Genomic DNA, 288,358 nt, shown 5'->3' on the forward strand with positions numbered 1-288,358 from the left:
TGTCACATTGTATTTGAGAGGCAGACATCTATAATTGGATAACATAACCTAACCTTCTTAAGTTTAAACATCCAAACTTAAATCTAGAACTAATTTAGCATTTGCAATAAATCATTATCATGCTTTCTTTTGCATTATGGTTGGAGAAAAGTGATTATCAGGGTACATACCCCTGTGGTTGCCAGTGTGGTCATATTCCAGCTATGGTAGCCACACGGTGAACATCAAGGTAAAGGAGCAGCAGTTGTGGAGATCAGCATAAGCACAATTTTTTAAATTTTTACAAATTGCATATTATACTATTCATGTACGCAAAAAAGCTAATGAATCTATGCCTATGCAGATTTAATACATTTTGTACTTATGTCTTCTTATACTCAGAGGCATAGCTAGGGCGGACCCGGCAGGACACGAGCTCTAGGAGCCGAAATGTCACCGGGCGTCGGAGCCATGCACTCTGCCGCCGGCTCCCCCACCCTGTTCACCTGCTCCCCGCTCTGTGAAAGTAAAAACCCTGTGAGTGCTCTCACTGCGCATGCGCCGGTTTGGGACGCTGGTGCCAGGGATTCAGCACCATGACATCTCAACGTCATGGCGCTGCATCCCTGGTACCGGCGTCACTAGCCATGCATCAGCGGAGCACACTACTTGCGCTCCTCTCTCTCCCTGCTCCCCTAGCTGTCAGTGTTTGCCTGCTCGTACAGAGCACAATACAAGTTTCCCGCCCGCTCCTTCCCTCCCCTGCTCCACACGGAGCACACTACTTGCTGTTCTCTCTCCTCCAGCTCACCCGTCTGGTCCGGCTGTCAGTGTTCGCCTGCACGTACGGAGCACAATACAAGCTGCCCGACTGCTTCCTCCCTCACCTGCTCTAGTACAGGTCGCCCTCTCCATTCCCCTGCTACGCCGCAGCAGCACCAGTACACTGCCCACCAATGCTGTATTTACCCATAAGCCAGTTATAAATACATTGCTGGCACAGGCCAGCAATGTATATGTTACTGGCACCACTGCCCACCAATGCACATTTCTTTATATACCAGTAACAGGGGCATAGGGAGGGTAGCAGGGCGCTGCACCCCACATTCCCTGCCCACCAGTCTGTCCTCCGAATGCCGTCCGCCGCAGAGTCGAAGAGTCTCTGACAGAATTACAGAGAGCCTGTGCCCTGGCTGCTGCCACAGAAAAGACACACTAGAGCAGGGGTGTCAAGCACAAGGCCCGCGGGCCAAATCTGGCCCTCCAAACCTCTTCATGTGGCCCGCACAGCCGCATCCAGCCTTCATCTTTTATTCTCGATTTTTTTTTTAAACAAGAAAGCCGCCTCTTCAGCACATGCGCGGCAGCCTACAAGCCAGATAACGTCTGCCCTCTAGCGCAGTGCCGCTGGTCGTTAACCCCTCCTCCGCTCCCACCTGCTGTATAGGAGCCAGAGAGAGGAAAGAGCAGGTCCGTCTTGGTGAATGGTGCTGCTGCTGCTGCTGTGCGCTCCAGGTCACTTACTGCTGAGTGTGCACTGCACAGTGACCGGGAGCACGCTGCCCCCCACTCCTGGATATAGTGCGAGGAGCGCTACTCACAGGAGGGAGGGGGAAATGCGCCTTTGTGAGAGCGCAGCTGTGTCCTTGGTGGTGGAGCAGCTCAGACTGGAGTGGACGCATCAGAGCGGGTAAGTGTCAAACTCTCTGCCTATGTGTGTGTGTTTGCACTGGCACATTGCAGCCCATCATTAATTGCTGTGTCCCATGATAATAAGCAGGACATATGCCCTAAGACTGAGTGCTGCCCCCCTGTGCAGACAGCGTGTGCCCTAATGCACTGCAGTTCACAGCAATAGCAGGAGGGAAATGCTACTGCTGAGTTTACAATAATTGAATGCAGTGACAATAATTTATGATAATAAAGAGTGGACACATAGTCCTACAGATACAACCGGCCCTTTGAGGGTGACCAAACTGCTGATGCGGCCCCCGATGAATTTGAGTTTGACACCCCTGCACTAGAGGTACTCCTGCACCTCCAGCATCTGTCGCTCTGACAGACGCTAGAGGTGCAGGAGGACCTCTAGCGGCTGCCTCCTCTGCGGTGGCGACCATCTTTGGAGGGGCGCAGGATCTCTGTGATGCTGTCAGAGACTCTGATCCTCTGTGGCACTGACAGGCGGGCAATAAAAATGTTTAAATCCCCCTGGGCAACAAGCCTATAATCCCCCTGGCTATGAGCATGGTACGCCTGGCAACGACCATGTAATCCCCCCTAACCATGTAAATCCCCCCTCCCCCTGGCAACCTGCATGTACAGTAGGTAAGTGGCACTTAAGGGGGCATTATGTGTTTAAGCAGCACGAGTGGGGGAGTTATATGTGTTAGCAGCACTAGTAGGGGTATTATGTGAGTAAGGAAGTGGCACTACGGGGTATTATATTTGTAAGCAGCACTAGTGCGGGTATTGTGTGCAGAGGGATTGGCACTACAGGGGGGCATTATATGTGTAAGCAGCACTACTGGGACCATTATGTGTGTGTCACTAAAATGCTATGAGGGGGTGTGCAAAATGTATAATTACGCAATTGCGTGTATAGCATTACCTAGAAGCATTACAGTGTGTGGCATCATGTGTAATGGGCATTACATGTGGCATAAAAGTTAATTAATCATTACGGTGTGTGGCAGGCAATGGGCATTACGATATATGGCAGGTATTATGGTGTGGTTCATAATGTGTAATGGGCATTACGGTGTGTGGCATGGGTAATGGGCCTTATAGATTGTGTGGTATATTCTGTAATGGGCATTACAGTTTGTGTGGCATAATGTGTAATGAGCATTACTACGAGAAGGAAAAATTACTAGGGGAGGGGGGTGCCGAAACATACTGTTGCTCCGGGTGGACAGATGTAACAGAGGATAAAGGAAGAGGGAGTAGAAATGGTGTTCTGTGAGTACAGGAAGGTAGTGTCTATGCAAATACATCCCGTTTAGAGCACAACAAAGGAGGTGGATCACTTATGGGTGCTTGACCCATGCTGCAAAATACACAGAGATATATGAATATGGCAATCAGCAGCTGCATCTGACTGGCTGAGTGCAAATTAATTCCTACCATTGATATTCTATAGATTATAGTTGTAGAAGCTTTGATATATCTACATTATTTAGTTAATATTTTCAAATTATCCAGGGCTGGAAATCAAATGTCCATTTGGAGTCTAAGTATGGTCATCATTGCCATTGCCATCAATGGTTGCCATGGTTGGCTGCAACTGGCCATCAATAGTGTAAAATTATGCAATGGGTGACCATAGATAATTTTACCTATCGATGGTCATCCATTCTGTTTGACTGATTGGCCTGTGGGCCAATCAAAACATGGTTTCCGGTGTGTCCCGGCAAAAAATCAAAAGCAAAACAACGGTTTTGCTTTTTTCATCGTTGGAGGGAAACCATCTGATTCTCCTCCATCGATGGAAAAAGTATTTGGCATCGGCCATAAACCATCAATGATTTTGAATCATCGATGGACGATGGCCATCCCTATTGGAGTCTCAGAGCCTTACCCTCGTGCTGTGGAATAAGATTCTTCCCATTCTTCAGTACACCGCCCAGGCCTGGCCACGATCTGCAATGCCATCACATGGGCCATTTTCCACTTGATCTGAGGCTCCAAAATGGACAGAGTGAAGCGGATTGTTATGTACAAAGGTGGAAAAAGGCATTCCAGAATTTATTGTGCACAAAAAAAATATAATTATTTCAGTGTTTTATAATAATGCAAGTTCATATTTCCCCAACCTATAATTAACACCTGTAACACAAGCAAGACATTACACAAATGGCAATTTGTGGCAATTTTGCTATTACCTAATTCATTGGTTCTCACACTTGGTCCTCAGGATCCAACGCAGTTCATGTTTTCTAGGTCACCTGAAAAGAGCACTGTGTATTGCCAAAGGTCACACTTTAAAAATCCACAGTTGACCGGAAAAACATGAACTGTGTGGGATCCTGAGAACCGATTTTGAGAACCACTGATCTAATTGTGGGGTAGATTTATTAAGCTCGGTGAAGTTATAAACTGTCTGGTTTTGTTCACCGGCCAATCAGCTCCTGCCTGTCATTTTTCAAATCAAGCCTGTAACTTCACAGTTAGGGGGCTTCCGGTTCCGGCAGAGGGATGTGAAGCAGCTCTCCCCTGAGCTCCGCTGCCGAACCGGCCCACACACAGCTTTAACGGCTTATATAGCCTCCAACCACCACCAAACAATACCGGGAGACCCCCAGCACACCGTCCGAGCGGCGAATGGAAAATCCGTCAGCGGAGATGCCGGGAACCAGAGCTCGCGCCCAGAAGGGGAAAGACGCGGCACCCGCCACATCCAAGATGGCGCCGACAGCGGAGACCTCGCGCTCGTCGCGGCAAGGAACACCGCTGCCGCAGAGGGTAAGAGGCTCCACTGCCCCCACATCAGAAAACACTGAGGAGGGCGCCCACCCCACATCCCCCCTGGCCCTGGACAACTCCATACCAGACCTATCGGCACCGGTCACATACGGTGACATGGTAGGAGCGATAAGAGCAGCTATAGCACCTCTGTTCCAGGAACAGACAGACAAAATCAATAAGCAACTGGAGCAACTGCAAAAACGAGTGCTGGACACTGAGTGCAGAATGGGAGAATGCTTCCAGGATGTAGCAGAGCTTAAACCAACAGTCACCCAGCACTCAAGAGACCTGCTCTCCCTCCATAATAAGTTACAGGATCTCGAAAATAGATCTAGGAGGAATAATCTGAGATTAGTTGGGGTCCCTGAAGCTGTAAAAGGTCCAGATCTATTTAATTTCATCAGAAACATTCTTCCCGAGATGCTGGGAATCAAAGACCGCTGCGCAGACCTAGTCATTGAAAGGGCACACAGACTAGGCCCCCAACGTCCCAATAATGAAAACAGGCCCAGGACAGTGATTTTCAAATCCATGAACTATTTACATAAGGAGCTTTTCTGGGCAGCGTCCCGAAAACACCGCAATCTAGAATGGGAGGGGAGTACCATCCTGATATTTCAAGATTACTCCGCCGAGCTGACAAAGCAAAGAAAGGAGTTCTCTCCAATATGCTCCAAACTTATTCAGATGGAGCGCAAATTTGCCCTCCTCTACCCAGCAAAATTACGTATATACGAAGGGTCCTCATTCAAGGACTTTATGACGCCAGCCGACGCAGAAGCTTATATGGAGGAAATGGTTATCAATCCATCCCACATCGTAGGGCGTCTGAAGGCGACTGAGAACCCCCCATCTACGACATGTTCTACAACTTGTCCCACCTGAAAGCCCACAACTTCCCCCTTCCCCTCCCCCATCCCCCTCTGGACACCCTTAACTCAGGAATGTCAGATGTCATCCAACGAAAGTATGCTGCATGGTTGCTAAATCTCCACTGCGGATACGCGAGGCCGTCCAGCCTCTTACTGAGGCCACACATGATCCCCATGTACTCATATACTCACCTGGCAAAATTGACTCTTGTCACGTCTAGCGTGAGATATAATAATGTCCCAGTCCCGTCACTGGCGCGACACAGAGACATGATGCCATCCCCACTAATCTACATCCCAGCCCTGCGAAGACCCGAAGGAACACTTTCTCATATTCTCCCCCCCCTGAACGGTCGTGGCAGGAATAGAAAGACCCTATATGCTTTCGACAGCCAAAACAGAGAAGAGACACCCCGTCACTCACAGAGACTGACCTCCACATCCACAACTTGCCGGGACTCATCTCAGGACAACTCACGTTTACTGTTGAATTTACATTTATTGTTGATTATACCAGGCTTTGCAGACCTCAGGACATGCAATCAAAAGACCCGCGTAAAGCCTTAGATATCTTCCCCCCCCTCCCCACCCCAGTTGCCATGGATAAAGATTTTGGTGGTTCTTAAATTTGTTACCTAAATTGGGCCACTTTCGGCCTGGGAGCAGACCTGAGACCGTTCGTGAGATAATCAGGAAGATTTCCTCCCATGGGATCCGGAAGCCACCAAGTATGGTCCATTATTTGTGTTGTTTGTTTTGTTAGGTTTAATATGTTATTGTTTCCCCCATTTTTCCCCCCCACCCCCCCTAATCCCCATTATGTGTTGATGTTCTCTATCATGACATGTATGCTTGAAATGTATAGGAGCCACAGGACACACCCACCCAATATGTTATGGCTCTCCACGTAGGTAGTTGGAACGTCGGGGGGATTAACTCCCCGATCAAAAGAAAGAAAATACTAATATATTTAAATAAGCTTAAATTGGATTTAGTGTTCCTGCAGGAATCCCACCTAGTGCCTAAAGAGTCAGTGAAGCTAAACATGCTAAAATGGAAACTCTTAGCTGCCGCACATTACAATTCCAAAGCGAGAGGAGTACTAATATTGGCCAGAAATCACTTAGACATATCAGTATCAAAGGTAATTGCAGATCCAGAAGGAAGATATGTGTTATGTTGTTTAAAATTTGACCAACAGGAACTTGTATGCCTAAATATATACGCACCCAATCAATATTCCGCACCCTTTTTTAAGTCCATTATAACGTTACTATCCCCATATATACATCTACCCATCATTACATGTGGAGATTTCAATCTGATTACATCAGCATCCCTAGATAAACAGATTGCACCCCCACAGCCCCGCAAGCAACCCAAAATAGGCATCCCGGAACTATGCTCCCGCCTCCAGCTACTAGACGTATGGAGAACATTACACCCCATTGACCGCGAGTTTACCTGCATCTCAGCATCCACAGGATCAATGTCACGCATTGACTACGCTCTAATTTCCCACTTCCTCCTCCCAAGAGTAAATGCGAGTGAAATCGCTCCCATTGTCCTCTCGGACCACGCTGTAGTGCATTTTAAACTGCACCTCTCTCACCAACAACCGACATCAAAAATATGGCGATGCCCATCTAACTTAATGTCTTCCCCCAAACTCAGAACAATAGTAAACCAGACGTGGGATAATTATGCTATAGACAATGAACAATCTAGATCAGAAAACCCCCCCCTTTACTGGCAAGCCTCAAAAGCCACACTTAGAGGGGAATTAACAGCACAGACGATTAAATTCAAACGTAAACTAAAAACAGATTACATTACAGCACAAACAACTTTGACTAACGCCTTCGATAACTATAAGCAAAACCCCTCCACAATCAATAAGAACACATACCTAGAGGCCAAGGCGCTCTATGAAAGTATTATCGAGAAATCAGAATCCCTTTATTCCTTTTCCAAATCTTCCCGATTCCACAGATACGGGAATAAATCGAGCAAACTGCTTTCCTCCTTACTGCAGGGACAGAGAACCCCAGCTACCATTCGCCCATTAAAGACCCCTCAAGGCACACTGACTACATCTAATGAACATACGGCCCAAATTTTACGCGACTTTTATGCCACCCTATACTCCCAACCAAACTCAGACCCCCAAAAAGCCCAAGAATTTTGGGAATCGTTGCCCACCCCAAAAATGTCTCTGTCAGATGCAGCGAACCTATCCAAAGATATAACTCAGGAAGAGGTGGCTCGAGTGATTTCGGGTCTGAAATCTGGCAAAGCCCCAGGACCTGACGGACTCACCCCGGATTACTATAAAATACTGGCGCCCAAAATAGTCCCCTTACTTACGGATGTTTATAACCACATAATCAAGAATAATTCTTTACCAGTATATTTTAACACCGCAAACATTAGAGTGCTCCCGAAACAAGGTAGAGACCCCACACTGCCCAGTTCTTATAGACCGATTTCATTATTGAATATAGATTACAAAATATTGACAAAAATAATGGCAGAAAGATTAAAGCTAATCCTCCCCTCCCTTATACATATAGACCAAACCGGATTTGTCAAAGGCCGCAACTCGGCCATAAACATCAGACGAGTCTTGTCTGCGGTGTCCACGTCCCAGGGTGCCATGTCGGGCGCCCCGAAGGCGGTTCTCTCCCTGGACGCGGAGAAGGCGTTCGACATGGTGCACTGGGACCATTTGGACCATGTCCTACGACGCTTCGGATTCCCAACAAAATTTAGAGAATTTGTCTCAACCATATACAACAACTCTAACTCACATATAATAACGAACGGACTGCTATCCCCTCCATTTCCCATACTTCGAGGTACAAGGCAGGGCTGCCCCCTATCGCCCCTCCTTTTTGTTTTAGCCCTGGAACCCCTAGCCATCACCCTTCGAAACTCCCTGCTCTTCCAGGGAATACAGATTCGCCACATTGACCTGAGGGTGTCGCTCTTTGCCGACGACATGTTAATATTTATGTCGCACCCACAACATGCTATCCCGATAGTTTTCAAAATCTTAAGAGACTTCGGAAGTTTCTCAGGCTACAAGGTCAATGTGGACAAATCAGAGCTATTAATGATTCAAGGCCCCCCACCGATGTTCCCGGAGAGCGGAGAGCTGCATTCCATTAAACAGAAATCAGATCAGATCAAATATCTGGGAGTCCAGATACCCAAAGACTTATTAAAACTTGGAAAATGTAACTACTCACCCATCATACATAAAATCATAAAAACACTGGAAGACTGGAAAAACCTGCCACTATCCCTACTAGGCAGAGTAGAAGTGGTTAAGACGGTACTACTACCACGCCTTTTATACCCCTTACAGATGCTTCCAACAAAACCCGACCCCACGGACACGACTGCCTTGAATAAAGCTTCCTTAAAATTTGTATGGCAAGGTAAGAAACCTAAAATAGCCCAACAAAAATTAAAACTACTAAAAACAGATGGAGGACTAGGACTCACCGACATTCCCAACTACTCAAGTGCACTACTCTCTCGATATGCACTAGGATGGCTAGCGGAGAATGATGCCTTCTCGATATATGAACTAGACTGTGCCCTATTCTTCCCCTTCGCCCCTGGAGCTCTCCTACATTCCACCTCAAAACATATCCCTAAACATATATTGAATCACCCCTTATTCAAAGACATCTATAAGACATGGCGGCAGACATGCACTAAATTAGGAATAAACAAAGATCAATCAGAATGGATCCCGATATGGGGTAACCCCATGTTTCCCCCAGCCATCAATAACCCAGCATTCAACCGCATGAAAAGGAAGGGCCTGCAAACTATCTCCCAGGTCTTCGATCCGGGAGGAAACCTTCTCCCCTTTCCCATCCTACGGGACAAATACGGCCTGCCCCAAAATAGCCTATTCCAGATCATGCAGTTACATCATTATGTATTATCAGCCAATCCAAGAAACCTAGTGAAAACACCACACACTCCACTGCACAGCTGGATAGATAAACTGCAAATTGGTACTTTCAAAGCTAAACGGATTTACACAGAACTCCAGCAACTTAGCTCCACTGACTCCCGTAATAAGACAACGACAACCTGGCAAAAAGATTTTCCTTTATTGACATCCTCAGACATTTTTAAATACTTAGAATCATCCTTAAAAACTCTACAAGCTTCCACACTCCAGGAAACACATTTTAAATTGGTTCATAGGGCGTACATAACACAAAAACAACGCAGTTATTTCGACCCAGACGAATCAGGCAGATGTCCTAAGTGTGGCTTCCATTCAGCATCTCTCGAACACAACTTCTGGTCCTGTGGATACATCAAAAAATTTTGGCACAAGATTATAAACTATGTCAACAAAGCATTCAACTTAACAGTAAAAATACACCCGGTGCCATTATTATTCTTAAACTTTGATAGCTGGAATCTAATAGGATCAAATCAGGACCTCATCCCGTTCCTCTCAATCCTGTTCACTACTGCGAAAAAAGTTATACTGACTTCATGGGTGGGAAAACATGCCCCCTCTCTGGCAGAGCTGGAAGGCCTAATGTTAAAATACATGGCGTATGAAAGGTACAACTCCCTCCACTATAACCAAAAACTAACAACAAGCTTCCTTAAGAAATGGGCCCCTCTCATCCGGCTAAGGTCAGAGGAGTCCAAAAAGAAAATATGCGAGACATTAGAGCTGGAGATGTAGTATAACAAGTAGCAGATAACACCTATAAGGGAGAGGAAAGCAGAGACTGACCAGAATAGCTAGAAAGAGAAAGAAGGAGAGAGGGAATAGCCAGGGTCCTGCAGGACAGAGAAAACATACTACTACGACTCAGTTGAGAACTGCAATATAACCAGTAATAGCTACAAACACGGGAAGCGATCCCGCATCTGCACCCTATGGCTCCATGAGAGAGAAAGCAAATGTTATGATATGTTTCGCAAACCACTGGTTCTAATTGTATATTATATTCGTGCAATGAACCCAATGATGTACATATAGATAAACAATACTTACCATGTTGTAGAAAATACGTCAGCATAGAGAACCCCCCCCTTTCCCCCCTCCCCCCCGCCCCTCATTCACCTACCACATCCACCCCCCCCCCCCCTTCACCAGTTTTGACAGCCTGGCACTACCCCCCCCCCCCTCCAAATCCATTGAATAGGGAGGTACAAGACTTCCTTCCCCAACCACAAAGCGAGTGGTCCATATCAAATATCTGACAGAATACTCCCCCCCCTCTCCCCCCCCCTCCAACTCTCTAACCCCTCCCCCGGCCCAAGTTGAGAATAATCTCACCCCCCCGCCCTCTTATCAGCCAGCTGTCAAAGCCATCTCCCACCCCTCGCACTTCTACAGTTCAAAAGGAGTTACAGAGTGGTATGCTCCAAGCTAATTTCTATTCAAGAAGAGGCACAGGTATGGCAAGGTTGCCTAGCGTCCAAAGACCAAAGGATGAGACTCGATCCCAACTCGATCTTACTCATATACACTAAATACATGCTCCAGGAATGGAGAAATAACAGTCATAACCCAAACACATATCTCAAAGTCCCAGAGGGACGTAAAAACACCGCACTTCCGCGCCATACTTGAGACCTCAGATGTTTTATTACCGTAATGTATAATGTTGTATCACAAAAATGTTATTATTACAAATGTTAAAGCCAAACAACTGTAACGCAAAATGCTCTGTAAATCTATTGTGTAAGGCATTAAAAATACCAATAAATACATATTTAAAAAAAAAAAAAAAAAAAAAAACTTCACAGTTAGGAGCTGATTGGCCAGACACTATCACTTCACTGAGCTTAATAAATCTGCCCCTCAATGAAAAACAGCAGCAAGTATACTCACAAAACTTGGAATTGTCACCTGATTGGTTTGTAAAGTTCTGGTGTGTTAACGTAATGTATCATTGCATCATTAAAGACACTACTGTGAATCTTCATATACTGTTGTATCCCAGATGCATATGGTACTGTGGGGTAGATTTATGAAGCAGTGATAGTGGAGAAGTGATAAAGTGTCTGGTACATTACCACCGGCCAATCATCTCTTGACTGTTAAGTTACAGGCTGGGTTTAAAAAGGGACAATTAGGGCAGTATTCAATGTGAATAATGGCGATGTGCCCCGGACAGCGAATTTGGTACTTGTGAGTTATCCGGGCGCCCGATTTCAAAATCGGGTCGGTTCGGGACATCGCATCGCATCGCATGCGACCATCGGATGCGATGCGATGCGATGCGATGACCCGATTTTTCCATAGGAATCAATGTTAAAATGGACTGAGTCCATTTTAACATGGAATTCAGTGGGAAAAAGGGGTCCTTTTCATACCCCTACTATCCAAGTGGGCATGGAGTTGGATATAAACCTGTGGCGAGCGTAGCGAGCCACCGAGCCCGAAGCGTGGCGAGCGTAGCGAGCCCCGCGAGGGGACACGGAATACCGTCCCCTCGCGGGGCTCGCTTCGCTCGCCACGCTTCGGGCTCGGTGGCTCGCTACGCTCGCCACAGGTTTATATCCAACTCCATGCCCACTTGGATAGTAGGGGTATGAAAAGGACCCCTTTTTCCATAGGAATCATTTTAACATTGATTCCTATGGAAAAATCGGGTCATCGCATCCGATGGTCGCATGCGATGCGATGCGATGCGATATCGCATCTCATCGCTTCTGATTGGATGCCTTGACTTAAGGCATACAATCAAAAAATCGGGCGCCCGGATAACTCACAAGTACCGTGAATTTTAACCCCTGCGGCAGAGCTGGGAGATGGTGGCAGGCAGGGAGATGGAAGCGTCCCTGCCTGCGCCGGACACTGTGGGGCAGAAGCAGGGCTCAAGGGGACACAGGCAGCAGAAGCTGCCCCCCGGGAGAGCTAGCAGGGGACGTGGGTAGGGAGCCGCTGCACTGTTCCCGCTCGGCATATGTAATGAGCGGGAGCAGTGAATATATAAATATCTAATGACCGGCTCTCGGCCCTCTGCTGGCTGTTATGTGTAAAATAAATAAATAAATAAAAAATTAAATATATATTCATGTGCAGTAAGTACATGAAAAAAAAAGCATGCCCCTTCACACAAAAAAAAATACAGATTTTTTGACACCAAATAAAAAAAAAAAAAAAAACTTTATTTTAAAAGATCACAGTTCAGTTCACCATAAAAAGATGGCGATTGCTACACGGTGACACAATCAATTAGAAAGCAATTCGCCATCTGATCATTGAATACACTCAGGGCGAATCACATTGAAAAACCCATTGAAAAACCACAGCGAATTACGGTGACTATCAGACGGCGAATTGTCCGTCATTCACTGTTCACCATCAGCGAATAGTGCATGTTGAATAGGGCCAATCAGTTTTTCAGTAAAAAGATTCACCTTAGAGCACGAAAAAAGCACACATTCGCCATAGAACATGGCGAATCAGCCTCATTGAATACTACCCTTAGAAGCTGATTGGCCGGTGATAAATTACCAGGCACTCCCTTATCACTGTGAATCCTTGTTCCAATATAGCCAATTGGGTACTTATATGTTAGTTGGGCACCCGTTACGTAGTTTGCGTAGTGGTGTATTGAGAATACCAATACACCACTATGCTGGCTACGTAAACTACGTAATTTACGCAAATGACGTAAGTTACGCAAATTACGTAACTGGAGTCCTGCTAACACATAAAGGATCATATGCCTACTATCCACGTCATACCCCCAGTGTCCACGTGGGCGTGGAGTTAATTTTAGAAAGTGTGGCGAGCGCAGTGAGACACCGAGTCCGAAGCATGGTGAGTGCAGCGAGCCCCCCGAGGGTACACAGATACGCGTCCGCTCGCCACGCTTTGGGCTCGGTGGCACACTGCGCTCGCCACACTTTCTAAAATTAACTCCACACCCACGGGGACACTGGGGGTATGACATGGATAGTGGGTGTTTGTGTGTTTGTGTGTATGATTATACTTACCATCCAGCTGTCCCCGCTGCCTCCGGAACTCGGAATCCCCGCATTGCGGCCACCATGACAGTTGCAGCTTACTACGCTATTAGCATAGTGCCGCTGAGGGAGCAGGGAAACCATGTGATGCTCCCCCAGCGGCTGCCGGGTTCTCCTCCCTCCGCCGCCATTACGCAGCCCCCCGCCATGCAACCCTTCAGCCACCACCGCCGTGGACGACTGCCTTGCCCGTAAGTAACAGCAGGGCGGCCACCATCTCCCCCCTTCGCCCGGCCGCACCTACCCCCTGCCTGCCCGCAGCACCTATTAGCCGGGCGCTCGGCAATGGCTACACTGACAACGTAGCCAACCTACGTTGTTAGCGTAGCATAGCCGGGCGCCGGGCTAACATATAAGTACCGCCAATTGTAATATGTATTCAGAAGTTATATTGCAAAAAATATATTTTTGTCTTCCCTACCTGATACTTTCAGTTGTATAATTGTTTTGAGGTTTCACTGGAAATAATTGATTATAGTGGCCTGAGTACTCTTGATGTACTGACACGATAATAAAGACACTCTAACTAAAGACTGCTGCTAATCAGTTACACTATTCTCTATCCCTCCTCCTCCTAACCTCTTTCGCTCCTTCTATCCTGCCTACCCTACCCCTCCATCCGTTCCCACTTATCCTATTGTTTTTCATTCGTCCACCCACCTCCTTTTAGTCTGTATTCTTATGAGTAGGGCCCTCCTTCCTCACGTACTCACCCTACCTCTTTACCTCACCAGCGCTCCTGCCCTGTTCATCCCTTCCTCTACTTCATCTTCAGTCTCCTCGACAATTTTGGCGCCTGCTTCAGAACTGATGCTGATTTTAGTTCTACCAGCTATACCCCTATTTATGCTGTATTTTATCAACACACCCTGTACGTTACCTTGTAATTTGATTTTTGTTTGCTATGTACGGCGAACTGCTTCTACTACTGTGCATTTGTTTTGTTGTTTGGACTAAACTTTAATTTTTTGCAATACTTGAAGTCATTTTTTTAATGAGTTTTTATTCTAAGCAAATAAATGGCAATTTCCTTTCATAAAGCTATTCTATATCTATACAAAATCAAATGACAAAATGCTGTGCTCTGTTTGAGATTTATTTGCTGTATATCTGGTGATTTGCTGACTATAATACATACCGAAATCAATGGTAACTTTACAATTCTCCTCAGAGGGCTTTTCAGTAACTTGTGTATAGTTATTAGCACAGTCTCTAGTCCATATGTTTGCTAAATCACTTTGGATCTAATTTATAAGTAGAACATTTGTGCATTGTGTGCATACATTTAGCCTTTTCCATACATTTGTATTAATGCATATGTATACATGATTGTTGTTGTCTCTGATATATTCTGGTCTTATGGACCAGATGTATTACAAATATGGCAGCTCACAACAGGCTGGAATACATATTTATAAATGCAAATATTCAGATACAGTATGGGCTCTGCACATATTGTAATACCTACTCCCATATGCTTGATTGCCTGTTTATTAGAAATTAAATAAATATGGTTATTTTCTTAACATATAGATGAATCATTATTTTGATGTTATTGTTAACACTGCTGATTATTATATTATTTATCAATTGAATTGCTCAACAATTTCTTTCATTCATTTATTTATTTATTCATTACGGCTTATACAATTATGGTAGTTTGAGTTGAGCTATATGAATTTACCAATGAATTGTACAGCTGGAGAACCTTTCTGATTTTCTGAACCCATTAACAACTCCAAATTGTGTTAAAGAGTCATGCCTTAATGCACAGGTGCTCAGACTCGGTCCTCAGGACCCCACACAGTGCATGTTTTGCAGGTCTCCTCACAGGATCAGAAGTAAAATAATTAGCTCCACCTGTGGATCTTTTAAAATGTATCAGTGAGTAATGAATGCAGCTGTGCACCTGTCAGGTGACCTGGAAAACGTGAACTGTGTGGGTTTGAGGACCCCTGCCTTAATGAATAACACTTTATGTCCCAGGTTTGTATTTATTTGTAGCTGTAAAATGTTGTCCAGACAATTATCATAGGCAATATTAATTGTTATAGTGTATACAGTACACATACTTTCCTTCAATTAAGAGCTTGCATGGACCCCGACCACATTGCACACTCGTAGATCACTTGTTTGCAAGGACCAAGGAAGACCTGCACTTATATTTCTGCCCGCTTCAGCCAGAGGTCAACAGTCTACAGCTGTTTATCTGCATCTCCGAGGACAGTTCCGGACATACCGGCGTACACGGCTTCCCTCCCACTATGCCAGTTATTGAGGAGAGGTAATATATACAAGACCGGGATGGGCAACTCCTGCCTCCCGCAGTGGAGTTGAGGAGTGCAGAGAAAGCACCTACCAGCTAATGACTAGGTCAGGGGTTCCCAATCTTTTTCTAATCACGGCACCCTAGAGTATCAGAATTTTTCCAAGGCACCCCATGGCCCCCAAAAATATATATCAAATTAAGTAGATTGTGTTTATATGTGCTTCTTAGGTTCAGTTATGTGGTAAAGGGCAGGATTTGCTTCTGATTGTACACATTTTATGATTGTCAGCCACCAGCACTGGTTTTGTCCAGAAACAGATGATCATAAATAATTTGAATTGGTTCTGGGCGACCAACCCGAGGCACCCCTGCAAGTGTCCTGAGGCACCCCAGGGAGCCTAGGCGCACAGTTTGGGAACCACTGGACTAGGTCAATGTGATATAGGATGCCTTTTATCTGATAATAACAGGATTTGCAGTTTTTATTGACTTAAACGAAAGCTTCCGTTTGACTTTCTTTATACAAGTGAACTTTTAATTCATGATACCCCTCGTTCATTAAATAATTTCTCTTATATACTCATAAGTTTTGTTTATGATTATTATGAATTTTAGTAGATAATTATTTCTTTAAAAACGAATTGTGGCCATATATATATTTATATATATATATATATATATATATATATATATATATAGAGAGAGAGAGAGAATCCAGCTTTGGGGCGGCACTCAAAATAAAATAGACAAGGAAGCTTCTCTCCCGTGTATCTATGCCCTGAGGACGGGGACTCTCCCCGAAAGCGCTTGGCGCGAATACACTTTGTTTCATGACCATTTGACTGCCTTGTCTATTTTATTTTGAGTGCCGCCCCCCAGCTGGATTCTTTGCATTATTGTTTTGGGAAGGCACCTGCTTCACTAATATACCGGAGTGCCAGCATATTGGAACTGTATATATATATATATATATATATATATATATATATATATATATATATATATATATACACATACCAGTCTTCTCCATATTCTTTTAAGCACAGAGTTTACAATTTTTGGCTTACTTTCATCAGCCAATTTCACCTGTACCTGCAAATTGTCATGTATGTACTTTGCATTACAGTCATGTTTTTTTAAATGTAAATAGATAAGAGTACATAGATGAGTATAATACTTAGAATTGGGTTTCAATATACATAAAAACCACAATGCCAGTTGTAAACTGGCATACCCGGCCAGCTTGGCATGACTCCTGGAAAGTTTGTATCATCTTCAGTGCATAAAGCCAGTGATAACTAGTTTAACTACGTAAGCTGTATCAATATAACTGGGTCATGGTGTATTTAGATGATACCAGTCATACTGAGAACAGATGAATGGGTCTATAACAGTTGATGACGTTTCAGACCCAACAAGATTAGGGGATATTTGAATGAGTACGAATGAGGGCAGACAAGGTCATTTCCCAAAGACTAAAACAACTTAACACCCACTAACACCCATCATTTACTCTATGTAAAGCTCAAGGGACCAAATTGGAAATGTCTACAGTTATTATCACCATACATGGTAGGGAAGTATGGTTTATATGTAGAACACGCTAATCGGGCTTTCACTGTGATAGTCTGATCCCCACCTGACAGCTACAAATATTACATGACTGCTACACTAAATCTACAGTAGCCATTGTTAGACAAAGTATTTCATTTAAAAGAGCAACCTGATGTAACACTCAGTGGCTCAAAAAAGAAAGGATGAATTGACAGATAGCAAACACAGGAATATAAACAATCCTTCAAAGAAAACAAAAACAAAGGATTTTATTACTATATATTTACTTTTCAAAAAAGTTGATACAATTAAATCAGTGGTTTCGAACTTCTGTTCTCATGTACTACCAATAGGTAATGTTTTGTGAACTTCCTTAATTATCCACATGTGAGTAAATCTCTTGCTGGGATGGGATGGAGTGATGCAGGGGCATTTATCGTTAGCAGCAGCTGTGATTACTGTGCACGAGCATTTTAAATGGAAGTTGATAGCTAGGTATGCTACTGTAGCTCTGAGTACCATTTGTTACTATGTTTTGTGTGTGTGTATTTATATATATATATATATATATATATATTTATATTATGAGAACACCGGTGAGTGATGTCACTTCCGGTAGTTGCCTAACACAGGTGCTGGTCATATGGTTTGGTAGGTATATATAGGCAGGGTTGACACCTAGATGGGTATGTCGCCTGGTGGTCTTGACAAGGGTCTCCCAGTTTACTGAAATGTCGACAAATACCCTACACACATATATATATCTATATATATATATATATATATTTAGATGACATATAACAAGAAATTCACCATCTGTACAGCAGAGCACAGCAAAGGCGCTACATGCAGTGGCCAGCAGGCTGTAGGAATTGTGTAGGCCATCGGTATTAGCGGGGTGGCCAGTTGTGGCAAGAGGGCAACATGAGAGAGAATTGTAGGGAGGTGGTCGGGGCCCCCACTCTTTGTCCAGGCTGATGGTGGCCTTCATATCTGGGCATAGTGTCAGTGCCATGATGTTGTGACATCAGAAGCAGCAGGATCAGACATAAACCAAGTGACCAAGGAAGGATGAGAGGTTGGGGTTGGTAGGTATGACCGCACTTTAAAATATGCACTGTGGACCTGTATTTTCTGTCCCTGAACCCTGGAGCTCCTCAGAAACTCAGTTTCCACCATTAGTAGTCGACCTAGTGATTGCCAACCTAGACATTGTCTATCCACTGACTGCATAGACAAGAAAACCTAGTGTATCAAATGAAAGATGCATCTTGTTCCCTTTCTTTCAAAACTGAAAGATGTCCAGCAGTGCCATCATCTAAGAACTGTCAGAAACCAGTGGGACCCAGGTACACCCGACTTATGTTCAAATAAGTCTGGCCAGAAGTGGACCTCATGGAAGAACATCAGACAAAAAGACAGACTGTAACTTTGACTTAGTAAAACATAAGTACTGGGATGCAGAAAAATGGCAGCAGGTTCTCTGGCCTGAGGAGTAAAATCCCAATGTCTGGGCTACAGGTTTGGGTTTGCATTTCTGCAAAATGAATTGGGGATTTGGTGTCCTCAATGCTGAAAAATACAGGCAGGTTCTTATCCATCGTGCAATACCAGGGAGACCTCTGATTGGCTCCAAATTTATTTTACACCATGGAACAATGACCCCAATCATACGACTAATATCCTTAAGAACTATCATCAGTGAAAAGAAGAACAAGGAATCCTGTAAGTTATGCTGATACCCACAGAGCTCTGATTTCAACATCATCGAGTCTCTCTGGGATTACATGAAGAGACAGAAGGATGTGAGCAAGCCTACATCCACAGAAGATCTGTTGTAAGTGCTCCAAGATTTGGAACAACCACCCTGCCAAGTTCCTTCAAAAACTGTGTCCCAGAAGAATTGATGCCTTTTTGAAGGCAATGGGTGGTCACACCAAATATTGACCTAATTTAGATTTCTCTTCTGTTCATTCACTTTGCATTTTGTTAATTGATAAAAATATAATTATTAATACATCTAGTAAGCATTCTTACTTTGCAGCATTTTTCCACACCTGCCTAAAACTGTGGTCCTTATTCAGCACGGATTGTAGAGGAGATGGAACACACAACTGCAAACACTTCATGCCAACCTTACTCTCTTAAATGCAATCACTGTAACAGCATCAAACTTTAAGCCAACACCCAATGCACACAATCCTACAGTTAAAATTGTGGTCATTTATCTAAATGACTGTGGTAAAATACATGACAAGATAAATAAAAGTGTTACATTACATTTTACAATGCAAGAGTTAGTGAATGTAATTTGGCATGCATTAGACCAGCGGTTCTCAAACTGTGGGTCCTGACCCCAAAGTGGGTCCCGACCACCTCAGCATGGGGTCACGACTCAATTTTGCTGGCCATCAGACTAATGTGTTTGTTGAGGGGGGACAGGGGATAACTCATTAAGTAAACATACATACAGATAGTGGTAGATGCTCAATTAGTTCAGTAATATTATTCAGGTGCATGAGGGAGGGGTTAATACTGGGTAAGTAAAACAAGACATTTTCCCCCCAGCTCACTGAATAGTAATAGTAACCAATCTTGACCACTACATGATAATAGAATCCAGAGATATTGGAGAACTTTCCCCTCACTAACACTATCTCTCTCTTATTTTAATTACATTTCATTTTTCTCTCTCTTTATATATAGCTTCGGCTTCCTATCACTAATTATTAACACTATAGTATCTCACTGGCGTGCCGCACTTGGCTTCCTAGCTCATGATAGTTTTTGGGGTGCCACACCCTGCACCTAGATATAGCGCTAGGGACCCCCAATATACAGAGAAGCCTTGATGCGGCTTGGGGGCATAGCATACACCTGCACAGGTATATGTAACTAATATCTCTGAATTCTATTATCATGTAGTGTTCAAGATTGGTTACTAATACTATTCAGTGAGCTGGGGGAAAAAAAATTATTTTTCATTAAGTAAACGCCCTCTGCTTCCCTATTCTTTCGCCCTAAACCCTTTTCCATCCCCTCATTACCCACTGCCTCCCTGTCACAATAGTGGTCACTTCACTTCACTGTCCACACATGTGGTGGCCATTCTGTGGTAACGTGCTGGGGTCCTGTAATAATATTTATTGCTTGATGGGGTCCCAGAGCAAATAGTTTGAGAACCCCTGCATTAGACTAAACAACAAACCAGCATCAGTGTAAAGAGCATCAGTTGGCTGTGATTATGCCATTATTAGCTTTAACATTAATAGTTTTTCAGCAGCCATCAGTACTTCCAAGGTCTGCAGTAGCTCTGTAAACACTCACTGTGTGCGAATAATGCATTTACATTTACTACTACTGGCTTCCTAATTTTTGTGAATGCAGTACCCACGGAACACTCACTCCACTCCTGCATTGCAGAAATTCAGAACCCATCACATTGACACACTTGCATCGCTCATTACCTTCATTATGAAATGCAATTGTTTCTACTGTCACAAATACCTTTGTGCGATTCCAAATACAGACTTGGTGCATGCACACGGCATTGTGTATGCATGTGCAGTGCACCGATAATAGCTAATTGTGATAAGATTTGCAGTTGCAACTGATGCTGAATCAGGGTCTGTATACTTTAAAAGAAACGTTCCCTTATTGATATACTTTTTGGGCTTTAGTTCATGTGATCATGAATTTTATTCCATACTTTTCAAAACTCACTCTCATGTGTCTAGTTCCTAGGCTGGTTTGTGAATTTGTAAAATTTAAATTTTCAGGGCCAGGATTGAAATAAAATAAATCTTTAAAGTAAATATTTTGAGAGTCAGTATTTGAACCATTACATTAGAGAAAAGGTGCATTATCCTAAAATGTTAAATGATTTACTGTATATAAAAGAGGTAAATATTCACAATAAATTTCAGGAGCTTAGAATATATATATATATATATATATATATATATATATATATATATATATATATATATATATATATATATATAGTAGATAAGGTTGGGAATTATAGGAAGATTTTTCCTATATACAACATGTTCTGGCTGTAATCCAACTGAAGAACACTGTAGCCAGCCAACTGTCAAGCACTGAAAGCATGAAATATTTTACATTTATATTTGTCAACATTCTTGGTATCTTTTGATTCTATACAACACCTATATTATTATTCTACCACTCCAAACTTACTGCTACCTCTGCAAATATTCTCACACTGTTGAATTAGAGCATTAAGGCTCTCACAAAAACTTCCTTCACTTTTATACAGTAAGTATTTTGTCTTCCCATACGTCCAACCTATCTCTCACCAAATAATCTTATTTCAAGTCATCTGATCTCCATCCAGTCTTCTATTTTCTGCCTTCTCTTAATACTCTCCTCTCCCAGTCACTTACACTTCTTCCGCAACCCTGACATTAATTTCATATGAAATAGTTATGATATACTGTATGTGATTATATCTCCTCTCATCAGATGCCTGTCCACCCTGTCCTCATTCTCCTCCTATTGGGGTTGAAACACAAGCCCTTCTCCCATCCATTCCTACCTCCATCTGCCCTCTTGACCCAATTCCTGATCCCACCCTGCCTATCTATTTTACCTGCTCTGCTCCTCCAACATGGAACCTACTCCTCCAAAAATGGCCTCATGAGGCCCATCATCAAAATAGACTTGCGTGACCAAGAATCTCTCTCCAAATACGACCCTATCTCCATGATCAATGAATCTCTGCCTCACCACTTTCTCCTCTTACCACTTTCTTTTGGACTCACTTAAGTTTTTCTTTCATTCCTACTACACTTCCTCTACCCCTAATTAGGTCACTACTGATATTCCTAATGTCAACTCCAAAGGTCTATCTATTCATTATCCATAACCTTTCTGCATAGGTGTGCGCAGAACATTTTATTAGGGGGTGCACTGTCAAAGGTGTGAGCTTAGCACCACCTATTGTGAGCGTCTAACATCGCTCATTGGGTGTGTCTAACGCCGCCAATCAGGCATGTCTACCATCATCTATTGGCATTCGCTACAATATAAAACGTCTCTCCAGTCTCCTGCCTATTTCAGTTTTAATCTTCTAATTGCTCTGTGTAACAGCACATGCAAATAAAGTCAAAACATATATGGATGACGCAGGTACAGTACGTAGTGATGACCATGGTCTAGTACAAGTAACAATGCAAAATGCACATAATTGATTGATGGGCGCTTCTTTTAATGGAATACAGTCTAAAAAGTATTGCTAGCGGCAGGGAGGTTTTCTTAAGGGTGGACACCGCATTAGGGGGTGCCTGTGCACCCCTAACACTCAATGTGCGCACACCTATGCCTTTCTGCTGCTTTTGCTGTTGTGGATCACTTGCTACTTCTTCAAACATTTTACTCTTTCGGGTTGCATGACTGTCTGTGCCTCTCATAATTGACCTCTTTAACTGCTTCTTCTAGGTCTTTTCTTTTGATTCCACATCCTCCCCTCTGTGAACCCAAAGAGTCTGTTTTCTTTGCTCCTTCCCTTTGTCCATTACATATACTTGATCTCATAGAGTAAATATTATCATTACATGCCTCACAGCACTAAGGTCAGGCTAAATGGGGGTCATTTTGGTTCATTAGGTCCCCCGGCTTGTTTGCGCACCGATGTTTTTTATCTGCGCATGCACATAATGATTTATGCACATGTGCAGGTCCCTGGGCAAATGGACTTCGTGTGTACTGACCGATGTGGGTCGGGGGTGTCGGAGTTGGGTGTCGCCCATGGGATTGCTCATAGTTTCATGGGCGTCACCATAAAAATGCTGGGTGTTCCGATGGGATTGCGGGCAGTAAGAGGTGTGCCGGGGCATGTGGCTTGTCACAAGACGTCAGCCATCTGTCCTTTCTTCGGCTGGAAGCCCAAAAATATGTCAGCAGCTTACCGAGTCAACCAGAATCAAGGCCAAAGTGTGTGTACAGGGGCAGACTAAATGGCCCAAGTGGTTCTTATCTGCCATCAAATTCTGTTTCTAGATCTCCTCTGATGATATTAAAATTTTAACTGGATGAAGAGCAATTAGATCTGTCTTGACTATACCCCTCCTTATTGGATCGTAATTCCTGTATATGATAATCAAACTTTTCCAAAAAAGACACTCTAAATGAGATGTATAACTGTGTTGCTTAATATCTGTACAGTGCTGCTTATACCCTGTGACACCACACAAATAAACAATTATAATAGTATGATATTAAAATATGTAGTTTATCAGTATAAGTAATTGGTGTCAACTCACCATTCCAAGTATTACAGCAATGACAGCTGGTCAGTCCTGTCCAAGTAGTCTCATTTAAAAGTAATTAGGACAGTCAAGAAAAGACGTATCCTCTGTATGTGGGCTATGTTCTCTCAGGACTGATATACTGTAATATAATATGGTACAGTAGAGTTCCATAAGGGTCCCTAGTGTCTCTGGTATGATGATATAACAAGCAGAAGAATGTGAGAGCTAGTATTGATTTATATTAAACAAACACAATTCTGGGACTTGAGAAGTCTGCGTGGAAGATTTCCATCAGCATCAAATGAAATGCCTAAATGGCTAATCCCTGGTCTCGATAACATAATCATCTGTCTCAGCTGTTACACAAAACTGGATCAGTAAATAATTTGTATTATATAATATCTACTTATTTTTTTAAATAAGATAAGTAATAAAGCTTCCATTAAAAGCTTCCATAAAACTATACTATCTGTATACTATTTTGCAAAATGATCGTTTAGTAAGTACTTATGAAATACAAATACACCCCAGAGTTCAAAAGAAATCACATACTTTTTAAATGAGCTGAGATTCCAGTATGAGCTCAGCATATCACTGCTATAGTACAGATAATGAAATATTAAGAAATTATATAGAAAAGAATAATGAATTGCTAGTACTTACATCTGCAATTGATTTGGGGAGTTATTCTGGTTAATTCACAAAGTTGCGAAGTTGCAGCCTTGCGAGTCCACCAAACCCAACCTTGCGAATGGTGGGTCGCCGGCCCACCATTTACAAGGGCAATTCGCTCCCAGGGCCTGCACAGTAAGCAGCCTTGTGGGATCCGCCGACATCATTTAATGGTCGGTGACCATCGAATGATGGCGAAGGCATGCACATGTAAAAGTGATTCTGAAGTCACTTATATATTCATGGACGTTCAGGGGGAAGTGGGCGGTCAGCTGACATTGACATCCGGTGATGGGAACGCCCATGAAATGCTGGGTGTTCCCATATACTAATGAGCTGGCCCCTCGTCCCTCTCTGCTCCCCGTCCTCTATTTTGTGGCATATGCAGGAATGTAGCTGCGCGTGTGCATAAGCCAGACATTGGACCCCTTTGCGAACAAAGGGGTCTGAGAGAACAGACCAGAATAAGGGCCTTAATCACATACAGTAACAAACTATAATAAGAGGAGGATGTTCCTCAGACAATATTATACTGAAGTTTATTTAAAAATATATTAAATTAATAACACTTGGCACAGATATATCTGTTTTTATGTTAAAACAGATAAGTCTGAAAGCCTGCCTGAATTATAAAGTAATCTATAGTTTCACATATAAATTACAGTAGTTCTGTAGTAACTATATATATTATAAGAGGTGGAACAGATAGGTAATAGTAACCTGCTAATGTGTGATGAGAAATTTCAATAATCAAATATTTCATTCTAAAACAAATTTTATTAATCTCTATACACATAGACAGTACTAGTAATCCCGCTCAAAGCAAATGCTTCGAAAGCTAGTCTGCTACCTTGTGATTGCCTCTGTGTTTGTGCATGTGTGAGAGAGAAAGAGATGTAGTTTCATTCACTGCCAACAGATCGCAGTATTTTGAAGACGCACAAACGGACACTAGACGAATATATAGATGATCATGTAAGTACTGTATAATGCACTACACTACATAACAAACAATTATACTATACTGAAGCAGGTACAACTTTCCAAAGCGGATGGCCGATAGCAGGAATGTATGCATTTATCATAACCATGATCGCACAAATCATTTATATATTATGAAACACCAATGGCAATTCAGCCACAAAAATATCACCATTGTCTCACTAAAGTCTTCTATATATGGCTCCTTTTAAAGGTGTGAACGGTGTTTTGAAATATGTATAAAATGCACTCAATAATATTATGCCTATTAGTCCCTATGGTGAAAGCTCACAGGACCCATGGGGGCTCACTGTGAGCATCTGATGGGCTTTGGAAGTGAAGTAACAAGTGTCATTCTGTGGCCTCATTTAACATATTCATTTTTGTCCCTGTGTTCCTTTCAGCTCCACTATAAAACTAAATGTTGGTAAATGTTATTGCTGCACAGAAGGACATTTGTAGTATTGGTCATTTCATTTCTGAAAAATTCTGATATGCAGAAATGTGCTTAACTCGGAAACTGAAGAAAACAGGAGGGACGGTAGAATGTACCATGCAGCCTCCTATCTGCTATACTATACAGGGAGGAAGGTAGAGTGTACCATGCAGCTTCCTATCTGCAATACTATACAGGGAGGAAGGTAGAGTGTACCATGCAGCCTCCTATCTGCAATACTATACAGGGAGGAAGGTAGAGTGTACCATGCAGCCTCCTATCCAGGGGCGTAACTAACTATTTATCGCCCCCCCGCCGCACGTTTATTTGGCGCCCCCCACCTAACCTGCCCCCCCTTCTTACCTGCGGTCTGCGTCTCGCCCGGCTCTCTGTCGGGACCTTCCTGACGTCACGGTCCCGGCCGGCTCCTGCTGCTACAATGAAAACGGACTCTTAGAAAATGGCTGCCCCCATACTGCAGACAGAAAACTGTCTGCAGTATGGGGGCAGCCATTTTCTAATTGTCAGTTTTCATTGCAGCAGGAGCCGGCCGGGACCGTGACGTCAGGAAGGTCCCGACAGAGAGCCGGGCGAGACGCAGACCGCGGGTAACTATAGCCCCGCAGCCCCCCCGGCGGCGCCCCCAATTTCTCTGCGCCCCCCCGCCACCGCGGGGGCTGCGGAGCTATAGTTACGCCACTGCTCCTATCTGCTGTACTATGCAGGGGGGAAGGTAGAGTGTACCATGCAGCCTCCTATCTGCAATACTATACAGGGGGGAAGGTAGAGTATACCATGCAGCCTCCTATCTGCAATACTATACATGGGGGAAGGTAGAGTGTACCATGCAGCCTCCTATCTGCAATACTATGCAGGGGGGGAAGGTAGAGTGTACCATGCAGCCTCCTATCTACAATACTATACAGGGGGGAAGGTAGAGTGTACCATGCAGCCTCCTATCTGCAATACTATACATGGGGGAAGGTAGAGTGTACCATGCAGCCTCCTATCTGCAATACTATACAGGGAGGAAGGTAGAGTGTACCATGCAGCCTCCTATCTGCTATACTATACAGGGAGAAGGTAGAGTATACCATGCAGCCTCCTATCTTCAATACTATACAGGGAGGAAGGTAGAGTGTACCATGCAGCCTCCTATCTGCAATACTATTTTGAAATTGAACAGTTAGGTGACCATAATTTGTATTGCTGAGAAACAAAGCAGTGCGTCAGCCATTAAGGCTACAAAACAGGGACTGAAGTACAGTATATCATTCTCCCGCCTAAGGCAGCCAATGAGAATGGCTGTGAATGGGAATATAGTCTGTCAACAAATCACTTGACTTCTGCCTTTAAAGTGCAGTTCATTTCCATGCTATTTCATTCAGTCACAGTACAAGTGAGATATTACCACACACAGTAAATGATACATTTAGGCCAGCTGATACATGTTTACTGTGAGAAAACACAGTCCTCTCCCAATGTGGCTGCTTGTCTCTCACACCTTCCCAACACACAGACATACTTTGTAGATTATGTAACGTTATAGTCAGTATTAGACAAAGTCATCACTTCCCAACATATGCGGTGTCAGTACAGCTTTATTGATTTCATACATTCCGTCTGATATTTTCTGAAAATATTTTCTTGCAGTTACAGTAGGTTTGTTGACATTATTCCATGATACTGTGAATATATGGCTTTTTTTAGCATTAATTTGACAAATCATACAGTGTTTCATAACCTACAATGCTGATGAAGCAAAAAATAAATAAACATAGGTATTGTGTGCAGCCCTGGATAATACTAGTCTTTGCTATTAATCTGACGTTTCTGACAGCTCGGGTAACTTAAAGAAGGCAAGTGAGTGACAGTGCATGTAGGCACAAGCACAGTCAGAAACTATGAAAGTGATCTGAAACACATACTTGTATCAGATGCATGTATGGGCACATTCCAGATGCCGTAATTTTAACATTTAATTCCATTTCCGCGAATGGGAAATTCCACATACTAAAGACAAGGCATAGAAAGACGGTGTCCAAAACATTTCTTGCCATATTCTCAGGAAAGGCATTGCAGGGTCTCCTTATTCTCCCTTGTAACGTGGAGGTCTCTTTTCTTTAAATGCTAGTAAGCCTTCAATCCTATCCTTTGTTGGGATAACCTGTAAACAGACAATGTTATAAACAATTTTTAATAAAGAATGTCAAAAAGTACTCCTTCCAATCCCACCCCCCCCCCCCCTTTGCACAATGTCCTTACACACACACATATATATATATATATATACATAGCAAATGTGCGTGTGTCCCCACCGACTCGCTGGCTCTGGTGCCTTCAAGTAGGATGTTGAATCCTAAATAGATACTGCAGACAGGCGGCACTCGGGGACTTGTTTAGTGAAATAAAAAGTGCTTTAATGGCGGCATCCCATTTTGCCCCCCCCCCCTGCACATATGAGTGACAAATCTCACAAACACAGGGTCTCAGGTGATGATTTGGTCGTTTATTCTCATCAGCAAGTACAGCGTAGCAGGTGACATTCTTATACAGTTTGTATCACAGGCAGTGGCATACAGGCATAGCAGATTCCTCACAGGCTCCCATGGTCAGGGGCGAATTTAGGGGTCAGGCCGCCCCTAGGCACAACATTTTTGCCCCCCCCCCCCCCCTATTTTAATATAATCATTATTAAGGTATATATATATATATATAATTACATAGACTGAAAATTTTACTGTAGCCCACCTCAAATAAAAATGTAAAGCAGTCTGGACTGCTAACTGTATGGATGACCCGGTCGGAGGGAGGGTGAATTAACTTTATGTGCAGACTCAGTCAGTCTCTCTCACACTGACTGACTGCAGGGAGGTTCGCGCTGCTCAGCCTGGCTGCTTTCCCTGCCGGCGGCAGTGAGCCAGAGCAATTCAGCTCAGCTCACCCAGCGGCGGAGCCAGAAGCACATGGGGACCGTCGGAGATAGCCGGTGATGTACTCTGCATGGCAGAGCGGGTGGGCAGCGGCGGGTGACGAGCGGCACTGCCGCGACATATGATGAATCATGTCGACGGCGCCGCTGCTTGTCACTTGCCGCTGCCCACTAGCTCTGCCATGCTGCTATTTAAAAGAACGTCAGCCTGCTGTGCCGCCCTTGATTGGTGCCGCCCTGAGTTCCGCACAAATCCGGCCCTGCCCATGGTCCCTAATCTAATCCACACCCCCGGCCTATCACTCAGGTAGATAGTCCACCATCGAGAGCAAGCAGACATTGCCACATGAAGCCTTAAATGAGGACATCCCAGGTGCTGCTGATTACACCTGGGCTTCTGCTACTGCCAACAAAACCTGGTCTGGATCCTCCACATTACTTTCATGTGGGGGAATGCTCACTCTGCCACAATATACATGTTGTTATAGTATAATATATTATAAATGTATGTTATTTTAAAATGTCTAACTTACAGAGCCAGGAATTGATCCTACTAAAATAATGCCTATGTCACTCACAGCCCAATAATGGTATTTGTATGGAAATGCATGCATTGGTGGCATTTCTTAGTAACCCCAATAACCATGACACAGAACAGACATTAAGGCAATTGCAGGGATATTCATAGTAAAAGGAACTTAAAAAGCCCTGATCCATATGGTTGACGTACAGAGCAGAGGTAGGAAAAATTATAAGTCCCAGCATGCCTTTCTAGCCAAATCAAGTCAAATCTCTTACATACTGTATTTGTTGTCTGTTATTTGTTTGTTTGTCTGGTATGCATTCGGACCCCATTGGACCAATTTGGCCGAAACCAACATGAGGTGGCTTGCTTGGGTCCAGATTATGTTCATGGCCACTAAGATCCCCAATCCTGACCTTGTGGGTGTCCTGGGGGGCAAAAAGCAGGCCAGCCACTACACAAAGTGTGTCGGAGAAGCAAGACATGGAAAAGTTGAAAAACAGAGGGGGTAAAGGACATGGGGTTTAAGAAATATGTGGCCAGATCCAGGAGTCAAACCACAGAGAGGTGTATGCCAAGAACACTATGGGCATGGGGAGCATGTTCAGGGCCTTCCGCTGGATGGATATGGATGAGAACTTCAGATTACAATAGGCAGCCACCGCCTCCTGGGTCCGGTGGAAGAGCTGTCAAGCTTAACCCCTTGAGTGGTGGGTTTTGCTGGGGCAGGACAAACCTACCAGGGAAGGTTTGTCCAAGCCCCAGCAATACTCACCACTCAAGCGCAGATACTGCAGCAGCCAGTCCTGGAGCTATTACCATTCGCAGCAGTGATGAGTTCGGCAGGCCCCACTCGAGGAGGTTCTGGGCGGCTCAGGGGGCTCGAACTTCGAACTCCTGAGTCCAAGCGGGGAGCTCCGGCATATGATTGTCGTAGCGTGGAGGTCAGGAACAGGAGGGGGCGCGATGGTGCCTCTACAGGTGGTGCGCCAGTGGTGCACAGCTGGAGGCACAACTGGCGCACACCTCCTTATCAATGGTATGCCTGGAAATTTTCAGGGAGAGCCCACTCCTGCAGCTCAGCCTGGATAATTTCTGGGCATACTATCAAAATGGTTAAAACAAGAGAATGGTAAAGTGTAAGTAATGCTAATTGCACAAGCAAACCCAAGCAATGATGGGTACCACAGCTAGTTGGATGCCATTGTGCATCCTCTTCTCAAGTGGACATTGGTTTTCTGTGTTGTAATTGATGCCCAATGTGAATTTCAGTAGTGGCCAAGAAGTTGGACATTATTGCTGTAAATAGTGTGCAAACTACGAATCGAAAACCTGTCAAAATCGAAGCGTGTGTACACCCCTATAGATTTGTGGCTACCTTGTACGGGAAGAGGACGGGCAGCTGACATCCGGTGATGTCAGCTGCCTGCCCTATCGTCAAATCATCATAGTAACGGCCAGCGTTTTCATGGGAACGCCCATGATATGCTGGGCGTTCTCATGGGCGCAGCCCATTGCTGCCGCCCGATGCCCACACCGCTGGGTGCGAACGGGATGGCAAATAAGCAATTAGCCATGTCCGCTCGCACCAAGCAGCTGCTTACGCGCATGTGCAGAAGTGAAACATCGCTCCCCTGTGTGAATTCTTACAGGACTTCCATGTCAGTTGGCTTATAGGGCACAGTGATATAGCCAACTTTAATGCCTAATGCCTACATTGTTGCAACAAGTAGTATTTTGAATTTGATATACAGGTCAAACAAAGTGACAACAGTGTACACAGAATTTATCTATAGCTGTCACAAACAAAGCCACATTATTGTATATATCGAAAAGTGTCACCAAAGTAGACAGACACACACATTTGTATGCTCCACACTTCTGTCAAAAACAAGATCTTTAATAATGCAACTGTCTCAGAATAACGCTCTGATTGACTGCTAACAAAATGACAAGCTACAAAAAAAATGAAATAAAACGCCATCCATGGTAAAAATCGCACATATTTCAGATCTGTAAACAACAGCAATGCATATGGTGTGAAGCCTGAAACGAATGCTCAAATGAATGTGTGGCCATTTAGGAATCCTAAATTTATCTAACTTGCATAAACACCATTTGCTGATTTTTGTGTGGGAGGTTTCACATTACAAAAACAATAACTCCTTCCCGTGGAACAAATAAACAAACAACAAATAAAGCAATTCAATACGCCCCTGCATATAATCAAATCTGAATGTCACATCCTTCTGTCCAATATGTAAAATATGTGTCATTCTGGGAAAAAAAAATAACACATCATATTGCTTTATAGAGGCTACAGACTTCTATTAGTTCTGAAAGAAACTGCATGGAATGAGAGCAGAAAATGATAGGACATTTTCTTTAAAAAAAATGTTTACATTGAAAACATTATTTATTTATTACCAGTTATTTATATAGAGCTTGCACATATATTCCGCAGCGCTTTACAGACAATATTTGAACATTCACATAAGTCCCTGCCCCAGTGGAGCTTACAATCTATATTCCATACCACATGTACACGCACACACAGACATTCTAGGATTAATTTGGTAGGAGCCAATTAACCTACCAGTATATTTTTGGATTGTGGGAGGAAACCAGAGTACCCGGAGGAAATCCACACAAGCACGGGGAGAATATACAAACTCTGCACAGTTAGGACCATGGTGGGAGCTTATATACAGTTACGTCAATTACAGATAAAATAGCTACAGTACTCTGACTTACTGTTTGCTGAAGGTTTGCTCGTTTAGCTTATTGCAACTCTTACCTCAGCCTTGCTGCAGTTTAACACCCCTGATCACTGACTGCCCCTGACTCTTTGACTATTTGTGACCATCATCTTGTTAGGCAGCAGCACTGACACTTAGGCAGGTATTCAATGGTTGTACTGGGGGGAGGCAGCGAATCCTGTGTAGGATTCGCTGCACTTTCGCCCCAATTCTCCCTGTAGGGAGATTCGCTGGGCAGCCTCCTGTCCTCCCTATTCAACTCGCCAGGGGCTCTCTGCCCCTGGCGGCGAATTTTAACCCCCCCGGTGAATTTCCTGCCGGGGAGCTGGGGACGGCTGCAGGCAGGGATATGGAAGCCTCCCTGCCTGCGCCGGACACTGTGGGGGTGAAGGAGGGCTGTGGGGGACACAGGGAGAGCCCCCCAGAGCTGGCAGGGGGCTGTGCTAGGGAGCCGCTACACACTGGTCCCGATCGTGCATATGTAATGATCGGGATCAGTGTGCAGTGAATATATGAATATTAATGGGCTGCTCCCGGCTCGGCCCCCTGCTGGTGAATGTGTAAAAAATAAATATATATTGTTAAAAAAAAAAAAAAAAAAAATATATTCATGTGCTGCAAGCATGCCCCTTCACAGAAAAAAAAATCTGATTTTTTGACACCAAAATAAAAATAAAAAAACGCTTGGATTTTCAGAGAACACATTCCAGTTCACCAAAAAAAGATGACGAATGTAAAATGGAGAATCCGGGGGAAAATCACTAGAGAAAGCAGTTCTCCACTTCAGCATTGAATACACTCTCGGTGAATTCCACTAAAGACCCCATTGAAAACCACTGGCGAATCCCGGAGAATCACAAACAGAGAATCGCCAGACATTCGCTCTTCATTTGCAGCGAATTGTGACCATTGAATAGGGTGAATTGTTTTTTCTGAGAGAAAATTCGCTGTAAACCCGGTGAATTGCCTGATTCCCCAGAAAATATGGAGAATCAGAGGCATTGAATACTGGCCTTAGGGGGAAGCTGGGAGTTCAAATCAGATACTATTATCGTCTATAAGGTGCTAAGTAAATAAGAGGTAGATTCTGATAGGTTGCCCCCCATAACAACAACCCATGTGAAATAGAACTCCCATCTTATTAACCCCTTCCTGACAGAGCCAGTTTTTGCGTTCCTGACAGAGCCCTTTTTTTCAAATCTGACATGTCTCACTAAAGTGGGGATAACTTTTTTTTGCTTTTACTTATCCCAGTGATTTTGAGATTGTTTTTTCGTGACACATTGTACTTCAAATTAGTGGTAAATTTGGGTTGATACAGTCTGTGTTTTTTTGTGAAAAATACCAAAATGACGTAAAAAAATGGAAAATTTAGCAATTTGCAAAATGTTAAATTTTCTGCTTGTGAGACAAATAATCATACCACTCAAAATAGTTAATAACTAACATAGACCATATGTCTACTTTATGTTTCCATCATTATTTCAACTTCCTTTTTATTTTTTTGGACACTAGGAGGCTTACAATATGAATAGCAAATTCTCAAATTTTCAAGAAAATTTCAAACACTGATTTTTTTAGGGACCAGTTCAGTTCTGATGTGACTTTGAGGGACTTGTATGTGAGACACCCCCATAAATGATACCATTTCAAAAACTGCACCCCTCACAGTATTCAAAACAGCATTTTGGAAGTTTGTTAACCCTTTAGGTGTTTCACAGGAATTAAAACAAAGTGTAGGTGAAATTTCAAAATTTCATTTTTTTTGCAGATTTGCAATTTTAATACATTTTTCTAAGGAACACAGTACATTTTACTAGAGAAATGTGACTAAAAATTGATTCCCCCAATTCTTTTGTTTTCATAAATATCCTATATGTGGCCCTAGTGTGCACGTTGACCAAACCACAGGCTTCATAATAGAAGGAGCACCTACTTGATTTTGGAGCCTCCTTTTTATGAGATTATTTTTTAGGCACCATGTAGGTTTCTAGGCACCATAAGATGCTAAAATTTAGGAACCCCCCCACAAGTGACCCCATTTTGCAAACTACACCCCTCAGGGAATTCATCTAGGGGTATAGTGTACATTTCAAACCCCCAGGGGTTTCACCAATTGTGGTACAACTGGGCAGTGAAAATGAAAAATTAAATTTTTTTACACAAAAATGCAGTTCTGGCTCAAAATTTTTCATTTTCACAAGGAATGAAGGAGACAAAGCACCCCAAAATCTGTGCCCCAATTTCTCCCGAGTACGGCAATGCCTCACATGTGACCAAAAAATACCATTTGGGTGCATGGCAGGACTCAGAAGGGAAGGAGTGATTTTTGGATTTTGCAGCTCAGATTCTGGTGGAATTTTGGTGGGTGCTATGTCGCATTAGCAAGACCCCCCAAGCACCAATACAGTGGAACCCCCCCACAAGTGACCCCATTTTGCAAACTACACCCCTCAGGGAATTCATCTAGGGGTATAGTGTACATTTCAAACCCCCAGGGGTTTCACCAATTTTGATACAACTGGGCTGTGCAAATGCAAAATTACATTTTTTACACAAAAATGCAGTTCTGGCTCAAAATTTTTCATTTTCACAAGGAATGAAGGAGACAAAGCACCCCAAAATCTGTGCCCCAATTTCTCCCGAGTACGGCAATGCCTCACATGTGACCAAAAAATACCATTTGGGTGCATGGCAGGACTCAGAAGGGAAGGAGTGATTTTTGGATTTTGCAGCTCAGATTCTGGTGGAATTTTGGTGGGTGCTATGTCGCATTAGCAAGACCCCCCAAGCACCAATACAGTGGAACCCCCCCACAAGTGACCCCATTTTGCAAACTACACCCCTCAGGGAATTCATCTAGGGGTATAGTGTACATTTCAAACCCCCAGGGGTTTCACCAATTTTGATACAACTGGGCTGTGCAAATGCAAAATTACATTTTTTACACAAAAATGCAGTTCTGGCTCAAAATTTTTCATTTTCACAAGGAATGAAGGAGACAAAGCACCCCAAAATCTGTGCCCCAATTTCTCCCGAGTACGGCAATGCCTCACATGTGACCAAAAAATACCATTTGGGTGCATGGCAGGACTCAGAAGGGAAGGAGTGATTTTTGGATTTTGCAGCTCAGATTCTGGTGGAATTTTGGTGGGTGCTATGTCGCATTAGCAAGACCCCCCAAGCACCAATACAGTGGAACCCCCCCACAAGTGACCCCATTTTGCAAACTACACCCCTCAGGGAATTCATCTAGGGGTATAGTGTACATTTCAAACCCCCAGGGGTTTCACCAATTTTGATACAACTGGGCTGTGCAAATGCAAAATTACATTTTTTACACAAAAATGCAGTTCTGGCTCAAAATTTTTCATTTTCACAAGGAATGAAGGAGACAAAGCACCCCAAAATCTGTGCCCCAATTTCTCCCGAGTACGCAATGCCTCACATGTGACCAAAAAATACCATTTGGGTGCATGGCAGGACTCAGAAGGGAAGGAGTGATTTTTGGATTTTGCAGCTCAGATTCTGGTGGAATTTTGGTGGGTGCTATGTCGCATTAGCAAGACCCCCCAAGCACCAATACAGTGGAACCCCCCCACAAGTGACCCCATTTTGCAAACTACACCCCTCAGGGAATTCATCTAGGGGTATAGTGTACATTTCAAACCCCCAGGGGTTTCACCAATTTTGATACAACTGGGCTGTGCAAATGCAAAATTACATTTTTTACACAAAAATGCAGTTCTGGCTCAAAATTTTTCATTTTCACAAGGAATGAAGGAGACAAAGCACCCCAAAATCTGTGCCCCAATTTCTCCCGAGTACGGCAATGCCTCACATGTGACCAAAAAATACCATTTGGGTGCATGGCAGGACTCAGAAGGGAAGGAGTGATTTTTGGATTTTGCAGCTCAGATTCTGATGGAATTTTGGTGGGTGCTATGTCGCATTAGCAAGACCCCCCAAGCACCAATACAGTGGAACCCCTCCACAAGTGACCCCATTTTGCAAACTACACCCCTCAGGGAATTCATCTAGGGGTATAGTGTACATTTCAAACCCCCAGGGGTTTCACCAATTTTGATACAACTGGGCTGTGCAAATGCAAAATTACATTTTTTACACAAAAATGCAGTTCTGGCTCAAAATTTTTCATTTTCACAAGGAATGAAGGAGACAAAGCACCCCAAAATCTGTGCCCCAATTTCTCCCGAGTACGGCAATGCCTCACATGTGACCAAAAAATACCATTTGGGTGCATGGCAGGACTCAGAAGGGAAGGAGTGATTTTTGGATTTTGCAGCTCAGATTCTGGTGGAATTTTGGTGGGTGCTATGTCGCATTAGCAAGACCCCCCAAGCACCAATACAGTGGAACCCCCCCACAAGTGACCCCATTTTGCAAACTACACCCCTCAGGGAATTCATCTAGGGGTATAGTGTACATTTCTAACCCCCAGGGGTTTCACCAATTTTGATACAACTGGGCAGTGAAAATGAAAAATTACATTTTTTTACACAAAAATGCAGTTCTGGCTCAAAATTTTTAATTTTCAGAAGGTATGAAGGAGACAAAGCACCCCAAAATCTGTGCCCCAATTTCTCCCGAGTACGGCAATGCCTCACATGTGACCAAAAAATACCATTTGGGTGCATGGCAGGACTCAGAAGGGAAGGAGTGATTTTTGGATTTTGCAGCTCAGATTCTGGTGGAATTTTGGTGGGTGCTATGTCGCATTAGCAAGACCCCCCAAGCACCAATACAGTGGAACCCCCCCACAAGTGACCCCATTTTGCAAACTACACCCCTCAGGGAATTCATCTAGGGGTATAGTGTACATTTCAAACCCCCAGGGGTTTCACCAATTTTGATACAACTGGGCTGTGCAAATGCAAAATTACATTTTTTACACAAAAATGCAGTTCTGGCTCAAAATTTTTCATTTTCACAAGGAATGAAGGAGACAAAGCACCCCAAAATCTGTGCCCCAATTTCTCCCGAGTACGGCAATGCCTCACATGTGACCAAAAAATACCATTTGGGTGCATGGCAGGACTCAGAAGGGAAGGAGTGATTTTTGGATTTTGCAGCTTAGATTCTGGTGGAATTTTGGTGGGTGCTATGTCGCATTAGCAAGACCCCCCAAGCACCAATACAGTGGAACCCCTCCACAAGTGACCCCGTTTTGCAAACTACACCCCTCAGGGAATTCATCTAGGGGTATAGTGTACATTTCAAACCCCCAGGGGTTTCACCAATTTTGATACAACTGGGCTGTGCAAATGCAAAATTACATTTTTTACACAAAAATGCAGTTCTGGCTCAAAATTTTTCATTTTCACAAGGAATGAAGGAGACAAAGCACCCCAAAATCTGTGCCCCAATTTCTCCCGAGTACGGCAATGCCTCACATGTGACCAAAAAATACCATTTGGGTGCATGGCAGGACTCAGAAGGGAAGGAGTGATTTTTGGATTTTGCAGCTCAGATTCTGGTGGAATTTTGGTGGGTGCTATGTCGCATTAGCAAGACCCCCCAAGCACCAATACAGTGGAACCCCCCCACAAGTGACCCCATTTTGCAAACTACACCCCTCAGGGAATTCATCTAGGGGTATAGTGTACATTTCTAACCCCCAGGGGTTTCACCAATTTTGATACAACTGGGCAGTGAAAATGAAAAATTACATTTTTTTACACAAAAATGCAGTTCTGGCTCAAAATTTTTAATTTTCAGAAGGTATGAAGGAGACAAAGCACCCCAAAATCTGTGCCCCAATTTCTCCCGAGTACGGCAATGCCTCACATGTGACCAAAAAATACCATTTGGGTGCATGGCAGGACTCAGAAGGGAAGGAGTGATTTTTGGATTTTGCAGCTCAGATTCTGGTGGAATTTTGGTGGGTGCTATGTCGCATTAGCAAGACCCCCCAAGCACCAATACAGTGGAACCCCCCCACAAGTGACCCCATTTTGCAAACTACACCCCTCAGGGAATTCATCTAGGGGTATAGTGTACATTTCAAACCCCCAGGGGTTTCACCAATTTTGATACAAGTGGGCAGTGAAACTGAAAAATTACATTTTTTTACACAAAAATGCAGTTCTGGCTCAAAATTTTTCATTTTCAGAAGGTATGAAGGATAAAAAGCACCCCAAAATCTGTGCCCCAATTTCTCCCGAGTACGGCAATGCCTCACATGTGACCAAAAAATACCAGTTGGGTGCATGGCAGGATTTAGAAGGGAAGGAGTGATTTTTGGATTTTGCAGCACAGATTTTGGTGGAATGAATGGTGGGTGCTATGTTGCACCAATACAGTGGAACCCCCCCACAAGTCACCCCATTTTGCAAAGTACACCCCTCAGGGAATTCATCTAGGGGTATAGTGTACATTTCAAACCCCCAGGGGTTTCACCAATTTTGATACAAGTGGGCAGTGAAAATGAAAAATTACATTTTTTTACACAAAAATGCAGTTCTGGCTCCAAATTTTTCATTATCAGAAGGAATGAAGGAGACAAAGCACCCCAAAATCTGTGCCCCAATTTCTCCCGAGTACGGCAATGCCTCATGTGTGACCAAAAAGTGGCAGGACTCAGAAGGGAAGGAGTGATATTTGGATTTTGCAGCACAAATTCTGGTGGAATGATGGTGGGTGCTATGTCGCATTAGCAAGACCCCCAAAGCACCAATACAGTGGAACCCCCCCACAAGTGACCCCATTTTGCAAAGTACACCCCTCAGGGAATTCATCTAGGGGTATAGTGTACATTTCAAACCCCCAGGGGTTTCACCAATTTTGATACAACTGGGCTGTGCAAATGCAAAATTACATTTTTTACTCAAAAATGCAGTTCTGGCTCAAAATTTTTCATTTTCACAAGGAATGAAGGAGACAAAGCACCCCAAAATCTGTGCCCCAATTTCTCCCGAGTACGGCAATGCCTCACATGTGACCAAAAAATACCAGTTGGGTGCATGGCAGGACTCAGAAGGGAAGGAGTGATTTTTGGATTTTGCGGCTCAGATTCTGGTGGAATGAATGGTGGGTGCTATGTGGCATTAGCAAGACCCCCGAAGCACGGTGAAATGATGAACCTAATAATCCATAGATGTGTGGTATATTTTAAAACACTCCTTTATACATAGGCCGGGTTTGTCGGGGCAAGTGTCACACTGGAAAATAGTTTGCTTTCTTATTCCCTTTTTATAGCAAACTTTGCACCTTTTTTGTGTCCTGCCCTTTTTTCCAGTGGAGGGGATTTCATCAGGAAAATGCTGCCCTGGTACAATACGGGGGCCAGTACTAGAAGTACTGGGGCCCTCTGCCTGCTGGTTCCCAAATATTAGGCCCTTTATGACTTCCTCTTGAAAGTGCATAAATGTCCCCCTCTGGCCGGTAGAACGGAATAGCACGTAAGCGTTATACAGTGCCATCTGGATGATATACATGGCCAGCTTCTTGTACCAGATTTTTGTTTTCCGCAGGGCACTGTACGGCTTCAGTACCTGATCTGAAAGATCCACTCCGCCCATGTACCTATTGTAATCCAGGATACAATTAGGTTTTGAGGTGTGGGTACTGGTACCTCGTACAGGGACGGAGGTGGTACTGTCTCCGTGAATTGTTGTCAGTATAAGGACATCCCTCTTGTCCTTATATTTGACCAACAACATATTTTCGGTGCATATTCCCCTGCTTTCACCCCTTCTCATTACTTGGGCAATGTGCGTTTTTGGGAGGCCTCTTTGGTTCTTGCGCACAGTACCGCAAGCTGCTGTACCTCTTGAACCAAGGGCCTTAAACAGGGGGATGCTAGTGTAAAAGTTATCCACATAGAGGTGATAACCTTTATCCAGGAAGGGGTGCACTAAATCCCAGACAATTTTTCCACTAACACCTACGAGGGAGGGGGGGCATTCTGGCGGTTCAATTCTTGAATCCTTCCCTTCATATACCCTAAACCTGTGAGTGTACCCTGAGGTGCTTTCACACAGCTTATACATTTTTATGCCATACCTTGCCCTCTTACTGGGAAGGTACTGGCGGAATTTAACCCTTCCTTTAAAATGTATAAGGGACTCGTCTATGCAAATGAATTTATCTGGGATGTACATGTCTTCAAATTTGGCACTGAAATGATCAATGACCGGCCTGACTTTGAATAGCCGGTCAAAGGTGGGATCATCTCTGGGTGGGCACTGTGCATTATCGTTGTAATGCAAAAATTTAAGGATCGTCTCAAATCGAGCCCGGGGCATGGCCATACAGTAAAATGGGGTGCTGTACAGAACATCTGTACTCCAATATTGCCTAATTTCTGGCTTTTTTACTATGCCCATATGAAACACCAGACCCCAAAACGTCATCATCTCTACTGCATCTACAGGGGTCCACCTAGCAAATGATGACGTGGGGTTTTGAGCAATAAACTGCTGGGCATATAAATTAGTTTGGTCCACCATTAAATTTATAAAATCATCAGAGAAAAATAATTTGAAAAAGTCAATTTCTCTGAGACCTGTGGAATCAAATTGGATTCCTGGCATGGCCAAAAACTCAGGAACCTGGGGCTCAAAATTGTCTGGTGGTGGGGTCCATACGAGATCAATTATTGGGGGGGGGGTCTCAGCTGCTCTACGGGGGCGTCTTTGAGGGGGTCCCTCATCACCAGAGGAGGAAGAGGTGCTTAAGACGAATCCTTCAAATTCCCCGCTTGCCTCACTGGCTGTGTCAGAGTCAGAGGCAAGCATGGCATATGCCTCCTCCGCTGAATACATTCTTCTGGATGACTGGGATGACATTTGGGATGCCATTTTTATTTTTGTGTTACTGGTAGTGAAATGTTTCAACACGTGTATAGTGTAGGGGGGGGGGGGGGTACAAACTTTATTTCAACCCGGGGGGTATGTAGTGTGTAGTGTGTATGTAGTGCAGAAAAAAAAAATACTTTATACAAAAAAAAAATTGAAGGGGTTAAAAAAAAATTTTTTTGAAGGGGTTAAAAAAAAAATTGAAGGGGTTAAAAAAAAAAAAAAAAAGGTCCTGCGCCAAAAATTGAGCACAGATGTTGGTCAGTAACGTCCGTCACTGAACAGCGCTCAAAGGCAACAGGAATTTGATCAAAAAAAAAAAAAAATAGATCAACCCTGTGCCGAAAAAGCTGATCAGTGATGTACGTCACTGATCAGCGCACAGTGGCCACAGGACACCCACAAAATCACAGTGTGTGTAAAAAAAAAATTAAAAAAAGACCCCACAGCACCCACAAAAAAAAAAAAGGTGATCAGTGATGCGACACTGATTACCAGTGAGGGGCAGCAGGTGCACAACCTTTGGTGCAACTGACAGTGCAACTGGCAGCAACTGACAGGTATATATAAAAAAAAAAAAACCTCTGCACCCCCAAAAAGTTGCTGATCACCTCAGATATAGTGATCAGCACAAAAGGCGGGGCAGCAGACACAAAATTTAGCACTCTCTATCACTCTCTGTCACTATCTCTCTCTATCTCTCTATCTCTCACTATCTATCACTCTATGACACTGCAGCAGCAGCAGTGACAGGTATATATATATATAAAAAAAAACTGCGCCCCCAAAAAGTTGCTGATCAGTTAATTTATACTGATCAGCACAAAAGGGGGGGCAGCAGTCAGTTATATAAAAAATATATAGCACAATCTGTCACTATCTCTATCTCTCTCTCTCTATCTCTCTATCTATAACTATCACACTGCAGCAGCACAAAATATAGCACTCTCTGTCACTAGGCCTCTCTATCTCTCTCTCTCTATCTCTCTCTATCTCTCTATCTATAACTATATCACACTGCAGCAGCACAAAATATAGCACTCTCTGACACTATCTCTCTCTATCTCTCTATCTCTCTCTCTCTCTATCTCTCTCTATCTAACGCTATTACACTGCAGCAGCACAAGTTCACAACACAGAAAGTCACAAGTAACAGGATCCAGGAAGCATCCAGCGCACTACAAGTGATGAAGCAGTGATCAGGCAAGGTATTTGCAAGGATCAGGTAAGTATTTGGCAAGGTTCAGGTCAGTATACTGCGGCAGCTAGGCACGGTGACCGCACTGCACGCAATTCCAGACCGGAATGGCGTCTGCAGTGCAGTCACCGTTAGTTTAAATCCCCCTCCTTGGCTGTGATTGGTCCGTCGGCCCGACGAACCAATCACGGCCTTTGGGGGCGGGCGGGGTGAGGTGGGGTGACACCAGTGTCACCCTTACACCCCGTGATGATTGGTGCTGTACTTTACAGCACCAATCACCTCCGATCCCGTGTCACCGGCGAACGTTATTCGCCGGTGACACAGGAAAACGCTGTGAATGGCTGTTCACACTGAACAGCCAATCACAGCGATCGCCGACGGGGGGGCGGCATCGCAGCCCCCCCTGGGCATGCACGGACATGTCTGCTGTCAGGGACAGCAGACATGTTGAAACTGTCACCGCGTCTATAGACGCGGTGACAGTTACAAGCCATGACGTACATTTACGCCATGTGTCGGGAAGTACTTCCCGAACATGACGTAAATGTACGTCAATTGTCGGGAAGGGGTTAAATATCCCCCTGAGTTTCCTGGGCTGTAGTTCATACCCAACATGAGGGGCCTCCGCAAGACTCAACACCCTGCATTTCCCAGTGCATGTTGCTAATGGTAATGGACTGGAAAAGTAGTTATTAAAATGGTGAATGCATGTGGAATACAGTACATGTTAGTCCAAGTAAATATTAATGTGGTATCAGAACAAAGAAATTAAACATATGATCATTTGCAATAATTATAAGGGCCTCAACTACACAGAATAGGGCTGATGCTGAGACTGGAAACGGTGTGTAACTTATAATAAATATAATCAAAAAAGCAAAAATAGCATACACTCATATGCTGAGCCCTGTATGTCTCAAAAAGTGTCCGGAAATACAAATCGTGTACCGAGCTTTAGCTTTACCAATTTGTTTTGTTTGCCAAACAGACAGTATCTATTGGGCTTCAATAAAACCTGTAATATTGCAGGTGTTAGCTGATTATGTACTATGGTAAAAAATGTAAGCTGTCACGAGCAGGGCCCTCTGTCCTCATGTGCTTTTCCTGCCTTCACTTGTATGACATCTCCTCCCAAAAAAGCCATGACACCAAAACCTTTATCTTCTGTCCCGCTGCTGAATTGGGCATTGATGCAGCAATTTTTTTTATAAAAACATGTAATTGATCGTCAATGTTATGTTTTGTACTACAAGTCACTTTTTAAAATTTTTGTTTAGAATGTTCCAGTCTATATACGTTGTACGGCACAGCGGACCTGTTGTGGAGTCTTGTAAATAAATAATAAAAATAATAAACAGGTGCACATACCTGAGCATAGCATGCTTCTTCTATTGCTAAGCCTGTTGCCAAATCCACCTACAATTAAAAAAGAACATTTCTGAATGACAGTAGCATTTGTATTTTAAAAATTCAATTCAACTACTCAGACTTATGCAGAGTTATGCAGTAGTGGGCGCTGGGAGGGATCGGCTTGGATCCCTCTAACAGCACAATGTGGGAAATAAGCCCAGAAGCTTCTATAGGGCTGCACCAGCAATAGTGAGTTTTATCGATTTTTCCCTTCAAGTACATCCCACTCTAGGTCATACAGTACGCCATAACTAGTCATTAGGATTAAAAACTTACTTCAATGCCTTGGTTAATTGCTAATTTAGCCATTCTCATTGCAATTGGTCCCTAAAAATTAAGCAAAATAAATATATTAATAATCAGAAAACAGCTAGTACTTCAGAAACACAAATATCAAGTTTATATGTTAGTGTGTGCACACAATCACAAATAATAACAGCGGTACTCTGGAAATAATACTATACAGATTTAATGATGATATATTATGTACCCATCTTCACTAATCAAAACCTGTAAAGTCAAATGAATGTACAGCATAATATGAATATACATATATTTCATTAGATATAACTGTACTCCTGCTCATTAATACATTTATTTAGCCAGTCATATAACAGCAATTCAATGCATAAAAGAGTTGCAGTCATGGTCAGGAGGCTCAGTTGTCATTCAGACAAAAAACCCTGAACACTGATTTGCATGGTAAATAATGTAAGCATCCTTGACATTTTGCTTAAAAAAAACACATGTAAAAGGTGGATAAAAACAGAGGCAAGAGATGGGACTAATCTGTTTTGTGTATATTTCATTATTTGCCAATGTATAAGTACAGTATTGTGGTGTATTAAGTAATTTGAGTAACCTTGGCCAATCGGCATACAGATGTGACCTCATAAATTTAGCCTACTTGCATAATAAACAACCCTTCTAGTCATGCACAGAGTGTCTTTTCGTGTCAAAAGGACATACAATCAACTTCTGCTGATTAAAATGATATGCACATGCCCATATTCTGTGTGCGACTGTACCTGTTTCAGCATACGAAAGGCTACGTTACACAGTTAAAAAAAAAAAAAAACACTAACACTCCATTCTGTATACAGATACAGCTGTGGCCATAGACAGGCATACTGAGTATCATTTTAATCAACAGAATCTGCTTGTGTCTCCTGTTCACATAGCTATGCAAATAAGATGCATTTTTGACAATAAAAGACACATGACACTAGTGGAGTTATACAGGACCTTTTAGCTCACTCACACCAGGCATCTCCTGCTACGGTACATAGCACAATGAGGCAAGATGCATGTGGACACATCTGTATACTGTATGTAATGTATGTATTCAAACATTTGACAAAGTACAACATATAGCCAACAACAGTGTATAATGAGATGTTCACATAAAAGTAACAAACCCTCTTGATTGAGTTTTTTTAAAAGATCTTCATTAAACGAAACTAATCCATAGCATGGAGATACATTTAAACAAAGGAATAAGAATACAATGGATGCCTTCCTTGTAAAAATCAAGGTTCAAAGTTTATTATACTGTAGATGTTGTCTCCATTAGGGTAAGGAGGACAGGACATGCTAGTGGAATGAAAAATGATGTGGCTTTTACAGCAGAGGTTCCCAAACTAGGCCACCCAGGCACCCTATTAGTCTAGATTTTTAGAATATTTATAACACAGTGCAGGCGACTCTGGCTCCCACTTACCGAGTCCGGCAGCACTGGGAAGCGAGTGGGGAGTCTCCTCTGCCTGCTGCCAGTGTCCCCTCTTCTAGTTCCTTCTTCTGGTAGCTTCAATTAACACCTCCCATAGGGACAACCGTGCTACTCTGTGTGAGATTTAAAGTGCTAGAGCAAAATTCCGAGGTGGAATTTTTGGTGATGCCACATTTTAACTCCACCTATAAAAGGTTGTCCCTGGGTGTGCTTCAGTGCCAAAAAATAGGCTCACATCTAGATCCAGCGTACCTGACTCTTGTCATATTGGCTTCCTGTGTTTGACTTATGATGTTCCTAGTGACCTAATTCTACCTTATCCTTTGGTACTACCATTTGGTGATTCCTGAAAACAGACAGGTGGTGGAGCGCTAACACAAAAATGGAATTTGACCAATTGGGTATAACAATTATTTTATTCACTAAAAGGTATATTTAAAATAGTATACGGTAGTTTAAAAAGCAATTGCAATTTTCATAACATGATATATTAATAAAGTGCACAGCCTATTGGGGAACATATGATAGCATGTTTGCAGTTGGAAAATATCTCACGTGAGATATTTTCCAACTGCAAACATGCTATCATATGTTCCCCAATAGGCTGTGCACTTTATTAATATATCATGTTATGAAAATTGCAATTGCTTTTTAAACTACCGTATACTATTTTAAATATACCTTTTAGTGAATAAAATAATTGTTATACCCAATTGGTCAAATTCCATTTTTGTGTTAGCGCTCCACCACCTGTCTGTTTTCTGTATTTTCCCTTTACTTGGGGGCTGACCTCCCCATGGTGTGAGCAGCTTGCAAAATAACCCACCTCAAAGCGCCTGTATACCCCGCCCCACCAAGGTGGTACGGTGTATATTCTTTGTAGCTATTTGGTGATTCCTGGTTTCACCTTTGATTCCTTGTGATCTAATTCAAATGATCCTCAATATAAAAATGGATCAGATTACAATGGTGTTGCATGGAAAAGGTATGCCCCAAGTAAGGGGGAGAAAGATTTGGAACGGTTCTGACTTCAGCAAGAAGTCAAACAGTAATGTTAAAACATTAACACCATAGGTAGAGAGGAAAATATAAATTATTTGAATTACAGATGTGTCCTCCTACGCCACACAGTGTGAGATGCCTGGTGTGAGTGAGCCACCAGATCCCATGGAACCCTGTCATTTTTTCATGCCAAAGAAATAGTCTTATTCACAGCAGAATGCAATTAGGATGCACTTCATATGCAGGTTCAAAGAATCAGACGTACACAGTTATAGAAGTGTTGCCTATCAAATTAATCAGCACAGTCTCCCCCTAATACCCATGTTTTTCCATTTTCCATCCCCCTAAGTACAGTTTATGTCTTATTTGGTTTAAAATAAAGCTTACATTAAAAAAAGGAAGGCCAATAATGGGTACAGTACTTTATTAGTGGTGGGGAAGGTAGCAGCGGTCAGTGCCACACAAAATAATTATGGGCCTCCTGACAGTATTCTCTTGTTACCATCTTTTAGTGTTCAAAAATAATAATGTTCATTTCTACATAACAAAAATAAGTTTAGAACAATACGTTTATCATACTTTGGGCTGGGTTATGCAAACAACTAGTGGTTCTTTCAATAATATCCGCAGACCTCCAAAATATGTTTCCATGGTCACCTACCTGCGGGCATCTCTGGAAGGGTCTGAGTGACACTTGTATTAGAGTCCAGAGACATTTCTCTACCTTACTAGATGATGTTAGATCTTCTTTAGGATCCTGTTATTGGGTGTATGTTTCACAAAACATGCAATGTATTATCTCACAGCAGCTTTATACTTATTTAGATTTAAAGGTTATATTAGACATTGCAGATTAGCAGCTACCAAGATGAGCTCTACTTAGAGAAATAATATCACCAAAATTCAGAGCCCCCCATTGAGTAGAATTGTATGTAAAAACTTGACTTCTTGGTGTTTAGAAGTTAATAACCAGCTAGAATTGACCATATTTATCTTCTTCTATAGCAGTGGTTCCCAAACTCGGTTCTCAAGGACCATAAACTGTTCTACAGGTGGCTTTCATATATCAGACAGGTGTTTAATGTGGCAGAAACTCTAAATACATTCATGAGTTTGAAAAAACTCAGGAGCCCGAGGTGTGCTCCCTACCACCAGTGCTGTGCCTAAACACGTGCAAAGGGGGCCGTGCGTTCGAAGTGGGCTTATCTCCCGAAGGAGACGGGCCCCGTTTTTCCCCTAACCCCTCTCAACCATAAGGCCAAAGAGGGGAAAATAGGGAACGGTGGGTCCTCTTCGCCGAAGCTTAGAGAGACCCTCATTCCTCAACCCCCGGAAGGGTTAGGACGGTGGGTCCTCCGCACCCGAAGGTTTGGAGAGACCCTCAGTGGACTTCCCTCCGCCTTGCGGCTCGGGTCGTCCTCGGGGGGACCGCAGCTCTCCCCAAAAGGCGAGAGCTTTGGCACGTTGGGGAAATGGAAGGCCCGTAAGGGTCGACCACACAACCCAAAAAAACGTGACACACTACAGAAAACAGAAAACGTGAAAAAGTGCACGAATGTGGAGAGGAAGAGAAATAAATAATAAAGAGGACCCCAGCCAGAAGGCCGGGGTGGGGGGTGTGAAAAATTGTCCTACCCCATCCAAAAGGACGAGGTAAGGACGTGCAGCCTATCCTAGAGGGGAAGTGCGCAGTGCAAGTGCTTACTTGTGCCAGGTGATTTGGGGATCACCCGTGCAGGTTCAGCACCCCGAGTTTCCCCGGGGGCACAGTGCAGCCTCGGACTCCAGGCAGCCAGCCAGTCAGCGTCTCTCCCAGGGATTGAGTACTGGGCTGGGCTTTTCGCTGTCTCTCTGGCCGAGGGAACTTGGAACCCCCGAACCAGAGAGCAATCTACTCGATCCCAGCTTTTCCCGTCTTCCTGGGAGTGGATACTAGACCGGGCTTTTCGATTGACTCTCCCTCGGAGGCTATAGACCCCTGAACAAGAGCCCCATCTACTAGGCCTGATGCTTCTCCCCTCCCTACCAGTAGGAGAGTGTGTACCCCCCCCTATGGCAGGATGAAGATACTCAGCCAGACCTTACACCCACCCAGAACATGAGGTTCACTACGCCTCAGCTCAGTAGCAAGGTGATTTGGTCCAGCTTTTCTCTATTCTCTGCCAGGGGGGGCGGTCCAGACCCAACTGATAAGAACAGATACTACACTTGATCTTAGCCAAAAGGCCGAGAAACTCTAAATACATTCATGGGCATCTTACAAAAGCCAATAGTTTATTTACTGTTGCACTGGCTTTGTTCCCAAAGCTCAGAATATGCTGGAAAAGTTACACGTTACTTGTGATGGTGTTTCTCAATGAACTTCCCAGAAAGACTGAAGCCCACGCAGGTTACTTAAAGGTAAACTATTTACTTTTTTAGGTACACAATACAGACGTGATTTCTTAACAATGAAGTAATCACTGAGCTTTTGAGCTGGTTTATCGCCCTCAGGGCTTAGGTGACACATTTATGCATAGTTCAATTACATGGGTAATATAATACCTCTAATTCCTAGAGCTGCTAATGCTGTCTGGTGTAGAACATTTTAAAAGTACTACAGAATCTGCGTCAGTGGTTCTAAGCGTTATCAACTTTTTATCTGCCAGACTCCCAGACACAGTTTATGAAGAGGAGTTTCTGACCACAATCGCATTAGGGTTACAATTTTATTTTGTCAGATTTCAGGCTACTAATTTCTTATCACTGTAATAAAGATAGAAAAAAGGTTGTACAGCAACAGATTCAAAGAGTTACCCCCCCCCCCACCCCCAATAATCTATAAATTAAACTTTATTAGGCCTTCACACGCCCTTATAGAGCCACCTATTTCCCTATATATGCCATCAGAGCCTTCTCGTAATCCTTTATATGCCAGAGCCATTTCTCCACAAGCCCATTTAAACTCGACAGCCATCTTATATGCCATTACCCCCGGTTGACATGCCAGGGATCCTTCATGCCCTATTTTATGTCCTAACCAACAGTGCCTCTTTATATACTTCTTTATATACTTCCTTATAATGACTAATTGAGCAGATCCTTTATTCTTATCAGGCCCACAGTATGTAAAATACAGTATATCTCCTAGAAAGTTTATTTCTTTGTTAGTGTGGGGAGCACTCAAATTCTGCGGTCATGTATCCAATTCTGATTAGTGTGAAATGTATTTCATGGGTTGCCTCCACCATTGTCTAAAATCATACTGGCAAGTTACTTGGCCTCCGGTAAAATAGACCCTAGTGTGTGTATGTGTAAGAGACATTTGGAAGCTCCTGATGTGATTTATTACATATTTTTACAAAATGGAATATAAAATAAATGGCACTATATAAACAATAATAATAATAATAATAATAATAATAATAATAATAATGTAAATATCTATGTATATGTGTGGCCTTTTAAAAAAATTACTATCTATGAGAAAAATCTAAAGCTTAGAATTGAATGCATTTATTACTACACTGTTACAAAAAGTATAATGCAAGCAGAGTCCTTGCAGAACATTTACAAAGATAAACTGTCAGTTGTTAACGATCACTAGAAAGAATTAAAATTAACCCTTTGAGTGACAACATTTCTTAGAAATGCACAAAAATATCCGCTAAAAATGCCAACATCTCTGTGAGAGATGTGCAAAATATTAGTTAAAAATGGCAGCGCCTCTCACATTCGTGATATGAATTCAAATAAGAATTGTTGTATATCCTATAAAAGGTAAACATTACAGGTCATTATGATGAATAAAAATGTTTGCTTGCCAATTTTCACACCAATTTTGACAAATTCACTTGGCACTCAAAGGGTAAAAAAAGGATATAAATGTAACAAGATGTCTATTCTGCATCCTAACATGGAGACATTTGGCTGCGTGATAAAGACATTCCTCAGCATATTTAATGTGCAAATACAAAGCTGTTAATATGACTATGGACTGAGTTCTAAGGCTAATTTGGGTACTTATGTAATATCTGGGCTCCCGTTTTTCTTATGAGACCGCGTCCCCTCGCCACGCTTCGGGCACGGTGGCTCGCTGCGCTCGCCACACTATATAAAATCAACTCCATGCGTAGTTGGATAGTAGGGGTATGAAAAATGGGGTGCATTTAACATGGGAGCCCAGATAATACATAAGTACCCTAATTTGAAAATAGGGTACTTATGTAGTATCTGGGCTGCCGATTTTTTGTTTGTATGCCTTAACTTAAGGCATACAATCAGATGCGATGCGATGACCCAATTTTTCCATAGGATTCGATGTTAAAATGGACTGAGTCCATTTTAACATGGAATTCAATGGGAAAAAGGGGTCCTTTTCATACCCCTACTATCCAAGTGGGCATGGAGCTGGATATAAACCTGTGGCGAGCGTAGCGAGCCACCGAGCCCGAAGCGTGGCGAGCGTAGCGAGCCCCGCGAGGGGACGGAATTCTGTGTCCCCTCGCGGGGCTCGCTACGCTCACCACGCTTCGGGCTCGGTGGCTCGCTACGCTCGCCACAGGTTTATATCCAACTCCATGCCCACTTGGATAGTAGGGGTATGAAAAGGACCCCTTTTCCCATAGAATTCCATGTTAAAATGAACTCAGTCCATTTTAACATTGAATCCTATGGAAAAATCGGGTCCATCGCATCGCATCGCATGCGATATGGTCGGATGCGATGCGATGCGATGGACCCGATTTCAAAATCGGCAGCCCAGTTAGTACATAAGTACCGAAAATAGGTACTTCAGATGACGCCATTTATTAAAAGAAAAAAATATCAGTTGGAAATGATGTCACCAAGTGGCGATTATATTACAGATCAACTAACAAATGCTACAATGACTCAATGTGTCCTCCATTGTGGGCAACAAACATTTCTATTCTTTTATATAGCAGTACATAACATGTCAGCTGAAATACTGTAGCCAGCACAAGAGATACTGCCAGATATGACAGGGTACAAAATGATATCTTGTCCAATAAACTTGGTTCTACAAAAAAAAAAAAAAAAGACAACAAAAAAATCTACCACCAAAATTGACATACTGCAAGTTGAAATGGGGATAGCCAAGATTTCTGAAAGTAGCATCTGAAGATCCATTCTTTGCTAAAGCCATAAAATTATGGAATAAAACATTTTACCTTTATATACAGTACTGTGTGAACTTTTGTATTTTTGGGGTTTGGTTGTCTTCTGCCTGAAATTACCTGAGATATAAATTCCAGTGCTAAAGCAACAGCCCTTTTGTAAGCTGCATCCCCCTCATCATTTTGGTCCACCACATGACTGACCAGACCAATGGATTTTGCTTCGTTACCATCTAGGACACGGGCAGAAAATATAAGTTCCTTTGCCAATGCAACTCCTACTGCACGTGGTAGTCGTTGTGTTCCTCCTTAAACAGAAGAAATATTTGAATTTATTTTTTTATACATATTGTATATATTTTTTATTAAGAGAACATTTCATAATACAATACTCATATTCTAAGTATGGTGTTCATACAGACAGGATATCTATGGACATTGAAAAATGTAATTTAGATACTCAGCACTACAGTTCTATTGCCCCATATGTTTTACTCTAATAGCCCTGAAATGTGCAAGACTTATCGCTGAGAAACATCACTTTGATGTGTCAACAAGAAAACCAGTATGGTCATTATTTCCATAGTGCTGAGAGGAAAACTAAAAACCACTTTGCAAATGTGCAAATCTGTGGCCTCAAGTGAATCACAATATATATATATATATATATATATATGTATATATATATTTATATGCATGATATCTATCTATCTATCTATATATATATATATATATATATATATATATATATATAGATAGATAGATAGATAGATAGATAGATATCACAAATCAATAAGTGGAACTCCTCAGACTTATATAGAAATAAAACCTACTCATTTATTCCAACAGCGTTTCGATGGTCACCTGTCTTTAAGGCACAAGCATGTTAATACTTAACCAATGGTATCTAGTTAGTTTGCCGAGGGACAAAATGCTGATTGACAGAATCCCCACAACCAAATGCCAACGGACAAAGTACCGACAGGTATAGAACAACACGACAATCCAAATACCAACAATATCAATATACCAGCAATCAAAACACAGACGAACTACCATGCAGAATATTGACACAAATAATACCATAATACAGATTTTCATGATTTATTTTTTTCACAAAAAGCATCCCAGTGGGCATAGGGGAAGTATATAATAGCATGCCGAGTGCAGAGAGCCATGCAAGGGAACGCGGTACACTAATACAATGTCCATGTCAATATTACAACTGCGTCAGCATTATGATCATGTCGGTATATTGAGTTTCAGCATTTCAACTGCCAGTATTATGTACCCGTCGGGATATTGATCATCGGTATTTGCACCCTCTCGGTGTGTCAGCTAAGTAATTGTCAGTATTTTAAGTGCCGGTAATCATACTGAACCCTACCCAAGACATTTTTATTAATAAAAAAATCGATATGATTTTTTTTAAACTCAGCAACCTACACCTCCATCACACTCATACATTATAACATCCCACCAACAGCATATACTGTACAATAAACATACAGTAGCAATCATGGTACTTGTGTATTTTCACGGCCGCAGTTACGTAGTCAGCATTGTGTCCCTGTCAGAATCAGCGTAGTGTTCCCGCTGCCTGGGTAGTTATCGTAGTCAGCGTCCCTGTCAGTATCAGTGTTGCGTTCCCGCAGCCAGCGTAGTCAGTACATTCATGGCTAGCCAGAGCTTACGTAGTTAGTGTAGTCAGTTAGCGTTACGCAGTTAGCGTAGTCAGTCAGTGCTTATTACATTGTGTGGGAACCATTGACCATTTTAACCTGCCTGACATGACAGGTGTGAATGTGTTCCTGAAACCCCCCCCTACTATCCACGTCTGCCTGAAGCCTGGCGAGTGCAGCGAGCCCCGCGAGGGGACGTGGTACATGTCCTCCCGACCTGTTCATACCCCCCCCCCCCTAACCACGTCAGTGTTGAGTTAATTTTATAAAGTGTGGTGAGCGCAGCGAGCCACTGAGCCCAAAGAGTGGCGAGCGAAGCGAGCACTGCGAGGGGACACGGATTACTTGACATGTATTCCGCGTCTCCTCACGGGACTCGCTGCACTTGCCATGCTTCGGGCTCGTTATATGCGTCCGCTCGCTACACTTTATAAAGTCAACTCCATGCCAACGTGGATAGTGGGGGTATGAACAGGTCGGTAGGTTGGACAGTGATGGTTTGAAAAGGAGGCATTTGCCAGTATGTAACATGGAGCACTGGCAAATGCGTCCTTTATTGTGCATGAGATGCACTTGCGCCCACACCCCCTTTGCACATAAGACACATGTGCTACCGAACTCCTAACCCTGTCTCCCTGAAGCAGACACAGACAGGGTTGCCGTACCCTTCCGCAATAATGACTGAGAGGCACAAGCATCTGAGATGCTTATGTGCCCTCTCCACCGGCGCCCGCATGATCGCCTCTCCGCTGGGGTCTGCCAGCGCTGGGGATCTGGCGGTTACCGGCACTGTGTGAGAGGTGCTCACTAGGCTTGCCAGGGATGTTGGGGACAGAGCTGCAGATCGCAGGGACATAACGGTGACTACGCTGCCTGACGGGGACACTACGCTGACTACGCACGGCTGCTGTGGGGACACTACACTGACTACGCTAGGCAGCCGTTGGGCTACGCTGACAACGTAGCTTAGCCTACGCTGAAAACATAGCGTAGCCTGCCTCCGTGAAACTACACAAGTACCGCAATTATTATTGAATACTATCCCAATTGGCCACAAAAAACCTGCTTTGCCTATGAATGTAGGCAATGATCCCTAATGAAAGTATAACTCTTGTTACTTTTTTTTTTGCAAGTATGCAACAGCATGCCAGTATGGTGCAATCAGGGAGATTACTTCTTTTTAAGGGAGTCTCCTTGACATTCAGGGAAAGTTGGCAAGTGTGTTTCAACACTTTACTAGAAAGTAAATTTCAACACACTAGATTATGGAGAAATACTTTCTCATACAGAGCTGAGTGGCAGCAGAATTTTTTTGCACAGTTTGTTATAGTGATTACTGTAATCCTTACAAATAAAGGAGTAAATGTATGATATGTGCAAGGTGATAATGGTCCATCCAATTTACATATTGGAGCTGATTGGCTGGAGCATTATCACCTCGGGCATAACTTTTTTTTTTTATGGGGATAGATGCCACTTCATACATTTACCCCGTAGTAACAAATAACACCAGCACACTTTACTCTATAGAATATAATTTGCTTTAGAGTTAAAAAAAAAAACTTCTGACACGGATTATAGAGGTTAGGATGGAGCTCTGTTCAGGGACGGACATGGACACACACACACACGATGGAGCCCAGCAGTGCTGTTTCTCCCCATTATTCCCCCTCCAAGGGCAGGTGAGCACTTATCTCCAGATTCCTGTGGACGGCTTGACCTTTTTGACTGCAGCCGCAGGGTGCTGCCCATCTTCTGTTCTAGCCAGCGCTGTCTCTCTAAGTCTTCACTGATGCTAACAGGAGGCATGGCAATACTGAGCCTGCTGGGACATCCCAGGACCACAGCCACATCTCCTCCCAGTAACGCATTGGTGAAGACTCAGAAAGTACACCTAGGACAAAAAATGGCACAGCGCCCTTTTAAATGAACCATTTATGTAATCTCATTTAGCTTGAACCTGTGACAGCTGCTTCCTCAATGGTAATTCAGCAGCTGTGTTGGTGACTGTCTAACCTTTGAAAGACATAGTTAGCTGCCAAGTGAGCTTTAAACCATAGTGCATAAGTTAATTTGACTATGTGGCCGAATCAGAATGAATCGATGGGCTATGAATTTGCAGTCCTGGCGATTATCGGAGGACTGCACATGCGCATGGTCCACAGTGCGCATACATGGGCTCTCTGTGCAATCACAGCCAGTGATGGCCTGTGATTGCAGGTTGTATACTGGCTGATTGACAGCCTGTGGCTGTTTGTAGGTGGCACACAAGCGTTTTCTGGGAGTGCCCCAGTGGCTGTTGCATGGGAAGGACGCTGATGTCATATGCGGTCCCAATTTCCCCACAACCATTGCAGCCCCGGGTAAGTCTCAGCTTAGGTGGCACTGCAAGCTAGAGGTTTTCACTTGTGCGGGGCTGCGAAGGTGCAGCCCGGCGATCAGGTTTACATTAGAACATATGATGTGACAGCAGGTGTTGGGTTCTCAAAAGTCTGGGTATTAGAGTAGGACTTGCAGTGGAATTAGGTCCTTTGACATTGGGCTGCAAGCTTAAATGCAATGATCAATCTGTGAAGTAGAATCCCACTACTTATGTGGGGTTCTACTTTTTTTTTTACTCAGATCTGTAAAGTCACATGAATCCCTCACAGAAAAGATTATTTTGACATTAGTAACAGATGTATCTGGGACAAACAGTTCTGCTGTTTGCTTATTCAGGTCGAGTCCCCCTTATCCGAAATATTCAGAAAACTGATTTTTTTTTTTAGAATATTTTGGATTTTTTCCCCCCTGCCCTGAGTCATACTCACGAGTCCCTGAATGTCTACGGCGGCCTTCAGGAACTTCTTCAGATTCTTCAACAGTCCCAGGAGTGCATTGCACGAGCGCGCCGGTGATGTCAAAGGCGCGCCTGCAAACTCATGTTAATGTCAATGTACCCCTGCAGCCACTGAAGAAGATCCTGAAGGCCACTGTGGACGCTGGGGGACCAGGAAAGTATGTTAAAAAAAATATTCCAAAAACCGGAAAAATCCCTTATCTGAAATGCTTGTGGTCCCGAGCATTTCAGATAAGGGATACTCAACCTTTAGTAACAATACTAAAATAAACAGTGGATCCAATACTGTGTATCTAGATACTATGTGGTGCCTTGAGGCTCTTGCAGCGGTGCCTTGGGTTGGTGGTTCAGAACCTAATCAAATTATTTATGGTCAAAGTGATAGGCAAAACCGGTGCTGGTGGCCGCCAGTCATAAAACATGTGGACAATCAGAAGCATAACTGAACAAAATGCAGATACCCTAGGGCACTGTGATTCAATAAAGTTTTGTACCATTGAAAATAACAATTATTATATATTATTATTATTGATTTATTTATGTAGAACTTTTGTGCAGTGCTGTTCCAAGAAGACGTAAGTATTCAGACGCTAAGACTACAGTCCAAATTATGTACAACACCAACACAAAAAAAGTTCAGATTTTTTTCCCAGCATATGGATTTGCAGCTGGCCGGCGATTGGTGATATTTTCATAAGTCATTCGAACACTTGCACAAAGCGGGATTCACTCTGTCTGATCAAAAGCCGCTTTGTGAAAGTTCGTATAGCAGCAATCAGGTCTGAATTGGACCCTATATCAATACACACACACACACACACACACACACACATATAATGTTAGTCGCAACTGGGTTTGATTCAGACTTGTACTTTAATGCAGCTGAGAATTTAAATGCAGCCAGAGTGCAAAAATATGCAGATGTCCCAACGACCGGGATTTGTATTGAGACATCCTAGTATCTCTGTACAAATATGAAGCACTGGACACAAAAGAGGAAAACATCAACCATCGGATTAAAATTACGGTCACTAAAAATGGATGATGGTACACAAACGTTGCTGTCATTTTATCTTCGTATGGACTCGCAAACGCAGGCTGAGTAACGCCCACATTGTGGTTGACAATCCCCACAATTACCCTCAAGTGATTCATGTCTGTAATCGCAAAGTGAATAAATTCTGTGTACTCTGTTGCAAGGCAAATGCAGGATATGCACAGTGGCAAAAAAAATGCTATTTGTTCAAAAACATTTGCATAGCGTAAAATTCTGAATCATGCTTTCTGTCCCTTTAACAGAAGGGTTTGTCACATCCTGCGGATAAATCCACAAAGTACTCTCCTGAGCTGCACTATCACATAACTTTCTGCTCTCAAGTTTCTATATGTAGACTTAAAAACAACAACTGATAAACAGTTACAAAACTATTACACAACAGCTTTATCTTATGGGAACAACGCGTAATTCTGCTGAAAGCAAACATTACAGTGAGATGAGGCAATACAGTTAACTGGAAAGAAGTTCATTTCTTAGCCAAAAAAAAAAACACATAAAAAAAGACAAACAACAAAGAGAAGCACTGATGTGTTTAAGCCCTCCAAGCTCTTGTAGAACAATGATGAAAATGTTGCAAAGTTCACCTTCATGTTCCTCGCTAACAAATTTATGGTCCTTATTCTGCTTGGTGCGGACCGTTCCGAATTCTTTCGGAGGGCGCATTTTAGCCATCTGCGCATGCATGCGTAGGCAACACAATGCATTGTCTCCGCACTCGTTCTCGCCAATACCGTCCAGAAATGTGCACCAAAGTGGCTCGGGAAATATGGGCATCATGTGGGCGTACACAAGGGAGCGGTTTCAAAGTGGGCAAAACTGTGCGTAAACCGGGGCGTACACGTGGGAGTGCAAGAACTGTGGTAGGCGTACATTCGGACTGGACACCGACTGCAAGCGAACCAACACGCATGAAATATGCGGTGTCCATAAGCAAGTTTCAGTTTGTGGAGAGCACTGGTTCATGCACTAGGCATTCGGTTCGCCCAATTAGTACGCCCGCACCTGAAGCACTCTCAGCTGACCACAATACAATCCACTCCTCTACTCATTAGTGATTAATTACACTCTTTTCACAGGTTCAATTGGAACCACTAAGACAGGTAAAGGAGCAACAATGAAGTAATACCACTTAACATGATGTAAGGGTTAATCTAAAGTTCTAGTAATGTGTTTAAGTATCAATTAGGAATTAATTGATTACATTTAAAAATAAACCATTTTTTATGAGGTTGGCTAATTGCATAAGTGTGTCATGTTGCAGATGCATGAGTTCCGAATAGAGTAGTGAGGTTTGCGGAAATACACCAAATCGGTGCGTACGGCCAGCTTCCCGTCCATTCGGACGCTGTAAGAGTATTTGTTTTCCCACCGCACACGCACGTTTGGATGAAGTCCAAAGACACTCCCTCTTCTTAGAGAGTCTGTCTGAATGGATGCGGACGACCTGTGGGCGTGTGTTCTTAGAATGTCCGCACGGCGTGGCGTTCGGTCAGTTCTGAAAGAATTCGGAACGGACCGCAATAACCAGAATAAGGCCCAAAGTGTGTATTAAGTTCAATTCTTAGTAAGAAGAGAAGAACCTCAGCTTGCCTTGTATGGCATTATTGCAGTCATTACTTTTTCGCTCTAAGGGGGCCGATTCTGGATCACACGCAGTGATCTGAATTCAGCCCCTATCCCAATGGTCGGTATTTGTGCATTTCTACACATGTGCAAACCCCGACAGCAAATGGCCACCACGAGTTACACAGTTGCTGTGCCATTTGCAGTAGGAAGGGAGTGGTCGGTGGCATGGACGGGGATCGCCCATGGGAACACAGAGCATTTTATGGGCGTCCCCATGAAAACAATGGGTATTCCCATGGACATCACAGGAAGCTGCACGCCCCGTCTTCAGGAGGCACATGCAAAAAAGTCACTTCAGACTGACTTTTATTTGCGAAGGCAGGAGAAATCATCCGATGGCCAGCAACCATCTAATGATTTCTCCTGCAGCGGCGGCATGCTAGGGTATGTGTCTTTGTTACACATCCCCTAGCATTGTTGCAAGGGGAAATGGCGGCTTAGGCATCAGGGTGGCCTCTCTAGCGCTCGGTAAGCTGCAATCTTCTGAACTTATCGAGCCAACCAGAATCAGGCCCAATATCTGTATAAAAGAATATGGATAAACAAAATTCCATGACCTTTATCACATTTATGGCCTACCACTACACTGGAACTGGCATATGCTGGACTTGAGGGTAGCCCCCACAGCCCTAGAGGAGTAGGCACCTCTCTCGCATTCTACCTGATTCTTAGTGAAGCGGGCAGGATTATAAATTACTCAACAGCAATCTCGGGAGCCATAGGAAGGGGATGGGGCTAAAAAACTGGATCGCACCATTTACACCAGCAAATCTCAGGTGTTTCTTCATGTTGGGGGTGGAGCCTAATGACAAGACCATCCCCTGTCCCGAAGTGCCCTGCAGTGTCTATTTTGCGCATTTACATTCAAACTCTAAATTTTAAAACCTTATAGTTCACAAGATGCAAAAGCAATCCTACACATTTTACCAGAAAAAAACAATACTAAAAAATCAAACCGTAAAACAAGTGGTTCCATTAAAAAAAAAAAAAAATCTATTTGTCATTACTTTACATGCTCCAATAATAAATTAAAGATGAGACAAAATACTGTAGCAATTACCCTGATCCTAGCATTGGTCATTTGCATCTCTCTTGCTAGAGAGGGAATTAAATAAAAAGTACGGATGTATGGATTTGGCAGATTGAGGGATTGAAAATCCCTACCCTTAGGTATGTTAACTCTTGGTATGTAAACCCTCCCATCTCTTGTTCTTGCCTAGCACACTACCAGGGAAATTTACTAAGGCAAATACGCCTAAAAAAATTAGTTTTTCATAGTAAAATACAAATTTTTTAGGCGTATTCGTATTTTTGGCATTTACTATGCAAAAAATAGGCATATTCATATTCCTATTTATGGCACATTCGTATTTGTATTTACAAATACAAATGTATACGCCATTGGGAAATATGAATAGGAATCACCATTCAAAAGAATGGTGTTTCCTAATTTACTAAGCGGCCGTATTAAAATACGGCCGCTAATTATCGGCAAACTGACAATAATTGCCGGACAAATCCGCCAGGAAAATAGACCTCAATTTCCTGGCATATTTGGCTTTAGCCTGCACGGATCAGTCAGATTCGTGCAGGATTCAGTGTTAAAAATAAATAAATAAATAAAAAAAAGAGCCGGGGCTGGTTCTAAAAAAAAATCAGAAAACCATTGACATAGGGGTTTCCTGTATTTTTTAAAACCAGCCCCAGGCTCTAGGGCCGGTTCCCAAAATATGGGGGACAAAATGACTAGGGGTAACCTAGCCAGTAGGGTAATGCCACAGCCATGGGGAGACTCAGCCAAAGCATTCATCCCTCTGACCGGTCAGCCTGGCCAGGGGTCCTGGGGGAGTGGGGATCCTCCCAATAAAGAGCCCCCCCCCCTCCAGGACTTACCTGGCCAGGCTGAAGCCTGGTGCTGTTTCCGGTGGCCCTGGAGCGGTGGCCACTGGGCTGATAAAGCGTCAAAAATTTGAATTAACCATTGTCTAAAACTGTGGAACTATGAGTCCCAGCAAGCCTCCCCCGCATGCTGGGACTTGGAGAACCACAAGTCCCAGCATGCAGGGAATTAAAGGGCCTGATGGCACTTGTAGTTCCACAGTAATAGAAATAGTAAAAAAAACACACACTGACACACATTAAAAATAAAACTTTATTACATCCAAAGCCCACACATACTGATACTTACCTATCTTGAGCCCGTAGGTAGGTCCCCGGGTCTGGTGTCCTGGGGCTCCAGGAGTCCGGCTCCGATGTCCGACGAAATCCATAGGGTTACCTGTGGTAGCAAATTATACTTACAAGTCTCAGGCGAAGATCACGTCCTCTTCCTTCCATGTAGCATCCCTGGGGGTCTTGGCCAAAAAAATAAACCGACTACGCGAACAACCGAACAGTGCTGGAGCCGCACAATATGAGCGTTGGGGTAGATAGCTTTCCATAGCATTTTGCTATGAAAAGTTGTCCACCCTGGGGAAAAATCGCTAAAACTGGCAAAAATTGCTCAGTGTGTATGCACTGAGCGATTTTCAGCCCAGTGATTTTCCCCATCATTGGTCAGCATAACCGCCCAGTGTGTGTATGGACCATGAGTGAACAATAAAACTTTTTTTTAGGCAATCATGCTTTTGTGGCCAACAATCGCTTATAATGACTGTGAGAGGAGAGCCTGTAAAATAGGAACTGCACTGCAGTTATCTTTGAAAATCACAATCTATGAATTACATATGTGAGGGTTAGGATTTACTTGGTTCTTTTCATTAGAATATCGCAAGTTCATATTTATCTTATTGGCTATTCAAAGCATGGGAGAGCCTTTAGCCAATAAGATGCCATTTTTTAAATCAGACAAAAGCTGAGTAAATCTGAGTAAATTCAAACCCGCACATCTCTACTACTGTATGAATACTAAGGGGGAATTCAATTAGCAGAGGTAATTTACCTTGGGTAAAAGAGGGTGATATCCTTGGGCTTTAATGCCTAGGGCTAATCAATTTTAGTCCCTTTTCTTTGCCTGCCAAATTATCCCATAGAACCCAGGAAAAAATTCCCAAATAAGGCCATGCGGAATTCTATTCGAGACTACAGAGGCTCCAAAAACAAAAAATTCTCATTGAATAGACCTGCTGCTTTAATTGCATGGTAAATTGCTGCCACTAATTGAATTCCCCCTCAGTACAATACTGTGCTTCTATTCACCAATATCTCTTGTGCCAATGGAGTTGTGAGTTTTTAACGTATTTAAGAACATTATAAGGCTATAATAATAATAATAATAAGTATAATAAGACTTGCTGAATATATTTCAGGGCATCACAGAGATATTTAACTTTCCTTATAAAACTCCAGTGAGACACGGACTTGCCTACATCACTCCATCATAAAGTATGCTTGAAGTGCATGCACTGGAGACACCTGCTCACATGATTTTGAACGTAATTTTGAAGATTATTATTCACATACAAATATTCAACATTTTAGGTAACAGACAGTTGTTGCACACAATCCAACAATTGGATTATACAAATATGAGCACCTAGGTTTAGATATTATTTTTTCCTGTGTGCAGAATATGAAGAGCAGCGTTTAGCATATGTGTCCTCATACATCTTTGCTGCAGTCGCGACAATCATCCCCTCTTGGCACGTCAAGTTGCGTGAGACTCTGCTTGCACTGGGTGTCTTTTCTTTTTTAATTATACCAAAAAAGTGTATGTTACAATCAATGTGGGCCAGAACTTGAGTGGAGTCTATGGGGTTCTTTCTGACTGACTCGGTAAACTAAACATGCGAGGGAATGTGTTAGGAAAACACATCCCCTCCCATATGCCTGCAGCAGGAGAAATAATTAGATGGTCGACCATTTAATGATTTCCCCTGCCTTCGCAAGTCTGTTGAGAATGACTTATATTTGCGGCCGCCGGGACAAAGCAGGGTGGGCAATTGTTTTAAAGGGTGTACACACAAGCTCGGGCTGGGTAACTATGACTAAGCGATTTGGTTTAGTCAAAATCAAGACGTAGCCACCGGAGATAGCCGGCTGCCATCCCCAGCTGCTAGCTCCTGTGTACGGCCAAATACAGTGTGCGGTGGCTTGTCATAATTTACTTGTCTGCACAGTCTATTTGGCTGGGTGATAGCGACGCCCCAGAGACGTGAATCGATATCACCAATTCTGACTAACCTTCTAGGCGATTTTGACCTGGTCAAATAGCCCCATGTGTACATGGCTTTAGCCATAGTCAATCACTAAATTTGAAGTTCCATTGAACAAGTACCCTGTAATTGATAAGTGCAGTGCCACGTATACTGTATAAGAGAATTTAAAAACACAGTTGTAGAGCTATTTATAGTCATACTTGCCTACTTCTGAAAATCATTTCAGGGAAATAGTAAAGGTGGCACCTAGAAGCGCAGACATGTACTGCTACAAATGAAAAGAGTGTCATAAAATGACTTACTGTGCATCCAAATGTAGATGAGCCCCAAATCAGTTATTACGATCTACTATACTTATTGAAGAAGAGACACTGATACATGTCACGGCTTGTTCATGTATTGTGTTTTACAAGTGGTTTGATATAAGTGGCCACAATTAACCTTATTTAAAATGTATGCAGCCATAATAATCGTAGTGTTTTATAAACAATGCAGGGAAATGGCAGTGAGGATTCCATTTGTATATATCTCTGATTTATCCCCCCCCCCCCCCCTGCCTTCCCGAAAAATGTAACAACTGCATAATGTGGGTCTGGTTAAATCAGGGAGATTGCTAGACTCTTCAGTGAGTCAGGGAGATTGCTGGTATTTCAGGGCGTCTCCTGGGAAGGTAGGCATCAGTGCCTTTAGTATGAAGCCACTGAGGCATGGTCAAGTTTATGCCTGATAATATATTACAATAGTATTACATTCTTATTTATATTTACAGGACTTGCGAACATCTTGAAGACAATTCTTTACAAAACAATATAAAAGTTTAATGCTCCGCTGTGTCTAAATTTTAGATTAATAAGTGCTTAGATTACTTTTATGCAACATTGAAAATGCTCCCACATGTCTGATTTCAAGGGCACAATGGAGGACGAAGTCTATGGATGGAAGTCCAATCCAGATATATAATTTATTAGCTCAGCTTTCCAGCAACATTAAAGAAATGAGAGGCCAGGGTATTTTCCGCCTCTCTTTGTTTCTGTAAAACAACCTTAATCATAGTATCATAAATTAGGAAAACATGCTTGCCCAAATGACAGCATAAAGCAGATCTGTGATGAGGGAGGAAAAAAACACACTTGTCTTCTTCTTGATTTACATTTTACTCAACTTATTTTAAGACATCTGGCGTAAAAAGAAGCGCGCTGGGAACCTGTCTAAATACTGTCACGTTACCCATTGGCTGCTAATGGAGGGAATTATGGTTCTTTTTTAGGGACATTAAAATACAAACACATGCATAAATTGGTGATAACATTTTCTAATTTACTTCATTATTACATGACAAAAGTTCATAAACACCAACTGTTTGCAGGATGTAGCAATTTGGTTCACATACTAATAATTCATCTATTCAAAGCTGCTGCTTCGTAGAGAAGCTATATAAATTAACACATAACTGTACATTATATCATCACAGCCTTTGTAGCACATAAATGGAGTAGAATTGAAGTTTTAAAGGGGTTATATTAATAATCCCTTTCATTTTTTCTGTCTCTGCTGTGTGTGTAATTTAGGGGGACACTACTCTCCTGTGCCACCAGCATAATATAATTGTCAAGTAAAGGGGTTAACAAATTATTAATCCTTTTATTTTTTTCTGTCCCTGCCATGTGTGTGTCAGGGACAAGGTACATTACTCGAAGGCCGCATAATATTTTTCCAATAAAGGGTTTTTTAATATAATCTCTTTAATTTTTTCATTCTCTGCCGTGTGTGTGTAATTTAGGGGTACACTACTCTCCTGTGCCACCAGCATAATATCTGTCAACTAAAGGGGTTAACACAAGTTATTATTAAGCCTTTTTTCTAACAAGAAAAATAGAAGAATGTCTTCTATGTGGTGCACCTAATAGGCAAAATTATAGACATAAAATTTAACCTTTATTTGATTTATTAATTAAAAGACAAAGCGGCGAAATATTGACAAACAGTGAAACATATAACACAGACAGTGTTTTTAAAAGAGGATAAAGAATCTATCCTCATTCAGTGTGGCCCAATTCCCTTGGAATCCCCTCAGTAAAGTAAACAGGCAAAGAACAATGCGGTATATGTAGTGTTAATGTTTCACTTTATTGCCTGTTGGTAGTTTGAGATGTGTACACTTGGCTTATGTAGCCTACAATCTAGGGCTCTTTTATATTATGCCCTTAACACAGTGTGGTATATTCCCCACTGAGTAAGCGACTATACAGATCTGCCACTATCTGTGTCGCTACCTCTGCCTGGGGAAGAGAAGGCTAGACTGCTGTAGCCCAAGTTGATGGTTAATCAAGGGTTAATAACACCCGTGAGTGTGGTGAATTAGGTGTATATTCTTACAGTCACAATTTAACTGAGGGCTTTGTGCCTATACAGTAGGTGGCAACTAGTGAGAACTGCCACTTCTCCTCTAGCTCCACGCTGCTGTCAAAGGCAGAATTAGTCGCGGCTGGATAGTAAAAGGCTAGATGGGTTGCAGCATGTGAATATTTAGTGCCGCTTGTCCCCTATCTGCCTAGGAATATCACACGCTAACTAGACTTGTAATAAGGCTGTGCAGAGTCAGACGAGCGGCGGCGAGTCTCATACAACGCCGTCCGTCTCACCATCTGCTCTAAAGGTAAGCGCACTGTCAGTGACAGCCAAGTCGGGCAGAGCTGGACGGACTGCGGCGTGTTTGATACAGCGCCGTTCGTCCCCTGTCTGCTAAGGAGTTTAGTCTGCTACGGTGTAGACGTCACACACCGTGCGGCTAAGGAGTGTGAGAGCAAGCCCAGTGGAAACTGGCGTTCGCTCTATCCTAACCGCAGCACTGGTACACATTCAAAATACAATAATCATGGGGAAGGGAAGAGGGAGTCACACACTGACATTCGGTCAGTGTACACTTCGCAGAGTGAGCTTCATCAGGACCTGATGAAGCTCACTCTGCGAAGTGTACACTGACCGAATATTTCGCCGCTTTGTCTTTTAATTAATAAATCAAATAAAGGTAAAATTTTATGTCTATAATTTTGCCTATTAGGTGCACCACATAGAAGACATTCTTCTCTTTTTCTTGTTTGAATTCTCCGCCGTGTCCAGTGGTAGCACACCCTCCCGAAATTATTATTGGAAATCAATAATACCATACTGAGGGTCCTATTAACATGAAAATCTTATTTTCCTGTGCGACTGACTCCTACCTCCCCCCATTCCCTGGTATTAAGCCTTTTTTCTATCTCAGCCGTGTGTGTGTAAGGAACATGGTAAACTACTGTCCTGTGCAGGCCGTATAATATTTTTCCAATAAAGGGGTTATTAATAATCCATTTAATTATTTCAGGTCTCTGACGTGTGTGTAATTTAGGGTTACACTACTCTACTGCGCCGCATATTTCCCATTTCCCACCCATTTCCCGGAGAAGCCAGCCAGCATATATACACAACATGTACATATATATGTGTGTTAAACGGTTCCTCCCTGCATTATATGGTCTGCTGAAGCATCCGTTGAGTTCACTATTTCAATATTATATTTTATTTCAGACTCCATTGTAAAGAACACTAATTAAAAAAAATGCCTTTGCTAACACTATTCTGAAAAAGGATAATAAAGCATATAAGCTCCTCATACTTAACCTGCATTTTCTCCACCACATAGATTTTAGGATGGGACGCTTATCTGAAGCACCATGTTTATTTTCAAAGCTGTGAGGAAATAAGCAACTGCAGTAATCCTGAAACCGCTGCAGACACACACATATAAAAGGAACTTTTAACACAAACATTTTAGCTTTAAAACACTAGGAACCGGAAGTCATTTTTGTAATCTAAACTGTGCATTCCACAATGACTGGATTATTATTCTTATTATTGTTACTTTTATATTATGCTTTGCTCATATTCTGCAGTGCTGTGCAAACTCATAACAAGATGTAAGCTTGTGACATTTTATAATTTAAAAAGGATATCTTTAGCCAGAATTTAATATTTGTTATTTATATCTACACAAAATGATCCCGTTGCAAAATAAACATTGTATACAATTTGTTTTAAATGCGAGTCACTTAAAATTGTATGTTAAAAAAAAAGTGTTTACAGCAATATAATTTAGATATTTAATAGATTTCATGGTTATAGAAGACCAGAACACAGCCCACACTAGAAAATTATAGCTCTAAAATAAAAATATATACCGCAGTCTTTCGCAGTGGGCAGAACATCCGAGTGCTGAATATCAGACTAATTAGAACTCAGATTGTGGAAATGGCAGTAGCCTGCTGACAAAACATTTCACTAACCAAACCATGCAATTTGATGTGTTTAGCAGAATGCAGCTAGAGTACAAGCTGACATTCCTTAACATAAAAGCCATTACATCTACAGATTAATATCAATGTTGGCAGACCTTTAAAAAAAACCAAAATGAAATAAATAACCCTGCTTTTACTTACAAATGACAAAAATAAAATACTTTGCTGCTGAGACTATTGCATAAATGATGAAAGGGCTAGACAAGGCAAGGCAGCTGCACAGAGTTATTGCAGATGATATTTCAACATGGGGACATTGTGTTTGGTAAAAGTTGGTTTAGACAACTCTCTGGGGCCACATTATCGCTGTGACATAAGTAGGGAAACAATACTTCATAAATCATGTCCTGCTCATTTACTGTAAGCTACAGTCTTTTGATATTTTAAGGTTGGCTACTAGTTATCACAGCTTGACAGTTTCTAAGGGAATAAATGTAACCTTGAAACTAAAATCTGTGCGCTCAAATTAAAAATATAAACTTGTGTGTCGTGATCAGGAGTAAAACAAGCAGTTTTTGAAGGTAGATCATACTGAATGCTTCCATTGTTATATTTATTTAAACTGTGTTGTTATAAAACTCTAGAATTGTGCTGCTTTATTCCGCTACTGTCTAGTGCTTTATGACCTGAATGGTTTAGCATGTGATATGGAAAGCACATGCCCCTTTTAGTCTGAAAAGAAGTGTTGCATATGTATGCATGTGTGGCACCAGCATGACATCACACTAGCCTACTAACCCAGAGTCCACAGCATACTTGCCTACACTCCCTGAACGTTTGGAAGACTCCCGAAAATTGTGTGTCACTCCCAACCACCCGAAAAAGTGGGCACGTTTTCTGCATCCTGCAAACACCTGCCCACTTATTGTAAAAAAACGGGCAGAACAAATTATTTGCCCCCTTTACAATGCCTATGTGGGCTCAGAACCTCTGTGACACTTCAGTTATCCTTACATAAATATGACTCAGGATCCATAAAAAAGGACAATTTATTGGTCAACACAAAAGGATATAAAACAGTAAAAAGTCTGTAAAAACAATATGTGGGGCGGGAAGTTCATGAGGACAAGACTGAAGGTACCAGAATATTTGGAGGCAGGTGTAATTGTTTGTTTGCCTCTGTGCTGCAGCTTTGTCCAGGGCAGGATGTTATACACAGCTTGTCCTCACATATTTGTATCATACATACATAGTAGCTTCAATGCATTTTGGAGAATATGTCTCCTATTTCATGAAGCCTTCCATACCGAGCTAAAACCCATCAAATAGTGAATCCAGAGCTCTAGTCAATCGTATCTAAGAACTGACACTTTGCCTTCTTGCACACATAAACACTAACCTCTTTAACATAAGATGCCTCCTGCACTTATCTCAAGTACATTCTATATACCACATCCTCATAAAAAGCACAGGGTATTATAAAACAAAATGCATGTTTATTTCACTCATAAAATACATGGCCATATGATGCAAAGTAACCTACAGTATGACAAAAGAGTGAGAAATTATAGTTGGATATATCCATTTACTAAAATGGGGAGAAGCTATAGATTTGAGTACATGCCGAGGAACAAACCTTTATCCCCTTCATACATACAGAGTTTGACACAGAATTCACCAATAGTGACCAGGAAGTAATGAAGAGAACATTCAGCAATGTAATGGTAAAATAAACTGTAAATAAAATAATAGATACAAGTTCAAAGTATGGTGTCACCAATATGTAGTGTCCCAAACTCCCAAGAGGCAAAAGAGCTGGAGTTCATTCCAAAATATCCAAAAATAAAAGGTTGAAACTTCATAAAAAGAAGGAAGCTTTTTTTGATTCCATCAATAAGATAGAGAGTTGTAACACATAGATTTATAAAAACCAAGGAATATAATTTAAATGATTATGTATAGACTAAATAAGAGCAAATAGTCACTTTTAAGGTGTTTGCGGAGCTCCAAAGTTTTGATAGAAAATTATCTCTAAGGATATGTTTTCAAGAGAAACAAGAGGAGGGAAAATAACCAGATATCTCAGACACTATCATTAAAATGTTGAAAATTTACTCTTTTTCCAAAACACAAGAAAGGGTGTTTGGTTGACACTTTTGAAAGACTCGTAAAAGTAGATCTGGAAAAAAAACATCTTTGTTTCAAAGTCCCTAAAACTTGTATTTAACTATGGATCAAAAGAAAGTTATAGAAGCTTTATAAAGTATTGTACAAACAGTAATAAAGCTTGCCGACAAGGACTGCGAGCTAGTGGTATTAAACAGGGATGACAATCCCACTGAAATCTAGTGGACAAATAGAAATAAGAATTTAGGGGTAATCCATCAACAAATATACATTAAAAAATAGATGTTTTTCTAGGGCTTGACACTATTAATAACATGATTAAAAAGGAAAAAGCAGGGTCTATAAAATTGGTGAAATCCTCTATTTCAGTACTATTTATACTGCCTAAAACAAATAAATACTGAAAAGCCACCTGCACATCCAAATAACCATTATCAATTAGAGGCAGGTACAGTAAAATATCTGGAGAAAGAAGAAATCAGCAATAAAAAAAAGTTTTATTTTAAAAAGATATAATATTTTTTGGGGGTATAAAAGGGAGTACCTTCTTAACAGGGATAGCAGGGCGTGGAGTCGATTTTATATAGTGTGGCGAGCGCAGCGAGCCACCAAGCCCGAAGCGTGGCGAGCACAGCGTGCCCCGCGAGGGGACGCGTAATACATGTGAAGTAAGGCGCATGCACTCGCCACGCTTCGGGTTCGGTGGCTCGTTGCGCTCACCACACTATATAAAAAATTTTTTTTTTCAATTGTATAGATTGTATATCTTGTCGATCTCGTCCATGCACAAACACATAAGATGCATGCAATGCTTGCGATATCGTCCCGACACATGCAATCTAGATTGTGGGCGCCGTGCTAGGAAATAAGTACCCTTTATTTTAGTATTGGTCATGTTGTGGGACTAAAAGTCCTGGCGGGCCCTTTAATGCCCTGTGATTTTTTTTAATCTTACTATAAAAATCACATTCTATTACATTTGGCACTAAATTTGCTCTAAATCAACATACTGCAAGCATGCGGAAATCGATGTATGTTATTTTATTATGTAATTAGGGAATAATCATAAAACAAGTAATTCCCATCTTGCAATAATGAAATATAAGCTATCAGATGTATTAGATAAACATAGCTCAAATACTATATCAGATATTTTTATGTAATCCTACTGGAAATATTAATACTTGAATTGTCTATCTTTAGGTCTTTCAAAAAAGAATGTGAATTAACAAAAGTGACATTACTTGCATTCGCAATGAGCCACAAGTGAGTCAGACTTAAGGGAGAGATCTACTGTATTTACACATCCAGATTCCAGGCTTCTTTATCACAGAATTTATCTTACTATTTATTTCAGACCTTCTCAAAAATCTTCTATTAAACTGAGCTTCATGCATTCATTTGATAATCACTGATTCGCAGCCGAGCGTACAGGTCTGAATTGGGCTAGAGTAGATATCAAAATATCGTGAAAAGGCGCTTTGATAGGAGTGTGCTAACACCAAGCAGCAGTTTAAGAAAAAATGGGGAGTCACTCAGGAAGGGTTAAAACTGTGCTTAATATGTGTCAGGCATGTGGCAATTAAAATAAATCATACATTTAATATACTTAAGATAACATGCATCATAAATAAAAATGCAGAAATTTAAAGAAAGAAAAATAAGAACTAATTGCAGGGAAGCACTTCATATGACCCCATCATTGGGAATGATGAACGGTTAAGCGAATAGTCACCCTTTTAGATCCACCAGTACTGAGGTCCGTGTTGTTTCCTTGGACTAGACAGAGTCCAGGAGATCGCGCCTGGAGGAGCTGATTCCACTTAGCTGTATTTTATCGGGTCTCTGAGGCGGTGGCGTGCCTCCAAGATGGAACTTTGCTGCGGTGAAGTGGATGAAGCTTGGGTGTTTGGGTGGGTAGCAGTCCACCGGTCCAAGTGGCAGTTGGTAATCCTCCTCTGGGTATTTGTCCAGGACCAAATCTTTTAATGCTGGTGAGGGTGTTCAGTTCACATATCTGTAAGTACACCTGCAGGGAAGACCTACACGTTTTGAAGCTAAATAAAGCTTTTTCAAGGGCCCCTACAGCGAGAGATTGCATTGCAGTGTCCTGACATATGGGCTGCCTACCATAGCTGTGGACGCAGGCCTTAACAGGAGCTCTCCACCAGCAGTACCTTCAGCTGGTAAGCAATACGCTACATCATTTACACAGACAGACATTCTTATCTTGCCGGCATTGGAGTTTAATGCAGCAATATTCATTGGAACAACCAATCTCTAACTTCATTAATCGTGACTTTGTGACAAACTTCAAGTGGCTAATAGCCTATAACAACCACACCCGCTAACAAGGTTGCATGAATTACATGTCATAGTAACTGTGGGTGATATAGATTCTTTTTTCCAAATCTACACAGCTTAGATTTTATATTTTATGTGTTACAATGTATTGTGATTTTTTTTTATTGTGTGTTATTCTGATAATGTATTTTTAGGTGATTTATTCACCATATTTATTGTTTAGAATAAAATTTTACTGAACTTTTTAACCAGCAATGGGGATACTCCTGAGGGGAGAAAGGGGGGGGGGGGGGGGGGATAATGAGCTGAACAATGGAGCCATGGAAGAAGGTAGCCTGGTCTGATCATGGGTATGGCTGGATATGTGTGTATCATTTACCTGGGAAAGAAACAGCACCAAAATGCTATGTGGGCAAAGGCAAGATGACAGATGGCGTGTGATGCTCTGGGCAATGATCTGCTGGGTTACCTGGGATCCAGGCATTCATGTGGATTTTACGTCAACAAGTACCATCTAAATGAACATTGTTGCTGACCTAGCAATGCTATGCCTTGTTGGCAGTGGAGTCATTCAGCAGGACAATGTGCCCTGCCACAGTACAAACCTTGTTCACTTGTTCAAGAATGGTTTGAGGAATATGACAAAAAGTTCAAGGTATTGACTTGGCCTTCAAATTTCACAGATATCAAACAAGTCTACGCCATGAAGGCCCCACCATGCAATTTACAGGACATAAAAGGATCTGCTAATGTCTTGGAGCCAGATACCAGGGAACACCTTCAGAGTAAAATTCATGCCTTAACAGGTCAGAGCTGGTCTGAAGGCACAAGGGGGACCTACGCATTATTAGGCAGGTGGTTTTAATGTCATAGATGATCAGTGTACCTTCTTACAATGGATTAATGATCACATAGGGTTTGAGGTTATTATAAGGTTAAAAAAGGGACAGACTAGACTGGCCACGTGGTTATCTGACATAAAATTTTATGTTCTAAGAACAGTTTTACTAATTTAATGAAGCAATATCCAGTTCTCCTTTATCACAAGATTCCAGTCTCAAACACCGGTTAGTATTTCCAGTCAAGTGTTAATGCCTAAAAACAATCCCTAGCCCTGTCTATTACTTATTAACTTGCATTAGCAGATTTTACCTCGTGCAGCAGTACTGTACTGTACACCCACAGTGACTTCACATCGGAAGAACTCCGTGCTAAACCCAATGCTAGACAACCAGCTTGAGGTGTATTTACGATAGTTATGGCCACACCTGCAGTATAAGGGACAGAATAAGGGACAGAATAGACTGTTGTGCTTGCCCAGTGGCGAGAAATATTCAAACCTAGCATACTAAATATGTGAATCAATCAGTGCAATGGGCCAGAGAGACTGATAGCATCCTGATAGAGAACCCCACAGTAATGCTCGCTGTCTGCAGCATAACTCACCCTTACAGTCCCCAATAGTGCTTAAACCTAACCCCCATAACCTACCATCTAAACTTAACCCTTCCTCACTGCGCAGCCCAACACCAACACTAAGCCTCCCTTCTAAGTACCTAACCCTCTCTCCATGCAGCCAAACCCTAACAGCTCCCAAAGTCCCCTCCACTAGTGCCCCTACTTCCCCAGCCACACGCTAGCGCTGCCCGCGCATACTTACCGCTCAGGACCTGGGAAATCAGTATTCCAGCACCTGCATTCTTATGGATTTCAGAATTCAGGCGCTGGTCTCCCATTGGTAATTAGGATACCAGCATCAGAATACTGAAGGCTTAGTTAATCAACCAACAGCTGGAGGGACGCTTATTGCCCACTTCTGCTCTAAAGATACACCACTGATTCCATCTCCTATCCATTGTATTAGAGGATAAAGCACATATCTGTCAACAGCAATTTCTAAGTCCTTTGGCTGCTCCCTGAGATTGAACTGTGATAGTCTGGTCTGACCATTTTTTTAGGAGAGGAAGCCTGAATTTTATCAATAAAACTTCTAAGATTAGAAGGAGAAGCCGATTTAAAAGGTTTTTAGACATAATCTGAAGGTCTGAAATTAGATTATAAAGCAAAGTGAGACAGCAACAATCAAAAATAGCACATCCCCATCCTCACTCTCCCACTCAGCACAGTAAAGGCTCCATAGTTCGCTGTGGCACATTTTGCCAACACCTACAAGGCAAGTATGTTGTAATCCCGCCCCTTGTTTTTCTCTCCGTACCCAATTTACTTTCTTTAGACATAAACTGAAATGTCTTTCAATATTGATGAATAATCTTTCTATCTGCAACAGACATGTCGAAACGATGGCCTTCCAGCTGTTTCCACAGTTTTGCTATTAGGGAATGCTAAAACTATGGCAAGGCATGCTGGGATGTGTAGTTTCACAACAACCGGAGGGCCACAGTTTGGACATGATTAAAATGCTCCTAATTATCACACTTAATATCCAACCTTATCAATTGCTAAAAACTGAATACATTATGGGGGTTATTCTAGTTCACTCGGAAAGGCACAATCACTCTCTTATGGACAAAACTATATGCACTGCAGGTGGGGCTGATATAACATGTGCAGAGAGAGTTAGATTTGGGTGTTTTATTGTTTCTGTGCATTTTTACACTGCAATATAGATATCAGTTTGAAGTACAAACCCCACCCAAATCTAACCCTCTGCACATGTTACATCAGCCCCACCTGCAGTGCACATGGTTTTGTCCATAAGAGAGTGATTGTGCCTTTGCGAGTGAACTAGAATAAGGGCCTATGTCGGGGTTAGTATTCCATAGCTTTCATTTTGTTTGCAATTGACAAAAGAGAATTTGAAGAACAGACAAATGATGTCAAGTGAGTCTGATTATACATTTCGATAAACACACTTGCATCATCCTCATCATCTCTCTGACAAGTTGACAGAAAAAAAAATTTAAAATCTGAAATAAACCTGATGTATTGAATAATAATTCAACATCCTAAAATAAAACCCTCTCTCTCTTTGCACCTGTAAAACAAGTTCCCAGAGGAAGTCTATGTAATAGTGTCTCTGATCCTTTAAGCACATACCTGTCGGAAGTTTTCATACTTACAGTAGCATCTAACATACTGTAGGTGCTAACTACTGTACATATTTATTTTTAAGGTTCCATGAATTAACAATTCCACACAAAATAAATGTATCTGATGGAAGTGGAGGCCCTAGGCAACACATTGGATGATGAAGATTATATATTGACCATTAATTGTTTATGCAGCAACTTCAGGTATTACAAGGGCTAAAAGTCTAACATTAATATTAAAATGTTTTTTGACATTCCCGAGATGTGTATGGAGACGTAAAGAAACAAAGCACACATCTTGTGTTGCAGCTGTGCCATTATATGCAGGGATTATTTCGAGGAAACCGAAAAGCTATAATTTAATGTAAAGGTTTATGGGTATAGTGGTCTTTTATTATTTTTTCCCCTTTTTTGTAGGTTTCATTATCATACTGAAGTCTAAATTTCTTTTCACATACATTTTCTTTATTTTTTTTTCCTTTGAATCTTTAATAATGTTCAGTAAGATTTAATGGGTGCATTCATATGCTCGGTAGTCATAAAGCAAGGTTACCAATCAGTCCATATTGTTCATGGGCAAATGGCTGAGCAAGTCTGCAGTTAGCAATAATAGCCAATAACAGCAGAATAAATACCAATTATAATCAAAGTGCCCATTTTATTAGTTGCAGTTTTAAATAGCTTGTTTACGTATTATGGGTCAAAATGAGGATTTTTTTATCTGCTGTGGAAAATGTGTTCTTCATGTATAAAGAATGTATGGCCGGAAACATTTTCTACAAAATGAAATGAAGTCTTTTACATATATAGGGGGAAATTTACTAAGATGGCAATAAGACTTCACATATGATGTTGCTATGGGCAACCAATCAGATCCTGTCTACTATCTTCTAGAGGGTGCTAAATAAATAAGTAGATTCTGATTGGTTGCCCACAGCAACATCACATGTGAAGTCTTATTTCCATGTTAGTAAATCTCCCCCATAGTGTGCAAAAATTAATGAATACATTTAACTGCTTATTTGCAATGTTGATCTTTAAAGTAAAGATCCATTTAATAAAATAAAAGTGGGGATGTTTAAATGTACCTATTACCTACATACTTTTTATTCACATCCCCAACTCTATCACCTACAAAATATGGGAATGATTCAGAGGTGGATGCAAATATGCTTGGGGCTGCGCCTTCTGTTGTATCACACCTGAGAATGGGGCAGATGTATTAAGCCTTAACAAGAGATAAATGCAAAGGTGATAAAGAGATATAAATGTCCAGCCAATCACCTGCTAACTGCCATGTTACAGGCTGTGTTTGAAAAAAGTCAGTAAGGAGCTGATTGGCTGGACGTTTATCTCACACTTGCATTTATCTCTTGTTAAGGCTTAATACATCTGCCCCAATATATGTTAAATGCCACTGGCAGGCATTTCAGATCCACCGCCTGTGTCTAAAGATGCAAAATCAGTCAAACATTGGTCGCACCATCAGACCTCTGAACACTTAAGGCCCATACAAACTGGGCGACTTTGAGCTGAAAGCCGAACAAAACAGCAAGTTTGAGCGGCTTTCAGGTCAAAGCCGCCCATTGTATATGGTATTACAAGTAGATGAGCTTCTTTGAGGACGGCTTTGCATAGCGCTGCGCTATGCAAAGCCATCCTCTCCCTACTGACGGTGCTGGGCAGGGGAAAGCCGCTCAGTTTGTGTGCAATGAGTGGCTTTTCCCTCAGTGATGATAGCAATCATCGCTGTCTATACACGCTGGGCATAGGCGCCCAGTGTGTATGGACCTTTAGACTATCCTTCACAACTGAGATAATGGGGCCATAAGCACCATATCCGAAGGTGCAGATGCTGGCTATGACAACCCCCAAAATGTTAGGAACGGGTCTGCATTTTAGAGGCCACTCAATGTCGCCTCCCCCAAATAGAAACTGGCTGTCAATCAAGATGCCACTACAATCACACTGCCACTGCCATCTCAAGACTATTGAAACCATCGGGAAACAGTTGACCAATGTGTTGAGTCTGAGCATGTTCCCCAAGTTACACAGTACATATATGCTGATCAATAATGTTCAGAGACACAGTGCAGAATTGGGCACATTGTCTTTGGAATTCTGTAGGTTTTGCCTGGTACGTAACAGGGGATGGCAAAGGTGATGCGGGCATGTCACTGTAAACCGCTGCATCCAAAGATGCACAGCCACTTACACAGGATGCCCATCTTGGGCACAGAAAGTGCAATTGCGATAGAAACGCACCAAGGCAGGATTGCACTACCATAAGACACTGCAAGTATGCATGTCAGTATTAATTAAATCAGCTGCGGCATTGTCATAAAGATGCAGCTGCATCTGCGGCAAATGTGTGACTCAGAATCAGGCCCACAATGTTTAAGAATAATATGCAAACTAAGAAAGGCATAACACATAAAATTCAAAACCTACCCTATTAATGCAGAAATTAATCAAACCTCCAAAAGAGGTACCGTGGAGAAGTTGCCCAAAGCAACCAATCATACTATACCTATCATTGTATAGCCTTTACTAGATACAAGACAGAAGCTGATTGGCTGTTATGGGCAACTTCTCCATTTGTCCCCTTTAGAACATTTGTAATATTCCTACCCTTATATTTAGAACGTAGTGTTAAGTGTAACATGTGATCACCAGGCAATTACTAATAACAGGAAACATAGTATATGTTGAGTCCCTACAGGAGTGGTATATTACACATATTTTTAACCCCATTTGTCCTCCCACTGAAATATTGCAATCTGTTACAATTTTTCTTTCAAATATACATTTATTTGCAGTAAAGCTGAAACTAAAATGAACTTAACATTTTCATTTTTTTTTAACATTTGTGAGACTAATAGTATTCAAAGAATTTCATTGTTACATGAGAATAGCAACCCAATGTCTGGTGGGCAACAGTTCAACTAGTTTTAATCCACATGGGACTATGATTCATGCAAATTACATTTTCTAAATGTCTGAGAAACTATCCCGCATTTAGTTCCCCCATAAAAGATGGATTAATACAGAGAATCAAATCCTTAACTGGACAGGGGACTTAACAATAAGAGACGTGACATGGGTCAGGCACAAGATGATCTCATACTAAAAGCATTTAGTGGCACAGTCCTAAATTAACTTATGATCTCTTATGAATTAAGAACAGTATTTAGTCTCATGACTACATTGGATATTTTGTCCTAAATTTGAAAGAATTAAAAAAGTTAAAAGAAGTTCTGCCCTGAGAACAATTTAGGGATTATATTGGGCAAACTGCCAAGTCAAGCTAATATATAATACGTTATACAATACGTTCCAAGCATATTTGTAACTAAACATACATACTTACAGTATGTATAGCATTATTTTTCTCATGTCTTCCTTCTATCTGCTGTCTCTTTGGTCTAGATGCCATCTCATACATGGCTGAAAGTAAAAATAAATATGTATAGATATAGCACTAACAAAAGTGAAAGATGTGTACTAATTTGTTTAGCACATATAGGTCAGTAATTGGAGGCAAAGTTTGGTTTATATTCAAATGTCAGCAATAGGGGTGGATTACAGTGGGCCTGATTCTCCTGTGGTTGGAGAGAGTAGTATGTTAATACAGCAGGAGGTATCGGATATAATTAGGCTACTCATGCGTGTGACTGCCTGCAACACAATTGGTTGACTGCGTGACCACCTCCGTTTTCTGACAGAGATCATGGTCTCGGCACTACCCCAAAACAGCTGCAACAAACCTCTGTTTTGGGAAACAGTGTCCATCACCACCCCAAATGGCTGCAGACTGTCAATCCCTGACTGTCTGCAACTGTAGTGCCACCAACAACACAGGAACCAAGCTGCAGGTCTGACGCATGCATAAAATATCGAACGATGGTACTTGGCGCTACGCTAAGTATTTGCAGCTGTAATAGGTCAGTAATGAGGAGACGTGTATTGCTGCCGCCCTCCTTCTTTGCCAATTTTATCTTACCCCATTCAGTTACCAGCTGCACGGTCACATCCTCCACCACGGCCTGACTCTCCTACCACCTGTACTGACCAGGACAATCTGCTTACTACAGGTAGGCCTGTACTTCTGGCTGCTCACAGAGCTGGGCTCTGCCTGTATCAGCGTAGTGTGAGAGGTACTTACTGCAAAAACTGTGGCTGATTCTCATCTCACTTCTCATCAGGAACTGCTACTAAGCCTTGAAAAGTGTTAAAATAAAGATAAACCACCAATTAGCTCCATTGTCATTTTTCAAACACAGCCTGAAGCAGGGGCTTCCTACCTCTATATCGGTCTCTTACTACCCAGTTTTTTTATCACAGTTTCCTATTATAAAGCGCAATGAAATGCTTCACTGTAAAATAAACTATAAATAAAAAAATTAATGATGTGGCAACAAGGGGCTGATTTCACCTACGTTAGCCCACTTTATGCAGGAGTTACATTTTTGGGAAAAACATAAATCAGAGATTCAGATGCAATCCTCGGTGCCATTTCCTTGCATTGGTTATAAAGCACACTGGGGCAGATGTATTAAGCCTTATCAAGAGATAAATGCAAGGGTGATAAAGAGAGATAAACGTCCAGCCAATCAGCTCCTTACTGACTTTTTTCAAACATAGCCTGTAACATGGCAGTAAGGCGGTGATTAGGGAAGCCAATCCCGGGGCATTTTTTCAATCCCGGGATTCGGGATTGAAAAATGCTCAATCCCGGGATTCCCGGGATCCCGGGATTGGCTTTCCTAATAGAAAAACGCCCTGGCTGCCCCGCATTTACTTACATGCAGGTGCAGCTGGGTTGTCAGGTGGGTGGATGGGCGGGTTGCCGGATGGGTGGTCAGCTTCAGGAGCCGGGTTGGTGGATGGGTGGTTAATGCTGCTGGCTGGCTAGTTGAGCAGACGGGCTAGCCACGCGGCTTCTTCATACTGCTGGGCGCGACGTGACCTGCCTGTGCAGCGTGACCTCTGATCTCGTCATGCTGAGAAGTCACGCTGCGCAGTATGCTCTGCCGGGTGCCGGGAGAAGCCAGGCAGCGTCTGAGCGGGTGCTCAGACGCTGCCTGGCATTAGACTGCGCATGCGCAGTCTAATCCCGAAATCCCGGGATTGGAAACTCCAATCCCGGGATTGAAATACCGGCCTTTTGGGGGCCAAATCCCGGGATCCCGCCGATCCTGATCCCGGGATTGGCCACCCTAGCGGTGATTGGCTGGACATTTATCTCTCTTTATCACCCTTGTATTTATCTCTTGTTAAGGCTTAATACATCTGCCCCAATGATCCCTATGGCTACATGCATTTTAAATAAGGTTTCTCATGGCCACTTATATGGAACCACTTGTAAAACACAATACATGAACAATCCCCGACAGGTATCAGTGTATTTCTCTTCAAAAAGTACAGTACGTCTTACTAACTGCTTTGGGGCTCATCTACATGTGGATGTAAGTCGCGCCTCTCAGATGCATGTCCACTAATATAGGTGCCACCTTCACCATCTACCGTAAAAGCATTTTCAAAAGTAGGCAAATTCACACAAACTTTATCTTCTAGTGACTACTTCCAGCAGGATAGTGGGGGTTATTCAGGTTGATTCGCAAGGCTGCGAATTCGCAGCCTTGCGAGTCCACCAAACCCTGCCCGGCGAACGACCGCCCCCCCCCCCCTGCCGCCCCCTCAAAGTGTGGCTTTGCCCGAACAGCTGCGAATGGATGTTTTGCACAAACATCCATTCGCATGGCTCGGGTAACCGCCCACATCTTTCGATGGTCACCGACCATCGAATGATGTTTAGCGTGCACGCATATATTAGTGACTTTTCAGTTGCGTATATATGCGTGCACGCTGGCGTGGATACGGCTGGGTAGCTGACATCCGGTGATGTCAGCCACCCGCCCCCCACACACCCGCGTCACTGCCTCATTTCCATGAGAACGCCCAGCGTTCTCATGGGAACGCCCATGGAACGCTGGGCGTTCCCATATGGTAATGGGGCAGCCCGGCGCCCCCCGCCCATCTCCGCCCCCCACGCCGGCATGGGTGCGTGCACTCGGCGACCCGAAAGGTCGCCGTGGGTGCACGCACCATATGCCTGCACATGCGCAGATACCCATCTGTGCATGCGCAGATGGGCAACATCGAAACGAATGCACGCAGATCTGAATAAGGCCCAGTATGTAATGTCACTAAGCACATGTCAACTTAAGCTGACTTCACAAATATGACAATGCGTTTAGTGTATTGCAAAAGCCTACACAGTCACTAGCTTTATACCTAAAAAAGCACCATTGGGGTGTGGTGAACAGGAGATTTGCTGACAACAAATCTGCAGTAACTGCATTAAGTCATCATGTTAAAAAAAGGCCAGAATCTGCCTAAGAATGTTTCAAACACCTTGTCAGAACCGGCCATAAATAAATCAGGCTGTGTAGATTATATATAAATGTTTATAGCCTTATAACTGTCATCACCAATGCAGCAAAGAAACTTTACACAGTCGGGTCCTAGCATTATGACCACCACTTACATTTGACGTCAACAGCGCGTAGCCCACGAAGTATGTCATGTGTCATGCACTGGCTTGATGGGTATGTAAGGTGTGCAATAGGCCATCAGCCCACAAAACCACTCATTGTCCTCAAGGGTAAAAGGGGCGATTTATTAGAGTACCGAAAGGTATGATTATCAGCTTTAGGGCCAAGGGTGGCAGCATTTCTGAAACAGCACAGTCTATGAACTGTTCACGTGCTGCTGTGGTGAATGTGTATCAAGACTGGACAATGGCAGCATTGCAAACTGCGGAGCAACACATGCCATTGATGTTAGAGGTGATCGTTGGCTATGAAAGTGCCTAAAAGACCGACATACATGCATCAGTGAAACAGCTCACTGTCAAAATAAAACTGGGGGCTACCAGATGTGGGTCTAAAATGACAGTTCAGCGAACCCTGCTGAGTATGGGTCTCCAAAGCATACACCTGTGCTAACGTAGGTGCATTGGCGGAAAAGGCTTAATTTGCACTACAATATCTAAATTTGACCTCCGCTGGTTATGAATCCATCATGCAGATCACATTCGCCCATACTGTACATGCAGTTTGTCTTCCTTGGGTCGGATTGATCTTCCTGCAAGAAATGCGACATGTCACACTGCTATAAAGCATGACCAAGACATGTACTTACTTCCCTGGCTGTTCCCTGGAATTTAATCCAATCAAGCAGCTGAGAGAGCATCTCGATTGTCATGTTCATTATATTGATTTTTCACCACGCACCCTCCAGCAGCTGTGAGATGCAGCACAGCTCCAAATACCTGTGCCAATGGGATACGTACAATATCCCAGTGGCAGGTTTACCAGCAGTTATAAACCTACCAAAACCCACAGGCTAACCCTAACCCCCCTTGTAAGTACCTAAACTTAACCCCTCCACACAGCCAACTCTAAACCCCTCCCCTGCAGCCAAACCCTAAGTCCCCCCCCCCCCTAGTGCCTAAACCCCCCCCTTACCTGGCGTGACCCTAACCCACCACAGCATACTTACGTTTGAGATGGCGGCTGTCAGGATTTTGGTATCGGCATCCTGATCCATTTTGATATTCCAGTGCCTGTGTTCTGATTGCAGTTGGGATTTCGGCAGTCGGCATCTTGACCATATATATATATATATATAACTACCAACCTACTAGCACCTTATTGAGTCACTCTCAGACGATCTAACTGCTGTCTTTGATGTAGATAGTGGTTTCTCTGGCTATTAGATGGTGGTCACAATAATGTGACTCAACTGTGTATAACACATTGATATCGCAAATAATATTATTTATTATATATATTTTTAGATAGCGCACACATATTTCGCAGCACTTTACATAGAATATTTTAACGTTCACATCAGTCCCTGCCCCAATGGAGCTTACAATCTATATTCCATACCACACACACATTATATTATATATACATACACACACACACACACACACACACACACACACACACACACACACACATACATACATTCTAGGGTTATTTTGTGCTGGGAGCCAATTAACCTAGTATATTTTTGATTTTTTTGGATGATAGGAGGAAACCAGAGTACCCAGAGGAAACCCACACAAGTACGGGGAGAATATACACACTCTGTACATGGTGGGAATCGAACCCATGACCTCAGTGCTGTGAGGCAGTAATGCTATTACACAATATGTGCTGCCCTCAATTGCAGTCATAAGCTATTACTTCATTTAAGACAAACCACAAGCACAAGTCTGCTGTAGCAATTGTCTTATGAAATGAACTTCACAAAAATATGTTTACAGACATGTTATGTAACATTTCGGCGGAACTTCAACTTAGGTGTAATTTTACTAAATTGTACTCTACTACTTCTCATAAAAAAACATATACTACTGAAGTTGTGTGATACCATTTTGGGTGTATCACAAAAGGTAAGAACTACGCCAGATTGCTTATGAGGGAACTACCGTTAAAATGTGTCTATACCTGATAATGTTTAATTGATTGGTTGAACCCTTCAAGCAATCACAGCCTTAGGCAAACGCAGAGGGGTTTCTGTTTGCCCGGAAACCCCCTCTCCTTGTCAAGTGTCTCAAAATATGACAATAGTAATAGTATATAATATGATAACTAGAGCTGCTGCCACATCATGCAGTGTAAGGGACAGAGCAGAGCTGCTGCACATGACCAGTGGTAGCAGCTTTTTCTACCAAGTTTACTGTGTTTGTGGATCTGAGAGGCAGATTTATTAAGCTCGGTGAAGTGATAAAGTGTCTGTTTTTAATCACCGGCCAATCAGCTAACTGTGAAGTTACAGGCTTGGTTTGAAAAATGACAGGTAGGAGCTGATTGGCCGGTGATAGAAAACAGACCCTTTATCACTTCACCAAGCTTAAAACATCTACCTCTCTGTCCTTAATCAGTGCACTGGATCAGAGAGTAGCTACCAGGAAGAAGAGACAGGAGCTGTACTATGCGGTGAGAGAATATGTGCTTAGAAAGTGCAGTACGGTATGTTTAACCTTTTCCTGACCACTTATTTATATTATTGAAATGTTTGATATAGTTGATACTGAGTGTAGACCATTTGTAGTTTTAGGTATTATTACTGTATTGCATACAGAATCCAGTGTATTTTTATACACTGGACCAATATTTACATTAATGTCCAGAGTCTTTACTTGGTTCTGCAAAATGGGAGATTGTGGACTGCATTTGGAAACCCCTCTCTAGAAATCCTGCGTTTGTCACTGACAGCTTAGAATAGAGTGTATAGGACATTACAACCATATACCAGAGATCATAGTATTGGAAATCAAAGCACTATTGATAATGTATATATTGCTCTCTGGAATGGGAAAAGTAATTAATCTGAACCACGAAGTTCCCAAATAATGATTTTGCAATATAGTACCTCTATTGACAATCATAGCAGTGGGCGGAGCCATGATGAGGGGCGGGCCCAAAGATGCAAATTCTGTCATTTAGCCCCACCGCCTCTTCGAACACCCACGAATTGCAGGATTTGCCTACGGGGGGGGGGGGGGGGGGGGACTTGATGACATCTACATCAGGCCCCGCCCCCGAAGTGCTGCTGACAGTCTGAGGAGACTTTAGCAGTAGGCAACCCTGATTTGCAGCTTGCTGCTGATCTGTGATATTTTCGTCATTAGCAGACTTTCACAGGGCAAGTTTTTACTCTGTCTGAGCAATGACTATTTGAGCACTGCATGGCTCTGTAAATTCTCCCAGCAATGATCAGGTCTGAATCAGACCCAGTGTTACCTTATTTAGCAACATTATATGTAACTTATCAGCAAACAGAAAATCTAGGAGTAAGAAAAACAGAAGCTCAAACACATTTTGTCTGAAGCAAACACTCACTGTAGTATAAAAAAAAGTGAAAGATTCTTTTGCCCATTTGCAGGACATACTGAGAAATGTCACACAGAAGTCACACATACTCAATCCCACTCAAATGCCAGGAATATGCACACGTTGGATGCATTTTACATAACCAGGATTAGCAGAACTCCATAACAAGCAGTACTTGAGAAACGTTGATGTACTCATTATATAAACACCCTGCCCGACAGTTTAAACACAGTCTCAGATTTCTACTAAAATATTCCTGTACTGTATATTATGCAGAGCTTAAATATCCACAAGACAGCAGCCTAATAAATGCAGCTATCAAGTAAACATATGGATCCACTGCTCAATGAGCTGCAATAGAAATATTATTATTATTATATATATTAGGTTACAGGGTAAATTTTACTAAGATGGGAGTTCTATTGATAATGGGATGTTGCCCATAGAAACCAATCAGATTCTATCTATTATCTTCTAGAAGGTGCTAAATAAATAAGAAGTAGAATCTGATTGGTCGCTATGGGCACTATCCCATCTTCAATAGAACTCCCATCTTTGTAAATGTACCCCTACATTTCTGCACAACCTGAGCTTTCACCTTTAGTGTTCTAAGTCAAAATGAGGGTGCAGTCTTCTTGTTGTTTTTAAATAATTATTGTACCTGTGTAACATGAAGCCAGTAGTTCTTCAATAACTTATTTTTTCCTTTGCAAAATCTTTCATTGAAAGAGACTGAAAAGGTGTATACACAGCACACTGGGCGTTTTTGGTGTAGGTTACGGGGAGGGAGGGTTAGGCAGCGGTGTATGGGAGTTAGGAACTGATGAGTTTAGGCTGTGGGCAGGGACGGTTAGGGTTGGGGGGGGGGGGCAGGTAAATACAGTATTCTTACTGGACTCCTATTGGGATTCCCTACACCAGGATGCCAATGTCGGTATTCTGAACACTGGCCATACCCACTAAAACACCATAGTTTAACACTGTGGTTTCCCAAAAATGTATTGTGCTAAAAATGTTGCGCTCCACAACCTCCTCTGCCCAGTATACACAGCTTTTGTTTTCAGTCCAGTAAGCTCACCACTTATGTAATGACGCAGATCATTTTCTTCCCTAATACAGTCTCCTCTGTATTACTGAAAATAGTGTTTATTTCCCTGGATCAGTTTTCTGAATTTTTACAATTAGTAATATTTACAACCCATGCACTACAACCTAATATATTAAATATGCATTTATGGAACTTAGGAGGTTATTCTGGTTGGTGTGGTCCGTTCCGAATTCTTTCGGAGCTGACCGAACGCCATGCTGTGCGGACATCGTAAGAAGAGACGCCCACAGGTCCTCCGCATTCGGACGGACTCACTCTCTAAGAAGAGGGTGTGTTTTCGGACAACATCCAAACCGTGCGCGTGTGGTGGCCACACAAAGATTCTGCACGGTCTTACAGCGTCAGAACACACGGGAAGCTGCCCCTACGCACCGATGCGGAGTATTTACGCAAAACATACTACTATAATCGGAACTCATAAATCACACACATGACACACTTATGCAATTAGGCTACCTCATAAAAAAGGGATTGCTTTTATTGGTCATCAATTATTTCCTAATTGATAATTAAACACATTACTACCACTGTCTGCTGTTCTTGAAGTGTTGTGCTAAACTTTTCTATTGTAAGGTAAGAAAACGAGACCACACATTGCTTGCCATATTAACAATTTTTTTATTTTAAAATATCACTTTCTTATAAATATGTGACCAACATTGCTGAACTTTAGCAAACAATATAACAACATGCAGACATGGGCGCAATGCACACATACAGCTTTGGGTAGTAAGATGGGTCCCCGATACCATCTACCTGTCTCTCACTGCATGTGTGCATTGTCCACCTGAAAGCGATGTCACTGAAATGCCATGCAGTATATCACAGTGCAGCAGATCTATCGCTATATATACCGAGTGCAACATCAATTAAAATTACCAACAGATGTGGTGCATTTTTTTGCTATGGCGTTGAGTGTCCACCCTTTCAGAGGCACAATGCACACCTACAGATTGGGTAGGAAGATGGGTCACAGATACCTTTAACCTGTCCCTCGCTGCATGTGTGAATTGTCCACCTGAAAGCATGGACACTCAATGCCATAGTAGCAGAATGTAGCACATCTGCTGCAATATATAATGGCATGTATACATTTGTAAATCCAAAAATAGATATCTTAAAATAAATTTGCTTTCGTTAAATTTAAGACCAACGTGGCCAAACTTTTACAAACTTTACAATAATGTAACTTTAAATAGGGATTTAAAAATACTGGTACTGTAGACTTTATTAAATTGACCCTACATTTAAAAGACTTGTCTCCTCCACCTGCTGATCCCCATCTGCCATCAATGAGGTATAAGTTGCGGAGGGGACGGTGGATGTGTAGCTGGCTTGGGGAGGATAGCTGAATAATGGACAAGATTGGAATTGAGGAGGAAACTGCAGAGTGGTGGAAGGGTGGGTGTTGATGGTAATGGGCAGGGTAGTTGTTTTGAGGAAGGGTCTAAGGAGGAGATTGGTAAGTGGAGGCCAGTGATTGTGCATAACCAGAATGGTAGATGGGCTGAGGATGGGTACTGGTGGAAGGGTAGGTGGCGGGTGGTGAGCTGTAGGTAAATGGGACATGAGGAGCAGGTGCTTGAGGTTGTGGCCTGTGAATGTTCCATTCTGGTGTTACTTGTCCTGTGAGTGAGTGTCTTATGCAAAACCTCTGACACCAGGCGCTGGCACTTTGTGCTAGGAAAGTTTCCGCATTGTTTCATAACATACGATGCAAAGTCATAAAATTCAACTGGTTTCCGGGTCAGTTGTGAAGGTGCCTCCAAAAGTTGCGGGTCTTCCACAAATTTTCCGTGGCTTCCTCCTGGCACCCTGTTTTGGTGGAGATCTTGATTCCTCGGCTGATATCTCTTGTAGGTCAGGGGTACGGATGAGGTCTTCAGGTGTCTTTAGTGGGTCTTGTGACTAGTAAACAAAAAAAAAATGTTTAAATGTAAAACATTTTCTCTTTTTTTTACAGTTCCCTACAAGAGTGGAAGAATGACAAGCCCTAGCAGTGAAATTTGACAGTCGCTGGAATATCCCAAACTGCGGTGGTGCCATAGACCGGAAACTCTTGCGCATCACCAAACCCACCAACAGCGGCTCAGGCAATTTTTATAATAAGGGCTTCTTTAGTGTTGTTCTCAGTGGTCAACGCAAACTATGAATTTATTTTCCTGGATGTTGGGAAAAATGGCCGATGTTCAGATGGTGGGTCACTAATGATAGGCTCCACCAACTCCATTCATCTGACGCCAGCTGAGCATACAAATAATGGCCTGGGATTTGTATTTGTGGCAGACAAGGCCTTCGCACTGCACGAACACATAATGAAGCCCTACCCGCAAAGAGTCCTGAACTACGTTAGGCGCAAATTCAATTACCACCTTTCCAGGGCCCGTCGGGTTGTTAAGAATGCATTTGGTAATCTCAGCAACCAGTTCAGGATCTTCCACCGACCCATCATCATGAGGCTGTACAAAATTAACTATGCAGTAACAGCATGCTTCTACTGCACAACATGATCCGTTGCAAGGCCAAAAGCAGAATGCCTTTGCTCCCAGCAGGACCAGAAGACCTGAACCAGCCAGTGGAGCTAGTGCAGATTTCCTCTGTGACAGCTCCTGGCACTGCAAGGGTCAAACAGGTCTGGGAAAGCTGTGGCGTGGCAGGAGGAAGCCATCAGATAAAAACATTTTTACAAAACAACTTACCCCACATTCCTCTTCCAAATCCTGACTTCTTTCCATGGACTCTGCCAACACGACTAGGGACTCCTTTGGTGACCGCTTCTCCAAGAGGAAGTTCAGTTCTTTGAAATACCACAGCTGTGGCACATAGACCGTGTCTGCACCGGCCCCCGACCTCTTGGACTCTTCAATCTTCCGGTTTTCTTTAACAAAGACTGTCCGTATATTGGCTTATCCAGGTCACTGAGGCAGCAAAGTAGGTTGGACTGGGTACTCCACCAGGCGGTTATAGGCAGCCTCCCTCTTCTGCTTGTTGCTATAGTCTGGTGATGACGTCAGCCACAAACACTCCTCCCCCCGGTATAGGCTGATGAAGCCGTATAAAAACTCTCTGCTCTCGTGACATCTGCAGAAAAAAAAGAGAATTAATAAACATTGCATTATTGTTGTTAAATACAGTTTTTTTCTAGTTACATCACTCTTGATAAATATAGTTTGTTTTGTAGTTACTGCTATTAGTTTGGTGAAATGTGTTTTTGATAATACATTGACGTGCAGGGTGTTACAACATGTGGTCAGTGGGGCAGCATAATGGTGTGCACTGGGCCTGCTTAATAGTGTGCACATGGGCCTGCATAATGGTGGACAGGGCTCGGCCAGCAGCTTGCAGTGGGGATAAAATAATTATATGCAGGGTGCTGCAGCATAATGGTGGGCAGTAGGGCTGCAAAAGGTGTGCACATGGGTCTGCATAATGTCACACAGGGCGCGGCCAGCAGCTTACAATGGGGCAGCATTTTGTGCAGTGGGCCAGAATATAATGGTGTGCAGCGGTGGTTTAGCATAATAATCATTGGTGGCCAGTGGTGTAGCTAGCCTACCTTTTCCTCTGCAGCTTGGGAGCCCAGCAGCGTGCTTCCAGCCTCCTCTCCAGTCATGTGCACAGTAGGTGGAAGAGGAGTGGCCGGGCTGTGACCAGAAATCTTCAGGAATCGAACATCGCATTTAGAAAAATCAAATGCGCACAAAACAGCATTGGACGTACATTTCGATAAATATTATGTGCAGAACATAAGACGTAAGATTCGACTGGTGTCGAATGGTACACAAATTGGGCATACAAGTACAAACAGTGCTATGCCCAGTGGACAAACAATCCCCAACCGCCCTGAATGTCTGCCTATGTATGTGCTGACTGCTGCAGCGCTGGCTACTGTATTCATTACAGCAGGCAGCACTGGCCAGTCAAAGGGATGTATTCAAGTCCAGGGCTGATTTTCTTTTTTTTTGGGGGGGGTGGTGCGGGGTGAGGGGTGACAAATTAGATTTGACTATTCAATCCTATTGCTAATTTTTTTGCCTCGTAAAAAATCCAGTATTGTCAGAAACCATGCATGTCTGCTAAATTCACATGGTTCTGACGAATTTGCGGCTGTGCACTGTGCTGCATAAACATCTTCCACATAAAAACGCACAGTACATCTACCCCTGTGTCATATTATGGCTAATGGATCAGACAAATCTGTGAAATTGGTATGCAACTTTATAACTTGGAGCCGGGCCCCATAGCAATGGCATCCTGTGCACCCACTATAGTTCTGAACATCCACACATGTGATTGCTCAATAGTTTGATGTGCAACACACTGATGTTATCCATATGTATTAACCAGTCATCAGATCTATAACCCACAGCATTTATGTGATAATACACTAACATTGTCTGACACAGCATTTTCCATAACTATCATCCAGACGTCAGCTGTGTGACATGAGGAATAGTGTTACACAATTCCAGGCATTGGTAGACTGAATGCAACAGCGTATATATGCCTCTCTGGCCGCAAGCCCAAAGCCCTATTAAGCTATGGTATTTACATTATTGGTCGACATCCAGTTTATTTTACATCCAGCACAAACTGTAACGTACTTCTAATATACCATAAGACAACCACACACTTACATTTACATTCAGAAAACTGAAGGTGTGGTCAAAGGAAAAAACTGCAAGATGTGGCACCAATGTATTTAAATTCAGATAATTAGGTTATTTTGATGACTTTCAATTGTACTCCATATGTGTACTGATGATAGAACATACAGTTACAGATGTACATGTTTGCTTTAGTTTTCTAAAACTGAGGGGTAGATGTATGAAGCATTGATAAGGGAGAAGTGATAAAGTGCCTTGTACTTTATCACCTGCTAATCAGCTCCTGACTGCTAAGTTACAGGCTGGGTTTAAAAAGGGACAGTCAGAAGCTGATTGGCCGGTGATCAAGTACCTGGTACTTTATTACTTCTCCTCCCTTATCACTGCTTCATACATCTACCCCTGAGTACACTGCAAGCTCCTCATAGTGGTTCAGTAGATCTCTAAAGATGATCTCCAATACAGCTTTGGATTTGCTTAGTACTTCAGCACTGACAGCCACAGCCAGAACTGGCTTTCTGAGCAGTTTATAATTCGTTTCTTGTAATGTTCAGGCTTTGTTGTGATTGACAAAAATACAATAATTTATGTGTCATGTTAGAATACTATACTAAACAAAACAAGTTTATTTTATTTTGGACATAGTTTATGACAGAATTAGTATAAAGCCATTATTCACACAAGTCAGCTATCATCAGTCTATACTCAAAATGATTGTTCCACCAATTACTTTTGCTTTATAATGTAAAAGAAAACATACATTGCCAGGCACTTTATCTTGATGCAATTGTTTTCATCATTATTTTTATTATTGGGGCTAGAGAGAATAGATAATAGGGGTTTCCAGGAAAACAGAGAACACATACACAAACACACACAGCTATTTATGGATTCATGGAAAATCTATTTCTGTAAACATGTAAGTGTAACACCCACTCATTTCATTGACGATAAAGTACCTTGAAAGCACTAGGCACAGGAGTATCAAGATGCTTCCTCTGGCAAACACATTTTCATTACATTTCATTGCAATTGCTGAAACTGACAATGTTCCTAATGTAAAATAACAGAACAGAGAATTCTATCTCACATTTCAAATCCTACAACTCGTTCTTTACACTTAAAGCAGGTGAAAAAAAGGGAGAAATATTGCATTTGGCCCTCTGTACAGCAATGAGCACTACACAGACGCCCCTGTTTTGGATTTACATTTCTGTACACCTTTTCTCCCACTATTTTTAATGAACTATTCATGATCATACCATACCACCAATGACAATCATTATTTGCATTTGCTGTGCTGGGAATGATCTCGTAGTGCACTTGTTTTTTTCTTTTTTTTAAGTATTATTTTATTTATTTAAGGTGTGTTAACACATCTAAAAACCACAAGAAGACTCCAAGAAACTCAGCCAGTTTAGAGCCATATTACATGTTTGAACTACTTTTATAATATCTAATTCCTACCATACTGTAGATGATATCTAGAAGTCTGTAAGTACTAGGATAAAGCACTATTCTGACACAAGATAATAACTCATTTGGCTTCCATGTTGGTCAAATTGGTTTCAATATTATTCTAGAATATCCTATACATGCACTATTAGGTTGAGATCTGGTGACAGAAAAGTCCACGACTTATAGAACACATTAGTGTGTTGCCATTGCCATCGGCACTGTTGTTTTGTGAAATACTAAAAAGGTGGAGATAAGTTCCTGCAAAACAGACCTGAATAATTACCCATCTTCTAAAGTCATTGAGGTTTCTTCTTGGTGCCATGCTAGTCGGGATTATAGACAACCACATCAGTACAACATTGCTATCCATGACCCTGACTAGTATTCTAATTAGTAGTACTATTAGTAATAGTAGTAGTCCTATGCTAAATGCAGATACAAATAAAGGTAGGGAGAGCTCTACTCATGAGAGACCTTACAATCTAATGAGTTTCAGAGAGGACAATGGAACCCTCATGAGGGAAAATCACTGGAGAAAGTATAGGCAGGAGTAGGGCAGTGTAGCACTTGAGAAAGAAGGTGATGACAGATGAAATAAGTTTTGGATAGCTCATGATTATAAAAAACATATAAAAACAGAAATATTTCAAAGGGTGGAGGGAGAGAGAATTGGAATGAGGAGTAAAGACAAGGTTTGCAGCTTGGGTTACTCAGGAAACCGTGGTGTTGTTAAATGTAAAGGTTGTTTGAAATGAGGGGGAATAGGATGCGTCACCGGTGAAAGAATTGGAGTAGCCTTGGAATTGGTGAGAAATAAACCAGAAAAGAACTGTGTACTGTGATAAAATTTAAATCCAGGAGAAAAAGATGAGAAACAGTGTCAGAAGACCATGAGGGATGTTTGCTTAATTAATGCATGAGAGTCTCAGCTGTGTGGAAGCTTTGCTTATGCCTCCCTCATTTATCCAAGTGTATCTATATATTTGGCCACTCCCTAAATACATTAATTTATTTTAAATATATTTTTTATCTATCACTATGTAGTGATGTAAAACAAACATAAATGCTGCACACATTCAACATCCATTGTCCACCAAAAAGCGTATGACTGTGTTAAATATATCATACCTAACAAGTAAATGTATCATACAATTAGCAGAACAAAAAAAGATGCAAAAAAAACTGAGGAAGCAAGTAGCATGAAACTTCATGTTATATGGCTTAAATCAGTTCTTGGAAAACTATCACCTCCTACACACATTCCTATTATCTCTTCAACAGCCGATCACCACTCACTCTCATGTTTCAAAGGGCCTTATTCTAGTTCACTCTTTCTGACAAAATCCTTCTTAGATGGACAAAACCATGTGCACTGCAGGTGGGGCAGATGTAACTTGTGCAGAGAGAATTAGATTTGGGTGGGGTTTTACTTCAAAGTGAGATCTATATTGCAGTGTAAAAATAAAGCAGCCAGTATTTACCCTGCACAGAAACAAAATAACTCACCCAAATCGAATTCTCTCTGCACCTTTTACATCTGCCCCCTTGCAATGCACATGGTTTTGTCCATCTAAAAAGGATTTTGTCAGAAAGAGTGAACTAGAATAAGGCCCAAAGTTCAGAAACCTGCTGGTTACCGACTCTTAAACAGTTGGTTGCATTGGGATACACCATAGCAGCAAGCATCTTCTAGGACAGGGGTGGCCAACTGGTCAGAGGTAAAGAGCCGAAAAATATCAGCAGTCAAGCCAAAGAGCCAACATCATGCACGCCAAAGGCGCGCGCACCAAAAAGGGGCGTGGACATGGGAGTGGCCAGGAGTGTGGTCATATGACACAAGGGGGAGTGGCTACATACCAAAACTTTATGCCCCCAGTGCCAGATATGCCCCCCACAGTGCTAGGTATGCCCCCAGTGCCACACACATATACGCCCCACAGTGCCAGATATGCCCCACAGTGCCAGATATGCACCCACAGTACCAAATATCATATGCCCGCACAGTGCCAAATATCATATGCTGGAGGGCCCAGCTTCCTAACTAAAGGGCCCACCTATTCTCTGAGGGGCCAGGAGGGCCCAACAAACAAATGAGCCACGGGCCAAGAAAGCCCGACTAATGTGCCCAAAGGCCGTAATGTGCCCACGGGCCTAGTGCCCGACACCCGGTGGTCTAGGGTGGATGGAGGGTAGGTGGCCAAAGGCCCCTACCTGGTGTTGGGAGAGGCCGCGGTGGGGAGCTTCGTCAGCTCTATTGCATCCCACCCCCGCTGGCCTCTCCGGCCGCCATCTTCTTTCTTCTGGCCAGCGGTGGCGCCGCTTGTTTTCTTCTTGCAGAAGGCGCTGGATATCTTCTGTCTTGATCCCGGCGTCTTCTGGCCTCTTCAGAGGCCGCCGGACCTCTTCTCACCTCCAGCGTCTTCTCGCGTCTTCAGGAGCGCTCATTAGCAGTGCAGGGATCAGACAGCTGATCTCTGCGCCAGGGGAAGCTGTGTCCCGTGGGGGACACAGCTCTGTCTCTCCCTGTCCCTGCTCCGGTGCTGGGAGCAGGGGAGCTGTCCCAGCACCGGGGCACGTCCCTACAGAGCCGCACATTACAAGCGGGCGAGCGGCGGGTTGGCCACCGCTGTTCTAGGAAGACAACTCATCATACATGGCATTAAGTCATATGTGCTATTTTCTCATAAGTATTGTTCTATTGCAGTAATCATTTTTTACAAATCATGCATGTTTATAAAAGGGTCATTGCACATCAGATTATCCCAAAACAATTATAATGTCTACCACTCCTCTCAGGTTATTACGCATCGTACGAAGGGGTCAGAATTAGGCCACATGACATTTGGACCAGAAAGTAACTTTTTCTCCCGAATCCAAAGGTCTGAACCAAATTACTTTCCCTGCCTTACATTTCGAGTTACAGCAAAAATGCAAGCTTTTGTAACAGAATTAAAAATGCTAGGTTAAATCAACAATAGATATCCCAAACAAAAGAATTCAGAAACAAAAGAATTCAGCATGGTACTGTTTCATACTAGAGAAAAAGATAACAATGAAGCCGATGTTCAATAGATGTTGTACTATATACATAGTTTATACGAGAAACCATGCTGTGAAAAACCATACAAAAAAGTGAACAAAACTGAGGCAATGGAATAACCCTCCTATACAGAAACTGGAGGCAAAAGGAATCCTTTTTTTAAACTGAAAATTGAAATTTTCCAAAGAAAGATAGTCAATCATGACAGCTGCTCATCCAAAGCAGGGCCGTTTCTAGACAATTTTGCTTCCAGGGCGAAGAAGAAAAAATGCGCCCCCCCCCCAGAAAATGGTAGCGAATAAATTGCGCGCGCCGAAGGCGCGCGCGGCGAAATAGGGGTGGGGCTTAACAAATCGGGCATGGATTAATGTTTAAAAGGGGTGTGGTCTAGCAGGAAAACAATCACCTTACATCTCACTTTTGCAACCTGCATGACCAGACATTGGTTACTGCAGGAATTGTCATTGTCCTTCCGCACTTAAGTTGGCGGGCTGAAAATATAAAGGCCCACACAGTGACCTAGTACACCTCACAGATCAAGGCCAAACAATGACAGACTACTTAAATCATTATACACTGTTTATCCATGATGCCAATTACACATTACGCCACACCCCATGATGACAATTACATATTACGCCGCAAACCATGATGACAATTACATATTACGCCGCACACCATGATGCCAATTACACATTACACCGCACAGCACACCGTGATGACAATTACATATTACGCTGCACACCGTGATGACAATTACATATTACGCTGCACACCGTGATGACAATTACATATTACGCTGCACACCGTGATGACAATTACGCATTATACCTCACACCATGATGCCCATTAGACCCCACACCGTGATGGCAATTACACAATACTCCCCACACACCGTAATGCCCATTACACATTATGCCCCACACGCCGCTGCCACACAACTGATGCCGATTACTAGTGCCAGATATGCCCCCACAGTGTCAGATATGCCACACATATGCCTCCATAGTGTGAGGTATGCCCCCCAGCGCCAGATATGCTCCCACAGTGCCACACATATATACCCCCACAGTGCCACATATATGCCCCCACAGTGCCACACATATATACCCCCACAGTGCCACATATATGCCCCCACAATGCCACACATATATGCCCCCACAGTGCCACATATATGCCCCCACAGTGCCACATATATGCGCAGTGACAAACATGCCGCCACAGTGCCAGACATATATGCCCCAACAGTGCCAGAGATATATGCCCCCCCAGTGCCACACATATATACCCCAACAGTGCTACATATGCCCCCACAGTGCCACATCTATGCCAAGTGACAAACTTGCCCCCACAGTGCCAGACATATATACCCCAACAGTGTCAGACATATATGCCCCCCAGTGCCAGATATGCCCCCACAGTGCCACAAATATATACCCCAACAGTGCCACATATGCCCACAGTGCCACATATATGCCCCCACAGTGCCACATATATGCCCCCACAGTGCCACTTATATGCCCAGTGACAGACATGTCCCCCACAGTGCCAGACATATATGCGCCCCCAGTGCCAGACATAAAGGTGCCCCCAGTGCCAGAACATATTATCCCAGCAGCAGCACAACTCACCGTTGTTGTTGTTGCTGCTGCCGGGTAGAGCAGAGTTCAGGTCTCCGGGTCCCCCGCCGCCTCCATCGCCGCTGCTGCTTCCCAGGGGAGGAAAGGGGAGGGGAGCGCATCACGCAGCGCGTCTCTCCTTCCGTCTGTCCCAGACTCTGTGATTGTGCCGACAATCATATCTCGCGGGCTGGCTCCTGATTGGCTGCCGGCCCGCGAGTTCTGTCAGTGAGTGACAGTCAGGGGAAGGAGAGAGTGAGACACGTGAAGCGCTCCCCTCCCCTCCCCTCCCCTCCGAACGATATCTGCTGTGGCGGGGGCGGCGGGGCACGGTTAGAACAGGAGGAAGGGGGGAACTGCCAGGCGCCCCTGCTATTTAACAGAGGCGGACAAGCCGTGCGGCGCCCGGGGCAGCTGCACGGCTTGTCCGCCTCTAGAAACGGCCCTGATCCAAAGTACATATTTTGTAGTCTTTTTAAAATTGACTGCCATATTACTATCAACTCAAAAACCACTGGATTGCACAGCTGGGACCATTTTTCAGGTAAAGATTAGGAACTTCTCATTCAGAGAACTGAATTATTTTTTTTAAAGTCCCAAATGTCTGATGCAGTAAAAAGTATTTTGCAGCTATTCTGTGCCTGTCCCTCTTGTTGCATATGTATATATTTATTATTTTGTTATTGTTTTTATATATATATATATATATATATATATATATATATTTACGAATGGTTGGAATAGAGGAAACAGCGACAATAAATACCTATGTACTAGAAAACTCTTTATAATAAAAAAGTTTTATTTGATACAAAAAGTGCACAATAGCACCAAAAAAAGGGGGGGAGAAAACAGGCAATAATACAAATACAAGTTCAATAGAAAAAAACAGTAGAAAATTAGTAAAATGCGGCAATGTTGCTAAAAAAAGCCTACACTTGATGGGTGCTAAAAAATGGAGGATGGGAATTTTTATGCTAAAAAAATTTTTTTTTTTTTTTAAATTTTTTAGTTAAAAATAATATACACTTTAAAAAGTCTAAAAAGTGAATAACTTAACTTAGTGGAGGAGTCAGCAGGCACTGCCCAACGCGTTTCGTCTTAAAAGACTTCTTCAAGGGGTGAGGGGGAGATGTGTATGGGGCTCTATTTATACTAGTATGCCTAGTGCACATGGTGATGAGGTCACATCCTGTGGGATGTGGCCTCCGTTTTCGTGATTAAGTGTATCAAACGGAATTTTATCCTCTTAATATAGTTGCTAGGGAGATTATCTGCCCATTTGCTTATAATTACAAAAACCGCGGAATAAGCATGAGAAACATAAAAGAAATGAGACATAGTGCTTAATTGAGGGAAGCGCGTCCCCACTTCCGGTGGGCGGACGTCACTTCCGCCCCGTTTCCTGTGTGGGAATAGTTCATTTGACTGGGCGTCTTCCGCCCTTCTTCAGCGGATGCGCTGTTCTGCCACACTTCCGGTCTCGAGCGCTGTGCACGGGTTGGCTATAGCGGCTGTCATTCAGATTCACAGTTGTGATGCACGCTGTTTCAGGTCTGAGATAGTTTTCGTCTCTGTTCGGCGGCCATTTTTCCGGGGACTTTTAGGGATTTTTGCATTGAGAAGCAGCCATCTTAGTGGGTTCTTTATGCGGACATTTGAGTTCACTGGATTTTGTTCATACTTTCGTTTTATATCGATTTCGTATGGTACATGGAAATATAAGATGTATCAAGTTAATATTTGTACTTTGGACATTTGCACAAGTTAATTTCATATGACTTAGTAGCGATATTTAAAACCATAATATATACCAATATTAATAGCGATGTATAGCAACAGCATTGTACACAGAATTTTTTTTATACATAATTATAACAGTATTTGATGTAAATAAATAAGTAAAAGATATTTTCATAAATACATATATATATATATATAGCAGCAAATTAATATGACAGAGTGTTTAATAAATAATAGTGAGTGATAGAGAGGATATTAAATATTTACTAATATTGAATAAATAGTAGGAGGTGCTTATAAATGACTCTGGTGTGAGTGGACCAGGTGATAGACTTAATTTTAAGTTTGATGAGTGTCTATATATGACTATTTATTTGTAAGATATCTATCCGTGAGAGAGATCGGTGGTTTAAGCTAATGAGTGACAGGTATAAAGGTGAAATATATAAAGAGGTGAGCAAAAATGTGTGTGAACTGAGCCTTGGTACTTTCATTTTGTCCTTATCTCGAGGTTCCTTATTTCTTTCATTACAGTACCTATTCTTCTCAGGTAGTCTCCTGTCCTGATACTAGACAGGCCCAAACACTGCTTGGCTGCCAAGATCGGACGAGATTGGGCATTGCCAGTGTGGTATGACTGTAATCTCTTTCGATTCTGGAATCCTCTCGGACTTGGGTACCTATTTGCTCAGAGAGTGACCATGGTGTATAGAAGGATGATAAAGGATGCATAGTAAAGAGGAAAAACAAAGAAGGATGGAGTGGGGTGTGGTGTGCTTGTGTGGAAGGGGTAAGGTTCTTCTCAAGGGAAGGTTACAGGACCTTTACAGGAATAGGGCAATTTCGTATCCCTCATTTAGACCATTGGGGTGTAGTGTCTGGAGCTGAAATATCCAATACATCTCCCTTTGGGAAAGTTTCTTTGCCAGATCGCCTCCTCTTTCTCCCAGCTGGACATGTTCAATGGCTTTGAATGTCATATCTTCGGGGTTGGATTTGTGGATTGCTGAAAAATGTCTGGGAACAGCATGGTTGTCAAGTTTGTTTTTGATGCTCCTTACGTGCTCTTGAATCCTGATTTTAAGTGGGCGTTTGGTTTTCCCTACGTATTTCTTTCCACACGTACATTCCAGTAGGTATATAACGGAGGTAGAGTTGCAGTTCATAAAATCCTTAATCTGGAATTCATTCTTGTCCCCAATGTCTGTGAATTGTTTTCTGTTAGGATGGAGGTATTTGCAGATCACACATTTCCCGCATTTATAGGATCCTTTGCATTTGGGTAATTTTGAGGAGGGCTTAGATGTTTTCAGCATACTGGGTGCTAGTAGGTCTTTTAGGTTTTTCGATTTCCTGTAGACAATGTCCGGTCTTGGGGGTAGGATTTCTTTGAGGATTGGGTCCATTAATAGGATCCCCCAATGGTTTTGTATGGATTTTCTGATTGTGTTTTCGTGTCGATTGTAAGTAGTAATGAATGCTACCGATTCTCTCTTGTCCTCTTCCTTGGTTTTGTATGTCAATAGTGACGTGCGGCTCGTGTTCCTTGTCTTTTCTGCTGCTTTTTCTATGAGGCCCGCTGGATATTCTTTTTCCATGAAACGCTGACCATACAGGGTAAGTTGTTCTTCCAGATCTTCCTGTTTACTGCAGTTGCGTTTAATTCTGTGGAATTGAGAATATGGGATGTTTTCTTTCCATCTCTTCAAATGATTACTTTTATGGTGTAAGTAACTATTTTTGTCTACACTTTTTACGAAGTTCTTGGTTATAACTTTGTTGTTCTCGTGCGTCAGGATCAGGTCCAGGAATTCTATGGACTCTTGCTGTATATTGGAAGTAAATTTCAAATTCAAATCGTTGCTGTCCAGGTTTTTAAAAAATTCTTCGAATTGTGCGTTTGTTCCGTCCCAAATAATTAAAATATCGTCTATATACCTTTTGTATAGTATTATAGCACTTTTAAAAGTTTGGTTATTGTAGATGTAAAGGTTCTCCCAGTGTCCCATAAAAAGATTTGCGAAGCTGGGTGCAAATATAGTCCCCATTGCAGTTCCGCATTGTTGCAAATAAAATTGGTCTTGAAATTTAAAATAATTGTGGTGCAGAATAAAAAACATTACATCGCAGATAAAATTTGTATGTTCTGGTAAAAGTGAGGCATCTTCTTCCAAATATTTTTTGCAGGCTTCTACTCCTTTGTGATGTTCAATGCAAGTATACAATGACTGGACATCTATAGTTACCCATTTGTAGGTCTCCTTCCATTCGAAGTCTTCTATGGTGTTCAGTACTGCTGTTGTGTCCTTTAGATACGAGGGTAGGCATTTCACATGTTTATTTAGGAAAATGTCCACATACTGGGACAAATTGGAGGTTAATGAGTCGATACCGGCCACAATGGGTCTTCCAGGTGGGTTGGTCATGCACTTGTGGACCTTTGGTAAAAAGTAAAAGATTGGGGTAATGGGGTCTGATCTTAATAAATATTGATATTCATCTTTTGTTAAAATGTTGGTCCTGAGTCCTTGTAGCAGAAGAGTGCGTAATTCTTCTATGTATATGTCTTTTGGGTCGTTCATGAGTCTACTGTATGATTTCTCATCTGCCAGGAGCCTCTTTCCCCCCCTTCATAGGCTTCTCGGTCCATTAAGACCATACCCCCCCCCCCCTTTGTCAGCAGGTTTTAGTACTACTTCTTTGTCTTTCTGTAGTTTCTTTAGTGCTTCCCTTTCAGAATTTGTCAGGTTCTTTGTTTTTACTGGTGCTTGTTCTGTGTCACATAGGTCCTTTTTTACCAGGTCATAGAAGATGTTGATGTTTGACCCTTTTGACTCGATTGGGTAATATTTTGATGTTGGTTTTAGACCTGATTTCGATCTATTTTCAAAGTTCGATGTTATAGCATCATCTTTCCTCAGGAAATGCCTCTTTAGTGTTAGTTTTCGAATAAATTTGTTTAAATCGATGTACGTCTCAAACCTGTTTATGTTACTAGTGGGTGCAAAAGAGAGTCCCTTCCCCAGGAGGGAGACCTCTGGGGCTGTAAGTTCATGTTTTGATAGGTTGAAAATGCCTTTGTTTGTTGCCATTTTTGCGATGTCCTGCTTCGTTATGCCGCTCTTTTTTTGGGATCTCTGCCTCCCGCTGCCTCGTTTTCCTCTTCGTCTGGCAGTCTTCTTTTTAAGGGGGAAGCTTGTTTTACGTTTTCCTCCAAGACCACTCTCCAATCTTCCTTCCTTCTTGTTCCCGTGCTCTGGGACAAAAAAGAAGAAGAAGAAGATGATGCGGCGTGTATTTCTTGTTCTCCATTTGATCTTAATCTTTGCAGCGCTGTGAATCTGTTATTGGTCCTTATTGGTACATTGTTCGGTGAATCATAGCTTTTCCGTCTTATTGATGTTTTCTTTTGTACAGTATGTTTCCATTTGTTTCTGTTGTCGTGAGGTGTAACGTTTTCATGGTTGTTAAACCTACTCCAGTTCTTGACCTTGCCATGGTCATAGTCTGCCTTATCCCTCAGGAATTTTTTCTCTTTGCCTTTGATGACATCCTCCTCTATTCTCTCTAGTTTCTTGTTTAGGACTTTTTCATTTATTCTATAGTCCTCTGTGTCCTTGTGTGTTTCCAACACTCCTTCCTGTGTTTTGATGCTAAGTTCCAATTCTGCCAAGGTCTTCTTTTTCTCTTCAATCAGTAACTGCATCAGACTCAGGGAACATGTATGAAGGGTGGCATCCCATTTCTCCATAAATGGGGAGTCTTGGTTTCCAAAGGTGGGTTGTTTTTGGATCCTCAGACCTCTTGGGATCCTATTCACTGATATATAATGTTGGAGTCCTTGTATATCCCACCAGGTTTTTACCTCCTTTGTGAGTGGTAAAAACCTGGTGGGATGTACAAGGACTCCAACATTATATATCAGTGAATAGGATCCCAAGAGGTCTGAGGATCCAAAAACAACCCACCTTTGGAAACCAAGACTCCCCATTTATGGAGAAATGGGATGCCACCCTTCATACATGTTCCCTGAGTCTGATGCAGTTACTGATTGAAGAGAAAAAGAAGACCTTGGCAGAATTGGAACTTAGCATCAAAACACAGGAAGGAGTGTTGGAAACACACAAGGACACAGAGGACTATAGAATAAATGAAAAAGTCCTAAACAAGAAACTAGAGAGAATAGAGGAGGATGTCATCAAAGGCAAAGAGAAAAAATTCCTGAGGGATAAGGCAGACTATGACCATGGCAAGGTCAAGAACTGGAGTAGGTTTAACAACCATGAAAACGTTACACCTCACGACAACAGAAACAAATGGAAACATACTGTACAAAAGAAAACATCAATAAGACGGAAAAGCTATGATTCACCGAACAATGTACCAATAAGGACCAATAACAGATTCACAGCGCTGCAAAGATTAAGATCAAATGGAGAACAAGAAATACACGCCGCATCATCTTCTTCTTCTTCTTTTTTGTCCCAGAGCACGGGAACAAGAAGGAAGGAAGATTGGAGAGTGGTCTTGGAGGAAAACGTAAAACAAGCTTCCCCCTTAAAAAGAAGACTGCCAGACGAAGAGGAAAACGAGGCAGCGGGAGGCAGAGATCCCAAAAAAAGAGCGGCATAACGAAGCAGGACATCGCAAAAATGGCAACAAACAAAGGCATTTTCAACCTATCAAAACATGAACTTACAGCCCCAGAGGTCTCCCTCCTGGGGAAGGGACTCTCTTTTGCACCCACTAGTAACATGAACAGGTTTGAGACGTACATCGATTTAAACAAATTTATTCGAAAACTAACACTAAAGAGGCATTTCCTGAGGAAAGATGATGCTATAACATCGAACTTTGAAAATAGATCGAAATCAGGTCTAAAACCAACATCAAAATATTACCCAATCGAGTCAAAAGGGTCAAACATCAACATCTTCTATGACCTGGTAAAAAAGGACCTATGTGACACAGAACAAGCACCAGTAAAAACAAAGAACCTGACAAATTCTGAAAGGGAAGCACTAAAGAAACTACAGAAAGACAAAGAAGTAGTACTAAAACCTGCTGACAAAGGGGGGGGTATGGTCTTAATGGACCGAGAAGCCTATGTAAGAGAGGCAGAGAGGCTCCTGGCAGATGAGAAATCATACAGTAGACTCATGAACGACCCAAAAGACATATACATAGAAGAATTACGCACTCTTCTGCTACAAGGACTCAGGACCAACATTTTAACAAAAGATGAATATCAATATTTATTAAGATCAGACCCCATTACCCCAATCTTTTACTTTTTACCAAAGGTCCACAAGTGCATGACCAACCCACCTGGAAGACCCATTGTGGCCGGTATCGACTCATTAACCTCCAATTTGTCCCAGTATGTGGACATTTTCCTAAATAAACATGTGAAATGCCTACCCTCGTATCTAAAGGACACAACAGCAGTACTGAACACCATAGAAGACTTCGAATGGAAGGAGACCTACAAATGGGTAACTATAGATGTCCAGTCATTGTATACTTGCATTGAACATCACAAAGGAGTAGAAGCCTGCAAAAAATATTTGGAAGAAGATGCCTCACTTTTACCAGAACATACAAATTTTATCTGCGATGTAATGTTTTTTATTCTGCACCACAATTATTTTAAATTTCAAGACCAATTTTATTTGCAACAATGCGGAACTGCAATGGGGACTATATTTGCACCCAGCTTCGCAAATCTTTTTATGGGACACTGGGAGAACCTTTACATCTACAATAACCAAACTTTTAAAAGTGCTATAATACTATACAAAAGGTATATAGACGATATTTTAATTATTTGGGACGGAACAAACGCACAATTCGAAGAATTTTTTAAAAACCTGGACAGCAACGATTTGAATTTGAAATTTACTTCCAATATACAGCAAGAGTCCATAGAATTCCTGGACCTGATCCTGACGCACGAGAACAACAAAGTTATAACCAAGAACTTCGTAAAAAGTGTAGACAAAAATAGTTACTTACACCATAAAAGTAATCATTTGAAGAGATGGAAAGAAAACATCCCATATTCTCAATTCCACAGAATTAAACGCAACTGCAGTAAACAGGAAGATCTGGAAGAACAACTTACCCTGTATGGTCAGCGTTTCATGGAAAAAGAATATCCAGCGGGCCTCATAGAAAAAGCAGCAGAAAAGACAAGGAACACGAGCCGCACGTCACTATTGACATACAAAACCAAGGAAGAGGACAAGAGAGAATCGGTAGCATTCATTACTACTTACAATCGACACGAAAACACAATCAGAAAATCCATACAAAACCATTGGGGGATCCTATTAATGGACCCAATCCTCAAAGAAATCCTACCCCCAAGACCGGACATTGTCTACAGGAAATCGAAAAACCTAAAAGACCTACTAGCACCCAGTATGCTGAAAACATCTAAGCCCTCCTCAAAATTACCCAAATGCAAAGGATCCTATAAATGCGGGAAATGTGTGATCTGCAAATACCTCCATCCTAACAGAAAACAATTCACAGACATTGGGGACAAGAATGAATTCCAGATTAAGGATTTTATGAACTGCAACTCTACCTCCGTTATATACCTACTGGAATGTACGTGTGGAAAGAAATACGTAGGGAAAACCAAACGCCCACTTAAAATCAGGATTCAAGAGCACGTAAGGAGCATCAAAAACAAACTTGACAACCATGCTGTTCCCAGACATTTTTCAGCAATCCACAAATCCAACCCCGAAGATATGACATTCAAAGCCATTGAACATGTCCAGCTGGGAGAAAGAGGAGGCGATCTGGCAAAGAAACTTTCCCAAAGGGAGATGTATTGGATATTTCAGCTCCAGACACTACACCCCAATGGTCTAAATGAGGGATACGAAATTGCCCTATTCCTGTAAAGGTCCTGTAACCTTCCCTTGAGAAGAACCTTACCCCTTCCACACAAGCACACCACACCCCACTCCATCCTTCTTTGTTTTTCCTCTTTACTATGCATCCTTTATCATCCTTCTATACACCATGGTCACTCTCTGAGCAAATAGGTACCCAAGTCCGAGAGGATTCCAGAATCGAAAGAGATTACAGTCATACCACACTGGCAATGCCCAATCTCGTCCGATCTTGGCAGCCAAGCAGTGTTTGGGCCTGTCTAGTATCAGGACAGGAGACTACCTGAGAAGAATAGGTACTGTAATGAAAGAAATAAGGAACCTCGAGATAAGGACAAAATGAAAGTACCAAGGCTCAGTTCACACACATTTTTGCTCACCTCTTTATATATTTCACCTTTATACCTGTCACTCATTAGCTTAAACCACCGATCTCTCTCACGGATAGATATCTTACAAATAAATAGTCATATATAGACACTCATCAAACTTAAAATTAAGTCTATCACCTGGTCCACTCACACCAGAGTCATTTATAAGCACCTCCTACTATTTATTCAATATTAGTAAATATTTAATATCCTCTCTATCACTCACTATTATTTATTAAACACTCTGTCATATTAATTTGCTGCTATATATATATATATATGTATTTATGAAAATATCTTTTACTTATTTATTTACATCAAATACTGTTATAATTATGTATAAAAAAAATTCTGTGTACAATGCTGTTGCTATACATCGCTATTAATATTGGTATATATTATGGTTTTAAATATCGCTACTAAGTCATATGAAATTAACTTGTGCAAATGTCCAAAGTACAAATATTAACTTGATACATCTTATATTTCCATGTACCATACGAAATCGATATAAAACGAAAGTATGAACAAAATCCAGTGAACTCAAATGTCCGCATAAAGAACCCACTAAGATGGCTGCTTCTCAATGCAAAAATCCCTAAAAGTCCCCGGAAAAATGGCCGCCGAACAGAGACGAAAACTATCTCAGACCTGAAACAGCGTGCATCACAACTGTGAATCTGAATGACAGCCGCTATAGCCAACCCGTGCACAGCGCTCGAGACCGGAAGTGTGGCAGAACAGCGCATCCGCTGAAGAAGGGCGGAAGACGCCCAGTCAAATGAACTATTCCCACACAGGAAACGGGGCGGAAGTGACGTCCGCCCACCGGAAGTGGGGACGCGCTTCCCTCAATTAAGCACTATGTCTCATTTCTTTTATGTTTCTCATGCTTATTCCGCGGTTTTTGTAATTATAAGCAAATGGGCAGATAATCTCCCTAGCAACTATATTAAGAGGATAAAATTCCGTTTGATACACTTAATCACGAAAACGGAGGCCACATCCCACAGGATGTGACCTCATCACCATGTGCACTAGGCATACTAGTATAAATAGAGCCCCATACACATCTCCCCCTCACCCCTTGAAGAAGTCTTTTAAGACGAAACGCGTTGGGCAGTGCCTGCTGACTCCTCCACTAAGTTAAGTTATTCACTTTTTAGACTTTTTAAAGTGTATATTATTTTTAACTAAAAATTTTTTTTAAAAAAAAAAAATTTTTTTAGCATAAAAATTCCCATCCTCCATTTTTTAGCACCCATCAAGTGTAGGCTTTTTTTAGCAACATTGCCGCATTTTACTAATTTTCTACTGTTTTTTCTATTGAACTTGTATTTGTATTATTGCCTGTTTTCTCCCCCCCTTTTTTTGGTGCTATTGTGCACTTTTTGTATCAAATAAAACTTTTTTATTATAAAGAGTTTTCTAGTACATAGGTATTTATTGTCGCTGTTTCCTCTATTCCAACCATTCGTAAATTTCTATTGTGACACCCCTTACCAAGGTGTCCTTTTTTAGAGGCAAGCTGACTTCCCTTTGTTTTTTAACAAGGGGTACCAGTGTACATTAAAACTGTATTACATTTGGACAGTCTGAGGACATAAGTGGCGCCATACATCTTTTTCTTTCCCATATATATATATATATATATATATATATATATGTATATATATATATATATATATAATGAAAAAAAAAGGATATTATTGAGTGATAATCAATTTGTGGCAGCAGCAGCACATGCATATGACATCTAATGTGCACAATGAACATCGCACCACCTACTGCGCACATTAGAGAGCTGACTCAGAGTTGCACACTGTAGCAACTGGCAATGCAAGTGTCAGTCCTCCCACAGTGCACAAGTGTGATTCTTAAGCCTGGGGACCAACACGCCCATATTAAGCATCTTTATAAGCTGAATTACCAATTGGTGTATATTTAGACTCAATTATAGGTCATACAATTACAAATTGCACCAGCCTACAGTATGTGCAGATTCTGTCAGAGTATGGAATCCAATGTGAGCGATTAAGAGGGAAATGTATGAAGAGGTGGTAAGTGTTAAATGTGTTATAACCAGCAATATTTGACACATACATTACACATTGCAATGGAATCACTATTCCTCTATGGTATCTGTAGGATCTATAAATCTTGTTGTTACAATGCAAATGTATAATTATGGAAAATCATTGAAATGTTATTATATATGCGGATGTATCTGCTAAGAAATGGAACATTACAGTGTTTTCCTAGAAAACAGTGCAACGTAGCACACTAAATACAGAAATGCTGCATATCATCTTAATCAGCAGATGCTGCTTGTGTGTATTTGATGCTATTTAATGGAAAAGTCACAAAAAAGACTCCCAGCACTATAGTCACATAGAAAGTGGATAGTTATAAATTGCCAGCTAACCAGCTAGGCTGTGGCCACACACAGCAGCCAAGCGGGTCTCATTCAGCCTGAACAAAGGTTCCTATGCCGCTGCCCATGGCGCGGTTGGACAGAACATCGGAACAATCGGATTTCAAGGTGAACACATACATTTGAATCGGCAATGGCCGGATTCTGTTCTGCAGGATCCCACCACAAAGCTATGTGTGACCCCACACATCCTCCTTCCTGTCAAATGGGTCCTGCTGAATAGGACCCACTTGGTCGCTATGTGTGGTCCCAGCCTTATGCCCCGTGCACACGGGGCGAGATCAGCTTTGTGCTGAGCAACACTGCATCGCCTCAATAGAGAGAACATGGGTGATGACTAGATATTACTACCATTTTTCAAACACAGCCTGAAGAATTACAGGAGCTGATTGGCTGGTGGTTTATCACTGTCTACTTTAACACTGTTTGAAGTTTGGTGCATCTGGCCCAATCATTATCCAGTGTAGTGACGCATGAAAGTGACATAGAAAATAATATTTTTGTTGTAAATTCACAATCAATTATCAACATGTTTATTTTTTTAGTCAGGGAAAACCTAGAAAATATACAGTAGAGAAAAAAAAGCCATATGAAAACCACTAAAACCTTCTGTGTGATATTGCGCACTGCCTCCTATACACATCCTGTGCACTGGTCCACACACAGCGATTCCTCAGGCAAAAAGGATGTGCATCTGTGAGGTGTGAAGAATGAATAACACTGTCAAAAACAGTTCCCGACTAGGAGCTATAAAGTACTGTACATTTCTAAAATGTGCCTCTAAAATTTGTGCTTCTAACAATTGCCAGGATGTTACAAATCATACAATGTTTGAAAAACTACCTATAGAGGCATATTCACACATGTGGCTGCAAATCCTGTATAGGAAAATAGATTAGTTATTTTGTGAGTGAGTATTGTGTCATTTCATATTAAAACTCAAAAAAGGTGAAAGCAAAAATTAGTGTAAAGGCCTCATTCTAAACATTTCTGCTCATAAATGACACTACTCTACTTATAGACTGAATACAGAAAAATGATCTGGAATCACTGGGCCACCAGAACCTCAGAATCCTATAGCAGTCACAGCTTCTGCAGTGTTGATAGTTCCACTATAATGTGTAAGGACTTTGTCTTCTAAACATTAACCTTACCCATCACATTAATTTAACAGCATAGCAGTAAAATATTATGGGGAAGTGAAACCTCTAAAACTGGGTACACACTAAGCGACATGCCATCCAGTCAGTCGATTTGAAATGGTAGGTAGCCTATATCACTAAGTGTGTACCAGCAATAAGCATCGAACTTAACCTTATCGATAGCGTTCTAAAGCATGCTAATGACAGGCAAAACAGTTATCGTTCCATCATTCATTAAGATTGTGCAAGTGTGTACCAGTAATTCCCGCTCTGACAGGGATTAGCTCTGATGTCGTAAGCAAATGGCAGAAGAGAAAACATTTATGCAAAAAGAAAGCAGCTCTTTGGCATATTTTCTCCAAGACACATAACAAGTAATTGTTTTTTCATAAGGTCATGTTCCAGTATTTCGTTTCACACTAATGAATGTAAGATGCTAACTTAAGCTAGGACAAATGAATGAACTTACGCCCTGTTACAGTAATTCCCAGACAAAAGGAAATAATCGACAATGGGGCTATTCTGATCTATTGAAAACAGCTGCTAGATCAAAAGAAGAGGGGGAGGTTATACCCCATAACCCCATAAGAAAATACAATAATCAAATATTACCGTATATACAGTATATTTGATTATACCAAATGAAAAGATATGGATGGCCGGAATATATTAATTTGCAGGCACATTTGGATTTGAGCAATAGCACACCTAGATATGAGTGAGGAAATAGCAATTACAGAACTACGTAGCTCAATGCTGCAGGAGCTCGCACACTCCTAGACTGCACCCCTAAGAACTGTTTACTGCATTGTGCTCTTTGGATGGACAAGGGCACAAATACTGTATGATCTTAACAGCAAAGTTTTGGTTTAGCGAGCAGAAAATGCCCTCTGGAGAAAAATCACTATACCCCCTGCATAGGCAAACAGAGGGAAGGAGGGAGGGGGGGGGGGGTTCCGGTTGGCAAGAAACCCCTCTTTTCTTTGTAAGTGGTTCTGTTACAACCCACCTCCAGCGCGGGTCGTGTTACTGCAGCAGTCACTATGTTCTTTGTATAGTTTCTATGTACTCACTAGATCAGCACTCCAGGTTTTGGTGGCTGATCCATCTTGCCTTGTTTCCATGCATACCTTAGTCCTTGGTATTTAGGTATGCCCTCAGCACAGAGAACCTGCCGGTTATAGTCCTGTATAGATCGGTTTAGTCCTGTTATACACTTAGTATATTCCTGTTACTGGTTATTTCCATGTTCGTAGATATTGTCAGAGTTCCTAGCTAACTACTGTCCGAGATTACTCCAGTGTGCAGTTTGTTCCAGTCTGTGTCTAAGTATTCCAGCAAGCACACCTGCCGGGTTTCCTGAGAAGTCCTGCCTGTGTCAGAGAACCACTGCTTCCAGTGTGTAAGATCTTGTCTGTGTCCAGCTTCTGTGGGTACCAGCGGCTCCAGGGATCCATAGCTCTTGTTTTGAGACAGAGTCATGGATGCGGTTAGGGTGCAGGCGTAATGCTGATTTATCTATTGTATGTTTCTGATTTGTTTGTCTCTCGGCAGATGCCATAGGCATTGGTCAAGCCTGATGATGGCTTGCTGAGGCGGTTATGTTGTAATCCTATCCGCAATACCTTGGTTATAGTTTTGTTTATTGTGACTGATTTGCATTATAGCGGTAGGGACCGCAAACCCTGTGTTCAGCTCTGTTTGCAAGGTTGCATACTCGTATGTATGTATATGTGCAGAGCTTAGTTATCTTTTGTTATTTAGTCAGTTTATCCTCTTACTAGTACCCGAAGGCCACAGCCTCTGCCGAGGTCCTGAAGGCCACAGCCTCTGCCGAGGTGCCGAAGGTCTCTGCCCCAGAAAGGGTCCCAAAGACCACAGCCCGAGAAAGGGTCCTGAAGACCCCTACCCCAGGAGGGGTCCCGAAGGCCACAGCCCCAGAAAGGGTCCCGAAGTCCACTGCCTCAGGAGGGGTTCCGAAGGTCACAGCCCCAGAAGAGGTCTTGAAGGCCATAACCCCTAAGGGGGTTCTTAAAGTCACAGCCTCAGGAGCGGGTTCCAATGACTTTACCTCAGTGAAGCACTCTAGCCAGTCAGTGGAAAATCCCAGCCTGTAGCCATTGCAGCTGGGCGTACTCTTTTATCTTCTTCTTACAGTAATGTTCCTGAAACCTTAGCTTCTAGAGTAATGGAACCTATTTTTGGTCTATTCTCAGATTCCGATTCAAAACATGAGTCTGAGATTGATGGTATTCCATGCTTTGCGAGCCCTATGATTTTTAAAGAAGATTTTTTCAAACCAGGGACAACTTCTCTTTCTAAACAATGCCAGAGAAGGAAGAAGAGAAATTGTCTAGTTGCTGAACCCATGTGTTATGAGGAGCCTCTATACAGACAAAGAAATACATTTTTTTTCAGAGGTTTCCAGAGTAGCTCATGGAAAGAAGAAGAATAATAAGCGCTGATTTTTACCTTTGCCCTGCTTGTAATATCTTTTGATCTGGTCTTTTTGTGTCTAGTGGCCACCTTCAAGGGGGAGGGTCACTGTTACAAGCTGTTTCCACAGCTCTTGTTTTTGTTTGTTTTGTCTCGGTTTGTGCTAGCATGCCAGGTTTCCGGATGTATCCCTTGTTGTGGGAAACCTGGTATTGGGGTCCCTTGACCCCTTGTCAAGAGGGGGGTACTGTTACGAGCGCCTCCGGTGGGTCGGTGGGTACTTGTTTTCTAGCACGGCGCCTATCGTGGTACATCGCATGCCTTAAGTTAAGGTACTTAAGGCATGCGATGGACCCGATTTTCTGTCTTTAACTGGCTCACTTGCCGGTAAAAGTGAAAATCGCGTTGATCGCGTCCATCACGGCCCCTAATAAGGGGCCGCGATGCGACCGACGCGATCAACGCGATTTCCCCATAGGGAACAATGTTAAAGTGAAAATCAGGTTGATCGCGTCCGTCATGCGATCAACCCGATTTGACATAGGTGACAATGTGAAATGGGCCAATATGGCCCATTTCACATTGAATATGTGTAAAAAGCATGGTTAATGTCCCCCCCCCAATTTTAACGCCACCCCGCTATTGACGCCAACCTGAAGAGTGGCGAGCACACGTGCCCGCTAGGGGCGGCGGTACGCGTCCTCCGACCTTTTCATACCCCTACTATTCAAGTCAGCTTGGAGTTGAGAATAGAAAGTGTGGTGAGCAGTGCAATTAATTACCATATTAATGAGTTGCAATAGATTGAACTGGATATTTTCTTATTCTGAGCGTACATTTTTATGAATCTGCTGCCAGATATTTAGATCCATCTGCCTAGGTCAGAAATTTTACCCCAGGCTTTTTCTTTCCAAACTCTCGCTTTCCCCTTCCCCCCCCCCCCTCCCCCTTCTTTATCTAAATTTTCTTTCAATGTGCAAAGAGAGACTTTCTGGTGGCGAATTTCAGCCCTGCAATGCTTCAGTATCAGGGCTGACCTAACACCACTTACAGGCAATGTTCCCTCTAATTTTACAAAGGCTGTGTGCGGCAAAAGATTTTAGCTGTGCAACTTTTGTGCGTCACTTATATATAACCGGAAAATGACGTTCAGCATTTGTGTTAACTTTACTTCAAACTGATATTAAACATTTAAACATTCAAAACACAGCACACAATGTAGTTAATGGGTGAAACACACATTAATTGAGTCCACAACTGCAAAAAGGGACCACTGCTGCTTTGTGCGCTCTGTTGTAATGTCTGTGCGCACGCTCGGCAAGTTGTGTGCGCGCGCACAGCTTCGAGGGAACACTGCTTACAGGAGTGTCCTCTTTTCACCTGCTATTTTTTCCATCAGTGCATCTAACTCTTCTCTCACCCCCCTTCCGCTCATCTTTATGAAGAAGGTGGGCAGCAGAAAGATTAGATTCTAACTCACTGTACTGCGCTTTTCCCAATCTTGAAAGGATACCTGCGCCAGTTACCATACTGCCATATTTTCTACAACATACGGCTAACCATCAACTAGGGGTATACTATATGTGACTCTCTATATTATATTCTCAATTTAATTAACAACAATTTTCAAATACGTTTAGATAAATCACATACTCTGGATCTGTCATCAGCTGACCTATTATAGGTTTCAATAAACTTGCATAATTTATGCTATATGTTTATTCAAAACAACACCACCAACTGCCACTGATTTGGACATGATTATATGAGAAAATAAATCAGTGGCCACTTTTTTGTTCACATGAAAATATGCTAAATATTCATTTATAGTTTAACTCTACATGGCTAATTTTTGCCTCATATGACTTAATGGAGTTATCACTATTTTAGACTAATTGGAATTAAAAGTTAAGTTTTAACTCATTCATTATACATTATTCTCAAATAATCAAAAGTGTGCCTCCAAAAAGGAATCCCTGTCTGTGAACGGCTGACCACTCTTTGTGGACTACCGTTTCTCTTCTTTTTAAGTATATTGGTACTTGATTCCTGGAGACACCTCCAACGTCATAATTGTTGTATGTCACCAAATACACAGTTTTTTTAGTTGGTTTTCTAACTACATTTGACTCTCTTACTGTCCTGTGCATGATACTACTCCTACCTGTTTCTAGTGCAAATATACACCAACAGTGTATATTGGTAGTTCCAAAAGGGTGGTCCAGCCACAAAGATCATTACAGTTCTACATACAGAAGGATTTAGGCAGGGGTGTAACTCCCAGAGGCAATTGAGTTGCATTCCTCTGGGCTCCAAGCCCTAAAGGGGCACCTGAATACAGTATATAGCAAACCATGCGTGGTTCATAGTGGGACTCCAGCTCTTCCAATGCTGCAGAGTTAATTGGAACAGTCTGAGGAGCCCTGCTAACACCTGGTATAGGGGACAGGATGGTTCCTGTTGGGTCAATAGTGCACCCGCTGCTGCTTCTGGAATGTGAGATGGGTTGCTGATTCACACTGCAAACCGCTGAATCTTGTGAGTCCGACCCAAGGTCACACCATTTTTTGGAGGCAACAAACTTCATCTTGCCTGCAGGTGACTGGGATGAGGTTACGCCTCTTGATATAGGTATTTATTTCCATGGCCACAATATGAAAGCAATTTCATGCATCGGGGCCTGTGGGATAACTGAGCAGGGCAGCTATTTAAATGATCACATAACACAACTAACAAAACCTGAATACCTGGCTGGCTTTTTCCCCAGGTTGGGATAGAAATCTTTTGTGTGCAATTTATTTTTTCTTAAGTAGCTTGTTGCTTTTCATGAGCTGCCAACATTTCCAACATGATCAAAACATGAAAATGGCACAATGAATAGGAATCCTGTAACTAATCACCTAATAGGGTGACCGTGACCATTACCAGACGCTTATTCTGCTTCTGTAAACTAGTGACGGATTGCAGTTGTTGCCAGGTCAGTGAATACATTAATTCCAGGGCAATGGAAAGTATGTTTGTGAAATGAAAAGGCCCTTGCTGACATTGCATCACAATTTCTAGACAGTGCCTTGAGTACCAAATAAATCTCTGGTCTTGGATACGTGCCCAAATACTATGACCTAGTTTCATTAGGGTGGGAAACAAATAATAAGTATCCTTGAGGGAGCAGATTACCAGAATAGCTTCCAGTGTAAAAACAGAACCTGAAATCCCAAATGCAGACCATTTTTTCACTGCAACGTACAAGTTTTCCATAATCATTGTGTTGTTAGGATGCCCCGAGGAACAGAGAACACAGTTTATGTATGTTATACAGTATAACATGATATATCCCTCACAAGTTTAGTCAGGTTATTTTGGACTTTACAGCCATGAAGCCTAAATACAGTCTGTAACGAGAGCTTCACTTGTTGCTTTTCCTGACACAATAAATGCGCTTTTACATTTATTTCTACATATTTGACATTTAGTTTGCTAATTTAATATGCATCACTGCATGTTCAGTGTACCCTAACAAGGACCGAAATGCATTTAGCATACTTTAGAGAGTAACACAGATATCACAGTGAATGTACAGTATGCATATTTCACTACATAAATCAATTCTACCTTCTCCAAAAATTATGGCCTACTTGGTTTCAGCCAATAAAGTGGCGAAGTAGAATTTACTCATTTCATGTTCACTAATGCCGCTTTTATATTGCTTAGTAGGTATGACCTGGCTTGTGACCCTTTTACATTGCTGTCTCTACTCGGCATTATGCCAGGCCACTGATGTCACCGGAGGTGGATCCTGAGTCGGCGGTTGGAGAGGACATCATCTCCCAGCATTGGATATTTCATTGCTGTGAACAAGTCCTGGGTCACATTGATCTTAGTTACCCATTTACATTGCACCATGAGCTGGGTTGAATCCATTTTCAACCATGCTCGCTACCCGGGTTGAAATGTCGGGTTATTTGACCTGGGTAATTTCAACAGAGTTAGTTTCTACTGCACAATATCCCAGGTTACTGCACATTAATGTTCAATAACCCAGGATATTTATGGTAGTGTAAAAGCATAAAAGCAGTATAATTTCCTTACTGTATGCCATACTTGCCTACCCTCCCGGGAACTCCTCCTGGCTCCCTCGTGAAGGTGAGCAATTCTCCAGCAGCCCCTTTCCCTGCTGCACCAAAATACCCCCCCCCCCCCCCCCCCCACCTGACTTGTACTATCTGGTCTCCTCTCCGGGAGAGAAGCCTAAGAGTAGGCAAGTATGCTGTGTGCACAACTATTAGATGACTGTGCAGTTTGGAGGGGATCTGCAATAACAACTGCAATGTACAGTAGTTTTCTGTAGCTTGGTTGCAAATAAATTGCATAATATGTTATTTCTGCATCTTCAGCATAAAGAAAAGTTCTACTCTACTCTGAGCACAGGGGATAAACTGTAAAGTTAAAATGACCTGTTGCCTATCCGGTCCTGTCTTTTAGCTGCTTTTTATACACCACAATATTTTTAGAAACTTGTGAAAAAGCTTCATGAGGTCGCAGAAATCTCTCAGTTGAATTCAGTCTCAGCTTTGCCTAAGTGCATTCTCTGATCTAAGGGCCTATTTCAGCATGGATTGCTAATTAGAGACAAAGCAGTTGTCTGCGATACAAAAGTAACCACACAGAAAGAAAGAATGGTACTTGTGTGTTATCAGGGCGCCCAATTAGCATACGTACGCTAGCGTACTGAAATCGCATCGCGACGCATGTCCCGTGCGATGCGATTTTCCTATGTAATTTATTCACTGCTCTCTTGCCGCGGGTGGATCGCATCGCATGCAAAATCACATGCGATTGCTTGCGATTTTATAGGGTGCAATGCCATTTACTTTCCTATACACTTCTATGACATGCAATGAGCCCCGCAAAGGAACGGCGGAATGCGTCCTCCCGACCTTTTCATACCCCACTATCCACGTCGGCGTGGTGTTGATTTTATATAGTGTGGGGAGCGCCACCGAGCCCGAAGCGCAGCGAGCCCTGCGAGGGGATGCGGATTATGTTACAAGTATTGCCACTCTTCAGGCTCGGTGGCTTGCTGCGCTCGCCCCACTATATAAAATCAACTCCACGCCAACGTAGATAGTGGGGGTATGAAAAGGATGGGAGGACGCATTCCACTGACCCACTCGGTGCTCACTGCGCTCGCCACGCTTCGGGGTGGCGTGGATAATGGGGGGGTTGACTAAAACTCATTGCATGTCGCAGAACTGTATAGTAAAGTAAATGACATCGTACCCTATAAAATTGGATGCAAACCGCCTGCGGCAAGAGAGCAGTGAATAAATTACAAAGGAAAATCGCATCGCATGGCACTAAAACGGGACATGCGATACGATGTGATTTTCTTACACAGAATCGCCCACTAAGCACCGTGCTAATACACAAGTACCGGAAGAATAAACATCCATTGCAAAGTTGCGCATGCATCCCAGACAACAATGTATTTGCAGAACCATTCACAAAAACCAAATCATCAAACAATTCAATCAAACTGCAACTGCTGTGTAACTGCTATGGATACGGTTATTTATTTGCATGCGTGGCTGTAAATTGCTAATAAATAACCGTATGCATGGCAGTCACAGAGCAGTTGTGGTTTGATTGACAGGAGGCCAGCGTATATGGCCAGGAACATGGCGTTTCCTGGGTGTGTTTGTAAAAAAAATGCATGTCCAACTGGAAAATTGTCGAGACAAGCAAAACGTCAACATGGAAAAGCTAGACATGCGTTTTTCACTTTTTGGGTGTCAAAGTCACAGCTGGACCCCAATTAATGTACCGCATCTCCTGAATTGGCTCGCTTTGCTCACCATACTTCAGACCTGGTACCTCACTAAGGGCCAGATGCACTAAGCTTCAAAAGTGATAAAATGGATAGTGAAACAGCCAGCCAATCAGCTCCTACCTGCCATGTCACACACTGTTATCAGGCAGGCAGGATCTGATTGGTTTGTTGTTTATCACTCTCCATTTTATCACTTTTGAAGCATAGTGCATCAGGCCCTTAGTTACTGCTGAGCACAGCTCAGCACAGTTTACTGTTTCCAATCGGAGTGCATGTAGATGATAACGTATGAAAAGTTCAAAAAGTGAAGAAAAATCCATAAACACTTAGATCAACTTTTTAATTTGTCCCATAGCCAAGTTAAACTTTTGAACATGTACACAATATGTATGTCAACCTAGACATTGTCAGCTTATCTAATAGGGACTCTAAACTATTTCAGGATGTAATTACCTAAACAATACATTGTCTGATCACCTTACCGAAGACCGATTGAGAAATGTTGGGATCACAGAGTTCAAGTACGCTGCCCTGCATTACACAAGCCAAACACTCCTAGGGAGGAGACTGTGACAGCTGTCAACATAACTCTAATTCCAGATGAAAGGAGCAATGTTGTCACAGCACAATCATCTGTGCTTCAGGGAGAGCACTAACATAGTAGAGATGACATCCAAATTATCTTATGTGGCGAAGTGATGTGCCCTACAAAACATCATATGCCTCAGAAAGAAATGGACTGTGATTTCTTAAATTCAACTCACACAACGGAGAGGCAGCTCAGTATGTCTATATTAGATAGTATTTCTTTGTAGATTGGTCATACCACTAAATATCCTAATATACAGCAAGCTATAATTAGTCATATTACTTTATGCATCTACAGGACATAATAATGTTAGCAACTCATAAACTCTATAACAGTGTCATTCGTAAAAAGTGCCACATTGCTATAATTTAATGACATAAACTAATGCTTAGTGTACATAATAGCCATAGGAATCTAAACCGAGGCGAAATCACAAGAAAATTTAATTAAAGAGACCTAGGACTTTGAGAACAAGAATCCTACAGTCAGTCTACTGCAGCCCAATTATCAGATTAGCAGACGAGGCAGCTACACAGCATGGGACTGTGGATAAACAGGACTGTACACAGGGAAATGGGTGCAGGAAGGCTGAGCGACATGCTCAAAGCACACCGCGATGTGTGCCAAGCGATCAGTACAGAGCGGGGCTTTGCCTATTGTTGAGCAGGAAAGACAGTGCAAGCACGGCAGACAATGGCGATGGGTAGAACAGCACATGGCTGCCACCCGGTGCTATACACACGGAGCACCCCATTTGTAAGTGATCTAGTCAGATCGCTTAGAAATGGGGCTAAATTTGCCTTGTGTGTATGCCCCTTATAAGCATCTATAGTTCTCTGGGTATAAATATACTTCATACAGTAGTAAAAGGAGTCTTGAATACTGTAACTGTATTCTGTGATCGATAATACGCAAAAATTGGGTTTGGTACATTAGGTCGACATGGAAAAAAGGTCTACAGAAGGAAAAGTTAAATTTAAAAATGGTCGCACATGTAGTGTACCCATTAGTGTACCGTATCCACACAAGTGGCTCACTTTTCTTACCATGCTTTGACTTTACCATTCCCAATCATAGTCCACATGAATGAAAAAGTATAAAAATGTTTAAAAATAAAAACACTAGTGACAAATTCATGTTGACCATATGCTGTGTCGAGAATTATCATGTCAAACTTTTAACTAAGTCAACCTAATGCATGTCGAGTAATAGTGTTCGACCTATTGGTTGCCAACCTTATTACTTGTGACCTAAAGTCCAGAAACCAAAAATTAAATGGGTTGTGAAATCATTCACCCAGTTGGCATCACTTTCAATTTATCTGCCAGAGAAATTTGTTTTAATTGTATCAAATTAACTCAGACAGCAATATAACAAGAGTTTAGGGATTACAAATGTGTAAATGAGCAAAGTTATATCCATATAAATAACAAAACATGAGAGTACACACTCTACATGTACCATCAGAGGCAGTTACAATGAAAAACAATTTATTCAATATACAATGCCCATTCACTGTATGTCCCCCACTCTGCCCCATTCACTGTATGCCCCCCACTCTGCCCCCATTCACTGTATGTCCCCCACTCTGACCCTCCTTCACTGTATATTCCCCTGCCTAACCCCCGTACCACATACTGCCTCCCTTCACTGTATATTCCCCTGCAGGAGACAGATGCTTGGGCTCCCTGCCGCCGCCCTTCTCCGCTCCGCATTTTACGGGAGCAAGCTTCCCCTTTGCTGCTCTCCCTTCCCCGCACACTGCTGTCACTGTGATCACGTGGAGGGTGATTTATAATTGCAGCAGCAGGAGTTGGACAAATACTCATCTGAAAGACGGCAAACACGTCTCACAGTGGCAGCCGGCACCCCCTCACCGATGCAGACAGCAAGTCAGCAAGGTAAAGGCACTGTATGCCCCCCAATCTGCCTCATTCGCTGTATGTCCCCCAGTCTGCCTCCATTCACTGTATGCCCCCCACTCTGCCCCCATTCACTGTATGTCCCCCAGCGTGCCCCTCCTTCACTGTATGTCCCCCAGCCTGCCCATCCTTCACTGTATGTCCCCCAGCCTGCCCCCATTCACTGTATGTCCCCCAGCCTGCCCCCATTCACTGTATGTCCCCCAGCCTGCCCCCATTCACTGTATGTCCCCCAGCCTGCCCCCATTCACTGTATGTCCCCCAGCCTGCCCCCATTCACTGTATGTCCCCCAGCCTGCCCCATTCACTGTATGTCTCCCAGCCTGCCCCCATTCACTGTATGTCCCCCAGCCTGCCCCCATTCACTGTATGTCCCCCAGCCTGCCCCATTCACTGTATGTCTCCCAGCCTGCCCCCATTCACTGTATGTCTCCCAGCCTGCCGAATTCACTGTATGTTCCCCACTCTGCCCCTTTCACTGTATATTCCCATAAACTGCCCCTCCTTCGCTGTATGTACCCCAGTCACTGTATGCCCCCCACTCTGCCCCTATTCACTATGTCTCCCAGCCTGCCCACCCTTCTCTGAATGTACCACATACTGCCTCCCTTCACATTATATTCCCCTGCAGGAGACAGATGCTTGGGCTCCCGCCACCGCCTTTCTCCGCTCTGCATATTACGCGAGCAAGCTTCCCCTTTGCTGCTCCCCACACCTCGCACACTGCTGTCACTGTGATCGCTGTGGAGAGTGATCTATAATTGCAGCAGCAGGAGTTGGACACATACTCATCTGAAAGACGGAAAACACGTCTCACAGTGGCAGCCGGCACCCCCTCACCGATGCGGATGGCAAATCAGCAAAGTAAATGTGCGCTCGCCGGGGTCCCACCTCTAGAGTCCCACGTCAACCTCCCGCCGCCCGCTTCTGGCTGGAGGCTGCTTGAAGTGACATCACGGGCCGCAATTGGCCCCCGGGCCAGACTTTGGACATGCCTGCATTAGGCTAAAACATCAATATTTTACAAGAAAAAAAAAATTGGTTGTTTTGACACTTTCTACAGGCAATATTAGGCATCACCAGAGAGTGGAGCGTAGGCCTAGACAATGGATATTAGAGGATGGAAAATTAGGCCTGTACAGTAGCTCGATAAGTGATGTGCAGACCACCTAGGTGCATCACTGCAATGCACAGCATTTTCCACTGCATTCTCTGTGCTTCATAAAGGAATAATCGAAAACCCCAATATGTCATTACATGTTGGGGAAAAAAGTTATACGCAGATTGCCTGTCCCAGATAGATGAAAAATGAACGGTAGCTGCTCATTTTTTATCCACATATTTGAGAATTATTGTGAACTAAATAGTATATGCTTTTCAGAATACTTACATGCTTTAAATGTAATGTCATAAATGGAAACAATAGCAAAGTTCATGCTATGACTGAGTAGTCATAGTATGACATAGTAGACAGCTACACAGTATACATACGCAAGTACAGGACTAGGCTGAATCTATTTAAATTGGTTGTAGTATAATAGATCTACAATTTCAATAGGTTAAAAACATATTGTCGACATGCATTAGGATGGCAGGTACAAAGGTCGATGGAAAGAGAAGGTAGACATGACAATGGTCAACTCAAAAATGGTCAATGCAAGTTTTTGGGGTTTTTAAGCCCCATCTTTACATTTCATGTTATACAGTATGACCACAACCAGTACTAACATGCACCCTCACTTGCTCACCATGCATCGGGGAAGGTTAATATTCCCAACAGATGGAAAATTAAACATGTAAACCCCCCCCCCCCTCCAAAAAAAAGTGTAAACCATTTGTCGACCACGGTCATCTAGACCTTCTGATCCTGTCGACCTTTCGTACCTGTTGAACTAATGCATGTCGACCACATGGTGTTACCTAGACATTGTAGATCTATCATCCAGATACTGTTCAAATCAACATGCTGTATTAAAAGATAAATTTGATATGAGCATTTAAAAGGAATTTGTAGCCTTCATACGAGTAGTTTTTATTGAGACAAGTAAGGAAAAAAAAAAAAAGAACTGAGCATATTTTATCAAGAAGTTCCAGGTGGCAATCGCAAAAACACATTGGATCATTAACAAAAATTATCATATCTGGTAGGAAAGGATTAGATGCAAAAACAATGTTTATTTTTTATCATATGTTTTTGTTAAAAGCAACACATCTGAGCAAGATGTTAATTCTCATGACTTAAATAGACATTATTGTAATTGACAGCCAAGACAAATAATAAAACGCAACATAATATTGCTTTTGTCGATAACTAGCTTTCTATTTGAATAACAAAATAGAAAAATTAGAGACAATTTTTTAAATACATTTTTTATGAAACATTTCCCCAAAAAATCATAACAAAAAGTGCAAGAGCCTAACCACCGGTCTTTACATCCCTTAACCTGTCTTACAGGGTCATAATATTGACCTTGATAGTCTGTGTGACATAAATGATTTTTTCATGAAGAAGGAACAGTTACTTGTTGATTACTTGATGAGGCTAAGGAGGGTATCCAATTACAAGTGATGATACAGCTGGAGTCTTCCAAATTATTCACAGATATTTGCTTACATTGCATCCAACTAGATTTCCCGAAAATAAAATAGTTCTTCATGCGAAGATACACAAGCTCAGTGAAACCTGTGTGTTTTTGCGCTGCAGCACATGTGGGATTTTGCTGCACCCGTCTGGGGAAGGTGAAACAAAATCCCTGAGAAGCCGCCACTCTTTCTGGCTTATTATAGCTAATAGAATAATGCCAAGCAAAGCAATTACATGCTATCAATGATCGCAAGTAATTAAATACACCCCCCTTAAAGGTATTGTAGAAATAAACTGAAAACAGCACCATATGGAAGGGAAAGCACACCCAAATGAGATTACTGGTAAAATGATTGGCAAAACAAAATGTGGTACAGTGTGGTAAAATTGGTAAAAGATTTGTGTACTAAAAATTATAACACCAGCAAGTTACCACAGAATTGTCGAAACATGTGTAGTCAGCACACTGCATAAGCACAGTAGCATTGCAGAGGCACAACATAAGTGAAGTGACAGGGAGGCAGAGGGCAATGGGGGATGGAAGAGGGTAACAGGAGTGTTTGTTTAATGAGTTTTCCCATGTCTTCCCCCCTCCTCAGACACATACTATAATGTCTGTGATCAGCGCTCCCCTCCTACCCCCTAATGCTATACTGCTGCTGCTGCTTTCCAGAACCACCCCTGCTGATGCCCTCAGGTGACACCACAACCCATTCCCATGCAGCACTTACTTACTAGACTCATTAAGAGGTTTAAGAGGCGGACATGCTATTAGACTCATTGGGTGTATTCCCTTCCCTGCTATACAAGACTCATTGAGAGCTGGCTCCTCAGAGTTTGACTGCGGTCTGCCTGTTTTATCTATAAGTTTCCTATAGCTTGGAATCCTCAGGACCCGGGAGTTCTCTTACTGACAGTCATGCGTCCGCTTTAATTATCTGCATGTAGAGGAGGGAGCCATGAGTGGAGCCTGCTTGTGGCATTGGTGGCAGCAGCTTCTGCTGGGTGAAACAGGAAAGGCAGAGCACTGGAGTGGGGGCGGAGCTGTCTAATGACTATTAGCCAGTGATCCAAGGAGTTTGAAGTACAATTCAAATTATTTTTCAGACTCTTTGGATCAATGGCTTCGAGCAATAATTAGCATGATGATCAGGGAGTCCCAACCCAATGCTGATATGGTCAGTACCCACTGTTTGAGAATTGTATTAAATTGATTATTTATGAAATTATACCATTAATTATAAAGTACACACCTATTTTATAGCACTTTACAGAGAATATGTATTCTTTCATATTCAGTCCCTGTCCCAGTGAAATTTACAATATATGGGCATGTTTCAGAGTTGTACGCTAATGCAGTCGCAGCAGAAATTCTGTATACATATACTTTTCAATAATATGCCTATATCAGTCAATAGGGTTTGAATTAAAATGTCAGGTGGCTTCACAAATCTAAGCAAATATGTAAGTACATGGAATCCTTTGTAGAATATTTGATTGTCGCCGCCCTGAGTAACTCTAGCTTAATGCAGAGTGCCCAGGAGAACAGAGATGTTGGTGCGATGTTTTCTGCGTACGGGACCGCAGTTGCATGCTGGGACAAACCCTGAAACCGGTCATGACACGCCTGCGTTTTTACTGCCACTCCCCATTACTCCCCAGTTTGTAGGTAAATCCTCTCTGAGATTACGACTGAATCACAGTGTATGCACATTGCCACTTTAAAGCATGTGCAATTGTTTGAAAATCACTCAACTCAGTGAATATAACCAATGTATACATCTCTGAATCAGGCCCTAAATTCCCTACATCATAGACACAAATGCACATTAAGGTTACAGAAGCTACTGAAGCTACCAGTATGTTATTATGCTGGAGCACCAGGGAGAAAATCCATTCAAACACATGGAGAACATGCAAACTTCATACAGGCAGAACTATGGTCGAAAACAATAATCATGACCACTGCACCGCCATGCTACCATTTCATAGTGACTGAACTGGGAGACATTTAAAAAAAGGGCGAGCTCAGTGCTGGTGCCAAGTATCCTGAAGCAGAAAAACTGGCGCTACAGTGTCCCCATTCTGATCGTTGATATTTTTGCATATTGGTCCTTGGATTAAAAAAAAGATTGATGCATTCTGCAGTTTTGTATTATCATTAGATAATAATTGTTGGTCGCAGCTCACAAACCTTCCAAAGGTCTCCCCTGTGAGAGTCAGGCCCGTTCACAGCCAAACATTGGATGACCAGTTGGGCAGAAGTAACGTCATTTCATTCTAAAGAGTATTTAGTTTTAGCTCTAGAACATGGGGTGTAGTATGGGATCCCGACAGTCATTAGCCCGACGTCGGGATCCCGACTGCCCAGACTCAGACAGCGCAACAAAGCCGCTTGCGGGCTCCCTATGATCGCCACCTATTTTATTCTACCTCTATGGGGGTTGTGGACCTCCACGAGGGAGAATGGGCGCTGGCCGTTGGGACCCCAAGTGTCGGGGTTTTAACAGGCAGGATTCCGACGTCTGTGTAATGACTGTCAGAATCCAAACTGTCTGTCAGCCATCCGGCACACAGAACATGAATCAGTTAAAATGCTTTACATCACATTATTAGGACTGGGCATACCGGGGTTCAACATAACAGTGTCCCCATTCTGATTATTGCGGTTTACACTGTTTAAGTCAGAACTGCATACCGGTCCATGCATTAAAAAAAGATTGAGGAGTCTAAACTCAATATACATAGTAAACAGTTTAACATAAATCTACAAATGCAGTAAACATACAAAGCAATTTATCATATACTTCTATAGAGTCAGTATATACAGTATTTTATACAATTTAACACAGACTTTAACAAAGACATTATATATACATAGACTATTGCTGGGTATACACTGGCAGATATATTGAGCAATCAATTGATCGGACATCATGTTGTCTAGTGATATGTCTGTGAAAGGCATCATTCACATACATATCACGTCGGCTGTGCCACTGGCTGATATTATGTAAAGGCAGGCATTTACCCGATGTCAGGATCCCGACTGTCAAAACACGGACACCGTGCCCGCAGCATGGCGAGCGCAGCGAGCCCGCAAGGGGCTTAGTTGCGCTCACCATGCGGTCTGGGTCCGGCCAGTCGGGATCCCGACGTCGGGCTAATGACTGTCGGGATAACAACTGTCGGACCCCTGTACCACACCCCAGCCAAATGCCTGGAGAACAGCATAAGCAGCCAGCGGTGATTGGCAGCTCAACTCGGTGGGCACATGTAAATGCCATCAGTCACAGTGGATCGTCGGGCAGTGTGTACAGAGAACATGCTGTCAGATCCGTCCAGAGATATGTGTCTGCAGATTAATGGATCTTGTACTGCGTACCCAGCATAAGAATCAAAGAAAACAAATATCCCTGTTTTAGATCCGTTAGAACTTAAATCCATCTTACCTGCTCCAGGAATTATGGCCAACTTGGTTTCAACTAGCCCCATTTTTGCTGATGAAGCTGAGAAGGCAAAGAAACAAAATATATTTAATATTGTTTAAAAGTCAACTTGTCAATAATGTTTATAATTATACAGCGTCAGACACTTTATAGCGTATTTCATTTTCTGCACAACAACCCCCCCCCCCCCCCCAGTATATTACTGTATATCTTAAGCATTTTTCTTTTAGCAGCTTTTGTCTCAACATCAGCCTAGAACACATTATACCAATAAAAGCATGGAGCCTAGATTTGTTTTGTGAAAATTATTACTTGGCATTACAAAACACACTTATCCTTGGCATTAATTTGATAGTTAAATATATGTCTGTCAGTAAAGCAAGAACTAACAGTCCGAGACCGTAAAGCCCCATACACACTAGATGAGAAAAATAAATTGCTCAGAAGGGCCCTTCTGAGAGATATATTTACTTTCTTGTCTAATGTGCATACACAACAGCGTTACCGGCACCCTCCATCATCTGTTTAGTACAGACGAGTGAGGACCTCGTTACCATGGGCTATGATGCAGCATGGCCCCTACTCCCCCTGCCCCACTCTCCCCTCCTACGACATCAGCAAGGTTGTATGCTCTTGTTGATGCCGGCTTATGAGTTGTAGTCAAACTGCATCTTAATTATACAGTATATATGGGCAGATTTATTAAGCCTGGTGAATTGATAATTTGGCCAGTGATAATGCAGCAGCCAGTTGGCTCACAACAGTCATTTTTCAACAACAACTTGTAAAACTTAGGAGCTGATTAGCTGGTGTGTTATCACCGACCACTTTATCACTTAACCGTGCTTAATCCAAGTCATTGTCTGCATAAAATTGGTTATAAATGATGCTAAAGTCTTTTATTTACACATTTAAAAAAAAAGCTCCTGGCATTACATATGTATAAATTAACTATTATTTATATATTTATTTATTTATTAATAGTTTCTTATATAGCGCAGCATATTCCGTTGTGTTTTACAGAAGGAGACCGTGATACAACAAATGGTATTTACAGACAGTCAAAAGGTAGGAGGGCCCTGCTCGCAAGCATACAATCAATACATAAGCTGGAGCATCTGAAGGAAACCAACACTCATAAAGAAAGGCTATAAAAACTATAATCATCATCACACAAAGAGGGTCTTGATGACAGTCAAACTCATGACCCCAGTGCTGTGAGAAATAATACAAAGGTTATTGTTTTAGCAAGTAGGAATCACACCTACTGTACATCTCCTTTTCACTGGTAGGTCACAGAGAAATTCATGTTGGGTATACTCATTGTCACCAGTGCCACTGGCAAGTAGTGTTCCACAGGGTTCTATACTATCTCCCCTGCTTTTTACCGTATACATGCTACCAATGGGTGAAATAATCACATGTCATGGACTGGTCTACCACTGCTATGCAGATGATACACAACAGTACCTAACCTTTGCTCCAAGTGATGCTATCCCAAAAACAACTCTAAATGGCCATCTAGCTGAGCTGCAGGAGAGAATGAGTTCCAGACTTATGATTCAGAACTACAAAACATTGAACATGTGGAATGTCATGATATTGTCCTGGTTAGTGACTTGACACTTAAAAATCAGGTATCAGCCACAATCCAATCCTTATTCTTTCATCTGTGTAACAAGGCCAGAATAAAGCACTTAATTCCCTCAGATGATCTGTCTAAAGTTACACATGTGTATGTCATCACATCTAGACTACCGCAATGCTCTCTACCTTTGTCTTCCAGCAAAAGAATTGCACCACTTGCAGATGGTACAAGAAGCAGCTGCCAGGCTATTAACCAACCAGCCCTGTTCTCGCCATATAACACAAATTCTCTACTCTCCCCACTGGCTGCCTGTAAGATGGCCAATCATTTTTCAAGATTGACTATAGTCTTGGCTGCATTGTCTAATTGGCTAATCCATTTCGTCAAAACGGGAGCGCATCGAATCGGGATCGAAAGTTTAAAAACATGTTCTACCTAAATTCGATGTCCATGCGATGCCAATTGGATTTTGAATATACAATATAGTCAAATCGAAGGTTAAATTGCACCGTGTGTACGCACCATAACTCACTTCCAAAGCCCAAGGTCCCAGGGCAGCTTCTGATTTCTTCATCTCTAAATGAAGGACTAATATCCGCACCTACAATCTCCCTGAATTAATCTGGACAAATGTACAGCACTATTGAGTCCTTTATAAATAACATTTATTATTATTATTATTATTATTATTATTATTATTATTATTATTATTATTATTATTATTTTCATTGCTCCCATACAGGTCTGTGAAGGCTGCAGTGAAGAGGCCACAACTACTCCAGATATTTCTACCATGCCAGTCCATAACATTTATAAAGGAACTTTTCTTTTTAACAGACTTGATAATTCAGTGATTTAGAGAGATCTATCGGGCCTACACACGTAGCAATTTAGGGGCGTTCTCTAAGTGATCTTTCTAGCAGCGGCATTGTGATAGCGATGTGTGACCCCACACATTGCTATCACCCACCAGCAATTAATATCCATCTTGCTGGATAAATCTAGTAATATCGCCGGGCAGGGCCAGTGGCCCTGACAGATCGCTCAGCATACAGCGCTGACACATCGCTGTGTGTTGAGCGATCTTGCTGAGCATTCTCATATATCTAGCATCGCTCAGAACGCTCTGCAAATCGCTACATGTGCAGACACCCTTTAGCCTGGTACAGGGGCGGATTTAGGGAGGAGGGCGCCCCTAGGCACAACAATAATGTTTACTAAGTAGGACAGTTTATAGGGGCAGTATCTGCATGTCCTATCCATTTACACTCTATTTAAGATGGAATATAGTACAGTACAGTGGATATTTTGCAGTTATTGGTACATTTTGGGCTGACAGTACTATCCCAGGCATCCAAGTGCTGCCCCCAAACACGTGCCGCCCCTAGGCCGGTGCCTCACGTGCCTAATGGGAAATTCGGCTCTGGCCTGGTATTTAATTACCTGTGAAAAAGATGTAGCCTTGGCTTTTAATGAACTAGGCTTTGTTAATGCACATTAATGTTGCTTGTTAATGGGCATTAACATGGGATAACAAATGTTTACACAGAGAAATTGCAAAAAAATTATGGATTTGTGCATTAACAGGATGGCGGCACCAGTTAACTTGCTGGTAATCAGGCTTTATCTCTGACCCGCTGAGGCATGGTTATCTACTACGTCAAACTGAATCCCAGCCTTATACTGCAGTGGTGTTTATATACTCCAGGTGGTCTAAATTCTAGTCCTAATACTATTTCCTATATAGCATATTTCTTCAAATCTATTAGACTCAGCATCACCCCAGGTTCCCTCCCCTTTATTCTTTCCTAAATTATCAACTATATTACTACAAAGGGCGGTATTCAATGTGAATACCGGCGAGGTGCAGCAAATCCTGTTTAGGATTCGCTGCACATTCGCCACATTCCGGAGCCTCGCCGTCTCCGGTATTCAACGAGTCAGGGGCTCGCTGCCCCTGACCGGCGAATATGAGCTCCTGCGGCGAACGCCGCAGGGAGCCTGAGGACGGTGGCAGGCAGAGAGATGGAAGTCTCTCTGCCTGCCCCAGAACGTTTGTGGGGGGGAGGTGGGCTCCCCGGGTGCCAGGCAGCACAGGCTGGCCCCCGGGGGTGCCAGGCAGCACAGGCTGGCCCCCGGGGGTGCCAGCAGGGGACCGGGCATATTCACTACACCCGATCATGAATATGTAATGATCGGGTGAAGTGAATATATGAATATCTAATGAGCGGCTCAGCTCCGGCGCCCCCTGCTGGCTGGTCAGTGTAAAAAAAAAATATATATATATTTTTTTTTTAAATTAAATATATATTCATGTGCTTACAGCACATGAATAAAAATAGCATGTCCCTCCTCAGAATTTGACACCAAAAGTAAAAAACAAAACACTTTATTTTAAAAGTTCACATTCCACTTCACCATAAAAAGATATCGATTGCTACTCGGTGAATCATGGCGAAAAAAACCTTCAAATGTATTCGCCATCTGGTCATTGAATAGGGTGATTCACCGTTTTAGTCAAAAATTCGCCAAACAGCACAAATTCGCCATAAAAACCTGGCGAATCAGGCTCATTGAATACCGCCCAAAGTGGTAAAAGTTCTCACTGAAAAAGCACATTGTATAATAATCCAATCCATATTCTAAAATCTGATGTGTATGGTCATTTCTAAATGACCATACACATTTTGGTCCACGATGCATTAACATGCACACAATTTATTAGTCATTACCCAAAAATGATGTAGTGAAACAAAACATAATGGTTATCAAAGTTTTTAACCCTTTGAGCGCCAAGTGATTTTGTCAAAATCAGTGTGAAAATTGTCAAGTAAACATTTTAATTCATCATAATGAATCCATTACCTTATATAGGAAATATAACCTTTTTTAAACACCTTTTTTTTTTTTTGAATTTATGTAACGAATGTGAGCGACACTGGCATTTTTAGCAGATATTTTGAACATCTCTCACAGAGATGTTGGCACTTAAAGGTTAAATATATTTCTGACCATTTTTTTTTACATTTACCATAAGCTCCAAATATGTAATGATGACACATCAGCCCTTCCACTGAATAAAGAGAACTGTTTTCAATCAAGCAAAGTTCTGTGGGAAGATAAATATCCTGATGACTGTACATTCCCGGATAGCCTAGGTACTCCCCCAGCACTAAAGCATTGAATCATTACAAATTACTTGTAGATGTGAGGGCTAAAAGATATTTTTCTATTTCCACAAATGAGCACGACTCAAATAGGTGTACTATATATTCTATAGGGTCGAATCCAAAAAGCCATCATAAGTTACTGCCAGTCAAAAACTTGCATACACAAATTTGTGCGATGCAATCAGAAATCTGTTAATATTACATGTATCTCAATGCGAGTTTATGCAGCTTTTAGTATGTAAGTAATAGGTGAGGTTTAAGATAAAACTGTTGAGACTTGTTGCAGCTTCTAATTAATGGTGCAGGTTTTGACAGGACAGGGGTGCAAAAATGGACAAATAGAAGACCTAGGATCAGGTGTTCCAAAATCTAAAACACAATGGATTAATGTCTATCTATCAGAATACACTAGTTGAGAAGAGCCCCATCCTATCTCTCAGTGGGGTTTATTCTAGTTCATTCTTTCTGACAAAATCCTTCTTAGATGGACAAAACCATGTGCACTGCAGGGGGGCAGATGTAACATGTGCAGAGAGAATTAGATTTGGGTGAGTTATTTTGTTTCTGTGTAGGGAAAATACTGACTGCATGATTTTACACTTCAATATAGATCTCACTTTGAAGAAAAACCCCACCCAAATCTAATTCTCTATGCACAAGTTACATCTGCCCCACCCGCAGTGCACATGGTTTTGTCCATCTAAGAAGGATTTTGTCAGAAAGAATGGACTAGAATAACCCCCAGTGTTTGCTATGGAAATAATAAGGACAGAGGATAGAGGTACCAGTGCTGAGAGAGTGATACCCCATCCACGCTGCCAACCCGGCAATAACCCAGCATTTTTTAGTGCTGGGTCATTTTGCTGGGTGCAGTCTGACCCAAATTCACACCAGAAGCAAATGACCGGGTTAAAGCTTTTCAACACAGTTTTTCTTTGGTGTTAAAGGGTCAATCTGTGTCTTAAATCCCGGGTCACCAAACCTGGTCAAGAGAGGTGTCTGATATATTTAGTGGAAGAAATCATTAATGGTCATGTACAAGAGTATAATGGTGGCAAATTTACGCTCTTTCTAATATTGATATATTGTTGTGAATATTGAGGAGGAGGGGCGCAGAAAGAAAGGAAAATCAGGCAAAAATAGTGTGGTGTTGGGACTGTGTTAAACATACAAAATAAATCCCCCCAGTACACTGGCAGTATTACCAGAGTGGAAATAAAGCCCTGTCGTGTAAATATCTGTGACGGTGTTTGAAAAGCATTGGGACTTGATTTACTGCATAAGAGAATCTTCCCGTATTTGGTATACTGGCTGGTAGTGGCAAAAGTGTGGAGCGGTGACTGTGACTTACTAAGCACATTAATCTCCCTAACCCCATCTGTGATATAAACAGTTTCAGCTGGAAGTTGTATACAGAAAACAGGGAAATGGGAAAAAACAGGGCAGACAGCAACTGCTATGAAACAAAAATATGCAAGATGTACCAATAGTCAAACGAGGTCCACAAATATGGAATCTCATGAGTCTCTGTCACCCAACAAATCAATAATATCTAAATCTACTCTCACTGATCCAGTGCCGGAGGCCACTTTTCAAAAACTGCTGGAGGCAAGTAATGGTAGTGAGCAAGGCTAGGGGAAAAGTTTGTTCAGACCCAAGCTGAAATCGTGTTAATGAGATAATCCGTTGAAAATATACAAACCAGAGTTACTGAAACTGAGGCCAGAATCTCCCAATTGGAGGATATGCAAAGACCCCTGGCGACACAGGTTAAATCACTTACAAGGATAATCTAAATGTACAAAATCAGTTACAGTATCTGAGATGGAAGGGCGCCTACGCCGCAATAATATCAGGCTGAATGGCATACCGGAGAAAACGGAGGGAGATAATCCTGAAGCATGGCTATAGAAGTGGCTAATTACTCAATGTGGCAAAGAAATATTTACTGCAGTTTTGTGTCGAAAGAGCCCATTGCGTACCGTTAAGAGCTCAACCACCTTGTACTCCCAGCCAGGACAATGACAGCAAAACTGTTAAATTACAGAGACCAAGACATCATAATTCGCACGGCCAGAAGTAACATTCATATGATGATCAATGGTGTAAACATAATGATCTTCCCAGATTATGGTAGAGTGGTCCAGAAAGAAAGAATAAAATACGTTAACATCAAGAAAAGGAAAAGGGAACTTAATATTTAATATTCACTGATTTTCCCGGCAAAGTTTAGGATAATAGCAGATGGACAGATTACATTCTTTACCAGGCTGGAAGAGGTTTCTGCATGGTTGGACGGCCGTAAAACTCATGGAAAATAATAAGAATTTAGGACATAACTGTATCTGACAGTGTTCATTGTGGTTTTTTTTTAACAATTCCCTTAATATTTAATAGTAATGAAATTATAAACTTGTTATGCACCTTGTATGAAGATATGAACAATGTCAGGGGGCTCACTTATGAGAGTGATTATTGATTAGGAACTATTGCCCCAAGTTGAGAGTGAATGTTGTATTTGGCCAGAGAGTGATTTCCCCGGCAACCACCTTGCGTAGGTAAATTTATTCATGGTGTAGGGTGGACGGATTGCTGGAGGGAGAGATATCCTGGGATAAGAACATTCTCGTGTTACTCTCAGTCTTATCAACCATATTGATATGGCATTTACGGATGATAGTTTGTCATCAACAATAGAGAAAGTAGACCACCCATTATGGTACAGATTTAACAAAACCCAGAAAAAGGGTGAATTCTGTGGAAATGTCATCCGTCTTGGCTGGAGCAAATGGGAGCAAGATTAGAACTGATAAGTGAATAGGAGGCGTAATTTAGTAGTAATAGGGGATCAGCCCCCCCAGGATATAGACTGGGATGCAGGAAAAGTGACTATCAGGGGTTCATTAATAAAAATAATTGCTTAAATTAAAAAGTTGGATTTGAAAGACGTAGTACAGCATTAGAAATTACATACTGGCAAGAAAAAACATAGGTAGCTAAAGAGAAATGGCTAAATGTGAATACAGCATGGCTGGATAAATTGTAGGTGTGTGCTGTGACGGGGCGTTCCTGCTCACAGTAGATATCTGTATTATGATAGACCTGATAGTTATATGGCACATTTGGCTAGAGGGGTGGTGCCCTTAAATAATATAGTACAGATTGAGTCTGGGCAGGGAACTACTGTAGATACACCCACAGAGATTGCACAGGTATTTGTACAGTATTTAAAAAAACTATATGCGTCCACAGTAGAATGTGAACCGGCAGAAATACACCAATAGAAATACACCTGCGTGTTCGCACAGGGGAGCGATGGCGAGCGACTGCGCATGCGCATAAACCATTCTGCGCATGTGCAACCGCTTGGTGTGAGTGGGCGTGGCAAACTGCTTGTTCGCTGTCCGATTTGCACCTAGCAGTGTGGAAGGGGGCGTGGAGTGGCGTTGACAGGCTGCACCCATGGAAACGCCCAGCGTTTAATGGGCGTTACCAAGAAAATGCTGGGCGTTCCATGGTGATTTCCCGATGACGCAGGGGTGGGCAGCTGACGTCAGCTGCCTGCCTGCTTCCAGCACTGGGCGCTTGTAGATGTAAGACACCAGGGAGGGGTCTCACGTTTGTAAGCGCTTTAGAATTGAATGATTTCCTCCCCGTATGCAAGCTGCGAATGGATGTTTATGCTAAATATAAATTTGCACGCATGCAGGAGAACGCAGTGTGTGAGGGGGCGTCGGGCCACCGTGCGGGCAGCGTTTCAATGACTCACAAACCTGGAAAATTTGTAGCTTTGCAAATCAACCATTATAACGCCTTCAGTCTCCAGTCCTATTATAATGCTCCAGCTGCTCATGCAAGGTAAGTATGAAAGGTCTGAGACACTTATAGTTTTGAGACATGTGTTCCAGAATTAGGTATATGGAATAGCTGCTTACTCTTACCTTTATAATGGAACTTTTAAGTACACAGAAATGGCTATCCTTTAATACTGTATTCGCAATCTGCTGGGGTGATCTGCTCTGCAAGATTAAAGGTGCCCATACACTTGTCCAATTTGGGCCAATTTCACCCTTTCCCAATGGATCAGGCTGAGAAGTTAGCCCTAATCGGAGCTGTTTGTTGTCCTCCCTGAGTCCGATGCGCCGTCCAGTGCACATCGGACCTGAGCCGGAAGTCAGATCTGCCGCCTGTCCGACCTCTGACTCGCCCCTCCTGGCGGCAGGGTACAGGATTGCATGCGATACATCACATGTGAAAGGACAGCATGCAATGTATTGCATGCAAACCTGTCACCCAGGAAGGTTCTGGATGGCTCAGTGGGGGTCGGGTGGTCGATACACTGATATATATATATAAATATATATATAATGCAGTAGTGTATAGGCACCTTAAGATCTCACTCTATTATGATGATTATTATTATTGTTTATATATATGGTGCCACAAGGTATATAAATAAGCCAAGCTCATAAATAATGACTTTACAGTACTAGATAATGCAGGACAAGTACATATATTAGGATCAGAGCTGGCTGGTTTTGATGAAGAAGAGGGCTTTGAGAGCCCTTTTGAAGTTTTGTACACAGTTATAGAGCCTGATAGGATGAGTCAGAGAATTCCAGAGTTAGGGAGAATGACAGTCAAAATCTTGTGGGCAGAATGGAAGGTGGTAATTAGTTGGCCGGAGAGGAGGCATGTATTTGTGGAGTGAAGAGGGCAGGTGGGATTGTAATCCCACCTGCCCTCTTCACTCCACAAAGATACAGTCAGATTATGTAAAAAGGTGAGGAATGGGGGGGGGGGAATGAAGTTTGAATTGGATTTGAAATAGGAAGGGGAGCCAGTGTAGTCTGTGTAAGAGAGGGGAGATGGACGTAGTCGGACACCAGCTTTGAGGACCGATTGGAGTGAAGAGACTCCTTTGTCAAAGAGGCCAGATAAAAGATAACAGTAGTCCAATCTGGACATGAGTAATGAGTGGTTGACGGTATTAATAGCATCAAGTGAAATATTTCTGAGCTGGAAACAGCAGGATTGCAAGAAGTATTGAATGGGGTTTGAAGGAGAGGGAGGAATCAAGGAGAAATCAAAGACAGGCAGAGTCTGAAAATGAACAGCTCAGTCTTAAACATGTTGAATTTGTGCTTGGACATCCTGGAAGAGATAGCCGAGTGAATAGTAGTGTAGTAGTAGTAGTGAAAGTGAAAGTTGAATGACTAAATGAGTTGAACTAAAGAGAAAGTATAGAGATAGAGAAAAAAAGAGAGGTAAAAAAAACAGAGCCTTGAGGAACACTACTGTTAGAGAAAGTGTGGGGGAGGTGGAGTCATAAGAGGAAACAGAGAAGGAGCAGTCAAGAGGAGAGGATGGTCCACTGTGTACCAACAGTGGACCAACAGGAGAATAAGCAGATAGTTGTCTACCTTAAATTTGACAGCATGCAGGTCACTGCAGACTTTGAGAGCAGTTTCAGTGTGGAGTGAAGAAGATAGGAGGGAGTTGACAATGCCAAAGAGATACCAGGAGTTCGAAGACTGGAAGGAGGTGAGGTTCTTGGTATGAATGTTTAGAGAGTGAAAGGGCAGAATTTGTGCTGGGGTTGAGGAATTGATCTCCAAGGGTGAATAGTGGTTGCTGGAGGATCATAGTCAAGAGCAGAAGTAAGGGAGGCATTGTACCGGTCCTGGTTATAAAAATACAGGTAACAAAAAATAGGGGTCCACAGCCGTGGGAAGCTTTTTATATACGTTCCCCTGGCCAAAACACAACACCCTGGATGGTCAGCCCTGGCCAGGACCCTGGGGGAGTGGGGACACGCCCAATAAAGGGCTATTCCCTCTAGGGCATCCCTAGCCCAGGCTGAAGCCCAGGGCTGTCCCCAGCACCCTTAGGCAGTGGACGCCGAGCTGATGGTAATGAAATAGTTTTAAAAAGTGTAAAAATAAGATACTGGGTTTTGTAGTAGAAGGACAAGGCCCAAAAGCCTCCCCTGCATGCTGTGACTTGGACAACCGGATCCCCATGCTGGTCTCTTAAATATAGGGAACCCCAACAAATGTATCCACCATATTCAGGAAATCAGGACCGATTTAAAGAGCCCAGGGCTGTTTATGCTCAGGGGAGGGGTTAGGACCCCACGCCTTTTTTTTTATTTTTATACATTTTACCCAAAAAAACGCACAATCCCGTTGCTAAATAAAATAGCTTCTTTACTAAAAATTGCATACTCCAGTTACTAAAAATTTGCAAGAATCAGCCAAAAATCATCCTTGATTGGTGCAAAATGTGATATGGTGCAATTTTTTAGCTGTCTAAAAAAATTGCACCCTATTATATCTTGCCCCCTATATGAAATAAAACATATATTCAACAAAATAATGACATTTATTCATTGACCTTACCTGCCACTATAATGTCACCTGCTAAAGCCATCTCTAGGCCTCCTCCCAAAGCTGCTCCATCCAGGGCAGTGATGGTTGGCATTGGAAGATTTGCTGTAGAAAAACAAATCATGATTATAGATTTGTCAAAATAACCACGTCTATAACAAAGTAATTTAATTTCCAGCATTTTTAGCACAACAGAGAAAATATATGATTTCTCATTAGATAACATGAAAGCACTGCTCAGAATCTCAGTCTGTGTTTGTCATACTGGTCACAGTTAGTAGACTCTAGAATAAAACTTATCAATATATCTATCAAAGGAGGACTACGAAGATCCATTTAGGGCTTTACACCAGATACAAGTATTGCTTTCCCACATTTGTCTACATCTCTCCTCTAGTCACAGCAATACTTTAGAAAGAAAAATCGGTACTTGTGTAGTTTCAGTGCTACTTCCGGGTGTACGCTCGCCACGAAATATGTTCAAAAAAGTAACTTAACTCCATGCCAACATGGATAGTTCATACCTCCACTATCCATGTTGGCATGGAGTTGATTTTAAATAGCGTGGTGAGCGTAGCGAGCCACCGAGCCTGCAGCGTGGGCGAGCAAAGTGAGCCCCGCAAGGGGACTCAGACGCACGGCGCCATGCTGGCGCCGTGAAACTACACAAGTACCGAAAAATCATATCACCAAAGAATATACTCACCTAAGCCCACCTAACAGATCTGTAGGTTTTTTATGAAATGGGACCCCACAGATCACTGCTGACATTGCAATTTTTTTTTTTTTTTATGCTGACAACTGGGAACCGTTGAAATCCTAATAGTGAGTTTTTGGTTGTCAATGGTCCCTTTACGCTTTGATATTTTCAGGTTAATAGTGTTTCACTATTATGCAGAGTACAGCAAGTCATGAGCTGGGATTATAAAATGCAGCTGTGTCTCCCCCTGTAGCTCTGGACCCAGCTAGTTAGACCTCACATAACCCTGCATATTTGTGGATCCTCCTCTGGAGAAACACAGTTCCCTGTTCTGGCTTGATTCAATGTAACAGAGCACTGTCTGAGCACTCACATAGCATCAGAGGGAACATGTTAGCCTCCTTCTCAGCTGCCTTACAATCGGAGACTTCCCCAGATCTTCTGCTAGCACCCCAGAAACTAACATGACCAGATAGTGTGCACCACTAATTGCCCTCCAATTGCAGCCAGCCAGTCATACTCAGAAGCTGGACAGGCTTATGATACATATACCAAATTCATCACTGTGACCAGTCACCCACCCATGGTTTGATGTGGCCAAAAACTCTACTTGGCAATAGCTACCCAGGTGTACATTACTCTTAGAAACCCCCCTGAGCAATTAGCTGCATAGACACATTCCTGGGCAATGCCTCAAAGAGCACGGTCTTCTCACTTTTGAAGGACTCTCAAACGATAATAAGTGACCCCCTAAAGTTACCATCTTACCACAGCACCTAGTAAGATACTTAGACAAAGTCTCTTCAGACTGCCTTCTGTCTAGCATATGTGTCTTGTAGATATATTTATTGTGAGATGGAGTTGCACAGTATAATAGTGTTAATAGAGATGTCCCTTTCCTTTTTCCACATAAAGCAGCATTTTAAATGCCATCACCCTATGGTCCACGAGAATGCATCTCCCTGTTTGTTATTTATCTACCATATACATTGAATGCAGGAGGCAGTACAGGGTTATTTGAAGAACCTCGGATCCTTACCTTGCATGGAATAACACTGATGATCAACATAAAACATTTATGATCCTGAAATTGACCATTTAAGGTTTGAAAATAAAAACTTACTTTGTTCCATCTTAATGAATGATGTTCTACTTTTCTGCTTCAAATAAACAATGTATATTAACTTAAAAATGATTGTTATGGAGCTAAAAAAAACCCAGACCATCTGCCAGTGTATGCCCATTTTAGAGACAGATTGCATTATATCCTTTGTCAACATCCTCCCCCATAAAGCAACTGAACTTCAGGGAAAGATTTTGATAATCATCATTGTAAAGATATCAACTAGTTCTTACAGTACAAGCTTCATGCCCAGTATTAAAAAAGCAGGTAAATTGAGTATGTGATGCCATAGCTGTGTTCACAAACTATATTATTATTAGTAGAAATACATCACAGAAGTTCACAGCGCAACCCATCCTTTCTACATCTACACCTACTTGAATATTAAGTTGAAAGATCACGTACCACCACCAAATACTGTAGGCAATGGTTTAAATTAAGCATTGCGGACAATGATATCAATACAACCACCAATGCATTACAACTGACTGGAAACATCAACATTTGCTCAACTTTGCTAAAAAACAACAAACAAAAACGAAAACACAAACAAATCAATAATGTTTGCACTACAGGTAATTTTGTGTTGTTGGTGTAACAGTGATTATTTTGTTTTTCTGTTTTGATATAACAGTGATAAACACTGCTGACTCACAGACTATGGGTTTATGATCAAACAAAGCACCAAGGCACCTATTTATCAAACTATATTTGCAGGATATCTCCCCAAAACATCTGTTTGGTAGTACCTGCAAATATTAAGTATTCTGATGATGTATGGTATGAGAGGACTTCAGCAGAAATGTGTTGGAATCCCCCTCTTTCGATTAAAGAAGCAGTCCCCATAGGTGTCTATTATGTGATAATTTTAATCAGTATCAACAAGTGATAAATAGAATTAATAAACTCCCATCCACGGAGGGTATATATGCAGGGAATTATGTTTAAATATCCTTTGTTATTTCCCACATAGTGGGGGAAATTTACTAAGACGGCCAATTACAGACAATCTCATGTACGAACGTGTACAAACTGGTTTGGCCTAAATCGGCACGAAAATGGAAAAGGAGAATACAGATAATTTACAAAGCCGCCCTATTCTGGGGATTCGTATTTTCTGATGGCGTTTACCGGCAGCAAAATACGAATGAGCATGAAGCATTGTATTGATCAGTCAGATCCGCGCGATGCTTCTCTGTCAAAAAAAAATAGGAAAAAAAATATATATTTTTTTTAAACGGCATAGGGTCCCCCTTTAACGAGCATAACCAGCCCTGGGCTCATTGAGCCGGTCCTGGTTGCTGAAATACAGAGGGAAAAATCAAATGAGCAGTGTTCTCCCCAGACATAAATTTCTGAGGGCTCCACCCATCAAGAGATGCCCCGTCACCCAGCACTCTCAATTAGTCCTTGCAGGTGGAAGATGATTCTGGACAGACCACTAAATGGGAAGATCATTTGACTGGCATGGACTGCGGACGTCCCACAGAATCCCCAAGCTGTCTGTATGCATGTGCCAGGTCTCGTCTGTCATATGCCAGCACATCTCTGTGCACCTCAGCGAGGGCTTCAGGTAACAAAGGATTCTAACCACAGCTCTGTCTCCTGCATGGCTGCAGTGAGCAGATACTCTATCTAGCTTCTGCCAGACAGTGTTGGCGCAGAGACCGGAGCACTGGGTTTACCCCTTCATGCTAGTCCCGGCAGCTACTGCACACACTGAACCCGGGCATGGCTTTGTCCCCCACACGGCAGCAGTGAGCAGGTCCCCTATCCGGCTCCTGCCGCATAGTGTGGGGACTGAATAGACGGGTCTTCCTCCTCCTTTCTCCTATTGAATTGAGTGGCCGATGAATTCGATAGCCATCTCTGGTCGCTCGGTGCAGATGCGGAGACTTGTGTCACGAGTCTCCCCCCTGAACTGTAATTGGCACAAACTGCCACAGCAATAGGGCACATTATTACTTGCCCAAAATTTGCTGCTCCCTCAAGCTTGTTGTGTTACAATCAGGCCCAAGAACAATACCCACCTCTAAGAGGTGCATCTCAGCAGACCCATCATTCGGTTCCTGCTACTTGCCTATAAACAACCCAGTTAATTTTTCTCCCTGTGCAGTGGTACATAGCGGCATCAGAACTTTGCATTACGCATATGCTGGCACTTGTAGTCCAGAAAAATGTACAGGTACGTGTGTATTTTCTTGGGGTATTGGTTCTGTAGTAGGACTGCAAGTCTTAGGGGGCCCATTAATGCCCCGCATGCTGGGATCATCATCAATCAGTAGATTCCTTAATGGCTTTTCACTGTATTAGAATTATTGTACTCTTACTGTATTATCAGTAGCACAACATTGTAATTCTGTAAATTATTATAGAGATTAATCACGACAGTGTTGTAAATCTTGAGTAAAACACAATAATGAAACTGCATAAAAACAATGTTGACATTCTCATGTGGACCTAACTTACCCTGACCTGCTCTATGGAAAGGCACACTGATGGGGAAATCAGCATGGCTGCAAATAATAGAACACATACTGTAGCTTGATGGACAGATTTCGATAACTTTTTGATATGTAAATTATTTAACTCTGTAGTACAGAGATTTTGAAATACAATAATTGCAAAAACTGGTTTTACTTCCCTGTAATTATACACAACCTTATGTAAAAAATATTTTATAAAGCATTATTATATATAACATAGTTGCCGACATTTGTTGTCTCCTCTCCGGGAGTAGCCCGGAGAGGAGACATGATAGTAGTATGGCAGGGGGCGGGTTGAGGAGGACGTCATCAAGCCCCGCCCCCATGGGAAGCAAACACCGCAATTCGCGGGTCCGCGGATTGAGGGAGGGCCGAAAATTATGCAAAATGACGCGATTCGCGTCATTTTAGCCCCACCCCTCGCCGCGGATCCACCGAAAATGTTATTTTTGGGCAGAACGGAGGGGGTGCGGGGCTGCAATGCCAATGCGGAAGGATTGCCCACCTTCCCGGGGGGCCGGGAGGGGGACCCGATTTTCGGGAGTCTCCCGGCAATTCCGGGAGGGTAGGCAAGCCTGATATATCAAGTGTACATTTACATTTTTTTTTACTTTATTTATATTTTTTATATTTTTTCCCACAATTTCTAGTTCTCCATATGCTTCTATTCCTCACATCATGGCACTGCACCGCTTACATACCCCCCTGTCCTGATGTCATTCAGACACTCTGCGCATGCAGCCCAATAGTTGACACATGCAAACACAGCTAAGAACTGCATGGCACTAAGAACTGCATGCAGTTCCAATATGCATATCTGTACTGTGACAGGAGGGCAGCTCAAGCCGGGCATGTCTGTGTCAGACATTTTGAGCAACCACTTTTTTTTTTAAAGTTCAATGGCTCTATGGCTATAATTCCTGTATTTTATGGTATACATAGAAATTGAAGCAGGAGATATATGTTTATTCTGTTATCTGAATAGCAATGAACTAGTAAAGCCATGTTTCTTTTTTCCCCGACGCAGGGAGCACAGAGATAGAGGCCTAGCCCCGTCACTCAACTGCTACACTGATTAGCTCACAACCTGCCATGTTCCCAAGCTTGATTGGTCAACAATGGGTTCAGAATAGATGGTTTGATGCAATCAGTGTCAACTGCTGATGGCACAATCGATAGTTAACCCACCTGCGACTAACCCTAGAGCTGCATAAAACTCTCCCATTTCATCACACTGACATGCCCAGCACTCCCTCTCTCTGTAATGAGGGATGTAATTAGGATTTTTAGTGCCCCCCCCCCCCCACCCAACTAGGATTTTTAGTGCCCCCCCACTTTTTTTTGGAGAAAAAAAGCCAAGATGTATGTGGACACATCTGTAGTCTCTTAATCCTCCAGCTGCAGTCCCACTCCACAGCTCCTCCTGCCTTGCTCGCAGGGCACACTGGCTCTTCCCCAACCCCCCCCCCCGGCATGATGTCATCGCATGGCATCACATGAGGGAGAGGGAAGGCACCCACCCCGACATGGACCTCGGCCACTTAGCCATCCGCCAACCAACTCTGAGTGACAGTTGCGCGCCACTGCACCAGCGTGACTTCGGCAGCAGCAGCGTTGTGGGACTGCCATTAGGAGACAGAGTTGGGTCACTGGCGGCTACGTGCACAGATTGAATGCCTCCTAATTATGGCAACTTTATTTTTACACTGCAATATAGTTATCAGTTTGATATACACCCCACTCACATCTAACTCTATCTACACATGTTACATTAACCCCAACTGCACATCATTTTGTCCAATAGAAAACCACATGTGCTTTGCAAACCAACCTGAATCACCCCCAAAACCAGTATATCAGACAAGAAACAATGTTGTGATGAACAGTACGCTGTACTGCTTCATACACTGTAGTACATACTATACCTCAATATACTGTATTTAAATATTTAGGGGGAAATGTACTAAGGTGGGAGATGTATTTCACATGGGATGTTGCTGTGGGCAACCAATCAGAATCTACTTCTTATTTATTTAGCACCTTCTAGAGGATAATAGATAGTATCTGATTGGTTGCCCAAAGCAACATCCCATGTGAAATTCAACACCCATCTTAGTAATTTCCCCCCTTACAGTCTACAAACCTCATTCATTACAAAATGTAAAATGGATTTTTAGTCAGACAAAAAGCCATTAAGGCTGCAGGTGCCAAGCACATTTTTCATAAGGTTAAATTACTGGGATTTTCTCAATTGGTGAATGCAGCATGACAGCCATAGGCGAATCTAGGGGGTGGTCCGGGGGTGCACAGGACCACCCATTAGCCCATTTTGTAGCTGAGGGACAGGGCTTTCCAACGAGCCCAGCCCCGTGTCTCTAGCCCCCTGGGAACCAGAGATACGGCTAGGCAAAGCTGGAACGTTTTCCCTATAGAATAACATGGGACCCGCTAATTCCGACCCCCACCCAGTTCAACGGCTGCCAGTTCCCCCTTTGGCATCACTGAAGCTCGAGGTTGATCTCAGTCTAACCCAAATCGCTGGGCCTTCAATCTGATACCAGGCTGGATCTATATGGGTTAATTGGTTCCAGGGACACTGAGGTTAAACCGATTTTTTTATTTCTTAAATGTAATTTCATGACTGTTTATGTTCTTTGAGGGCAGATTTCTCTGGAACCAAACAGCCCAGTTTCACGGGACCAAAATCATTCGAAGCCAACTCAAAAGTTCTTCAATATGATACTGGTCTCATGTAAATGGGTCAGTTGGTTCCGAAGATATAGCTGGTTGGTTAAAAGGGGGTAGGGAGAGGGGAGTGGTTGTCTCTCCCCCTCACACCAGAAAATGCAGGGACTAGTCTGGTGTATAAGGGGTCAGCCTGGGAATGTCCCTGCATGATCCTGGGCCCATATTCCCGGGTAAATCCCTGCATTTTCTGTTATGAAAGGGGTATTATTTCAAACAGCCATGACCTGCAGTGCTCTGAATTCAGCCGCCCTTAATCATGTGGTGCCGGCGCCCAGCGTGCTCCCCCGACGTCACGCACAACAACAGCGCACACAATATTTCAAATGTCCACTCCGCTAGAGGGGGCACCAGGAGGGGAGTGGGAGCGTGCTCTGCGCTGCGCTCTGCTCCTCTCCCCATAGAAGCAGCTGCACCGCTCTCCATCTCTCCCTGCAGCAGCAGCAAAGGCTCATATAAAAATTTACAGTAAGTGGCACTTTTGGGGGCATTGCTTAAGGGACGCTACAAGTGGCGGTATGTGGGTGCATTACGCATAATGTGTGGCTTAATGTGTAAGGGGCATTACGGTGTGCAGCATCATGTGTAAGGGGCATTATGTGTGCAGCATCATGTGTAAGGGTCATTATGTGTGCAGCATCATGTGTAATGGGTACTATGGTGCACGGCATCATGTGTAATGGGTACTATGGTGTGCAGCATCATGTGTAATGGGTACTATGGTGTGCGGCATCATGTGTAATGGGTACTATGGTGCCATCAAGCAAGAACCCCCTAGCAATGAGCACGAAGGTAAGCAGCACTTATGTGGCAAATATGTAATGGGCCTTACGGTTTGTTATATAGTATGTAATGGGCATCATGATGTGTGGCACAATGTGTAATGGGCATTATGGTGTGTGGCCTTATGTGTAATTGGCATTACGGCGTGTGGCTTTATGTCTAATGGGTATTACGGAGTTTGCTAAAATGTGTAATGGGCATTACTGTGTATAGTCTAATGTGTAATACCACACCCCTTTTTGTGATGCCACGCCTCCTTCCCATGAGGCCACGCCCCCTTTTTGGCGCGCGGCTACGCCGCGCAAAGGTCCCCCTTCTATTACATCTAGATCTGGGACCACCCATTACCATAATTCTAGATTCGCCTATGATGACAGCTAAGAGAGATGTGCATTCAACAACACAACAAATATACTCTATGTATATTATGCAAATTTTACATTTGTATCAGCAGACTCAAAACAAGAGAACAACTTCAACCTTTTGCTTCATAATGTGAGAAAAACTTGGAGTGCATATCAGTCTTCATGTGGTCTGTCATCATGAGATGGCTACCCTTTAGATCACCTCCCAAGGGAGTTGAAAGTTGGTAACAAGGTGGTCAACACAGCAGGGACAGGTGGATGAGGAAGGTCTACTGGAATACCATCTCAGTCCAGTCTGCTCAAGCCACAGACTTCAACTGTTACAATCGCTATTCCTCTTTTGGTGGTTTCTGCAATTCCTGTATGACAGGAACAACTGCCATAACTTCTGGTTACAGGTGAAACAAGGAGAATAATGGAGAGATAATATAGTGAATGACCTAGGATCTTCCATGCAGCACAAGAAACAAAGCCTCTTAAAGAAAGACATTATTATTATTATTTTATTTATAAGGCGCCACAAGTGTTTTGCAGCGCTGTACAAAGGAACAGTACAGGGAGACAAAACTTGGCATAACATTGAATAAATAACAAAAATAGAGTACAAATAAAGAGCGCCACACATCAATACACATTACAGCTTAAATATAAGTAGTGAGGACTCAATCACCATACTGTAAGAGGCTTGTGGGCAACGATGGAGATGAGTATGCGGACGAAGATGGTCACTGAGTGAGTATAGGAGAGCTGTGAGTGAAATATGAAGAGAAGAGGGCTTTAACAACAGGAGGGAAGAGGGACATAATCAGGAGACATAGGAGTTGTACGTGGGATAAATGATGAAGGACAGATGTGAACACAAGCAGTGACCGATTTTTATTTATTTTTTGTAATTTTGCAATAAAGTTTTATTCATTTTATAATGTTTTTTTCTAAAAGTCTTGGAGAAATATAAGAGGGATATAATAAAGAGTAAATGTGACATAGGGGAAAGTAAGAAAGTAAAAATGACAACAGCATAACCGGAAATTTATCACACCTACATTGCCAGAAAATAACACAGGAGGTGCTATATTTTATCTTCATCACACTCATCAGTTAGACTTAGAGTGTTATGTGCTCTATTTAGTTGGGTGCCTGACATATTTTGCTTATCCATTATTTTTTAAAGGACAATTGGAAGTTATCCTCAGCAGTAATAATGCTGTCAAGGACACGGACATTTGCTTGTATTTTCCATGTTGGGTAATTCACTAAACACAAAACATGGCAGTGTTTACTCATATAGAAATGAATAAACAGATATATCTGAACAAATCATTGGCCAAACGCGGAAGGACTTTCCACAGGTACCACTACAACACATTACAAAAGATTCATTTATGCAAACACAACCTTGAATCTGCTTCTTGGGCAGCTTGTTTGACATCTGTCACATATTCATTTGCCAGCCTCAGCCTAAGACTTCAGACCTGGATGGGGGGGGGGGGGGGGGGGGGTACTCTAGTTAGGGGGTTGTTATATCAGTATAGGAGGGGTGGCCCCAGCCAGGTGTTTTTTTTTTTCCATGTAACTGAAGAACTGCATGGATCTCAATGATCTGTGTGGAATTTTTTGTTAGGGTTAGGGTGGATTAGGAGGGTTAGGGTGTCTCTGGACAAGCAGAAAGGCTACTCTGCCTCCTTACCTCATTATTTGGGTGATAACTTTAGGAATTCTATAAAAAAAAAATCAGCCTTAAAGAATGTGCACCAAGGAGACCAAGTGCTTAGAAACCTTTTGGGAGTATTATGTGATATACTGACAATGGCCCTCATTCACGACTGATTGCATAAGCAGTCAGTAGCATAGTTCCCTGATGATCATGAAACTGTGCGTATGCGTATGGGTTCTGGGGTCGCATCGCAGTATTGTGAATACCTCTGCCTGACTGACAGGCAGAGGCATTCGGAGGAGGGACGGTAGCGGTCCGTGTTGCCAGAAATGGGAGTCTACTGTGTTTTCTAGGAGTGGCGAGGCAAAGGACTGCATGGTGAGACAGTCGCAGTTCTGAAATCGCAAATGCAGCTGCATTTGCATTGCTATGGTTCCCAATTGAAAATGCAATCCATACTGAATGAGGGCCTATATGTTTATGTGATAAGTGACCAACTGGTTAATCTTTTTGTCTCTACTATCCAATGTCTCTCCATAAACCCATATCACAGCCCCAGTAGCTATGCAAATGAATTTATAATTTCCATTTTAAATGTAATGGCTATCTTACCTGCAGTACCTGCAAAATAGAGGGCTATTACATTTGGCGCTAATGGTGGTCTTATATTGCTGTTTAAAACACAAGAGCCTTTCTAACTTGGGTTTATATTGCCCACAACTCTCCAAACCACATATAAATGTTTATAAACTTAACAGTTCCTTCCTATGTGACAGGGGTACAGTGTTCTCTATTTGCTTTAATGTGTCAGCAAAAGCAATTTGATGACTATGAATGATTGTGCTTTTCTAGCCTTAGCATTAGAATGACATCACCCTAAAACTGCAGACACAAATATATAAGCTGACTGTACTGTAGATAAATCAGCTGAGTGCTTGTAAGTTCTTTCAATGTCACCCTAATCATTAAAATAAATACACTATGCTCAGAGGATAACAGGTCCAATATGTAGATAAAATTGATGTTAAAAAATAAAAGTTTACTTTGGATAGTTGATGGTGAAACATGGAATTAGAACCTTTATGAATAGTGACTTGCCAAAGTATCATTTTCCTAAGTCAATAACACTTGGTAGCAAAATATGAAATGCTTCTTTATATATGTGCAGTGGCGGATTCAGGGGGGGGGCACCCGGGCACGTGCCCCCCCTGTCATTAATTTTGTAGCTGAGGACCAGGGCTTTCCAACGAGCCTAGCCCCGTGTCTCTAGCCTCCCGGAAACCGGAGATATCGCCTGGCAAAGCTGTAACGTTTTTTTCCCCATAGGATAATATGGGACCCGTCAATTCCGACCCCCCACCCGGTTTCGGCGGCTGCCAGTTCCACCCCTGGCATCGCAGAAGCTTGTGGTTGATCTCATTCCATTCCAAATCGCTGGGCCTTCAATATGATACCAGGCTGGTCCATATCGGTCAATCTGCTTCAGAGATATTGCATGTAAACCAAATTTTTTATTTTTGAAATGTAATTTCATGGCTGTTCATGTTCTTTGAGGGCAGATTACTCTGGAACCAAACGTTCCAGTTTCACTGGACCAAAATCATTCAAAGCCTACTCAAAAGTTCTTCAATATGATATTTGTCTCATGTAAATGGGTCAGTTGGTTCCGAAGATATAGCCGGTTAAATTAGATAACTGGTTAAAGGGGGGAAGGGGTGTTTTTCTCTCCCCCTCACACCAGAAAATGCAGGGACTAGGCTGGTGTAAAAGGGGCCAACCTAGGAATGCATTTTCTGGTGTGAAAGGGGTATTTTTTCAAATAGCCGGGACCTGCAGTGCTCTGAATACAGCCAAGCTCTGCCATCACTTCTGCCTGGCGGCAGCTGTCCCCGTTTACCGCAAAAATGTATTACCCCTTGGCAATGAGCATGTAATCCCACATGGCAACAAGCATGGAACCTCTGGCAATGAGCATGCAACCCTTGGCAATGAGCATGTAGATAAGCAGCACTTATGTAGCATAATTTTTAATAGGCATGGTGTTTGGCATAATACATAATGGACATAATAGCGTGTAACTTAACGTGTAATGGACATTATGGTGTAAATGTTTAATGCGCGCCTTTGGCGCACAATGTCCCTGTTTATGAAGCGTATTGTGAATTTTGGCTTAATCTGTGTGGCATTATGTGAATTCTGGCTCAATCCATGTGGCATTATGTGAATTTTGTCTCAATCCATTTGGCATTATGTGAATTTTGTCTCAATCCGTGTGGCATTATGTAAATTCTGGCTCAATCCGTGTGGCATTATGTGAATTTTGGCTCATTCCATTTGGCATCATGTGTAAGGGGCAAGTATAATGGGGTGTAGTATTTTGTTGCATAATGTGTGAAGTTATATATGGTGTTGTACATTACACTAAAGGACACGCCCCCTGTTGAGTGACCACACCCCCTTTTCTGGAGCGCGCCTTCGGCACGCGCACAATTACATCCTTCACTTTTGTCGCCATGGTGGGCCTGCGAACTTTAACTGCCAGGGCCTATTTTTAATCCCATTCCTACCCTCTCTCTTCCGATCTCTTAGCATGTACACTGGCATCACTAACACTGCCCCTCCCCCACCTAAACCCTCTTTTATCATGGTGCCCCCCCTGTCATTTTATCCTGGATCCGCCCCTGTATATGTGGAAAGTGATATGCAACATTTTCCTTTTCTATACTGAGCATACAAATACTAAGCACTCTAAAAAAACAAAGATAACAAAAAAGGATGGTACTTGGCAAAATACATTTCAAATGATCTTTTTTTAACAAGACTTCAATGCACAAAGAAAGGATGCAGCAAATGATATACTAAAGGAAACTAATTTAGATATTTAGAATAATGTAACATAGCAACCAAACAATAGATACACAAATGAGTAAAAGCTGCCAAGGATCAAACGCTTGTTAACAGCAACAGAAGTACAAAATTCCTGGGAAATACTGGTGCACATTTGGTTTTAGAAAAGCTAACACAAGAATAAAAATGTGGCTGACCTCATAAATAGTCTACTTTATACCATTAATCTATACTAAACAGGAAGGGAGGCTATTTTCTATAGACCCCCTTTTTCATTGACAAATAATATAAAATAGGAAGTGATGCCACTGTTTGGAGCCACGTGCTGGCATACATCTTTAAAGACATAGTTTGCAGTTTTTGGTGTGGAAGAACTTAATAAACCCACACAGAGCCCTAACCTCAACCACATTGATCACCTTTAGGATGAACTGGAACGGAGATAGCAAGCCGGGCCTTCTCCTCCAACATCAGTGGCTGACCTCATAAATGGTCTATACCATTATTCTATGAAGTGATGCTATTGTCTGTAGTACCACCTTTGTTATTGACAAATAATATCAAATAGTAAGTGTTGCCATTGTTTGTAGCCACATACTGGCATACATCTTTAATGAACTATGGTATAACTATATCTCTTTGACTTAATGTCTTTATCCCCTTGATGAAGTCATACCAAGACAAAACACATCCAATGTAGATAAAATGGCACTCAAAAGGCTATAGTAAAATAGTTATATTAAATACATGGTACCGCAGGTGACGTTTCAGGATTATAACCTAAAACGTACCATGCATTTAAACAGAGTGGTAGCACTGTCAAACAATTAACCTGCTTTGAGTGACACTCAATGGTACTAAATTGGAAATATATGCACACACACACATATACAGTATATATACACAGCAGCAGACTTGACCAGCACTCCAGTCAAAGTCGATGTATCTATCCATATCTAGATATGTATGAACTATTGTAGGTTACAGTGAATTAGTTTATTATGGTGAGTGCCCTGTATTTGTATTTACTAGAGTGTGTGGTCACAGGCCACTACACCCCAATCTGGGAAGTGTGGGTGCTGTTTGCAACCCATTCTTAGGAATGGCGAGTGCGGTGGTACATCTGTATCTCTCTCTCTATAATATATATATATATATATATATATATATATATATATATATATATATACACACACACACACACACACACACACACACAAGCAGGGCCGGCTCCACCATTAGGCAGATTTAGGCAGCTGCCTAGGGCGCTGGGATCTGGGGGGGGGGGGCGCCACCAAGTCTGCTTATCAAAAAAATCAAGGATGTCTATGAGGATCCTTGTTTTACTTAATGAAGGTGGTGGTGGTTGTGGAACTTCGGAGACCTCACCTCCATACTTTCCTTTGAGGCATACTTTCCTACTTTGCTGCCCCCTTTTCATTGTACTCTGTTTGTGGCAAAGGGGAGGGTGCATGGAGCCTCCAGGGAAATCAGGGGATTTACCCACCTTCCCGGGGGGCTGGGAGGACCACCCAATTTTTGGGAGCCTCCTGCCATTCCGGAATGTTAGGCAAGTATGCCTTAAGAGGATGGAAAGTGGGTATTGGTGGAAGTATGGGGGGGGGGGGGGGGGGGGTCAGTAGGTTTAAGTTTTGCCTAGGGTGCTGAGAAGCCTTACACCGGCCCTGCACACAAGACAAGGTATTGGAGTGCGCTGTAATTCAGTACCTCTCAGCACAACAACGTAAAATGGTTAAAACATGAATTATTCCAAATCTCTTGACCAATCTCTGTATATATACTCAATAAAACTAGAGACATCCGTTGTAAAAATGTAGCTTTATTGACAAAGACACGCTTATATATATATATATATATATATATATATATATATATATATATATACACACACACATACATACACCACACGTTAATTAGTTGGGCACATGCCTTCTGTTCAAGCACCCTTGCCGACCTGCACTGTGGCAGTTTTGGAGCGGGGGCGGACATCGGCAGTGGCGGTAAGGGGGCATGGGAATGCCCAGCATTTCATGGGCGTTCCCATGCAAATACTGCGCGTTCCCATACTAATGGTGGTGTGTAATGATCACATGACGTCAGCCACCCGCCCTGTCTTCGGCCAGGCCCACGTAAATATAAGTTAGTCCCTACTGACTTATATTTGGATGGCCTGAAGAAATAATTCGATGGTCGGCGGCCATCAAATGATTTCTTCACCAGCGGGACATGCCAGGGGATGTGTCTTCATGAAACGTTGGACACGGTGGCTGGGTACGTAGATTCGGTCGGCCGGTGGGGTGTGCCCCCTGAGATTTGGTCAACCAGAATGAGGGCCATCGTCCACAGTCTTTCGGCACTCCATGGGTTAATATAAACAGCTGCTTAGGTGCTCATCCAGCAATTACTACAAAAAATCCACAAAATAAATGGCACTCAGAGACTAAAATATACTAGTATATACATACACAACATATAAGTGACAATACATTACACATATGAACATATACTGCACATATATATGCACATACACACACTGCCTTACAGCAGCAGCATGGGTGGGCACAATATTACTAAGAGCCATCCACTCATGGCAAAATGCAGTGATTCGTGGGTCTATCGGGGGGGGGGGGGGGTTGTAGTAATCACTGGGCTTAGTAATAATGTGCCCATTTTCACTCCTCCTGTCAGGGGGATTTCTGTTTACTAAGAACTCCCCATGGGTGAATTACTGCAGCAGAAAAGGATATGAGTGATATAACCTCATGTTAATGTGATGTTATACTGGCCTTGTATTATAGTGCCTATTTCTGACTCAAATAGAAAAGACTTGCTCTGGGTTTTACATATCTACCTTTTTTTAAATTCTACTATGCAGCACTGTTTTGTAAAGGCATGAAATAAAGGGAATGTTTTTTGGCTTCCAGAAAAAAGCAATTCAATAAATAAAATGGCCACAGGTCAGAACACTGTAGCATGCAATCGGAACAGGGCCGGCGCTCACCCGCTCCACGGGACCCGGGGGGAGGTTTTGTTGTGGCCGCGACGGGGGACGGGGGTGCCGGGCTGCTACTGCTGGGTTCGCGCACCCCGGGTTATGGGCGAAGTCACTCCACGGGGGGGGGGGGGGGGGGGGTTACACCGCTCACCTCCATCCATCCCATCCAGCGGGGTCCCTGCTACAATTTCCGCCCTCCAGTGGCCAGCACCCTAGGCAAATGCCTAAAGCTGCCTAGTGGTGGTGCTGACCCTGAATGGGAACAGGATATATTCCAAGAAAGTCTGTAGTCAGAGCAGCATTAAGACAATTGAAGGCTGACACTATTAATGTTTCAGCAGATTCGCAAGGTCACTAAACAGCTCTTCAGGCAATGTCAGCAACTGGAAGGCTGAGGACTTAAATTGCAGAAGTTCCTGACACACAGTATGTCCTTGGCCATAAAAAAAGATTGCTATCTGCTATAGGGTATGGATCATATGGTCGACCTAAAGATGGTCGACAGTCATTAGGTCGATACCACTAGGTTGTCATACTGCAAGGTTGACAGGTCATTAGGTCGACACAAGCATTAGGTCAACATGGTCTGGGTCGACAGTTAAAAGGTCGACATGAGATTTTTCACCCTGAACATTGACACCGTCAACATGGACACAGGATTGCACAGCATCCCCTCGCATTGCTCGCTGTGCCACTATTTTATTCTCCCACCACGCCCTAGTGGATGGTAGGGAATAAAATACCGCCTGTCGGCACATGTCGGCACAAAAAAACAGTGAAAAACCCCATGTCGACCTTTTGACTGTCGACCTAGACCATGTCGACCTATATTGAGCCCCACTTTAAACACAAATTAGGGAGGCACCACAGTAAAGCCAAGCACCAATAATATACATAGCATGTATGCAAACAAACTTCTGTGGAATGGGCAACACAATCTGAATAAATAATGCATGTGGCAGACGTCACCTAATCGGCACATACAATTTATACATTTCAAAGCCCAGCTATTCCAAAAACCTTTTTATGCTCCCAGAACCTCCATTCTTATATCTTATCTGCAACTCCCCTTTATTTCCACTCTAACTTTTGCAGATAAAGGATGGAACCTAACTTACTTAAATCTAATCACTTCCCTAAAATTTTCCATTTCAAGCTAATTTTCAACTATTTTTCTGACAAGACCAAAGTCACGTGTGTACATCCAAGATTCATACGGGAAAGACCCGAGGATAAGAGGGAAGGTGAAAAGTTGGCAAACACACTAAGGGGGGAATTTCCTAAGAATACGAATACGATATTTCGTATTCTTCATACGAATGAATACGACTGCATACAGCTGTTTCAGCTGTATGCTAATTTGTGTTCCGGAGGGTAATTTACAAAGCAGTCAAATATGACTGCTTTGTAACCCTCCAATGGCGTAACCATTAGTATTAGCGGCCGCTAATACGAATTTGTACAGGCAGTCAGATCCGTGCAGGCTGCAGAGTGTAAAAAGATTTTTAAAAAACGGGACTTCCGCTTCCGGCTCATGTAAGGAGCAGCCTGACAACGCAGCTCCGTCCCGCAGCCCACTAAACCGCTAAACTGAGCCGGTTTTCCGGTCTTCACCCGCCACTAACCTGCACCGCTGCACTCCCCAACACTCATGGAGAGGACCCAGGCACCGGGCACCCCCGCAAAGCCGCAGCAGCCCAGGAACGAGAAGCGCCGTTCCGATCCCAATATGGTGCCAGACCAGGATGCCTCTCCCCTTCTCCCCGCATCTAAAAAGGCAGCACCAGCACTGGGACATCCAGATATCCCGCAGCTACGAAAAAACCCTGACACACCAGCCAGATATGGAGACATTGTTGAGGCAATAAAATCCACAATGGCCCCCCTTCTCAACCATGCAGTTGCGGAGATTACTATGCAGCTGCAGCAACTGACCGTCAGAGTGTCTGATAGTGAGAACAGGCTGGGGGCTCTCAGTCACGATATGCAAATCGTGCAAAAAGATGTTATAAAGCTGCAGAAAGAAAACTACCAGCTGTGGAACCGTTTAGACGAGATGGAGAATCGCTCTAGGAGGAATAATGTCAAGGTGGTAGGGCTCCCTGAGACACTCAAAGGCCCTGCATTGACCACATTTCCCTCCATCTCTTTACCTAAGCTGCTTGGAATAGTGGAGGAATGTAGAGACATTGTCATAGAGAGGATCCACCGAGTAGGCCCACCGCCTAGACAGGCTGATTCCCGCCCCCGTCCTGTATTGTTTCGCTGCATGAACTATTTACACCGAGTTGCCATATGGAAAGCCTCCCGCAAGCAGCAGGACCGAATATGGGAAGGGAAGAATATATGCATCTTTCAGGATTTTTCGGTGGAACTCTCAAAGCAGCGCAAAGCTTTTTCCCCAATCTGTTCCAAGTTGGTAGCTGATGGTCAAAAATTTGCATTGCTCTACCCTGCCAGATTGAGAATCTTTACTACAGATTCCCACTATGACTTCCTAAATCCAGAAGATGCCCGCGCATTCCTGCGCGAAAGACATCTCCCCACCGATGCTGACATCTCGGATTCCAAAGAATGATTTCACTGCGCATTTTCTCAGCCAGCTTTCCTCACCATTATGCGGATATGCATCATCCCTTTGTCCCCCTCCCCTCTCTCTTCTCCACCACACGAGAAGCACCCGGCTGACCTCTTATCATCCACACCTACTGGTCAAATCTTTGATTACATCGTCAGAACACTTGTTCTCACGGCCCCTTCCATGTCCAGTCTTAGTTATCTTATCGTGACCACCTTTAAAGGTCTTACAGGTTTCTATATTAAAACGTTTGTGCGGATAGTCACGGTACTAGTGTTAGCGATTAGCCTGTTAATCATGCTCTACCGTAGTTGTTTTGTCTTGTTGTACATGTTTCGTCTGTCTCTCCCCCCCCCCCCTCTTTCCTTGATCTTTCCCTCATGAATATAGGATGTCAAATAGATGGTGAATGTTTGGTGTGCTCCCAGGATCTCGGAAGATCTCTCACCAGGACACCTATGACTGAAGTGAAAATTGGTTCCTTTAATGTTGTTGGGTTCCACTCCCCTGCAAAAAGGCGAAAGATATTGTTATACCTACAGAAACAATCACTGGATGTGGTATGTTTGCAAGAGACGCACTTACTCCCCACTGAAATCCTGAAACTTCAGATGCTCAAGTGGAGAGTGTTGGCCTCGGCACCATACAATAGCAAGGCTAGGGGTATAGTGATGCTATGTGCCAAAAGCCTTCCCATATAAATCACTGACACTAAAGCTGACCCTGAGGGTAGATACCTAATACTCTGGATTAAATTACACAACAACCCCTACATAATATGCTCCGTTTATGCCCCGAATAATTACTCTAAAACCTTCTTTAAATCCCTGATAACTTTATTACTACCTTATAGGGATATACCCATGATCTTATGTGGCGACTTTAATTTAACTTCGCATCCACATTTGGATAGATCTTCAGTCCCCGGAATGACCAGAAGCAGTCCTAAAATCGGTATACCCTTTTTAATAAAAACGCTCCAACTGACAGACGTCTGGAGAGCCACTCACCCTACAGACAGGGAATACACTTGCCTATCTGCCGCTCACCACACGCTCTCTAGTATTGACTACATTTTTATATCCACCTCCCTTTTTCCAAATACCACAGAAGCGAAAATACACCCTATTGTTCTCTCTGACCATGCCCTCCAACATATAACCTTACAACTCACTAAGGAAATCTCAAATTATAAAATATGGAGATTCCGATCCCATCTTGGATCATCTGAAGACTCTAGCTACTAACCCCACAGTATATTGGATGAATGCAAAAGCAGTGTTGAGAGGATCCATCATGGCCTATGAAAGGAAAATTAAAAAAGCAGCCTCAAACAAATACATAACCCTCCAGGAGAACTTTACGGAGTCATACTCATCATATGTTCTAACTCCCACCCCCGCCAACAAAACAAAATTCCAGCAGGACAAATTACTTCTAGATGAGGCATTACAAGCCATGACCGATAAATTACAGTTCATATCAAATTATAAATACCACAAATTTGGGAACAAAACTGGTAAACTGATGACATCCATCTTAAACTCCTCCAGACCTCCCATGCTAGTACATCCTTTATCTAACCCAGATGGATCTCTCACACAATCTAATGCACAAATAACACAAGTTATGTATAACTTCTACAGCTCTATATACGCTGAACCTCTGACTAATACTTCAGCTTCCCCCCCAACGCCCAATATATTCACACCTACACAATTACAAGATATGTGGAATTATCTTACATTCCCTTACCTCCCTGATAACCTACATCAAAACTTGTTATCCCCCATCACACTGAAGGAGGTTACAACAGCCATTAAAGCACTTAAGCCTGCTAAGGCCCCAGGGCCAGACGGTTTCTCTGGTGACTTTTACCGCCTTTTACCTGATAAATTAGCCCCTGTCCTTGTCACGGTCTTTAACTCAATATTGTTCAACGGAACCCTACCACCACATTTCAACTCAGCTGTCATAAAAGTACTTCCCAAACCAGGAAGAGATCTATCTAAGCCAGGATCTTATCGCCCAATATCATTACTTAACAATGACTATAAAATATTAACAAAAATGCTTGCAGACCGCCTTAATCCAGTTTTGCCACACATAATTCACAGAGACCAGACTGGGTTCATCACGGGCAGACACTCAGTTAGGAACGTCAGGAAAGTCTTGGCAACTACCCAAGCATTATTCAGCTCGTCCCCCGTAGATGGATCCGGGCTGCTCCTAGCAATCGATGCCGAGAAGGCCTTTGATCTAGTATTATGGCCCCACTTGTTTCACACAATGTCACAATTTGGTATACCACAGGTCTTCATTTCCTTTATAGAAACCATCTACTCAAAACCTACATCTCAAATAGCGTGTAATGGTTATGGTACTTGTTTCCTATCTGGGCGCCCAGGTTTTCTACGTACGGCACCGTAATGAAATCGGATCGCATCGGATTCGGTACTCGATGATGTACGATGGCATACGATGCTATCCGATCCGATTTCATTTTAAATCGGATCGCATCGCATGCGGTGACGCGATCAACCTGATTTTTACATTGGAATCAATGTTAAATGGTCCCTGAGACCCGATTTTACATTGATTTCAATGTAATAACCCCGCAAACCCACGATTTGTATAGGAAACCCCCCCTGATGCTTTAAAATGCGCCTCCATTGTTAACGCCACCCCAGTATTGACGTCAACCCGAAGCGTGGCGAGCGCAGCGGTACGCGTCCTCCGACTTTTTCATACCCCCACTATCAACGTCGGCGTGGAGTTGAGAATAGAATAGTGTGGCGAGCGCAGCGAGCCACAAGCGTGGCGAGCGCAGCGAGCCCCGCGAGGGGACGCGGATACCTGTGAAGCACGCGAGGGGACATGGATACCTGTGAAGTATCCGCGTCCCCTCGCCACGCTTCGGGCTCGGTGGCTCGCTGCGCTCGCCACACTATTCTATTCTCAACTCCACGCCGACGTTGATAGTGGGGGTATGAAAAAGTCGGAGGACGCGTACCGCCGCCCCTCGCGGGGCTCGCTGCGCTCGCCACGCTTCGGGTTGACGTCAATACTGTGTTTCTGTGCAGATGTGACAAGGGGAGGGCTTTGAAGGGTTAATAAATACAGTAGTGTTACAGATGGCCCATCCTATGGGCCAACCATAAAAGCAGGAACGAAATCGGATCGGATCGCATCGCATCGTTCAATATCGTGTATGTGCATTTGTGGTATCCGATGCGATGCGATCCGATTTTGATACGGAGAACAGCATGGTGCGCAATTAACTTAGCGGGCGCCCAGATAGGAAACAAGTACCATGGTTATTTATCCCCCCCATTCCCTATCCAAAGAGGCACCCGACAGGGTTGCCCTCTATCCCCTCTCTTATTCGCCATAGAACTTGAACCCCTGGCAATAGCTCTTCATACCACCCCAGAATTTAAAGGCATATCCCTAGGTTCTATTGAACTGAAGCTAGCACTTTTTGCTGACGACATGATTCTATTTGTGTCAAACCCCATCACATCAATCCCAGTAATCATGGACATTATAAATTCATACGGCCCTATATCTGGCTACAAGATAAATATAAGAAAGACAGAAGTTCTCCCAATAGCTCCCCTATCCCCAGAGATAGCCTCACACCCCACTCTATCTCAATTCCAGCTACAATAAACACACATTAAATACTTGGGAATTAATATAACGAATGACCCCAGGAAAATGTACAAAACCAACTTCACACCTCTAATGACCAAAATCACCGCCCAGTTGGAATGTTGGACCAAACTACCAATCTCATTACTAGGAAGTCATTAAAAGTGTAATCTTCCCTAAGATCTTATACCTCCTCCAAATGATCCCATGCACCCTCCCTACGCCAGATGTCCAATCCCTAAATAGATGTTTGTCCAAATTCTTGTGGTGTGGTAAAAAACCAAGAATGTCCCTCGCAAAACTTATGCACCCCAACATCAAAGGGGGCCTGGGAATTCCGAACTTCCAATTTTATGCATGGTCAGTCCACTTCAGATACATATCTGACTGGATGTTTGACAACTCCACTTACACCAATGCCGAATTAGACAAACAACTATTCTACCCATTCTACCCGAGTGCATTACTTCACATGCCTATGACGAAAATCCGCTCTAGAATAATAAACCACATACTATTCAAAAGCACCTTTGACTCCTGGACACAAATTAATAAGAAATTACACAGAGCCTACAAACACACCCCATATAGCCCTATATGGGGCAACCCTGATTTCCCCCCTCCCTACACAACTCCACTTACTCAGAATGGAAACAAAAAGGCCTTGACCTGGCCACGAAAATTCCTCCACTGCTTCTGGTCATGCACAAAAATTTTAAAATTTTGGCGAAAGAGTCTCCACTATATAAACGGCCTATTCCTCACCTCTCTCAACCCCGACCCCTTAGCATGCATTTGTCTGAATTTCCGAAACTTGCAATTACCTCCAACCTTTTCTAAGAATATTCCCCTACTCATCACTATTCTTACCCTGGCTAAAAAATGTATACTAATATATACATGGACCCCTCTAATTGACTCACTAGACCACTCAATAAAAACACAAATTATGACTTCTATACGAATACGCCATCCAATTACGGCCACATCCAGCTGACTGCTTCAAGACCCTCCACCCCCCCCCCCCCAATCGCATCACCCCTGATATCAATGACATCGGCCCACAGAATCTCATCTCCAAGTTCAAGGCTACCAAATTCTATCCTGACACCAGAAGAGGAGAAATACTATCCAGATCTTTATGGTAACAGCGACCTACCCCCATAGCACAACTGAAATCGCTTCATGTTTTAACTCATTTATGATTACACACCCAAGAGAGCTCACCGGAATTGCCTCTATATTGGAAAACTACCACCTCCCCCCTCCCCCCCTTTACTTACCTTTACTTCTCCCTCCCCATCCTGTCTTTATCCTTAATGTATAAGGTTATTAATATCACCATCTTAACTATTATTGCTAGTTAATTTAGGTGTCGTGTAACACTATCTACCACCTGAACTGCTCCTTATTATACTGTATAGTTCGTGATACACTATGTCGTGCTTGGTCTACTCAGAAGTATGAATATTAACATGCCACAACTTGGTTAAGCCTTCTTTTATACTATTATGCTATTCATACAACTGTTTGTACATGGTACAGAATTGAAAATAAAGAAAAATTAGAAATATATATTTTTTTTAAAACAGCGTGGGGTCCCCCCCACAGCCATAACCAGCACCAGGCTGAAAGAGCCGGGGCTGGTAATAAAGAATCAGGAAACCCGGCAAATAGGGGTTCCCCGATTTTTTAAAACCAGCCCCAGGCCTCAAGGCCCAGGGCTGATTCCCATAATACGGAGGGCAAAATGAGTAGGGATCCTTATTTTGAGAACCAGCCCCAGGCCAAACCAGCCAGCAGGGTAATGTCACAGCCGGTGGACACTTATTATATAAGTTCCCGCGGCCAAAACATTCATCCCTATTGACCAGTCAGCCTGGCCAGGCCCCCCCCCCCCCCCCCTCCAGGACTTACCTGACCAGGCTGATGAACTTGTGTAAAAAAAAAGAATAAACTATTGTTTAATACTGTCGAACTATGAGTCCCAGCAAGCCTCCCCCACAAGCTGGGACTTGGAGAACCACAAGTCCCAGCATGCGGGGCATTAAAGGGCCCGCTGGCACTTGTACTTCCACAGTATTAAAAAATAAAAATAAACACACTGACACCCAAGAAAAATAACTTTAATACATCCAAAGCCCACACATACTGATATTTACCTATCTTCAGCCTGTAGGAAGCCCTCGGTCTTGGTCCGGTGTCCTGGTCCTGGTACGGGTCCATCTCGGGGTCCAAAGTAATCCATAGGGGACATGTGGAAGCAAATTCTACTTACAAGTCTCCTCTGGCGAAGATCTGTCCTCTTCTATCATAAAGTAGTCCAGGTCTTCGCAACAACAACAAAATGCGAGTGTCCCAGCGGTCCCCTGTCACGAACTGATAGAAGAGTTGCTGATGGTTCATGTTCAGCGCCTCTCCTCCGAATGATTCTATTGCCCGCCTAGCGGCCAATCAGGAGCCGCAAAATTTGGCTCCTGATTGGCCGCTAGGCGGCCAATAGAATCATTCAGAGGAGAGGCGCTGAACATGAACCATCAGCGTCTCTATCAGTTCGTGACAGGGGACCGCCGGGACACTCGCGGTTTTTGTTTTTTTGCAAAGACCTGGACTACTTCAGGATAGAAGAGGACAGATCTTTGCCAGAGGATACTTGTAAGTAGAATTTGCTTCCACAGGTCCCCTATGGATTACTTCAGACCCAGACGCCGACATGGACCCGGACGCCAACACTGACCCGGACCAGGACACCGGACCAAGACCGAGGGCTACCTTCGGGCTCAAGATAGGTAAGTATCAGTATGTGAGGGTTTTGGATGTATTAAAGTTTAATTTTTCTGGGTCTCAGTGTGTTTATTTTACTATTTTTATGACTGTGGAACTACAAGTGCCAGCGGGCCCTTTAATGCCCCGCATGCGCGCGCACAGCTTAGAGGGAACACTGCTTGCTGGGACTCATTAGCAAGCTTAACAGGCTTGCTGTGGATACCACAGTATTAAACAATAGTTTATTCTTTTTTACACAAGTTCATCAGCCCGGTGACCACCGCTCCAGGGTCACCGGGGACAGCACCAGGCTTCAGCCTGGTCAGGTAAGTCCTGGAGGGGGGGTACACCTTTATTGGGGGGGTCACCACTCCCCTAGGTCCCCTGGTCAGTAGGGATGAATGTTTTGGCCGCAGGAACTTATATAATGTGTCGGGGGACACATTAAATAAGTTCCTGCGGCCAAAACATTCATCCCTACTGACCAGGGGACCTAGGGGAGTGGGGACCCTGCTGTGACATTACCCTGCTGGCTGGTTTGGCCTGGGGATGGTTCTTAAAATACGGGGGACCCCTACTCATTTTGTCCCCCGTATTTTAGTAATCAGTCCCGGCCCTGGGGCTGGTTTAAAAAAAAAAAAAAAAAAAAAATTGGAGAACCCCTTTTTGCCGGGTTTCCTGATTTTTTAATACCAGCCCCGGATCTTTCAGCCTGGTGCTGGTTACGGCTGTGACGTTTTTTTTTTTCAATTATTATTTTTTTTATTATTATTTTTTTTTTTTTTTACACTGAAGCCTGCAAATATGACAGGAAAAAAAAAAGAGTATTTTCCTGCCGTATTTGGCCCGCCATTCGTATTTTTAATACGGCCGCTTAGTAAATCAGGAATCATCATTCTTTTGAATGGTGATTTCTGTCATATTCATTTGATGGTGCATTCATTCGTATTTGTAAATACAAATACGAATGTCCCATCAATACGAATACGAACATTTTTATTTTTGGCATAGTAAATGCCAAAAATACGATTACGCCCAAAAAACTCTTATTTTCGTATGAAAATACGATTTTTTTTCACAAATTCATCTTAGTCAATTTCCCCCTAAATGTCAGCTAAAGCATGTTACTTGGCTAAAATCGTGCATGAAAAAAAAATCATTCCATTGCTGAAATACAGATAGCTTCCATTTTCTAACTACAGTATTTGCAGCTGGCCAGTGCACTATATGCCAAGGATATAAAAAGTCTACACACTAAACCAGGTGTTTTTATGTTTGAGCCTAAAAAAAACTACAGTATGATAGACCTACTGACACATTTAATGGGTGTACACACGAAAGCGTTCGACTTCCGTTCATTTTAGATTCGATTTCGCTTATATAAAGCAAAATTTAATAGAAGAATAGTCGAAATCGAACCGTGTGTACCCCTTAGTAATGTGACCCTGAAATCAACAAGAACAAAAAAAATATTTAGAAAGTAAACTATCTCCAGTACACTAGTTGACAAAATGTGTAAATCCATTCATAATCGGGCTGCAGATGTGTTCAGTCAACTAATCATGATCAAAGTAAAGGTGCCTATACACGGTACAATATTCCCTGTGCGTTTTGAACTAGATTGCATCGCATGCGATTTGCGTGCGATGTGATCAGGAACTAGTTAAAAAAAGCACAGCTGCACAGACTTTATGTGCTGTGCGGTGGGATGCCCGTTGGAGCACGCATTGCATTGCATTGCATTGCACAGCACCATTGTACAATGTGTGGGCACCTTAACTGGCATAAACCATATAGCAATAAACTAGTATATTTGGAAATGGAGAAAACCTTTAGCGCACTGGATGCCACATAAAATATTTATTCACAATAAAAAAGATATATATATATATAAAATGATATCAAACATCACATCAGACATATAAAACAAGTTCCTCCTTACCCAGCAGGGGTGGCGGAGCCAGGGAAGATGTAAAACAGAGTGTTTCCAAATGGGCTCACCCTGTAGGCTCCACAGGTTTAGTGCTGGGTTAGGTCCTTTGTGGGTAGTAGCAATCCTGGTCCAACGCGTTTCGAGTCAGAGTGGACCTACAGGGTGAGCCCATTTGGAAACACTCTGTTTTACATATTCCCTGGCTCCGCCACCCCTGCTGGGTAAGGAGGAACTTGTTTTATATGTCTGATGTGATATTTGATATCATTTTAAATATTTTTTTTTTATTGTGAATAAATATTTTATGTGGCATCCAGTGCGCTAAAGGTTTTCTCCATTTCCAAATATACTAGTCTATTGCCTTTGGTGTCTGGGAAATACCTAGGAGTCAAACCTTGGCTGCAAGGAAAGGTGCGCAGGGAGACTTTAGCTCCTTCTTCGTTTCTACATATAGCAATAAAGGGATTTTTGTAAGAACTTACCGTTCGAATCCCTTTCTCTGATATGGTCCTGGTGACACAGCTCAACACAGCTCAACACTGGGATGTAGGAGGGTCCGAAGGAGCCAGGCACCTATCCTAAAGCTTTAGAGGGTAGGCTCCTCCCCTACTGCATCCCTGGACTCTTCAGTTCAACTTTCAAAGCCACTGGAATACATAAACTCAGTACAAACGCCTGCACATATTATATGCACATTTTATAACAGAAACTGTTAACTTTTAACCATTTTAACATGAACATCATGAAATTCTGGCATACTTACTGAGCGTAAGGGAGGGATCGCTGTGTCACCAGGACCATATCAGAGAAAGGGATTCGAACGGTAAGTTCTTACAAAAATCCCTTTTTCTCTTTCAATGGTCCTGGTGACACAGCTCAACACTGGGACGTTCCAGAGCCGGTCCTTTGGGAGGGTACGCTCAGGTCTGCAGCTCTCAGCACTGCTCGCCCGAATGATGCGTCCTCCGACGCGAACTCATGGAACCTATAGAATTTGGCAAATGTGTGAACAGATGACCAAGTGGCAGCTCTGCAAACCTGCTCCGCTGTGGCCCCATGTCGGACCGCCCAAGAGGTAGCAACTGACCTGGTGGTATGCGCATTAATTCTGGCCGGTACAGGCCTACCCACTTTGGTGTATGCAAAAGCTATCACAGATCGCAACCACCTAGCAATGGTCTGCTTAGATGCAGGCCAACCAATTTTATGTACGTCATACAATACCAATAAAGTGTCAGTCTTTCTAACACTCTTCACTCTGTCCACATATATGCGTAAGGCACGCACAACATCCAAAGTCTTCAACTTGTCCCTTTTCTTGGAACCCTCTGGGGGTTGAAACACAGGTAGAACTATCTCCTGATTTAAATGGAAGGCAGAGACTACCTTCGGTAAAAATTGCGGCACTGTTCTCAGAACAGCCCTGTCATCGTGAAAGATTAAGAAGGGAGATTTGCATGACAAGGCTCCCAACTCAGACACCCTCTTAGCAGATGCTACTGCTAACAAAAACACTAACTTCCACGTGAGAAACTTAAAGTCAGCCGACCTCAAAGGCTCAAAAGGTGCCTTCTGAAGGCAATCCAAAACCAGTGACAGGTCCCAAGGTGCTACTGGTTGCTTGTAAGGGGGTTTCAGTTTGGATACCCCTTGTAAAAAAGTTTGAATCTCCGGTAAAATGGCAATTCTTTTTTGAAAATAGATGGACAAGGCCGAAATCTGCACCTTCAACGACTGAAGGCTTAGGCCCGAAGAAAATCCATCTTGTAAAAAATCCAACATTTTTGATAATTTGAAGTGAGATGTGTGAGCTTTTTGCCTCTCACACCATCTAATATAAGTCTTCCAGACTCTATAATAATTTGCAGAAGAAACAGCCTTTCTGGCTTTTATCATAGTCTGCACTACTGCGTCAGAAAATCCTTTCTTTTTCAAAATGGCGGTTTCAATAACCAAGCCGTCAAAATCAATCGATCGGAATCCAGATGATTGAATGGGCCTTGTCTTAACAGGTCTGGTCTCAGAGGTAGACGCCATGAATCCACTGATAACCTCTGAAGCCTCGAATACCAAGACCTCCTTGGCCAATCTGGGGCCACAAGGATCACCGGGACCTTCTGGTCCTGTACCCTCTTTAACAGTCTTGCTAACATCGGAATAGGAGGGAATGCATAAAGAAGATCTCCCTGCCAATGGGTAGTCATGGCATCCACTGCCTCTGCTAGCGGATCTCTCGTTCTGGCATAGAACCTGGGCACCTGATGGTTGAACCTGGATGCCATTAGGTCCAAATCCGGAGTTCCCCACATTGCAGTGATCTGGTGAAACACCTGAGGGTGTAGGCTCCATTCTCCTTCCTTGAGCTCCTCCCTGCTCAGGAAGTCTGCTTCTATATTCTCCACTCCTGGAATGAATATAGCCGATACTGCAGGAACATTCTGTTCCGCCCATAGAAAGATTCTGGACACCTCCCACATGGCCAATCTGCTGCGTGTACCTCCCTGGTGATTCAGATACGCCACAGCTGTGGCATTGTCGGTCTGAATCCTCAAGGGGGAGTTCCTTAACCTGTCTCCCGCCAAGGAAATCACTTTCCAGACAGCTCTCAGCTCCAAGATGTTGATTGGCAACGCTGATTCCTCTGCCGTCCACAGGCCCTGCAGCCTGAGATCCAGGGCTACTGCCCCCCAGCCCCTGAGACTGGCATCGGTAGTTACTATCAACCAGTCCCAGGTCTGTAATGACCGACCCCACTGAAGGGAATCTACCTCTGTCCACCATTTCAAGGAGTCCCGAGTGTCTGCGGACAGCACTATCAACTCCGTCTTCATGGTCAAAGTGTTTCCTGACCAGGCTGACAAAATGTTCCATTGGAATACTCGAGAGTGGAACCTGGCAAATTGAAGCGTTTCGAATGACGCCACCATTTTCCCCAGGAGTTTGAGGCACCTCCATACTGACAAGCTCGGAGCACTGAGGATCTCCTGAACTAGATTGACCAGGTCCCTGGCCTTTATCTCCGGGAGGAATACCCGATGGAGATGGGTATCCAGTATGACTCCCAAGAACTGGATCCTCTGTGATGGTACCAACTGAGATTTTTGTAAGTTTAAAATCCAGCCGTGAGCCTGCAAAAAACTGATGGCCTCTTTTAAATGACTTTGAAGCAGTGTTGCTGATTCTGCTTTGAACAGGAGATCGTCCAAATAGGGTATTACTGTGATTCCCCTGAGCCTCAGCACTGCCGCCATCACAGACATTATTTTTGTAAATACCCTTGGCGCGGTTGCTAGGCCAAAGGGTAACGCCCGGAACTGTAAATGCAGGTCTCCTATGGCAAATCTCAACAGCATCTGATGTTCCGGGTGAATGGGAACGTGCAGATATGCGTCCTGGACATCCATGGACGCCAGAAATTCTCCCTGGTCCAGACTCAGGAGTACAGTTCTCAAAGACTCCATTTTGAAATGGTCTACCCAAAGGTGAACATTTAAGGACTTCAAATTTAGTATTGGTCTGAAAGACCCGTCTGGTTTGGGCACCAGGAACAGCGTGGAGTAAAATCCTTTCTTCCACTCTGCCCTGGGAACCGGGACTACCACCCCTTTTTCCAAAAGGGAATGAGCCGCTCTCATAAGAGCTGTGCGCAGGAGCGCCTGCTTTGGTATGGGTGTGGGGATGAACCTCTTTGGAGTCCGCCCTCTGAAAGGGATTTTGTAACCCTGGGTAATAATCTCTAAGACCCAGGTATCCTGGTCTAGAGAAGCCCAAGCGTCTCTGAAGTGTGTAAGACGCCCCCCCACCTTTATCCCTGCCGGGCTGATCCCCTGGCAGTCATGCGGAGGGTTTTTCCTCTCCTTTAGAGGCAGGCTTCTTATTGAAAGAGCCAAACTTGGACCTTTGGGATTTGCCCCTGGAGTTCTGGAACTTTCCCCTGAACGATTGTCCCCGAAAGGACGCACCACCTCTAGGGGAGGGCCGAAAGGACGGCCTAAAAGCAGCAAATCTGGATGACTGCTTTGTTGAGGAGGCCGGCAGAAACGTACTCTTGCCGCCTGTGGCTTGTTTTATAATCTCCTCAAGCTCAGAACCAAAAAGTAACTTTCCCTTGAAAGCTAACATTTCTAAGGCCTTTTTGGACTCATTGTCCGCTTCCCAGGCCTTAAGCCAGAGTACCCTCCTGGCATTTATGGAGACTGTGGATACTCTGGTAGCCATTTTAAGAGCTTCCTCCTCTGCTTCCACCGCATATTCTGCAGCGGCCTTAATCTTTTCTGCTACCAGCAAAGCACCGTGGTCAGCCTGCAGCATGGTGCATAGCTCACCAGCCCACTCTATAATGGCCTTAGAGACCCAGGCTGAAGCAATAAGGGGACGCAGGGTAAACCCCACCCCTTCAAAAATAGCCTTGAGGTTTCCCTCTAGCTTTTTATCCACAGCATCTTTAAAAGCTGCACCACCCTGTACAGGTAATACCGTAGCTTTTGATAAGCGTGCCACAGAAGCATCCACAACAGGCACCTTTTCCCAGAGTTCAGAATGAGACTCCGGCATGGGGTACAGACTAAGGAATCTTTTAGGCATCTGTAGCCTCTTATCTGGGGTTTTCCAAGCCCCTTCCAATAGTTCCTGTAACCCCTCATCTGAGGGAAAAGTAACAGCCTCCTTTCGCTGTCGCTTAAAAACACCCTTAACAGGGGTCTTATCCTCAACAGACAGTTTTAACGCCTGTTTTACAGCCACAATAAGATCCTCTATACCAGCAGCAGAGGTCTCTTCAAAATCATCACCCTGGTCCCAGGGTGTGTCAGTATACTCTCCTTCCTCTTCCTCTAACACATTAGGCATAGCATAAGACCTTTTAGGGGTCCCTGTAACCTCATCCATTTTGTCCAGTATTTCACTGAATCTGTTGATCCCCTTAGCAGTATCCTGCATCACCTGAATAAGTGCAGGATCTGCCTGGGTAAGAGGTAAGGAGCCAGACGACTGCTGAGATGATGGCATAGGTCTCTGTGATTCTACCAGCACATCACTCTGCCTGTCCAGAAGCTGCACCAAAGCGTTTACCGACCTGCCTAGGGCACTGGCCCACGCAGGTTCACTCTGCTCTCCCCTATGGTGTTCACTGCCCATGGGTCTCACATCAGCGCAAGTAATACATAAGCCCCCCTTGGCCATCTGCTCAGGGACAAACTTTTGTGTGCAAACATTGCACGCGCTCAGTGCACTAAGGACTCCCTCCCCCAAAACCACAGCCTGATGCTCAGACATGATGCAAGTGAAGCGTATATATATATATCTCAATATACACAGTGCAAACAATTGTACAAGCGTTTATACAAAGTCAATGCACCCAATCACTTAGCTGTCTGTAGGTTTCAACTGCGGGGAAGCGATGCCCAGGAAATCCAAGTCACTCTGCCAGGATCAATAAGCCAGCTCAGCTCCGCTGCAAGCGTTCTGAAAGGCGCCAAAGTCAGAGTGAAGGAAGAGACCAAAGTCCCTGCTGCTGCGGGGTCCGTGACCTTTTGGCGCCAACCACCCCCAGCTAGCCGCTCCTTAGGTAGGATTTCCTTGTTCCAGTATCTCCCCCTCAAATGGGGACCACTTGGAACATGCCTGTCACAGCGCTGCTGTCCTCTCAGTCAGGAGCTCAGCGTGTAAGCTCCGCATAAAATGGCCGCCGCCATCACGGAGCGCCTGTCCCCCATGATCCCCACCTAAATGTGGAGCCGGTTTCAGGCTACTCCGGAGCCCAGGCAGCCTCTTAATAGAGGCTGTAAGCGCAGCACAGGGAGACCAGACAGAGTCTACCCTGTGCACAGAGAGCTGACAGGACGCGCTTCTGTCAGCTCCTGCTGCGCTAGCAGTGTGAGGATTCACTATGAAAATCCTCACACTGTGCCTACCTAGCTAGGGTAATAGTTAATAAAATAATAAAAAAACCCTAACTACTCTAATTCTTCGGCTGCTCCTGCAGCCCTTTAGAATAGCACCCACTCCAGTGGGCACCTAACACGAACTGGAGAGTCCAGGGATGCAGTAGGGGAGGAGCCTACCCTCTAAAGCTTTAGGATAGGTGCCTGGCTCCTTCGGACCCTCCTACATCCCAGTGTTGAGCTGTGTTGAGCTGTGTCACCAGGACCATTGAAAGAGAAAAAAACAATGGTAATGATCCCCAAGGAAGATCATCTGTACCTGTAGGAACAATATATGCATTAAAGTGTCCAACAATTATAAATAAATATGCTCCATATGTGATGAGGGCTTAGAACAGAGAGGAGGAATGTGTACAGTACCTCCTGTGAAGCCTTTAGAAACACGAGAACACAGTGGTGCATCTATAGTGACCTGCATACCCTGCACCCAGGTTTAGTGCTTACCATCTCAGAGTCCCAATTGGCAATGCACAAATTTACCAGAATGGCATGGTGGCGATTCACCTTATGATTTGCTCACGCGCAGCAGAAAATCACCAAATACAGTAACACAGTGCCAGATTAAGGTCTAAATTGGCCTGGAGCTGAAAATTATCAAGAGCCTATTATGTGCAATAATAGGGGTTGTGGCCAGCATCTAATAATGTGGGGGGGCGTGACCAGTGTTCTGGTTAGGTGTTCTGCTCACGGGTGTGTCTCTATTTGTGTAAATACAGTCAACTAATTATATATATATATATATATATATATATATATATATATATATATATATATATATATATATATATATATATAGATATACTTTGAACGGCACTCCATGAAGCATGGGAATAATGACCGGGGTGCACACTCAGGAGAGTAAATAGAAGTAGAACATAGAGGCACACACTCGGATTTGCACAAGCAGAGTCAGACTACAGCAGTAGAATCCAACGTTTCGGAGTTTAATCCGTTTTCAAGGACAGAACACACAGTAATGAAAGAACACTTACATAAATAGCCATGTACCGGATCCCACTTCACGGCGCTCTCCCCGTCACTCGCTCCTCTCTGAACGTTCACTTCCTGGTAGGTCATGTGATCAACCAGCTGATCTCTCTCACGACTCCCTGGACAGCGTCCGTTGCTAGGAGACAGCGGTGCTAGGTCAGACGCCAGCTTGGTGATACGAAGTGGATAAGAGACTTAAGAGACATACACATGTTGAGATGTGTATGCCACTTTGTGCTGAGTGTTCTCGGGAAAGATGACTTCCCTTGAACGTCCCGGCGGCTAGATCACACAATCACACGTAGCAATGTGTGTATGAGTGGTCTGTGCGAACCAGTGTTCTGGTTAGCACGGGCTGGCAATTTGACTAAATCTTGACTATATGTAGTCAAGAGCTAAACAGGCAATGCGTGGGATCTCGCTTCGCTGTCACTCGGGGGCATACACACCGAGCGATCTGTGCTTCATTTCTAAGCGATCTAGTCACTGGTAATTGGAAAGATGGATGAATGGATGTAGAAATGTATTCTCTCTCTCTCTCTCTCTCTCTCTCTCTCTCTCTGTACATGTCAGTTTTGGTGTAATTACTGATGCTGTTTTTGCTTCAGACCCCATACTTTGAGACTAACCCATTTTATGCTCCCTTTCTTCCTTCGTGCTAACACTGTATCATCAGACTAATCCATTATGGGCATTATGGGCACTCCCCCAATCATGCAATATGCATTTATCTGCCAACGGCTGCTAATTTTAGAGCAAAATATTCTATTATTTCCTCTTACAGATGGAGAAATCAAATCCAGAGGAAATTGTTATTTGGGTAACACAAAGAGCTGTGCTTGTATATCTACATGCACAGGACCAAGTCAAGTGTGAAGTCATTTTAGCAATTAGACAAACATGTTATCATGTAAAGGAAAAATGCAGATCAGGTTTCTCTGGCTCGTAAGGCGAGGGATTTTTCCACATAGTTATATTTAGAGTATTGATTAGAACCTCTTGATCTTTTTTTTTTTCAAGTCCAAAACAAAACACTCAGCTGTTGATGGCAAGAAATGCATAACTGCAGAGATGCAGACAAGTGGGCTACTTATCGGCTTTCTTTAGAATAACAAATTAATTGGCCTCCCTGTGCCATCTGATATGATAATCTACAATAGTTAACCACTTCACACCTGGCAGTATCCATAACAAGTAAGCTTGTTAACATTGCATTGCTAAATGTTGTGTAGGGCCTAGGATTTTTTGTCACCCAGGGCAAGGTAGTAATTTTGTGCCAACATTTTTCAGCTAAATGCTCTGGTGCTGTGGGACGTTTATTATTAATGTATTAAAATGTACATTAATAAATACTAATAACAACAACTAGCTGGGTGTCCGCATATCACCTCTATGCTGATGATAATCAAATCTACCTCTCCTCTCCTGACCTCTCTTCTGATTTCTTCACTCGTATTTCCAACTGTCTCTCCGCTATTTATTCTTTGATGTCCCAGCACTATCTTAAACTAAACATGTCTAAAGGGCCCCATACATCAGCAATTAATTGTGACAATTTTCAGATATGGAGATGATTGCCACAATTTATTTTAGATGTGTGGGCTCCCCCTTTTGGCAATCCCAATCAAAATCGCCAATTGATTGCTTAATCAGGTTTTTAAACATGTTTAATAATCTGGTATTATCTGCAGATCTTTTTTATATGTGTGGGCATTCCCAATTCGTCTTCTTCATCTATTTACATTATGAACAGCAATCGATTGGGCAATTTCCAGATATGAAGATGCAATCTTTAGATGGAAAAATCTGCTGATCACTGAAATAAATCTGTAATGTGTGGGCAAAGTCAGATAGATTGTAAAATCCATTTATCTGGCCAAAATATCCCTATATCTGAAAATCCATAAATTGTGATTGCTGATGTATGGGGCCCATAAGACTGAGCAGATCATCTTCCCGCCTTCCCACATACAGTAACCTTACCTTTCACAATTTCACTATTTATTGATGGAACAATGATCTCTTATAGCCACTAAGCACGCTGCCTTGATTCCTTTCTCTTCTTTAAACCATACATTCAGCATCTCTCACAGTCCTGCTGTTTCCACCCTCTACTGCAGTTATCGTCAACCAGCAAAGGCATACTGTGAATGAGAGGCAAGGATACCTGATCTCCCCTTTACTAGACACAATCACTGATTGTGATGGCAGAATGCTGTTTTATTTTTTCAAATGGACCAGGAGATATGGGGGTAATTCAATCCCGGCCAAAATGTTCACCACGCAAATAGTCAGAGATTCGCCTTTTCAGTATTGAATAATGGGCATTTTCTCCCATATTTTTAAGTCTATTTTTGCCAATGACGTTCTCCTTTTTTGGGGGGCGAATATGACCACCAATAATGAGCATTAATAAACAGTTCAACATATGAAGGCCATTGTAGTATTTGTAGTGTACTAACTTGGATTAAGTGATATTTTATAGTCCCCCTTACACTTGTCTGATTTGGGCTCTATTCACCTGATTGCGATGGCTCAGGCAGAGAAATCAGATAAGTGGCCAAATAGAAGGTGCTTGGGTAACGGGATCACATACGACATATCGTATGCAGAAGGACTGCATATGATATATTGTATGTGTCCCTGCCATCTGGGAGATTCCTGGGCGGCAGAGACTTATATGATACATGGTCAAGGGGCATCTTCTGCCCTCATAGAAGTCGCAAAGTGTATGGGGGACTTAAGTAATAGAGGAGCATCAATTTATAAACAGTCTATGCCAGTGGTTCCCGAACTTTCTTTAATCATGGCCTTAGTCGTTAGGATCAGAAGTGGTGTACAGAACATGTAGGCTGATTGTTCATATGTTTTATAGTTGGCAACCACTAGAACTAGTTTTTCCTTTCAAGCTTAATATAAATATTTTGAGTTGGTCATGGACCAAAAATCCAAAGCACCCCAGCAACAGCTTCATGGCACCCCAGGGTGCTTAGGCACACAGTTTGGGAACAACTATTATGCAATAGATGAGCATCAATCATATTAAAACGGTCAAAACATGCAGTCCATTGTAGTATTTGTAGTGCACTGGCCTAGTTGAACCTAAAGACTATGCAACAGATGAGCATCAATTTAGAAACTGTTCAACACATGCAGACTGTTGTAGTATTTGTAGTGCCCTGACTTATAAGCTACAGTCTCTAGCAGGGTTTGCAAACTTTCTTGTATTTAGGCACACTAGAGTATCGGGCATATTTTTTTTTATTCAGTCAATTGTGCCTACCTGTCATCTTTAGAAGCAGTGGTGGTATACAAGACACGTGGACTGATTGTTTTATTATGATAGAAGGCTGGTCCTTAAATTTCTTACACAGACAAGATTAGCATAATAAAGATGTTATCCTGTACATCATATTCACAGAACACACTGATCCTCATCATGCTGCCAAGAAGTTTCTTGAGACTGTTACAATATGAGCTGTGCTATTAAATGTAATAGCACATGTTGTAATATATTAACACTGTTCTAATCCTGAAGCAAAAAAGGAAAGACAAATTTAAACTCTATAGCTAGTATTAACCAGTTCACTCAGAACATAACTATACCCTTACATTACCATTATCAGCGCCGCTATCTACAAAATCGTGACCATTCCAATAGATGCAGCTAATGATTTTGACCGATGTTGCCCCATCATCACAGCAGGCTGCTGTAATCCAGTTTGCATAGGAAATATTGCAATGCTTGCAAGATATCATGCATACCCACTGAAGCAGGCCAAAAGGAGAGACCAAGCACTAGGCTGATGCACTGTGGACTATGACAGACATTGGCAGGCAAGATGTTTGTATATCGCGCTCCTAGTGCTTAACGCTTTACTTCAGTAAAGAAACCAAGCAGCAAGAGTTACCTGCCGCAGCCTATTTCTGAGCTGGGACTCGGCTAATGTGGATCTCTGTGCAGCGCTATTACCAGGCTGTTCTGGTGCCTTAATCCCAATTGATAAAGCAGGTCAAGCGGACATGTGATGGTGGATCTCCGGAGAGCAAGGTGGTCAGAGCCTCTTGGCTGAGACGCGCTGCTACAGACTGAATGGGGTTGTCAGCACCACCTTGCCTGCATGTTTACCAGGCCGGGGAGTTTGTGGTTGGCTGCTGCTGCCCACAATAGTTCACAGAGGCTTTTTGAATTTGCCCAGCACTTGTGATCCAGGGTCTACACCAGTTTACTGCAGCTCCATGACAAGGCTATTTGGCAGCTACTGAAGTAATGGTGGAGAGCAGTGTGGGGAGAGAGGCGCTGCCGTGGTCGACACAGAGTGCCGATGCCATTTTCCCCATTCAGATGCCTGGCTTGGGATGCTGGAGGCCGAGGATTGCATAATCAGAATACCCAACCATTTTGAGTAATTTTATTATTGGTTTCCCGAGGTCACTCATATCCTGGAGCACACTACATTAGCTGACGGTCTCCTCGATTCATTTGGCAGTGTGCTAGCTGCCACCAATATTCCTTTGTGTGACATTCTACAGCTGGAGGTTTGAATTTCTGGTAGTTATAGAACTCCTGCTAAGTGTTTTTTATATATAAACATGAAATCTTCTGTTCACCAAATATTACAAACAGTTTACGCCTCTACTACTAGACTTCTTCACCAGATAGATGGCATACAGGGAGATATTCTTTCTTTCACCTTTACCCCTGAGCATCATGAAGAAGATGCTGAGGGAGGTATGCTTAGGTCTATTGAACCTGCAGTCCTTACTGCTCCTGTACCAGTTCATGCTTTAGACATGTACTTTTAAGTGGACCCGCCCAATTTTGAGGCTATTTGCTGTTTCATACCTGAATGTTTTGATGGCAATGATAAGACCCTGGAATTAGAAGTTTAAATATTGTGGAGGTTCTCCTGCTTATCCTCGAGTAACTGGAGATGAGTTATATTAGCTCTGATTTTTCACCGGATTAATGTTTTACATTATATTTTAGTTTAATATGCCTTTTCTAATTACCTAATTCTTTTATTATTTTTCTTACATTTATATATCCTGTTTTATTTATGCTTTAAATGTAATATTTTCTGATCTCCCTACATTCTATGTTGTGAACCTAATCTGGACCCAATTAAGCCACCTCGCATTGGTTTTACCCAAATCAGTCCACCATCTTTCTGTGGTTGGCTCCAGGATCTCACCTAATTTTTTCTTAAACCGTGTCCTCTACCCACTATATGTTGTGCAATTTTGCCATATCTTGCATCCCTGGCCTACTTTGTGTAGAGGCCGGACCCAATTTTAGGTCCCCGGGACCCCCATGGGGTCAGGATTTGTTGTTTTAGTGGCCACGAATATCTGAACCCAATCAAGCCACCTTGTATTTGTTTCATCCAAATCAGTCCAACATTGTCCGAATGCATACCAGACGCATGACCATGGTGTGCCCGGCATACACCTCTCTGTGGCTAAATCTCATCTCATTTTTGTTCTTAAACCCCATATCCTCTACTATGTTGTGCAACTTTGCCATACTTGCTTCCCTGACCCACTTTGTATAGTGGCCTGGGCACCCTTTTGTTGTCAGCTAAAGTACTATTGTTCCTGAAACTAGTTCTCAAAAGAAGGCAAGTATGACATAAGTAGTATTTGCTCAGTAGGGATAAGGACTCTGTATCATTGCAACACTCCTTGTTTATATGGCTAATCCTCAAGTGCTTGCCACATCCACATTTCCTTGTAAGATAATTGTTTCCCCAATTGTTTGCTTTTGTAAATTAAGTGCATCTTCCTGATTATGTATCTGTACTTATCCAGTCATATTTTGTCACTTGTTACATGTTATTTTTCCTGTAATACAAACTATACTGGAATGATCATTTCCCAAACTATCTTCAGTGTAAAAAAAAAACATAAAAGCCATTATGATGCTGCAACTTTTTACGTCACTGCATGTAAGTCATACTTGCCTGTTTTGGAAAATTAGAATATAGTCACATTCCTGACTATAGATTGTGTGGTCATCACACCAAACTGCTGTATCTTTGCCCCTGATGAAGTCAACACCATGACAAAACGCGCTGGTATCAATTCGCTGTTTGATTGACTGTTTTGTCAACACGCTAAGAGGATTTTACGGTACTTGTGTATTATCACGGCGTCCATGATCGCAGATCGAATTATATGCAAATCGATACGCGTCCTCCCAACCTGTTCATACCCCCACTATCCATGTCGACGTGGAGTTGTTTTTATAAAGTGTGGCAAGCGCAGCGAGCCACCGAGCCCAAAGTGTGTCGAGCGCAGTGAGCCCTGCGAGGGGACGCGCACAACAAGCCTAAAGCTTGGCGAGTGCAGTGAGCTTCATTTTATGTGTCCGCTCGCCACACTTTATAAAATCATCGGTACTTATGTATTATCTGGGCACCCGATTTTTTCATTGCATGCCACTACTTAAGGCATGCGATGCGATGCGATGTTTCATTGTAAAGACCCGATTTTAAATTGTATAGTCAACCATGGGTGATTTCATACCCCCCACTATCCAACTACGCATGGAGTTGATTTTCTATAGTGTGGCAATCGCAGCGAGCCACCGAGCCCGAAGCGTGGCGAGTGCAGCGAGCCCATCTAGGGGACGCGGATTACTTTACATGTATTCTGCGTCCCCTCGCCTCGCTGCACTCGCCACACTATATAAAATCAACTACATGCGTAGTTGGATAGTGGGGGTATGAAATCACCCATGGGTGACTATACAATTAAAAATCGGGTCTTTACAATGAAAAAATGGAACACATCACATGCCTTAAGTAGTGGCATGCAATGAAAAAATTGGGCGCCCAGATAATACATAAGTACCGATGATTTTATAAAGTGTGAAAAAATCGGGCGCCCAGATATTACATAAGTACCAAATCATCTCCACGCCGACGTGGAAAGTGGGGGTAGGAACAGGTCAGGAGGACGCGTACCACGTGCGCTCGCCACGCTTCGGGCTGACGTGGATAGTGGTGGTGTGCTAAATCGCATCGCAGATCCAATCGTATGCAAATCGCATATGATTTGGTATACGATATGGCATGCGATCCGCTGGTATGGGTGCCGTGATAATACACAAGTACCAATTTTACACTATTGATTCATTGATTTGTACTATATAACCTGTATGCACATTGCCATGCCCTAATGGAATTTTCTATTAAATACCATTTGAACATATTCTGTTTATATTATTAAGGTTAGAACACTCTGAAACCTTTTTTTTATCTTCATTTCTGAGTGCTGGATTCAGTCTAACAGCGGATCCCTCCAGAGTTGCTGCAAGTAAGACTCATATAAGAAAGTGTTTCAGTTAACAATGAAAATGTATATTGTAGTCATATCAAATTAAAAGGGGAAAGCACACAGTTCTATGACAAACTTTAATTTGCCAAACCAATAAAAAAAATTCCCGTCCATAGGTTATATACCGTAAATCATCTTGGAGTCATTTTTTATGGAAGGTTTCCAGCTTGCTGGATATAAATTGGTCGCAATTTACAGTACGCTTCAACCAAGTGAAAATGAACAGAAGTTTATTTCCTTTCATCGTTGCCTGAACCACAATTGTGGTTTGTTTTCTTATGTGTTATAAATATCTTCAGCATCTTGTCAACATCAGATGAGTACAGGGAATACAAGCTGTACAAATATGTGGCAGGAAGCCATACCTAAGAGCAAATTTACTAACCAGCATGATGAAATCAAATGCCCACATTAAAGGTTTACTTTTTGCTTCCTGTTGCCCTCTGTAATTGTTTGGCTCACTAGTCCTGTCAAAGTAAAGTTCAGAATGAACTAACAAGTCCAAGGTTATATTTTAACTGCAGAAACCATTCCCTATAGACATGACAAGTACTGTATAGTTGCCACTATGCAGCAACTACGTGTATCTCCTATCATTTGAAGACAAAGACAAGTCATCACTGGCTAATACCTGCAGCTAGATTATTGGTGTCCTGGCTGCTAGTTACTTGATGTGTACAGCTGCAATACCCTGCAGGCTCTGGATCACACACACACACACACACACACACACACACATAAATCAGGGGAATCTGCTTGAGCTCTGAGGGGAGAATGGATCAGGATGACTGGCCTGTGTTGGGAGGCGTGTTGAGGAGCTTTCTGTACTTGCATTTAAGATTTTGTCAACCTTACCTTCTTTAGAACAAATTATATAAACATTCATATTTGTATTTGTAATTGCAGATAACTGCCAAGAAATATTGCCCGGGATGTTGCTAGGACTTCTAGTCTTCAACTATCTACTTGATTACATCTATTTGCAGAGTTCTTTGCTCGCCGTTCCAGTAGTTTGGTCAAAATGTTATCTGCAAAAGTACAGTACAAGCATGTATATCTATATATTGATCTAGAAATGTTGAAAGCCAGAGAAGTTTCCATTATGATAGTAGATTGGGTCACTGTAGTAAAAACATTTTAGTTATTATTATTATTATTATTATTATTATAATAATAACAAGAGAACAAAGCACTCAATGCTATTAGCTATACAAATCCCATTTTTATACACCACATAAACATGGATCATGTAAAGGGCAACTTGAAATGACTTACCAAATTCATTCATCAGTGCTCTAGCATTTGATACAAATGGTCCCACTTCACTTGGATGCATTTTTGCCCTTTCCTTCAAATCGGCCCCTGTATAGAAAACACATTTAATAGTAATGAGAAATCATACACCAAACAGTTGGTAATGTACAAAATTGTAGAAGCACAATTATAGAACCACAAATTACAACCATACAATAGAATAGAAGCTCGCCTCAAGGATCTCTCAAAGGAGAGGATATAAAAGTGAGCAAGTGTAACATTTTGAAGAAGTATTAGGAAACCTTTTATAGAGGAGAAGTGGAGGTTTTCTCCATGACAACCAATCATATTGTAGTTATTTTACTAATACATTTTTTTTAAATGATAGCTAAAAAGTGATTGGTTACTATAGATAACACCTCTACTAATGTCTACTAATACAATGTGTATGTTTGTGCACCTGTTATAACAAATAAAATGTCAGAAAGTATTGCACGTAAATGTTATGTGTCCAGTGAAATTACTGGTACTCCATAAAGCTATGTTCTATACACATACACGAAGACACTTATTCTGCACGTTCCAATCAATATTAGATTCAAACAACAGTGATACCAAGCTCTAATCATAAATAGATTCTGTATAGAGGTAACCTGAGAACTGCAGCGATTCGGAAATTATCAGCAGGTTAGCAGTAATCCAGAAATGCACATAACTATCTCATACCACTTTTACATTAAAATCCCGGATCGACCGAGGTCGGATCCAGGATTTGCCCCGTTTACACTGCAGTGCCGACCCGGAATATTTCAGACACCGTTTACACTGCACACAGGTGCAGGGGGCGGCAATTGGAGATGACATCATCTCCAAGCGCTGGGAACGGCGAACAACGAATGGACCGATTGCCACGCTGGGGCAAGCCCAGCACCAAGGTAAGCTGCTGGACTGCCCCCCAGCCTCCATGCACCCCTAGCCCCCCCGCATGCAGGCATCCATTAACCTCCTCCATGGCTCCGCTGCTGCCTGTATAGTACAGCAGACAGCAGCAGAGGCTGTGTGCGCCCCCTGTCAACCTCCATATTGATCGAGAGGTTGGACTCAACATTGGTATAAACAGGAGCCAGGTCGGATAACCTGGCATACCCATTTACACTGCAACACCACCCGTGTCCTCCGCATGTTCCACCCTGGTCAGGACCAGGGTAGGATTCCCGGGTTTTTATTCAGCTACCCCATTTACCCAACTGCTGAACCGGGTCAAAGAGGCAAAAACCCGAGTTTTTGCAGTAATGTGAAAGGGGTATCATCGACATTGATGTTATTCAATGCGACTCATTCAACAAGTGTTAAGAAGTCAGCAGCGGCCCAAATGAAAAACATTGTCGTCAAGTAGCACATATCAATCAGGTAAATGAATAAATTATTCACTATGCATTTATTTACAAATAATTAAGGCCCTTATTCTGGTTGGTGCGGTCGAGCCGCATATGCGGCTCCGACCGCACCAGACGAATCCCCGCCTACAAGACGGATCGGCACGGCCGTCCGTACACGGACGGCTGCCGATCCGCATGAAAATGGCGGGGCGTACGCCTCCACCATGTTGGGAGCTGACCCCTGCATTCGATGGTCGATGACCATCGAAGGCAGGGCCGCACGCTCCCCCCGCTCACGCAAGCTTAGAGCACACGGACAATCGTCCGTGTGAAAGCTTGTATTGGGGCGGGCAGCTGACATCCGGCGATGTCAGCTTTCCGCCCCCATCACTGGCGTCATAGCCTCATTACCATGCATACGCCCCGCGTTTGCATGGGAACGCCCATGAAACGCTGGGCGTATACATAGGGTAATGAGGGCATGAAGCCCCTCACTCCCCTATACGCCCCCTTTGCGGCGTAGTAAATTTATGTGCGGCGAATTCGCCTGCACATGCGCAGATTGACCTCTGCGCATGTGCAGACGGAAAACATCGGCGGTACGGCCGCACGCGGGCCGTACCGCTCGAATCTGAATAAGGGCCTAAATGCTGAGCCCTAATATTGCAGAAACAAACCTAGCCCTTAGGACCCCAAACCGTCACTGTTTTACAGGTTACCCAGCAGGTGCATAGGTCTATTTATTAATCACAGATACATTTTAAAAGATGTACAGGTGTAACTTATTTTTTTCACTTGTTCTCTTAGAAGACCTGGAAAACATGCACTAGGTGGGATCCAGAGTACTGAGTTTAAGATCCTATGACATAGATTAATACCATAGGAGCTGATTCAGAGGTTCTTATACTGATTATTTGGTTCTGCGAATGTCTAGGTTATCCTTACAGCACACAATTGAATCAAGGTGTGCGATGGCATATGCATTCACCTACGACATCGTTATTATCTAAAACAGCTTCTTTGATCCATCTGTGGTCGACAGCGGAGACTGGAGCCCTGAAGTTTCCCCCCCCCCCCAAAAAAAAAAAAGAATAGGTGTCACGGGCATGTTATAAGAATGTCATGGGCATGTTTTAGCCTGCAGTTACAATATAATTTGTAGTACTGCAGCCACAGTGGCTATGATAGTCATAAAGGGAGATGCTGTGCCAGGCAGGGGCAAAGTTGTAACTAATGGTGGAGAAATAGGATCCACCAGCTCACGTGAGCTTTGCTTACATGTGTAAAGAGGATGTTGCATTGTTTGTTAAGTCAATCGCAAACTGGTGCATAAAGAGATGTTCAAACTGGCGTTTGCATATTTTAATGCATGATCTGTGTACACACCTGAATCAGGCCCTTAAGCATCTCTATATTAACCAGTTGACTGACATCTGTACAATTAATGCGATTAACAGAGAGCTAGTTCATCAGTTCTAAAGTTAATTCAGTTGAAATAAAATGTAAACACCCCCCCCCCCCCAAAACAGTCATCAGAATACTAAAAATAGTAGCTACCAATTTAACAGATCACTAGCTACAATTTAATTCATATCAGTAATACATTTGCTGTCTCTCTTGAATTCAACATACATTTATAATAAATATTCCCACTAATCCACATACATGAGTAGGGGGATAACATCCAGGATATCTGCATAATACTGATAAAAAAATCAAACTCAGTAATATTCTACTTTCTAAACTCTAGGAAGAAAATCCTCATATCTCAATGATTCCAGTTACTGACTTTGAGTACTTCATTCAACCTGAGTTCAGTTACTGCAATTTAAAAATCTATATTGATTCAGCACTACACAATTTTGAAAATGTATCACGGTTCCAAAAGGTATTTTCAAGAGATTCCACCTCCAAAAACATTGAGACTTTTGGATTACAATTATATCATATATTATATTATATTTATATTATAATAAAGCTTCTAAAATGAAAACCAATAGCAACCAATCTTTCAGATTCTGTCTATCATTTAATAGGATGCGATAGAGCAGCGGTCCTCAAACTATTTACTCTGGGACCCCACCAGACAATAAAAATAATGACAGGACCCCAGCAAGTTACTGCAGAAGGTCATCACATCGCATGTGTAGTCAGCAGACAGCACATACATGGCAGCATTGTGGAGGGATGTGAGTCTGAAATAACAGACAATTCAACAGATTTTTCAGACTCCTGTGAATCACTGGCTGAGATTAGAAAAGTCATCAGCCTGATGGTCAGCAACATGGAGTCGCGACCCCATGCTGAGAAAGTTGGGACCCACTTTGGGTCAGGACCAACAGATCGAGAACTGCAGAAAGACTGAATGTGATTGGTTGCTAAAGGCAACATCACCTCTATGAATTTATAGAAGCTTTAGTAAATGTACCCCTATAAGGGGTATTCAATCCGACAGGGGGAAATAATCGGTCATGATTATTCAACTTTTTTTTCCAAAGTTTTAAAAAATCTGCATTGTTGAAATGTCCATTTTCAACTAATGGTGGCTGTTATCTCTAATTAAACGGCTTTCGGACTGTCGGAAACTTGTCTGACAGACGGAAAAATGGACCTGACATTGAATAGATTTGACCTTCTCTTATTGAAAATGGACCATATTTCCGCTTGTTGGCAGTATGGGTTAGGGTTGAATACCCTCCTATGTGTCTGTAGACCCTTAACAATATTTAAACTGCAATTTAATGATCAAGATGTCTACCTGAAAGCTCCAGAGCTTTAAAAAAAATACCCAGCTTTAACAGCACCAACACCATCTAAATGTGGTATATGGCTATAGAAGGTTACATACCGACTACATCCCTACATTGTGCATCCCTAGTAATTAAACAATATCCTGGCTCCCAATTAATCTCAATCACCCAGGATATGGATCCAATCTCCACAGGGACAATAACGGCACTCAAGGAGACGACCAGCTTAACAAACAGGTGTATTTAGGAGGACGTTTCGGGGTATGAGCCCCTTCTTCAGCTCCAAACCTACAGCAATATACAATACAAAAGTGTAAACATTTATACTTACAACAATCACCGCCTGACGCCCGGAACTCGCCATCCGCCTCCACTGTCAGAATCGGAAGTTGTCAGCGCCAGCTTCCGTCCGCTGACACGCACCCAGTTGCTAGGCAACAATGAGCGTGCGTCTCGCGGCACAGGAAGCCGCCCGCCTCACAACACCAACTCCCCAGATAGAGCCGATGCGCTCACCCCCGGCGCCAGTAACATATAATAACTACAGATAACATGAGTAATTGGCACCATATGAAGTATGGCAGTCCAGTGCCGCTACCCACCGCAACATATACCATGACTACAGGTTGTCCTGCCTGCCATGATACACAATGTTAGTGGATCACCAGCACGACACACCACACCAATGGGCACTTTAATACTCATGAGAAAGATACATACATACATGAATAAGAATATAAAAAAATATAAAAAAAACAGAAAAAACACGCATAAAGCAGAAGTTATAGAAAACATATGCCTGATGTAAATTGGAAACCAGCAATGTAACATAACATTACATCAAACTATTCCAATTTAGTTTGTCATTCAGTCCATCGGGGCGCATAGTTTTTAATTTAAAGATCCATTTAGACTCCAGGACCAACAATTTCTTGGCCCTATCGCCGCCTCTCATAGACTCCTTAACGTGGTCTATGGCAAAATATTTGAGCATAGAAATGGTATGACCCTTTTCTTTAAAGTGGCGTGGCACCGGCCTGTCAATCTGCCTTCCTGACATAGAAAGACAGATATCAGATCGGTGCATTGCCATGCGGTCACGGAAAGGCCGGGTGGTCTGGCCAATGTAGTATAGTCCACAAGGACAAACAATTATATATACCACGTATGCAGTTTTACAAGTGAGAACAAATCGTATGTCAAACATCTGATCTGAGTGTGGATGTTTGAACTGTCGACATGACACCATGTGTCTACACGTAGCACACGAGTAGCAGCTATAACACCCAGGGGGTTTAAAATGGGTATTGACAGGTCTAGGAACACCCAATCCCGTTATATCGGTTTTTACCAAGCGGTCACCCAGGATAGGTATAGGACCTTTGATATGAGATTTGAGCATGGTAAAAACTGTAGAGATAGTGAGTGATATAAAAAAAGAATTTAGAAGTCAGACAACATCCACCAAAAATAACGTTCTGCCAAGTGGATTATCCAGTGATTTAGTCAATAAATAAAAAAGTGATACTCGTCCTTGGATAGCACTCCCTGAAATAAAGCTAAATCAAATAATCCATGTAGTTTATCTTGAAAAATCGTAGTTGAATATTTATCAAAAAAATTTAAAAACATTATAACCCAATTGTCTAAATTATTGATTATTGGCTCATCCCTTTTTAATACACAACTCATTCATCTTGACTTTTGCTTTAATTACAAGGAAGGCGTCATTTTGGAGTTGTTTCTATACCAAGAAAATTACATTTTGTATGAAATTTGGATTTATGAAGTTTAGGTTGTCTTATATTGGCAATTTATGTCAACTACTGTTGTAGTTGAACAGTAAATATTTGCTACATTATTTTCAACCAAATTTATGTATTATTTCTAAGTGATTACCTGAAAGCAAGATTTGTGCTTCTGACATAAAATAATACATTCATTTAGTTTAGAAATAAAAACATTAAGACATTTAATGCTTGCAATATTTATGTTTGTTATAATGTAGATATAATAAAATACTTCTAAATTTGTGATATTGCTTTTGTACTTCCCACTATTTTCCTCTGGATTGGGGAACCTTTTTATTGTTTTCGGTACAGCCCCTAAAAGGGGTTTTGCTGAAAAATGGGATCTTGATATCTTCGTCTCTCTAAAATATCCTGATCATCCTAGATCAGCGGTTCTCAAACTGTGGGTCCTGACCCCAAAGTGGGTCCTGACCACCTCAGCATGGGGTCACGACTATGTTGCTGACCATAAGGCAAATGTGTCTGTGGAAGGGAGACAGGGTATAACTCCTTAAGTAAACACCCACTGCTTCCCTCTTCCATCCCCTGTCACCCTTTTCCATCCCCCCCATTACCCACTGCCTCCCTGTCACTATAGTGGTCACTTCACTCATCAATCGCACATGTGGCAGCCATTCAGTAGTAACTTGCTGGGGTCCTGTAATAATTTTTATTGTCTGATGGGGTCCCAGAGATAAATAGTTTGAGCACCCCTGTCCTAGATCATTTAGATACTGTTCCAAACTCTATATTCTCTTTAGGCAATTTATCTTTATAATGTTCATCAATGGTAACAAAAATATTAGAAGTTAGTATCTTCTTATTCACTAAACTAATCTTCATTTAGATAGATTTCATTGGAGCATCACTGATCACTCTCCAAATAATTTCTCTTTTTTTTATTCCGCTAGGAGAACTATTGTATCAAAGGGATTTTTTTCTTTCTATACAGTATATCCAGATTACTATTTGCTCATAATCAGGTAGGTGTCCTGCAAACTTTCTCTCTGAAACGAATTAGTTATTTTTCAAACAGTACTACCCTCTATTAACATCAGCATCTTATTTTGTTTTTCAGGGATTCTTTGGGGTTATTCAATATTTCTGTGTTAAGGGAATTCTTAGCCATTATCCAAATCATCCCCTTATTCCATAAATGTAACTCTCTCTTTTGCCTAACCCTAACCAACTCCTTTTCCACAGCCTACTGTAGCTCTAACCCTGCCTTCTAGCAACCTAACTCTCTACCAAGTGACTTACCCATAAAAATCATAAAAACCATGTGTAAACTTTTTTTCTGTGTCAACCATTTGCAGTTCTACCCTTTGAACCGGTCAAACTTTTGACTCAATATAAATCCATGTCGACCTTTTGACCAGTCGATATACTGACTGTTGTTCATCTTGTGTTGGCCTACTGACTATCTCCCATCCGGATACCGGAATCTCTCAATATTTTATTTATCTGATTTGAGAACATTTGCCTTACCCTATTCTTGGTTTCAAGTGTTTTTTTTTTTTTTCATATTTATTTGGTATCAAATTCTATGTTTACAGTGGTTTCTATGCATCCACTTAGCTAATTTGATATCTGATGCCGCTTGACATTTTCTTATCTTACATTTTGATGTTAAATTTCCTCCACCCATATTTGCCTATTGTTATGTAGCATTGGATATAATATTCTTTGCTCAAATTCATGATCATTCAAGGTCACTTCCAATAAAAACTTTTTATTTGCGATTGGAAATGATAAACTATTCATTCATTTAATGTTTAATCCTACTTTTATTGTTTGCTATACCCATTTTACTTTGTAAAACTATTCTTTTTTCTTCAATAAAGATGTTTTGTTATTATTATATAATCATTTTATTTCAAGCTACAGTATGCATTCACACAATTCTACATATTCAAGGTCCTTCCTTAACATTGGTCATATTAAAATGTTTTGTAGAATTGTGCAAACCATTGAGCGGGCTACCTAAACCCCAGGATAAACTCTGTCTCCATATTTTTAACGCAGCTAAGCTCCTCATTGCTACACAGTGGAAACAACCTTCTGCTCCTCCGATGCCAGCTTTAATAAATAAAATTTGGTCCTTAGCATCAATGGAATATATTACCGCTCTTCTCCACGACAGAGTGGCCAAATACCATGGTATCTGGGGTCCCTGGTTTTCTCATTTCCACAGACAATTCCCTGGTGTGGTATGATTTCACCACTTCTTCAAGTGCATATCTGTAACCAATGCTATTCTGGTACTATTTTCTCTTTATTTTTCCTCAACTAAACTCGCGACTCAGTAGTTGTCAACCACAATCCCCCCCACCCCCCTTTTATTCTTTTTGTATTGTTATTTTTACTGTTTAGACAAAAAAAAAAAAAAATGCACCAACGGACATGGCTTCAAGTTTGATTTTTATTGTCATGACTATGCATACAGATATTCACTGGTTTTGTATTCTGTTATTGATATAATAACATACTTGCATACTGTACCGTAATGTCCCCAATGTTAACCTTTCTTACGGTGTTTATAAATAAAGAGATTTAAAAAAAAAAATGTTTTGTAGAAATATATTTGCACTTCCATTCTGTTTTTCCACAAAAACACCAAATTACAATAAATCTGTATTTATTATTTTGACCCACAACTTTCCAAACACAATACAGTGCTACAATACTTTTATACACCCACTATTTTTCCTTCATTCAATTACCTCCTTTTCTCCAACACACTACACATTACACATTATAATCAGTCATGTTTTACATTCAATTAGTAGAATCTCTCTAAAGCTGGGTACACATATGACAATATGTGTACCTAGAGACTTTTTTCATGATGTGATCCAGTGAGGGTGGTGTCATTGGCAAGTGCATACACAGTTGGCATGCCAAGGCACGACTAGCGATGGTGGCGGGTGGAAGCATGGGCAATTTGCAGCATAGCTCTGGCTAGCAAATTCTCTGTCATCTTACACCCTAAAATAAATTGCCCCCTATTACATGTGCGATTTTTTTGGGGGAAAATGTCACGTGCAATTTGGTGTGATTTTTGGACGCCCCCTCCTTAAAAAAAACTGCACCTCATTACATTAGGCCTATAATCCTGAGAGAACAGATTGAGCTCCTGAATCCCATCCACTTCCACAGTTGATGACCTGATTTACAGCTAATCTTATCATCATGGGCCTTAACCTAGAGTGCCACAAATTACAGCATTGTACAAATGCCGCTAGATTCCGAGTCGGTATACTGAACCTACAGCACATTTCAAATCATCAGGTTGTGCCTCTGCTAGTATAAAACTGTAGGGTCGGAAAATCCTCCTCAGGCAAAATGTACAATTAACTTTACACAAAATGGCAAAGTAGCAGGGATTCCAAAGAAAAACTTGTGTGTTTCACATGCTGCTCGCTTCAAAATACAGCATAGCAACAATATGGGGCCATGCGGGATGTCGGCTGAACTTGGATTCTACCAGGCAAAACTATGCCTTACAAATGACTGCCCTTTAAAAAACTTCTGAGTTCGGCTGGACATTGGACTTGCACCACAATACATTGTCCAAAAACTTTATGCAAGATATTTTTATCTTGAATACGAAATATATGAATGTTCTACAATTGTTAATGGAACATATATTTTATAAGGTAGACACAGTCTGCCGAGATCAGCAAGTACACCCTAACATTCATTAAAACAAATTCTGATCTCACCAAAAGAGAGTATCACTAAAATCACAAACAGTTCATTAAACAACTTATAGTATATTGTGTACATTACAAGTTTATGCTAAATAGTGTTGATATTTATATAATGTGACAATTTTATCAAGACTACAGTTGTTGGAGAAAATATAAATTAGCAATAAACACAAGGGGAATTCAATTCAGCAGCGCCCTAATGAGGTCTCAGGGAAACTTGGAATGTTGCCACTAACTGGCATATATGTGCACAGTCAAGCATCATTGTGATCTTCTGAGGCACATCATCAGCAACTGAATTCATTCTTAATAGCTCAAAACACCAAATCAGGGGCTAGAGGAAGTAACTTCAACCATGGGATTTAAAGGGAGTTTCTCCTGTGGAGCTACCCAATTAGCCCTGACCGCAAAACAGAATCCCAGATAAGCAGCCCTCAGAGACCCCTTTTTCAGTGATAACACATGGGTCCAGGAACTTATAATGGTTCCAATGTGTTATTGCCCAAAAATGCATAGTAAAAATGGGCTATAGTTGTTTTTGATTTGTTGTAAATGATCACAGTTAATTGGATAACGTCATTAGGTCGATACACTGTCTTAGTATTATTATCCCCATCATCTTCCATTTATAGATCGCTGATATGTTATCTAGTGGTGTACCCACTGAGAATAATATGACACAAAACTACATACAATGGCATGTAACACAAGTTAAAGATGGCCCTGTCCAAATGAGTTTATGATCTAAGACAGTGATGGCTAACCTTGACACTCCAGCTGTTGTTGAACTACACATCCCACCATGCCCTGCTACAGTTTTACTATTTGGCCATGCTAAAACTGATGCCAAATAGTAAAACTGTAGCAGGGCATGCTGGGATGTGTAATTCAAGGTTAGCCATCACTGATGTAATATATAAAAGTACTGGAATAACTGTATTGAGTAAGGCTGCATCATTATCATTGCCAATCATAAAGCAATTAATGGCGATTGGATTTATGTGCAGCGAGCGGTGTAGAGACACATCTGTGGCAGCTTCTTGGAAGAAAGCAGACAGGTGCATGGAGCATGATGATATTATCACATCATGGTGGCCACAATCTGCATTATACAATGCAGATATTACCCGCATTTTAAAGCAGGGGGTGGGCGCTACAATGACGCAAAGCAGGCGGAAGCTGTGATGCTTCCACCTAAGATTCAGGAGCCTTCCAGCTGTTCCGGGAGAATAGGCAAGTATAATGCGTAGAGACAGGGCAAAATGGAAGGAAACATGACAATCTTACAATATTCAGCTCATGTCAACCACAAAGTTACAGTGCACATATTTTCTTTGCCCTATTTAACTTATTTAACATTGTGTTATTTAGATGATAAACTACTCAAGAGTTATCATTTAGTCAAATCTTTTTTACTGAATTTTAACAGCAACTAGAACATTAGGTCAAGTCACACTGATCCAGTGTGCACAGCACCGCGCATTAAACAATGCATTTACAGTTTCTTTTTTTTTATGAAAGCAATATGCTTACAGTAAAGGCATAACTATGATGAAACTACCAATGACAGTGCTAAATATGTCACCAGTTGTTGTTATGGGCTGCTTTATATATTTAACCATGCAGCATAACACCCAACCACCTCTTGACATTTGGTTTATGCATCAATAAATGTCCTTCCAAAGTCAATTCCAAACTAGGAGTTGTGTGCAATGGTGATCCATCCATTATTGCTTAGCAGTTATTATTGCTAGTCACTTGTAACAGCTATTCGGTTTATGGCACTCTACTTCTTACATTTCCCCCATGTATATACAGGCACTATTTCACAAGTATAACACATTGCGTCTATTTATCACTTACTGTACAACATGTGACACTGCTTGCTTTTAAGTATTTAAACAACTAAAACAAGGAGGCATTGAAAATAGCAGAAAAAAAAGTTTAAAAACAAACCATATATAATAGGGAAAAAAAGTAGGAATTTATGTTTTAGCATTATTTATAAATTGGCCACAAAGAAAGGAATTCATATCTCTTTTAGAAAAAAAGAACTCTCTTATTTTTATTGTTAGTAATACTTTTATCAATTCTAACTAGCAAAACCAAAGCCTGCAATATAAAAGAAGTGTTTCCAATGTAAATATTCATAACACAGACATGCGACAAAAATGAAACCATTTAATATTACTGAAGCACAACCAGGGTTGGACAAATGGAAATACAATGGTCAGGGCTAAACTAGTGAGCATGCCAATGGGATGCTAAAATGACATGGCCATCCTGTGACTAATGTGAGTTTTTATTTAAATAAAGCCTTTTTGTTCAACAGACTAACTTTTTATTTGTTTAGATTGACCTCAAGTATCAGCCTGTCCTGGAAGCAAGGTCTCACTGTCAACTATGAACCTAGACCTAGTTTGACACAATGGTGTTAATGTGGTGGGCCTCTGTGCCTTTGAATACTTGTGCTACTACAGGTTCTCCCATATCTAAAATTAGTGGGGATTAGAGGCATTTTGAATTTCAGATTTTTTTCAAGTTTTGGAATATTTTCCGCTACTGAAGGATGGGCTGAGAATGGTGCTGCCGGGGTTCCTGGGGTATAGAGAGAGGCAAAGTGAAGTATAGACTAGGCCTGGTGGAGAGACAATTAAGGGCAGGACCCCTGAAGCAGTAAAAGAACAAGCCCGACCTAAATGATGCCCTAGGCAAGATTTTGGCTGGTGCCCCCGAGCACCGTCCCTAGTACCGCCTCTGAACCTGCTCCCCTTTCCCAGCACCATCAACCCTCATCATAGCAGTCATCATTTTGGTGCTCCTACCCGCAATATTTTAAATAGAAACCGTGCAAAAATTCGGTGCGCAGCCCAAACAGGGGTGTGTTCTTGCTGGGAAGGGGCATGGCCACACAATAGTACCCCCAATTCAAATTATGCCGCACAGTAGTGCAACTTTATTCACATAATATATAATGCAATGGTGTTCCTTATTCACGTTACATCACACAGTAGTACCACTTGACCTTAAATACATTACTCCTCATATTATTCACATTATACCCTTAGAAAGCAATCCTGAGAAAATATTGTATTTTAAGCACCTCCACGGCCACACTGAAACCCAGCACAAAGCAGTGTGTGCTGGGCAGAGGAGAAGAGCTGCAGCTGCTGCTGTCACTTAAGGGGAGGGGGCCCGGGGGCCCCACTGGGCCCTTCCATCAGACTTTGCCCTAAGTAATTTGTACCCCCTACCCCTTTCTCTCGGCATCCCTGATAATACCACATAGTAATGCCCCTTACACACATTATTAATGTCCTTATAACCATAATGCCCCTTACACATTATGCCAACCTTTATTAATGCCCTCATACACATAATGACACACATAATGCCCCTTACACATATGTTGCACATTATTAATGCCCTTATACACATAACACACATAATGCCCCTTACACATATGTTGCACATTATTAATGCCCTTATACACATGACACACATAATGCCCATTACACATATGTTGCACATAATTAATGCCCTTATAAACATGACACACATTATGCCTGTTACACATGTTGCACATTATTAATGCATTTATACATGATACACATAATGCCCCTTACACATATGCCGAACACTATTGCACAACCAACCCACCCCCAGACAGCACTTGCACAGCCGCTAACAATGTGACCTCTGCTTCTGCTTGGATACAGATGTTTCCTCATAAATCTTGCCTCAATAGGCCATGCAGCTCCTGGCCAGTTCTGCTAATGTTGGGTGCCTTTTTTGCTGAAAATTCATCTTATTTGCATTGTTATGTTACCAGGACACACAAGGAGCTTCCGATGATTAAAATGATATGCGACATGCCTATATTCTGTGTGCCACTGTGGCTGTACCTGCATACGGATTGCTATGTTACAGTGATTTCCATGAATACACTATTTTATATGCAGATACAGCCTCACTCACACAGAGAATATAGGCATGCTGCATATCATTTTAATCAGCAGAAGCTGCTGGTGCCCGTAGGCTTTCCAAATGCCCTAGGCAATTGCCTAGTTTGCCTATGCCTAGGGCCGGCTCTGAGCAGCATGGCCTGTTGGAGGTGAGGAAAATGTGGTAATACTGGGTCTGTGTCACATGCTACACTGCCAGGATGTGTATCGAGGACAAGTAGAGTCCCTGAGAGCTCATTTAGTGGTTTTAGAGATCCAAGTTGGCAAAGAGTGCCGCGTTTAGGTGGCAGAGGAGGAACCAGCTCCCATGTGCTTTTGTTTGAATTACTGCTTTATACGGTGCTAAAAATGGATTTTGCGCAGCACAGTGATTCAATACAGCATTTTATCATTTTCTTTTTTTTTTAATCTACATAAATTAATTTTGAATTTCAAGTTTGAAAGTTTATTTAAGAATCTAAAAAGGTCACAGTAAAAGTTTCAAGTTTAACAAGTGTATATGCAAGTATGTTATTTATTTTAGAAAAGTAGCAAGATACCAAGTTCAGCGAGCAATGGTGAGTGTTCTAACCGCAGAGGTCCGGGTTTCCATGACAATATTAGTGTTAGTGGACCTTTACTTCTTGAAATGCTAAAACATTAAAATATAGAAAATCCTTTTTTTCCAGAGTTAATTCGCATTTTTTTCCGATGGCTACAAATAGCTTTCATATACACTTTTACCAAAACATTTGTTTTACACAATTAAATATAAATCCATATTGCATACAGCAATTATTATTATTATATGCCAATGTTTATTATTATCAAACATATGCAAGTGCAGAGGTGGAACTATCATTGGATCAGCAGGTGCAGTGCACCGAGGCCCCTGAGGATTATGGGGCCCACTGCTGCCCCTGTCACCCACTGCTGTTCTGCATATTGTAAACTTGGGTTGGAGGAGGGGGGCCCAAATTATATTGTTGCACTTGGGCCCACACCCCACAAGCTCAGCTACTGTGCAAGTGGGATGGGGAGAGGGAGTTTTAGTGAGGGCCAGGTGGAAAAAGCCAGACATGGAGATGCTGAGGCCAGATCTTTTTAATGCTATTTTTCAGTGTTAATACTAAGGGTAATGTGCAGCCTTCTGAGGGTTAGAGGAGGGCTGTACAGCCCTTCATGTATGTCAGGTTCCCCGTCACTCTCATCAGGTTTTTCCTTTTACATGTTACCTAGGCTTCTGTACTTTATAATAGTTCCTAATCAAGCTGAAAATGATATTATTATTATTATTATTATTATTATTATTATTATTTACATATATTTATGGTTCGGACAAAAAATATAAACACAAAGACACACCCAGTGGCTGGAAAAAATGAAAGGGCATACAGACGTGGTGATCCATGCTCCGTGCTGAGGGGCAGGCTTAAGCACCATCGTTCAGCGTACATCGCAGTGCACCTGCGATGCTGTGTGCTGAGCGATCGTGCTGAGCAGGGCCAAGCCTATTTGTAATATGCAGAGCCCTGCAATCTAGAAGGAAATCCAGTGCAAATCAGATTGCTTACAAATGGGGCTGTAATCGCCCCGTGTGTATGCCCATTAACACTGAAACTATGGAATGAAGTGTGTCCCGGGACTGGTACTAGGAGACACTTTAGATTTACTAAGAGTTACAGAAAACATTAATTAGTAAAAAAGAGAAATGACTGGGTGCACGCCATCAATAAACAGATATGATAATATGCTGCACCACATACATAGTCCTCATTGTTAATTTAGTTATTTCTTTTTAGGTGGTCATCACATTATACTGTATGGCTTCAAAACAAAAAATGTACCTAAAAAATTACCTAACAACATTTAGAATACTTTTAACACCTCTTCAATTACATGTCTGTAATGCATGTCCATCTAATCTATCACCATCACCTCATTGCCACACATTTCCTCTTACACTCCCAATATTACTATTGCTTTTTAAATCTAAAAACAATTAAAATATAAGTCAATTATATAAAAATAAAATAAAAAACATGAATGATGCGGACTGATCTTCTTATGGCAAGAGACAGAGGTGACTGTTTATTTGTAACCCTTCTGGATCTTTCCGCAGCATATAACACAATGGAACATGTATTTATTTAGTTTCTTATATAGCGCAGCATATTCCTTTTGCACTTTACAATTGGAAACAACAGTGATTAAAAAAAACTGAATAGAAACAAACCTGGAACATAGAGTTGGCTAAGTAAGGAGATGAACCATTTTTTTGGGACGGGATGGCACAGTCCTTAGCTGGTTCAAATCTTATCTCATCAGCAGGTAATAGAGAGTCTCTTCTCAAGTTTACTAATTAACATCTATGCCACTGCCATGTGGTGTCCCACAGGGTTCTATACTATCAATGCTGTTTGCTGTATACATGCTACCTCTGGGTGAAATAATCAGATGCCATGGCCTGGTTTATCACTGCTATGGAAAAAAACATACAACTATACCTGTCTGTTGCTTCAGGTATTAAGAACCCAATTAAAACCCTAAATGGCTGTCTACAGGGGCGGACTGGCCCGTGGCCATTTTCCGGTGGACGGTCCAGATTTGGCCGCTTTTCCCCCTGGCTGGGCCGCGGACCACGCTACCACAGCGGTTAGCGGCCGTGATGACCAACTCCTGCCTGCCCAAAGTAAATATGGCCATGGCTTTGACCGCTGCGAAGATGGCCGCGGGTCGCTCTTGGGTGACATCACCATGTTACCCGGGACTGAGCGGCTTCAGCATGGCAGTGGGCAGAAAGCGGCAGCGGGTGGACTCACCGAAGCTGGGCAAGTGGCGGTTCCTCCCCCCAAAATAAAGCCGGGTAAGTAGCCGGTAGCAGCTGAGGTGAGGGGTACTAACCCCCCTGGCCCACCCCTTAATCCGGCACTGCCTATAACTAAAGGTTGAACTTGATGGACCAATGTCTTTTTTTCAGCCTAAACTACTAAGATACAGATATGTCCTCAATAACTATTGCTGCAGTTGCACCAAGTGTTTCTTTCACCCAATTGTGCATCTTAATCGCAATGTTATGCGACACTCCTGCATTATGAGACAGCACTAATACATTTTGTTACAACTGATGTATGTATATAATATACTTAGGAACGACGAATAGCAAAAAAAATCATGTGCAGTACCAAGATCAACTTTAATAGTAAAGTCCACACCTAGTTATTTTTGTAATTAAATTATTCCTTTCAATGTTTCATGCATTATTAACTTAGAACATATTTATAAAGATAACTCAAGTTTTGAAGCCAGCTGGTAGAGAAGGGAACCTCATAATTATATAACACTATTTCAGGGTTGCCAACCCTCCTGGAATGGCCAGGAGGGTCCCAGAAACCCTCCCGCATACCCATCCATCATCCATGAACCCCCCCCCCCGGCAGGGGGGGGGGGGCGATCGCGTCATCTTAGCCACGCCCCCCGCAGTGCAATGACTGAAATACTGACATTGCACTGCAGGGGCGGGGCTAAAATGACGCGTTTGCTATAACCACGCCCCCAATAGAGCAGCCCGTCCGTGGCTCTGCCCCCAAACCGCCCCTCCGGGTGATGGCCCCGCCCCCCTTCTTCAGTGAGCTGGCTGGCTGCCCTCTCCCGGAGAGAGCAGCATAAAAGTCGGCAGCTATGCACTGTTTAGGATTATGTGTCTCCTTTACAGTAATGATGTAATACTTAACCTAAATAGATATTGGATCAAAACATGGATAGCTTTAGGTCTCTTTGCAATTACTTGAAACTTGATATAACAGATTTGCGGTCAGGAATCCTACGTGCAAAAATACATACTTCCTTTATGCTCAGATGCGATTAACAAACAAAAGATGAATGCTTTGCCAGTCTGTGCCTGCTTTCAAATGATAACAATCTCAATGAATCATACATAATTGTACCTCTCAAAATGGTTAGAAATGTATAGCCAAAGTGGATTTTAGGGGACAATTGCCTGCAGACGTTCAGCATTTTCTGGGAAGCACTAGCTGCTGACTGTGCTGTTATGTATTAGAGTAAACTGAAGAACCCAGTACAGACAGCTCCTAGGAATGATACACTGCAACTGGAACGTGAGTCTTACAGGATAAACCTCAGCTCTATGAACATTCCATATCAGAACATTATTTTCAACAACAAGATTAGCCTAATATAGCAAGCCAGCTGTAAGAACAAAGAATGACTGGAAAATAACAAAAATAAGTCTGGCATAAGTTAAAGCATTCACCATTCAGTAACATAAATTGTAAAAATAATTGTGCTCCAAAAATAACAGACTACATAAGGCCATCAGCGAGATCTACTCATCCACACACTTAATAGCACTGTAGATAACATATCTAGAAGGATACAATAATGGTGGTTATTCTGGTTGATTCAGCCTTGCGATTCCACCAAACTCCACCCTGCGAATGTCCCCCCTTGCAGCGCGGGTTTGCCCGCACAGGCGCTGAATGGATGTTTAGCATAAACATCCATTTGCATGATGCGGGTAAACCTCCCACATCTTTCGATGGTCGCCGAAGGTACACACATATAAAAGTGACTTTCAAGTCATTTTCATATGCGTGTACGCTGGTACGGATATGGGCGGGCAGCTGACATCTGGTCATGTCAGCTGCCTGCCCCCCGCACACGCATCACCACCTCATAACTATGAGAATGCCCAGTCCCCCCCGCCCTTGTCCCCCCCCCCCCCGCTCGCCGTGTATGGTGCGTGCACGCCCCTGAATCTGCACATGCGTACAAATGCACCTGCACATGAGTAGACACACAACATCAATACTCGGAAACCCCCACTGCATGCGCCACTGGAAGTCTATAAATAAACAGACATATGTGTAATTATGAAGCCTCAACAAAAAATTTCAATAATGATCGAGCAAAACATATTAATAGAGAGAAAAATTAAGAAGAAACAGAGAGAGAGATAAAAGGAAGGAACGTCAACCGGAAGGACTTGATTGAACTAGCCGGGATACAATTCGCTTGAAGTACACGATTCGTGGTCTTTAAATAAATAGATTGCATGCTTTTAAATGATTAGTCACAGAAAGTACTGATATCGGCAGTGATTGGGTTATATCTACCAGGACACTGGTGCATACCAGAGATCATTCATCTTGTCTATAGGCTAATGATAGCTACATACACTTTAGATCACTCACCACCATCATTACCCACAAGAGTCTACACATCGGGGGATGAACTTTTGGATGACTCTGTTAACTGAGGGACCTTTAAGAGACACATTGCTAGCAAAGGGTAATTTGGAGAATTTTTGGGTGGCTTTTAATATTTTTTTCATGATACAATATCTAGTGCAGTGTTGAACAATTCTAAAAGGACTTTGTAGATTATAATATACTTATGTGGTACATACTATACATATAGTTGGATTATATAAAAATAAATTGTACAATTACTTTTGTTACCTGACTCATCTAGTGTTTGCATATATATTCACCTGTGGTTACTCCTGAGAACTACAGTATTATTCTTTTTACTAGTGTCACACTAGATACAACTGTACAATGACAACTACACAGCATACAGTCCTAACTAACTAAATCAACTGTCTAATTATGTTACTACATGGGAAAAAAAGTTTAAAGATACTTTAAATATATTTATTGGATGGTGAGGAACACATATTTTCAGTAATCTTTTATAGAGTAAATTGTCATTGGTAGGGAAGGGTCACATGATCTGTCGGCTGATAACAAATGTACTCTAACTACAGTATTCACAGGAAGAAGTATTCAGTCAGACCAACAGAGGTTAGCTAGATACACTTCATATAAATTCCTAACCAGTGATACCTGTTAAACAGACAAATATAACTGTAATGCAATGTCATCTGCATCTCTGCAATTATTTCCATCTGGCCATAGCAGGAACTTCAGCAAGTCAGAAAATTCCTTACAATAACCTCAGCTGCCATGATATAAATAATTCAGACATCCTTCATGAGGCTGTGTTTATCTCTGTATTCTGCAACTCCCTTATCAACCAAAATGTAAAAATATATTTGTGTTTCAAACCTATTTCAGTTCAACAGACAGAATCAGATGACACCTAAAAAAAATATCCTTGTCAAATTATGTTGTCATATGGTTAACTGACAAACTCATCAGGAAATAATTTGAGAATCTTACAGATGAAGAATGCTAATTTCTCCACATCAGATTCCTTGTCACATAATGGCAACGTTGGGCATCTGGCCTAATTAACCAGTCATTCCAACTTAGTGAGTTACATAGCAAGCTTTAACATAAGGGCAATTGCTAATTACTTCAAGCCCTATTAAAAATGCTTAAAGGCAAAAACATTCCATATCTGACTGTATTATGCAAAGATCTTGGGAGAAATGTCTTCATAAAACGGTTCAGCCTTTTTTATCTTCTTGACTACTTCCATATTCCATAGTTAACTGCACTGATTCTTACCACAGTGACAATAGAGATTGTTTTTCATTTAAACAAGGGGATTATTCTCTGGGTTTAATGCAAAGCAGTGTAAGCAGTGGTGTGGTACCTAAAGATAATATAATGGATTCAGCCTTGGCCAGACCCTAATAGCCATTGATATTCTACAGAAAGATAAAGTTGTCAGTGCTTGTCACCGCCAATGTAAATCTGTCTATATCTAGAAACTGAAAGCCTGAGGCATGCTTCACATTGTAACCATATATGGCATTAATATTGCTATGTAGCCGGTACTACGTATACAATTGGTAAAACCAAGTGTGGGCATATATCTTTTATTTAGGAAAATAGAACATTCAACGTTAATATCTACAAATATGGGCCTGATTCAGGTTTTCTCGGTAAGCTGCAAACCTTACCAAGCACCTGAGACGCCACCCCACAGAATACCCACTGGCCCCCCACGCCACCAATTCCCCTCGGTAACAGGCAAAAGGATGTTTTACGAAAAAACATCCCCTCCACTGCAGGAGAAATCATTTGATAGTCGGCGACCATCTAATGATTTCTCCTATCCTTTGCAAATAGAAGTCAGTTAAAACTGACTTTTATTTGCGATTGCCGGGACGAAGACGAGACAGGTGGCTGACGTATATCTGCTTGACAGGCTATTCATATTTAAGAAAGACTGATATTAGGATATATGTGCTAAAAATAAAAAAGGGGGTAGTTTTTGCTTGTAGAATGCATTGTAATACATGATCAGTATCACAAGATGGTACCACATGGAAGATGTATGCTAAAAGAGGGAATCATAGCCCCTAATGATCCCTCCCAAAGTACTCATTGGCAGCTCTTTAAATGGGATAAAGCCCCTGGATGGTAGGTATGCAACACGTCGCCTCATGTCCCAGTGTCTTGGCTTAGGGACTTCCCAAGTTGTCTCTGAAATATGTAACACTTGATAACATGAGGGAGAACTTGGGCTGCTGTGAGTATTACTGCTCGGAGAAATTTAATTAACAGCCCAGCAATATAACAGGGAAAGCCATAAAAAACCTACTTAAGCCACATATGCTGCATAATCAAATATTCAAGTGTCTGCATAGAGAACATGTCTGTCAAACTGAGAATCAGCAGGGGATAATATATCCAAGTGATAGTTATCAACGTTATTTACAGGCATATCACAAAATAAAATTGATTCTCAATTTACCTATTTAGTCCAAAACCCATAAAGGCATTTGATCAAATCATTACCATCTGGTTTATGATTCCAATGTGTTTTCCCTTCCATTGTTTGCACTAGCTATCTGGTTGAATGTGCATCTGGATTGCTGACATAAAAAAACCTAAACTTTCAGCTATGGCAATTGGTTACACTTTCTTACTGAAGAGTTAATTACTGTTTTCATCTATATTTCCTTCAAAAGAGAGAGTAGTCAATCTATTTATAGAATAAGAATAAGTTGCCCAAGTTGTCTAGCCAGGTATATTCAATGAGTGTTGAAACTGCCATCTTGCCGAAAAGATATCAGTTTTCAACATGATTAGATCGGAAGGTGTTCAATAGCCGCTAATCCACCTGCTTTTGACAGAAACACTGTGTTTCTGTCAATCTCAATCCGACATAAAAAGATGCTGGATTGAGGCAGGGAGGATGGTGCCAGGTGTGCAGCAGCAGTTTACACGGTGGCATGCTCCTGTCCGCCACCCACACCCTCCCACCAACTCCCGCACCCTCCTGTACCCACCCGCCAACTCCCGTACCCACCACTGCCGGGCGAAAGCAGCTCACCCGGCCCTGTCCCGGCTTCTGCTGCCTCCATTCAGAATTTCAGAATGGATCTGGCATCAACTAAATAAACACCTATGGCTTTAATAAAGTTTTCTGAAAGCACTTTCCATCTTCAAATCCATGGGATCTTTAAAGAGGACTTCTTCTAGTGGAATTAAAGTTCTAGCACACAAACTTAATATGTCTGCATCTACTTTAGAAACCTGACTACATTTCAGTATCCCTTCATAATGACAACAAAACATATGTTACAATACTTTTGCCTTAGACTGTATTTTTACTTACTCCAAATTCTTATGGAATCCTCCATTTCGGCACATACTGCACCTCTGTTCTTGAGGCTTTGCTCCTCAAAAAGAGATTTTTGTGCTATGCAGAACCTATTGCCTCAATCATCATCCAAAGACTTACACATGTTCTTCAGAAGGGGTATTTTTCAGCTGCTTGGTATCTGGATCAGGTTTATGGATGCTGCAGATAAAATTGCATTCTGCAGACTTTTCAGTGTTCCTGGCTCTTTTACAGACTGCCTAATGTGACATGGTGCATGCGAGGGTGAAGCATCTGTTTAGGCGTAATCTACGAAAATCTCCACAACCAATTTTTCTCCAATAGGCAGCAAACTGGTGTACCAGGTTTAGCTAGCCTCTACATAGCTTGCAACATCAGATATTGCATTTTTGGTACTTATGAGAAATAAAAAAAAAAAACTGCTACCTGCCTCTGGGAGTGCCCAGTGGTTCAGGCCTTCTGGAGACAGGTTAGAAGAGATGCTGAAACCCATTTGATTAATATCATACCCTTTACTCCAGAATGGGTAATCCTCGGTATCCTTCCGAAAGGACAAAAATTCACCCGGGTTGCAGGAAACGACTTCTTGCAATAAGTGCAGCAGCCAAAAGAACTATTCTACAAGAGTGGATTCATCCAACCCTGTAAACTTTGAACTGTATAAAGAAAAACTTACTTTTATTTTTCAAATGGATTGGGTTGAGACCATATTTGACAAGGAAAAGAAAGCGGCTTCTTTTTTTAACACGTGGGAAATCTTTATTGCCACTCTACACGTTTCAATGCAGTCCCAGATTCACAACACCATGTGTCTAACTCAATGGTACTATAGGATCCTCCTATTAAAATTGCCCTGCGGGTGAGCGTACAATTGTACAATTTGTACATTCTATACATGTATCTATCAATGACTTATTCTAATTGTTAAATACGTGATAAAAAGACACTTTATTGTAATCATTTTATCTAACAGTACTTTATTGTTACCTTATACAACTCTTGCAATATCCCATTCTTTGCATATGTATATTTTGTATGTACCTTCGGTGCTTTTGTTTCAATAAAAAAACACAACAACTGCTACCTATCTCACAGAGTTTAAATACAGAAAAAGCAGGGCAAATGGACGAGCCACATTATAGAACATAGATACGTGAGTGATTTTCTTTTAGATACCTGGATCTGCCTAAATTAGAAAGGATTAACACACAGAAATGTCATGGATTTCTGAAGAAGAAATGTAAGTACCTACTAGCATACAACAGTAGTATATAGTGACTAGCAAAAGTGGCCCAGTGGTTTGCCAAATGGTAAAGGCAACGTAAAGAAAGATCTGAAGACCTGTCTGGAAACAGCATAAACAAGTACAGTATTTGCTTTTCTCCATGTTTGGCAAACAAGTGGGTAGTTTTTTTTTTAAATAAGTGTATCTAAGATGTACAAGGTTTTATGCCAAAATATATAATAATGTAAGGCTATCTTACCCTACTATACATGCAAGCACAGGTAAAAAAAAACACTTAAAAAATCTCAAGGATTTACCAAATTATTATAGAGCAAATGATTCTTAAAGTTAAGAAGGGGAAAAATGAAGCTGTGCTGCTGTTAGAGCTGCAGCACAAAGAAGGTTAGGGTAACGGAATGAGCACAAGCAGAGGTTATATAAAGGAGAAAACTTCTCTGAAAACGTCTGGGGAGAGAGATGAGAAAGGAGGGTGGAGGAGCAGTAGGGTAGATGGGAAAGGAAGAGGGGCAGAGAGAAATGGGAAAGGAGGAGGGGGATGGAAAGTGCATGATTTTGCATTTTTTGGCTTTAAACTGTAGTTGCCATGCTCTTGACCATTCCTCTAATCTACCTAGATCACCAAGCATTTGTTTAACCCTTCTGGTGTGTCTACCCTGTTACATACCTTTGTGTCATCTGCAAAAAGACACATTTTACCCTCAATTCCATTTGCAATATCACCAATAAAGATATTAAAAAGCACTGGTCCAAGTACAGATCCCTGGGGTACTCCACTTGTGACCTTTCCCTCCTTTGACTGTACACCGTTTACTACAACTCTCTTTTTTCTGTCCTGCATCCAAGATCTTATCCATTAAACCATCTTAGAATCCAATCCCAAACTTTCAAGATTATTTAACAGTCTGCGGTGTGGGACAGTGTCAATAGTTTCTCTAGACTTTAGTAAGGCTTTTGACAGTGTCCCACATTGGTGATATTGCAAATGGAATGGAGGGTAAAATGTGCCTTTTTTGAGGAGGAGGAGGAGGAGGAGGAGGAGGAGGAGGAGGAGGAAGAGGGTGATCATGGTAAAGGAGGAGGGGGACATGGGAAAAGAGGAGGGGGAAAAAGATGGGAAAGGAGGGAGTGGTAGAAAGATGTAGGAAAGGAGGGGGAGAGAGAGAGCGATGGGAAAGGAGAAGAGGGGGAGATGGTAAAAGAGAAATGTGAGAGTAATATAAGGGAAAGCAGGCAGGGGATAGAGAGATGGGAGAGGATTAGTGGTTGAGAGAGATTGAAAAGGAGAGGAGGTGGTAAAAGAGATAGGAAAAGAGAGAAAAGATGGGAAAAAGGAGAGGGGGTGCACAACAGCTAGCAGCCCTGCAATGACATGACCAAATACAATTAATATATAATGTAACATGTTCTTTACTACGAAACTTAATAAACTCCTTCTTATGCAACTAGTGATACTCATCTGAGAGATTTGTGAATTTGGTCACAGTATCTTGGAAGCCTTTGGGGTCCTATAGCACCTAGTGTTCCCAGCTGTTCCCTGTCTTACCATCTGGCAGCTCACCTGCCTTATGTAGTATGTGCCAACTGCATAGACTAACACTGCAATTATTATCTTATTGATAGTAGCAGTAAGCCAAGAAGAGGATTCAACATACACAGTACGTAGGATTCCTAGAGAAATAAACTATATATTTGAAGCCAATCAATTTGACAACAATAACATAAAAATACTACAAAGTAGGGGCGTGGCTTGGCGGCCATCGGCAGAGGCTGCTTTTTTGCTGGGCTCCGTTAGATCCCATCCTTGGCTGACCCACTGCAGGTTCCTAAGTGCCCACAGGACGCCCCGCGCTACCCTTCACCCACCCCTGTGCCCTCCGGCGCCGGACTGATCGAGCCGCGGAGTCGGGGTGCCTTTTTGAAGGCGCTTGCGGATTGCGGCCTACCTGAAGTCGGAGGCCGGGGCCTCTATTTCCCTGCCGCCCCGGAGGCGATCCGGATGCCGCGGGGCTGACGCTCCAGAAGAGCTCCTGCCGCCAGCTGTAGACCCGCCAGTCAGGAACTCCGTGCCCCCGCCCGCCGGTGAAACTCCTGAGCTGCTGCCGCACAGCGGTGGCCGTGCTGCGACCCGGCGCTCCCTCCGTGCTCCCGTCCTGCGGCTGCCTGCACGACCGCAGCGCCGCACTCACAGCGGGCAGTGACTGAGACTGGCGCTCATCAAACCGGGCTCTCCCCATCGCCCCCAATGGAGGACACGGCGGCAGCCTGAGGGGGGTCGGAGGTCAGCACTTGGACGCGTGCGTGGATCTCCGCTTCCCCCGCTGCTCTGCTGCTCCCTGACCCTTGCCTTGCACGGCGGGTCGGGGACTACAAGTGCCAGAGTGCACGGCCCCTCGGCACCCGGATAGTAATCCCCCCTGGCCTCACATCACAACCACTCTCTCCCTCAGCTCCCCTCACCAGGTGCTCCCTCCCCTGGCTCAACGGTCACCTCTGGCCCCCTTTTCAGATCTCCCACTAAGCTGCCCCTGCTAAGGGGGAAAATAACACATAAAAAAAAATTAAAAAAAAAAAAAATAAATAAATAATAATAATAAAAAATAACAAAAAATATATAAATATTCATGCTTAAAGGGTGAGAAAAATAAAAAAAAAAAAAGTGAGGAAGAACTAACGTTTAGTAATCGCTCATAAACAGCTCGCGCCTTCACACTGTGACCCCCAGGAGCTGACAGATGTGAGCCCCCCCTCTGCCATGCCGCCCCACTAACGGGGGAATGTGATCTCCGTCCCCTAAGACACACAGTGCTTCACCTACATGTAACCGCCACCTAGCCACTTCTCTTAAATGGGCAAAAGAGGTAAGGGATCTCAAAGCCGAACCCCTCAAAAGCCTCGCACCAGCTCCTACCAACAGAGCTTACGCTCCTTTCTTTCCATTCCACAATCTGCTGATTCCCCAGAAGCCCCCTCGGACGACGCCGCTTCCACATCTTCCAACATGGCCGCAACCCCCCCACCGGGGCCCTCTCGGGACGCCATAACACAGTTAAGAGGTGAAATATCAGAGATCCTCTCTCATGTTAAATCATTGCCCTCTAAACAGGACATGCAGGCCCTTGAAACAAGGATTCATGAATCTCTCCAATCCCAAATATCGCTGGTCCAGACTGATGTGACCCATATAGGCACACGTGTTGCCGTACTAGAAGATGACAGGGACGAAGTGCATTCCCAGCTCCTTCATATGCAAGAATCGCTAACTCAACAATCCCTAGACTTGCGGGCAACGCAAAGCAAACTAGACGATCTGGACAATCGAGGACGAAGGAACAACTTGCGGGTCCGCGGCCTACCAGAAGACATCCCCCCGTCGGGCCTAATGGACGTTCTCAACAAAATCTTTTTAGAAATACTGAACCTCGACCCAAATGACTCAATTGAATTTGACCGGGCTCATAGGGCCTTACGCCCGAGAGGAGCGGCAACGGACCGCCCGAGAGATGTCATCTGCCGTTTCCATTACTTCTCCCAAAAAGAGGAAATCCTCCGCAAGATTCGCTCCTTGGAAGCAGTGGAGTTCGGAGGAACCAATATCCAAATTTTCCAAGACCTTTCCTGGCGCACTCTTCAGCAACGTAAGATGCTGAAGCCCCTCACGGAGGCCCTGCGCCACAAAAATATTAAATACCGCTGGGGTTTCCCGATGTCCCTCCAGGTCTCGCATAGCGGCCAACCCCTCACCCTCAAAGACCCCGCAGGTCTCCCGGACTTCTGCTCCACACTTGGTCTGGACCCAATACAACTACCGGACTGGCAGGCCTTCTCACTCCCCGCCATTCCCACACCGAGCCTACCGAGAAGGCCCCGTTGGGATCTGGTTAAATCCCCCAAGAAAAAGTCCAGAGATGCAGACCCCTCTTCAACTCCAGATCCCCCGTGACCTGCTGGGACCCCCCTCCTTGCCCATATCTGTCTTTTTTCCATTCCGACGAGTTGGAAGGTTGACCATACGGTATTAAGACTTATCTGAATGTGTTACCCCATGTTATATTACCTGTTAACATGCACTGTGTCTATTGCTACATCTTATTGTTGCATACTACTGTTTGCTCCTACTATTCCTCCCACTTGGGTGGACGGAGGCACTGACACCCAGTGTGCCCCCCGCCGCAACCGTCTTTTCCGTGACATAAGGGCTCTGGTAGTCCCTTTTTTTTTGTCCGGATGCGGCTCTCCTTGTTTTTGTTCTCAGATTGTTTACTAATCTTCAGTATTGGAAATGTTATTGTTTATGTTTATTTCTGTCCCCACCTCCTCCTCCACTACTATCCTCTCCTCCTGACCCCCCTCCCATCCTTCCCCCCTTCCGGTACCCTAGCTCTAAGTTTCTTTGTCCTCCTCCTCCCTCATGACCACCTCTCTCAGGATTCTTTCCATAAACGCTAGAGGGCTGAATGTCCCAGAAAAAAGGTCACAGGCCCTCCGGTCTTTCCGTGCTGAAAGGGCCGACATAGTCCTGGTGCAGGAGACCCACTTCCGCCAGTCCGAAACCTCCCCCAAACTTAGCAACCACTATTTCCCCACTGCCCACTACTCTAACTTCTCCCAATCCAAGTCTAAGGGAGTAGCAGTCCTTTTTGCTAAGCACCTACCAGTATCCAATATTGTGGCACACGAGTTGGAGGAGGGGAGATGCCTTCTCATTACCTGCACTATAGCCGACTCCGCCACTACCATAGTTAATATTTACGCCCCCAACCAGGGCCAACCGGCCTTCCTAGAGAAAATGCTAGACTAGATATCGTCCATGCGTGTTGGCCTTCTAGTCATTGGTGGTGACTTGAATTGGGCCCTTGACCCCCGTTTAGACGCCTCCTCTGGGCCCACCCGCCCTGAAAGGACACTACGCAGAGTAAGGCGGCTACTCCACACTCACCAGCTGTCCGACATCTGGCGTATCCTACACCCCTCGGAAAGAGACTATACTCACTTCTCCCCACCTCACCAATCCTACTCTAGAATAGACTACTTACTGATAGACCATAACCACCTCCAGTTTGCACACGAGGCTAAAATCGGCCCAGTGACTTGGTCAGACCACGCCCCCATCTCACTAGACCTCTCCCTAAGACCTACTCTACCAGACTCTGGTGCTTTAATGAATCCTTACTAAATGACGCGTATTGCAGATCACAATTAGAAGAGACCATCAAGGATTACATTACCAATAACTCGACCCCTGAAGTTTCCAAGCTCTCAATTTGGGAGGCGCACAAATGCGTTCTGAGGAGAAATGCATCCAGTTGAGCTCCTTCCTTAAGAAGCAGAGATCTGGTCAGATAGAGAAACTTCTCAGGGACATACAGACCCTTGAATCTTCCCACAAGTCCTCCCTCTCTCCCGACACTTACTGTGAACTCCTTGCTGCTCGGTCGGAACTAAATAGGATCCTCCTAGATAAGATCAAATTCTCCTATAGAAAATGCCGTAGCAAATACTATAAATGGGGCAACAAACCTGGTAAAATGCTGGCCCGAGCTCTCCGCGAAAAAAGAGCCATTTCCTTCATATCCTCTATCAGGGATGAGACGGACCGAACTATCCACGAGACGGATAAGATAGCGGAAGCCTTCTGCTCCTACTATTCCTCGCTCTATAACCTCCCCCCTACAGAATCCTTCCCTGAGGCTGGGGAGAAGCAACGCGCGATAGGTGATTATCTCACCAGGGTAGGGTTCCCAAAACTTAGTCCAGCCAATATAGAGGAACTAGAAAAACCATTTTCACTCCTCGAACTAGAGGAAGCTATAAAATCATCCCCCTCTGGGAAGAGCCCAGGCCCAGATGGCTTTCCCATTGTTTATTATAAGGCCTTCAAAGACAAACTGCTCCCCATGCTCCTGGAAGCCTTTAACTCGATCTCAGACTCGACCCCCTTTTCCAAACAGTCCCTTGAAGCTATCATTACAGTTATCCCTAAAGAGGGCAAAGACCCGTCCCTCTGCCCCAGTTATCGCCCCATATCACTTTTGAATTCTGACCTGAAACTCTTCGCCAAACTCTTAGCAAATAGACTGAAGTTGCTTCTCCCGGGCATCATACATAGTGATCAAGTGGGGTTTGTCCCGGGACGTGAGGCCCGAGACAACACCTCCAAAATTCTGGCTCTAGTCCACCACATTTCTAAGACGGGTGCCCCAGCGATCCTGCTCTCTACCGATGCCGAAAAAGCGTTTGACAGGATCGACTGGAGCTTCATGTCAGGTATCCTCCAACACATGGGATTAGGCCCCACTTTCTCCCAACACATTCTCTCCCTTTATCGTACTCCATCAGCCAAGGTCAAGGTCAACGGCTCCCTATCCACTCCCTTTAATATTAGGAACGGTACTCGCCAGGGCTGCCCCCTTTCACCACTAATATTTATTCTCTGCATGGAGGCCCTGGCCCTCTCTATAAGAGCGAACCCAGATATCTCGGGCTTCACCCTCCTCGGCCAGGAATATATACTAGCCCTATTTGCCGACGACCTACTCGCAACCCTCACATCTCCGATCATCTCCCTCCCTAACTTAATGGAGGAGTTTCGTCTCTTTGGGGCCCTTTCCAACTTTAAAATGAATTACACAAAGTCAATTGCGCTAAATATTTCCACCCCCCCTAGTATCATCTCCGGCCTCAAATCAGCGTTTCCCTTCACCTGGCATGATTCCCAATTAAAATACCTTGGCGTAGTCATCACTAGATGCCCCTCCCGTCTCTTTGAAGCTAACTTCACCCCCCTCCTTACGAAACTGCGGCACGACTTGTGTTCGTGGAGAGCTCAACCTTTTTCATGGTTTGGTAGATTGGGGATCCTGAAGATGAACTTCCTACAAAGGATCCTTTACCTTCTCCAGACCCTTCCCATTAAGATTCCCCAGCACTGGTTTAAGGATATACAGGCCATAATACGTGATTTTGTCTGGGCAGGAAAACGCCCGCGTCTGAGACTAGATCTCCTCCACAGATCAACATCTAGGGGAGGCTTAAGACTCCCATATATCCAGGGATACTATCAGGCCTCACTACTAACTAGGATCATTGAATGGTCGAGAAGAGACACGACAAAACAATGGGTTCGGATCGAGCAGCAGGAATTACGCACCCCGGTATACATAGCCCCATGGCTCCCCTCCTTGCCTGACTCAGGCCACCCCACTATAGGGCCCACCATGCAAACATGGAAATCCCTTAGGAAATTTGCCTCCATTTCCTCAAAGACCTCCCCATATAGGTCCTTTCTTGCACTTAGCTGCTTTCCTCCTGGTACAGATCTGTCGGCCTTCAGCCGTTGGTTAGATAGGGGACTCTTCCGAATAGGACAGTTGGTGAGCGCGGGACGTTTTCTGTCTTTTGATAAAGTTAAAGCTGAATGGAACCTGCCAGATGTGGAATACTGGCGGTACCTACAGGTTCGTCACTATCTCCACTCTCTCGGTCCCTCCAACACACTAACCAGCCCCCCGTCACCCTTTGAACTCCTTTGCGCCAATAAGACCCCCCCACAACACACCATCTCCACATTATACAATCTTATCCTGGCAGATATCAGCCTCAAACCCCCCCACTTTACGGTCGCCTGGGACCGCGAATTGGGAAAGGAGTTGGGTGACGCCAACTGGGAAAAGATCTTCTGCCTGGCTCACGCATGTTCCACCAGTGTGGGAGTCCGCGAAACACAATACAAATTAATATCTCACTGGTACAGATGTCCAGACACCCTCTCCAAAATGGGCACTGGAGCTCCCAATATCTGCTGGCGCTGCTCCAGGGCCCCAGGAAACCCACTGCACATATGGTGGCAGTGCCCTCTTATCCTACCTTTTTGGTCGGAGATTTTCAGATTGTCTGCGATTATCCTGGGAGACCAGATCCCTACTGACCAACTATTCTGGCTATTCCACCTCTCACCAGCCCCCATATCGAGATACAAAAACTCCCTGTTATGCCACCTGAACAATGCTGCTAAATCGGTTATCCCGGTGAGATGGCGTTCCTCCTCTCCTCCAACAACAAAGGACTGGTTCAAAAAAATAGACTTTTACATGGACATGGAAGACATCCTATCCTCTGCAGAGGACAGACACGCCCAGTTCAGGATTACATGGTCCCGCTGGCTGCTCTTTAAGGACACCAAGACCTACAGAGAAGCAATAACACCCTAATCCTCTTGGTGCCCCCTCCCCCCCTTTCTAACGACCTGGTTACCGCCCGTCTCCCCCCTCACGCTTGCTCTCCCGCTGACCTTCCCTATCGAAAGTGGTCGAAGACCCGCGTATACTATACTTACTGTTAACTAAATTTACGAACCGGAATACCCCCCCCCCCTCCGATACCCATCCCTTTTCCTTTCTCTTTCCCCTTCCCCCCCATACCAGTTTTTGCATATTCTTCTAAACTTATGTACTGCTTTTCAATTGCCAAATTTATAATGGAATTATACTGTGTTTGCTACACCTAAAAACAATAAAAATCTATTTGCAATAAAAATACTACAAAGTAAAATCTATATGGGGTTCCCCGATTTTTTTAAACCAGCCCCAGGCTCCAGGTCCGGGGCTGGTTCCCAAAATACGGGGGACAAAATGAGTAGGAGTCCACCGTATTTTAAGAACCAGCCCCAGGCCAAACCAGCCAGCAGGGTAATGTCACAGCTGGGGGACACTTAGCCCCGCGGCTAAAACATTCATCCCTACTGACCAGTCAGCCTGGCCAGGAGCCCTGGGGGAGTGGGGACCCCCCAATAAAAGGGTCCCCCCCTCCAGGACTTACCTGACCAGGCTGAAGCCTGGTGCTGTCCCCAGTGACCCTGGAGCGGTGGTCACCGGGCTGATTAACTTGTGTACAAAGAATAATAAACTATTGTTTAATACTGTGAAACTATGAGTCCCAGCAAGCCTCCCCCGGAAGCTGGGACTTGGAGAACCACAACTCTCATAACAAACTGTGGTCAGATCCGGGAGCCCACCACAGATGGGTGTATGCTGGTCACACCAAGGGCATGGCAAATGGTTAAGCTTAAAACAAAAGGATGAGGTTCAAGTAATGCTAATTGCAAAACCAAACCTGAGCAATGCCGGGTACCTCAGCTGGTGTCTTATAAAAAAGAGAATAAGACTAAACAGGAGCAGACACTTTGCATGTCACTGTGAACTCCTCTGCACGCTGCAGATAAATAATTACACTAATCTAAATCAGAGGATGAGGGAGTGCCTCTTATTCTGCAACACACACACTACCCAATATATAGTTAATAATATGTATGATAACAATATAGTTAATGTATGGTTCATACCATTGCATTGTTAATGATCCCCCCATAGTCTATGCTGCAAGCACAATGTTGACTATATTGTCATCGATGCCTGCTAGCAGCAGGGGTGGGTGATGTCACTGAACAATATCATAAAAGATATTGTTCCGTCTGCATGCACTAGATTGTTCTGCATGCACTAGATTGTTCATTCAGCGTTCGTTAATGATATCGGAGGTGCTGCAAATTGTGTATGGAGCTTTTGTCTCCCATTCCTTTATTTAAAGCAGTGGTTCTTAACCTCGGTCCTTAGGACTCCCGCACAGTGCACGTTTTACATGTCACCCGGTAGGTGCACAGGTGCACTCATTACTCACTGACACATTTTAAAAGATCACAGGTGGGGCTAATTATTTCACCTGTGATTTTGTGTGGAGACCTGGAAAATGTGCACTGTGTGGGGGTCCAAGGTTGAGAACCACTGCATTAGAGGGGTCACACCACTGCACTGCGTCTATTGACCAACTGCTCACTCACAGTACCATGTAGGTGTGTACAATCCCAACACCAATGTCTCCCTAAATACATGAATGTAGAAAAATACCATGTAACCAGCTGGGTGGCTAATCATCCTCTTGCTGAAAAAAGGGGGCCTTATTTTTTCTGGAGGTCGGGAGCTGTAGCTCCATCTTCCCTGTTGTTAATCTGGCCTTGCTCATAGCCTATTTCTGTGGACCAGCAGTTTATTGAGTGAAGAATGGTTAAATACAATTCTACCATTTTCCCATTGTCAGTCAAAGAGAAAGAAAGATGATTTTGCAGATAACAGTCTCATCTAAGGGAATTTTGATCTGTAGGTTCTGGTGTCCACTTCCAAGTACTGATTTGCCAATAATCATGTACTGATTTGCCAATAATAGAAAGACCTTGACACATAAAAGACAGACTGACAACTGCCGGGAACTCCAGTAGTGTATAGCAGAATTTGATCCTGATTAATATATGATACACAAACACAAGGAACATATGCCTGAAACATCTTGTTATCCTTTTCTGGCATTGCAAATACATATTTTAACACCTTTGTTTCTGTAGAAAATCTACTGTGAAAATACTTAACTTCCATAATAGCTATTTAGTGCATAAACTGCTAAAAAGAAATAGATTATTATTATGTATATACTATTTTAACTATGGTACTGTAAAAAGACCTCTATAATGCAAATGACTAATGATATTTAAGAACCTGAATGGGGGTGCTACAAAGTTCCCAGCAGCATGTTGCCACCAAGCTATGCTGCAGAGGCGCTGTGTGTCCCACTAGTCACGGCTAGAAGTGTTTGGGCCAAGATGCCATTCCACCCAGAACAGTTCACTCTGAACTGCATCTCAGCTATTGAAACCACCTCCTAAACGAACAGCCTTACTTTTACTGTCATCAGACAGTACAGATCTGCCGAATAACCTATCTTGAGTGACTGGAGAGAGACAGTCTTGTGGGACTAGGGCAAACTTTGTCCTCACAGGCATAGTGACAGTGCATGAGAAAAGCCAGACAACTGTAAAAATTATATATAGAATAGAGCTTTTTTATGTACCAGCTATGGGAATCTGCTGCAAATGGAATTTACTAATAATAATTCCAAACAGGCAGCTGTGGATTGGCATAATACAGCTGTAATTCTAATAAATGAGGGATCAATGTGTAAGCACCAAATGAATAGTGGTTTCATGGTTCTGCATGTGTCCCCATCAGGCACAGCGTATCTTTTACACCATGTCTTCAGTACGTGCAAAAACTCACCACCATTACTGTACATAACTCCCCCTTTCCCAGTCCCATTCCAGAACTAAACAGTACAGGTAGAAGAAGCTCTCCAAAACCATCATATATAATAAAAGGCTAACTCTAGGTAATGCAAGTGTTTTGCACATTAAGAGGCTGCTAGATGGCATCTGACAAAGCATTTAAAACGTTGCTCAATAAAAGTGAACACAGCCATCAACACTGACAGTACTAATTAATATTATGATCATTTAAATGCCCAAGGTACTTAAGGATGTAAGGTGCAAAGGAAAAATACCACTACCCAAGCCTTGCAGTGCAATAAGGTAGTTTCAGGTAAAGAATCAACCGTGTCTAGATAAACAGTCAATAGGATGACAACAAAAAGGTCAGCATGCACTAGGTCGGTCTTTTATTGGGTTGTCAATGTCGACACTTCACACAGATTGCTTCGGGCCAGGCGCCTCACTCCTCTAACGCGGCCAACGTGGACTGTAAATGTGATGAAAAAGTCCAAATAAAGGAAAAAAATTGCACAAGACTCATATTGACCTTTGTCATGTGTCGACCATTGTTGTTGACCTTTTTTTGTGTTCACATTTTGTTGGTGACCTATTGACTATCTATCGAGCTATCATCTGGATTCCCAGTGAACTAGTCATACCTGTAATAGAACAAGAAAGATGCTGAGCTGAGGTCCCGATCTTGTCTCAAGACATAAGACGCAAGCAGCTCCATCAATATGAGAAAAAAGAAACGCTGCCCAGACTGCCGATACAACAAAGGTGGGAAGACAACACTTCAACAATATACTGGTAAACACTGCCTTGAACTACCACTGGAAACATATATATAGCAGTCAGGCTCCAATGACACGATTTTGCATGATCAAATTTTTTGCCACTAGACTCATTGCACTATACATATACTGTATAATTAGTAGAGTGGAGAAGAAGTAGTTTTATCAGAGGTGGTGTAAGTGAGGAGAGGGTCAGTGTGCAGGCTGTATTTGGGACCCTTGCTCTCTGGCAGTGCGGTAGGCTTTGTACAGAGGGGACATCTCTACTGCGCATATAAATACAGGCAAATAAAGCGAGGATCAAACTTTTGATACATTTGCAGTAGAATGTAATGCCTGATAATATATAAGTGTGTTAATGTCATCACTTAGCACCCGGGCAGAAACCAAATTGGATAACGGATCTACTGACAAATACAGGCCACTAACAATAAGCAGCTGATAAAAAATTGCCTTCAAGGGATGGACGCGCTATACTGTTTACTGTTAATTACGTACCTGCACAAAACACTCCAGGGACTTCACTCCGCAGGATTACAGTCCTAACTTTGTTATTGCTTTTCAGTGACTCAACAGCCTTCAACATCTATAACAAAGGAAAAAAGCAGTAACACAATGAAATGTCAAAAAGCTATTTTATTTACCACACCATGCTGAAGTTGCCTGAAATTAGAAACAGAAAAGCATACAACATGTATAAGAATGCTTATGCAACCCCCCCCCCCCCCCTCCAAAAAAACCCATAAGGTTTACTATTCACAGTCACTTGGATAATGTTATCAAAGCAGTACATACTACATAGTATGTTGTTTGTAATGCAGTTAATTGACAATATGCTTTTCTTATATTGGAGGTTTTCAATCACAGAATTTATAAGTCGCATTAGACCATACTTCTTTTATGAACATACAAATACTGGCACTTAAGCTCCGTACACATGGGACGATGGGTGCCCCATGCTGATCGCTAAGCACACATGTGATGCTGATGTAATGATGATGATCTGTGCTGAGCAGGGTTTTGCCTATGCCTATAGGGAAATTCCTGTGATCTAAGCAGCATAGACATCGCCATCGCTATAGGGTGTACACATGGAGCGATCCGTGCTTCAGTTTTAAGCGACCTGGTCAGTCCGCATATAAATGGGGCTTAAATCGCCCCGTGTGTATGCCCCTTTACATTAATTGATTAGACCAACCAATAAGTATTTCAGAAGTTATAGAAGAAACAGATAATGAAAACAAATGATTCAAAGTATTTTGCAAGGACAGCCTTCAGGTCAGTGAAACAACTGTAGGGCATCATAAAGGTTAGATCCTTTATTTATCATAAACCAACTAGATTTATTTACTACACTATAATCTTTTTAGTGATTTGTTTGTGTCTTGGACTAGATGGTGCAGTCAACTGTGTTTCATAGACCTATCAAATTCTGATGGCTTTTTATTGTATTAGGAGATGTCCTTAATGGGCAACTCCAGAGTCACGTTATTTGATTGTCCAGTAAGACATGCCTATTGTTGCAATTATGCACAACAGATGACCAGAAACATTATCCACAAGTTCTGTACCGTGTGCTAATTTTGCTATAAAATTGGAGCAGCTTGTGAAATTCAATTAGAAAAGTCAAGTCAAAGTCATTGTCCGGGATCAACTGTTAATCCTGCAGTGTGCACACTATGTGAAATACATGAAACAGTAGTGTAGCACCCTGACCCTCAGAAAGTGATAAATTGGCAGGGGCCATAAGAAACGTATAGGATGCTGTTATAGTATGCCACAAAGCAGAACGCTACAACTTTTTAAATCAATGAAATAGCCATCAAATGTATTTCAACAAATCAATTGGTTCTAGAGTATTTTGAGATACATTGTTTTTAGAGAAACAGTGTTTCATTGGCCATTCTTACTAATTAATCACCTTAAATATATTATTATTCATTAAGAGGGGTATATCAGAGGCACTGCACTATATAATGACATTGTTACACTAATACCCATTGTCCCTTGCAACCTGGGAAAATGCCAGTTCTATTAACTTGGCAAATTCCTGATTCTCTACCTGCTTCGGTAAAGAGGAGGGTCGGCAGGTAGTTTCCTCTTCCACTGACCCAAAATCCTGGGTCGATGTGTGTTCTCATGCAAAAACACAGGATTTATATGTCTGTAAAAGTATTTTTGCCTCCTTTTCACTAACTTATCACCAACTCTGGGGGTGCAAAATAAAATCCACTCTTTCTCCCTTTGGAAATGAACACTGTTTTCTAACTGAATTACAAAAAGTTGTTGCCCGCTTTGACAGGAAGGAATCATTTAGGGGGGATGAAGATAGGGGATGGCGATAAACACAAGGGTGTCATGGCCATTGTTGGGGCATGTATCTGAAGTTAGCTGCAATCATGCACGCAGAAAAACATGGCACCTGCATTGCTACTGCAGCATTGAGTCTGTCGAGCCATAAACATTTTCAAGTAGCCAATTTTCCCTTTATTACATATAGCACAGCTTTTTTTAAACTGTGTGCCCAGACACCCAAGGGTGCTGCAATGCTCTTGCTGGTGTGCCATGGTTTGTCCAGGACCAAGACAAAGTATATATGGTCAGCAAGAGGCTAAACCAGGGCTAGTGGCTACCAATCAAAATATGTAAACAATCGGAAGCACAACCGTACACACCACATAACTGACCCTAAAGCCGGCTACACACTAGCCTATATACTTAATAGATTGTAAGCTTGCAGCAGGGCCCTCTAACCTCCAAGTCTGTCTGTTACCCAGTTTGTTTTATCACTGTCTACTATTGTAAAGCGCAACGGAATCTGCTGCGCTATATAAGAAACTGCAAATAAATAAATAAATAAAACCACTGGTGTATAGGCTGCACAAATGTGTATGCAATTGTGAATGAGAGATTGTGATAGCTTCAGTGGGCGTCTCATTACAATTTGTCGGCGGCAGCTTCACTTGCTAACATTAGCAGTTCTGTAGCTTAAAAAAGCACACCTACTTTACAGTACAATTCTGAATTATGCCCCTTTCAGACTGCACTTTTTAACCGGTATTTTGCGTTTTTTTTACAATTGTAAAATGGTAATATGTGCAGTCTGAAAGGTGCCAAGTGAATTTACCGGTCTTATAAAACTGGCATTTCTAAACGGTAATAAAGCAGTGTTTTACCCGTTTCAGACCCTTTTTTTTTCATCCACTGTTTTCTATGGGGTTAAACGGGTTCAATGTTGTGAAGGGACAAAAACTGCATTGAAATACCGTTTAAGGACAAAAACTGCATTGAAATACCGTTTAAAGATATGCAATGTGAAAGGGGTTTTGGCTGTCTGACCCATTTTTAGCAATGTTTAAAAATACCGGGTCCATGGCCTATTTGCGGTGTGAAAGCAGCATTAATCACTTTGATACCTAAACCAACTGCACTTATATCAAAAGGGCATTACATATTTTAAGTCTATTTCCTTTATTGTGCGTAAGATATCCTGCACTAATCATTCATTAGGAAAGAAGTACAGAAACATCACATTAGTAATTTATCTGATTTTGAAATTATAACACAAAACAGTAACTTACCGATTTGACCAGACCTTTACTAATGGCATTTTTTGCATGTGGTCGATTTATCCCAATCACAGCAATTCCTGGAGAAGTAAAAAGAAAAAAACACGCATTTATACCCTGCCAAATTTCAGAATTATTGGATGAAAACTGCTAGAAACCATACTGAAACTTGTAAATAAGACGGATTCATCAGGAACTGCATTTAGCTTATTGGCTTTATCAAACAAATGAAAGCAAGCTTTACTACCCGATCTCTTGTGTAAAATAGCCCAAATTAGGTGAATTATCCTGTACAACTATTCAACTCTATTTTCTTATTCTTATCTAAAACTCTGTACAGTAAAATTCTGAACTTCAAAGCAAATTTATTAAAATGTTATTACAAATAGAATTTATTAGCTTGCTCTTTACTTTTGCAAAATGACTAACAGTCACACTGCAAAACCGGAAATGGGGACTGAATTCATTAGGCATCTCTTTTCAAAGCTGCCATATCCTTAGCGGTTTTGGCCTCTGGATTTAAAGTGGCATTTACATTCATTATAAAACACATTGATTTTTCTTAAATACATTTATCCATTAATACAGCAGCTAAACCCTTTTGAAAGGCAGTGTATAGTAACTCTAGCCTTATTACTTTATAAGCCCTTGTACATTGGGTAGAACAGTGGTAGAGATATATATGCAGTTGTGCTCATAAGGTTACATACTCTAGCAGAATTTGTGATTTTCTGGCCATTTGTCAGAGAATATAAATGATAACTCACAACATTTTCTTTCACTCATGGTTAGTGGTTGGGTGAAGCCATTTATTGTCAAACAACTGTGTTTACTCTTTTAAAATCATAATGACAACAGAAACTGCCCAAATGACCCTGATCAAAAGTTACATACCCCAGTTCTTAATACAGTGTATTGACAGCTTGAAGTCTTTTGTGGTAGTTGTGGATGAGGCTCTTTATTTCCTCAGATGGTAAAGCTGCCTGTTCTTCTTGGCAAAAAGCCTCCAGTTCCTGTCAATTCTTGGGCTGTATTGAATGAACTGCACATTTGAGATCTCCCCAGAGTGGCACAATGATATTGAGGTCAGGAGACTAAGATGGCCACTCCAGAAGCTTCACTTTATTCTGCTGTAGCCAATGACAGGTCGACTTGTCCATGTGTTTTGGATCATTGTCATCGTCCAAGTACGTCCCCTGCGCAGCTTCCGGGCTGAAGAGTGCAAATTTTCCTCCAGTATTTTCTGCTAACATGCTGCATTCATCTTGCCATCAATTTTGACCAACTTTCGAGTGCCTTTGTAGCTCACACATCCGAAAAACATCAGCGATCCACCTCCGTGTTTCAAAGTAGGAATGGTGTACCTTTCATCATAGTCCTTGTTTATGGTTGTGACCAAAAAGTTCAATTTTGGTCTCATCAATCCAAATGACTTTGTTCCAGAAGTTTTGAGGCCTGTCTATGTGTTGTTTGAAGTATTGTAAGCCGGATGCTCTGTGGCATTTGCGTAGTAATGGCTTTCTTCTGGCAACTCGACCATGCAGCCCATTTTTCTTCAAATGTCTCCTTACTGTACATCCTGACACAATCAAGACACTTTTTTCAGAGTCCTGTATTTCAGCTGAAGTTATTTGTGGATTTTTCTTTGCGTCGCAAACACTTTTTGTTGGTCTACCGTGAATCCCTCCTTTTTCACGTCTTAATTAGAGTTTGAACACTGTGGATTGGCATTCTCAATTGCTTGGATATCTTTTTATATCCCTTTCCTGTGTTAAAAGGTATAACTTTATACAGTTCAATTACCTTTTCCCGCAGATCCTTTGACAATACTTTTGCTTTCCCCATGACTCAGAATCCAGACACGTCAGTGCAGCACTGGATAAAAGATGCAACGGTCTCAGGAGACCAGAAACTCACTGACCTTTTATACACACACACACAAACTGATTACAAGCAAGCAGATCACAGGTGAGGATGGTTACATTTAGTAGCCATTCAAACCCGTTTGTGTCAACTTGTGTGCATGTTATGAGGCCAACATCTCCAGGGTATGTTGAAATAGGACAACAGAGGAGCACTCTATAGTGTAAAACCAAACATTTAATGTAGAAGAAACAGAACCACACTGGTAAAGCCAAATCAGACTTGTACCAAGTTAAAAACAGCTGTAGGCTGGTTACCACAAGATACAAATATTGTAAGCCCAGGCAAGCTCCTACCACTGTCTGGGTCACTGCCGAGAATCGTGATCCCCTGCATCAAGCAGCAGGTCAGAGACTCATGCTGGCCACACATCAGAAAGATATCGTTCCAACCAGCCAACTTTTGGCTGGTTGGAATGATAATCTTTCTAGTGTGTGGGAGCAAACGATAATCAACCGTTTGCTCCCACACGTGCTAAAACGCAGATAAACGTCCCAAAACGGTCGTTCCAACTTGCTGGGAAAAATCAAACCTGTTTGATTTTCCCCAGCTAATCGTTCTGGTGTAGGGGAAAAGTTCCCCAACCGAACGATATGTAGGCGGACACTGACCAGCAGTGTCCGCCTACATCGTCCCTGTCAGCAGCGGCGGTGAGCGGGATGTATAACCAGCACCCTGCCCGCAATCACCCGCACCTGCTCCGGTCTCTCACCCAGTCATCAGTGGGAGTCCCGCCGGCACCCGTCACCATATCATCAGAGGCACGGCCGCCCGGGACCCAGCGGTGGGGCGGCGGTGAGGACCCGGCTGTGCGGGAGACAGAGCTGCCTGAGCGGCCGCACGGGGTTGAACGCTCCCGCAGGTAGGCTCCCGCAGTAGTGGGGGAACATGGCTTCATCCATGCTCCCCCACCCTACCCACGGTCAGCACCTGTGATGAAAGGACCCCCCTACCCTAGCAACCGGAACCACCGCACCTCTGGGAGCAGGACACCTGCAGCGGAGCGCCGGGGAGAATGCAGCAGCGGCTGGAGAGAGGTTGAGTTGAAACAGTGGCTGGCGCCGGGGAGACTTGCAGAGGCACAATGGAGAGGGGCACATTCATCGGCGCCCGGTACTTGGAGATGGAGACTTGCAGGGGCGCCGGGGAGCAAGAGAGCCAGCCACAAGAGATCCCTGCGTCGGTGAACCAAAGGCCACCGATGCCGGTAAAAGAAGGAGACCTGCCTTCTCTACTTAGCTTTTCTTCTCACCCCCCCTCACTTAATCCCCTTTTGTCCTGGTCGTTACTTCCTCTTGCCCTGTCACCTCACCCCCTCTCTCCCTGTCACCTCACCCCCTCTCTCCCTGTCACCTCACCCCCTCTCGCCCTTATCACCACACCCACTCTTTTTCCCCCTCACCTCACCCCCTCTTGCCTGCCATCAACTCACCCCCTCTCACCAGCCATAACCTCACCCCCTCTTGCCCCCGACACCTCACCCATTCTCGCCAGCCGTCACCTCACCCCCTCTCACCAGCCGTCACCTCACCCCCTCTTGCCTGCTGTCACCTCACCCCCTCTCGCCCGCTGTCACCTCACCCCCACTTGCCTGTCGTCACCTCACCACCACGTCACCACACTCCCCCCCTTCACCACACCCACTCACGCCTCCAGTCTCCTCACCTTGCCATCCTTATTTTCACCATGTCACCTCACTCCCTCTCACCACTCTCTTCCCCCCCACCCCATCTCTTTCCTCTTTTTCACTCTCTACCTATCCCCTTTTCTCTCTTCCATGCTCTTTCTTTTCTCCAGTACATGTATGTCACCCTCTCTCCCCTGCTGTCCCTCATCTTTTTCTGTCTCCCCTTGCCTCTTTCTCCCCTGCTCTCTTCCTTCTCCTACGCAGGAGGGTCCGCACCGCCGCCACTGTCCTGTTCCAGCCGGGTCCTTGATGCTGCCAGGGTCCAGCCAGATCCAGGAGGGTCCATGCCGCCACCAGAATGACCCTACAATCTCTGGTCAGTAAGCGGCACCTACACATGCCGCCCATCACAGCTCTGACCTGACAGCTGCAACCCCCCCCCATCACTGTCCTGACAGCTGTACCCCCCACCCAACACTGACCGCAGTGCAGGCCCTGCTCCTGGATTGGCACCCCTATCACTGCATGACCTGACAGCTGCACCCTCATCCACTTCCCCCTGCCGTGAAAGTAGAACCCCCCCCCAGCACTAACAGCAGCACTGCCGTCCCCATCCTCCCCATAAAGTGACAGTAGAACCCCCCAACAGTGCCATCTTTCCCATTAGGCACAATGGGCAGTTGCCAAGGGGACCTAGGGGCCCACTCCAATGGGGAAGACAGCACTGCCCCGGGGAGCAGCTGCTGCTGCAGTGGGTGGCAGGCAGCGGGTGCTGGGACCTTGTATCGCTATTTGCCGAGCAGCGGGGAAGGAAGCGCTGCTGATTTTGAAAAGACTGGCCGGACGCTCAGCCAATTAGCATCCAGCCAGTCTTTTCAAAATCAGCAGCACTTCCCGCCCTGCTGCTCGGCAAATAGCGCTAGAAGCTCCCAGTCCCTGCTACCTGGATCGCCCATCAGCACCACTGCCTGGACGATGCTGCTGCTGCACATAGGCGTGTGGTTGGGGAGGGGGGCAGAAATATATTACCCAGAGGCCTGGTCTAATGTTAAGGTGGCCCTGCCCCCTGTCCTTGCCAGCACTGACTTCAGCTCACCTATTATCTCCCCCCCCCCCCCCTCCCCCGAAATCCAGAACAGGACAACAGCAGTGGAAACCCGACAGGTACACAAAAATGGCAAATAAAGAAAATGAAAAAATATTTGTATTAAAACACTCCCACATGCATTCCCCATTCACATCCTCATTTGACACTCAAGCATGGCCGACAGAACCAAGATCGACATTGACAGAAAGTTGACACAAGTTTTTCACCATATAAGTTTACTGCGTCTCTTTGCATGGTGCATCCCTCTATGCCCACGTGGATAGTCAAGTATGAATCAAGTCCTACACCCAAAAAGCTTGATAAACTTGTGGCGACCATTTGAGTGCCGACCATGACCATGTCGAACTAAAGCTTCTGTTGACCTTCTGTCAAAGTTAAAGTTCTGTCTGTCGACCATTCGTATGTGTTGACTCAGTCACTATTGCCCAATATTTAAAAATAAAGACACAAAGTCTTTGAATTTACAGGCTCTGTAAAATGGAACTACAAACTTCATTAAGGAGCAGTTCACTGTGGCACCTCCGAACACAGAAATCAATAATATATATATATTTATTTTTTTTTAAAGTGAAAAATACAAATAATGAATGGCTTTTAGCTGCAGTGAGTTTACCATTACCTAACATTCACATAATTGCAACAATGTTTCCACAAATGATACATAGTTAAGTGCTGAATTTTCAATGTATCAACAAACAAATACAATGTCCTCTTATAGTGGTGTTGAAGGCTGCAAAAAAAAAAAGCAGTCTGCCCTGATTCAGCATTAGGGCCAACACACACTAGAATATATTGGCATCAATATCATTCAGAAAGAGGCTTCTGAATGATATTGAGGCCAGTGTATGCTTAATCTCGTTAACGATGCGCGCCCCCCCGTGCGCCGTTACCGATATTGATGTCAGACGAACCTGCAGCTCAATCAGCCAATATCTTTCATGTTGTTCAGGGGGAGACGGCAGCAGCGGCAGTAGCACAGCCACACACTGACGCCGGAGCTCCACACAGTTGTAGTGTGAGCTTCGGCCACTGGCCATCCATGATTTAATATGTTTTTTTTCCCCTGCCCACCAATGTGTTATTGGTGGGGAGAACAAACTATTGTTTTAGCATGCATGCTTGATAGGCCACTAACCACCAATATTTGTAGCATGCCAATGTAGCATGCATACACCAGGGGCTATTTTTCAGCAGGCTCCAGCAGGAACTGAGGCCCTTATTCTAGTTCACTCTTTCTGACAAAATATTTCTTAGATGGACAAAACCATGTGCACTGCAGGTGAGGCAGGTGTTACTTGTGCAGAGATAATTAGATTTGGGTGGGGGTTTACACCTGCCTCACCTGCAGTGCACATGGTTTTGTCCATCTAAGAAATATTTGGTCAGAAAGAGTGAACTAGAATAAGGGCCTCAGTTCCTGCTGGAGCCTGCTGAAAAATAGCCCTGCATACACCCACAACCCACCAATGTATAGCCTACGTGTGTGTGTGTGTGTGTGTGTGTAGTGTAGTGTAGTAAACACAAAATTCTTTATTTCCATGAATGTAACCTGTTTGCCTGTGGCAAACTATAAGTCTCAGCACGGTTCACTATTCAAAAAAAGGCAGGCACTGCCCGCCCCCTTCTGTGACATCAGAAGTTGGACAGAAGTTGGCTGAACTAAAAAAAAAAATAAAAGTTTACTGGTTGGAAGAAAAGTTGGTTAGATGTGTGGGGAACTGTTTTAGTTGGACTGTCAAGTTGGATGGTTGGAGGTTTGAAGGGTTTTAGAAAAGTTGGTCGGAAGTTGGTCTGATGTGTGGCCAGCATCAGTCAGGAACAGACACCGGTGGGGGCAGCCAGGTACAGCAGCAGCTAGCGTCACCAAGCACTACAACATACGGTGGCTAAATACCCACACAGACTCCTCCTATAGCAGTCATTTTTAAAAATCATGCCCACCTGTGTGCAGCTCACCGATCTCTTACCAAGCAAAACCACCACACCATACTCTCATCTGGAGACCTGGAGCCATACAGGATTGTCTGATTTTTGAGCCCGCACAGGCGCATTATACAAATACAATACATACAAAACACCTAACACATTAAAAATATAATGTCCAATGTGTGCAAAATTCAATTGGAATGGCTATCATTATAACACTATATTTTCAAATAACTTGAAAAAGTATCTAGTAGTTAATTATTACGGCATGTGTATCAGCATATTTATAAATCAGTTTAGCAAAAAAAGAAACTTATATACAAAAAGTACAATACAAATATCTGCATAAACAAATATTATACAGAATCTTTATAAAAAAACAATGTAGACCCAATTGCTCATGAAGGCCTTTGGGGAGAGTATTTAGTTTGTATAACCACTTGCATTCAGCTTGCAAGAGGCTTTTGCCTCTATCCCCTCCTCTATTGGAAACAGGGATATGATCGATTATTTAGATCGGATACTCACAACACTGTGTCTCACTGAGTCTCAGTGTCTTCCCATCTGTTGTTCACTAGTACCCTGCTTGATAACAGCTCGTATGGAGCAGCAGTGATTAGCCAATGTGGCCCCATCGTACGCCAATGCCTACATGTGCAAGATGGAACGGGCCCTATTTCTACAGGGGCCCCAGGCAATTAAGGTGTTGTTGTAGTTGCAGTACATCGACGATCTGCTGATTTTCTGGACTGGACAGGAAAGTGAGTTGATTGATGTCTTCACAATACTTAATGAAACAAACAGTCCAGCAAAGTTCACCTATGTTATGAGCAATAGATGACTTAGATGACCATCCAGGGACAGATTAAGGAGTTCCGGACCTCCTTATCTTTCCACCATCCCTTTCCTCCAGCACTGGTCACATGTGCTCCCGTCTTTTCATTTTAGGTTATTTTTTATTACATTCTTTTTGGACACTTGATGATTCCAATCATTTTCCGTGATTGTTGTCTGACTGATCATAATTCTTCCTGTGTTGCACATACAGGATACCACCGCACTCCCCATTCCTAGGATTGGGGTGCAAACTGCATTTGCCATTTCCAGGGTGGGGGTGCAATGGCCTGTAGCGTTCCAAGGTCAGTTTCTGGTCTTCAAACGAGACTCCCTTTTACCTACTGTGAGCCCATATATATTTGCTCACCACTCCACTGGTATGATATTCGCGGCACTTACTGATCCTGATAGTGAGGAGGTGGTATTTTAAGCTTACAGCTGCTACTGGTGCACTGTGTCTGTGGCTCTTATTGGTGTGCATGTAAGTAGATGGTTTTACAGTTTCTTCTATTGTTTGCCAATTCAAACTGTATAGCACAAGGCTTGGCATAAGGAATGGGGGAATGCTCACAGATGCCAGGTATAAATGTCCAGGTGAGCAATAAGTGATTGACTGCATGCAAATTATTCAGGGGTTCAAGTTGCTACGGTTGGTATATAGACGATAAATTCAAATTTGTAGCAATATTTTGCTTTCTCCTTTTGTAAAATTGACCTTTGTGACCGATGTTCTGTGAATGATATAGCTCTGCAAAAAATGTACTCCCTGTATTAATCCTTCATGGAAAATGAAAATCTCATAAAGTAAATAGAGTTGTCCTTTATACTAGGTTAAAACATGTGGTTTTTTCATACAGTATGTACTCTCAAAATCCACCCAAAATAGAAGTGCACAGAAAACCTATTTTAAAACTGCAACAAGTACAAGCAATTATGTTTAGAGCCTTTTAACAAGCATGAAACAGCATAGTCCAAAAAGACTTCAGGTACTATTCCAAATGTGTTCAGTGTATCAATGTATGACTACAATTCACACACTGTGCTGGACTGCCGTGTTCTGTGCAGGCTGTACAGCTCGTTTGTACATCCGAGTAAGGACAGAATGAATTTGGACAAAGCAGAGGCTAATAAATGCATATCTAAGTATTTGAATATTTGTTATAAATAGAAATGTTCTTTTAAAATAATCAGGTTGCTTTGGTAACACTTGCAGTTTTCTTTATCAAATTCTTTCTCAAGCTACAGCAATAAATACAGCACATATTAATACCACTGACATTACCTATGCCTGAGTACAGCTTGGCAGAACAGAACATTGAGATAGGGATTACTACAAGTACTCACAGTGACTCACCGCTCTGCAGGGGTCAATGAAACAACAGGCATCTGCACAAATCTTTCAGAATGACACAATTCAAAAACACATCTGACTCAAGGTTTTTAATTCATTAACTCTGTACTTCTTCATAGAGAAACTCATTTGATAAAGCTATTGCGGCTATACAGATATGAGAGAATGGCATGGATCTAGTCAGATCGCATAGAAATGGTGCTTTAATCGATCCGTGTGTATGTCCCATTACTTTTGCAGAAATAAATGTTCTAGCAGACCCTGGTTGACAAGACATACTTGAGCGTGTAGTTCTACCCTAGATTTTTACTTGAATATGCCTGGTTTGTCTTCAGTAGCACAACTCTCCATCATTCCCTAAGGTAATGAGTCACAGGTGTCCTTTCAAGGCTTTACTTGCAGTCCCCATCTCCCTCCTACTTTGCAGTCAGATGTGTTGGCTGTACCTTGGAATTCATGCTTAAATGGCCTGCTGATCTGTTATTATAGATGTCACCTTCATTGATTAAATGTATTTATTTAAACTTAGACAAATGTACAAATGAGATGTCCTTTTGAATATTAGTAGGCTATTAAAACCCCAAAGCATACTTACCAACATCATAACTCCCAACTGTCCCACCGTTTTTTGGGATGTTCCCGCATCCCTCCCGGGGCGGCAGTGTCCCACGGTGGGGGGTGGCTGTTGGTAGTCGTCCCTTGTGAATAGACGTTGTGCGCATGCGCACAGTGTCTATTCATGCAGCCCGACGGTCTAGGTACATAGCCAGGAGCTCCCAGAGCCGCTAGCCATGCCCCCACAGCGGCGAAAATGGGGACGTGACCGTTCTGCAAAAGGCCACGCCCAAAAAAATTTGGGTACGCATCTCTGGTGTGCGAAGCTTCCCTCCTCCCGGGTCAGCAATGTTGGGAGGTATGCAACATTGTTATACTCATCTCTGGGAAAATCAGCAGGGACTGCAGGGGCAAGGCTGGTTATTTACATCATTACATCCCGCCCCCCATGATAGGAAAAAACACATATCAATGGTCTTTTCAGAAGGGGCGTGGCTAAAATGATGATGATTAATTTCATTTTACTGTAGTTATGCTCCCTACATTGTAACCTGTGTTTCTGGGCACTTTATGCTCATCTTGCCTTGCCTTGTGGAAGGAGTAAACACTCTTCTGGGGCTTTGGGGAACTACCCAAACAAGTTGGACCCTGTTGATACTATTCTATAGCTTTGTGACCTATAAAAAAAAATGGAGGTATGCAGTGTTCTCCCCACGTTTTAAATTACAGTCGGTCCATCTGGCATGCGTCCCCTGCTGCATGCCAGTGCCGGCAGCCAATACCCCATCGGCCGGAAGCTTTTACATTGTAGAGGGTGCTGGGCGAACAACAGGGGACATGCACATTACTCCAGTAATGTGCACGTCAGCTGGTATTCGCCTGGCAACCTCTCTAACAATGTTTTCAGCAGAGAGGGATGCTGAACGGAGCACCATATGTGACTTCAGATTCAGTAACATGATCTGTAGTATCTGTGCATGTAGCACAGTGATCCAATACTCATATGTAATATTAATCATTAGAGTATAACAAATATACCACACTATAGGGAAGTCTCAGCTAATTGAGTGGTTATTTATACCCGTATTGTTCAACTTATTTAAGAGGTAAATTCTTACCCAAATTGTTTAACTAAATACTTGAAATTATTTTCGCCAGTACGGTCATCTGACTAGAGACATGCACTGAACGCTTCAGTCTAGTGGATGAAGTGACAGTGCAATACCCAACACTGTGTGTCCCTATGTGTTTTGTGTTTTGTATGTAATTTTTACAATTTAAATAAAAGATTTTATAAGCGATACTGGAGTGGTCGTCCAGCGTCTCTGTCCTTTATATTATAATTTTGTCGGGAGCTGTTAAACTTTGTTGATCTAGCAAGTGGTGGCAAAAGCTTGTTTAAATATCTGAGAGAGATTTGTAGCGGCAGTCAGTATTTTTGAAAAGTGGTTTAAAAACAATTGGGCCACCCAGTGTGGACTAGTATTTGGGAGCAGATAAAATGTTAAATGCATCCCCACTATGAACGCCAACCCAGAGCGTGGCGAGGGGCAGCGGTACGCGTCCTCGGACCTTTTCATACCCCCACTATCCACGTCGGCGTGGAGTCGATTTTAGATAGTGTGGCGAGTGCAGCGAGCCACCAAACCCGAAGCGCGGCGAGCGCAGCGCGCCCCGCGAGGGGACGCGGAATACATGTAAAGTAATACGCGTGCGCTCGCCACACTATTTAAATCAACTCCACGCCGACGTGGATAGTGGGGGTATGAAAAAAGGTCAGAGGACGCGTACCGCTGCGCTCGCCACGCTTTGGGTTGGCGTTCATAGTGGGGGTGCATTTAACATTGTAAGCACCCATTAGTACCGAAACACCCATAAGTACCGAAACAAGTACCCAAAATCTTAAGTTTAAATCAAAATGGTCATGATTTAGGGGAGTATTCAATCGCCGGCCATATTCAATGCTGTCTTCCCTGACAGCATTGAGCAGGGTTTCTCGGCAGAACGAGCCCGACTTCATAAGCCAAGAACGGCCGGGAAGTGACGAGCTGCCGGCTGCAGCTCGCCTCTACCTGGCCGCAACTCGCGGCCACGCCCCCTTCTCGTCCCACTGCAGACGGGACATTGAATCCCGTCTGCATGTTCTCGGTCGAGCTGACCAACCTCTTCGGTGGTATGCCCAGAAATTTCTCAGGCTGAGCTGTGCTGCAGGAACGGGCTCTCCCAAGAAATTTCCAGGTATGCCACTGATTGGTAGGTGTGCACTAGTGGTGCCATCAACTGTGCACCACTGGTTCACAGCCACTCGGGCCACTCGGGAGCCCTCGGACATTCAAGTGTTTGGGTGCCTGGACACACGAGCGCCCAAGCACATGAGCGCAAACGACTCCAAACCCCCCGCCCCCCCGGGCTCCCCTGTGCCTGATCCCTGCGAGCGTCAGGCTCAGCTGAGCAATAACAGACATCCGCGTAAGCAAAGCCATTGGCAAACGCTAGTTCTATCTATAACAGAAAGCACAGAGACAGTACTGACTAAAGTAGTGAATGATCTAGTCACTGCTAAGTGCAAAGGTCATTACTTATTTTTATAGATCTCTTTGCTGCTTTTGACACTGTTGATCATTCTCTTCTCATACAAACACTATAATTCCTAGGTCTTCAGCACACAGCTCCTCTCTGAAACCTCCTCCACTTCGCTACCTCTGTGAGTTGGAGTATCTCAGGGCTCAGTCTTAGGTCCTCTGCTTTTCTCAATCTATACCAAATCGCTTGGCAATCTAATCAGCTCTTTTGGATTCCAATATTATCTGTACGCATATAATACTTAAATCTACCGATCCTCCCCAGACTTATCACCGTCTGTACTGGTCCGATGTCATCTCGCCACCTGAAATGTAATATTTCAAAACCAGAATTTATACACAAACCAATAATAGCTACCAGCCTGATATCTCTATCACTGTTGAGAATGTGATAATTAATCCTACCCCACAAGCTCGCCTAGCTGTCATCCTTGACCCTGAACAGTCTTTTATTCAATCTATTCCAAAATCATGCTACATCCATCTAAAAACATATAGAAAATGTGACCATACCATACACAAGACACAGCAAAAACTTTAATCCATGCGCTCATTATCACCTACATTGATTATTGCAATTGTCTCCTTACTGGTCTTACCAAAATCGACATTGTCACCACTACAATCCGTCCTAAATGCAGCTGCGACTTTGCTAGCTGTTCATCATCTGTGCACTCGCTCTGTCAGTCCCTCCATTGTTTACCTGTATTCTACTATATTCAATATAAAACTCTTTTACTTACACATAAGACCATAACACAAACTACACCAATTTACATTTCTTCGCTAATCTCAAAATATCTTCCAACCCGAACTATTCCTTTTTCAAAAGATCTAAATCTCTTATTCACACGCATTATTCGCTCCCATTCACAACTGCAGGACTTTCTGTGGGCTGCACCGACTTTGTGCAATGTACTACCACACACCATAAGACTCTCCTCTATTCTCCAACCTTTCAAGAGTCCTCACTTCATTAAGCAAGCTTATCAAATTCCCAAACCTCCTCCTTAACTTACAATTAATCCTATACAATTACATCCTTACTGTACAGTTCAAACATATCCTCACTTATTTTCTTTTTCTTCACTTTTCCATCCTTTTGAGTACAGGTCAACATTGCTGGGTGACCATATCATACAGCCAACCAAGAACCTTTGCAATCTGGTGGTCCATTATGCAATAGATAACACCTATCCTTGTGTATCAATGCCTATTCACTATAGATTATAAAATTCCTACATTTGACCCAGTTTGTTTGATCACTGTTTACAATTGCAAAGCCCAACACACATAGATGTGTTGTATAAGAAAACTAGGTACTTGTGAGTTATCCGGGCGCCCGATTTTTGGTCGTATACGCATCGCGTCGCATCGCATGGCATCGTACGTTAACCAAATGGCATGCGATGCGACGCGACGAGATGACCACCCGAACCCGATTTTACATCGGGTACCATGTAAAGTGATCACGTCGCATCGCATGTTAACCACATGGCATGCGATGCGATGCGATGCGACACCACCCGATTTTTGCAGTGTAAAACCCCCCAGAAAGTGTCCCAAAAAGTGACACAATGTCAGTCCCATCCCCATTGTTAACGCCACTCCACTATCAACGTGAACCCGAAGCGTGGCGAGCGCAGCGAGCCCGCGAGGGGCGGCGGTACGCGTCCTCCGACCTTTTCATGCCCTACTATCCACTAGGGCGTGGAGTGAGAATATAATAGTGTGGCGAGCGCAGCGAGCCACCGAGCCCGAAGCGTGGCGAGCGCAGCGAGCCCCGCGAGGGGACACGGATACCTTCACAGGTAAGCGCGTCCCTTCGCGGGCTTCACAGGTGTCCATGGTGACGTGGACACCTGTGAAGCCCGCGAAGGGACGCGCTTACCTGTGAAGGTATCCGGCTGCGCTCGCCACGCTTCGGGCTCGGTGGCTCGCTGCGCTCGCCACACTATTATATTCTCACTCCACGCCCTAGTGGATAGTAGGGCATGAAAAGGTCGGAGGACGCGTACCGCCGCCCCTCGCGGGCTCGCTGCGCTCGCCACGCTTCGGGTTCACGTTGATAGTGGAGTGGCTGTGAGCATCCAATATCATTCATCAATATCATGCATATCTGACACATTAAGGACAACTGAATTAAAGGTAATAACTGTGTAATTAACATATGAATGAAATAAATTAGAATAACAAACAATCACAAAGCACACAATAATCAATCAACATCATGATTTATCAAGTAACGTGAGCGCATGCAGAATGCGCTCAAATGCGTTGTCTCCCGCCAGGCACTTTCGCCACACGAACTCCTGCATGTACGAATCTAGATGATGGCGGGCTGTGCCCCGCTGGCGTTTGTTGCGCCATTTTGCACAACCCCATAGTCTCTCAATGTTCTGGGTGTGTGCACCAGTCTCTGGGTCGACGAAATTAAAGCGATGATTTACCCGCAAGTGGCTGTAACCAGCCCGCTCCAGTTCACTAGTTTGGTAGGCGCGCCAGCAATCACTGACGATGGTGCTGCCAGGTGCCACGTGCTCCACAATTGCACCGAGGAGAGTGGGTGCATCTCGCTTGGGAACTGCGACCATGAAACAGTCCCCTGTCTCCCGGCACACTCCTCCGAACACCCACTGCTGTGGGAGTACTCTGCCAACATTGGCCTTGCGCTTTACAAACAGGGTTTCGTCAACCTCCACCATTTGCCCTGGGCCTCCAATCTGCCGTTGAGGCTGTGCCATTAAGTCACATTGGCATGCCTCCCGCATCAAGGCGTTATAGAAAATGGTGCTTTTATTGCATAGTTTTAAATTCTTAGCACAGAACTCGATTGACGTCAGTTCATCGCACCAGCACCAGATGAAGCGCAGGATAGTCATGAATGGGAGCCTGCACCCAGGATAGAATAGGGAGGCCCGCAGACTCTGTTTTTTGCTGCAACTTTTAATATAGCAGCGCCATTTGCGCTCTGTCAGGGACAGGCGCATAGGGTGGCCATTTGGGCATGTGGCAGTCAATGGGAGCAGCCCTTTCTCCTGCAGGAATACGACTGTCTCTTCCTCAGTTTTTGGGAGGCTGAAGATGCCATCAACCAAAGCCATTTTGGCAATAATGGTGTAAGGGCCGAAATGGGGCAGGTGTAAGGGGCCAAATGGGGCAATATTGGGGTAAATGTCCAAAAATTCACCTCACAAATATACAAGAACGCTGTAAATCAATATCTCTCTCTGTAAAACACTTGCTCTCTCCTCTGGAAACTACCTCACACTGATATTTTGCCAGATGTGCCAGAGGGCGGGTTTAAAAATGGGCGGGAAGTGTAAACATCGCGTCGCGTCGCATCGCATCCCATTGTATACCATACAATAAGCATACGATGCGACGAGATACGACGCGATGGAAAATCGCGTCGCATCGCGTCGCATCGTATGCTTATTATAATGGCATGCGATGACCACATCGGGTGCCCGGATAACTCACAAGTACCGAAAACTATTAATAAATAAGGAGGGAGGTTCTGCGTTTTACACAACGTTTAAAATTAAGTGAAAATTACTATGCAATGATACCCTAGCTTTTAATGTACAATTTTGACAGATTGCCATGTGAGAAGAAGGATCTAGTAAGCCAAAGCTTTTATTCATATTATCCATTTGTTGCAATTTCTTACAAGTGAATTATGTACTGCAGCATTGAGTGAACAAATGCTAATGTATGCATGACTAGGCTGCACATTTACAAATGACTGATAAATCACAATTCCGGCAAATACTTACTGCATCTCGATATTTATATTTAAGGAATAAACATGGGAGGAAAAACTTATGTCTCCTGTGCAGACATATTTTGCATCTTAATGCCATCCCCATAGATCTTTATAAAGATGGTAAACTGTGCTAATATATCAAGTGGTGAAATGGCTAGCTTACGAATACTGTGTTTAAAAAATAACCCCTTCTCAGGTCTCAAGACGTAGTTAGGACAACATAGAGTATATGTGAATGGACTCAGAGAGATTATGCCATGTTAATGCATAGGCACACTGGTAAGCTGCACAGGGCCCCATAAGTTTTCACATTGCAGAATGTGCTTTAGTGCAGAGAAATCCTAGACTTTGATAAATATACACCCTTTGACTGTCATATCAAAACTATGTTTGAAATGATAGAAGTAATTTAATGTATTCTCATACCTTTCTTAAAACAGAAAATTAGTCATGCAAGCCATTAATTCCACAAGCTTTCCACATGGTTCTAGATGTCTCTTCATCAAATGTCACATCTTGACCTCTGCAGAGTGCAAAGCTTATACACAGCATTGATAGCTTATACCCATAAGAAGCAAAGGAATGGACAGCATGCAGAGATTCTGGACCTTTGGTACAGAACACTGCTTAACTATGATCTCTATGTAATAAATAGATTGCTCTATAGCAGCGGTTCTCAAACTGTGGGTCCTGATCCCAAAGTGGGTCGCGACTCCATGTTGCTGACCATCAGGCTGATGACTTCACTAATCTTTCAGCCAGTGGAGTTTGAAAAATCAGTTGAATTGTCTGTTACTTCGCACTCCTTACATAATTTTGTGCCTCCACCATTCTGCTATGTATGTGTGGTCTAATCACTGCCTAATTTCCATGGGAACACCCAACTTTTCATGGGAACACCCATTCCCATGAGCGCCACCCCTCGCTGTCGCCACCACATGCCCCCTGCCAGCACTGGTGGTTGCAAACGGGATGGCAAACTAGCAGTTCGCCGTGCCTGTTCGCACCCAGTGTATGCACATGCACAATGTGCATGCGCAGAAGAAAAACATTGCTCCCCCGTGCGAACGTGCGGGGGAGCGAGTGGATCAGAATAAGACCTCGATAGGTATGTGAAAGCTTATAGCAGTGTTTTTCAACCACTGTGCCGTGGCACACTAGTGTGCCTCGAGCTGTTCTCAAGTGTGCCCCCAGATCTAGCAATGCCCAAACTAGTTTACAGCCACCACCAGTTCAAGTGTTATTTACTGGTCTCTTCTTTTCATTTAAAGAGCCAATCTATTTTTTTTTGTGTTACCTGTGGGGACCAGTGTGATTGTTTTTTTATATGGGGGGAAATAGGTTTTTTTTTTCCTGTGGGGGTCAATGTGTTTTGCCATGTGGGGATCTCATGGTGTGGCAATTTTAAAATCTTAAAAAACAAACGTGTAGAAAAGTCCCAAGGCGCTATCAGTCCCTGCAGCCTCAATTCCAGATGTAGGACCACTTGGTGTCCTCACTTGTAGATGCTTCCGAAACCAATATAGAATCGATGGCGCTTGACTGGTATGTTCAAAATGTTTCTCAGATAGAAAGGAAACAGACAAAATATGTGTATAAATAACACAGAATACACAATGGTATCAAGGTAGGGGATTACAAGTGAGTTTTGCCACAAGGTAAAAAGGTTGAAAATCACTGGCTTATAGTCACAAACTAAATCAACAAACTTTCATTGTAAAAATAAAAGGTTCACTCTGTTATGGATTAGAAATCAATGAACCTTTTTTCAAAGGATTAATCCTGTTATTTAAAATCGCTTATTAATTATTTATTTTTACACAGACATAAATATACTGAAATGAAAGGTCAGGGCTCAGCAATATCACATCACCATGGTGACTAGAAAATAATCAAGGGGCCTTTTGGGGGGGGTGCAGACTTGAATTCACAATTATCGAACGACTGTGCATTTGTATGGATAGTAGTGCGCACATGTGAGTCCAAACAGCGTCAAAAATCCTCTCACAACTTGACTGACAAGAAGCCGACATTTGGCGGTGGTAACCGGCCATTTTCTGAAAGTGTCCGGAAAAACACAGGCTTGCCCAGGTGTTTTCAGGGAGGGTCTATTACATCAGTGCCAGCCTTGATCAGACTTATTCTGTCATAGAGTTGTGGAAGAGTCAGACTTACTAACACTTGCACAGACTGGTAAAATAATTTGATGGTGAGTTAGTTGCGTATGGTTTTGCAGCTGGCCACCAGTTTGTGGTATTTTCGCAAGCCAGATCCAAGACTTGCACAGGGCGGGATCTCATTCTGTCTGGGTGGCGACTATCTGAACGCAGGGCTCTACAAATTTGACCAGCAGCGATCAGGTCTTAAGGCCCCCATACACTAGGGCGACTTGTCCTTAGGACAAGTCGCCCCCGACTTCCCCCTGAGCTTCCCCGGCTGCTCCCCGGGGGAGCTTGATTAGATTGGCACTTGATGTGCCAATTGCTGACTGGCTGAGAGAGCGCTCAGCCAATCACAGGCCGCCCATTCATTGTATGGGCTTTTTTTTTTTTATTCAGTACTGACAGCTCCCAGCTCCCCCTGCCCGGCTCTATGCCGCCTGTATCCCCCGCAGCGTCCCCAGCGTCCCCCCTGCTCCCTCCACCGCCGCGCCGCCCCACTAGGTCCCAAGTCCGGTGGTCGGACGTGCAGCAGGTCCGACCACCCGACGCAGATCCGATGCGCACGGTACCGCGCATCAGATCTGAGGGGACATCAAAACTAGCCGATTTTGGTCCGATTCCGGCCAGATACGACTGATCTGGCCGAAATCTGACCAAAATCGGCTAGTGTATGGGGGCCTTTAATCAGGCCCTTTGCCTGTACTGACCAAATGACCAGAGCCAGGAACAGATAAATGTAATAGCCTCCGAGTTGCCTAGAGGTGCAGGATTTTGTTCCAACATGACCTTAAAGCACCAATCATTTACAAAGCAATGATTTTTTCCTTGGTAATGATAGCTGCTTTTTTTTTGCATTGTAAATGATTGTTCTGAGGTTACTACATTTAGATTGTTATCCCGTTGACATTTGTCAAGTGAACCACCCACACCACATCAAAACAAAAAGCTAAAACTGATGTACAAAAACAACATGCCGAACAGCCATGGATATTATAGGCAATGGTACTTGTATTATTAACATCCTTTAGTTTTCGTGCAACCAATGCGGTTTGTAGTGCTGTACACAGTACAGGATACAACATAACAGGACTAGATACTACTGGATAAATGTGTACCCCAAATAATGGGCGCAGGATATCGTTTACGTCTATTTGCAAAAACACCATCAAGAAAAAGAGATAAGTTCTCGGGAAATGGGTACATGAGATAAAAGGTCTTAGGAAGGTTTACAATATGAAGGAATTAAGGTATTTTAAAATTTGTTATACACAATCAGGCTTATTATGCATTATTAATTAAAAAAAATCAAAACAAACTGTGAGAGAGTTTAATTTGAATTTTAGAATAACAAATTTTGTGGTGGGGAGGGTCACTGAATTGAACTACTTTTATACAAAGTATTAATAGGCTACACCAATACTCCAACACTAAGCAATTTTTAATCTGCTTTTAAATATTTAGAGTTTGCAGTGCTTAGACTTAGAGAATAACATATGTTCATGTTATGTATCAACTTACAAATAATACAATGTCATTAAACCTGTAGTTTTAAATTGAAGACTAAATGGAATCTCTGTGACTAATGGCAGATTAATTCAATTAAACATAGCAGTTGGGATGTGCCATTATCCAAATAGGACATTGAAGCAGAAACAATGTTTGGTACTTGTTTAGTTTCACGGCGGCTGCTTACGCTACGTTTGAAGCTACGCTAATAGTGTAGCCCAACGGCTACCTTACTTGTGTAGTTTCACGGCGGCAGCCTAAGCTACGCTAACAGTGTAGCCCAACGGCTGCCTTACTTGTGAAGTCTCATGGCGCCAGGCTAAGCTACGTCATCAGGGTAGGCTGCCGCCGTGAAACTACACAAGTGTTGCCTGGAACTGCATGTCTCTCCCAGGCGTCCCTGGCAAGCCTAGTCAGCGCCTCTCTCACACCGCCGACACCAGCATGATACCCTCTCTTTGGCGGAGAGGGGATCATGCTGGCGCCGGCAGAGAGGCACTCCATCTTTTTCTGACGAAGGAGCGTCTCAGACTTGCCTGCACTGAGACGCTCCTGTGTCTCATTAGCTATTGAGGCAGGGTACATCAACCCTGCGGACAAGGTTAGGGGTTCTGTAGCGCGTACGTCTCCTTTCCAAAGTGGGGGTGAGCACACAAGTGCGTCTCATTCACAATGAAGGAGACATTTGTCAGTGCTCCATGTTACATACTGGCAAATGCTTCCTTTTGAAACCCCCACTATCCACGGCAGCCCGAAGCGTGGCGAGCGCAGCGAGCCCCGTGAAGGGCTGCGGTATGCGTCCCCCCGACCATTTCATACCCCCACTATCCACGCCGGCGTGGACTTGATTTTATAAAGGGTGGTGAGCGCAGCAAGCCACCGAGCCCGAAACGTGGCAAGCCCCGCGAAGGGACGCGTATTACTTCAAATGTATTCCGCTGCGCTCGCCACGATTCGGGCTCTTTATAAAATCAACTCCACGCCGACGTGGATAGTGGCGGTATGAAAAGGTCGGTCACTTAATAACCACTTAGCACATAAAACATACCTGTTAGCATGTATGTAATATATGTACTGGCAGTTCCCCCATGGGGATAAGGTGCGCTGCATGTATCTGCCGCAGTGCAGCACCTGGAAACCAGCCGGCACATATACAGGTTGAGTAGCCCTTATGCAAAATGCTCGGGACCACAAGCATTTTGGGGTTTGTGCGGATTTTGGAATATATATTTTTTTCATACTTACCGATGTCCCCTGACATTCAGGGCGGCCTTCGAAATCCTCTTCAGCGGCATCTCCGTTCCCAGGGGTGTATTGCGCGAGTGCACCGGAGACGTCACTGGCACGCCCGCGCAATACATCCTTGGGAACAGGGATGCCGCTGAAGAGGATTCTGATGGCTGCCGTGGACACGGGGGACAAGGTAAGTATGAAATAAAGGCGGGGGGTGGGGACAAATAAAAAAGCAACTGTTTTCGGAATATGTCGGCTTTTGGAATACACGGATAAGGGAGACTCAACCTGTATTACATAAATGATAACATGCATGCTTAGATGTGCTAAGCAGTCCCCCCTGCACTATATGGTCGCTGCTGATGTTTTATTCATATAAAGACAACAGGACCAATATCAGTGGTTCAAAAAACTCGGGGGTAGATTTATTAAGCTTGGTGAAGTGATAAAGTGTCTGGTTTTTATCACCGGCCAATCAGTTCCTACCTGTCATTTTTCAAACCAAGCCTGTAACTTCACAGGTAGGAGCTGATTGGCAGGTGATGAAAATCAGTTTATCACTTCATTGAGCTTAATAAATCTGCCCCTCGGTCCTCGATGACCCCCAACAGTTCATGTCATCCATATCACCTGGCAGGTGTACTTGTTACTCAATTATACATTTTATCCCATAATATCTACAGGAGGTGATCAATATTTCTCTTGCGATTCTGTGACGAGACCTAAAAAATGTGCCCTGTTGGGGGTCAAGTTTGGAAACCACTGGTCTATATCAATGAGAGAATAATTTAGTAAGTGCATCATTACAGCCCTAGCAGCCAAAATGGGCCAAATTTGACTGCAAATACAAAAAGTAAAGTGTGTAGATAATCATGTTTAATACATTTACCAGATTATACAGGAGAATTCCACACAAGTAAATGTAGATACATATTATGCCTCATCTCACATTCATGCCATCTACCTACAATATTTAGCCGTTAAATGGCCCAGTTTCCTATAGATTACAAATGGGTCTTGATAAACATGGTGTCCTGATAAACATGGAGTACCTGATGACCTTATAGTAATTTACTTTTCTGCATTATTGACTCATATTTAACAGATCATTCAATAAAAACCCATCATACAACATATTAATGCATTTTTGCTATGCAATTATCTCAAATGTATAATGTATTGTTATGTAGCTACAGCAACAGCTGCAGATATGCAACATGCATTCTAATTGAAGACAGTGCACTGCATCCATTTATCTCTCACTGGACACAACGACCTGCTAATAAATTGTTGCCAGTAACCAAATATTAGCACCATATGAGAAAGCTGCAGCAATACTAGGTAACATGGCCCTATACTGCTCTATGCTGTTTATTATGCAGTTCTGCAAGCTGCCGCATTGCTATGTGACATTATTTGCAAACTGTGCTTTCCCCCTATGCCTCTCGTATAATGGATGTGCATGCAGTGCACCTGTAGAGCAGCTAGCTGTAATAGTGCTGACTGCTGAGTGCATATTTGCACAGCAGCCCATGGCTGGCAGTGAGCACACAGTGCGCGTTTACAAGCTGCTGCAGGATTCCCCTCATTAATATGTAGCAGCAGCAGCGATGACGCAGGGTGTGACGTCACGGCGTTACCTTGCTGTTCTCCCTCCAGATATCTGACCCTCAGTTCGTCCTCGCTTTTCACCTCCGAGCTGAAGTGGCGCCCCCCAGCGCCACACAGGCGTACCAGCAGATGGACCTGCCCTCCATGCTGCCGAGCGCGGGGGAGCCGCCACAGGGCGGAGTGTGCAGTCCCAGTTACTCGGCTGCCGCAGCACAGGACCCTCAAGCCAGTCAGAGCCGCCGCCATGCTGTCTGAGTGACGTCACGGGAACGCCGCCACGGCCCCTCTCCGTCAGCGTTTGTCTCCCCAAAGACTGCTGCTGCTGGTGACTGTGCTCGCACAATGTTGTTCATAAAGTTATTTTAGAAAGAGACGGAAAAAAAGATGTAACTGATGTAAGAAGCCGAATTCATTGCAGGCAATGCTGGAGTCGGACGCTTGGGTCTGAGCCGGGCTCTCGTCTGACTCCCGATCACCCTGGCATTGCCTCTCAGAAGCATGACCCTACGCTACTACTGCTTACATTCGGGAGACGTCATGGCATAACATTCTGCACACAAAACATATTTACATTTCCAAAGGTGTTGAAATATAAATTTCTTAAATATTTGTCATCTTTTGTTTGTTTGTTTGTTTGTTTGTTTGTTTGTCTGGGAAGCGTTCGGACACAGTTGGACAAAACTAGGGTTACCACCTTTTTGTTGAGAGATTCCCGGACAGTGGCCCGCCCCTTGACACACCCACTGTCCCGCCCATGCCCCACCCCCAGCTCCGCCCTTTGACCCACCTTATGTTGATTTTTTTTAACCTTTGCTTCAATATCATTCTTGATTTTGCATACCATAATGCCAATTACATGTTACATCATACACAGTAATACCCATTACATGTTATGCCCCACACCATGATGCCCATTACATGTTACAACATACACTGCAATGCCCATTCCACAATATGCCAGGACTGAAAAAGTCCTTTGGAAAGGAGGAACACTATAGACAGTGCGCGCCGTAGGCGCGCGTCAAAAAATTTCAACATAATGCCGATTACACGTCACACACCCATTACATAGTGTACAAAATGCCATAGTATACCACATGCCATAATGCCCATTACACGTTATGCCACACAGCGTGATGCCCATTACATGTTATGCCATACACCGCAACGGCCATTACACGATATGCCAGGACTGAAAAAGCTTTTTGCAAAGAAGGAATAACACAGACAGTGCGCGCCGTAGGCGCGCGTCAAAAATTCTTAACATAATGCCGACTACACGTCACACACCCATTACATAGTGTACAAAATGCCATAATGCCCATTACATGTTATGCCACACAGCTTCAGCTGATAAACCATTGTATTTATCATATATGAAGGAGTCTATTTGTTGTTTTTAAATACATGATGTAAGGTCATACTTTATATTTCTTCTAAGAGGCCCAGGGTCGGTGGTGGAGGCTGGGTGGCTGACCTGGCTCTGCCGCTCTATCCTCTCTGGCAGCTGATGGATGGTGAAGCCAGGACTCGGAGCCTAGGAGGGTGGGTGGCTGAGGGTGAAGGAGGCTGGCTGGGTGGAGGAGCCGCTGCTGACTGAGCTCCTGACTGTCCTAACCTCACCTTGGCCTGCCTGCTTTGCCTTGGTTGGTGACTGTCAGAGAGAGAGCGACGAGGCTGGCTGTGTCACCCTGAGGCAGAGCGCCAAATGCGGAGGAGGAGCCGGGAGATTGAAAGAGTTGGAGTCAGACAGTGACACACACACACACTATCTGTATGTGTGTCCATTCAGTCTCCGTCCGACTCCGCCTCCCTCCTCCCAGCGAGCGCCACGGCGGAGTGACTGACTGTTAGTGACTGGTCACTCTGCGCTGCGGCGCTGCCCCCCGCCTGCCCTGCATCGATCCCCGCCTCCTTGCTGGCCTCAGCAATCATGGCGACCCGCAGTCCCGCACCCGCCAGGCGCCACTGCACAGCGGAGGGAGCCGGGCGACCGGGGCGGGCAGAGAGGGGGACTCATTCCCGGACTATGTATAGTCCGGGAACGGCACCTGTCCGGACTCCGGACACCCGGTCTAATTACCGGACTGTCCGGAGTAATCCCGGACGGGTGGTAACCCTAGACAAAACCAATGAGAGGTGGCTCAATTGGATCCAGATTAGATTCAAGGCCACTAAGACCCCAAAAAAGGGTTCTGGCAATACACAAAGTGGGTCACAGAAGCAAGATCCAAACCTGAGCAACACTGAGGAGAGGAGTGAACACAACAGGAAGCCACAGACTGAGTGGGAGGAGCAGGGTCCCCAGCCACACAGAGTATATCATGCATACTTGCCTACCTGACCCTCTCCATGTGGGAGAAAATGCTCTGCTCCTGGACTTCCCTGGTAATGTATGATTGCCATCACCAGCGGTGTAGCTAGGTGCCACGGTGCCCGGAGCAAGGGCATGTTTCGCGCCCCCCCCTGATTTGTAGTAGGCGGGGCTCTTGTGCGGCAAAAAGAGGGCGCAGCCTATCATTATAAGACAGACTGGCTCTATTGATATATGTGCATACATCTGCGCATCATCCTGCTGGCATGGCATGTGCACCCGGGCAGGGGTGGCTTCAGCATCATTGATCCTCCACCCAAGGGCCAGGCACTGCACCTAAGCAGCAGCAGGGTGTGCAGAGAGGGGCGCTACCTGCAGTGGTGCATGTTCCCTGGCCAGAGGTGGTGGCTGGGTAGGTGAGCCTATGTGATGCTGGGGCTGGCACCGTGCCCAGCTCATGTCCTCAGTGCAAGCATGCACCCCATATGGGGTATCCCCAGCGTGGCATGCTGCTGTTACAGGGGCAAAGCTAATGAGAGCATGGCTGCAGTCCTGAGCATGGGCACACTGGGCAGGAGCAATGTTATAGTCTGCCCCCAGCTCTGGCATAGCATTGTGATAGGTGGGTGTGGGAATAGCAGGTACTCACTAATATGGTTGTCCTCTATGAGTTCAGCCAGGGTGGTGAAGTGGAGGCCACAGCCCCCAAACTGGCAGGCATTGGAGAAGGAGGCCGCATGAAGTGATGCCTGTCATCATGTGCAGGCATGGATGTCCCGGCGGCTGCATGGGCAGGGAGTGGGAGCCAGACAGAGATGGAGGGAGAGAATGGCAGCAGCGGTGCTGGAGGGCAGGATGGAAAGAGGTGGAGGAGGCGGCAGTGGGGAGCAGCTGGGAGAAGGATGGGGGTGGCAGCGGGCGCAGCTGAGACAGGGAGAAGTACAGGCTGTGGCTGCCCTCACCAGCAATGACAGCAGCCTCCTTCAGCCAGCAGCTGGACTGCGGCTGTTAGGACAACTCCGTCACCTGACACCCGGCAGCTGCTGGGATCACCAAGAGATCCCGCTGCTGCCGCTCTCTGCCTGAAAAGTTCTGCAGCCGGGCGGGGGAGGTAGCGGGCGAGCAGGGTGGGGGAGCCGGCGGCACAGTTTGTGGTGCACGGCTCCGGCGCCATTTGATCTCCCGGTGCCTGGAGCTTGTGCTCCACCGGCTCCGCCCTCCCTACGCCCCTGGCCATCACCTGTGGTGAAACACCTTTACCTAGCTCCCCACAGGTGATGGCAATCATACATTACCAGGGAAGTCCAGAAACAGAACATTTTCTCCTACATGGAGAGGGTCACGTAGGCAAGTATGATATCATGAGATGAGCAATGTGTCAGTGAGGACAGGGCTGCATAATAGATCTGATAACTTTCACTATTATAATATTCTCATGTAATTGTGGTACCCTGCAATTGGGGTACCCCTTTGGGTCACAAAACCTTGGACGGCCAGGGCTGCCCTTATCCAATATGGTGACCTGAACCACGGGCACGCAGCAGCAATCATCACCCACAGAAAACTAGTACCCAGCACTTACCCAAGGTGCTGGGAAAGCAGAAAGCCAGGACCCGAAAGGGATTGGTGGTTGAAGTCTGGGAAGAGGAGAAGGTGGAGCCAGCTGAGCACGAGGAGAGAGGATTCTGGTGAGGTGAAGCGCGTGCTGCGCAGTAAGGAGTAAGTGGCAAGAGTGCAGGGCATGCAGCCTGGGACAGAGCGGAAAGGCATGGACAGAATGCCTGGAAGAGAGAGAGGGCCGTGCATATCCGGCGAAGGGTGCCCCAGTGTACCATGACCCCAGTGTGCCGTGGGGAGAGTGTAGGAGGGGAGCTGGGACCCTGACGCCTCATCTTCCATTGACCAGCGTGACAGTAGCCGGCCGGGCAGCAACGAGACCGGGGCGGTGATTGAAAGTGGGCGGCAGCCGATAGAGGTGAGAGAAGAAGTGCAGGCAGTGTCCCAGAGACACAGCACAGCCAGCGGTGATGGACAGCGGGGACCCGAGACCTGAGGGAGAGGTGCTGCCGGGACAGATACGTTCCGGCATAACAGGAGATCCTGACATCCTGCGCACACGAGCAAGCCACTACAGGCCCAGCTCAGCGTGGAGTAGTGACTGGCAGGAGCCAGCATCTGGTGCGGAGTTACAGGTACCCCTCACCTCAACCCAGCCTCCTGTTCACCATTGCTTAAAAACCCACCAGCCATTGTCAGCCCATTTGTCCCTCATCATTGTCCAAAGCTACAAGCTGCAACTACACTCTATCACTGGGGTGATCCCTCAGATTCATTAGGAGCTGCTTGTATAAAGAGAAACTACACCCCTGAGTCACTGCAGACTGTCCCTCCCCTTGCACTGCTGCACTACCATTGTCCAGTATACCTGCAGCTTAGTGACAGGACCTCCCATCTAGGAGGGTTACTTTGTGGGACTGCAGACTTGTTAGGTTTGGCCTCCCTTAATCATTGCATCTATCTTGGCCCTGCTGAATAAAGACAGGAACAGGGGTTTATCTTCAGGCTAGTGAAACAAAAGGCCAGTGCATCACCTATTGGAGCCTTTCAGTGAGTTACATTCAGAATTGGCGTTGTGCCAACGCACAGGATATTACCTTAAGAGCCGATTGTTGGTTGTGGATTATAGATTCTTTCATCAACAAACAGTATGGTGCACCTAGGCCAAAGGCATTATCCCGACGTCGGGATCCCGACTGGCCGGACCCAGACAGCATGGTGAGCACAACAAAGCCCCTTGCGGGCTCGCCACCTATTCAATTCTTCCTCTATGGGGGTCGTAGACCCCCGCGAGGGAGAATAACTGGTGGCAGTCGGGCCCCCGTGTGTCTGAGTTTTGACTGTCAAGATCCCGACTATCGGGATCCCGTCCGGCACCCGGCCAAGAAGGTACCTAATATAGTTAGTGAACTGCGAAGTTCAGGGACTCAGTCCTAGAAGACTGAACACTTGGTCTTATTGATGAAATTAGCCAACTGTCCTATATTATTGTCATTTATTTAAATGGTATTGCATATTTCCTTTATCAACGGTTGAAGTCAATTGTAGTTGCATAAGATTATCCAAGGTGCAGTATACTGTGCGAATTGCGGCCTTTGGTGCAATAGTTGCTCCATCGTGCACGATATCCTTTTTATAGATCATTACTATTCTTTTGTCTTCCATTGCATTCGTTGTTTGGAGTGGTATATTGCCTTTATTACGCAGTGTTTTGTGTCAGGTGCAGCCTACCAGTGCCAAAGTGACCCCATCGCGCACAATATCATACGGGCGAACAGTTTTTAAATCTTTTTGCCAATTACTGCCATCCAGTGTTATTGTCATTGCATTCTTTAACCTTTTTCATAGTGGTGATCCGTGACTCTTTCTGCTGCAAAATAAATTATTTTGATCACCGTCCTCACTTGTGGTGACCATTGTGTGTGGTAATTTTGGGGTATTGCCTTCCCGGAGTCCTTCTGTCCCTCTGCCCTCTGCGAGTGAAGCAGGCAGATTGCAGATCAGAAGTGCCTAGAGGAGAACACCAGGTAACGGTCACACACATTCACGCAGTCTGACAACATCACACAATTTCATACTATTTTATATTTTTCTATGTAATCATGTATTTATATTATTGTGATATACAGTATATATATATATATATATATATATATATATATATATGGTACTTGTTTCCTAGCTATATATATATATATATATATATATATATATATATATATATATATATGTATATATATATATATATTATCCAAAGGTCCGGCACTCCCAATACAAACCGGTAATTGTGGCCAGTGCCTGCACAATAATGAATGTACAGATTTTGGTGGGTGCGGCACTCGGCGCTGGATGCAATAAATAAACACCAACAACAGTGGTACGACAACGTTTCAGTTGTATTGTCACAACTTTTTTCAAGACTTTTTGGACTTGAAAAATGTTGTGACAATACAACTGAAACGTTGTCGTACCACTGTTGTTGGTGTTTATTTATTGCATCCAGCGCCGAGTGCCGCACCCACCAAAATCTATATATATATAGAAACAAGTACCATATATATATATATATATATATATATATGGTACTCTTTACCTAGATGGGCGCCAGCGATTGAAATCGCGGGCGTCGGGGGTAAAAATCGCGGTCATCGCGGTCATCGCGGGTAAATCGGGATGCCCGCGATGGCCGCGATGACCGCGATTTTCCCATAGGGAACAATGTTAAAAAGGCTGATTGACCGCGATTTTACTGTTAAATGCCTCAATGGACCCGATTTGGCCATAGGAATCAATGTTAAATGGGCCACAGAGCCCAAATAGGCACAATTAACCCTTAAATGTCCCCCCCAATTTTTAATGCCACCCCACGATCCACGCCAACCCGAAGCGTGGCGAGCGCAGCGAGCCCGCGAGGGGCGGCGGTACGCGTCCTCCGACCTTTTCATGCCCTACTATCCACTAGGGCGTGGAGTGAGAATAGAATAGTGCAGCGAGCCACCGAGCCCGAAGCGTGGCGAGCGCAGCGAGCCCCGCGAGGGGACACGGATACCTTCACAGGTAAACGCGTCCCTTCGCGGACTTCACAGGTGTCCGCGTGGCCACGGACACCTGTGAAGCACGCGAGGGGACGCGTATAACTGTGAAGGTATCCGCGTCCCCTCGCGGGGCTCGCTGCGCTCGCCACGCTTCGGGCTCGGTGGCTCGCTGCGCTCGCCACACTATTCTATTCTCACTCCACGCCCTAGTGGATAGTAGGGCATGAAAAGGTCGGAGGACGCGTACCGCCGCCCCTCGCGGGCTCGCTGCGCTCGCCACGCTTCGGGTTGGCGTGGATCGTGGGGTGGCGTTAAAAATTTGGGGGGACATTTAAGGGTTAATTGTGCTTATTTGGGCTCTGTGGCCCATTTAACATTGATTCCTATGGCCAAATCGGGTCCATTGAGGCATTTAACAGTAAAATCGTGTCCATCGGGCCTTTTAACATTGATTCCTATGGCAAATCGGGAGCATCGCGTCGCGGGCATCGCGGGTACATTTATGGCCGGCCGCGACGCGACCGACACGATTTCCATGTTTAACATGGGTTTCAATGGGAAATTGCGGGCATCGCGTCGGTCGCGTCGCGGCCAGACATAAATGTACCCGCGATGCCCGCGACGGGCGCCCAACTAAGTAAAGAGTACCATATATATATATATATATATATATATATATATATATATATATATATATATATATGGTACTTGTTTCCTAGCAGGGCTAGTCTCCTTAGCAAAATTGCATTGCATCTCATAGGCCATGCCATGCGTTTTTTTAATGTTATTTATTCACTGCTCTGTTGGCTCTACGGGATTGCATTGCATTGCACCTCCCGAAAAATTGCATGAGATTTTATAGGGTGTGATGCCATGCCATTAGTTATACACTTGTATGACATACAATGAGGTTTCACTGACCCCCCCACTATCCACGCCACCCCGAAGCGTGGCGGGCGTCGGCGGAACGCGTCCTTCCGACCTTTTCATACCCCCACTATCCACATTGGCGTGGAGTTGATTTTATATAGTGTGGCGAGCCACCGAGCCCCGCGAGGGGACCCAGATTACTTTACTTGTATTACGCGTCCCCTCACAGGGCTCGCTGCGCTCCCCACTCTTCGCGCTCACTGCACTATATAAAATCAACTCCACGCCGACGTGGATAGTCAAGCCCTGTAGTTTTTGACGAAGTTCCAGGGCACAGGCTTGCTCCCTTCTTATACCCATTGCAGTCTCTGCTATTTAATTTCCTTGCTGTACATGTTTACTTTGCCAGTGTTTGTTTTGTTCTCCCTTTTGCACCATGCTGCAGATCTTTGTGGCATGCCATAGATAAATAATACTAATTAGGAAGTAGTGGTTAATGAATATTGTAAGTGTTGTCAGCAGAGGTAGAATTTAGCCTTATTTTCACCTAATTAAACCAAATAATTATTTCAATCCCATAGATGGTGGCAATTTAAGTATGTAAAATAAAAAAAATGGATATTATTCAGTTATTCAGATATTATAATGTTTTTAATTTTGATAACATTAAAAAAAAAAACAAGTAAGAGAAGTTTGCACATACATTTCTAAAGCAAGGAAGCTTGCAGGTGTAGGGCTCTCTTCCTCTTGTGGTTTTCTTTGCAATATCAATGCCACCTGTGCTCCTTGTCTTTTGTCTCCAAGTCCATTCAACAGTCAGGTCTGTATGCTCGCCCTTACCTTAAGTACAGCCAAAGCAAGTGCCAAACTACCCCTAATCCATCCAAACTGGAATAAGATGTGGGTACAGAGAGCAATACCCAGAGACCTCATCCCACTGTATGTCATTTCCGACCATGCGCCGCACCTACTCGTGGCATCCTCCCCCATTTGCAGCGAGTGGAGCACAGAGGCCCCAATGGTTCCACTACAATAGAAGGCCTATTAGCGACATAGGACCTAGAGGAATCTATGGGGCTTCTCTGCCACTTGCTGCAACTGGTGGAGGGGGCCACGAGCAGGTAAGGGGAATGCCTGGTAGGAAGTGAGTAGCAGTGGGAGTGAGGGCTCTGGGATTTGGTCTCTGTACCATAGTGTTTGTACCATAGGGCTCTGGGATTTGGTCTCTGTACTGCTGCTTCTAAAGAAAGGACCCAGCAAAGTGATGGTGGGGTAACTATCTTGTAGGGCAAGCAGTGAATTCAGTGATTCAGCGTTGTATAGAAATCCAATAGTTTACATCCATCAACAATATGTAGATATCTGCTCATGCACAGATGCCAACATGCATGTGCAGGTCCCCTTCTGCAATATCGCTTGCATTGCTGACATGAATAGTTGAAGGTCAGGGCTGAAAGTGGTCATGCAGAGGTGGGGAACTCATTTTCTTTGCCACCTAATTACACCCCTCCCTTGCTCCCATAAGGCAGAGACAGGGCCAGTGGTAGGGTTATTGGTATCCCCCTGCAAACTAGAATGCTTTTCTGTGAGAATTACTCTGCAGGGCAAATGTGGAGGTTACAATGTTCCACCCCATTCCCCATCACTTTAACCCCTGGTGAAGGTTATGATAAAAGGTCTGAATCATATATTGCTAATCTGAACCAAAAAGGGACTTGATGTGTGTCAAATGTGTTCAAATAAATATGACAACTTGTGTATCATTTTCTGAGTAATCAGAACTGACAGTCATCCTCCTGTACAACATTATTTTGCAGTGGTTTTAATCATATTGCCTATAAAGAACTATAGGCTTCTGAAAATATTTGAACATATATAAAACAGATTATGGGGTATTCAATCCCATCAGTGACAGTCCGAATTGTCGAGCATTTGTTTTTTTTTTAGTTTTGCTCGACATGAATATTTAGCTCGACAAGTCGAGTTCTCGCCTATTCAAACTGTAATTTCAATCCCACCAGTAACAGTCCGAATTGTCGAGCATTTGCATTTGTTTTTCTCATTTTGCTAACTGAAAATTTAGCTCGACAAGTCGAGTTCTCATCTGCTCGACAAGTCGAGTTCTTCCCTGCTCGACAAGTCGAGTTCTCCCCTAGAGAGGAAAGTGGCAATTGTCAGAGATAGGCTTCATTTTTATAGTCAATTATATAAAAGTAGATATCTTGTTAAAAATGAAAATTCTCCAATAAAAACCATTTCCAAATCAGCAGACTGCACAATGCTGGTATCTCCCTGAAGTCTCAGTACAGGAATGAGAGCTCTGAGGTAAATTGCAATGCATTGCATTGCATTGTAGAAGTAAACAAAAGAATGGCAACAAACAAACATTGTATCCTGAGTAATTCTGCCCCAGCATGTATACAAGGGACCTTATCATAGGTGTTTGATCAAACCAGAAGTAGACATAAATAGACATGTATACAGAAGACTTTCAACTGGCAAAATGCAGCACAGTGAACATGAAAGGTGAGCAGAAAAAAAGATAATACTTCTTATATGCCAAATGGAATAATTTAAACAAATGCGTAATAATACAAGCTGAAAACTGATGCTGACAATGGAATAATGGGTTAAAGCATACCATATAAACATGCAGCAAATGTAAAGTTAATCAAAAGAGGAATATTTAGCAAAATATCACAAAGACAGAAGTCAAGATAAGCACTACAAACATTAGTACAATCCTGCATATACATTTAACACAATTTATGAACATGCAACAAGAGAAACTCCCTTGTCACGACAGAAATAATTGTCGAGTTAAATTTGAGGGAAGAGTGATTTCAAACAGTCGAGGTCAGGTGAATTCTTTGACATTGAATAGGCTGCAGGAATTATCTCGACAGATTTTACCCAAAATAACTCGACAAGTCGAGTTATGTTAAACTCGACAGTCGAGCAAACCGAAAACCAAATCAGGCGAGCTCTGCTCAACAAGTCGAGAAAACTAGACAATGAATAGGCGACCTCATAAATAACCAACCTCTCGTCGAGAAAACAACAAAGCTCGACAAAAATAAGGAGCTCGACAGACATTGAATACCCCCCTATATCTTATTTACATTTTTTACAATTCCTTTGTAATGTGTAAAGACTGAGGTATACACACAGTGTGAGGGCAGAACGATTTTGATTAAGCCAATTTTGGCTTAGTCAATTTACACTGTGAGAAATGGCCTCGCTTGCACAGTCTATTTGGCTGGGCAATAGCGACGCCATAGCATCACTATCACCCACAGGGCAAGAGCATTATACACACGGTGCAATTTTAGATAGTTAAGTAGGCAATTTTGACCTGCCAGTTGCACCTTGTGTACACCCCTTAAGACAGAATTCCAACAGAGCAATCTACAAATGAACAAGGGGTCTGATGCAGACTGTACACTAACCTGTTGGTGGACACTATGCTTGTTCATAATGGGTACTGCATCCCCACCCGCAGTGTCCCCTAAGCTTCATCCAGATTGACAGACTGAGGTTGCTTGGGGAAGGATGGTGACGGGTCCATTCCTCAAAACATAAGCATGGTGCCTGTGTCTGGTGATGCAGACTTACTGACCACAAGATATGGAAGAGTAGGGTGGTGTCCGTGCGCACTATTTTCCTGCGGAAATATCTGCAGCCCTCTGTTGACAAAATAAAGAGTGACACCAACTCTTAAATGGACAGAGAAATGAAAGATTAGGTCAACAGGCTAGGCGCAAATATTCCGGAGTGGATATGTAAATGATCTGGACCCACAGTGGGGAATTTTTACCAGAACAAAGATTTATTATACATACAAATCACAATTTAAAAGTGCAAGTGCAAAATTGGGTAAACAAAGTGCAAGTGCAACAGCAGTACAATATTTACAATTCCAAAGTGACAATGCATGAATGTTTCAAAGTGCATGTACAATGGACACGACGGGGTAATCTGATGCTTTTATCTCACCATTCCAGGGGAGTGCGGTGGGCTGGGTGCTATAGACGGTGGGTCCCGGGTAGCAGGAATGGAAGCACCACCGCACAGGCTTTGGATGGGGATACAAAGGTAATACAGCAGAGTCCTCCCGTCAGAGCGTTGGCATCCTCATAACATGTTTCGGAATCTGGTTCCTTCTTCAGATGTGGATGCCAACACACTGAAGGTAAGGGTTTTTATACCCTGAGTGATTAGGTGATCGAAATCACCTGAATTCCACACTTCCGTTTTACCGGAAGTGACGTTTTTATGGTGCACTTGGAATTTTACTCCTGTGTATGCTCATAAAATCACATTCCCCCGCAGTATCGTTCCGCCTGGAGGCAGATACTGCAGGAGTAGACACTTGGAGATGGGCTGGATGCGCAGTTTCTCACGTCGTCTGGACCAGAAGTTACATTACCGGATGTGACGTGTGCGTTCCAGGATGCTTCCTATTTGCGTTCCACTGCGGCTTGTTCTTCTAAAGGTCCATACAATAAGATTTTCAGGATTTTACTTTAGCGATTCAAGTTGCGTTAATGAAGATAACCACTCATCATTTTATGCAGTCCATTCTTATAGGGAATCTTTGTTAGTATCTCCTTGATTCCCAAATCTCCATTTTGGAAGCTGGCAATTCAGCAGATTGGGCAAAATGTCCTATATGGCCACATCTCTAATCTAAGCCCTACTTCATTCAGGCTGAGTCCATCCCTGATGTGGCCATATTTCGTGTGTGGGTCCGCCAAGTGTCATATAAAATGAATAAATAGATAAAAAGAGAATTAAAATACAGATCATACAAGGAATTTACACATATACAAGAATTAATCTAAAAACCACTTTAACTCGAAATCAATATTGAGTCCATGTGGTGCGAGGGTATTTAAATTAAAAATCCAACGCATTTCACTCTGGGCGAGAAGTTTCTCCACATTTTTCGCTTTCCAGGTGTTTTTTGCTACTTGGATTCCTAAAAACCTTTTAATATGCTTCTCATTACTACCGTGTTTTATTTTAAAGTGCTCAGAGACTGAATGGCTCATAAGGCCTTTTCTAATATTATATATGTGTTCGGCAAGCCTTACTTTTAAATTTCTAGAGGTCTTGCCTACATATATAAGGCCACATGTGCACTCCAAGAAATAAATCACGTTTCGTGTGTGGCAGGTGATGAAATCTTTTATTTTGTAGGTTTTATCTTTTATCTTAAATTCTGTATATTTCCTTTCAATATTAGACTTGGTGGTGGTTTTGCACATTGTGCACTCACCACATCTGTGGAAACCTACATTCCTAGTACTCGGAGGTTTCTCAATGAGAGCGCTCCTTACTAACTGATTTTTTAGAGATTTCGCCCTCCTGTAGATAAAGGATGGTCTCTTGGGTATAATTTCGCCTATCACAGGGTCATCTTGTAGGATTCTCCAATTTTTTTGTATGATAGTTTCTAATTTTTTGTAATGACTACCATACTGGCTAATGAAGGACCATTCTGTTTTATTATCTTGAGCCACTTTGTTCTTTTCTATTAGTAGAGAGCTTCTGTCAACTTTTTCCAATTCAACCAGGGCTCTGTCTAGGGTTTGTTCTTGGTAACCTTTCTGTTTGAAGCGATCTTTCATATCTCCGATTTCTTTTTGGAGAATAATTGGATCCGATCTGCTGAATTGCCAGCTTCCAAAAAGCAGATTTGGGAATCAAGGAGATACTAACAAAGATTCCCTATAAGAATGGACTGCATAAAATGATGAGTGGTTATCTTCATTAACGCAACTTGAATCGCTAAAGTAAAATCCTGAAAATCTTAATGTATGGACCTTTAGAAGAACAAGCCGCAGTGGAACGCAAATAGGAAGCATCCTGGAACGCAAACGTCACATCCGGTAATGTAACTTCCGGTCCGGACGACGTGAGAAACTGCGCATCCAGCCCATCTCCAAGTGTCTACTCCTGCAGTATCTGCCTCCAGGCGGAACGATACTGCGGGGGAATGTGATTTTATGAGCATACACAGGAGTAAAATTCCAAGTGCACCATAAAAACGTCACTTCCGGTAAAATGGAGGTGTGGAACTCAGGTACTCAGGGTATAAAAACCCTTACCTTCAGTGTGTTGGCATCCACATCTGAAGAAGGAACCAGATTCCGAAACATGTTATGAGGATGCCAACGCTCTGACGGGAGGACTCTGCTGTATTACCTTTGTATCCCCATCCAAAGCCTGTGCGGTGGTGCTTCCATTCCTGCTACCCGGGACCCACCATCTATAGCACCCAGCCCACCGCACTCCCCTGGAATGGTGAGATAAAAGCATCAGATTACCCCGTTGTGTCCATTGTACATGCACTTTGAAACATTCATGCATTGTCACTTTGGAATTGTAAATATTGTACTGCTGTTGCACTTGCACTTTGTTTACCCAATTTTGCACTTGCACTTTTAAATTGTGATTTGTATGTATAATAAATCTTTGTTCTGGTAAAAATTCCCCACTGTGGGTCCAGATCATTTACATATCCACTCCGGAATATTTCGCCTAGCCTGTTGACCTAATCTTTCATTTCTCTGACTTACTGACCACGGCTGTGGATCTGAGAAGGAGATTTGATTACTGATGGTCCATCCAAAGGTGTTGAGACACACAAGTGGATCATGGAAAAAGGCAGGAGGCGTCTTATTAATGCATTAGCTGTACATTATTGCACAGTACTTTTCTGTGCAATATCATACAACTCTGACTCAGGTTCCTAGTTTAGAAAGCTGGAAACTGATGTGCTATATGTATAATTTGAAATAGCCCAAAATATCAGGGACTGTCTGGCAGGTTTTGGCCTGGGAAGCAAGCACACAATGCAGGCTCATGAGCACACTTTGGACCTTGAGAAAGACCCTGGAATAGGGTAGAAACTCATTGGTGATCGGAGGACCATAGATACACTTTGAAGGAGATGCCTTTCTGACTGGTATCCTAGCACTTAGCAATAAAGGACTGGGGACCAGTATTGCAATATACTAACTATAAATACGTTTGAGAACGGTCTTCAGGTCAGTTCATTGAAACATAGAATTTGATGGCAGAGGAGAACCATTCGGCCCATCTAGTCTGCACCTTTTTTAACCATACTGATAACCTTTACCCTATTCGATCCCTATTTTTCTGTAAGAATGTCCTTATGTCTATCCCATACATGTTTACATTGTTCTACTGTCTTAGCCTCCACCACCTCTAATGGGAGGTTAATCCACTTGTCCACTACCCTTTCTATGAAGTAATTTTTCCTCAGATTTCCCCTGAACCTCCCTCCAGTTTCAGAGCATGTCCTCGTGTTCTAATACTTCTCATTTCAAAAATGTTTCCCTCCTTGACCTTTTTATAACCCTTGATATATTTGAACGTTTCCATGATGTCCCCCCTTTCCTTATTCTGCTCCAAACTATACATATTAAGATTATTTTTGTCTTTCTGTGTAAGTTTTGTGATGTAGGACATGCACCATTTTAGTTGCCCTTCTTTGTAACATCTCTAGAGTATTTATTTCCTGAAATAGTGACTCCTAGATCCCTTTCCTGTTCAGTAGTTCCATCTGTCAGTCGGTAATGGTTGCTCATTAGGCTAGCCATGTAACTCCACTTGTTGTCAAAATGTCATATATGTTTCATGCAATTTTATACAGTGTTTTAATTTATTAAATTGTACTTCATGTCATTCCTGATTACATGAGAAAATCATTGAAGGAGATGCTAAATTAATAGCTTAAGCTTTTGTGTTTTCCTACACATTCAAGATCATGATGTTCCAGTAAAAAATCCAGATAATCCTCTTCTTGGACTACTACGCAGACAGTCTCTTACATTTTGAGATGCAGATACCCTCTTAATTCACATTATTCAGTGCATCTTGCTTTCTGTAAAAATCTGAGTTTCCAAGATGGCAGGGCTTCCCACCCCATCACTATATGGAGAGTATGGGGGATTGACTTTATAGGGAATTTCATTTATAAAGTAAAAGACATCTTTTGTGTTCAGTAGCATTGACCGAATTTGAAATTCTTTATGCTATCTAGTGGCATTTTTACAATCACAACACTAAATTTCTACTGTAATAAGAGAATGAAATTATTTAGAAGTGGAAAATGCATTGGACAAATGAATGTGGTGTGACCCCTCTCATGAAAAAGGCTATTTCTTATTACTGTGTATCTTTATAAATTTTTGTGGACCGTACCACTCACAATCCGGGATGAGGCAATGGTGAGCCCATTTTCCCTCTTTTTCAACTCAGCACCTTCTGTGTTTTCTTAATACTGCTTGTAAACTCTTATCTTCTACCATATATCAGGTATTATTTTACAATATAACACATATAAATGTACCTTTCTCCTAATAGTCAATTCTAAATGGGATTAATATCTTTGAACAAATGTCCTAAATGCCATGGAGGACTTGCAGATTTATATCACTCTCTATGGAATTGCCAAATAAAGGCTTTTGATTAAGAATTATATTTGAACTGTCACAAACCGCAGATCTCACCATCGGAAACATCGGTCATTGCCCTCTCGATGGTCTGTGTTGCGTGAGAGGTCTGTCACCCGCATGGCTTCTGATGTGTGGCGCGATGTCCCCAGTGTCCCCGTGGGCCGTTGCCATAGTTCCCTGCCGAGTGCACGCCGCTCCCGGGCAGCATGGGTGCCGCCATGACACTCACAGTCAGCTGATTCCCCAGACCAATCCCCGCTGTCCATTCGCTTCACCTCTGACCCACACACCTGTACCTGGATCAAGGTGTGTGCTCCACTCTCCAGCATTGATTGGTGCTGCAGCCGGCAGCCAATCACAGACAAGCAAGGGGGATAAATCCGGCCTGCGGCTTTCCTTCCTTGTCTTGAACAATTGCTTACCTGCTCTCAGTATTTTCCTGTGACAGAGAAGTTTCCAAGACTCCGAGATCTCCAGGCTCCCCTGTGTCTCACTCCAGCGTTACCTGCTATACTTACCTGGTTCTATTACATCTCCAGAAGACTCCTGCCTTTTCCACCTCTGCAGTCGAGTAAGCGGTGCCTCGCCATTACCACCTTTGGCCTCCAAGCATTCAGCGACATTCTCCATCTTGTCCTGAACTACCGACAGGCTCCGTCGACTCCAGCGTCGACATTCCATCTACGTCCTATTGCTCCAGCATACCTGAGCCATCCACCAGCCGTCGGCACCATTGTCGGCACCACTGTCAACCCCATTGGTCGACATCCCGTGCAATCCTCCGCAGTCCCCAGATTGCATCTTCTTCGTTCCATTCTCCAGTGTCATCGCCCTTGCCTGCGTCCAGAGGACCAGGGCAGGGGGCCGCGACCTGCCTGTCAGACGCAGCTAAGTCCAAAGTTCCTTGCGGGGCTCCCTAGTGAACACCGCTGGCAGGTTAGACTCCGCGCCCCTGTCCCTGGTCTCCGCCAACTCTCTGGTTCGCTGTGCCCGGATCTCCCCGTGTATGTCCTACATTAAACCATCTGCCTTTGGCTCTCCAGCGCCCTCCACTGGTCCACCACGGTCACAGCCGGGAACACAAAAACCGCCTGCGCTGACAGTTTGTTCAAGACCGATGGACTCGGCTCAAGACCAATGTTCCCTCTAATTTTACGAAGGCTGTGTGCGCCAAAAAATTTTGGCTGTGCAACTTTTAAAGGAAATTTAAATTTTTGTGCGCCACTTATATATAACTGGAAAATGACTTTCAGCATTTGTGTTAACTTTACTTCAAAATTATATTAAACATTGAAACATTCAAAACACAGCACACAATATTGATGGAAAAAAAAAACACAGCACACAATGTAGTTAATGGGTGAAACACACATTAATTGAGTCCGCAACTGCAAAAAGGGACCACTGCTGCTTTGTGCGCTCTGTTGTAATGTCTGTGCGCACGCTCGTCGAGTTGTGTGCGCGCGCACGCGCGCACAGCTTAGAGGGAACACTGCTCAAGACCCCAGTGTGGGACCAGCAGTCATCCAAGATGTTACCGCCCGAATAGAGACTCAAGAAGCCACTCAGCAGCGAGTGATAAAATTCCTTCAAGAGGTACTGTATCCAATCGATTGGACACATTGCAGCAATCATTGCCGACTCCTGTGTCAACGGCCCAGGGGAATCTGTCTCCACCCGCTGCTTTACCCTCTCGCCTCCTGCTACCAGTTCCCAGCAAATATGACGGCGATCCAAAACTCTGCCGGGGGTTTATCAACCAGTATCAGATACAGTTTGAACTTCTTCCGCACAATTTCCCTACTGCCAGAATCAAGATAGCCTACATTGTTTCCCTGCTAACTGGCTCCGCCCTCAATTGGGTATCACTTTTATGGGAGAGATCTGATCCCCTGTTATCAGACTATGGCAAGTTCTTACAGACTTTCTGCCGTATATTTGATGTACCTGGACGCTCCGCGTCAGCATCCACAGATTTGCTACGGGTCAAACAAGGGTCCCGATCCATGGGACAATATGTGATCCAGTTCCAGACTTTGGCCTCTGAGTTACAATGGAATAACGAAGCCCTGACAGCCGCATTCTGGCTAGGGGTGTCAGACCGCATTAAAGACGAACTGGCCACCCGCGATCTTCCTGATTCCTTGGAAGACTTAATCTCCTTGTGTGTAAAGATTGATCTCCGCCTCAGAGAAAGAGGTCTAGAGAAACAAAAGAAGTTAATTCCCAAGTTTACTCCCCGAGTACGCTCAGAGTCCCCTGCGAGTGAAGAACCTATGCAAATAGGTAGATCACGCCTGACTCCTGAGGAACGTTCCCGTCGACAGCGCAACAAACTATGCATTTATTGTGCTGCTCCCAGTCACTTCATCAATGATTGTCCCGAGCGGTCAGGAAACTTCAAGGCCTAACCTGTAATGGAGGAGTTAGGTTAGGTCATGTCTCAAAGTCTCCTCCCTGTACTGACTTTACCCTTCCAGTGTCCCTGGAGACCCCTGCTGGACTTAGATCAAGCTCCGCCTTCGTCGACTCCGGGTCGGCAGGGAATTTCATTTCTCAACACCTTGTCACCAAGTTACAAATTCCCGTGATGCCTCTACATCCTCATCTCATTGTCACAGCAGTGGATGGCAGTAAAATTCCGGGCAGTGAGGTACGTTCCTGTACCAAACCGGTTCTGCTAAAAGTGGGCACATTACATCAAGAGCAGATTAAATTTTTTGTCATTCCTAAAGCATCTTATGATATTGTGTTGGGCCTTCCCTGGCTCAGGCTCCACAACCCCAACATCAACTGGTCGCTTCTACAATTAGAGCAATGGAGTCCTCATTGTCATCAGCATTGCATTAATCCTGTGATACCTGTGCGCTCTGCCATCGCCACCTCTTTGCCTGGCCTCCCCGAAGTTTACAGAGACTTTGCTGATGTGTTCTGCGAACAATCAGCCGATACACTGCCACCCCACCGTCAGTGGGATTGTCCAATTGATCTTCTCCCCGGAAAGACTCCTCCCAAGGGACGTACATACCCATTATCGGTCCCTGAGACTCAAGCCATGTCAACATATATTCGTGAGAACTTGCAGAAAGGGTTCATCAGGCCCTCAAAGTCCCCAGCGGGCGCAGGATTCTTTTTTGTAAAAAAAAAAGATGGTGGTCTGCGACCTTGTATTGATTACAGAGGGCTAAATAACATTACAGTCAAAAACAGCTATCCGCTTCCCTTGATCACAGAATTATTCGATCGGGTGAAAGGTGCCACCGTCTTTACCAAGCTGGACCTCCGTGGGGCATACAACCTGATACGTATCCGCAAGGGTGACGAGTGGAAGACTGCATTCAATACAAGGGATGGTCACTACGAGTATTTAGTGATGCCCTTCGGCCTCTGCAATGCCCCAGCTGTCTTTCAACAATTCGTGAACGAAGTCTTCCGGGACATGCTGTACGTCTGTCTTGTGGTCTATTTGGACGACATTCTAATATTCTCCAGAGATTTGCATTCACATCGTTCCCAAGTCAAAGAGGTCCTCCACCGTCTCAGGAAAAATCAACTCTACGGCAAGATTTCCAAATGTACCTTTGAGGTACCCTCGGTCCCATTTCTAGGATACATAATTTCCGGGTCACAACTGAGCATGGATCCCGAGAAATTGGAAGCCATAACTGGGTGGTCTCAACCCACCACATTGAAAGCCGTACAACGCTTTATCGGCTTCGCCAACTATTACCGAAAATTCATTCGAGGTTTCTCCACTCTGATTGCTCCTATTACTGCTCTCACCCGCAAGGGAATCAACCCGTCTGTCTGGTCCCCAGAGGCCTTATCTGCATTCCAGTTGCTGAAACAGTCGTTCATCTCTGCACCCATCCTGTCCCAGCCTGATATGGAACGACCTTTCTCCCTAGAGGTCGATGCCTCTAACATAGGGGTAGGTGCAGTACTGTCCCAGACATCCGAGGATGGAAAGCAGCATCCCTGCGGTTTTTTCTCACGCAAATTCTTACCAGCAGAGAGAAATTACTCCATAGGCGACCAGGAGTTACTTGCTATCAAATTAGCACTCGAGGAATGGAGGTATCTCCTGGAAGGAGCCAAGTTTCCAGTTATTATATACACTGATCATAAGAACCTCCTGTACTTGCAATCGGCTCAGTGTATGAATCCTCGTCAGGCCCGGTGGTCTTTATTCTTCTCCAGATTTTCTTTTAAAATCTTGTATCGTCCTGGTTCTCAAAACGTGAAGGCTGATGCCTTATCCCGCTCCATGGAAGAGGATCCTCTAGTACCAAAGAATCATCCCATCATTGATCCCATCGCATTTGCTCCCATGCAACTTTCTCCTGTGCCCCCTCCTGGCAAAACTTTCGTACCCCCTGAGCTCCACCAAAGACTGCTGTCCTGGGCTCATAAGTCCTTATTCTCCGGACACCCTGGCATCCAGGGTACTTTCGAAATCCTCCAACGATCTTACTGGTGGCCCCAGATAAGAAAAGATGTCAAAGACTTTGTGGCATCGTGTACTGTTTGTACCCAGCATAAAACTCCTCGTCAAATCCCTGCTGGGAAACTTTGCCCTTTATCTATCCCAACGCGTCCATGGACGCACATCTCAATGGACTTCATCACAGAGTTACCCAAGTCCCAAGAATATAACACCGTCTGGGTGGTAGTTGACCGTTTTTCAAAGATGGCCCGATTCATACCCCTCTCCGGGTTACCCTCCGCTCCTAGTTTGGCGCAGTTATTCGTACAGCACATCTTCAAAAGCCATGGCCTGCCTACAGAAATCGTCTCTGACCGAGGAGTGCAATTTGTGGCACGCTTTTGGAGAGCACTGTCTTCAGCCCTTCAAATAAAACTGAAGTTTTCATCTGCCTATCATCCGCAGTCCAATGGTCAGACGGAGAGAGTCAATCAGGACCTTGAGACATTCCTGCGGCTGTACGTCTCATCCTCCCAGGATGATTGGGCCAAACTACTCCATTGGGCTGAGTTTGCCCACAACTACAGGTACCATTCTTCCACAGGCCACTCTCCCTTCTACATTGTTTATGGTCAACATCCCAGACCACCCAGCTTTGAGGCGTTAGCAACCACCGAAGTCCCAGCAGCTACCGCAGCCCTGAGACACTTTTCACAAATTTGGAAGAAAGTGCACTTCAACCTGAAAAAAGCCTCCGCCCGTTACAAATTCTTTGCTAATCGTAAGAGGCGTGCAGTACCGGAATTCCGTCCTGGTGACAAAGTACCCGGAACATACGGCTGAGGGTACCCTCGATGAAATTTGCACCCCGATTCATAGGTCCATATGTCATCGAACAGAGGATCAATCCGGTAGCGTACAAATTAAAATTACCCAAGTCTCTGCGCATTCCCAACTCATTTCATGTCTCCTTGCTGCGACCTCTAATCCTAAATCGCTTCCAGTCCTCATCTCCAGTATCACCGCAAGTCAGAACCGAGCGAGGAGTTGAATTTGAAATAAAAAAGATTGTGGATTCTCGCCATCGTTATGGACGCCTTCAGTATCTCATTGACTGGAAGGGATATGGTCCTGAGGAGAGAAGTTGGACTAATGCCGAAGACGTTCATGCTCCCCGCTTAAGAGAGAAATTCCACCAAGAGAATCCTTCCAAACCAAAAGGGTGTTCGGTGCCCACCCTAAAAGGAGGGGGTACTGTCACAAACCGCAGATCTCACCATCGGAAACATCGGTCATTGCCCTCTCGATGGTCTGTGTTGCGTGAGAGGTCTGTCGCCCGCATGGCTTCTGATGTGTGGCGCGATGTCCCCAGTGTCCCCGTGGGCCGTTGCCATAGTTCCCTGCCGAGTGCACGCCGCTCCCGGGCAGCATGGGTGCCGCCATGACACTCACAGTCAGCTGATTCCCCAGACCAATCCCCGCTGTCCATTCGCTTCACCTCTGACCCACACACCTGTACCTGGATCAAGGTGTGTGCTCCACTCTCCAGCATTGATTGGTGCTGCAGCCGGCAGCCAATCACAGACAAGCAAGGGGGATAAATCCGGCCTGCGGCTTTCCTTCCTTGTCTTGAACAATTGCTTACCTGCTCTCAGTATTTTCCTGTGACAGAGAAGTTTCCAAGACTCCGAGATCTCCAGGCTCCCCTGTGTCTCACTCCAGCGTTACCTGCTATACTTACCTGGTTCTATTACATCTCCAGAAGACTCCTGCCTTTTCCACCTCTGCAGTCGAGTAAGCGGTGCCTCGCCATTACCACCTTTGGCCTCCAAGCATTCAGCGACATTCTCCATCTTGTCCTGAACTACCGACAGGCTCCGTCGACTCCAGCGTCGACATTCCATCTACGTCCTATTGCTCCAGCATACCTGAGCCATCCACCAGCCGTCGGCACCATTGTCGGCACCACTGTCAACCCCATTGGTCGACATCCCGTGCAATCCTCCGCAGTCCCCAGATTGCATCTTCTTCGTTCCATTCTCCAGTGTCATCGCCCTTGCCTGCGTCCAGAGGACCAGGGCAGGGGGCCGCGACCTGCCTGTCAGACGCAGCTAAGTCCAAAGTTCCTTGCGGGGCTCCCTGGTAAACACCGCTGGCAGGTTAGACTCCGCGCCCCTGTCCCTGGTCTCCGCCAACTCTCTGGTTCGCTGTGCCCGGATCTCCCCGTGTATGTCCTACATTAAACCATCTGCCTTTGGCTCTCCAGCGCCCTCCACTGGTCCACCACGGTCACAGCCGGGAACACAAAAACCGCCTGCGCTGACAGTTTGTTCAAGACCGATGGACTCGGCTCAAGACCAATGTTCCCTCTAATTTTACGAAGGCTGTGTGCGCCAAAAAATTTTGGCTGTGCAACTTTTAAAGGAAATTTAAATTTTTGTGCGCCACTTATATATAACTGGAAAATGACTTTCAGCATTTGTGTTAACTTTACTTCAAAATTATATTAAACATTGAAACATTCAAAACACAGCACACAATGTAGTTAATGGGTGAAACACACATTAATTGAGTCCGCAACTGCAAAAAGGGACCACTGCTGCTTTGTGCGCTCTGTTGTAATGTCTGTGCGCACGCTCGTCGAGTTGTGTGCGCGCGCACGCGCGCACAGCTTAGAGGGAACACTGCTCAAGACCCCAGTGTGGGACCAGCAGTCATCCAAGATGTTACCGCCCGAATAGAGACTCAAGAAGCCACTCAGCAGCGAGTGATAAAATTCCTTCAAGAGGTACCTGTATCCAATCGATTGGACACATTGCAGCAATCATTGCCGACTCCTGTGTCAACGGCCCAGGGGAATCTGTCTCCACCCGCTGCTTTACCCTCTCGCCTCCTGCTACCAGTTCCCAGCAAATATGACGGCGATCCAAAACTCTGCCGGGGGTTTATCAACCAGTATCAGATACAGTTTGAACTTCTTCCGCACAATTTCCCTACTGCCAGAATCAAGATAGCCTACATTGTTTCCCTGCTAACTGGCTCCGCCCTCAATTGGGTATCACTTTTATGGGAGAGATCTGATCCCCTGTTATCAGACTATGGCAAGTTCTTACAGACTTTCCGCCGTATATTTGATGTACCTGGACGCTCCGCGTCAGCATCCACAGATTTGCTACGGGTCAAACAAGGGTCCCGATCCATGGGACAATATGTGATCCAGTTCCAGACTTTGGCCTCTGAGTTACAATGGAATAACGAAGCCCTGACAGCCGCATTCTGGCTAGGGGTGTCAGACCGCATTAAAGACGAACTGGCCACCCGCGATCTTCCTGATTCCTTGGAAGACTTAATCTCCTTGTGTGTAAAGATTGATCTCCGCCTCAGAGAAAGAGGTCTAGAGAAACAAAAGAAGTTAATTCCCAAGTTTACTCCCCGAGTACGCTCAGAGTCCCCTGCGAGTGAAGAACCTATGCAAATAGGTAGATCACGCCTGACTCCTGAGGAACGTTCCCGTCGACAGCGCAACAAACTATGCATTTATTGTGCTGCTCCCAGTCACTTCATCAATGATTGTCCCGAGCGGTCAGGAAACTTCAAGGCCTAACCTGTAATGGAGGAGTTAGGTTAGGTCATGTCTCAAAGTCTCCTCCCTGTACTGACTTTACCCTTCCAGTGTCCCTGGAGACCCCTGCTGGACTTAGATCAAGCTCCGCCTTGGTCGACTCCGGGTCGGCAGGGAATTTCATTTCTCAACACCTTGTCACCAAGTTACAAATTCCCGTGATGCCTCTACATCCTCATCTCATTGTCACAGCAGTGGATGGCAGTAAAATTCCGGGCAGTGAGGTACGTGCCTGTACCAAACCGGTTCTGCTAAAAGTGGGCACATTACATCAAGAGCAGATTAAATTTTTTGTCATTCCTAAAGCATCTTATGATATTGTGTTGGGCCTTCCCTGGCTCAGGCTTCACAACCCCAACATCAACTGGTCGCTTCTACAATTAGAGCAATGGAGTCCTCATTGTCATCAGCATTGCATTAATCCTGTGATACCTGTGCGCTCTGCCATCGCCACCTCTTTGCCTGGCCTCCCCGAAGTTTACAGAGACTTTGCTGATGTGTTCTGCGAACAATCAGCCGATACACTGCCACCCCACCGTCAGTGGGATTGTCCAATTGATCTTCTCCCCGGAAAGACTCCTCCCAAGGGACGTACATACCCATTATCGGTCCCTGAGACTCAAGCCATGTCAACATATATTCGTGAGAACTTGCAGAAAGGGTTCATCAGGCCCTCAAAGTCCCCAGCGGGCGCAGGATTCTTTTTTGTAAAAAAAAAAGATGGTGGTCTGCGACCTTGTATTGATTACAGAGGGCTAAATAACATTACAGTCAAAAACAGCTATCCGCTTCCCTTGATCACAGAATTATTCGATCGGGTGAAAGGTGCCACCGTCTTTACCAAGCTGGACCTCCGTGGGGCATACAACCTGATACGTATCCGCAAGGGTGACGAGTGGAAGACTGCATTCAATACGAGGGATGGTCACTACGAGTATTTAGTGATGCCCTTCGGCCTCTGCAATGCCCCAGCTGTCTTTCAACAATTCGTGAACGAAGTCTTCCGGGACATGCTGTACGTCTGTCTTGTGGTCTATTTGGACGACATTCTAATATTCTCCAGAGATTTGCATTCACATCGTTCCCAAGTCAAAGAGGTCCTCCACCGTCTCAGGAAAAATCAACTCTACGGCAAGATTTCCAAATGTACCTTTGAGGTACCCTCGGTCCCATTTCTAGGATACATAATTTCCGGGTCACAACTGAGCATGGATCCCGAGAAATTGGAAGCCATAACTGGGTGGTCTCAACCCACCACATTGAAAGCCGTACAACGCTTTATCGGCTTCGCCAACTATTACCGAAAATTCATTCGAGGTTTCTCCACTCTGATTGCTCCTATTACTGCTCTCACCCGCAAGGGAATCAACCCGTCTGTCTGGTCCCCAGAGGCCTTATCTGCATTCCAGTTGCTGAAACAGTCGTTCATCTCTGCACCCATCCTGTCCCAGCCTGATATGGAACGACCTTTCTCCCTAGAGGTCGATGCCTCTAACATAGGGGTAGGTGCAGTACTGTCCCAGACATCCGAGGATGGAAAGCAGCATCCCTGCGGTTTTTTCTCACGCAAATTCTTACCAGCAGAGAGAAATTACTCCATAGGCGACCAGGAGTTACTTGCTATCAAATTAGCACTCGAGGAATGGAGGTATCTCCTGGAAGGAGCCAAGTTTCCAGTTATTATATACACTGATCATAAGAACCTCCTGTACTTGCAATCGGCTCAGTGTATGAATCCTCGTCAGGCCCGGTGGTCTTTATTCTTCTCCAGATTTTCTTTTAAAATCTTGTATCGTCCTGGTTCTCAAAACGTGAAGGCTGATGCCTTATCCCGCTCCATGGAAGAGGATCCTCTAGTACCAAAGAATCATCCCATCATTGATCCCATCGCATTTGCTCCCATGCAACTTTCTCCTGTGCCCCCTCCTGGCAAAACTTTCGTACCCCCTGAGCTCCGCCAAAGACTGCTGTCCTGGGCTCATAAGTCCTTATTCTCCGGACACCCTGGCATCCAGGGTACTTTCGAAATCCTCCAACGATCTTACTGGTGGCCCCAGATAAGAAAAGATGTCAAAGACTTTGTGGCATCGTGTACTGTTTGTACCCAGCATAAAACTCCTCGTCAAATCCCTGCTGGGAAACTTTGCCCTTTATCTATCCCAACGCGTCCATGGACGCACATCTCAATGGACTTCATCACAGAGTTACCCAAGTCCCAAGAATATAACACCGTCTGGGTGGTAGTTGACCGTTTTTCAAAGATGGCCCGATTCATACCCCTCTCCGGGTTACCCTCCGCTCCTAGTTTGGCGCAGTTATTCGTACAGCACATCTTCAAAAGCCATGGCCTGCCTACAGAAATCGTCTCTGACCGAGGAGTGCAATTTGTGGCACGCTTTTGGAGAGCACTGTCTTCAGCCCTTCAAATAAAACTGAAGTTTTCATCTGCCTATCATCCGCAGTCCAATGGTCAGACGGAGAGAGTCAATCAGGACCTTGAGACATTCCTGCGGCTGTACGTCTCATCCTCCCAGGATGATTGGGCCAAACTACTCCATTGGGCTGAGTTTGCCCACAACTACAGGTACCATTCTTCCACAGGCCACTCTCCCTTCTACATTGTTTATGGTCAACATCCCAGACCACCCAGCTTTGAGGCGTTAGCAACCACCGAAGTCCCAGCAGCTACCGCAGCCCTGAGACACTTTTCACAAATTTGGAAGAAAGTGCACTTCAACCTGAAAAAAGCCTCCGCCCGTTACAAATTCTTTGCTAATCGTAAGAGGCGTGCAGTACCGGAATTCCGTCCTGGTGACAAAGTACCCGGAACATACGGCTGAGGGTACCCTCGATGAAATTTGCACCCCGATTCAAAGGTCCATATGTCATCGAACAGAGGATCAATCCGGTAGCGTACAAATTAAAATTACCCAAGTCTCTGCGCATTCCCAACTCATTTCATGTCTCCTTGCTGCGACCTCTAATCCTAAATCGCTTCCAGTCCTCATCTCCAGTATCACCGCAAGTCAGAACCGAGCGAGGAGTTGAATTTGAAATAAAAAAGATCGTGGATTCTCGCCATCGTTATGGACGCCTTCAGTATCTCATTGACTGGAAGGGATATGGTCCTGAGGAGAGAAGTTGGACTAATGCCGAAGACGTTCATGCTCCCCGCTTAAGAGAGAAATTCCACCAAGAGAATCCTTCCAAACCAAAAGGGTGTTCGGTGCCCACCCTAAAAGGAGGGGGTACTGTCACAAACCGCAGATCTCACCATCGGAAACATCGGTCATTGCCCTCTCGATGGTCTGTGTTGCGTGAGAGGTCTGTCGCCCGCATGGCTTCTGATGTGTGGCGCGATGTCCCCAGTGTCCCCGTGGGCCGTTGCCATAGTTCCCTGCCGAGTGCACGCCGCTCCCGGGCAGCATGGGTGCCGCCATGACACTCACAGTCAGCTGATTCCCCAGACCAATCCCCGCTGTCCATTCGCTTCACCTCTGACCCACACACCTGTACCTGGATCAAGGTGTGTGCTCCACTCTCCAGCATTGATTGGTGCTTCAGCCGGCAGCCAATCACAGACAAGCAAGGGGGATAAATCCGGCCTGCGGCTTTCCTTCCTTGTCTTGAACAATTGCTTACCTGCTCTCAGTATTTTCCTGTGACAGAGAAGTTTCCAAGACTCCAAGATCTCCAGGCTCCCCTGTGTCTCACTCCAGCATTACCTGCTATACTTACCTGGTTCTATTACATCTCCAGAAGACTCCTGCCTTTTCCACCTCTGCAGTCGAGTAAGCGGTGCCTCGCCATTACCACCTTTGGCCTCCAAGCCTTCAGCGACATTCTCCATCTTGTCCTGAACTACCGACAGGCTCCGTCGACTCCAGCGTCGACATTCCTCTGCTGTGCTCTATAGAGACTTTACCATCTACGTCCTATTGCTCCAGCATACCTGAGCCATCCACCAGCCGTCGGCACCATTGTCGGCACCACTGTCAACCCCATTGGTCGACATCCCGTGCAATCCTCCGCAGTCCCCAGATTGCATCTTCTTCGTTCCATTCTCCAGTGTCATCGCCCTTGCCTGCGTCCAGAGGACCAGGGCAGGGGGCCGCGACCTGCCTGTCAGATGCAGCTAAGTCCAAAGTTCCTTGCGGGGCTCCCTGGTGAACACCGCTGGCAGGTTAGACTCCGCGCCCCTGTCCCTGGTCTCCGCCAACTCTCTGGTTCGCTGTGCCCGGATCTCCCCGTGTATGTCCTACATTAAACCATCTGCCTTTGGCTCTCCAGCGCCCTCCACTGGTCCACCACGGTCACAGCCGGGAACACAAAAACCGCCTGCGCTGACATGAACATGCTAATCAATTACATTCCTTCAACAATGGAATGCGCCATATTTGGGTTTTCTTCATGGAATCAACTTGTTTCTAAGGGGGGCAAGAAGCTTTTACTGGCCCTCAGCTCTGTAACAAAACTGGATTCACTCTGGCCCTCCGAAATTCTCTTTATATAAAGAAAAACTCCACCATATTTTCAGGATGGACTGGGTCAAGGCCATGAGTGAAAAGGAGAGAAGAGTGAGTTATTTTTGTAAAGTTTGGGAAAGAGTATTGCAATACTATCTCTTCCAATATGCAAGGGAATTCATAACAATTTACGGTACTTATGTATTATCTGGGCTCCCATGTTAAATGCACCCCATTTTTTCATGCCCCTACTATCCAACTATGCATGAAGTTGATTTTATATAGTGTGGCGAGCGCAGCGAGCCACCGTGCCCGAAGCGTGGCGAGCACAGCGGTCTCATAAGAAAAACGGGAGACCAGATATTACATAAGTACCCAATTTACATCCCATCACATTATAATTTATCAGACCAGAACGTTTTTACTGGCCAGGCAACGGATGTCGCATATTAACGAGTGTCGCATATTCTATTTTATTCTCATTTATCGCATTTCATAATATCTAAATAATATTTCATTACATATAATTTTCTTATTGTAACTGACATTGAAATAATGAGCCATTTCATAATCCATGAATAATCATCAGTTTATTGTACCTTTGTTACCACATCAAATTCCAAACACTGTACATTTCTAATTACAAAAACTGTATTGAACAAAAAACTAGGCCCAGCTAGAGCAGAGGAGGGCAATAAGCAGTCTTCCAGCTGCTGTTGGACTACATATTACAGGATTCCCTGCCAATTTTAGTATAAAAAAATACAATGGGTACTAATAATAATGTTTTTCTTTGTCTTTCTTGTTTTTTTAAAGACACATATTGATTGCGTACTTAGGCGGTTATTCTGGTTGACTCACTCAGATGCAAATTCGCACCCTTGGAAGTTCACCAGAACCCACCCTGCAAATGGCAGGCCGCCCCGCCCCCCATTTGCACAGTCTGCGAATGGATGTTTTACATAAAGATCCATTCGCAGGCCAGGGGGGAATCTCCCACATCTTTTGATGGTCATCGGGGGGGAAATGCCAATAAGCAATTTGCTCACAAACTCAGGAGAATGGACAAAAATATTAAGTGAAATTGTTTAAATCAAATAGGTCCAACTACAGTACATTGTCTGAGTGACAGTTGTTGTCCATTTTCAGATTTGGGAAACAAATTGTCACGACTAGGGATTTGGGACCCGGGAGTGACCTTGGTGGCTGACAACCAAATGGAAACAGGAAGGAGGCACGTGGATACAAATGGGTAATGTTTATTGCATAGAATGAAAACTGGTACAGGAGACAATTGAAAGTTTGTAATAGTCTTTGGGAAGCTGGAATCTGGTAACAGTTACTTGGAAGCACGGAGTAGGACCACTGGGGCAAAGGTGCCAGAAGCACGGAGTAGGACCACTGTAGCGCAGGTGCCGGAAGCACGGAGTGCAGCAGTGAAGGTGGTCGTGGGTGCAGGTACTGAGGCACGCAGAGGCAGGTGGTCACAAGTGCAGGCAACTCGGAAGGAAGCACAGGTGCAGGCAACTTGGAAGGAAGCACAGGTGCAGGCAACTCGGAAGCACCGGTGCAGGCAACTCGGAAGCACAGGTGCAGGATGCAGACGGAGCACAGGTGCAGGATGCAGACGGAGCACAGGTGCTGCATGGAGACGGAGCACAGGTGCAGGATGCAGGTGGAGCACAGGTGCAGGATGCAGGTGGAAGCTGGGGATACCAGCAGTGCAGGATAGCTGGAAGCTGGGGATACCAGTAGTGCAGGATAGCTGGAAGGTGGGGATACCAGCAGTACAGGATAGCTGGATGCAAATGCTGGGTAACTGGAACACCACAGAGCTAAAGCAGGAGCACAGGCTGAAGCTTCCTCCCAAGGGATTGACAACAATGCAAAAGCCCAGTGTTCATGCAGGGCTGGGAGAATAACCCCTCAGAGCAGCACTGATTGGGCAGCTGGGTGATTAGAAATGGCCACACCTGTTCACAGTCTCTGTATGAGGCAAACAGGGAACTAGCATAACACTTCTCCACTGGTAACTATAGAACTCACCCAGGTGCTCATTACTAGCAAAGACTCAGATCTTGCTACAGCAGGCTCAGATACAAGACTGACAGGCAGGTAAGACAGGACAAATACACAGAGTTCTGGCAGGATTGTGACAGTACCCCCCCTTTTCGGGTGGCCACCGGACACTTCAGGAAACTTTCAAGAAAAGTCACAATTCTGCCTCATCATCAGAACAAGTGGACCATCCATCGTCGATGTAAACGGAATTCCCGTTCCCTCGGACATGATAATGAGGATGACTTCCGTCCCGAAGGAACACTTGACTAGGATGAAGAGGACCACTGGAGAAAGATGTAGAATCATATTCATCAGGTATAACTGAAGTATTTTTGACTGGGACTGAGAGACGAGAAGATCGGGCCCTTGAGGCTAAGGCACCACTAGGACTCAAATTAAATCTTGTACGATATCCAGGGGCTTTCGGATGGCCATCTGTAGCATCCGACTGAATTTTTCTCAGAGGTAAGACATGGCAAGGTGAAACAGGATTTTCAAGGAAAGGGGTAGAGTCATAATCCTCATCATACTCAGAATCAGAATCCATGTCTAGAGTTAAGACCTCCTTGCTCTGACTGGAGGTTTCTGAAGACTTGTTGGGACAAGGTACCGTAGAAGGTTCCACTTGAGGATGAGACAGAGAGAGAGTGCCGACTCTCAGGTCCATGGATACAGGCTTTTTGTGGACTGGAATTTTCCACAGAGGACTCTAGAAATAGTGTAGAATTTCTAGACGATGAGTACTGGCAAGGAAAAGACTGAGGACTAGCAAACTTAGAGGAATCTTGAGGAGCAGGAGACAAGGCTATGTAATTAATGTTCAGAGGTTGAGACTTTTGTGAAGACTTTGAACCAGTTCGTTTTGTGGCAAACTCTTGATGAAATAATTTAAGAAATGCAGGAAGATCATTCAAGATGGCATCGTTGGTTTCTATAAAGGGATTAGCCCAATCCAAGGCTTTGCCTCTGAAAAAACAAAAGAGATGTCGGACTGCATTACTTGGAGTGATATTTGTTGTTGGATTGGACTCCATTTCAGAGAGGAGATGACGGGCAATCATGCGTAGTTGAGCTACATCCCCATCAAAGTAAAGAGTCTCTGGAGTGTCAACTGTTTGTTCAACAGAATAGGAGACAATAGAAGACTGGCTGGAATTATCAGGACCAGGCATGTTTGCAAGAGTCTCTGGGCAGAAGGACGGTATAGGCTTGGACGTAGACAAACTTGGACCGACTGGAACCGGAGGACATCTGGTGGTACTTGAACCGGCTGGGACCAGCATGGACTCTGGACAGACGGTTGAGACCGGAGAAGGTCTAGACGTGTCGTAATCGGCTGGGACCGAACAAACCTCCTGACTGACGGCTGGAACTGGATCATCCATGCAGGTGCTTGGACCAGTTAGGACCGGAGCAGACTCTGGATTGACGGATGGGACCGGATGATGTCCAGAGGTGTCGGAATCGGCTTGAACCGAATGAGCCTCCTGACTGACGGCTGGAACCGGATCATCAATGGAGGTACTTGAACCGGCTGGAACCAGAGTGGACACAGGACTGCGGACCCCCTCTTGGGGCTGAGGACTGCGGACCCCCTCTTGGGGCTGAGGACTGCGGACCCCTTCTTGGGGCTCTGGACCGTCACTCGGTGCTGTAGATGGAAGACCCCCACTCAGGGCTGTAGACCGAAGACCCCTACCTGAGGCTGAAGACGGAAGACCCCCTACCTGGGGCTGGCGACTGAAGACCCCTACCTGGGGCTGGCGACTGAAGACCCCTACCTGGGGCTGGCGACTGAGGAGCCCTACCTGGGTCTGGCGACTGAGGAGCCCTACCTGGGTCTGGCGACTGAGAAGCCCTACCTGGGGCTGGCGACTGGGACCTCCGCTTGCCCTGGACAGGAATTTCGCTCTGAAGGTTGGAAGGCCTTTCAGATTTCACAGGCACTGTAACTGAGGCTCCTTTCACTTTGGAACTGTAACTGATGGGCTTTACAACCTCAGGAGTGTAACTGAGTAACGTAGTAATTATGGGCAATTTTTTTGCCAAGAGTTCTTGTAGCTGGATAAGTGAGTGGTTGTAGCAAGGGCGTAACTACCATAGGTGCAAGGGGTGCAGCTGCTATGGGGCCCAGAGCTGAAGGGGGCCCATCTTTACTGTCTAAGTAATATGTTTTACATACATTTATCACCATCAGTTGATAAATAGGGGGCCCTTACAAACTTTTGCTATGGGGCCTACGAATATTTAGTTACGCCTCTGGGTTGTAGGTTCCCCTTGGTATTGCTGTCAGATTTTGCATAGCCACTTTAAAGTCACTAGCCAAGTACAGGGGCTTTTGCATACTGTCATGACTAGGGATTTGGGACCCGGGAGTGACCTTGGTGGTTAACTGACAACCAAATGGAAACAGGACAGAGGCACGTGGATACAAATGGGTAATGTTTATTGCATAGAATGAAAACTGGTACAGGAGACAATTGAAAGTTTGTAATAGTCTTTGGGAAGCTGGAATCTGGTAACAGTTACTTGGAAGCACGGAGTAGGACCACTGGGGCAAAGGTGCCAGAAGCACGGAGTAGGACCACTGTAGCGCAGGTGCTGGAAGCACGGAGTGCAGCGGTGAAGGTGGTCGCAGGTGCAGGTACTGAGACACGCAGAGGCAGGTGGTCACAAGTGCAGGCAACTCGGAAGCACAGGTGCAGGCAACTCGGAAGCACAGGTGCAAGATGCAGATGGAGCACAGGTGCAGGATGCAGACGGAGCACAGGTGCAGGATGCAGATGGAGCACAGGTGCAGGATGCAAACTGAGCACAGGTGCAGGATGCAGACGGAGCACAGGTGCAGGATGCAGACGGAGCACAAGTGCAGGATGCAGACAGAGCACAGGTGCAGGATGCAGGTGGAAGCTGGGGATACCAGCAGTGCAGGATAGCTGGAAGCTGGGGATACCAGCAGTGCAGGATAGCTGGAAGCTGGGGATACCAGCAGTGCAGGATAGCTGGAAGCTGGGGATACCAGCAGTGCAGGATAGCTGGATGCAAATGCTGGGTAACTGGAACACCACAGAGCTTAAGCAGGAGAACAGGCTGAAGCTTCCTCCCAAGGGATTGACAACAATGCAAAAGCCCAGTGTTCATGCAGGGCTGGAAGGATAACCCCTCAGAGCAGCACTGATTGGGAAGCTGGGTGATTAGAAACGGCCACACCTGTTCACAGTCTCTGGATGAGGCAAACAGGGAACTAGCATGACACTTCTCCACTGGTAACTATAGAACTCACCCAGGTGCTCATTACTAGCAAAGACTCAGATCTTGCTACAGCAGGCTGAGATATAAGACTGACAGGCAGGTAAGACAGGACAAATACACAGAGTTCTGGCAGGATTGTGACACAAATGACTCAATTATAAATTAAATTTGCTCCTATCCAGTACCAGATTTTTATTCCATCCAACCAATTAGTTGGATAGTTGGATGAAAGTTGGTCTGATGTGTGGCCAGCATTAGTCTTATCCCACTGATCCCCTTTGTTGCAACTGCATCCAACCCCATTCATGCACAGTCCTTAATATCTGTATGCAGTCCCCAAGAAATGAAGTTAATTTTACTCTGCTACTAAAATTAAGACTTATGTTTCACAACATAGAAAATATAGGTAGAACATGAATCAACTAAACAAAACAATTAACTTTATGGTAAACTTAAAATTAACTTAAAATTAACTTTTTGCTTGTGAATGGAGAAACCATCTATGGAGTAGCTAAAGAAATCTAGACAAAATATTTGTTTTAACCCTAAAGGGGTATACACATTGGGCGATTTCAGACACATTTCTAAGTGATCTGGATAGATCACTTAGAAATAGAGCACGGGACGCTCCGTGTGTATGCCCCCCAACTATGGTGATATGCAGTCCCATTGCAGGCGCTGTCTTTCCTGCTAAGAACTCAGCATTTTTATTAGCATAGACAAAACACTGCTCCACGCGGATCGCTCACCACCAATCGCAGTTGTGCAGTGATGTGTGCTTAGTGATCCGTGCATAAGCTCAGCTCACCTGTACATTGCTCAGCACCGGCTCCCCCATCACCAAGTGTCTACGGTGCTTAAAGGAGTAAATTAAGGGGTTCCATATCCAGAACCTATGGTGTTCCCGAGCAACCTCTTCATGAATATGCCGATAGCTGGCGTTTCTTCAGGATTTATTATATATATGACAGTGTGTCGATAGTACAATTTTATTTAGAAGCTAAATGAGCAATTTTATCTTTAGATTTTCTGGGTATAATCTTAGTGAGTCACCTTAAAACTAATGCATGCAATTTTTTATCACTCAAATCACAACAGCTGTTCATTTTACTGAACTGTTTTACACTGGCAGTTTAACCATAAGTTTACATTGTCCAGATGTAAAAAGCATTATGTTGATTTTCTAACTCATTATCTTGTGTTGAATTCAGGATACATCCATCCAAATGGCGATGATGTTACTTCTCTGTGGCACTCTGCCAGATGGTGGAGTTCTTTGCACCATCTGCCTTTTCCCCTGGTCTTAAATTTCTAAGAAGTGCAACTGTAATTGTACAACTTAATTTCTAATTGTAAAAAAGGAAAAAAACAAGAAACATGGTAACAAATGACAAGTAACAGATTTTAAGTTAGTCAAATACTGTATTAATGAAGAGTGTAATTTGAGCCAGGTGCTGCTAATCAGTGCACTTCACATATTTGATGATTGCTTAATGAATTCTAGGTGATTGTCATTTTTGCCCTGAACTGTGAGAGGTTATACTTTGGTTTTTCATATGACTGTAAAGGAGGCTAAACCTCACGTGGGAGAATTGGTTCGGTTACGGGATTCTAACGCGGATTTGTTCGAGTTGACCTTGCATTGCACATTCAGTTTCTAAACATTTAATTTTTCAACAACTGTCTAGTGTATCAATGGTCAATAATGTGGTCGATGCTTGGTCAGATCTGTAAATTCAAGACTATAACCTGACACACACTGGTTTGTGCCATTCATTGTTTCACTAAAATTTTATAAATTGCAAAAAGATAACCTGTTTGTGTTCTGGTGTGGCAGTGGCACTAAAGATGTGGTTTTAGAGGTATTCATCATAGAAGTTGGTGGACTCTGTGGCAAATTGAAGGATTTGCACAATACCACCGTTGGTCACCCTGATGAAGGGGGGATTCCCCCCAAAACTGTCGACTGTAATGACCTGTTTATTTCACTGTTTCATATTTTTGATGTGAATACACATTTTTTTTCAAAAATCCGCCTCGTGCCGCCTCGTGATTGCTTCAGTGTGATCCCAAGTATACATATATATATATACATATATCAAAGGAAAAGGGTGTGGCCCTATTTCTGCGCTAGCATTTGGGCAGCACTTCTATAGTACCCTGCTGTTAATAAAGGTACCAAGAAAAAGATAGAAAAAGAGAGGAATAGAAGTGCGCTCTGTGTTATTTCACCACTTTTGGATCACAGTAATTATACAGAGTTAAAAACTGTTTTTAATTAAATTTTTTCATACACAAACATGATTCATTCGGTAAAAGCTTTGTATATGATTCAATGGATGATCCAACACCACAGTACAGTTCTCACAGATAAGAGCCTACGCGTTTTGTTCGCTAGGACTTCATCAGGGGTGATTTGGATCCAGTATGATAAGCGTGATAGAACTGGTACTCTTCAAAAAAACAAGTTGTAAAAAACTGATGACATTAGACTTTATAAAACCTCTGTCTTGCAGAGACAGCAGACTCCTACATACCCGAAATTCTGATGGATATCACTTTAAAATAGCATTGAAACAGTTTATAAACAGGTGTCTCTTCAGCGCTTGTACTATTTGGTACAGTCATTTAGTTGAGAGGAAATCCTATCACCTGTTGAAGTGCAAGATGGCACTCAAATCCAAATGTGTAGCAGCGGTGCAGGGTCCTTACATAGGTTAAATATTAGCACTTACCTTCCTTGGTGAGGAAAAGAAATGAACCAGCACTCACAGGTTAGAAGATATAATCAATGTATTAAAAGAACAGCTGGTTCATCTGGCAGCAAGCCAGTTTTCATCAGGGGTGACTATATACATATATATCCCACACTGTAATGCTCCTTAAACAAAATAACTTGTAAAGGGGTAATCAAAGCAGCTAAAATATTATATTGAAGAGTGCATAGCCCCTGAAAGCAAAACCAACCCAAAGAAGTTTTTTAAATACATAAATAGTAAACGTTTAATTAAGGAAAACATAGGCCCACTAACTGATACTAGTGGAAAAAGTGTTACTGAGGACAAGGGAAAAGCAAAACTGTTAAATGAGTTCTTCTCATCAGTATTTACTAAGGGAGAGCAGACTGTGGAACAAACATTTACCACAAACGGGACAAATAAGCCAGATCTCATTGTGGATTTCAAGCCGAAGGAAATAATACTGAGGCTAAGCAAATTCAAAACAAATAAATCACCAGGGCCAGATGGGATTCATCCAAGGGTATTAATGGAATTAAGGGTTGAACTAGCTACCCCCCTACATTATATCTTTAGCAAGTCACTATCATCAGGTATAGTACCAAAAGATTGGAGAATAGCAGAGGTAGTGCCAATATTCAAAAAAGGAAAAAAGGAAGATCCCGCTAATTAAACTATTTGAAGGATTTTTAAGGGATGGTATCCAGGAATATTTAGATCATCACCGTCTACTCAGTACTAACCAACATGGGTTCGTGAAAAATCGTTCATGCCAAACTAATTTACTAGGGTTCTATGAAGAGGTTAGCAAAAACCTCGATAATGGAAATGCTGTAGATGTGATTTTCTTAGATTTCGCTAAAGCATTTGATACTGTCCCACACAAGAGATTGATTAATAAAATGGAGAACCTAGGATTGGGTGAAAATATCTGCAGATGGGTAGGGAATTGGCTATGTAATAGAGAACAAAGAGTGGTTGTGAATGGTGCCGTATCAGATATGATACCGGTACTAAGTGGAGTGCCCCAGGGTTCGGTTTTGGGGCCCATTTTGTTTAACATTTTTATTAACGATATTGGGAAAGGGTTACTCAGCAATGTATCCATCTTTGCGGATGATACAAAACTTAGCAAAGTCATCAAATCATCAGAAGATGTCACCATGCTTCAAAATGATCTTGCAATTCTAGATGAGTGGGCAAAAAAATGGAAGATGAGGTTCAATGTAGATAAATGTAAGGTTATGCACCTTGGGAGACACAACCAGTGTGCAAGTTACAACCTTAGCGGAGAGGAACTGGGTAATTCCATACTTGAAAAGGATCTAGGAGTCCAAATAGACAGCAAACTGGGATGTAGTGCCCATTGTAATGTAGCTACAAAAAAGGCCAACAAAATTCTGGCATGTATTATAAGGGGAATGGAAACTAGGGACTCAAGGGTAATTATGCCACTATATAAAGCATTGGTGAGACCTCACCTCGCGTACGGAGTACAGTTCTGGGCCCCACACTATAAAAAGGACATCATAGAATTAGAAAAAGTCCAAAGGTGAGCAACAAAACTTATTAGGGGAATGGAGAATTTAAGCTATGGGGAGAGATTAAGCAATTTGGGACTATTTACATTAGAAAAGAGACGTTTAAGGGGGGACATGCTCAACATGTACAAGTATATCAAGGGCCAATATAAGGAACTGTCACACACCCTCTTTTCTACTAGAAAGGAATCTAGGACACGAGGGCATGAGTATAGATTAGAAGAAAAAAGATTTCATTCAGCTAGTAGAAAGAATTTCTTTACGGTCAGAACAGTCAAACTCTGGAACTCTCTTCCCAGAGAGGTGGTAACGGCTGGCTCATTAAATGCGTTCAAGGCAAAGTTGGACAAACATTTACTGGAGAAAAACATCCATGGGTACAAATAAGAAATATAATTTGTCTGTAAAATACCAAAACCTACCAAATCAGCAATGGATATCTATACCAGGTTGAACTAGATGGACGCAAGTCTTTTTTCAGCCTTACCTACTATGTAACTATGTCCCGCGGCCAAAACATTAACCCTACTGACCAGTCAGCCTGGCCAGGGGCCCTGGGGGAGTGGGGACCCCCCCAATAAAGGGGTCCCCCCTCCAGGACTTACCTGACCAGGATGAAGCCTGGTGCTGTCCCCGGTGACCCTGGGCTGTGGTCACCGGGCTGATTTCAGTGTAAAAAAAATTGATGAAAAACTATTGTTTAAAACTGTGGAACTATGAGTCCCAGCAAGCCTCCCCCGCATGCTGGGACTTGGAGAACCACAAGTCCCAGCCTGCGGGGCATTAAAGGGCCCGCTGGCAATTGTAGTTCCACAGTAATAAAAAAAGTACAATAAATACACACTGACACAATGAAAACAAAACTTTAATACATCCATTACACACATACTGATACTTACCTATCTTGAACCCGTAGGTAGCCCTCTGTCCTGGTGTCCGGTGTCCTGTGTCGTCCTCCAGGTCCATGTCGGCGGTCCGTGTCATCCTCCAGGTCCATGGCGGTGTCCGGGTCCGAAGTAATCCATGGTGAAGCTGTGGAAGGAAATCCTACTCACCTGGTCCTGTGGTGAAGATGTCCTCTCTTGGTCCGCCGTAGTCCAGGTATTCTTCAAGCTGCCGGCGCTCCCGCACTCTCCGCATCGCACTGAGGAGAGATGCTGAGATATTTCATACTCGGCGCCTCTTCTCAGAATGATTCTATTGGCCGCCTAGCGGCCAATCAGGAGCCACACTGCGCTCGCCACACTATTCTATTCTCAACTCCACGCCGACGTGGATAGTGGGGGTATGAAAAGGTCGGAGGACGCGTACCGCCGCCCCTCGCGGGCTCGCTGCGCTCGCCACGCTTCGGGTTCACGTTGATCGTGGGGTGGCGTTAAAAATTGTGGGGGCCATTTAAGACTTCAGGGGGACTATTAGGGCTCTGTGGCCCATTAAACATTGTTTCCTATGTAAAAATCGCGGGCATTGAGGCATTTAACACTAAAATCGCGTCCAATCTGACTTTTAACATTGATCCCTATGGGAAAATCGCGGGCATCGCGTCGCACCCGTTTTTTATGTACCCGCGATGCCCGCGATTTTTTACCCCCGACGCCCGCGATACTAATCGCGAGCGCCGTTCTAGGTAAAGAGTAACGATTTTTTTTAAAAAGCTTGACACCTAGTCCCCAATGTGTTCATTTGGCAACTAATTCACATACAGCCTACAACAGCTTTAGACTTTTTTACAGTTTATTTTTGTATTTAGACAATATTGTAAACACAGTATAACATTTGTACAAGGTTTCAATTAGTTTTATAATTTTAGCATAATACAGTATGTCCAGGCAAGTCACCACCAACTACTAAACACCAGCATTTTCTTAGTAAAGTAATGAAACATTTAAGCTATTCCTTGTCTCTCTACAAATTCTAAGCTATGCAGATTCCTGGCTCTTGTCATGCATGTGCATTGTATTATATATACAACTCAGGTTATATAGCTCATCTCACACTAGCCCTAATAAACAAAGGTTTCATAAGTGTTCCGTATTGTGTATTTGGCGAGATGCCCAGTTTCTACATAGAATGTTTCCTACTCCTAAACAGCAAGTGCTCTACACAGTAAACCATACTGTTTGGCCTAATACCCATTTGTTTTTATTACATGCTTTTTTCTCCACACTACAGTTAAGGTTTTTCTGAACACTGTTGTAAAACAAATGTCTTGCAGTAATAATGGCACTGAGCAGAACACCATAACTGGAATGCAAGATGTGCAGGATATTTTTATTTACTGTTCCCCATAGTTCTTGGCAAAGAAAGGGTTGTAAGTTTTAGCATTTGCACTGATGTGAATGTACCATTATGAACACTAAGTAGTGTCCGTCACTCAGAGCTGGTGCAGGTGACCTTGGAGAACTAGCACCACTTTCCCTCATCAGTTGTTCTCTTTCCATTCCCAGCTTCTTACCTTCAGCATCTTCTGCTTTTGTCAGTCTCTGAGGAGCTCTCACGCAATGGGGGTTAAAGACATTAGCAGGCAGCTGCTTCAAGGGTAAGAAGGTATTGACAGCTGCTCATTCCTGCAAGTGGCCAATGATCAGTGCGGAAGCCATTGAAAAACACTGAATGAGGGACTTTACATCATTCAATAATTTTTTGAAGCATGCCCTAACTAATCTTTTTTGTCCTGGGCAACCATATAGGACGATCTATTGGTAACACTGACCTACCTACATCAGATCTACTAAGACACCTTTTCTATGCCAGGTCAGCTTGTAGAACTACGGAGAAATGGGGGACAGAGGTTCCACAGAAGCTCCTCTTCTTGTCTGCAATTGTGGAGTCTTTTCTGCGCTCTTTGGTACTGGTCTGGTATGGCTCCGCCAGCGAGAGAGACAAATGCAGGCTCCAAAAGGTGGTCAGAACTGCAGAGAAGATTAGCGGAGCTCCCCTTCCTTCCATCCAGGACCTATATCTACCCAGAGCTGATAAGCGGGCAATGAAAGTAGTAAAGGACCAGCTACACCCTGGCCATAACCATTAACCTGCTGCCATTAGGCATACGCCATTCCAGCAAGGTCCACTTGAAGCATCAAAAGCTTCTTTCCCCAAGCAGTCCACATGCTGACACATGAACTCCTGACACATGAGCTCCTGAACAATTGACTGACTAGGCACACAAATTCACTGCATGTAATGTTTCTCTGTGTTCCCATGATATATTTACCTGTATGACTGTATGTGTCCCCCCTCCTGATTACCTGTTACCTATCTGGCTGCTGCACAGCAATCCGAAACAAATTCCCTGTATTCGCAAGAATACTTGGCCAATAAAGCTGATTCTGATTCTCAAATGTATTGGATGACAAATTGTCTGCTTTTTATCAAGAGTGTTGAGAAGCAGTAATCTCCATGCCATGAAGACAAGCGGTGGGTGGATGGTGCCAAGATCCTACCTGCACCCCTAAAAGCAGATTTTGAACATTGTAAACTCTGTGAAACTCACTTTGCAGAAACTCACTTCAATAATTTCCTAAGTGTTATCCATATACAGGGCCGGTGCAAGGCACCAGAGCGCCCCAGGTGGGGGGGGGGGGCGCCCAGGTGCTCACCCAGTCCACGGAGGAGGGAGGGTGTGGGCGTGTGGTGGCCCGGCTACTGTGCTACACAGTAGCCGGGGGAGGGGGAGTGTCGGGCGGCTGCTATATGGAGGATGAGGGGGGGGGGGGGGCTGCCGGGCGTGCGGCAGACCCGGCTACTGTGCTACACAGTTCTACAGTTTTAGTTCTACCAGTTATACCCCTATTTATACTGTATTTTTCAACACACCCTGTACGTTACCTTGTAATTAGTTTTTTGTTTGCTATGTATGGCGCTGCGGACACTTTGTGGCGCCTTATAAATAAACGTACTACTACTACACAGTAGCTGGGGGAGGGGGGTGTCAGGCGGCCTAGTGGTGGCGCCGGCCCTGTCCATATAGTATCTTTGGTTTTGAATAGATATTGGTGACATTTTCAGACTTGTTTGCACACAATGGGGGCAATTCAGTTGTTTCAGTTGTTTGTTAAAGCAAGATAATTAATGGACGCCCATTTTTTCAATTGTTTTGGGCACACCTTAATTATCTTGCTTACCGTACCCAATTAGTCAGTGTTTAGCCAAGTAAAGCAGCTAAGCACAACTAAACTAATGGGTGCCATAGGGATAAGTTTTGCACATTTCAGGTACTTCCTCTGGGGGTTGTGAGCTGAGATGTGACTGACACTTCTAATGGGCATCTGATTGGAGTAACAATTGAATAGCTCTGATGGACACCTAATACTATCAACAATATTTCAGACAATTTATTTCCTCTTTTAATTATTACAAATTCTGAAAAAATGTGAAATGAAAATGTGAAATGACAACTCATTGCATTGCAGGAGTTTTGCGCCACTGCAACATGTCCTGTTATACTGCACAAAATAGCCCTGCAGACTTAATTTATTCCAAGTTTTGAGCTTGAAGTTCATATCTTAATAACTGGTTTCATATATTCTTAATATTAGCCTTTAAGCAGATCTCTCTCTCCACACCAATGCTTACAGCATGAGTCAGAGTCTTGGGAGAGAATTAAGTTTTCCATACAGCTTGCTGATTGGCTGGTCAACTTCAGTCATTTTCTTTGACTCTATTGCCAAGTCAGCGAAGTAGAAGAGAAAGACAGCTTTGTTTCATGAAACTAGACATGTGTCTTATAAACATTGCTTCTCTTGTAACAAATAATCCTTTGTGTCTGAAGCTGTACTTTTAACCTATTGTGCAAAAGTACAGATAAACGGACTGCCTATGCTTTTCTATTTTTAGTTTCAAGCGGACATATGTATCCAAATGTGCACTCAACTATTTAATGTTATTAAACTATCTCTTTTTTTTTTAGTGGCTAGCCTGTCTGCTTCCAGGTTATGTGGATAATCCATATGTATATCCACTTTGGAAAATTACATAACCAAGCTGGAACTAGCCATTATATTTATCAGAGCATGAACAGGTGACTAAAAGCCTGGAGATATAAATTCATTCTTAAATTATCCGCACAAGCACCATTGAGCAAGCTTGTTTACAATGACCACTATTCAGTCAAGTAAGTCTACATTTGCATAGAGAACAATAGTAAATTAGCAGTAATACAATAGTACATCATACCCATGCTCCAATGTGCCTGCTTACCATTCAGTGTTAACATTCAGTGGTCACACTGCCTTGGTCATTCCAGTGTCTAATGCTGCTTTCACATTGCAAACCTGCTTTTAACCCGTTTTTTTAAACGTTTAAAAAAAACAGGTCGAAAGCCAGTTAAACCCCTTTTACATTGCATTTGGAAAAAGGTACATTACCATTTAAATAAAGTTTTGGGGCCATTCACATTCCACCCATTTCACGGTGGACCGGACGTCCCTGGGTAATCACCTCCGTCAGGGGCTACAAAATGAGGCCGCGACTCTGGGCAGGAAGAAGGCCGCGATCCACTGGAGCCGGCTCCGGTGTTTACTAGCTCCCAGAGTCGGCTGGATCTGCGGCAGGGTCCGGGCAGGGGTGCTGCAGGGTTCGGGGAAAGGGGGCAGGAGGTCCCTGCGCTGGATGGGCAGAGGGGCCGTAGCGTGTAATCAGGCAGGGAGACAGCCTATCACCTGCCTGATCACAGTCATTTGTTCTGCATACCGTTTCGGAGCCGTTCACACTACACACTGGATCGGCTCTGAAATGTGTAGGACACTGCTTTTAACCTGTTTTGAATTACCGGTTTTCTTAAACCGGTAAATTCAGAATGGACCTTTTACATTACAGCTAGAACCGTTTTAAAGCCCTTGAAAATCGGCAATATACCTGGTTTTTAGCTGTAATGTGAAAGGGGCGGCGGTACGCTTCCTCCGACCTTTTCATACCCCCACTATCCACGTCGGCGTGGAGTTGATTTTATATAGTGTGGCAGCAAGCCGCCGAGCCCGAAGCGTGGCGAGGGGCCGCGGAATACATGTAAAGTAATACGCGTCCCCTCGCGGGGCGCCCTGCGCTCGCCACGCTTCGAGCTCGGTGGCTCGCCACACTATTTAAAATCAACTCCACACCGACGTGGATAGTGTGGGTATGAAAAGGTCAGAGGACTCGTACCGCCGCCCCTCGCGGGCTCGATTCGCTCACCACGCTTCGGGTTGGCGTTGATAGTGGGGGTGGCGTGGGGGTGCATTTAAAATTGTAAGCACCCATTGGGGTGCTTATACAATTAAAAATCGTATAGGGGGACCATTTAACATTGAAAAAACCTATTAGGGTGCTTATACAATTTTAACATCACATCGCATGCGGGCATACAATGTATACGATGCCATACGACTGAATATCGTAGGCGCTGTGCTAGGAAACAAGTACCCAAATACAGTGCATATAGTATTTGTTTGAAATTTGGGAAAGCTGCTAAAATGATGTTCTTTCTGTCTTAATGTTTAACCCTCTTTAAGTGACATTCTTCTGGCCTCATTGTGGAGGCTGATCAGCAAATTTAAGGAATAATTGTATCAGTGGGAAACTGGGACCCAAAGGTCAACATATTGATCTGTGTGGGAAATGAGGATAGTAAGAAACAAAAGATTGTTGCATCAATCCTTTTACTAATAAAGGTGTATTATTGTATATTAATGCTGAGGGGCTGGAAGGCCAGGTAGAGGGTAAGTATATATATGTAAGCTTGCAGCAGGGCTCTCCAACCCCTCTGTCTGTCTGTTTTACCCAGTTTGTTCTTTTAATGTTGCCATCAGTTGTAAAGCGCAAGGAATCTGCTGCGCTATATAAGTAACAGTAAGTAAATAAAATAAATAAAAATATACATATACACACACACACACACACATACATATACAGTGTATATTGAGTGGGGCGAGGCTAATAACCTACTCCTGAATAGTAAAAAGACTAAGGAGGTGGTTGTTGATTTTAGAAGATCCAGAAGTTCAATCACCAGTCCTTTGGTCTTAAATGGTGAGGAGGTGGAAAGGGTTACAGACACTAAATTTTTGGGTATTACATTTTCGGAAGATCTGTCCTGGTCCAAACATACCGCGTTGGCAGTTGGGAAGGCTCAGCAACGCCTTTTTTTTCTGAGAAGATTACGAGCAGCTGGTCTATCTATTCCCATGCTTATGAATTTCTACAGCTGTGTAATTGAAAGTCTGTTGACTTATGCCATTGCGGTATGGTATGGAAATTCCAGGAGCTCTGATCGAAGATCTTTAGACAGGATTGTCAAGGCTGCTGAAAAAGTCATTGGCCAACCCCTACCTAGGATGGCAGAATTTTTTTTAAAGAGAGGGAAAGCGAAGGCTACAAAAATTATCTCAGACTCTAGTCACCCATGCTATTCTCTTTTCTCCTTGTTGCCTTCTGGGAAACGTTATAGGTGCTTGAGCTGCCGTACGAGTCGGTTGCGGAATAGTTTTTTCCCATCTGTTGTTTTATGTTTGAATTGTAGTATGTGATGTGATGAGTATTTTCCTTATCTCTCTTCTATTTTCATTTTGAATTTCGCTTATGCATTTTTTAATGTTGTAAGTGACAATAAATTATTATTATTATTATTATTATTATTATTATATTATTATATATATATATATATGTATATATATATATATATATATATATATATATATATATATAAATATATATATATAAAATAACAATTGAAACAGGTGCTGCATAGTGCTTATATCTGTTAAAAATTCCAGATTTATTTGTAACAGACAACACAAGCACAGGGATAGGGTAACATACCATAGGAATAGGAATAACTGCAGTCAAATTCACATGAGGACGATGTAAAAACACCTAAAAAGTTGGAGCTGGTTACACTCTGCTTCTGAGCACCTTACTCCAAAAAATGACGCTAGGCCACGCCCCTACGCTTTTCTTCATAGACTTCTGATGAAGTCTATGACAAAACGTGAAACCTGGGGATTTGGACTTATGCATTATTTTTTCTGGCACCAGGAGAAAGGTGAAGTCATTTTTAAAAGGGCTACTACGCTAAAAAATCGACTGGCCCCCAGCCTCCTGCCTCTAGAGACCTCAGAGCAAAGATCTTTAACTTTGTTCCCAAACATGCCATCCCTTAAGGGATTCATTTGTTGCAACCATTGTAAGATGTGTGCACATGGATTAGGGGGTAAAAAAACTGTTACTGATAGAAATGGGAAGGAATGTGAAATTAAAAGTTTAATTAATTGCATATCGACTTATGTAGTCTATTTGTTGATCTGTCCCTGTGGGAAAATGTATATAGGACAGACTAAGAGAATGTTAAAAACACGCATCCTGGAACATTATAGAAATATAAAAAATAATATCAGTAATCATAGTGTCCCCCGACATTTCCTTAATTGCCAAAATGGAGACCCAGATGGGATGCGATTTATGGGGCTTGAACAAGTAAAATTAAATATTAGAGGTGGGAATCGGGAAAATATGCTCCGAAAACGTGAGTCCTTTTGGATTTATAATTTAAATACACTCTCCCCAGTAGGTTTAAATGAGGGTATTGACATTGCCTCATTTTTAAATTAATGACAAATATGGTCTGAAGGTAGGAAACCTCAAAATATGAAATAATATAAATATATATAAAATATAAGATTATTGGAGATTGGTGTATTTAAATTCTGCTTTGTGGTTTTACTTTTTTACTTTTATACTCGGGGTTTGATAAATTTCTCTGTCTAAATGTTTTGTACTTGCATATTGTGCACTTGCATTTAACTCCAACGGGATAGTGCCCTCTTTGTTTGATGTATTATTTTTTATGTCATATTTTTTGTATAGATTTAATCTATCACTTTTGTACAAATAATGTGTACTTTTTTAATATATATATGTTTTATGATGAAACGGTACCATTTTAGACATTAATGTGGCCATTTTAGAATATATTTTGTGTATGTGAAAATTTCATGACGTACACACCAGGAGATTTGGTTGCTAGATATAGCTAAAAGATTGTATGAGCAATGACGGACACAGTTTCAAAACAGTTAATAATTGTATGTCATGGATTGGCTGAAAGAGGCCGTCCAGGTATATAGAGGAGTCTGACCGACGCTGGGCCAGCCCTCTGACGAAGTCATCGTGACGAAACGCGTAGGGGCGTGGCTCAGCGTCGATCAGACCAGCGAGAGTCCGGAGGAGTGTAACCTCTCCCTGTACCAGACGCCGAGACGTCTGTGTATTTCATGCTTTTACGGTGCGGCATTTGGAGCCGCCACCTTTGGTAACGTTATTTTATCTATCTGCGTGTTCAAAATAAATACAAACTTTTTAAATGATATCTGCACTATGAAGCGCCCGTTTTGTCTATCTCTATAGAATTTGCTTACCTGCTGGATTTAGGTGCCCTGAAGGGCTTAAACGGAGCAGCCGGGTTTCTATCACCTGAGTGCAATCACCCTACCGTGGAAGAAGCAGCTTGGTGTTCCTGGGACTGATAGTTCCACAGAAGTACTTTTCTATACATTTCCCTCAATTAAGACTTTGCGCACAATCTCTTTCCATTTGTTATATACATATATATGTCCAAAAGTCTGCATCACTCCGGTCTTTGGAACACATTTTAAAAGAAGGAAACTGCTCACATGGGTACTGCAACGTTTCAACTCCTTTAATGGAGTTGAAACGGCTTGACAAAAACTCCATTAAAAGAGTTGAAACATTGCAGTACCCATGTGTGCAGTTTCCTTCTTTTAAAACTTGTTACAGAGGGCACCTGGCATCTACTAATGCATGGACTTATTGAGTGCCGACCTATCCAAAATTGGTAAGTAAGCCCCCGGGGAGACCAATTATCTCTGCCCGGGGGTCTCTTCTACAGCCGGTTTCAAGATTATTGAATAGTCTAGCACAGCCGTTCTTGTCCTGCCATGGTTCCTTTTTGAAGGACACAACTTCGTTTTTGCAGCTATTACAAGACTGTAAGGATATCCCAGCAGGCACTCTTATGTGCTGTTTGGATATCAAGAGTTTTAATACCTCGATCCCCCATGAGGGAGGTTTGAGGGCTATGAGACTATTCTTGGAGGAGCACATTGATCCGTCAGTTTTTGATCACGAACTGTTCCTGAAACTGCTTGAACTCACGCTATGTAGGAACTATTTTCTATTTGACGGCTCTTTTTTTCTTGCAGCTGCGTGGGTGCGCCATGGGATCATTGGTAGCACCCACGTATGCTAATGTGTTTATGTTTTTTGTTGAGAACCAGATGTTCTTTACTGACCCCGATGTATCTCGATGTATTTCACTATACACGAGATACATCGATGACATTTTTCTGTTGTG

The 288,358-nt window shown here is 43.4% G+C and overlaps 1 protein-coding gene and 3 pseudogenes across 1 annotated transcript; 1 reads left to right on the top strand and 3 right to left on the bottom strand.

Moving 5' to 3' along the window:
• Positions 1 to 27,119: 27,119 nt before the first annotated feature.
• AUH (AU RNA binding methylglutaconyl-CoA hydratase) lies at positions 27,120 to 240,079 on the bottom strand. Its single transcript, XM_083187690.1, has 10 exons — positions 239,672 to 240,079; positions 217,465 to 217,532; positions 214,382 to 214,469; positions 178,641 to 178,727; positions 136,455 to 136,547; positions 125,299 to 125,355; positions 51,149 to 51,336; positions 43,457 to 43,507; positions 43,139 to 43,186; positions 27,120 to 27,703 (listed from the first exon to the last, which is right to left on the bottom strand). The coding sequence occupies exons 1-10, from the start codon at positions 239,886 to 239,888 to the stop codon at positions 27,626 to 27,628; spliced, it is 975 nt and encodes a 324-aa protein (XP_083043816.1). The 5' UTR covers positions 239,889 to 240,079; the 3' UTR covers positions 27,120 to 27,625.
• LOC146045403 (U2 spliceosomal RNA) lies at positions 48,046 to 48,149 on the bottom strand (annotated as a pseudogene).
• Positions 98,156 to 98,275, bottom strand: LOC146039004 (5S ribosomal RNA; annotated as a pseudogene).
• Positions 104,727 to 104,846, top strand: LOC146039015 (5S ribosomal RNA; annotated as a pseudogene).
• Positions 240,080 to 288,358: the final 48,279 nt, after the last annotated feature.

Source organism: Crinia signifera, chromosome 1 (genome assembly GCF_055691185.1).
Source record: "Crinia signifera chromosome 1, ASM5569118v1, whole genome shotgun sequence".
Taxonomy (NCBI): Eukaryota; Metazoa; Chordata; class Amphibia; order Anura; family Myobatrachidae; genus Crinia; species Crinia signifera.

Excerpts from the sequence above, each read along its gene's own strand:
- AUH (XM_083187690.1), bottom strand. The coding sequence starts at position 239,888 with ATGGCGGCGGCTCTGACTGGCTTGAGGGTCCTGTGCTGCGGCAGCCGA. Across the intron at positions 51,337-125,298 it reads GGCCATAATTCCTGGAGCAG|GAGGAACACAACGACTACCA; the intron begins GTAAGATGGATT and ends CTTCTGTTTAAG. Across the intron at positions 43,187-43,456 it reads CAATTAACCAAGGCATTGAA|GTGGATTTGGCAACAGGCTT; the intron begins GTAAGTTTTTAA and ends TTTTAATTGTAG.